This window comes from Coregonus lavaretus (genome assembly GCF_964263955.1).
Source record: "Coregonus lavaretus genome assembly, chromosome: 17".
Taxonomy (NCBI): Eukaryota; Metazoa; Chordata; class Actinopteri; order Salmoniformes; family Salmonidae; genus Coregonus; species Coregonus lavaretus.
Genome location: NC_140004.1, coordinates 41,452,453 through 41,740,810, shown reverse-complemented (window position 1 = coordinate 41,740,810; position 288,358 = coordinate 41,452,453). Strand labels below are relative to the sequence as shown.

The 288,358-nt window shown below is 44.5% G+C and overlaps 6 protein-coding genes across 11 annotated transcripts; 3 read left to right on the top strand and 3 right to left on the bottom strand.

Annotated features, from left to right (window-relative positions):
- Positions 1 to 87,187: 87,187 nt before the first annotated feature.
- LOC311144827 (sin3 histone deacetylase corepressor complex component SDS3-like) lies at positions 87,188 to 97,065 on the bottom strand. 2 transcript variants are annotated; one of them, XM_084180975.1, is made up of 11 exons: positions 96,887 to 97,065; positions 94,892 to 94,961; positions 94,682 to 94,737; positions 94,342 to 94,413; positions 93,773 to 93,792; positions 93,463 to 93,619; positions 90,927 to 91,022; positions 90,603 to 90,689; positions 90,245 to 90,350; positions 88,732 to 88,816; positions 87,188 to 87,945 (listed from the first exon to the last, which is right to left on the bottom strand). In XM_084180975.1, the coding sequence occupies exons 1-11, from the start codon at positions 96,996 to 96,998 to the stop codon at positions 87,847 to 87,849; spliced, it is 960 nt and encodes a 319-aa protein (XP_084037101.1). In that variant the 5' UTR covers positions 96,999 to 97,065; the 3' UTR covers positions 87,188 to 87,846. The 2 variants fall into 2 exon arrangements, with proteins under 2 accessions (XP_084037101.1, XP_084037102.1); XM_084180976.1 differs by lacking the exon at positions 96,887 to 97,065 and adding an exon at positions 95,164 to 96,411.
- Positions 97,066 to 120,967: 23,902 nt separating this feature from the next.
- On the top strand, positions 120,968 to 252,954 carry taok3a (TAO kinase 3a). 4 transcript variants are annotated; one of them, XM_084181336.1, is made up of 21 exons: positions 120,968 to 121,124; positions 175,275 to 175,371; positions 187,071 to 187,302; positions 195,508 to 195,579; positions 196,664 to 196,765; positions 196,965 to 197,010; positions 197,665 to 197,761; positions 202,175 to 202,288; positions 203,911 to 204,002; positions 205,018 to 205,111; positions 208,045 to 208,126; positions 217,631 to 217,789; positions 221,062 to 221,256; positions 230,120 to 230,251; positions 241,426 to 241,662; positions 242,380 to 242,508; positions 247,028 to 247,231; positions 248,023 to 248,262; positions 248,500 to 248,712; positions 249,386 to 249,568; positions 251,399 to 252,954. In XM_084181336.1, exons 3-21 carry the CDS (start codon positions 187,171 to 187,173, stop codon positions 251,558 to 251,560), a joined length of 2,685 nt encoding a protein of 894 aa, XP_084037462.1. In that variant the 5' UTR covers positions 120,968 to 121,124; positions 175,275 to 175,371; positions 187,071 to 187,170; the 3' UTR covers positions 251,561 to 252,954. The 4 variants fall into 4 exon arrangements, with proteins under 4 accessions (XP_084037462.1, XP_084037464.1, XP_084037463.1 ...); XM_084181337.1 differs by lacking the exon at positions 120,968 to 121,124 and adding an exon at positions 121,472 to 121,644; XM_084181338.1 differs by lacking the exon at positions 241,426 to 241,662 and having other exon boundaries at positions 120,988 to 121,124.
- On the bottom strand, positions 252,952 to 256,868 carry pebp1 (phosphatidylethanolamine binding protein 1). Its single transcript, XM_084181349.1, has 4 exons — positions 256,480 to 256,868; positions 255,139 to 255,248; positions 254,158 to 254,258; positions 252,952 to 253,806 (listed from the first exon to the last, which is right to left on the bottom strand). Exons 1-4 carry the CDS (start codon positions 256,612 to 256,614, stop codon positions 253,589 to 253,591), a joined length of 564 nt encoding a protein of 187 aa, XP_084037475.1. The 5' UTR covers positions 256,615 to 256,868; the 3' UTR covers positions 252,952 to 253,588.
- Positions 256,869 to 257,147: 279 nt separating this feature from the next.
- On the top strand, positions 257,148 to 263,765 carry LOC311145145 (V-set and immunoglobulin domain-containing protein 10-like). Of its 2 annotated transcripts, none has more exons than XM_084181342.1 (9): positions 257,148 to 257,448; positions 257,658 to 257,969; positions 258,430 to 258,735; positions 258,957 to 259,105; positions 259,218 to 259,368; positions 261,693 to 261,977; positions 262,301 to 262,414; positions 262,774 to 262,935; positions 263,360 to 263,765. In XM_084181342.1, exons 1-9 carry the CDS (start codon positions 257,400 to 257,402, stop codon positions 263,437 to 263,439), a joined length of 1,608 nt encoding a protein of 535 aa, XP_084037468.1. In that variant the 5' UTR covers positions 257,148 to 257,399; the 3' UTR covers positions 263,440 to 263,765. The 2 variants fall into 2 exon arrangements, with proteins under 2 accessions (XP_084037468.1, XP_084037469.1); XM_084181343.1 differs by having other exon boundaries at positions 257,664 to 257,969; positions 263,360 to 263,717.
- Positions 263,766 to 272,559: 8,794 nt separating this feature from the next.
- On the bottom strand, positions 272,560 to 282,956 carry LOC311145146 (replication factor C subunit 5-like). The gene is made up of 11 exons (XM_084181344.1): positions 282,784 to 282,956; positions 282,444 to 282,508; positions 280,630 to 280,766; positions 280,312 to 280,391; positions 280,002 to 280,075; positions 278,736 to 278,895; positions 278,159 to 278,240; positions 275,924 to 276,053; positions 275,192 to 275,269; positions 273,096 to 273,150; positions 272,560 to 272,931 (listed from the first exon to the last, which is right to left on the bottom strand). Exons 1-11 carry the CDS (start codon positions 282,828 to 282,830, stop codon positions 272,832 to 272,834), a joined length of 1,008 nt encoding a protein of 335 aa, XP_084037470.1. The 5' UTR covers positions 282,831 to 282,956; the 3' UTR covers positions 272,560 to 272,831.
- Positions 282,957 to 283,064: 108 nt separating this feature from the next.
- Positions 283,065 to 284,038, top strand: LOC311145151 (uncharacterized protein). The gene has a single exon (XM_084181350.1). The coding sequence runs from the start codon at positions 283,128 to 283,130 to the stop codon at positions 283,620 to 283,622; it is 495 nt and encodes a 164-aa protein (XP_084037476.1). The 5' UTR covers positions 283,065 to 283,127; the 3' UTR covers positions 283,623 to 284,038.
- The last annotated feature ends 4,320 nt before the right edge of the window (positions 284,039 to 288,358 follow it).

Genomic DNA, 288,358 nt, shown 5'->3' with positions numbered 1-288,358 from the left:
TGGATCTGTGAACCCACACTTTTAATTGCTCAATTTGAGGTAATACGCTTTTAGTGTTCATGTGCAGAAAACCCTGGCTTTTACAAGAGCAGAAATCAGTGAAGCAGAAATCAGAGCACAAGTCAGGATTGGGGCTAGCAACACTAGATGGGCCAGGGTGTACATGCACATTTCCAGATATCATCAGCAGTAATACAATTAGGGCAAAGTTTGCGGTGTAAGTGCATGTGCGCTTGAGGCGAGGGAAAGCTCGGGAGACAGGGGGGAGTGTGGCGGGGGTACCTGTACCAGACATGGGGAGACAGGCCAGGGCAGACGGGCAACAGATCGCCAGGTGGGATCCAAGCAGCAGGCAACGGCAGTAGGTGTCACACCCGCTTGGGAGAAGCTTTTTTCAGGAGGCAGAGTAGGAGAGGAGGCTTCAACCTTACCCGACAGGTTCGTGATAGAGCAGATAAAAACTGTCAGAAGCTAAAAGCTTGCTGAAAAACGGTGCTTGCGTTTCGATATTCGCCAGACATTCGGGCCATCAAACTTCAATAGTAACGATTTCCTGAGATGTTAGCCAGGCATCTCAATAGGGCTCAGACGAGGAGTTTCAATATTGATATTGAACAGAATCATCTGGCCATGCAGTTTTCCAGACGTGAAACAGCCCTTTGTAGATAGATGTCTTTAAGATAAGTTCTTAATTTACACCTGAGAAAGTTAAGTGAGATTTCCATCTATGATGATAATGATGTGAAATTAGTTAGCTAAGAGTTGTGTGGGAATGCAAAGCAGTATGTGTGAACTCAATCAAAATTAAATGTATCAATTCAATAAAAATGTATTATTCCTTATGGAGAAATGTACTTGACGCATCTGTGCAGGTTCAGAGTAAGACACCATATATTGGTAATCACACAGATTACAGGCAGATTTCTGTACTTTGATACTGATGCAGATACAAATGCTTATTCTTATTACCAAATGTGAAAACTTGAGGTGATGTGGCAATTAGCCTAATCAAACATAAGATGATTCCATTCCGGCCACGGGAAAACAAACATTGTCATACTATGTAATCAAAACAAACAACATCAGCATTCTATGTAATCAAAACAAACAACATCAGCATTCTATGTAATCAAAACAAACAACATCAGCATTCTATGTAATCAAAACAAACAACATCAGCATTCTATGTAATCAAAACAAACAACATCAGCATTCTATGTAATCAACAAACAAAAACATTCACATACTATGTAATCAAAACAAACAACATCCCCATTCTATGTAATCAAAACAAACAACATCCACAATCTATGTAATCAAAACAAACAACATCAGCATTCTGTCATCAAAACAAACATCAGCCACCTACTATGTAATCAAAACAAACAACATCCACATACTATTATCCCGTGTAGCTCAGTTGGTAGAGCATGGCGCTTGCAATGTCAGGGTTGTGGGTTCGATTCCCACGGGGGGGCAGTATGAAAATGTATGCACTCACTAACTGTAAGTCGCTCTGGATAAGAGCGTCTGCTAAATGACTAAAATGTAAAAAATTTAATGTAATCAAAACAAACAACATCAGCATTCTATGTAATCAAAACAAACAACATCAGCATTCTATGTAATCAACAAAAAAAACATTCACATACTATGTAATCAAAACAAACAACATCCCCATTCTATGTAATCAAAACAAACAACATCCACAATCTATGTAATCAAAACAAACAACATCAGCATTCTGTCATCAAAACAAACATCAGCCACCTACTATGTAATCAAAACAAACAACATCCACATACTATTATCCCGTGTAGCTCAGTTGGTAGAGCATGGCGCTTGCAATGTCAGGGTTGTGGGTTCGATTCCCACGGGGGGGCAGTATGAAAATGTATGCACTCACTAACTGTAAGTCGCTCTGGATAAGAGCGTCTGCTAAATGACTAAAATGTAAAAAATTTAATGTAATCAAAACAAACAACATCAGCATTCTATGTCATCAAAACAAACAACATCCACATACTATGTAATCAAAACAAACAACATCCACATTCTATGTAATCAAAACAAACAACATCAGCATTCTATGTCATCAAAACAAACATATAATATAATATAATATGCCATTTAGCAGACGCTTTTATCCAAAGCGACTTACAGTCATGCGTGCATACATTTTTTTTTGTGTATGGGTGGTCCCGGGGATCGAACCCACTACCTTGGCGTTACAAGCGCCGTGCTCTACCAGCTGAGCTACAGAGGACCACATCAGCCACCTACTATGTAATCAAAACAAACAACATCCGCATACTATGTAATCAAAACAAACAGAGACGAGTGTGTTATTAACATCCGTCCCCTCCTCTCTCCATCACCCCCTCTCTCCGTCCCCCCCTCTCTTCGTCTCTCCGTCCCCTCCTCCCTCCATCCCCTCCTCTCTCCATCCCCTCCTCCCTCCATCCCCTCCTCCCTCCATCCCCTCCTCTCTCCATCCCCTCCTCCCTCCATCCCCTCCTCTCTCCATCCCCTCCTCCCTCCATCCCCTCCTCCCTCCATCCCCTCCTCTCTCCATCACCCCCTCTCTCCGTCCCCCCCTCTCTTCGTCTCTCCGTCCCCTCCTCCCTCCATCCCCTCCTCTCTCCATCCCCTCCTCCCTCCATCCCCTCCTCCCTCCATCCCCTCCTCTCTCCATCACCCCCTCTCTCCGTCCCCCCCTCTCTTCGTCTCTCCATCCCCTCCTCCCTCCATCCCCTCCTCTCTCCATCCCCTCCTCCTTCCATCCCCTTATCAACCTACTCTTTAGATACCGATGATGATTAATCAGAGAAAGCGTGAGTGCTATGACTGACTTGCAAATCTGTTAACTTCCTCCCTGCAGTTTCTGCCATAGATGATTATCACTGTTATGATTAAAGCTGTGTGTAATCCATCCTCCAGGGGTACTGAGCGCATACTGCCCACCCATCCATTATTACACCACCGCCACTGACCTCTCACTACCAACATCATGTCCACTGGACAGGACTGGATGGGATAAGGGGATGGGCGCAGGAATACGCTGCTGCTGGGCAGTGGGGTGAGGCTACTGACCTTCCCCCAGGGAAAAACTATCGCGTTTGTTATGAGCATGTTATTATCAAACACCTGATGGCTTCTCACTCATTTTCAGTTCTGCTCAGTAATGTTGACGCCACCCTGTAGAAATGTTAAATGTCTGGAAGGTGATAACCAACCATAACAGATGATTGTAATAACTTGGGTGGGGTCCTTGTTATGAAATGTTTGTCAATTTGCTGTGAATGTTCAACTCAAATTGTGTTCTAAACCGGGAGATTTAATACCCACAAAACCTTGGACGTTAGATTGCGGTTATTTTACGACTTCCCATACAATCATGCAGGATGCCATTGAGACTTTTAAGGAATAAGGAGTGTATTATCCTTACTTAATAGCTCCACCCTAAGTCATTTCTCACCAAACATATGTTCAGTGTTTTCTGGGGTGTGAAATCGCTCAAATAAATGGAGTCTCATTTTTTATTTCTGCAATGTAATCGTCTGATAATAATAAGCTCAGAGCTAGAGGCGTGGACGCTAATTTCACATCAATTAATGCCATTGAAGGGGAACTACGATAATTGATTCAGTGTTATGCTAACACAGCAGACCATATTTATTTCATTCCATGACCATTAGGATTATCATTTATAAGGCCTGAGGGGGTGTGGTATATGGCCAATATTCCACGGCTAAGGGCTGTTCTTAACCACGATGCAACGCGGAGTGCCTGGATACAGCCCTTAGCCGTGGTATATTGGCCATATACCACAAACCCCCGAGGTGCCTTATTGCTATTATAAACGGGTTACCAACATAATTAGAACAGTAAAAATACAAGTTTTGTCATATCCGTGGTATACGGTCTGATATACCACGGCTGTCAGCCAATCAGTATTCAGGGCTCGAAACACCCAGTTTATAATTGGAGATATACTGTACATCTAGCTCCAGGAACCAGGAACTACCCGTGTATAAGAAGAAACCCACACACTGATCTACTACAGGTAAAACTTTACAATAAGGGTACATTAATAAACGTTAATCAATGCATTAGTTAACATAAATGAATTATTAGCTAATACATCTATTAGTTGATGCATTGCGCTAATGCATCTAGTAAGCATATTAACCCTGCTGGGTGAAATGCAGAGGAAAGTTGTTGGGCCAGGTCACGGTGCCATTCTAACTAAGCTTGGAATCCAAATTGATATCCTCTGTTAACAATGGTGAAACTGGATTCCAGGCTAATTGTAACAACAACAAAACAAAAAAACTTTAATTCCTGATTAAATCATCCTGTAGGCACACTCTGCACCCACTGTCAGTCAGTGGCTTGGCTGGATTCTCTCGGCGAAGTGGTATCTCAATCAATATGTTGGACTATGTCTGCATCCCAAATCACACCCTATTACCTATAAAGTGTAGTACTTTTGACCATTGGAAATAGAGTGCCGTTTGGGATGCAGATGTCTACACAAATGGTCCTCTTTATCTGTGTTCTGTCAAAAGAATCCTGTCTCCTATTGGCCTAAAACACTGGGTTATTTATGAGTTATCTGCCAGAGACATCCTGTCTCCTATTGGCCTAAAACACTGGGTTATTTATGAGTTATCTGCCAGAGACATCCTGTCTCCTATTGGCCTAAAACACTGGGTTATTTATGAGTTATCTGCCAGAGACATCCTGTCTCCTATTGGCCTAAAACACTGGGTTATTTATGAGTTATCTGCCAGAGACATCCTGTCTCCTATTGGCCTAAAACACTGGGTTATTTATGAGTTATCTGCCAGAGACATCCTGTCTCCTATTGGCCTAAAACACTGGGTTATTTATGAGTTATCTGCCAGAGACATCCTGTCTCCTATTGGCCTAAAACACTGGGTTGTTTATGAGTTATCTGCCAGAGACATCCTGTCTCCTATTGGCCTAAAACACTGGGTTATTTATGAGTTATCTGCCAGAGACATCCTGTCTCCTATTGGCCTAAAACACTGGGTTATTTATGAGTTATCTGCCAGAGACATCCTGTCTCCTATTGGCCTAAAACACTGGGTTATTTATGAGTTATCTGCCAGAGACAGCCTGCAGACTCTCTGGTTGTTTCTCTCCATGTTGTTGATTCAGTGTGTGCTGCTATCAAAACGACGTGTCTTATCTGTGTCGTTTGAAGGGCATACCACTCACCCCTTTTCCTCCTTCCCTCACTCCTTCTCAACCCTCACTCCTTTTCATCCCTCACTCCTTCTCATCTCTCACTCCTTCTCATCTCTCACTCCTTCTCATTTCCACTCCTTGATGGATGGAGGGAAGGAAGACAGGATAGAAGGATGGAGAAATTACATTTATGACAGATGGTTCTTTGGTTGGATGGTCAGCCTTCAATTCTGACCCAGCACCCACTCCCTCACTCACCCTTCAAGGCTGCATGCTACATTCCTCTACCTGGTGTGCGTCCAAAATGGTACCCTATTACCTACTTAGTGCACTTCTTTTGTCCAGGTCCAATAGGGTGCTGGGCAAAAGGAGTGCACTAGCTATATAGAGATTAGGCTGCCATTTGAGACACAGATATGGTGTTTAATTTCTTCACCCAATGACATTTCTTTCTGACTTTACCCTGTGTAATTAAATGTATACTTTCTTAGATAGTTTTTGTCCCATGACAGTGATGTAGTTAGCTAGTAGAGGGGTCATTCATGTAAACTTGAGAGCCTGTGTCACGTACGCGTCCATGTTGGATTTACGGCGGCAATAAGATTTCCTCCACAACGGTCTCCGATCAATATGTAGCATTGAGCGTGAACCCATCACTTGGTTTTTACAAGTTTATATTATATAGTCTCCTTTCAGAAGGGAGACAGGTCTATTAGACGAGCCTTTCCTGATTTGATTATGATTCGTGTCAACAATTAATACTCAGACAACTTTTAATTACTGTGACTGAGTCAGAAATGACACCCTATTCCCTATATAGTGCACTACTTTTGACCAGGGCTCCGGTCAAAAGTAGTGCACTATATAGGGAATAGGGTGCCATTTGGGATGTAACCCTTGTTTGTCTTGTGATTGTGATTGTGAGCAGGAGAGATCTAGTGTAATTACAGTGGGAAAACAGGAAGCAGGAAACTAAGGATTGCATCCCAAATGGCACCCTATCCCTATATAGTGCACTACTTTTGATAGGGCTCTGGTCAAAAGTAGTGCCCTATATAGGAAACCATTTGAGACACACTCAAGGAGATCAGAAAATGCCAGCCAGCCTGTAGATTTGTTGAGGAAATCATGTTCAGCAGACTGTTTCAAAGTCATGGCCATGGACTCTGAAGGACAGATCCAACACCTGGGAAGAGAAATGGGCATCTCTGGTGCATTCCCTAACTGTGATGAATTAATTACAGGTCCTAAATTTAGCAGGGGCAGTCTACCTTGAAATCGGGCTAGACTTCCATATCTCTCACATACAAGAACACACACACACACACGCACGCACACACACATAAACCCACACACACACACACACACAGGCTAAATAAAGTCTTCCATCAAATCCCTGACTCCAATTTCTGCATAGCATTAAAAAAAAAGATGGATGTTTGACCAAACAGTTCATGGTCATGGGAATAATGTGTTGGGAATAGTGTGTAGCCCCATTTCATAGAGGGCAGCTATTACTACACTCTCAGAAAAAAGGGTTCCAAAAGGGTTCTGTTTTTGGTTCCAGGTAGAACCCTTTTTGGTTCCAGGTAGAACCATTTTGGGTTCCTTGTAGAACCCTCTGGAAACAAAAGGGTTCTACCTGGAACCAAAAATGGTTATTCAAAGGGTTCTCCTAAGGGGACAGCTGAATAACCCTTTTAGATTCTAGATAGCACCCCAATTGCGATCTTGTCTCATCAGCGCAACTCCCCAACGGGCTCAGGAGAGGCGAAGGTCAAGTCATGAATCCTCCGAAACATTACCCGCCAAACCGCGCTTCTTAACACCCGCCCGCTGAACCCGGAAGCCAGCTGCACCAATGTGTCAGAGGAAACACTGTTCAACTGACGACCGAAGTCAGCCTGCAGGCACCCGGCCCGCCACAAGTAAAGCCCCCCCTGCCAAACCCTCACGACACTGGGCCAATTGTGCGCCACCCTATGGGACTCCCGGTCACGGCCAGTTGTGACACAGCCTGGGATCGAACCCGGGTCTGTAGTGACGCCTCAAGCACTGCGATGCACTGCCTTAGACCACCGCGCAACTCGGGAGGCCCTAATAGCACCTTTTTTTAGTGTCGATTAAAGATATTCGTCTTCAGGTTGCCAGTTTACCCGGTTTCGAGCAAAGTCACTGCACCTTGGGAGAGGAAGGCAGGCACCTTGGGCAAGTCGTACAAGAGACAGGCACCTGGTTGTGTTGGACCCCCTCTGTTCTACGGAGATTACCCATTATCCAACACTGGTGACTCTCAACACACACTACAGTTGTGTTCCTTATTTATTCCATTTAATCCAATCATAAGCGAGAGACCATAGAGATACATTACATTTAGTTTTATGGGAAAGAGTGCCTCTGGTTTTCCTGTCTCATACTGTACGTTCAGGTTGCTGAGAAGTGGCTGACACCTTTAGAGTACCAATGGATGCTCACAGGAGTGATGATGATTACATCGGACTGCCTATGTCCTGTTTCTCTGTCCCGTTGCCTATGAGAATTCCATTGTGGTGTAGTTGTCCTCGGCTGACTCTGATAACAGTGTCTTTACGCATATGTATTGCTTTCGCTTATCAAATCAAATCAAATGTATTTATAAAGCCCTTTTAACATCAGCAGATGTCACAAAGTGCTTATACAGAAACCCAGCCTAAAACCCCAAACAGCAAGCAATGCAGATGTAGAAGCACAGCATTTTTATTCTCAATAATATAATACCTTGATAAATAGATAAATAGAATATTGCGGCTCTCCTTTCTCTTTGTTCAAGTAATACACTCCACCCAGAAGCCCTTGGGGAAGGCGTTTGGAAGACTGACAATATTCAGGGCTGCTGATAAAACAGGGTCACCTCCTTTAGAAGTCAGGGGGGATTTAAAGGGGAAGTTCACCCAAAAACACTTCTGGGCCCTTTATAACACTTGTCTGGTCGTTTGTCAGTACCCCAGACAGTTTTTAGGTCCATTGCTTGAGTATTTGGATGTAGGTAATAAGCTGATTCTACCCCCGCCTTCCCCATAGAAACCCCATGCAACGTCAAAGTCCATCATAAATACCTTCCAAACACACTGCTATGGCTTCCCATGACCACAATAGTCCTTGCAATGACTTTCTCGGCACAGTTTTCCAGCTAACTTATTTTAGTAGCCTAATTTTCACCAATGTATTTTGTTATTTTCGTATTGAAATCCAGGAAGTAGATTATTGCGTGCCGCAAGTCAGGACCTAGGTCGGGACTTCCGAGGTGGGTGTGGATGAAGGATGTAAACAATAATTTTCTGTTCTCCCTACCTCACAGTATTTGCTGCCCTTGTCAAATGTAATTAGAGTAAAGAATGTCAGATCGAGAACAAAGAGGACATTGGAAACCCGCCTTATTTTCAGAATGGTACTCTTTTAATCGGTTTGAGCCGGATTATATTAAGGCTGTGTTGTTCCATTTGCGGGCTGAACAAGAGTAAATAGCTAGAGAGAGACAGGAGCGAGCAGATGTTGAGGAGACACAGGCTCTTCCCAGAATGCAAGGTGACTGGTGGTGCAGTTGCAGGAGAAGCCAACTTCTACCAACAGACAGTGAATGTCTCGGCTGTCCAGAATGGGACCAACTTATTCCAATAATGGAGGAGGTAAATCATCAGACTGACGATGCAGCAGAAGATGGCATGTGTGTAACTAAACACTCAGATGTCTTGCCTCCCGTCAAGCCTGGTGGGTTGGGGACTTTCTTCAGTATGCTCAGGATCAACTTGAAACTAGGTGCCACACCTGATGGTCCAAATGGGAAGCTCTCTGAAGAGTAAGTGTTTTGGCTAATATTACTCACAGGATATTTATATTACTCTCTAAGATGAAAATAAATAGCCTACCTAAAGACAGCCTTCCAACTGTATTTTCCAATCTCCTGCCTACACCCCATAATGTAACTGGCTACTGTAGTCCCCTTGAAGTGTGTCTGATCATGATGACGTGCTGGCAAGGTAAACAGTGTCTAGAATGAGTGGATGCGCGCCATAGAAATAGAACATACGGGACGCGCACTTCACAATCTGGGTCTACATAAACAAGAATTTATATGACCAAACAGTGTAAGAAGTATAAAGTCAATAGTGGTAGTAGAGAAGAACATGTTGCTTACAATTGCCAGTCTAGCTTTTCTACCAATAATCTCCTAACTAGCCTGTAAACCCACACACAAGAGGAAGAAAAACAGCCTCCCACTTGACCACTAACACCCAATGCACTTCAGTTTGCCCAACGTCAGTCATCTACTCGACCACTAACGTAATTCACCTTACTTTACTTCAGAGTTACTAACCGCTAGCCTACCTAGCTACCATCTTTGTTGACTTCTTTTTGTTCTGATTTTCCAATAGTAAGACGCTCCTTTGTACCGCCTCCTGTAATTATCCATCTTAGAACCACGGAGAAGAGTACAGTGCCTTGCAAAAGTATTCATCCCCCTTGGCGTTTTTCCAATTTTGTTGCATTACAACCTGAAATTTAAATTGATTTTTATTTGGATTTCATTTAATGGACATACTTGGTGAAGTGAAATGAAAGAAAATACTTGTTTCAAAAAATTCTAAAAAATAAATAACGGAAAAGTGGTGCTTGAATATGTATTCACCCCCTTTGCTATGAAGCCCCTAAATAAGATCTGGTGCAACCAATTACCTTCAGAAGTCACATAATTAGTTAAATAAAGTTCACCTGTGTGCAATCTAAGTGTCACATGACCTCAGTATATATACACCTGTTCTGAAAGGCCCCAGAGTCTGCAACGCCACTAAGCAAGGGGCACCACCAAGCAAGCGGCACCATGAAGACCAAGGAGCTCTCCAAACAGGCCAGGGACAAAGTTGTAGAGAAGTACAGATCAGGGTTGGGTTATAAAAAAATATCAGAAACTTTGAACATTAAATCCATTATTAAAAATGGAAAGAATATGGCACCACAACAAACCTACCTAGAAAGGGCCGCCCACCAAAACTCACGGACCAGGCAAGGAGGGCATTAATCAGAGAGGCAACAAAGTGACCAAAGATAACCCTGAAGGAGCTGCAAAGCTCCACAGCGGAGACTGGAGTATCTGTCCATAGGACCACTTTGGGAAGAGAAGACCAGCTGATTATTATGATCTATGCCTCTCAAATAGGAGAGGGGACATTGGACAAAATGCAATCTTCAATATCGCTTTAGTTGAAATACGGCAGGAGCGCGAACAAGCCCCAGGGCCAGGTGAAGAATAGAAAACTTAATTTCCACTGAGATTGAAGGAAACAATGAGAGGTCAGAGAGGGTGAAGTGGTGGTGGAAAGATTATGAAAGTTGTATTTACTCTCCTGGCCTTATCTAAACCTAAGAAAATACAACGTTTATGGTATGATACAGGTCCTCGCTGACAGAGAACATTTCTGGATCCTCAAATAGGGACTATTTAAATATGAAAATGACCATACTTTTACCTCAACAGTGCATTTGGTGCTTGTTTTTCTGCTTCCAAATAGATTAGCTACCTATTTACCTATTTACCTATTTACTTATCTACCTATTTACCTATTTACCTATTTACTTATCTACCTATTTACCTATTTACCTATTTACCTGTTTACCTATTTACCTATTTACTTATCTACCTATTTACTATTTACCTATTTACCTATTTACTTATATACCTATTTACTTATTTACCTATTTACCTATTTACCTATTTACTTATCTACCTATTTACCTATTTACTTATTTACCTATTTACCTATTGACCTATTTACCTATTTACCTATTTACTTATCTACCTATTTACCTATTTACCTATTTACCTATTTACCTATTTACCTATTTACTTATCTACCTATTTACTTATTTACCTATTTACCTATTTACTTATCTACCTATTTACCTATTTACCTATTTACCTATTTACTTATTTACCTATTTACCTATTTACCTATTTACTTATTTACCTATTTACCTATTTACCTATTTACTTATTTACCTATCTACCTATTTACCTATTTACCGCAAATCCATATATTTATTTTTGTAATAATTTTTTATATTTCCAGATTGGAATGGATTCCTTAAAATACTTTAGATTAAGAGTGGGGCTAAAACAAAGGGGTTCCTGTATATCATTTGAATATTCAGAGTATTGGTGCTTTTGTGTTAATTAGATACAACAATTCAGAGAGGTGAATATACCTGTCAGTGAGTGAGTGAGTGAGTGAGTGAGTGAGTGAGTGAGTGAGTGAGTGAGTGAGAGAGAGAGAGAGAGAGAGAGAGAGAGAGAGAGAGAGAGAGAGAGAGAGAGAGAGAGAGAGAGAGAGAGAGAGAGAGAGAGAGAGAGAGAGAGGTGGAAGGCGTTGTTTACATAAATGTTATATATTACCATTGTTGTCAAATCAGTAAAGTCAGACAACTACAGCAATTAGAAACAGCAAGATGAAACATATCTACGAATCACAGATCGGATTTATGTCAGTGTGACCAAGCTGCAATGCCGTGATTTTGACTTGCCTCTGAGCATGGTTGTTATGGTGATTATGCTTGTGTGTTTGTTTGAGGTTCAACATTCTTATTGATTTAGACTGAAGTTTGGAAATGTTACGAAAATTATAACTTTGTTTTTGAGTCCACTTTTCTGGGAGTTTTCATTTTTCCACTGCGAAGTGGAGGAGACTTGTACAACAGAAGCAGACAAATGGTAGTATTATGATCTGTCACTTCAATCACATATAAAAGCTGGGATTGACTGGTAGAGGATTACGAAAGACTTTTAAAACTGATAACTGCATAGATTCTTCTGCTTCTGGCTCCATTTTCCCAAAGACTAGAGAGAGAGAGCGAGAGAGAGAGAACACATGTTTCCCATGCCAATAAAGCCCCTTAAATTGAATTGAACTGAATTGAATTGAGAGAGAGATATATGGAACCAGATAGCAGTGAAAGTCCATTGTTATTATTGGTGTCCTTCTTAATGACACTGCGTGGAGCTATAACTATAGCTATATACCGACCCAACATGTCATTTCAGGGACATAAACAAAGTGATTAAGGCAATTTTAAAAATCAAATGAACATGTTATATTATAATACATGAATAAAACATGCATCCACTTCAAGAAATCAATCTTAATTTAGTGACAATGGTAAGCATAATCTCACAACTTTCCCTTACCTATTTAATTAACCAGTATTTCTCACTACCACTATGCTCTATGGGTCCAGAGAGAGAATGCATGAAAGATACTGTAAGCCGTGGTGAAAGATAAATCCTGCCTCTCACTGTGTCCATAGAATCTGACTAGATAGCCCCGGGTTTGGTAACGACCCTGGTCCAGCATCGCCATCTCATGACCTGGTCTGAACAAAACACACCGGTTTCTATTCTTCTCCCTTCTTCTTCCAGCCCTGGAGTATTAGATACTGTAGATAGGCTGCAACGGGCGGCAGGTAGCTTAGTGGGTAAGAGCGTTGTGCCAGTAACCGAAAGGTCGCTGGTTCTAATCCCGAGCCGACTAGGTGAAAAAATCTGTTGATGTGCCCTTAACCAAGGCACTTAACCCTAATTGCTCATGTAAGTCGCTCTGGATAAGAGCGTCTGCTAAATGACTAAAATGTAATTATTTCAAATAGTATTTGAACCCAGGTCTGGCAGGCTCACAGAGAACCCAGAGGAAATTTGGAGGGATATGAATCAGCAGTGTGTCACTGTGTGAGTGGACTTGATGACAAGACAACAGGCCTACTCATGCCTGGCTGGGCTTTCACTCTCACATCGTGATTCTGGCCATAGGCTGCAAATCGTATTGAAGTGGGCAGTCTGATTCTATGCTAAGGAGAACATATCATCCCCTCTCTAAACTAAGTAAATCCTCATTACATGTGAACAAAGATCGTTGCAAAAAGAAAAAATGACTCTCACAGTCTCATAGAGTTTGGCACAAAAGCTGTCTCATTTCAGGGCGGTCAAGTCATGATGTCGGAGGCCAATTTTCTTGCCAAGTCCCTGAGTAAATAATAAACACATGATGAAAAGATGAGTTGGTTCTGTAGCCCTTTGCTTGTGTAAATAAGATTGTGTTGTGGGAAGTGCCAATCTCGATTACATCCTACGTGTCTGCTGGGGTATTACGTCTGACATTAAGAAAGCTGTTCAGAGTCTCAGACTGCGACCCAAACGGCACCCTATTCCCTATGTAGTGCAATACTTTTGACCAGAGCCCTATTGGGTGGCAATTAAGGAGCAGCCTAAGAAAGCATTTCAGCGTCTCCCTCCTCCATCGCCACATTAAGGCAGCCATGATTCATCAGAACCAATTCCAGAATGCATTGTGTTATAGCCCAAAAACCCTCCCTCCAAAATCCCCTGCACTATCCCCGGGCGACACTTAGAGAGCACAGAGATTCAGAGGACTTATCCGGCGAGTATATGGTTTAAACTAAAGATCAACTCATAGTATTTAGGATAGGGTTTCAGACAGTGCCATCTGAGGGTCAGAGAGAGGGAGATTTCGGTTGAAGTTTTTTGGCACCCATGAAGATGTTGTTGACAGGGATTTTGTGAGCCACTTGATATGTTGTTAGCTCCTGTTAAGTATGCTTGTGGAAAAATCCTAAAACCAAATCCTTATTTAGCATTCATGTGAGTGATCAAGACAGATTCTCTCACCCAAGCCTTTTTTGACTTCATACATTGCAGAGAGCTAGAAGTGTCAATTTCAACACCAGATCAGCAGCAGCCCAGACATACAGTAGAGAACGAGCTACCAGAACACTTCCCTCTAATTGTGTTATGCTAGCTAGAAGCCTGTGGTACTTTTAATTAAACACGGTGATTGTTTACCAATACAAACTAACTGTCAACCGTGTGAAATTCAAATCAAGCCAGAAGTAGTTGAAAATGTCTCAGCCTCGAAACAGAAGAGAAACAGTCTGTAAAAGTACAAATGAAAGGTTTAAATCAGGGTGAGTATACAGAGAGTAGAAATGGATCACCGTTTTATTCGAGGTGACATAATCATTTCTGCCGCTAGAAAAACAGGTCCGGAAAATATTAACAAAAACAACACAAATGTTTGGAAAAATCAGCCTGCTGCTTTTCCAGATGCTCCAAGCTCTTTACATTGTGAGGGGAACATTTTAAAGGATCTTGAGATTGTGTCTGGAACATTTGATTTCATTTATTAGGATCACCATGGCGACCCCAATGGCGACAGCTAGTCTTACTGGGATCCGACATAACGAAAAAGACTTCACAATTTACATACATTTAAAAACATTTATGTAATCTATCAGTTACACATACATGTCAGAACATACACACAACAAGTAGGTCACATGGGGGAGAGGCGATGTGCCGTGCGGTATTGCTTTATTTGTTTTTTGAAACCAGGTTTGGTGTTCACTTGCGCTATATAAGATGGAAGGGAGTTCCATGCACTCATGGCTCTGTATAATATTGTACGTTTCCTTGAATTTGTTCTGGACCTGGCGACTGTGAAAAGACCCCTAGTGGCATGTCTGGTGGGGTAAGTGTGTGTTTCAGTGCTGTGTGTAAGTTGACTATGCAAACAATTTCGAATTTCGAACACATTCATGTTCCTTATAAAAACAAGAAGTGATGCAGTCAGTCTTTCCTCAACTCTTAGCCAAGAGAGACTGGCATCTATAGTATTAATATTAGCCCTCTGATTACATTGAAGAGCAAGACGTGCCGCTCTGTTCTGGGCCAGCTGCAGCTTAACTAGGTCTTTCTTTGCAGCACTTGACCATATGACTGGACAATAATCAAGATAAAATAAAACTAGAGCCTGCAGGATTTGCTTTGTGGAGTGTGATGTCAAAAAAGCAGAGCATCTCTTTATTACGGACAGATCTCTCCCCATCTTTACAACCATTTCATCTATATGTTTTGACCATGACAGTTTATAATCAAAGGTAACACCAAGTAATTTAGTCTCCTCAAGTTGTTTAACAGCCACACCATTCATTACCAGATTCAGCTGAGGTCTAGAACTTAGGGAATTATTTGTACCAAATACAATGCTCTTAGTTTTAGAGATGTTCAGGGACAGTTTATTACTGGCCACCCATTCCAAAACAGACTGCAACTCTTTGTTTCAGTGACTTCATTAGCTGTGGTTGCTGATGTGTACATGGTTGAATCATCAGCATACATGGACACACGCTTTGTTTAATGCCAGTGGCAGGTCATTGGTAAAAATAGAAAAGAGTAGAGGGCCTAGAGAGCTGCCCTGCGGTACACCACACTTTACATGTTTGACATTAGATAAGCTTCCATTAAAGAAAACCCTCTGAGTTCTATTAGATAGATATCTCTGAATCCACGACATGGCAGAGGTTGAAAAGCCATAACACATACGTTTTCTCAACAACAGGTTATGGTCAATAATATCAAAGGCTGCACTGAAATCTAACAGTACAGCTCCCACAATCTTCTTATTATCAATTTCTTTCAACCAATCATCAGTCATTTGTGTCAGTGCAGTACATGTTGAGTGCCCTTCTCTATAAGCATGCTGAAAGTATGTTGTTAATTTGTTTACAGAGAAAGAGCATTGTATTTGGTCAAACACAATTTTTTCCAACAATTTGCTGAGAGCTGACAGCAAGCTGATAGCTCTGCTGTTAGAACCAGTAAAGGCCGCTCTACCACTTTTGAGTAGCAGAATGACTTTGGCTTCCCTCCAGGCCTGAGGACAAAGACTTTCCTCTAGGCTCAGATTAAATATATGACAGATAGGAGTGGCTATAGAGTCAGCTACCATCCAAAGTAGCTTTTCATCTAAGTTGTCAATGCCAGGAGGTTTGTCATTATTGCTCAATAACAATAGTTTTTCCACCTCTCCCACACTAACTTTACAAAATTAAAACTTGCAATGCTTTTCTTTCATTATTTGTTTTTTTATGCATGAGTACGATGGCTCACTGTTCATTGTTGGCATTTCCTGATTAAGTTTGCCCACTTTGCCAATGAAGTAATCATTAAAATAATTAGCAACATCAAATGCTTTTGTGATGAATAAACCATCTGATGAGATGACAGATGGAGATGAATTTGTCTTTCTGCCCATAATTTAATTTAAAGTACTCCAAAGTTTTTTTTCTCCATCATTCTTAATATTATTGATCCTGACTTCATAATACAGTTTCTTGTTTTTGTTGAGTTTAGTCGCATAATTTCTCAATTTGCAGTAAGTCAGCCAGTCAGATGTGCAGCCAGACTTATTAGCCACTCCTTTTGCCCCATCTCTTTCATCTATACAGTGTTTCCATTCCTCATCAATTCATGGAGCCTTAACAGTTCTAACAGTCAGTTTCTTAACAGGTGCATGTTCATCAATAATTGGAAGAAGCAATTTCATAATTTCATCAAGTGCAGCGTCTGGATGCTCCTTATTAATCAGACCAACATATATTTTTAACATATTCCACATAAGAGTCAAAGCAAAGTATTTTGTATGATCTCTTATACATTGTTTTAGGCCCAGCTTTTGGAACTTTGGCTTTCCTGGATATAGCCACTACATCCTATGGGTACGGATACAGCTTTAGAACAAAGTTATACAGTATTAGTTAGAATGTGATCAATACATGTGGATGATCTTGTTCCTGTAGGGTTTGTAAACACCCTGGTAGGTTGATTAATAACCTGAACCAGATTACAGACACTGGTTACAGTGAGAAGCTTCCTCTTGAGCGGACAGCATGATGAAAACCAGTCAATATTCAGGTCCCCAACAAAGTAGACCTCTCTGTTTAAATCACAATCACTATCAAGCATTTCACACGTTATTTAGATACTGACTATTAGCACTTGGTGGCCTATAGCAACACCCCAAAAGAAAGGGCTTTAGATGTGCCAGGTGAACCTGCAACCACAACATTTCAATAACAATTGACATAAGATCTTCTCCAAGCATTACAGGGATATGAATGTATACAGCAGCACCTCCCCCATAAGCATTCCTGTCTCTTCTATAGATGTTATATCCTTGTATTGCTAATGCTGTATCATCCAATTAATTATCTGAGTCTCAGAAATTGCTAAAATACAGCATTAATGTTAACTGATGTTAGCAAGTTATTGATTTCATGAACCTTATTTCTAAGGCTACATATATTAATATGGGCTATATTCAGCCCATTCCTGGGAAGCTTATCAATCAAATCAAATGTATTTATAAAGCCTTTTTACATCAGCAGATGTCACAAAGTGCTATACAGAAACCCAGCCTAAAACCCCAAACAGCAAACAATGCAGATATAGAAGCATGGTGGTGTCACAGATCCCCCCGGTACTGCTGCTCATTCCGTTCACCAGTTACGGAGGTCTACGTCAACGGCTTTCTAGGCGTCACTGACATGGATCATTACCACCAACCCCGGACTGTCTTGTCTCATTACGCACACCTGGTTCCCATTCCCCCTGATTAGTATGTGTATAGATGTGCCCTCTGTTCCCCATTGTCCTTGTCGATTATTGTCCCATGTCCGTTGGTCTCGTGAGTACCGTGTATTGTGCTCTGGTTGTTTACGGGTCTCGTCCCGTGTATTGTGTGGAGGTTACACCTCACTCTTTGTTTGGGTTACATCCCTTTTGTATATACACTACCGTTCAAAAGTTTGGGGTCACCTTGTTTTCCATGAAAATATACATGAAATGAGTTTGAATAGGAAATATAGCAAAATGCATAGGAAATGTAGTCATTGACAAGGTTAGAAATAATGATTTTTAATAGAAATAATAATTGTGTCCTTCAAACTTTGCTTTCGTCAAAGAATCCTCCATTTGCAGCAATTACAGCCTTGCAGACCTTTGGCTTTCTAGTTGTCAATTTGTTGAGGTAATCTGAAGAGATTTCACCGCATCCTTCCTGAAGCACCTCCCACAAGTTGGATTGTCTTGATGGGCACTTCTTATGTACCATATGGTCAAGCTGCTCCCACAACAGCTCAATAGGGTTGAGATCCAGTGACTGTGCTGGCCACTCCATTATAGACAGAATTCCAGCTAACTGCTTCTTCCCTAAATAGTTATTGCATAGTTTGGAGCTGTACTTTGGGTCATTGTCCTGTTGTAGGAGGAAATTGGCTCCAATCAAGCACCGTCCACAGGGTATGGCATGGCATTGCAAAATGGAGTGATAGCCTTCCTTCTTCAAGATCCCTTTTACCCTGTACAAATCTCCCACTTTACCACCACCAAAGCACCCCCCAGACCATCACATTGCCTCCACCATGCTTGACAGATGGCATCAAGCACTCCTCCAGCATCTTTTCATTTGGTCTGCATCTCACAAATGTTCTTCTTTGTGATCTGAACACCTCAAACTTCGATTCGTCTGTCCATAACACTTTTTTCCAATCTTCCTCTGTCCAGTGTCTGTGTTCTTTTGCCCATCGTAATCTTTTATTTTTATTGGCCAGTCTGAGATATGGCTTTTTCTTTGCAACTCTGCCTAGAAGGTCAGCATCCCGGAGTCGCCTCTTCACTGTTGACGTTGAGACTGGTGTTTTGTGGGTACTATTTAATGAAGCTGCCAGTTGAGGACCTGTGAGGCGTCTGTTTCTCAAACTAGACACTCTAATGTATTTGTCAGTTGTGCACCGGGGCCTCCCACTCCTCTTTTTATTCTGGTTAGAGCCAGTTTGCGCTGTTCTGTGAAGAGAGTAGTATACAGCGTTGTACGAGATCTTTCTTGGCAATTTCTCGCATGGAATAGCATTTATTTCTCAGAACAAGAATAGACTGACGAGTTTCAGAAGAAATGTATTTGTTTCTGGCCATTTTGAATTGAACCCGCAATTGCTGATGCTCCAGATACTCAAGTAGTCTCAAGAAGGCCAGTTTTATTGCTTCTTTAATCAGCACAACAGTTTTCAGCTGTGCTAACATAATTGCAAAATGGTTTTCTAATGATCAATTAGCCTTTTAAAATGATAAACGTGGATTAGCAAACACAACGTGCCATTGGAACACAGGACTGATGGTTGCTGATAATGGGCCTCTGTACGCCTATGTAGATATTCCATAAAAAATCTGCCGTTTCCAGCTACAATAGCCATTTACAACATTAACAATGTCTACACTGTATTTCTGATCAATTTGATGTTATTTTAATGGACAAAAAAATTAATTTTCTTTTGAAAACAAGGACATTTCTAAGTGACCCCAAACTTTTGAACGGTAGTGTATATACGTGTTTGTGTTGGGTGGAGTAATGAAACCCCTAATACGTATTCCTGCGGCTGTCTTCTAATCATTATACAACGTGACAGAATAATCGACCCATAAAAATGGAGAACGCGGGAAAGATCGAGCTGGCGACCATCGTAGAGACAGTCCAGCATTACGAGGACTGTCTCTCCAGACTCGGCAGCGCCATGGAGCGCGTGCTGGCAACCATCCTGCGGTTGGAGGGGAAAGTGCAGTCCCTCCAGTCTCTAGCACTGGTTCCGGCACCAGGCCCCACACCACAACTACCTGCCTCCATTCCATCTGAGCCGGTCTGCGGAATACCCCTTTCCCTCCCGGAGCGCTTTGACGGTGCACCAGCGAGATGCAAGGGATTCCTTCTGCAATGCGACCTGTACGTCGCTCACTACGCCAAGGCTGTCTCCGGAAGAGACAGGGTTGCCACAGTCATCTCAGCACTGACCGGACGGGCCCTGGACTGGGGTGCCGCGGTTTGGGAAATGGGCGGACCCGAGGTAGAGTCTTACGAGCGCTTCACCCACCTCTTCCGCTCGGTGTTTGATCATCCTGTGGAGGGCCGAGAGGGGGGTGAGTGTCTACTCCGACTACGCCAGGGATCTAGGAGCGCCACGGAGTTCGTCCGGACCATCATGGCCTCCACCGGATGGAACGAGTCGGCTCTGGTCACCATGTTCCGCAGCAGACTGCAGGAGGAGGTGCAGATGGAGTTAGCCTGCCGTGATGACAACCTGTCACTTGCCCAGCTCATCAGCATGGCGATCCGGTTGGAGAACCTCCTGCGGTCTGGACGAAGACCTGCGCTGACTCCGGAGCCCATGGCTACACCTGCTCTGTGGCCAGAGCCGATGGAGGTGTGCACTGCACGTTTGCCCTAGGCAGAGCGTAGGTGAAGGAGGAATCTGGGCCTCTGCTCCTATGGTGGAGAAAGGGGTCAGTTCTCCTCGACCTGCCCTCTATCCACTAATAGGCGAGGAGGTGACAAGCCAGGGAATTCCCCTGCTCCATGGTCCTCAGTTCACCTCACGCGTATGGAAAGCATTCATGGAACGCCTGGGGGTCACAGTCATAATCACCTCCGGGTACCGTCCTCAAGCTAATGGGCAGGTGGAGAGGGTCAATCAGGAAGTGGGAAGGTTCCTGAGGTGTTACTGTCAGGTCTGGCCGGGGGAGTGGGCGGATTTTCCACCTTGGGCTGAGTACGCGCAGAATTCCCTCCGCCACTCCTCCACTAACCTCACTCCTTTCCAGTGCATGTTGGGGTATCAGCCGACCCTTGCACCTTGGCATTCGAGCCAGACCGAGGCCCCTGCGGTGGATGAATGGTTTCGGCATGCTGAGGAGATCTGGAACGCTGTGCACACTCGTCTCCAGCGGGCCGTGCGTTGGCACAAGGAACAGGCCGACCGCCACCGCAGTGAGGCGCCTGTTTTCTCTCCAGGCGACCGGGTCTGGATCTCCACCTGGAACCTGCCCCTCCGCTTGCACTGCCGGAAGCCGAGCCCACGGTTTGTGGGGCCGTTTAAAGTCCTGAGGAGGGTCAATGAGGTAACGTACCGTTTTCAACTCCCTGCTGATTACCGCATTAACCCAACTTTTCATGTGTATCTCCTCAGGCCAGTGGTGCCTGGTCCCCTCGCTGAGGCTGGACCCAGTGACGCCCCGCCTCCTCCTCTGGACATCGAGGGAGGTCAGGCGTACTCGGTCCGTGAAGTCCTGGATTGGAGGCGTCGGGCAGGGCGACTCCAGTATCTCATCAACTGGGAGGGGTACGGCCCAGAGGAGCGGTGCTGGGTTCCTGCGGTGGACATCCTGGACGCTTTGCTGACCAGGGATTTTCACCGTCGGCAGCCTGACCAACCCGCACCGTGTCGCTTTGGTTGTCCCCGAGGCCGGTGTCGTCCCACTGCTGGTGCAGCGCATGGGGGGGTACTGTCTCGGATCTCCCCGATACTGCTGCTCATTCCGTTCACCAGTTCCGGAGGTCTACGTCACCGGCTTCCTAGGCATCACTGACATGGATCATTACCACCAACCCCGGACTGTCTTGTCTCATTACGCACACCTTGTTCCCATTCGCCCTGATTAGTGTGAATGTGTATATATGTGCCCTCTGTTCCCCAGTGTCCTTGTCGATTATTGTCCCATGTCCGTTGGTCTCGTGAGTACCGTGTATTGTGCTCTTGTTGTTTACGGGTCTCGTGCTGTGTATTGTGTAGAGGTTTCACCTCGCTCTTTGTTTGGTTTACATCCCTTTTGTGTATATATACATGTGTTTGTGTTGGGTGGAGTAATAAAACCCCTAATACGTATTCCTGCACCTGTCTTCTAATCATTATACAACGTGACAGGTGGCTAGGAAAACTCCTTAGAAAGGCAGGAATCTAGGAAGAAACCTAGAGAGGAACCAGGCTCTGAGGGGTTGCCAGTCCTTTTCTGGCTGTGCCGGGTGGAGATTATAACATTACATGCAATTAAGGCAAGATTGTTCTTCTAAATGTTCAAACGTTCATAGATGACCAGCAGGGTCAAATAATAATCACAGTGGTTGTAGAGGGTGCAGAAGGTCAGTACATCAGGAGTAAATGTCACTTGGCTTTTCATAGCCGAGCATTCAGAGGTCGAAACAGCAGGTGCGGTAGAGAGAGAGAGAGTTGAATACAGCAGGTCTGGGAGAAGGTAGCATGTCCGGTGAACAGGTCAGGGTTCCATAGCCACAGGCAGAACAGCAGCAGCACGACAAGGTGGACTGGGGACAGCAAGGAGTCATCAGGCCAGGTAGTCCTGAGGCATGGTCCTAGGGCTAAGGTCCTCCGGGAGGGGAGGGAGAGAGGGAGAGAGAGAGAATTAGAGGGAGAATACTTAAATTCACACAAGACACCGGAGAAGACAGGAGAATTACACCAGATATAACAGACTGACCCTAGCCCCCGGCACATAGACTTTTGCAGCATAGATACTGGAGGCTGAGACAGGGGTTGGGAGACACTGTGGCCCCGTCCGACAATACCCCCGGACAGGGCCAACCAGGAAGGATATAACCCCACCCACTTTGCCAAAGCACAGCCCCCACACCACTAGAGGGATATCAACAGATCACCAACCTACGACCCTGAGAGAAGGCTGAGTATAGATCTCTTCCAGCCTTGTCAGATATAGACATAATATGTAAATGAGCAAACAAAGCAAGATAATAAAATATACATTCAGCAGTCCGTTAATCAGTTGGTGTGTGTAAGTGTGTGTGTGTGCTGCGGGGTTGAAGCTACGAACCCATAGGCTTGGCTCTCTCATCCCTTCCAGGCTTTTGGAAGGGAGGGTGGATAATGAGCTTGTCATAGTGGATGTAAGCAATGTCCCCACGCAGCTTTCATGGCTGGGATAAGTTCTTTCCTCTTCTGGCGCACAGCTTCAGGATAGTTCTCGTTGAGGAAGATATACGTTCGTCTCATGTTATTGGCTCTTTCCAGAACAGCTACTTTGTCCTTGAACCTCAGGAACTTGACCGCTATCGGCCTGTCACCTGTGCCTGTGGTGGGTTTTCCAGTCCTGTGGGCGCACTCCACCTCAAAAAATCCTGTGGTCTATCTTCAGTTTCTCCGAGATAATTTCCCTCACTTTGTCCTCAGACTCCGTCCAGGTCTCATGCGGAGATTCTGCAATTCCGTCCACAACGATGTTGTTTTCCGCCTTGATTGTCCCTCGAGATAATCAGATTTCTCTGTCATCGTTATCATCAATTCACATACAGAACTGATGCCCTCTCTCAATGACTTACAGGTTGCTGTCATCCTGCCGTTCTGTTGTTTGAACTTATCGAGCTGACCCTGGGAGAACTGCAAACTGTTCTTCAGGTCCTGTAGCTATCTGGTCAGGTCGTCCATTTTTGTATTAGTTGACTCCGCCAGTATTTGGACAAAACACTTTTTCTTTTAAAAGATCCTTCACCTGTGATAGAGAGACACCTCTGTCCTCAACGGTACTCCTGCCAGCTTTGGCCTATGTCATGGTAGCTGTTACTCCTCGCAGATCCAGACAGGGCAGGTCGCAGGGGGGGGATAGGGTGCCGTTTGAGACAAAGCCTTCGATATGTATAAAGTAAGTAAGCAAAGGGGAGCTATTGATTTCTCTATCTAATTACCTAGGAAAACACAACCAACTAGTACACCATCAACTTGGTTCCTCTGTCACCATCGATTTTGGATAGGAGCAACATGGAGTAGCAAGCCCTGTTCAATTCTGCTTTCATTGAACCACAATCTCAAAGTTCTTATGAAGCCACCCACATCAGTTGCGCGCACACTCGTATGCACGCAGTTAGCACGTGAGAGCGCACACACACACACACACACACGTACACACACACAAGGAACAAGTGTCACGTTAGTTTAAGGACGGGTCAGACCAAGGCGCAGCGTGAAATGCATACATGTTTATTATTACAATAAACACACGAACAAAACAACAAAACAACGTAACATGAAGTTCTCAGGCTAAACACAATACAAGCCTCTACACGGAACAAGATCCCACAACAACTAATTGCCAACAGGCTACTTAAGTATGATCCCCAATCAGAGACAACGAGCGACAGCTGCCTCTGATTGGGAATCACACCCGGCCAAACATAGAAACACACAACCTAGAATGAGAACATAGAAATAACAATATAGAACTCCACACCCTGACCCAACATACTAGAGTCCCATAAGTCAGGGCGTGACAGTACCCCCCCCAAAGGTGCGGACTCCGACCGCACAAACCTGACATAACAGGGTAGGGTCCGGGTGGGCATTCCGCCTCGGAGGCGGATCCGGCTCCGGGTGTGACGACCACATTCTCTCAGCCTCCCCGTTGCGCCCCTGGTCTGGTCTGGACCTCGGCGCGCTGCTTCCCCTCTCCTTCCTCCCACGATGTACCAAGCCCTGTCTGGACCCTGGTTTGGGAGACCCCGAACCTGGAGAGGGGCTGACGTCTGGGTCTGGACTGGAGCCGCTGACCGGACCTGGACTGGGCACCGGTGGAGCGGACTGCTCTGGCTCCGGAGTGGATCCGCTGACCGGAGCTGGATCAGGCACCGGTAGAGCGGACTGCTCTGGCTCCGGTGGAACGGGAACGGGCCGTGCCGGACTGGACACACGCACCACTGGTCTGGTGCGAGGAGCAGGCACGGGCCGGACCGGACTAGGAACACGCACCACTGGCTTGGTGCGAGGAGCAGGAACGCGCCGGGCCGGACTGGCGACACGCACCACTGGCTTGGTGCGGGGAGCAGGCACGGGCCGTACCGGACTGGGAACACGCACCACTGGTCTGGTGCGAGGAGCAGGAACGGGCCGGGCCGGACTGACAACATGCACCACTGGTCTGGTGCGAGGAGCAGGAACGGGCCGTACCGGACTGGGAACATGCACCACTGGCCTGGTGTGAGGAACAGGAACGGGCCGGGCCAGACTGAGAACACGCACCACTGGTCTGGTGCGAGGAGCAGGAACGGACCGGGCCGGACTGGGAACATGCACCACTAGTCTGGTGCGAGGAGCAGGAACGGGCCGGGCCGGACTGGTGACACGCACCACTGGCCTGGTGCGAGGAACAGGAATGGGCCGGACCGGACTGGGAACACGCACCACTGGTCTGGTGCGAGGAGAAGGAACGGGCCGGGCCGGACTGGCGACACGCACCACTGGCCTGGTGCGAGGAGCAGGAACGGGCCGGGCCGGACTGGGCACACGCACCACTAGCTTGGTGCGAGACGCAGGCACGAGGTGTACCGGACTGGGAACTGACGTTAGAGATCTCCGACTGTACCAGTCTTTCACTCTCCACGCCCAGTCCTCCTCCCGTGAGGACTCCTCCCTGAGCCCCCACGAGTGCTTTAGCCCCCCCCCAAAAAAAATGTTTGGGGCTGTTTCTCGGGCTTCCTCCTCGGCCGGCGCCTTCTGTGTTGCCGTTGCTCCTCTCTAAACCGGGCCTCTACTGTCTCCTCCCAAGGACAGCGATCCATCCCAGCCTGAATCTCCTCCCATGTCCAGGATCCCTTTCCGCCCAGGATCTCCTCCCATGTCCAGGATGTCTGCTCTTGGGCACGCTGCTTGGTCCTTGTTTGTCGGGATCTTCTGTCACGTTCGTTTAAGGACGGGTCAGACCAAGGCGCAGCGTGAAATGCATACATGTTTATTATTACGATAAACACACGAACAAAACAACAAAACAACGTAACGTGAAGTCCTCAGGCTAAACACAATACAAGCCTCTACACGGAACAAGATCCCACAACAACTAATTGCCAACAGGCTACTTAAGTATGATCCCCAATCAGAGACAACGAGCGACAGCTGCCTCTGATTGGGAATCACACCCGGCCAAACATAGAAACACACAAACTAGAATGAGAACATAGAAATAACTCCACACCCTGACCCAACATACTAGAGTCCCATAAGTCAGGGCGTGACAACAAGGAACAACGTATTACATACTTAAAAATAAAAAAACGACCTTGCTGTAGCTGTGATGCAGCTGTCCCTATAGAAACAGTACCCTGGATTTGTTGGCCTATTGTGTTTATTAATCTTTAATAATGTCATAAAAAAGCTCTTGAAATTAGATGTTTATAGACTGGCCCTGACTGCAGATAACACAGAACATCTGAAGTATGATGACACACATCTGAAGTATGACATGCACAAACACCCCCACCCACCCACACACACACACACACACACACCCACACAGCCACACACACACGCATTATAGCAAATCACAAAAGTGCGCTGAAAAGTTCTGGATAATTCTTTTAAGATTTTAGAGTATTGAATTTGTGTCTCTGATGACAAGAAGTAGAGAAGTAGAACGATTTCACACAACATACTTTGTGTTTTCATACATCTGACGATAAAGAAAAATATATTTCCAAAGACTGCACTTTGTTCTATTAGTCATGAAATGGTTGAACTTCAAGCCGTGGCATACTGTGTAATGGCGCCGGAGGGGATGGCTGCCGTTTTATGGACTCTTAACCAACCATGCTATTTTGTCTGTTTTCTCACATTGTTTGTAACTTATTTTATACATAATGTTGCTGCTACCATCTCTTATGACCAAAAAGAGCTTCTGGACATCATAACAGCGATTACTCACGTTGAACTGGACAAATCATTTTCCTTTAATGAGTCGGACAAGAGGGATTTGCTCCAGACACCCGACAGGGCCCTCATCCCCGTCATTCACAGCAGAAAGAAAAGGAGATATTGCAGAAGGAGATCGGGGTGCTTGGTAAGGAGTCGGCGACGAGTGGCTAATCTGCCTTTGCCATCGATGCTATTGGCCAACTTACAATCACTTGATAATAAAGTGGAGGAACTACAGGCCCGTATATCCTACCAACGGGACATTAAAAACTGTAATATCTTATGTTTCAACGAGTCGTGGCTGAACGAACACATGAATAACATACAGTTGGCGGGTTATACACTGTATCGGCAGGATAGAACAGCAGCCTCCGGTAAGACAAGGGGTGGCAGTCTATGTACAGTGGCTTGCGAAAGTATTCACCCCCCTTGGCATTTTTCCTATTTTGTTGCCTTACAACCTGGCCACAACAGGCAACAAATGTACACCTGCTTGCTGTTGGTTTAATTAAAGGTTACAAGTAAGTAATTACACAATGCTTGGCACTCAATTATACGGTGTTCATCCTGTCAAGTAAAAGGTTAGTGTGTGTGTGTACACTTGTGACTGCATGCGTGTCTGTGTGCATTCTTCTGTGTGTATGTGTGTGTGTCTGTGTGTGTGTATGTGCATGTGTGTGTGAAAGTATTCACCCCCCTTGGCATTTGTCCTAGTTTGTTGCCTTACAACCTGGAATTAAAATGGATTTTTTGGGGGGTTTGTATCATTTGATTTACACAACATGCCTATCACTTTGAAGATGCAAAATATTTTTTATTGTGAAACAAACAAGAAATAAGACAAAAAAACTTAAAACTTGAGCGTGCATAACTATTCACACCCCCCCCCCCCAAAGTCAATACATTGTAGAGCCACCTTTTGCAACAATTAAAGCTGCAAGTCTCTTGGGGTATGTCTCTATAAGCTTGGCACATCTAGCCACTGGGATTTGCTCCAGCTCCTTCAATTTGGATGGGTTCCGCTGGTGCACAGCAATCTTTAAGTCATACCACAGATTCTCAATTGGAGTCTCAAATCTCTGGAAGACTGAAACAGGTTTCCCTCAAGAATTTCCCTGTATTTAGCACCATCAATCATTCCTTCAATTCTGACCAGTTCCCCACTCCCTGCCGATGAAAAATTACGATCTAAATTACTTCTATGCTCGCTTCGAGGCAAGTAACACTGAAACACGCATGATAGCGTCAGCTGTTCTGGACGACTGTGTGATCACGCTCTCCGTAGCCAATGTGAGTAAGACCTTTAAACAGGTCAACATTCACAAGGCCAGACGGATTACCAGGACGTGTACTCCGAGCATGCACTGACCAACTGGCAAGTGTCTTCACTGACATTTTCAACCTCTCCCTGTCTGAGTCTGTAATACCAAAATGTTTCAAGCAGACCACAATAGTCCCTGTGCCCAAGAACACTAAGGTAACCTGCCTAAATGACTACCGACCCGTAGCACTCGCGTCTGTAGCCATGAAGTGCTTTGAAAGGATGGTCCTGGCTCACATCAATACCATTATCCCAGAAAACCTAGATCCGGTCCAATTTGCATACCGCCCAAACAGATCCACAGATAACGCAATCTCTATTGCGCTCCACACTGCCCTTTCACACCTTGACAAAAGGAACACCTATGTGAGAATGCTGTTCATTGACTACAGCTCAGCATTCAACACCATAGTGCCCTCAAAGCTCATCACTAAGCTAAGGACTCTGGGACTAAACACCTCCCTCTGCAACTGGATCCTGGACTTCCTGACTGGCCGCCCCCAGGTGGTAAGGGTAGATAACAACACATCTGCCACACTGATCCTCAACACGGGGGCCCCTCAGGGGTGCATGCTCAGTCCCCTCCTGTACTCCCTGTTCACTCATGACTGCATGGCCAGGCACGACTCCAACACCATCATTAAGTTTGCCGATGACACAACAGTGGAAGGCCTGATCACCGACAACGACGAGAAAGCCTATAGGGAGGAGGTCAGAGACCTGGCCGTGTGGTGCCAGGACAACAACCTCTCCCTCTACTTGATCAAGACAAAGGAGATGATTGTGGACTACAGGAAAAAGAAGAGGACCGAGCACGCTCCCATTCTCATCGACGGGGCTGTAGTGGAGCAGGTTGAGAGCTTCAAGTTCCTTGGTGTCCACATCACCAACAAACTAACATGGTCCAAGCACACCAAGACAGTCATGAAGAGGGCACGACAAAACCTATTCCCCCTAAGGAGACTGAAAAGATTTGGCATGGGTCCTCAGATCCTCAAAAGGTTCTACAGCTGCACCATCGAGAGCATCCTGACTGGTTGCATCACCGCCTGGTATGGCAACTCCTCGGCCTCCGACCGCAAGGCACTACAGAGGGTAGTGTGTACGGCCCAGTACATCACTGGGGCCAAGCTTCCTGCCATCCAGGACCTCTATACCAGGCGGTGTCAGAGGAAGGCCCTAAAAATTGTCAAAGACTCCAGCCACCCTAGTCATAGACTGTTCTCTCTTCTATCGCACGGCAAGCGATACCGGAGCGTCAAGTCTAGGTCCAAGAGGCTTCTAAACAGCTTCTACCCCCAAGCCATAAGACTCCTGAACATCTAATCAAATGGCTACCCAGACTATTTGCATTGACTCAGTTCCGGTACCCCCTGTATATAGCCTCGCTATTGTTTATTTTACTGCTGCTCTTTAATTATTTGTAACTTTTATTTAGTATTATTTTATATTGTATTTTTTTGTGTGATTTGTTTTGGTATTCTTCCTTAAAACTGCAGAGTTGGTTAAGGGCTTGTTAGTAAGCATTTTACTGTAAGGTCTACATCTGTTGTATTCGGCGCATGTGACAAATAACATTTGATTTGATTTAGGCCCAGCAACGCTGCATAACATAACCCTTTAAAGTACTTTAGTTGGTAGACAGCAATCCAAATCTCCATTATCTCCATGCAACTTCACCAAAATGTAGCAATTATTATTTCAGCTAGGACCATGGATGGACAAAGTGCACATCAGACGTATTCTCCTAAAAGATGGACTATCAAAAAAAGCTAACTTTCTGTTTCCTGGTTATTCATTCAACCACCCTGAGTGAAGGAGAGAGAAGCAGTGTAAACAGAAGGAGAGAAGGACAGAGGGAGAGAAAATAATGGCCCATCATTCTTCAGACGTTTGTTTGATGCACACAGACCCTCTCTCTATCTCTCGCCCCCCCCCCCCCCCCCCCCTCCACACCCTCTCGCTCTCCACTATGCAGAGAAATACACTTCAGTCCCTCCAGGATTTCGCTGGGAATTTATGTGATATTTTCGGGCAAGAATGCTTGATTTTGCTGCGCCAATCTGACATTTGGCAATATGCAATGATTTTCTAAAATTTGTCACGAAAATGGGCTGACGATGGAAAAACTTTGTTGACGTGTAGATTGATTGAACCATATTATGCTGTAAATGTGCTGTGATTGGTCAAAATTGCGAGCCCTCTTTTTGTACTACACGCAGATAGCACATGAGCGCGCACACACGTACACACACACAAGGAACAAGGAACAACGTATTACGTACTTACAAATAAAAAAACGACCTTGCTGTAGCTGTGATGCAGCTGTCCCTATAGAAACAGTACCCTGGATTTGTTGGCCTATTGTGTTTATTAATCTTTAATAATGTCATAAAAAAGCTCTTGAAATTAAATGTTTATAGACTGGACCTGACTGCAGATAACACAGAACATCTGAAGTATGATGACACACATCTGAAGTATGACACGCACAAACACCCCCACCCACCCACCCACACACACACACACACACACATACACACACACACACACACACACACACACACACACACCCACACAGCCACACACACACACATTATAGCAAATCACAAAAGTGAAAGAGTGCGCTGAAAAGTTCTGGATAATTCTTTTAAGATTTTAGAGTATTGAATTTGTGTCTCTGATGACAAGAAGTAGAGAAGTAGAACGATTTCACACAACATACTTTGTGTTTTCATACATCTGACGATAAACAAAAATATATTTCCAAAGACTGCACTTTGTTCTATTAGTCATAAAATGGTTGAACTTCAAGCCGTGGCATACTGTGTAATGGCGCCGGAGGGGATGGCTGCCGTTTTATGGACTCTTAACCAACCATGCTATTTTGTCTGTTTTCTCGCATTGTTTGTAACTTATTTTATACATAATGTTGCTGCTACCGTCTCTTATGACCAAAAAGAGCTTCTGGACATCAGAACAGCGATTACTCACGTTGAACTGGACAAATAATTTTTCTTTAATGAGTCGGACGAGAGGGATTTGCTCCAGACACCCGACAGGGCCATCATCCCCGTCATTCGCAGCAGAAAGAAAAGGAGATATTGCGGAAGGAGATCGGGGTACTTGGTAAGGAGTCGGCAACGAGTGGCTAATCTGCCTTTGCCATCGATGCTATTGGCCAACTTACAATCACTTGATAATAAAGTGGAGGAACTACAGGCCCGTATATCCTACCAACGGGACATTAAAAACTGTAATATCTTATGTTTCACTGAATCGTGGCTGAACGAAGACATGAATAACATACAGTTGGCGGGTTATACACTGTATCGGCAGGATAGAACAGCAGCCTCAAGTAAGACAAGGGGTGGCGGTCTATGTACAGTGGCTTGCGAAAGTATTCAGCCCCCTTGGCATTTTTCCTATTTTGTTGCCTTACAACCTGGCCACAACAGGCAACAAATGTACACCTGCTTGCTGTTGGTTTAATTAAAGGTTACAAGTAAGTAACACAATGCTTGGCACTCAATTATACGGTGTTCATCCTGTCAAGTACAGTGAGGGAAAAAAGTATTTGATCCCCAGCTGATTTTGTACATTTGCCCACTGACACAGAAATGATCAGTCTATAATTTTAATGGTAGGTTTATCCAGAAAAACGCATGTCAAAAATGTTATAAATTGATTTGCATTTTAATGAGGGAAATAAGTACTTGACCCCCTCTCAATCAGAAAGATTTCTGGCTCCCAGGTGTCTTTTATACAGGTAATGAGCTGAGATTAGGAGCACACTCTTAAAGGGAGTGCTCCTAAGCTCAGCTTGTTACCTGTATAAAAGACACCTGTCCACAGAAGCAATCAATCAATCAGATTCCAAACTCTCCACCATGGCTCTCCAAGGATATCAGGGACAAGATTGTAGACCTACAAAAGGCTGGAATGGGCTACAAGACCATCGCCAGGCAGCTTGGTGAGAAGGTGACAACAGTTGGTGCGATTATTCACAAATGGAAGAAATACAAAATAACTGTCAATCTCCCTCGGCCTGGGGCTCCATGCAAGATCTCACCTCGTGGAGTTGCAATGATCATGAGAACGGTGAGGAATCAGCCCAGAATTACATGGGAGGATCTTGTCAATGATCTCAAGGCAGCTGGGACCATAGTCACCAAGAAAACAATTGGTAACACACTAGGACTGAAATCCTGCAGCGCCCGCAAGGTCCCCCTGCTCAAGAAAGCACATATACAGGCCCGTCTGAAGTTTGCCAATGAACATCTGAATAATTCAGAGGAGAACTGGGTGAAAGTGTTGTGGTCAGATGAGACCAAAATGGAGCTCTTTGGCATCAACTCAACTCGCCGTGTTTGGAGGAGGAGGAATGCTGCCTATGACCCCAATAACACCATTCCCACCATCAAACATGGAGGTGGAAACATTATGCTTTGGGGGTGTTTTTCTGCTAAGGGGACAGGACAACTTCACTGCATCAAAGGGACGATGGACGGGGCCATGTACCGTCAAATCTTGGGTGAGAACCTCCTTCCCTCAGCCAGGGCATTGAAAATGGGTCGTGGATGGGTATTCCAGCATGACAATGACCCAAAACACACGGCCAAGGCAACAAAGGAGTTGCTCGAGAAGAAGCACATTAAGGTCCTGGAGTGGCCTAGCCAGTCTCCAGACCTTAATCCCATAGAAAATCTGTGGAGGGATCTGAAGGTTCGAGTTGCCAAACGTCAGCCTCGAAACCTTAATGACATGGAGAAGATCTGCAAAGAGGAGTGGAACAAAATCCCTCCTGAGATGTGTGCAAACCTGGTGGCCAACTCCAAGAAACGTCTGACCTCTGTGATTGCCAACAAACTTTTGCCACCAAGTACTAAGTCATGTTTTGCAGAGGGGTCACATACTTATTTCCCTCATTAAAATGCAAATCAATTCATACAATTTTTGACATGCGTTTTTGAACAGTGTCTCTCACTGTTCAAATAAACCTACCATTAAAATTATAGAATGATCATGTCTTTGTCAGTGGGCAAACGTACAAAATCAGCAGGGGATCAAATACTTTTTTCCCTCACTGTAAAAGGTTAGTGTGTGTGTGTACACTTGTGACTGCATGCGTGTCTGTGCGCATTCTTCTGTGTGTATGTGTGTGTGTCTGTGTGTGTGTATGTGCATGTGTGTGTGAAAGTATTCACCCCCCTTGGCATTTTTCCTATTTTGTTGCCTTACATCCTGGAATTAAAATGGATTTTTTGGGGGTTTGTATCATTTGATTTACACAACATGCCTACCACTTTGAAGATGCTAAATATCTTTTATTGTGAAGCAAACAAGAAATAAGACAAAAAAACAGAAAACTTGAACGTGCAGAACCCCCCCCCCCCCCCCCCCCCCCCACACCTTTTGCAACAATTACAGCTGCAAGTCTCTTAGGGTATGTCTCTATAAGCTTGGCACATCTAGCCACTGGGATTTTTGCCCATTCCTCAAGGCAAAACTGCTTCAGCTCCTTCAAGTTGGATGGGTTCCGCTGGTGCACAGCAATCTTTAAGTCATACCACAGATTCTCAATTGGATTGAGGTCTGGGCTTTGACTAAGCCATTCCAAGACATTTAAATGTTTCCCCTTAAACCACTTGAGTGTTGCTTTAGCAGTATGCTTTGGGTCATTGTCCTGCTGGAAGGTGAACCTCCGTCCCAGTCTCAAATCTCTGGAAGACTGAAACAGGTTTCCCTCAAGAATGTCCCTGTATTTAGCACCATCAATCATTCATTCAATTCTGACCAGTTCCCCAGTCCCTGCCGATGAAAAACATGCCCACAGCATGATGGATGGTGTTCTCGGAGTGATGAGAGGTGTTGGGTTTGCGCCAGACATATCATTTTCCTTGATGGCCAAAAAGCTCAATTTTAGTCTCATCTGACCAGAGTACCTTCTTCCATATGTTTGGAGAGTCTCCCACGTGGCTTTTGGCGAACACCAAATGTGTTTGCTTATTTTTTTCTTTAAGCAATTGCTTTTTTCTGGCCACTCTTCCGTAAAGCCCAGCTCTGTGGAGTGTACGGCTTAAAGTGGTCCTATGGACAGATAATCCAATCTCCGCTGTGGAGCTTTGCAGCTCCTTCAGGGTTATCTTTGGTCTCTTTGCCTGGTCCGTGAGTTTTGTTGGGCAGCCCTCTCTTGGCAGGTTTGTTGTGGTGCCATATTCTTTCCATTTTTAATAATGGATTTAATGGTGCTCCGTGGGATGTTCAAAGTTTTGGATATTTTTTTATAACCCAACCCTGATCTGTACTGCTCCACAACTTTGTCCCTGACCTGTTTGGAGAGCTCCTTGGTCTTCATGGTGCCGCTTGCTTGGTGGTGCCGCTTGCTTAGTGGTGTTGCAGACTCTGGGGCCTTTCAGAACAGGTGTATATATACTGAGATCATGTGGCACTTAGATTGCACACAGGTGGACTTTATTTAACTAATTATGTGACTTCTGAAGGTAATTGGTTGCACCAGATCTTATTTAGGGGCTTCATAGCAAAAGGGGTGAATACATATGCACCTACCACTTTTCCATTATTTATTTTTTAGAATTCTTTGAAACAGGATTTTTTTTAAATTTCACTTCACCAATTTCGTGTATGTCCATTATATGAAATCCAAATAAAAATCAATTTAAATGACATGTTGTAATGCAACAAAATAGGAAAAACGCCAAGGGGGATGAATACTTTTGCACGGCACTGTATATTTGTAAACAACAGCTGGTGCACGGAAGTCTCAAGGTTTTGCTCGCCTGATGTAGAGTATCTCATGATAAACTGTAGACCATACTATCTACCAAGAGAGTTTTCATCTATATTCTTTGTAGCTGTCTATTTACCACCACAAACCGATGCTGGCACTAAGACCGCACTCAATGAACTGTATACGGCCATAAGCAAACAGGAAAACGCTCATCCAGAGGTGGCGCTCCTAGTGGCCGGGGACTATAATGCAGGGAAACTTAAATCCGTTTTACCTCATTTCTACCATCATTTTAAATGTGCAACCAGAGGGGAAAGAAATTCTAGACCACCTTTACTCCACACACAGAGACGCGAACAAAGCTCTCCCTCGCCCTCCATTTGGCAAATCTGACCATAATTCTATCCTCCTGATTCCTGCTTACAAGCAAAAACTAAAGTGACTCGTCAATAAAAAAAAGTGGTGACATGAAGCAGATGCTAAGCTACAGGACTGTTTTGCTAGCACAGACTAGAATATGTTTTGGGATTCTTCCGATGGCATTGAGGAGTACACCACATCAGTCACTGGATTCAGCAATAAGTGCGTCGATGACGTCGTCCCCACAGTGAATGTACATACATACCCCAACCAGAAGCCATAGATTACAGGCAACATCCGCACTGAGCTAAAGGGTAGAGCTGCCGCTTTCAAGGAGCGGGACTCTAACCCGGAAGCTTATAAGAAATCCCACTGTGCCCTCCGATTGAATCTTATTATGCTGTAAATGTGCTGTGATTGGTCAAAATTGCGAGCCCTCTTTTTGTACTCAGTGATGGGTCAGTTTTATGTGCAAGCCCTCGCATAATATGAGGGGAATTGTTGATTTTGCAACAAAAAAAATGTGATCGCAGAATCGCGGAATCCTGGAGGGACTGACGCTTTGACCTCAGACGTAAGTAACAACGACATGCAGCAGCGGATCCAAAGGCTTTGTCTGTGATGCCACCTCCCTGTAAAAAGTCATTATTTTTTAAGTGGCACAGTGGTCTAAGGCACTGCATCTCAGTGCTTGAGGCGTCACTACAGACCCCCTGGTTCGATTCCAGGCTATATCACAACCGGCCGTGATTGGGAGTCCTATAGGGCGGCGCACAATTGGCCTAGCATCGTCCGGGTTTGGCCGGTGTAGGCCGTCATTGTAAATAAGAATTTGTTCTTAACTGACTTAAATAAAAAATAAAAAATAATAATTTTTCCAATGCAGATTCTCCACAAGCTCTCTCTCTCCCATTTATATTAGTGTCACTCTATCATAAAACACGGATGGCAATGTGTCACGGATACGGCCGAGGCTACCCCTCCTCCTCGTTCGGGCAGGCTTCGGCGGTCGTCGTCACCGGAGTACTAGCTGCCACCGATCGATGTTTCTGTGTCTCACTACTTCTGTCTGTATTGTTCACACCTGTTACTCATTAGGCTTATTAGTTTCCCTATATTACCTCTGTTTTCCCTCCTGAGTGTGTGCGTGATTGTTCTTTGTTATGTCGTCTGTTGAGCTGTTGTTTTTGCTCTTCCCTGCGTGGAGGGTTTGCTATATTTACTTGGAGTCGAGTAAAGCCATTTATTCTCAGTTCTGTGTCCTGTGCCTGATTCCGTTTCCCCACTGCACCCAGACGCTGACACAATGGTTGGGAATTTAATTTCACATCAAAAGGACCATAATCATAATCTTATCTCGAAAGCTAACATTATCAAAATTGGTTTCACATTTATTATCGATGATGGATATGAAATAAGAAAATAATAATTTTTCATAATTCCCCATGGTTTACAAATCAATAAATAGGTGGTAAACATGTATTAATAGATAAATAGGACCAAACTTATTGGCTAATGCCCCAGTCAGAAGGCCCTGTTAGATTCCATTATTTACTCCAGTAAGAGACCATATGAACTAAGGCTTGACCAAATCTGTACTTTCGATTGTATTTTAATTTTTAATTTATTTATAATGGGCTATAGCTCTTTGTTGACTTTATTTACTTTGTTTGTTGTGTCTGTTCTGTTTGTTGACGTTATTGACTTTGTTTGTTGTGTCTGTTCTGTTTGTTGACGTTATTGACTGTGTTTGTTGTGTCTGTTCTGTTTGTTGACGTTATTGACTGTGTTTGTTGTGTCTGTTCTGTTTGTTGACGTTATTGACTGTGTTTGTTGTGTCTGTTCTGTTTGTTGACGTTATTGACTGTGTTTGTTGTGTCTGTTCTGTTTGTTGACGTTATTGACTGTGTTTGTTGTGTCTGTTCTGTTTGTTGACGTTATTGACTGTGTTTGTTGTGTCTGTTCTGTTTGTTGACGTTATTGACTGTGTTTGTTGTGTCTGTTCTGTTTGTTGGCATTCTTTTTTTGTGTATTTTTTTTTTCCAACTTTATTTAACCAGGTAAGCCATTTGAGAACAAGGTCTCATTTACAACTGCGACCTTGTGACGAGGTGTGAAAGAAGGAGTCAGGCGCAGGAGGTAAAATACCAAAGTCCAGAGTTGAATCCGTTTGCATAAATCAAACGCCCCAAGCGTCAAACGAAACTGTACAAGGGAAAACATCCACCTTGGCAATAACACAGTGAAATGTAGCTCAACCGAGCTACACGCTCTCACAACAAAACAATCACTCACAAAGACAAGGGGAACAGAGGGAACACTTATACACATACTAATTAGGGGAATGAGCACCAGGTGTGTGTGATTGACAAGACATGACAAGTGGAGTGATGAGAATGGGATCGGCAGTTGCTAGTACTCCGGTGACGACGAACGCCGAAGCAGGCCCGAACCAGGAGGGGGGGCAGCCTCGGCGGAAGTCGTGACAGACCTGGCCAAGATAATGCAAAGCAGTGCGATAAAAACAACAACACAGAGTTACATATGGAAAAACAAAACGTACAGTCAATAACACAATAGAAAATCTATATACAGTGTGTGCAAATGTAGTAAGTTATAGAGGTAAGGCAATAAATAGGCCATAGTGCAAAATAATTACAATTTAGTATTAACAGTGGAGTGATAGATGTGCAGAAGATGATGTGCAAATAGAGATACTGGGGTGCAAATGAGCAAAATAAATGACAATGTAAATAACAATATGGGGATGAGGTAGTTGGGTGGGCTAATTTCAGATGGGCTGTGTACAGGTGCAGTGATCGGTAAGCTGCTCTGACAACTGATGCTTAAATTTAGTGAGGGAGATAAGAGTTTTGCGTGAAGTGTTGGGTGAAGATTCAATAAAAATGTAATCACAAAAAATTTAAAATGCATTAACAACATACTGTCTCTTCACCAAATCTCTCTCTCTCTCTCTCTCTCTCTCTCTCTCTCTCTCTCTCTCTCTCTCTCTCTCTCTCTCTCTCTCTCTCTCTCTCTCTCTCTCTCTCTCTCTCTCTCTCTCTCTCTCTCTCTCTCTCTCTCTCTCTCTCTCTCTCTCTCTCTCTCTCTCTCTCTCTCTCTCTCTCTCTCTCTCTCCTCTCTCTCTCTCTCTCTCTCTCTCTCTCTCTCTCTCTCTCTCTCTCTCTCTCTCTCTCTCTCTCTCTCTCTCTCTCTCTCTCTCTCTCTCTCTCTCTCTCCAGGAAGAATAATAGGTATTTAGATTTCCTGCGTTCCAAATGGGGAATGCACTCATCTCCAATGAGAGTTGACATAAAGCATCTCTGGGCACCGCTGCTTCTCTGCAGCACAGGAGATGTATAGGCTAGAACGTAATCAGATGTACCTTTGATTGCATCCCAAATGGCACCCTATTCCCTGTATTGTTCAGTACTTTTGACCAGTGCACTGTGTAGGGAACAGGGTGCCATTTGGTATACAGCCTTTATATGCCAACCAGGGCCATTGGACAACAAGATGTAGGGCTGTAAGAATGAATTATTTTTGGTATTCGGGATTAATGATATTGTACTAGAAATATCAATGTAGATTTCAGGTTATGGGTATATTTAAAATTCTGTCTTTGCCATCATCAAATTAAATACAAGAACACTGGACTGACAGGTTTGACTTGTAATATAACAGGAACTAATAGTGAGAAAGGTTGTTGTTTTCACTGCTGTAAATCATTTGGCCACAATTGGTAGCTCAATTGGTAGAGCATGGCGCTTGTAACGCCAGGGTAGTGGGTTCGATCCCCGGGACCACCCATACGAAAAAATTTATGCACACATGACTGTAAATCGCTTTGGATAAAAGCGTCTGCTAAATGGCTTATTATTAAATGTACACCTGCTTGCTGTTGGTTTAATTAAAGGTTACAAGTAAGTAATTACACAATGCTTGGCACTCAATTATACGGTGTTCATCCTGTCAAGTAAAAGGTTAGTGTGTGTGTGTACACTTGTGACTGCATGTGTGTCTGTGCGCATTCTTCTGTGTGTATGTGTGCGTGTCTGTGTGTGTGTGTGTATGTGCATGTGTGTGTGAAAGTATTCACCCCCCTTGGCATTTTTCCTTTTTTGTTGCCTTACAACCTGGAATTAAAATGGATTTTTGGGGGGTTTGTTTTTTATTGTGAAACAAACAAGAAATAAGACAAAAAAACAGAAAACTTGAGCGTGCATAACTATTCACCCCCCCCCAAAGTCAATATTTTGTAGAGCCACCTTTTGCAGCAATTACAGCTGCAAGTCTCTTGGGGTATGTCTCTATAAGCTTGGCACATCTAGCCACTGGGATTTTGGGCCATTCTTCAAGGCAAAACTGCTCCAGCTCCTTCAAGTTGGATGGGTTCCGCTGGTGTACAGCAATCTTTAAGTCATATCACAGATTCTCAATTGGATTGAGGTCTGGGCTTTGACTAGGCCATTCCAAGACATTTAAATGTTTCCCCTTAAACCACTTGAGTGTTGCTTAAACAGTATGCTTAGGGTCATTGTCCTGCTGGAAGGTGAACCGCCGTCCCAGTCTCAAATCTCTGGAAGACTGAAACAGGTTTCCCTCAAGAATTTCCCTGTATTTAGTGCCATCCATCATTCATTCAATTCTGACCAGTTCCCCAGTCCCTGCCGATGAAAAACATCCCCACAGCATGATGCTGCCACCAACATGCTTCACTGTGGGGATGGTGTTCTCGGGGCGATGAGAGGTCATGAGAGGTGTTGGGTTTGCGGCGGACATAGCGTTTTCCTTGATGGCCAAAAAGCTCAATTTTTGTCTCATCTGACCAGAGTACCTTCTTCCATATGTTTGGGGAGTCTCCCACATGGCTTTTGGCGAACACCAAACGTGTTTGCTTATTTTTTTCTTTAAGCAATTGCTTTTTTCTGGCCACTCTTTTCCGTAAAGCCCAGCTCTGTGGAGTGTACGGCTTAAAGTGGTCCTATGGACAGATACTCCAATCTCCGCTGTGGCGCTTTGCAGCTCCTTCAGGGTTATCTTTGGTCTCTTTGTTGCCTCTCTGATTAATGCCCTCCTTGCCTGGTCCGTGAGTTTTGGTGGGCAGCCCTCTCTTGGCAGGTTTGTTGTGGTGCCATATTCTTTCCGTTTTTTAATAATGGATTTAATGGTGCTCCGTGGGATGTTCAAAGTTTCTGATATTTTTTTATAACTCAACCCTGATCTGTACTTCTCCACAACTTTGTCCCTGACCTGTTTGAAGAGCTCCTTGGTCTTCATGGTGCTGCTTGCTTGGTGGTGCCGCTTGCTTAGTGGTGTTGCAGACTCTGGGGCCTTTCAGAACAGGTGTATATATACTGAGATCATGTGGCACTTAGATTGCACACAGGTGGACTTTATTTAACTAATTATGTGACTTCTGAAGGTAATTGGTTGCACCAGATCTTATTTAGGGGCTTCATAGCAAAGGGGGTGAATACATATGCACGCACCACTTTTCCGTTATATATTTTTCAGAATTTCACTTCACCAATTTGGACTATTTTGTGTATGTCCATTACATGAAATCCAAATAAAAATCAATTTAAAATTACAGGTTGTAATGCAACAAAATAGGAAAAACGCCAAGGGGGATGAATACTTTTGCAAGGCACTGTACAGAATGACAGAGCAAGGGCATTTTCCTCAACTGTTTAGTCAAATAGACTAATAGGATGAACAGCTTCCATTCAGCCTTTCTCCAGAATGGAAGAGAGAATCTGAGTACCCCCTGTGGAATGTACCTTGTACAGTATGTACTACTTGAGAAATACTTGAGTACTACATGAGAATACTGTCATCCTCATGTCATAATGCATTGTTCTTGGTTACTCCACATTGCTTCTTTGTTTGTGTATATTTCGAGAAGGTTGACATGAAATACGAAACAAAACAGTTTTTCTCAGCTATTTTCCTCATTTCTTTCCTTTACAAAAGTATAGGGCTTTTTGTCATAAAATAAAATGCGTAAAAATCTGAGTAAGCTTTTAGAGCTTTTTGGAGCTTCCTGTCTCCCAGAATCACAGCTCTGCCTGTTGCGTTCTCGTCCTGACATGACTCATACCTGACGCGTAGTGGAACACTGGTACCCAACGACGAAGCTTTGAGGCCTTTCTCAGAGCACTACGTTGCAGAATTCTCTTCACACTTTGCTTTCAGTCTTCTACAGTCTCTCACAGGAACAATGACAGAAACAAAAAAGTGAAAAAATACTCAACCTTCGAGGCCATTTACGATTTTCAGTCTGAATATGTGTGGGCACCCTTTTTGTCTGAAAAAAATTATAGAATTTTTGTTATTGTGTTTTACGCTATTGTGAAGAAATGCTTTGTCTATGCTGTCGGTGGTGGAGGAGGGTTCATTCGGTTGCTTTTCAATCATGTTTCTCAGCGTTGTCTATGGGCTGAATCCGAGTTTGAGATCTTTGTGCCTAACTTTAAGTTTTTTTTTTGTTCACGTCTGTTATCTAGCCCTACGTTGAGGAGTGGTTGCAAGCCATTTGGCAAAATGCAGAGCTCTCTCTCTCTCTCTCTCTCTCTCTCTCTCTCTCTCTCTCTCTCTCTCTCTCTCTCTCTCTCTCTCTCTCTCTCTCTCTCTCTCTCTCTCATACACATACACACATACACACACAGAGACACACACACACACAAACACACACACCCAGTTGAGAAATGACCAACACACCCCACAATCAAAAGCGATACAATTAAATTGAAATTTAAAACATAAAATCCCACCCCTCTGTTCTTTGTTCAATGTATACCAGCTGGATAGAACGCATCTCTTTCTATTCCTCAACATACTGCTTTGTCAAATTCTTATTAAAGGTAATTTGATTGGGTTGTCTCACCCATTCCCTACCATGACTTTGAAGAATTTAGAAAGCATAATGGGTCCTGATGGCATGCTGCGCACATCCTCAACCATCGTCTCTCTTCACTCATTCTCTCATTAGAATTTCATGCCATGACGGTAAGATTCTGTTTTTTTCTCAATCGATTCCTTCACTCAGAACAGAGCATGCTCCCTTCCTCCCACTCATTTTAACCTTTATTTATTTATTTTGACAGGAAGTGATGCTGAGACCAATATCTCCTTTACATATGAATACACATCAATATACACTATACACATCAATACACATCACTATACACATCAATATACACTATAAATATCAATATACACATCAATACACACTATAAACATCAATATAAACATCAATACACAGCAATATACACTATACACATAAATATAAACATCAATATACACCAATATACACTATAAACATCAATATAAACATCAATAAACATCAATATACACTATAAACATCAATATAAACATCAATATACATTATAAACATCTATATACACATTAATAAACACTATAAACATCAATATATACATTAATATAGAGCACTATACACTATACACATCATTATAAACATCAATATGCAATATAAACATCAATATACACTATAAACGGCGGCAGGTAGCTTAGTGGCTAAGAGCGTTGTGCCAGTAATCGAAAGGTCGCTGGTTCTAATCCCCGAGCCGACTAGGTGAAAAATCTGCCGATGTGCCCTTGAGCAAGGCACTTAACCCTAATTGCTCATGTAAGTCGCTCTGGATAAGAGCGTCTGCTAAATGACGTAAATGTAAATGTAATAAACCTCAATATAAACATCAATACACAGCAATATACACATCAATATAAACATCAATATACATCAATATACAATATATACCTCAATATAAACATCAATATACAATATACACATCAATATACACATCAATATACAATATAAACATCAATATACATCAATATACACATCAATACACAAAAAAAAAAAACACAATCATATAAACCAAACACATTCTTCAGTAAAAATAATTGCCCTAGAGGCACCAACTCTTCCAATTTTAGAGCGCTTTGGAGATTATTCCACAAGGTGCAAGCTCTTCTCTCCCTCCACCTCACTCCCTTCTCGCCCTCCACCTATCACTGCAATTCACCCTGGATCAACAATGAGCCTCCTCTCATATGTCTCTGAAATTGAAAGAGTTGAGCAATATGGTAGCTAGCTGACTTTAAACAAACAGATATATATTGACTCGAGACTGCAGCTGTCCGGAGTATGACAGACTGCACAATGGGGAGGAACTATAACCAGCAATATTGAGATGGACGCAAGCGCTCCAGCTATAAATATATTTTTCTCATTTTGAATGAGTACCTGAATACAGTAGTCAGAAACCATACTTGTATAGTAACACTCAACCTAATTGCTGATGCATGTAACAGTATGAGAGCCTGGCTGGCTGATGTAAGACACTACCTGTACATTTTCACATCAATATTACATTAATGCAACATCTATGTAAATGTGCCGGGGTTAGCCAAGAGCTAATTTGCACCCGTACTCCCTGGGCGGGTAAAGGCAATTACACAGCCACAATGCAAATGCAAATACTCACTAAAAACAATTTTAAAAAAATACAAATACATTGCATCCAATACAATATGATTATAACAACAACAATCTATTCATCATTTTAACAAACATCAGCTGTCGTCTTACATATGAGGAGCCAGAGATAACTCATGTGTATAGGTTTGGTTTGATTTGAGACATGATTTCAATTTCAATTTAAAAGTGCAATAATCAGTGCAGTTTCTCAAGTCCATGGGCAGAGTATTCCAGTATTGTGTAGCTCTAACAGAGAGGGCTGATGGTCTGAGTTTACTGTGTCGGAAAGGGACAACACAGTCTCCTCTGGTTACTGCCCTTGTTATCCTGGAGGTGCTTTCCTTCAGCATGATATGCTGGTATAGAGGTGGTATAGAGCCTTGTCTTTCAGAATCTGAACGACAAGGCTTGCATCAGCATACTGCTTGAAGCTGTCCAGACTTGAATACATTGTGTTTGTGAATGATTTGACAATGGTTGTAACTCTTTGGTTTGTTATCAAAAAAATCTTAAGTGTTTGTAGAGTGATTCAATTGGTTTGAGAATGGTGGCTCCTGCTTGTAAGGCAATAACTCAGACGTGAGATCATTGCATGCATATACTTATGTAAATGTGATATTTCTGTTTCATTTTCAATACATTCGCAAAAATTTCTAAAAACATGTTTTCACTTTGTCATTATGGGGTATAATGTGTAAATGGGTGAGAGAAAAAAATATATTGAATCCATTTTAAAAGTCATGCTGTAACACAACAAAATGTGGAATAAGTCAAGGGGTATGAATACTTTCTGAAGGCACTGTATGTACAGTGAGGGAAAAAAGTATTTGATCCCCTGCTGATTTTGTACGTTTGCCCACTGACAAAGAAATGATCAGTCTATAATTTTAATGGTAGGTTTATTTGAACAGTGAGAGACAGAATAACAACAAAAAAATCCAGAAAAATGCATGTCAAAAATGTTATAAATTGATTTTCATTTTAATGAGGGAAATAAGTATTTGACCCCTCTGCAAAACATGACTTAGTACTTGGTGGCAAAACCCTTGTTGGCAATCACAGAGGTCAGACGTTTCTTGTAGTTGTCCACCAGGTTTGCACACATCTCTTTGCAGATCTTCTCCAAGTCATTAAGGTTTCGAGGCTGACGTTTGGCAACTCAAACCTTCAGCTCCCTCCACAGATTGTCTATGGGATTCAGGTCTGGAGACTGGCTAGGCCACTCCAGGACCTTAATGTGCTTCTTCTTGAGCCACTCCTTTGTTGCCTTGGCCTTGTGTTTTGAGTCATTGTCATGCTGGAATACCCATCCACGACCCATGTTCAATGCCCTGGCTGAGGGAAGGAGGTTCTCACCCAAGATTTGACGGTACATGGCCCCGTCCATCGTCCCTTTGGTGCGGTGAAGTTGTCCTGTCCCCTTAGCAGAAAAACACCCCCAAAGCATTCATCCTCCTCCAAACACGGCGAGTTGAGTTGATGCCAAAGAGCTCCATTTTGGTCTCATCTGACCACAACACTTTCACCCAGTTCTCCTCTGAATCATTCAGATGTTCATTGGCAAACTTCAGATGGGCATGTATATGTGCTTTCTTGAGCAGGGGGACCTTGCGGGCACTGCAGGATTTCAGTCCTTCACGGTGTAGTGTGTTACCAATTGTTTTCTTGGTGACTATGGTCCCAGCTGCCTTGAGATCATTGACAAGATCCTCCTGTGTAGTTCTGGGCTGATTCCTCACCGTTCTCATGATCATTGCAACTCCACGAGGTGAGATCTTGCATGGAGCCCCAGGCCGAGGGAGATTGACAGTTCTTTTGTGTTTCTTCCATTTGCGAATAATCGCACCAACTGTTGTCACCTTCTCACCAAGCTGCTTGGCGATGGTCTTGTAGCCCATTCCAGCCTTGTGTAGGTCTACAATCTTGTCCCTGACATCCTTGGAGAGCTCTTTGGTCTTGGCCATGGTGGAGAGTTTGGAATCTGATTGATTGATTGCTTCTGTGGACAGGTGTCTTTTATACAGGTAACAAGCTGAGATTAGGAGCACTCCCTTTAAGAGTGTGCTCCTAATCTCAGCTCGTTACCTGTATAAAAGACACCTGGGAGCCAGAAATCTTTCTGATTGAGAGGGGGTCAAATACTTATTTCCCTCATTAAAATGCAGATCAATTCATAAAAAATTGTACATGCGTTTTTCTGGATTTTTTGTTGTTATTCTGTCTCTCACTGTTCAAATAAACCTACCATAAAAATTATAGACGAATCATTTCTTTGTCAGTGGGCAAACGTACAAAATCAGCAGGGGATCAAATACTTTTTTCCCTCACTGTATACTGAACAAAAACATAAAAGCAACATTCGTCCCATGTTTCATGAGCTAAAATAAAAGGTCCCAGAAATGTTCCATACACCAAAAAGCTTATTTCTCTCCAATTTTGTGAACAAATGTGTTTACATCGCTGTTAGTGAGCATTTCTCCTTTGCCACCATAGTCCATCCACCTGACAGGTGTGGCATATCAATAAGCTAATTAACCAGTATGCTCATTACACAGGTGCACCTTGTGCTGGGGACAATAAAAGGCCACTCTAAAATGTACAGTTTTGTCACACAACACAATGCCACAGATGTCTCAAGTTTTGAGGGAGTGCACAATTGGCATGCTGACTGCAGTAATGTCCACCAGAGCTGTTCTCCGAGAATTTAATGTTAATTTCTCTACCATATGCCGCTTCCAACGTCATTTTAGAGAATTTGGCAGTACATCCAACCGGCCTCACAACCGCAGATCACGTGTAACCACAGCAGCCCAGGACCTCCACATCTGGCTTCTTCAGCTGCGGGATCGTCTGAGACCAGCCACCTGGACAGCTGATGAAACTGAGGAGTATTTCTGTCGGTTATTAAGGCCTTTTGTGGGGAAAAACTCATTCTGATTGGCTGGGCCTGGCTCCCCATGTCCAGTCATGTGACATCTATAGATTAGGGCCTAATGAATTTATTTCAATTTACTGATTTCTTTATATGAACTGTAACTGAGTCAAATCCTCTGTAGGATCATGTGGTCCTCTGTAGCTCAGCTGGTAGAGCACGGTGCTTGTAACGCCAAGGTAGTGGGTTCGATCCACGGGACCACCCATACACAAAAATGTATGCACACATGACTGTAAGTCGCTTTGGATAAAAGCGTCTGCTAAATGGCATATTATTAAATCTTTGAAATTGTTGCATGTTGCGTTTATATCTTTGTTCAGTATATAGTTTGGCGGGCTCCAGAAGAAGGTAAGGTCTTATAAACCTACAGTTGGATCGCCCGAACTTGACAGTGTTAACCATCTTCTTCACCTGTTTCTTGTATGTCAAGTTGGAGTCCAAAATGATGCTGGGATACAACTTTTAGTTTCTCCCCATTGATAAGAACTGCTCGTTGGGAATAGTCAATGGTTTTCTTAGAGAAGTACAGTACATGCAAACAGTCTTGTCAATATTTAAATGCAGGCATGAAGAAGATAATTATACACAAAGCACTCAACATTCATGCCTCTTATGAGTGCTATCTAGCTACATAAGACATTATTAACCTATAATGCAAATATTTTAGCCTGGTGGAATGAGCCTGATCGCTGCGTATATTGTTATTAGAAACTGCTTCATAGGAGGCCATTTCATTGGAGAGATCTACTCTCCTCTGGTGCTTGTGACCTCTAGACATGCCCTTCAGTGGCACATCAACACAACCCACACGGCCATTACCTGTCCCTTTCACAATTATGCTTTTATAGATGCTTTATGTGAAAGGGATAGCTATTATTTTTGTCTGGAGAAAGAAAGAGAGAGAAAGAGAGAAAGTGAAAGTGAGTGAATGAGGTTTTAGAGAGTGGTATATTCTGTGAGACTGACTTCGAGGGTGATAGCTTGGATCAACAGAGAGAGACGCCTACGCTGCCAGCAGAGCAGTCACCAAGGGGGATATAGCTAGGTACAAACCCATAGCCCAACTCACGGTGGGGAATCAATTGCTATGTTGGCTTTGATCATGTTTGTCCTTAGGAAACTCATTAGGATGTGAAGAAAGGCTGCTTAAAAGGAGTGGAATGATCGCTCATGGCCCTGTTAGGAACTACATCCCTGGCAAATCCCAGACCCGTCTTTGATGGACTTTCACTGAGCTATTTTGGACCCCTTAATTAGTAGAGCATGGCGCTTGCAACGCCAGGGTTGTGGGTTCGATTCCCACGGGGGGCCAGTATGAAAAATGTATGCACTCACTAACTGTAAGTCGCTAAATGACTAAAATGTAAATGTAAGAAAGAAAGAAAGAGAGAAAGAAAGAAAGAAAGAAAGAAAGGGTTACAGCAGTCTCGTGTTTTTTCACATGAATTCCATTAACGATCTTCCCATCCGACATTTCCTACCGTGCTGTACGATATAAGAGGTCGATAACGTAGCAGAAGGAGAAGCACATATCCATGTCTTGAAGACAGCTGTTGGCCATTCCCATTTCTTGCACCAGTGAAAGATACTCCAGTGAAAGATGTTCCTGTCCATCAGAGCAGCTTGAATTGATCTTGAGGTACTCTGTCTGTGTCCCAAATGGCACCCTATTCCCTATTATGGTGCACTACTTTTGACCTGGGCCAATAGGGAATAGGGTGCCATTTGGGACGCAGAAGAGTACCTCAAGAGCAATTCAAGCTGCTCTGATGGACAGGAACAACTGATCTGAGATCAGGCAAATAACAAATTGGAGGCAATGTCTGTTCTCTGTACAACTTTATCTTCTGGTTTTAAAAGAGACCAAAGGACTGAGAAAAGAGAAGATATCTTAATGTCTGCCTTAACCTTTTTTGGTAGTTTCGTTGTTTTTAGCCACTACTTGATGAGAGAACAAACAATTCACTTTGGGCAACAGCTGTTATGTTTTGAGTTAAATATGGATACCTGCAGATCCACTGAATGCTGAATACCCCATGGGACCACTGGGATGTGCTTAAATTACAATAAGAGAGAGAACATGTTTAATTCTTCATTTGTTTTGCTGTCAATTTATTTCATCATTCATTCCGTATGGAATAATCAGAATGACTGATTAGAGTTGGGAACCGATGTTGCTATAGGAACTAGTTTTGATTAACTTCTGAATCCAATATTGCCATTGTTTGTGTGAAAGTGTTTAGTCACTGCAGTCTCTCACTTGGCCTTTTAGCAGGAGGAGTGTTGACATCACCCCCCCCCCCCCCCCCCCCTATGTCCTTTACTTCTCTATTCAACAGCACTCACAGATTTTCACTTCATCCCACTGATCAAGCCCTACTGCTGCTAATCCTTTCTTTCTGTCAGGCAAAGCAAAGCCATGTTCTCGCTCACTGTTCCGCATTAGAGATCCATTTGCACCTGCCGGCTTCCCTCAGCAGTCTAGAAGACTCTGGTAGCTCTTCTGTATCAAATCAAAATAAAATAAAATAAAATGATATTTGTCACGCTTCGTAAACAACAGGTGTGGAATAATAATCCAGGCTCTGTCGCAGCCGGCCGCGACCGGGAGACTCATGGGCGGCGCACAATTGGCCCAGCGTCGTCCAGGGTAGGGGAGGGAATGGCCGGCAGGGATGTAGCTCAGTTGATAGAGCATGGCGTTTGCAACGCCAGGGTTGTGGGTTCAATTCCCACGGGGGGCCAGTATAAAAAAAATATATATGTATTCACTAACTGTAAGTCGCTCTGGATAAGAGCGTCTGCTAAATGACTAAAATGTAAATGAATAACAGTGAAATGCTTACTTACGGGCAATGCAGAGAGGAAGAAAATAGAGAAATAATAGAAAAGTCATAACACAAAATAATAAAAGTAATAATAGATACACAATGAGTAATGATAACTTGGCTAAATACACCTAGTCTACAAAACATTAGGAACACCTGCTTTTTCCAGGACATAGACTGACCAGGTGAATCCAGGTGAAAGCTATGATCCCTTATTGATGTCACTTGTTAAATCCACTTCAATCAGTGTAGATGAAGGTGAGAAGACAGGTTAAAGAAGGATTTTTAAGCCTTGAGACAATTGAGACATGGACTGTGTATGTGTGTCGTTCAGAATGTGAATGGGCAAGACAAACGTTTTAAGTGCCTTTGAATGGGATATGGTAGTAGGTGCCAGGCGCACCGGTTTGAGTGTGTGAAGACCTGCAATGCTGCTGCGTTTTTCACGCTCAACAGTTTCCTGTGTGTATCATGAATGGTCCACCACCCAAAGGACATCCGGCCAACTTGACACAACTGTGGGAAGCATTGGAGTCAACATGGGCCTGCATCCCTGTGGAACTCTTTCAACACGTGGTCCTCTGTAGCTCAATTGGTAGAGCATGCCGCTTGTAACGCCAGGGTAGTGGGTTCGATCCCCGGGACCACCCATACGTAACAATGTATGCACACATGACTGTAAGTCCCTTTGGATAAAAGCGTCTGCTAAATGGCATATTATTATATTATTAACACCTTGAAGAGTCCATGCCTCGAAGAATTGAGGCTGTTCTGAGGGCAAAAAGGGGTGCAACTCAATATTAGGAAGGTGTTCCTAATGTTCTGTACACTCAGTGTATAAGGGGTACCAGTACCGAGTCGATGTGCAGAGTTATGAGGTAATTGAGGTAGATATGTACAGTACATATAACTAGGAATAAATTGACAGATAGTAAACAGTAGCAGAAGCGTATATTATGAGTCAAAAAAGTTAGTGCAAAAAGGGTCAAGGTAGCTATTTGGTTAACTATTTAACTAACTATTTAGCAGTCTTATGGCATGGGGTAGAAGCTGTTCAGGGTCCTGTTGGTTCCAGACCTGGTGCATTGGTACCGCTTGCCGTGCGGTAGCAGAGAACAGTCTATGACTTGGGTGGCTGGAGTCTTTGACAAATTTTAGGGCCTTCCTCTAACACCGCCTGGTATAAAGGTCCTGGATGGCTGGGAGCTCGGCCCCAGTGATGTACTGGGCCGTACGCACTACCCTCTGTAGTGCCTTGCGGTCGGATGCCAAGCAGTTGCCATACCAAGCGGTGATGCAGCCAGTCAAGATGCTCTCAATGGTGCAGCTGTAGAACGTTTTGAGAATCTGAGGGCCCATGCTAAATCTTTTCGACCTCCTGAGGGGGGAAGAGGCATTGTTGTGCCCTCTTCACTACTGTGTTGGTGTGTTTGGACCATGATAGATCCTTAGTGACGTGGACACCAAGGAACTTGAAACTTGACCCACTCTACTCCAGCCCCGTCGATGAGAATGGGGGCGTAATCGGCCCTCCGTTTCCTGTAGTCCACGATCAGCTCCTTTGTCTTGCTGACGTTGAGGGAAAGGTTGTTGTCCTGGCACCACATTCCCAGGTCTCTGACCTCCTCCCTGTAGGCTGTCTCATCAGGCCTACCACCGTTGTGTCATTGGCAAACTTAAGGATGGTGTTGGAGTCGTGCACGGCCACACAGTCATGGGTGAACAGGGAGTATAGGAGGGGACTAAGCACACACCCCTGAGAGGCCCCCGTGTTGAAGGTCAGCGTGGGGGATGTGTTGCTGCCCACCCTCACCACCTGGGGGTGTCCAGTCAGAAAGTCCAGGATCCAGTTTCAGAGGGAGGTGTTCAGTCCCAGGGTTCATAGCTTAGTGATGAGCTTGAAGGTCACTATGGTGTTGAACGCTGAGATGTAGTCAATGAACAGCATTCTCACGTAGGTGTTCCTTTTGTCCAAGTGGGAAAATGCTGTGTGGAGTGCAATAGAGATTGCGTCACCTGTGGATCTGTTTGGGCGGTATGCGAATTGGAGTGGGTCCAGGGTGTCTGGGATAATGGTGTTGATGTGAGCATTTCATGGCTACAGATGTGAGTGATACAGGGCGATAGTCATTTAGACAGGTTTCCTTGGCGTTCTCCCGAGTGGCGCAGTGGTCTAAGGCACTGCATCTCAGTGCTTGAGGTGTCATTACAGACCCCCTGGTTCGATTCCAGGCTGTATCACAACCGGCCGTGATTGGGAGTCCCACAGAGCGGTGCACAATTGGCCCAGCGTCATCCGGGTTTGGCTGGTGTAGTGCCATCATTGTAAATAAGAATTTGTTCTTAACTGATTTGCCTAGTTAAATAAAAGAAAAACCTCCCTACGATGTGATTGGGGGAGAGCAGCTATGATAAGGGACAGCTGTGTGATCTGGTGCGATAGCTTCCCAGTCTCTCACTGACCTAAGGCTGCTAAAAGCAGGGAGGTCATAAAAAACCGCAGAAGTGGGGATCACGGATTGGATCACCATGCCAATGAGAAGCTTAATCTGAACTGATAGTATCAAGGGCGCAGGTTACAGGACAACAAGCTTACAGACAATATGTAGGCTTCATGTGGAATGATTTTCTGTTTGTTTTCTATTGCAAAATGCTGTACAAAATATAAATTCTCTCATAAATCCTTGCGTCACAGCATAGTTCAAACAATTTACATACTGTAGCTTATGTACTTTACCCATAGTTACTTCATATCATCATGGGATCAACCCCCATTTGTTGGTTTGTTATTCTATTGTAAACTGAAAATGCCCTCTCTTTGCTGTAAACAAAATATATTTGTTTGTTTATTGAAGTGATTGGCCTGAACATCAGAGACATGAAACACACTAAACTCATCTGGAGAGACTACAGCTAATCGGCTTGATGTGTTGTGTGGCAGAGGCACAAGTCCCTAACATGTTTGGGCAGCAGCCACTATCACCAACCCAGCATGTTTTTGTTTTTTTGGGGGGGTGGGGGGGGTTGTTGGGTGCTGTTCCGTTCTCCCCATCTCTGGCCAGGAGATAAAAGCACTGTCATTTATGAGCGAAAAGAGACAAAGAGTTCCCTCTCATCTCCCAAGCAAACAAATCAAATTATAGGAGCCTGTTACTTTGTCAAGCGTTTCCCCTTTTATCTGGAGCTGATTAAAACGCCCTTTGGAATCGTGTGAAGACACACTCGGCTGTGATTGCTGATAAAGTTTTGAAGTCACTGCAGTGAGTGAGGAAGCAGGGAATCAAGGAGGGAGGAAGGAAGGGGCGATGACTTTATATGGCAATCAGAAATTTGGGATTTCTTTTGTTTTTTTTTGTTCCTGTAGGCAAAATAAAAAAGAATTAGCTCATGTCCATGAATGGTAGCAGATCAAAATACTAATGTCCATGAATGGTAGCAGAGCAAAATACTCATGTCCATGAATGGTAGCAGAGCAAAAGACTCCACTAGCTAGATACCATTATACATAGTGCATCTTAAGGATACAATTGTTGAGTAGGGAGTAGAGTGGTCTAAATAAACACTCAATCCTATTGTTTCTATTGTTCACAGCAGGGTTTACTTATCTCATAGACATTGTGTCGCTTGAGAGAGAGAGAGAGAGAGAGACAGACAGACAGAGAGAGACAGACAGAGAGAGAGAGGTAGAGAGGTAGAGAGACAGAGAGACCCAGACATAGAAAAACAGAGAGATAGAGGGTGTGAGAGAGACGGGGGAAGAATTACATATTCATTAATAATGTAATAAAAACAATCGTTCTTTGTAATTTACTCTCTGTGAATGTGGAACATGGGCTGTTATTTGAAGGATGAAACATGCAGTTACCTTATAGTTAAACCTATGTAGAAAGCACAGCCATAGGCCTACAGTATCAAATCAACACATTATAGATGTTATAGTCATGTATAAGACCATGCAGATGGGAGGAACATCTCCAACATGCCTCGAGTGTGTGCCAAGGATTCGGGAGAAGCAGCTGGCATAGGGTCATAAAGTTGATACATATGTTGTCTTATTGGTATTCGAGGAATGGAAACAAGCAAGGGCTCAAGGAAAACACGGTTGCGAGCTGATTGTAACAGCACCGTTGTCTCTACTTTGGCACTGAAATGCTGCATGAGCATTCTTTATCTCCACACCGCACTTCAAGGGTGTTTTCTATCTTATTTTAGGGAGTTATCAGGGAGCACATGCACGTTTTTATTTGCAATTGAAAGGGACATTTTCCATCTAATTTAATCTGCTCTAAAATATGCAGTTGTTGAAACTGTTGCTGCTGGTTTCTGAAGAGTATGCAAAAAAATTAAAAAAAATTAGAGACCTAAAACAAATGACTAATTCACCTCAAATAGTGGCAAGCGCATAACGTTTTGAGAACCATATGTGTCTTAGAGCTTGGTGAGAGTGTGGTTGTCTTATGGTTATTTTGGATACAACCTTCCCACAACTTTCTGGAAAGGTGCAGGATAGTTACTTGGCTTTGGAACATTTTCAGCACATTTAAGGAACATTACAACAACAAAAAAATATTTGTATTTCATTACTTTAACAGATCGTTTCCTAAAAGTTCAAACATGGTTAGATTTAATTTTAATATTTGAATGTTTTAATTTAATTTTAATGTTCTAGGAACGTTCTCCAAATGGTTTGACATTGAGAATGTTCTCAAATAGTTCAGAGAACGTTAAGAAACAATGTTCTTCTGTGGGAATTTCAGTACTTCAGCATAACGTTTCCTACAGGTTTCCTCATGGTTCTATTTGAAGTCAATGTTCTCAAATTGTTCCTAGAATGTTAAGAAAACGTTCTAAGAATGTTTTTTTTAAAACATATACATTATTTTCTCAGTATCAACAAAACTCTCTATATCCTCTATCTTGTTAAGGTGTGTTGGCCGCACCCACTAATTGTCCACACCTTATCTTAATGAGTGCTTGTTTCCTTTGAATTGGGGTCTGTTTTAAAATGAACAACTTTGTATGCGTAAAAAAACATGGCATGCTAGCTCCATTCTGGTGGCACAGTGGGCTAATTCCATGGATAAAGAACGGAAGATTATAGGTTCAAATCTCCCTGATAAAAATAAATATGTTTGCACGATTAATGCCTAAGGAAATGAATTTCCATGTGTCCTATCTGTGCTTGTGGTCTTCTGTAGCTCAACTGGTAGAGCACGGCGCTTGAAACGCCAAGGTAGTGGGTTCGAGCCCCGGGACCACCCATACACAAAAAAATGTATGCATGCATGACTGTGAGTCGCTTTGGATAAAAGCATCTGCTAAATGGCATATTATTATTATTATAAAAAAGTTAACCCAAAATAAGCTAGCAGTGTTATTGAAAGTCTTACTAAAATAACCTATCATTTCTGTTCTTTGAGCATTAATAAAACCTCCCTGGAAAACTTTAAAGGAACCAGAGTAAAACATTCTCAGAACCTCCCTAAAAATAAACATTCCCGGTCAGAAAACGTATAGCTTCGTTCCCACAACCAATGTGAAACCAAAAACATACGTTCCCACAACTTCCAAGGAACTAAATGTGCTAGCTGGGTATAGCCTATCGATCCATTTAGCCCAAACTCTCACAGAGTAGCTAAATGGACTGGCAGGAAATTGTTGCCAATTTGGCATTGCTGTTTACTCTCATTTTACAGTTTTTGCTCTATAGCCTGCAACAATAATAAAAAAAAAAAGCTCATACAAAACTAAGGCTTTCAATTGACTTTCAAAATTAATAAAGATGTGGTCATGCTTGTATTCTAGAAATGTTCAGCTTTAAATCTTAATCAAAGATCTGGTGCTGCACGTTCAATGATAAAAGACTGTAATCTGAAACAGCACACATTAATGTACTTCCCTCTGGTAATGCGTGGTGGTGGGGGTTCTTTAGGAGTGATAATTGCCCTTATCATACATGAGAGATTATTTGCCCTGATATTGTTATTCTTAATGGGATAATTTCAGTAAAACTGTCATGCTAGTTGAGTGTTGAATGTTGATTACGTTGTAGGCTACATGCTTCTACATGCTGCCACAAAGACATACTTTAGGCTACTATATAGCCAATATATTCTCTGCACACATTTTTTACAGATCAAAGTATTATAAGCTAGTAATACCAGTCAAAAGTTTGGACACACCTACTCATTCCAGGTTTTTATTTATTTTATTTTTTACTATTTTCCATATTGTAGAATAATAGTGAAGACATCAAAACTATGAAATAACACATATGGAATCATGTAGTAACCAACAAAGTGTTAAACGAATCAAAACATATTTATATAATGAGATTCTTCAAATAGCCACCCTTTGCCTTGATGGCACATTTGCGCACACTTGACATTCTCTCAACCAGCTTCACCTGGAATGCTTTTCCAACAGTTTTGAAGGAGTTCCCACATATGCTGAGCACTTGTTGGCTGCTTTTCCTTCACTCTGTGGTCCAACTCATCCCAAACCATCTCAATTGAGTTAAGGTCGGGGGATTGTGGAGGCCAGGTCATCTGATGCAGCCCTCCATCACTCTCCTTCTAGGTAAAATAGCCCTTACACAGCCTGGAGGTGTGTTGGGCCATTGTCCTTTTAAAAAACAAATGATAGTTGCACTAAGCCCAAACCAGATGGGACGGTTAAGTGTGCCTTGAATTTGAAATAAATCACTGATAGTGTCACCAGCAAAGCACCCCCACACCATAACACCTCCTCCTCCATGCTTTACGGTGGGAACTACACATGCGGAGATCATCCCTTCACCCACACGCGTCTCACAAAGCCACGGCGGTTGGAACCAAAAATCTCCAATTTGGACTCCAGACCAAAGGACAAATTTCCACCAGTCTAATGTCCATTGCTCGTGTTTTTTGGCAAAAGCAAGTCTCTTCTTATTATTGGTGTCCTTTAGTAGTGGTTTCTTTGCAGCAATTCGACCATGAAGGCCTGAGTCACACAGACTCCTCTGAACAGTTGATGTTGAGATGTGTCTGTTACTTGAACTCTGTGAAGCATTTATTTGGGCTGCAATTTCTGAGGCTGGTAACTCTAATGAACTTGTCCTCTCCAGCAGTCTTCCTTTCCTGTGGCGGTCCTCATGAGAGCCAGTTTCATCATGGCCCCGTGTAGCTCAGTTGGTAGAGCATGGTGCTTGCAACGCCAGGGTTGTGGGTTCGATTCCCACGGGGGGCCAGTATAAAAAAAATTAAAATAATGTATGCGCTCACTAACTGTAAGTCGCTCTGGATAAGAGCGTCTGCTAAATGACTGAAATGTAAAAATAGCGCTTGATGGTTTTTGCGACTGCACTTGAAGAAACTTTCAAAGATCTTGAAATGTTCCGTATTGACTGACCTTCATGTCTTAAAGTAATGATGGACTGTTGTTTCTCTTTGCTTATTTGAGATGTTCTTCCCACAATATGGACTTGGTCTTTTACCAAATAGGGCTATCTTCTGTATACCCTCCCTACCTTGTCACAACACAACTGATTGGCTCAAACGCATTAAGAAGGAAAGAAATTCCACAAATTAACTTTTAAGAAGGCTCACCTGTTAGTTGAACAGTTTAAATGCATTCCAGGTGACTACATCATGAAGCTGGTTGAGAGAATGCCAAGAGTGTGCAAAGCTGTCATCAAGGCAAAGGGTAGCTATTTGAAGAATCTCAAACTTTAACGCTCTTTTGGTTATTACATGATTCAATATGTGTTATTTTATAGTTTTGATGTCTTCACTATTAATCTACAATGTAAAAAATACTAAAAATAAAGAAAACCCCTTGAATGAGTAGGTGTGTCCAAACTTTTGACTGGTAGTGTACCTGTAGACTAAGGCTATACAGTCTAAGATACAGTGCCTTGAAAAAGTATTCATCCCCCTTGGCGTTTTTCCTATTTTGTTGCATTACAACCTGTAATTTAAATGAAAATTTATTTGGATTTCATGTAATGGACATACACAAAATAGTCCAAATTGGTGAAGTGAAATGAAAAAAATGACTTGTTTCAAATAATTAAATAAAAATAGATAACGGAAAAGTGGTGCGTGCATATTTATTCACCCCCTTTGCTATGAAGCCCCTAAATAAGATCTGGTATAACCAATTACCTTCAGAAGTCACATAATTAGTTAAATAAAGTCCACCTGTGTGCAATCTAAGTGTCACATGATCTGTCACATGGTCTCAGTATATATACACCTGTTCTGAAAGGCCCCAGAGTCTGCAACACCACTAAGCAAGGGGCACCACCAAGCAAGCGCCACCACGAAGACCAAGGAGCTCTCCAAACAGGTCAGGGACAAAGTTGTGGAGAAGTACAGATCAAGGTTGGGTTATAAGAAAATATCAGAAACTTTGAACATCCCACGGAGCACCATTAAATCCATTATTAAAAATGGAAAGAATATGGCACCACAACAAACCTGCCAAGAGAGGGCCGCCCACCAAAACTCACGGACCAGGCAAGGAGGGCATTAAGCAGAGAGGCAACAAAGAGACCAAAGATAACCCTGAAGGAGCTGCAAAGCTCCACAGCGGAAATTGGAGTATCTGTCCATAGGACCACTTTAAGCTGTACACTCCACAGAGCTGAGCTTTACAGAAGAGTGGCCAGAAAAAAGCCATTGCTTAAAGAAAAAAATAAGCAAACACGTTTGGTGTTCACCAAAAGGCATGTGGGAGACTCCCCAAACATATGGTAGAAGGTACTCTGGTCAGATGAGACTAAAATTAAGCTTTTTGGCCATCAAGGAAAACGCTATGTCTGGCACAAACCCAACACCTCTCATCACCCTGAGAACACTTTTTTTTTTTTACATTTTAGTCATTTAGCAGACGCTCTTATCCAGAGCGACTTACAGGAGCAATTAGAGTTAAGTGCCTTGCTCAAGGGCACATCGAGAGATTTTTCACCTAGTCGGCTCGGGGATTAGAACCAGCGACCTTTCGGTTACTGGCACCCAGTGAAGCATGGTGGTGGTGGCAGCATCATGCTGTGGGGATGTTTTTCATCAGCAGGGACTTGGAAAGTGGTCAGAATTGAGGGAATGGTGGATGGCGCTAAATACAGGGAAATTCTTGAGGGAAACCTGTTTCAGTCTTCCAGAGATTTGAGACTGGGACGGAGGTTCACCTTCCAGCAAGACAATGACCCTAAGCATACTGCTAAAGCAACACTTGAGTGGTTTAAGGGGAAACATTTAAATGTCTTGGAATAGCCTAGTCAAAGCCCAGACCTCAATCCAATTGAGAATATGTGTGTCACACCCTGGCTCTGGGACTCTATATGTTGAGCCAGGGTGTGTTCATTCTATGTGTTATATTTCTATGTTGGGGGTTCTAGTTGTTCTGTTTCTATGTTGGCCTGAGTGACTCCCAATCAGAGGCAACGAGTGTCAGCTGTGGCTGGTTGTCTCTGATTGGGAGCCATATTTAAACTGTCTGTTTTTCCCTTTGTGTTTGTGGGTTCTTGTTCCAGTAGGTTTTGTGTTTGTACCGTGGACTTCACGAGTCATTTGTTGTTTTGTTGATTGTCCGTATTTATCACTATAGATAAATAAACATGTTCGTTCATCACGCTGCGCCTTGGTCTACTCCTTACGACGATCGTGACAGAAGAACCCACCATCACAGGACCAAGCAGCGTGTCCAGGAGCAGGCAGCCTGGACGTGGGAGCAGATCTTAGACGGGCAGGGGTCCTGGACCTGGGAGGAAATCCTGGCCGTGATGGATCGCCGGCCATGGAGTGAGACAGTAGAGAGGCGACGGAGAGAGGAGCAACGGCGTGATCAGTGTCGTCGTCAGGCTGACGAGAGGCAACCCCAAAAAAAATTTAGGGGGGGGCACAGGGCATGGACGACGGGGCTGACGGAGGCAGAAAAGGGGCGTATTCAGAAGGCCACCAGGTTACGGGGCCACTGGTCAAAGTAGGGAAAGAAGGTTTAGAGGCACGGCGAGAGGTACTGGGGTGTGTTACCAGTCCGGTCCGGCCCGTTCCAGATCCCGGGGTAGAGCCAGTGGTGTGTGTCCCCAGTACGGTCCGGCCTGTTACGGCCCCTCGCACCAAATGTACGGTGCGCGTCGCCAGCCCGGTCCGGCCTGTTCCTGCCTCTCGCACCAAGCCTACGGTGTGCGTCGCCAGCCCGGTCCGGCCTGTTCCTGCCCCTCGCACCAAGCCTACGGTGTGCGTCGCCAGCCCGGCCCGGCCTGTTCCTGCCACTCGCACCAAGTCTACGGTGTGCGTCGCCAGCCCGGCCCGGCCTGTTCCTGCCACTCGCACCAAGTCTAGGGTGCGCGTCGCCAGCCCGGCCCGGCCTGTTCCTGCCACTCGCACCAAGTCTACGGTGCGCGTCGCCAGCCCGGCCCGGCCTGTTCCTGCCACTCGCACCAAGTCTACGGTGTGCGTCGCCAGCCCGGCCCGGCCTGTTCCTGCCACTCGCACCAAATCTACGGTGCGCGTCGCCAGCCCGGCCCGGCCTGTTCCTGCCACTCGCACCAAGCCTACGGTGCGCGTCGCCAGCCCGGCCCGGCCTGTTCCTGCTCCTCGCACCAAACCTACGATGTGCGTCGCCAGCCCGGCCCGGCCTGTTCCTGCCACTCGCACCAAGCCTACGGTGCGCGTCGCCAGCCCGGCCCGGCCTGTTCCTGCCACTCGCACCAAGCCTACGGTGCGCGTCGCCAGCCCGGCCCGGCCTGTTCCTGCCACTCGCACCAAGCCAGGGGTGCGAGTCGTCAGCCTGGTCCAGCCTGTTCCTGCCACTCGCACCAAGCCAGGGGTGCGAGTCGTCAGCCTGGTCCAGCCCGTTCCTGCTACTCGCACCAAGCCAGGGGTGCGAGTCGTCAGCCTGGTAAAGCCCGTTGCTGCTCCACGCACCAAGCCAGGGGTGCGAGTCGTCAGCCCGGTAAAGCCCGTTCCGGCTCCACGCACCAAGCCAGGGGTGTGCATCGTCAGCCCGGTCCGGCCCGTTGCTGCTCCACGCACCAAGCCAGGGGTGCGAGTCGTCAGTCCGGTGAGGCCCGTTCCAGCTCCACGCACCAAGCCAGGGGTGCGCATCGTCAGCCCGGTCCGGTCCGTTCCTGCTCCACGCACCAAGCCAGGGGTGCGAGTCGTCAGTCCGGTGAGGCCCGTTCCGGCTCTACGCACCAAGCCAGGGGTGCGTATCGTCAGCCCGGTCCGGTCCGTTCCTGCTCCACGCACCAAGCCAGGGGTGCGTATCGTCAGCCCGGTCCGGCCCGTTGCTGCTCCACGCACCAAGCCAGGGGTGCGCATCGTCAGCCCGGTCCGGTCCGTTCCTGCCTCACGCACCAAGCCAGGGGTGCGCGTCGTCAGTCCGGCACAACCAGTGCCTGGGTCACCGGTGCCTAATCAGGTACCGCTCAACTGCTCCACAACGGAGCTGAAGCTAACCGCTCCTGCTACGTCCAGTTCAGCTCCAGCCAGCGGGGCCAGACCGGACCAGGGGCGCTATGGGGGGAGTATTGGAGGGTGGTGGGCAAGCCCGGAGCCAGAACCGCCGCCGAGGAGGAATGCCCACCCAGCCCTCCCCTGTTTTGCTCTAGTTGAGGCGCGGTCGCAGTCCGCGCCTTTAGGGGGGGGTACTGTCACACCCTGGCTCTGGGACTCTATATGTTGAGCCAGGGTGTGTTCATTCTATGTGTTATATTTCTATGTTGGGGGTTCTAGTTGTTCTGTTTCTATGTTGGCCTGAGTGACTCCCAATCAGAGGCAACGAGTGTCAGCTGTGGCTGGTTGTCTCTGATTGGGAGCCATATTTAAACTGTCTGTTTTTCCCTTTGTGTTTGTGGGTTCTTGTTCCAGTTGGTTTTGTGTTAGTACCGTGGACTTCCCGAGTCGTTTGTTGTTTTGTTGATTGTCCGTATTTATCACTATAGATAAATAAACATGTTCGTTCATCACGCTGCGCCTTGGTCTACTCCTTACGACGATCGTGACAATGTGGTATGACTTAAAGATTGCTGTACACCAGTGGAACCCATCCAACTTGAAGGAGCTGGAGCAGTTTTGCCTTGAAGAATGCGCAAAAATCCCAGTGGCTAGATGTGCCAAGCTTATAGAGACATACCCCAAGAGACTTGCAGCTGTAATTGCTGCAAAAGGTGGCTCTACAAAGTATTGACTTTGGGGGGGGTGAATAGTTATGCACGCTCAACTTTTCTGTTTTTTTGTCTTATTTCTTGTTTGTTTCACAAAAATATATATTTTTCATCTTCAAAGTGGTAGGCATGTTGTGTAAATCAAATGATACAACCCCCCAAAAAATCAATTTTAATTCCAGGTTGTAAAGGCAACAAAATAGGAAAAATGCCAAGGGGGGGTGAATACTTTTGCAAGCCACTGTATACGTTACTGCATAAATAGAACTGTATAGAGAGCTTAATTAATGTAAAAGCAATAAGTCTATGGGCTGGTTTGTTTATTATCAGACAAATACAGAAAAACTACCCGTGTGTGTCTACCAAACATAGTTAGCCTGCATTTTGAGCCGGCCCAGATCAATCAATGAAAGGTATGATTAATCTTATCTAACACAGAAGACAACATTATTTATCAGAGTTGATGCATTGTCCCTTCGCGTAAACATTCAGACAAAGAAGCCTAATTCTGCTACAAAGCAAACATCCTTTAAATTAATAATAATAAGTTAGGGACAAAGGTTAATGATGCTGACGCTAGCTTTTCTTTTCACAGATAGGTGAGAAATAGTCCAATAAAGTGGAGTGTGCAATTAGGAGTCTCTTTGCCATGCCATCAGTCCTGCTAATGTCCAAGGTTACAGGCCCGGGCTGTATTCACACTGGAGAACCAGAGGCAGGTGACACGAACACTGGTTTAAGAAAGAAGAGAGGAGGGGGTTCAAAACACACACTTTCCCAGGCAGATTAAACCTATAGTCTTGGACGAAAAAGCACAGAATCTCCATTGAAGATTATTTTTGCACTACGATTAGTGTATTCAAGGTTTAAAAATGTTTCTAAAGTTTGTAATTTCCACTTTAAAATGTCAGACTTGATTTGTCCTAACAGAAAATGTATGAGTCCCTACAAAAAAATGCCATTAATTATAACCCACATAATCATTTACATTTCCTGTTGCTGCAGGATTATTTTCCTGCTGTAGCAAACTGGCTCAAATTCAGATCCTACATCTGTAGCTCATTACAATCACAACACCCTTATTGTCTTATTTTATGGTCTTTCATTTTACAGAAGGTGTCTGAATGTGAAACCATGGATGTGCACTGCACTATCAAGTTATCTTACATCTACAGTATGCATTGACATTTACAAAAACAATTATCTTCTGCCTGAATGTCAATGCATCTATTTCATCACCTTCAGCATTTTATTAGAGGAATACACACACCTATGTAGGAAATATGGCTAAGAATAAAGGCATGGCATATGCACTGTCTATATATATACTGTATGGTGATAGGTTTGTTTATAGTGCTATGTTCACAGCCAGTGCAGCGGACAGCCAGGCTGGCGAGAAGAGAACACAAACTCCAGTGCTATTTCACACGGTAAACACAGCCAAGTACTTTCACTGCATATAAACAACATCATTTTGCACCCGTGTCAACCACCATTACACAGCACTGTCATTAAAACAGACTCAATCAATGGGACCTTCTAGAAAACGCCTGTGGCCAGGGCTGGGTGTAAATATAGTGTGTTTGTGAATGTGTGTGTGTGTGTGTGTGTAACATAGGCCTACAAGTAATTCCATACAAATGAAGAATAGCATGAACAGACCACTCTAAAAGCAGAAAATAATAGGAAAGGAAAAATTTGACATTTTTATGACTGTACTAATACCTTTAGTTGCCTTTAGTTGGAACATTACAACATCAAAATACTATATAAGAAAGCGTGTTAAAGGTGTACACTACAGATGTCGGATCTTAACTTGATCACTCTTTTGTCACAGAGAATTTTCCTGCTGCATCAGGAAATTCAAATAAGCCTTGTGAGTCCCTAAAAAAAGAGCAGTTATTGGGATCAGGGCTTGCTATCAAAATTATGTTCTCTCTCGCTCGCTCAAACGCTAGGCCTAGGTCCTATTCCAAATGTACAAAAATCTATCTGAAATGCAGCCATACACATCAACAATACATTCTGTAGGTTACCCGTTAGCCTATCTATTGTGACATCATGAATGTTGTGAAAACCCATAATAGGCTAAAGTGTACCTGACTGAGTTGATCAGCTGATTTGGGCCATCAGTTGATTGACAGATGTAGGCCTGCTGTAGAACGATAAACTTTCCTCCAGTGTGGATGCTCGTCCACGTTTTAGTCAGGCTATGTATAATTTGTCAATATAGTTCTGGTCTTTGTTGTGGATTGAAAGCCTGTATTGTGTGGCTTTAATATTTCATTTCCTATAGCTGTCAAGATGTTTATTCATTTGAGCTTATCCAAGAAGGATTTTGTTGAGCTGTGACACTTTTCTTTGATGTGTAAATTATCAGACTATTCGTTTTACTTTTTGAACACATTTAAATAAATGCAATAAACGTGTGGGTATAATGTATGCCCATGGTCACTATATCGCCCAGCACTGGGAGAAAACGAATGCAGCTCAGACTACGGCAGTTCATCAAGCTTTATCAAGCACTAAGAGTACTATGAATGCTGATGACACATAGGCGATTGTTTTTAATTAATTTGTTTTAAACCTTCCCCAAACCATAACCCTAACCTTAACCACTTAGAATTCATGCCTAAACTGTTAACCTTTGAGTTGTTTCAAATCAAATCAAATGTTATTGGTCACATAAACTTATTTAGCAGATGTTATTGTGGGTGTAGCGAAATGCTTGTTTTCCTAGCTCCAACAGTGCAGTAGTATCTAACAATTCACAACAATGTTTCTGTTTTAACCCTGTAACCACGCGGAATTAATACGTCAAAAATAGACATTGTATGATTTTTAAGTAATTAATTTGCATTTTATTGCATGACATAAGTATTTGATCACCTACCAACCAGTAAGAATTCCGGCTCTCACAGACCTGTTAGTTTTTCTTTAAGAAGCCCTCCTGTTCTCCACTCATTACCTGTATTAACTGCACCTGTTTGAACTCGTTACCTGTATAAAAGACACCTGTGCACACACTCAATCAAACAGACTCCAACCTCTCCACAATGGCCAAGACCAGAGAGCTGTGTAAGGACATCAGGGATAACATTGTAGACCTGCACAAGGCTGGGATGGGCTACAGGACAATAGGCAAGCAGCTTGGTGAGAAGGCAACAACTGTTGGCGCAATTATTAGAAAATGGAAGAAGTTCAAGATGACGGTCAATCACCCTCGGTCTGGGGCTCCATGCAAGATCTCACCTCATGGGGCATCAATGATCATGAGGAAGGTGAGGGATCAGCCCAGAACTACACGGCAGGACCTGGTCAATGACCTGAAGAGAGCTGGGACCACAGTCTCAAAGAAAACCATTAGTAACACACTACGCCGTCATGGATTAAAATCCTGCAGCGCACGCAAGGTCCCCCTTCTCAAGCCAGCGCATGTCCAGGCCCGTCTGAAGTTTGCCAATCACCATCTGGATGATCCAGAGGAGGAATGGGAGAAGGTCATGTGGTCTGATGAGACAAAAATAGAGCTTTTTGGTCTAAACTCCATTCGCCATGTTTGGAGGAAGAAGAAGGATGAGTACAACCCCAAGAACACCATCCCAACCGTGAAGCATGGAGGTGGAAACATCATTCTTTGGGGATGCTTTTCTGCAAAGGGGACAGGACGACTGCACCGTATTGAGGGGAGGATGGATGGGGCCATGTATCGCGAGATCTTGGCCAACAACCTCCTTCCCTCAGTAAGAGCATTGAAGATGGGTCGTGGCTGGGTCTTCCAGCATGACAACGACCCGAAACACACAGCCAGGGCAACTAAGGAGTGGCTCCGTAAGAAGCATCTCAAGGTCCTGGAGTGGCCTAGCCAGTCTACAGACCTGAACCCAATAGAAACTCTTTGGAGGGAGCTGAAAGTCCGTATTGCCCAGCGACAGCCCCGAAACCTGAAGGATCTGAAGAAGGTCTGTATGGAGGAGTGGGCCAAAATCCCTGCTGCAGTGTGTGCAAACCTGGTCAAGACCTACAGGAAACGTATGATCTCTGTAATTGCAAACAAAGGTTTCTGTACCAAATATTAAGTTCTTCTTTTCTGATGTATCAAATACTTATGTCATGCAATAAAATGCAAATTAATTACTTAAAAATCATACAATGTGATTTTCTGGATTTTTGTTTTAGGTTTCTGTCTCTCACAGTTGAAGTGTACCTATGATAAAAATTACAGACCTCTACATGCTTTGTAAGTAGGAAAACCTGCAAAATCGGCAGTGTACCAAATACTTGTTCTCCCCACTGTAAGTACGGTGTGCATTGTATACAAACACCGCTTCCAGCTGCCCACTGGCCACGATTGTAAATATTTCTTCAGATATTCAAATCCTCCTGCTGCAGGATTGTTTTCCTCCTGCGACAAAAGGGGTCAAATTAAGATCCTACATCTGTATATTCCATTTATTTGACTAGATTCATTGGACCACCTCTTGGACAATTTTTCATGATCAAATGTTTTTTATTAATAATATTGTCAACAAGAATCACCTCTTGGACTCTTATTCAGATCCATCAGCATGCAACTCATGTTCCTTTGAATGTGTTCACTATGTGTTCTGAGGCAGAGCAGAGTGGTCCTATAATAGACTGGAACGGCAACAGATGTTGTGGTCCATAAGACATGACATTTCTAACATCTAACACACACAGGCACAGGCATGCATGCACGTGCACACACACACACACACACACACACACACACACACACACACACACAATCACACTATAGATGTTATGGTCCATAAGACATGACATTTCTACCATCTACCACAGGCTGCCTGCCCATAACAGATGGGACAGACATCATCTTGCTGCTTCCTATCAACCCTCCCTCCATCTCTCCCTCCCTCCCTCCTGATTCCACATCAAACAGAAACACATAATCAGAAGAACAATGCAGGAAATAATACCTCTAGTTGATAACAGAGAGACAGTGCACAAGAAGTGAGTTCCTCTGATGCATCACACACACTGTCAGGGGTGCTGTAGGTGGGTGTGGTGCAGGAATCAAGCGCAGGACGCAGAAACTAAGTCCAAAAGACTTTAGTGAAATATTCACGTAGTACACGAGCTCAACAAGCCCGGAGGCGAAATAAAGGCGCACACAGGCGTCAAACAAAAGGCGCACTAACATGTGCGAAAAACCCTCTCCTAGACAACGGAGGGAAACACGTAGCACAGAACACCAAACAGAAGCGCAATAACACACAACACATGACTAACAAAACGAGAACTTATAGGACACATAATCAACGCTAACTAACCACAGGTGTACAACAATTAGACAAAAGCAAACGAACATAGAAACATACAACGGTGGCAGCTAGTACTCCGGGGACGACGACCGCCGAAACCTGCCCGAGCAAGGAGGAGGAGCAGCCTCGGCAGATTCCGTGACAGTACCCCCCCCTTGACGCGCGGCTCCAGCCGTGCGCCGACCCCGGCCTCAGGGACGACCAGGAGGACGCGGTGCAGGGCGCGTAGGGTGACTACGGTGGAACTCAGTCAGGAGAGACGGATCTAGGATGTCCCTCCTCGGCACCCAGCACCGCTCCTCCGGGCCGTACCCCTCCCACTCCACGAGATATTGGAGACCCCCATCCGACGTCTCGAATCCAAAATGGACCGAACTGTGTAAGTCGGAGCCCCCTCGATGTCCAATGGGGGCGAAGGAGTCTCTGCTATCTCACCTTCCTGGAGTGGACCAGCTACCATCGGCCTGAGAAGAGACACATGGAACGAGGGGTTAATATTCTTATACTCAATAGGTAGTAGTAACCTGTAACACACCTCGTTCAATCTCCTCAGGACTTTAAAGGGCCCTACAAACCGCCGACCCAGCTTCCGGCAGGGCAGGCGGAGGGGTAGGTTTTTGGTCGAGAGCCAAACTTGATCTCCAGGTGCGTACACTGGCCCCTCACTGCGGTGGAGATCGGCGCTCGCCTTTTGTCGACGGATGGCCCGCTGCAGATGGACGTGTGCAGCGTTCCACGTCTCCTCCGAGCGCCTTACCCACTCATCCACCGCAGGGGCCTCGATCTGGCTCTGATGCCACGGTGCCAGAACCGGCTGGTAACCTAACACACATTGGAAAGGGGTTAGGTTGGTGGAGGAGTGGCGAAGAGAATTCTGGGCCATCTCTGCCCAGGGAATATACCTCGCCCACTCCTCCGGCCGGCCCTGGCAATAGGACCTCAGAAACCTACCCACATCCTGGTTCACACGTTCTACCTGCCCATTACTCTCCGGATGGTACCCCGAGGTAAGGCTCACCGAGACCCCCAGGCGCTCCATGAACGCTCTCCAGACTCGGGAGGTGAACTGGGGACCTCGATCAGACACTATATCCTCGGGTACCCCGTAATGCCGGAAGACGTGGGTGAATAGTGCCTCAGCGGTCTGCAAGGCAGTGGGAAGACCTGGCATTGGGAGAAGACGACAGGCTTTAGAGAACCGATCCACAACGACCAGTATGGTGGTATTCCCCTGAGAGGGGGGAAGGTCTGTAACAAAGTCCACCGAGAGGTGAGACCAGGGTCGTTGTGGAACGGGCAGGGGTTGTAACTTACCCCTGGGCAGATGTCTGGGCGCCTTACACTGGGCGCACACTGAACAGGAGGAGACATAAACCCTCACATCCCTGGCTAACATTGGCCACCAGTACTTAGCGCTAAGGCAGTGCACTGTCCGGCCAATACCTGGATGTCCAGAGGAGGGTGACGTGTGAGCCCAATAAATAAGTCGATCCCGAACCTCGAGCGGAACGTACGTCCGACCCACCGGACACTGTGGAGGGCTAGGGTCGGTACGCAACGCCCGCTCTATTTCAGCATCGACCTCCCACATTACCGGTGCCACTAGACAAGACTCTGGCAGTATGGAAGTGGGCTCAACGGACCTCTCCTCTGTGTCATACCGCCGGGACAGGGCGTCTGCCTTACCGTTCTGGGACCCAGGGATGTACGTGATTTTAAATACAAACCGGGTTAGAAACATGTTCCACCGAGCCTGGCGAGGGTTCAGTCTCCTAGCTGCCCGGATGTACTCCAGGTTCCGATGGTCAGTCAAAATGAGGAAAGTGTGTTGAGCCCCCTCAAGCCAATGCCTCCACACCTTAAGGGCCTGAACTACAGCTAACAGCTCCCTGTCCCCGACGTCATAATTTCGCTCCGCCGGGCTGAGCTTTTTAGAGTAAAAAGCACAGGGGCGGAGTTTAGGTGGCGTGCCGGACCGTTGAGAGAGTACGGCCCCTACACCGGCCTCAGACGCGTCCACCTCGACCTGAAAGGGTAAGGCGGGATCCGGATGCGCCAGCACCGGAGCCGACGTAAACAGGTCCTTCAGTCTCCCAAAAGCCCTGTCCGCCTCAGCTGACCACTGCAGGCGCACCGGACCCCCTTTCAGAAGGGACGTAATGGGAGCTGCCACCTGTCCAAAACCCCGGATAAACCTCCGGTAGTAATACGCAAAGCCCAAGAACTGCTGCACCTCTTTGACAGTGGTTGGGGTTTGCCAATTACGCACGGCTGACACACGGTCCACCTCCATTTTCACCCGACGCGGACAACCGATAACCCAAAAAGGAGACCGACTCCTGGAAAAACAGACATTTCTCTGCCTTGACATACAGGTCGTGCTCCAACAGCCTCCTCAATACACGACGCACCAGGGCTACATGCTCGACTCGGGTAGACGAGTACACTAGAATGTCATCAATGTACACGACCACCCCTTGCCCCTGCATATCCCGGAAAATCTCATCCACGAAGGATTGGAAGACTGACGGAGCATTCTTTAACCCGTATGGCATGACGAGATACTCGTAATGACCCGAGGTGGTACTAAACGCTGTTTTCCATTCGTCGCCCTCCCTAATGCGCACCAAGTTATACGCGCTCCTGAGATCCAGTTTTGTGAAAAACCGCGCGCCGTGCAATGACTCCGTCATGGTCGCAATCAGAGGGAGTGGATAACTGTATTTCACAGTAATCTGATTGAGACCACGGTAATCAATGCACGGGCGCAACCCTCCATCTTTTTTCTTCACAAAAAAGAAGCTCGAGGACGCAGGAGAAGTGGAGGGCCGTATGTATCCCTGTCTCAAAGATTCGGCTATGTAAGTCTCCATAGCTTTTCTCTCCTCTTGAGACAAAGGATACACGTGGCTCTGTGGGAGCGCTGCTCCTGCCTGGAGGTCTATCGCACAATCCCCCTGTCTGTGAGGAGGCAACTGCGTCGCCCTAGCTTTACTAAACACAATAGCCAAATCCCCATATTCAGGCGGAATGTGCAATGCGGGCACTTGGTTTGGACTTTCCACCGAAGTCGCCCCCACGGAAACACCCAGACATCGGCCCTCACACTGAGCAGACCACCCATTGAGAACTCTCTGTTGCCACGAAATGGCAGGGTTATGGGTACTTAACCAGGGAATTCCCAGCACCACCGGGTACGCAGGAGAGTCGATCAGATATAGCTGTATAGTCTCCTCATGACCCCCCTGCGCACACATCCTAAGTGGCGCTGTGATTTCCCTAATCAACCCCGACCCCAACGGGCGGCTATCTAAAGCATGAACGGGGAAAAGGCTTGTCAACAGGCAGGAGGGGAATCCCTAAATCTAAACAAAACTTCCGATCAACAAAATTCCCAGCTGCGCCTGAATCTACTAGCGCCTTATGCTGGGAATGAGGTGCAACCTGTGGAAAACGAACAGGTATACAAAAGTGCGCAACAGAGAGCTCTGGGTAAGTGGGGCGTCTACTCACCTGGGAATGCTCCCCAGTGCGTGGCCTGTTGTCTCCTCCTCCTGGAGACCCTCCCCAGCACCTGGCCGCAGTGTGCCCTCCACGACCGCAATTGGTGCAGGGGACAGGCCCCCTCGGGCTCCTTCTCCTCCTTTCTCTAGCGCCAGCACCCCCGAGCTCCATAGGGCTCGGCTCGGAGGTGCTGGAGGGTGGAATGGACGGACCCCACTCGGGACGTCCACGGGTGGCCAGCAGGGTGTCCAGACGGATGGACATGTCGACCAACTGGTCGAAGGTGAAATTGGTGTCCCTGCAGGCCAACTCACGTTGAACGTCCTCCCGTAGGCTACATCGAAAATGATCGATGAGGGCCCGTTCATTCCACCCTGCGTCTGCCGCTAGAGTCCGGAACTCCAGTGCGAACGGCTGTGCGCTCCTCCTCCCCTGTCTAAGGTAGAACAGACGCTCCCCCGCCGCTTTGCCCTCAGGTAGATGGTCGAACACGGCCTTGAAGCGACGGGAGAACTCCGCTTAGGAGATGGTGGTGGCGTCTATCCTCCTCCACTCGGCGTTGGCCCATTCCAACGCCTTGCCCGTGAGACAGGAGATGAGGGCAGAAACGCTCTCGTGTCCCGAGGGCACCGGGTGTACAGTGGCCAGGTAGAGCTCCACCTGCAGGAGGAACCCCTGACACCCGGCAGCTGTGCCGTCATACGCCCTCGGGAGCGAGAGCCGAATCCCACTGGGTTCCGGACCTGGGACTGGTGGACCGACCGATGGTGGTGGCAAGGTAGGTGGAGGTGTGGGTACCCCTCTGGACTCCCATCGGTGCAGGGTGTTGATGACATCCTGTAGAGCGGTCCCCAGTTGTCTGATCTGGTCATCCTGGCCGTGGACATGCTCCTCCAGCGACTCAGGTGCGGCTGTTGCTCCTGCTGATTCCATTTATAAGGTGTGTTATTCTGTCAGGGGTGCTGTAGGTGGGTGTGGTGCAGGAATCAAGCGCAGGCGCAGAAACTAAGTCCAAAAGACTTTAGTGAAATATTCACGTAGTACACGAGCTCAACAAGCCCGGAGGCGAAATAAAGGCGCACACAGGCGTCAAACAAAAGGCGCACTAACATGTGCGAAAAACCCTCTCCTAGACAACGGAGGGAAACACGTAGCACAGAACACCAAACAGAAGCGCAATAACACACAACACATGACTAACAAAACGAGAACTTATAGGACACATAATCAACGCTAACTAACCACAGGTGTACAACAATCAGACAAAAGCAAACGAACATAGAAACATACAACGGTGGCAGCTAGTACTCCGGGGACGACGGCCGCCGAAACCTGCCCGAGCAAGGAGGAGGAGCAGCCTCGGCAGATTCCGTGACACACACACACACACATCCGGTTTCCGAGCTGGTCATGGGTGCACCTCAGCCACGCTCAAGGTCCTAAACGATATTATAACCGCGATCGATAATAGACAGTATTGTGCAGCCGTCTTCATCGACCTGGCCAAGGCTTTCGACTCTGTCAACCATCGCATTCTTATTGGCAGACTAAATAGCCTTGGTTTCTGAAATGACTGCCTCGCCTGGTTCACCAACTACTTCTCAGATAGAGTTCAATGTGTCAAATCGGAGGGCATGTTGTCTGGACCTATGGCAGTCTCTATGGGGGTGCCACAGGGTTCCATTTTCGGGCCGACTCTTTTCTCTGTGTATATCAATGATGTCGCTCTTGCTGCTGGCACCCGCCCACCCGACTAGAATCACTACTCTCGGCGGGTCTGAACTAGAGTATGTGGACAACTACAAATACCTAGGTGTCTGGTTAGACTGTAAACTCTCCTTCCAGACTCACATTAAGCATCTCCAATCCAAAGTTAAATCTAGAATCGGCTTCCTATTTCGCAACAAAGCCTCCTTCACTCATGCTGCCAAACATGCCCTCGTAAAACTGACTATCCTACCGATCCTTGACTTTGGCGATGTCATTTACAAAATAGCCTCCAACACTCTACTCAGCAAACTGGATGTAGTCTATCACAGTGCCATATACTACCCACCACTGTGACCTGTACGCTCTTGTTGGCTGGTCCTCACAACATATTTGTCGCCAAACCCACTGGCTCCAGGTTATCTATAAATCACTGCTAGGCAAATCCCCGCCTTATCTTAGCTCATTGGTCACCATAGCAACACCCACCCGTAGTATGCGCTCCAGCAGGTATATCTCACTGGTCATCCCCAAAGCCAACACCTCCTTTGGCCGCCATTCCTTCCAGTTCTCTGCTGCCGATGACTGGAACAAACTGCAAAAATCTCTGAAGCTGGAGACTCATATCTCCCTCACTAACTTTAAGCATCAGTTGTCAGAGCAGCTTACCGATCACTGCACCTGTACACAGCCCATCTGAAATTAGCCCACCCAACTACCTCATCCCCATATTGTTATTTATTTTGCTCATTTGCACCCCAGTATCTCTATTTGCACATCTATCATTCCAGTGTTAATACTAAATTGTAATTATATTGCACTATGGTCTATTTATTGCCTTACCTCCATAACTTGCTACATTTGCACACACTGTATATATATTTTCTGTTGTATTTTTGACTTTATGTTTTGTTTACCCCATATGTAACTCTGTGTTGTTGTTTTTATCGCACTGCTTTGCTTTATCTTGGCCAGGTCGCAGTTGTAAATGAGAACTTGTTCTCAACTGGCTTACCTGGTTAAATAAAGGTGAAATAATTTTTTATTTTTTATTTTTTAAACACACACACACACACACACACAAGCCCTGACATAGCTGTGCACCAAATTGCCTTTGAGCGGCCGGGGGAAGAGGCAAAAACAATTTCCTGACAAGTGAAGGAAGGCAGGGGGGCAGTACTCTCTAGAATATAATTTAAAATGATGGCACGTCGTTCTTGGAAATGCTAATTAAGGGTAATTTCTCTCTCAATTTTAATAAAGCTAATCAAGGGAGCAGTGTGGTCGTATCATACAACGCTTCTCTTCTCATTATCTGGTATGCATGGCAGCATGATGGCAGCGTGATGGCAGGGTGGCAGCGGTGTGTGTGCGTGTATGTGTGTGTGTGCGTATGCGTGTGTGTGTGCAGGGAGGCAGCGACAGTACTCTACCCCGTTCATCACCATGATGATGCAGCATGTTGATGTTGATTTGATGTAGGGGAGAGAGAGAGTGAGTGTCAGAGGTAGTCATTAGGAATAGGACAGGAGTGACAGACGAGGACACACACACACACAAGCAGGTAGTCATTAGGACTGGGATAGGGTGGGAGTGACAGGCTGCATAGTCACAATACGGGGAGCCTGCACAGCCCTTTATTTCCATGGATATACGACTCTGGTGGGGACCATCATTAAGCAGGCGTACAGGGGGGGACTGGGCCCTAGAAGCCGAGCAGACAATAGGACAAACAGGGAAGGACAAGGAGGAGGAGGTGGAGGAGAGTCACAGGGAGAGATGGGCTCCAAGCAGCCAGAGAAGAGAATAGCCACAGCAAACTGACAGGACGGAAGTGACAAACTGACGACATTCAGCCTGTCTGTCACCAGTCAAAGAACCAGGGTTGGGTATTCGGCCTGTCTGTCACCAGTCATAAGAACCAGGGGAGGGTATTCAGCCTGTCTGTCACCAGTCATAAGAACCAGGGGAGGGTATTCAGCCTGTTTGTCACCAGCAGGGGCGGCCTGTTCAATAGGGCGATATGGGCGACGCACTGCCAAACGGGAAAAGGAAGGGATTTTTTTTCTAATCAATTATATCACGGCAACAGTAGTTATCAGTGTTGTAATCTATACGTCTGATCTGCCACAGTGCCACACTGCCACTAAATGTCGAATCAGGCTAAAGTCGTGCTTCAAATGGCTCCCCCCCCTTTTGGGGCGATTTCAGTCAGGTTGAAAATCGCCCAGAAGTCTGTCATAGACTCCCATGTAAAATCTATTTTTTTCAAATTTCAGAGCCTTCAATACAATCTCAATGGGTGTCTGTGGGCTTGCACTTACGCGCTTTCGTCATACGTTACGTAACCATGAACGTAACTGAGAAAAGAGTGGATTGTTTGAAAGAAGTTCCTTTTTGTCGGCGAACAAATGAAGATAAATTGGCAACGAAACAATTAGGACCTCCCAGACCAAATTTAATAATTCAACAGGTTTCTACTAAAGGCGGAAAGTCCTACACCCGAGGATTTTCCAAAAATTGGTACGAACGAAAAAAGACATTGCCACTCACTCAACTGGATGACGAGGGATACAGGCTAGCTGTCCGCCGCCACAACGATGAGGTTAGTGTTGATAATCACAAGTTTACTGGAGAACCAACTGAGACCAAGTAGAGACTTTGGACAGGGTGGATATGGTGTAATAAAGGCAGTTTATTCAGAGGTAAATATATCTGGAATCGCGTTCACGGACCCGTTCGTCAAACTCTTAGGGAGCTATAAATTAAGCCCCATTACTTACCATATCAGATAAGAGAAATTGCTGCAGCTACATATATTTTACATCCTGGCCCTACATAGTTCACTATTTGCATCACTTACCAAAATATTACATGTGGTCATATATGCTTGGAAAGTGGAGATGCCATAGAACGTCAAAAAAGTAAACATTGCTGGAGACACATTGCCGTTTTGGAGAAGACATCGCGTTTGCTAGCGAAGAGATTTGTTGTGGCAAATGAACTTGGGCTGGGAATTGCCAGGAACCTCACGATAAGATATATGCATCAGCATTGCGAGTCTCATGATTCTATACGTATTGCGATTCGATACTGTGATTTTATTGCGCACCATATGTCTGTTGCAGAGGGATCAGAAAGCCATGAGAACGAGTTTTGATCAGTCATGGAAATAAAAGTGCTGAAAACAAATTGGCTCCCAATGTGAAAAGATTGAGAACAAGCTATGAAGGAACAATAATGGTGTTTTGGTGCAGGTACAGCCAACTAGCGCTAAAATATTGCGATATTGTCAATACAGTATATCGTAAAGTATCACTATGTAACTCGATTTCTTTCACCCCAATCCCTCAAATTAACGGTAAATAACTGAATTGTTTGCCCCACATTTAGCTAAGATGATTAGCTAGCCAGCTAAAATGTTTTATTTAGTTAGCAGTCGCATCTACAATAGTTTACTGTCAATAACATGTCTCCAAAAATGACGTGGTGTCTCCAATTGTGTTGACATTTTACAATTGCAATGCGCATCCATGAGTATCCACTTTCTGTAGCTCAGCTGGTAGAGCATGGTGCTTGTAACGCCAAGGTAGTGGGTTCGATCCCCGGGACCACCCATACACAAAAATGTATGCACGCATGACTGTAAGTCGCTTTGGATAAAAGCGTCTGCTAAATGGCATATTATTATTATTATTATTATTATTATCTGAAGAGAGCCCCGAAACATTGTGTGCAGACATTTTATGCAATAAATGAAGTAGGTTCAATCTAGTAGTTCTGATCTTCTGATTGGTCCTGATGAGTTGGGCGAGGTCACCTCCAGGCTACTGTCACTGTTGCATTGGCTCTGAGTCGGGTTCTCTGTCTTCAAATGTTCAGCCTAAGAGAGGGGATTTTTGTGTGTGTGTGTGTGTGTGTGTGTGTGTTTAACAGTGATGATGTGTGTGTGTGTGTGTGTTTAACAGTGATGATGTGTGTGTGTGTGTGTTTGTGTGTGTGTGTGTCCTCAGAGCAAGAACTCGTGAGTTGGAAGAACTGAGAGGCCTATGGCGTGGGTGTTGTCCTTGGCCACCTGCTGACAAGGCTGACAAGATAGGACCCTTTTGTCCATTGTTATTGGATAGGAACAGAACTTATAACCAGCTCCTGACCTAAATAGATCTTAGCACAACATTTTACTCAACATATCATATTCCATATTCACTATAACAAATATATTTACTACGACATTAGCAAGAACCGCCACATCCTCAGCCGGCTAATCCAGTGTGTGAAGTTTTGCGGAGTGTTTGAGTTAGCTTTGCGAGGCAAAGATGAAACTGAGGGCTCCACCAACCCTGGTAAGCCAACACTTTTGAGATCAGTCAATAAATGCGTCTGGTATTGACTTATATGCTGCCCCTGTCTTCATGTTGTTGCTGGACATATCTTTTTTTAAATGTGTGTAGGTCACCTAAATCATCAGAAAAATTGCCCCTCCTGAGAATTTTTTCAGGAGCCGCCACTGGTCACCAGTCATAAAGAACCAGGGGAGGGTATTCAGCCTGTCTGTCACCAGTCATAAAGAACCAGGGGAGGGTATTCAGCCTGTCTGTCACCAGTCATAAGAACCAGGGGAGAGTTCTAGAATCCATTATCACCTATCAGGACTGATAGAATGCAGCGTCGGCAACCAGCTCTCGACACCCAACACCCTGCTCTCACATTCATACAGGCAGACATTCTCCCAACCAATGTGCTTTAATGAAAGCCAGGGAAATGGCCTCCAATCAATACCTGCTAATAGCAGTGTGTGAGAGGGAGATAAATGTTTCAGGAGGTAGTCGTGTCTGGGAAGCATTGAGGAAGGATAGGGTCGTTAGTTGGGTGTCACTCCTCTTATCAGTTATATAATAGTCACAAGGCGGTGTGGATTCTCCCTACATACGTCTTCTAGGGGTTTAGCTGTATTTAGCAGGCTTCTCTCAATTCATAGATTTACATATATAGTCAATGTGATGTTGTAATAACATAATTTGTTCAGGTTTTACATTTACTCTCACTCCTTTACAGTGAATGGTCAGTAAAGGAGGGTGCTGTTGAGTTAGTGCTGAATTACAAACCAGACAAACACCCCAGGGAACCACTAAATCACTTATCTAAACTCATTCCCTGTAGCTCCAAGCTACCTTTAGGAGGATACACACTGAGTGCACAAAACATTAGGAACACCTTTATGTAGTAGTAGGTTCCAGGCGCACCGGTTTGTGTCAAGAACTGCAACGCTGCTGGGTTTTTTCACACTCAACAGTTTCCTGTGTGCATCAAGAATGGTCCACCACCCAAAGGAACTCAAAAGTCTGATTATTTCAACTAGAAGCATCTGTTTGTAAGTGTTCTACCTGGTAGTACTGTAGTACTGTAGTAGTAGTAGTAGTAGTAGTAGTAGTAGTAGTAGTAGTAGTAGTAATAGTAGTAGTAGTAGTAGTAGTAGAGGTAGTTGTACTAATAGTAGTAGTAGTAGTAGTAGTAGTAGTAGTAGTAATTGTTGTAGTGGTAGTAGTAGTAGTAGCAGTAGTAGTAGTAGTAGTAGTAGTAGTAGTAGTAGTAGTAGTAGAGGTAGTTGTACTAATAGTAGTAGTAGTAGTAGTAGTAGTAGTAGTAGTAGTAGTAATAGTAGAGGTAGTTGTACTAATAGTAGTAGTAATAGTAGTAGTAGTAGAGGTAGTTGTACTAATAGTAGTAGTAGTAGTAGTAGTAGTAGTAGTAGTAGTAGTAGTAGTAGTAGTAGTAGTAGTAGTAGAGGTAGTTGTACTAATAGTAGTACTAGTAGTAGTAGTAGAGGTAGTTGTACTAATAGTAGTAGTAGTAGTAGTAGTAGTAGTAGTAGTAGTAGAGGTAGTTGTACTAATAGTAGTAGTAGTAGTAGTAGTAGTAGTAGTAGTAGTAGTAGTAGTAATAGTAGAGGTAGTTGTACTAATAGTAGTAGTAGTAGTAGTAGTAGTAGTAGTAGTAGTAGTAGAAGTAGAGGTAGTTGTACTAATAGTAGTAGTAGTAGTAGTAGTAGTAGTAGTAGTAGTAGTAGTAGTAGTAGTAGTAGTAGTAATAATAGTAGAGGTAGTTGTACTAATAGTAGTAGGAGTAGGAGTAGGAGTAGTAGTGGAGCAGGTTGAGAGCTTCAAGTTCCTTGGTGTCCACATCACCAACAAACTATCATGGTCCAAACACACCAAGACAGTCGTGAAGAGGGCACGACAACGCCTATTCCCCTCAGAAGACTGAAAAGGATTTGGCATTCGTCCTCAAATCCTCAAAAAGTTATACAGCTGCACCATCGAGAGCATCCTGACTGGTTGCATCAGCGACTGGTATGGCAACTGCTCGGCCTCCGACCGCAAGGCGCTACAGAGGGTAGTGCGTACGGCCCAGTACATCACTGGGGCCAAGTTTCCTGCCATCCAGGACCCTTTTCCCAGGCGGTGTCAGAAAAAATTGCCAAAGACTCCAGCCACCCTAGTCATAGACTGTTTTCTCTACTACCGCACGGCTTCTACCCCCAAGCCATAAGACGGCTGAATAGCTAATGAAATGGCTACCTGGACTATTTGCAATGCCATCATCCTCTCTTTCATGTTGACGAAACAGTCTATCACTCTGTCATACAGTACATGCTTTTATTTTTGTTGTCCTAGGCTACCTGGCTAAAATGCTTGCTCGCTAGCCTAACTTCCATTCATGGGCAACGTTAGCTAGTTAACATTAGCCTTCTACATCTAACTACATATTGAACTTCCATCCTCTCAGGTCAGGGGCACAACAATGTATGAATTAATGGTTGGATCAGAATCACCGGTATAATCATTGGCCAGTACGGAGAATTAAGTAAAACCACAAGTCCAAATCCCTATCTCCATCCATGGCTAATTTAGGAAAGGACCACTTTTAGCTAGCTGGCTAGCTAGCTAGCCAACGGAGGACAACAACACAACGAGATGTAACAATTCAAGTTGTTTCTGTCAATGACGTATTGCTCTCAATGGATTTGATAGAAGTGATGCCAAATCCAAACTGGCTTCCCTTTACACTTTGTTTTGGTGTGCCAGGACCAATCACAGATGGGCTCGGTTGCTTTCTCCTATGAGATACATTCAGCCTCTTGCGAATTGAAGGGAAATTATGAAACAGAGAGAGACTAAATATAAATGATTATTATTTATATATTGTTTTTTCTTTTCCTTTTTTTTGGGAAGCCTGGCTTTCCTTGGCATCCATGAATACACGCCACTATCTATTCATTGGTTAAGTAATTTAATGTCTAGCTAAATGTAACAAATAAAAATGTTATATTTTCAGAGCTTTACAAAGGAACAGAAAGGAACGATATCAACTGTTACTTTGTTTTGGTTCAAACCGGTTCCAAACTTTATTTTGCTGGTAGGAACAGTGTAACGGAACAAAAATAAATTGAATTCTGTTCAGAACTAAACGATTGGAGAATAATTTTGGTTCCAACCGCTGCTACAAATACAGTACAGTAGCTATGGGGGGGGGGGGGGTAGCTTGTTCTACAAAATATGCAAGAGCAATTATTCCACTACTTGAGATGTGCCACAGATGTCTCAACTTTTTAGGGAGCGTGCAATTGGCATGCTGACTGCAGGAATGTCCACCAGAGCTGTTGCCAGATAATTTAATGTTCATTTCTCTACCATAAGCTGCCTCCAACGTTGTTTGAGAGAATTTGACAGTACGTCCAACCAGCCTCACAGCCGCAGACCACGTGTAACCACACCAGCCCAGGACCTCCACATCCGGCTTCTTCACCTGCGAGATCGTCTGAGGGGGGGTGGGGGGAGTTGAGGAGTATTTATATCTGTAATAAAGCCCATTTGTGGGGAAAAACTCATTCTGATTGGCTGGGCCTATGCCCTCACAGATCCACCTATGGCTGCACCCCTGACCAGTCGTGCAATCCATAGATTGGGGCCTAATGTATTTATTTCAATTGACTGATTTCCTTGTATGAACTGTAACTCAGTAAAATATTTGAAATGGTTGCATTTATATTTTTGTTCAGTATATATAAAAACTGGCTTGTGGTTGAAATTCTCTACTCTGGAAGAGTTCAGAAAAAAGAGGGCAGATGTCCTGTCTGTCTGTCAATGAGTTAAAAGCAGACACAGGCCTTTGAGGGAGATTAATAAAGAACTCACTCCATATGCCTGCCTGTCTAACTCCCAAAAGGCCAGACCTAATCTGTCTTCTAGAAGAGAGAGACCTTTACTGAAGGGCCCCTGAAGAGACCTGTGGTTCCTGCAGTACTGCTACTGTGTGTGTGTGTATATGTGGTCCTCTGTAGCTCAGCTGGTAGAGCACGGCGCTTGTAACGCCAAGGTAGTGGGTTCGATCCCCGGGACCACCCATACACAAAAAAAATAATAATAATGTATGCACGCATGACTGTAAGTCGCTTTGGATAAAAGCGTCTGCTAAATGGCATATTATTATTATTATTATATAAGCGCATTCAAACTGATGACTCAGTCATACTGTCATCAAAGACATCTGAGCCCACCTAAAACCCATCCCTCAACCCTGTCTCTACGACAGTCTGCTTGTGTCCCAAATGGCACCCTATTCCTTAATATAGTGCACTACTTTTGGGCTCTGGTCAAAATTCATGCACTATATAGGGAATAAGGTGCCATTTGGGACATATAAACAGTCTCTCTCCTGCTCCCACCCCTGGCCTTACTGACTAATATATGCAGTAAGCTGAGACGTGGCCGCCGAGGGCTAGAGTGAGGAACGGAGTTGATATTCTGATTCCACAGGGGTGCACAGGGTCCTCTAGCTGTCCAGATATCCCTCCCTGTCTTATCAGATCACATCTTATCAGGGAAATAGTAATCTCACTTTCTCCAACAGGGCTCAAAGTTGTTGCCAAGGTTACTTCTGAAAGCTGCATGCTATTAAACTTATTGCAGTGTAGTATGTAGTATGTCTACGGCCAGGAGATTTTCTGAGTCTGAAAAACTCCTGGTCCTTATTAGATCTGAGTGGAGGAAAACTAGAATCCCTGGCCAATTCATGCACTGTTTAAGAAGAGTGAAGAAGACAAAATAATAGTTACATACTAATAGATCAGAATACGCTCGTCATACATACATTTTACAATAGCTTTCAAAAAAGAAACCTTGAAATGACAAATACCCTTTTCAAGTTGTGCACGTATTCAAATACCCTTATTTTCCTTTCCAACTGAACCTGAATGGCAAACATGTCACACACTGCACCATGATAGAATGATCTACCTTTAGATTCTGTATGTACAGTGGCTTGCGAAAGTATTCACCCCCCCTTGGCATTTTTCCTTTTTGTTGCCTTACAACCTGGAATTAAAATGGATTTTTTGGGGGGGTTGTATCATTTGATTTACACAAAACTTTGAAGATGATAATATTTTTTCAAGAAATAAGACAAAAAAACTGAAAACTTGAGCGTGCATAACTATTCACCCCACCCAAGTCAATACTTTGTAGAGCCACCTTTTGCAGCAATTACAGCTGCAAGTCTCTTGGGGTATGTCTCTATAAGCTTGGCACATCTAGCCACTGGGATTTTTGCCCATTCTTCAAGGCAAAACTGCTCCATCTCCTTCAAGTTGGATGGGTTCCGCTGTTGTACAGCAATCTTTAAGTAATTGGATTGAGGTCTGGGCTTTGACTAGGCCATTCCAAGACATTTAAATGTTTCACCCTAAACATTTACATTTGAGTCATTTAGCAGACGCTCTTATCCAACCACTCAAGTATTGCTTTAGCAGTATGCTTAGGTTCATTGTCCTGCTGGAAGGTGAACCTCCGTCCCAGCCTCAAATCTCTGGAAACTAAAACAAGTTTCCCTCAAGAATTTCCCTGTATTTAGCGCCATCCATCATTTCTTCAATTCTGACCACTTTCCCAGTCCCTGCCGATGAAAAACATCCCCCCAGCATGATGCTGCCACCACCATGCTTCACTGTGGGGATGGTGTTCTCAGGGTGATGAGAGGTGTTGGGTTTGCGCCAGACATGGCGTTTTCCTTGATGGCCAAAAAGCTCAATTTTAGTCTCATCTGACCGGAGTACCTTCTTCTATATGTTTGGGGAGTCTCCCACATGCCTTTTGGTGAACACCAAACGTGTTTGCTTATCTTTTTCTTTGAGCAATGGCTTTTTTCTGGCAACTCTTCCGTAAAGCCCAGCTCTGTGGAGTGTACAGCTTAAAGTGGTCCTATGGACAGCTACTCCAATCTCCGCTGTGGAGCTTTGCAGCTCCTTCAGGGTTATCTTTGGTCTCTTTGTTGCCTCTCTGATTAATGCCCTCCTTGCCTGGTCCATGAGTTTTGGTGGGCGGCCCCCTCTTGGCAGGTTTGTTGTGGTGCCATATTCTTTCCATTTTTTAATAATGGATTTAATGGTGCTCTGTGGGATGTTCAAAGTTTCTGATATTTTTTATAACCCAACCCTGATCTGTACTTCTCCACAACTTTGTCCCTGACCTGTTTGGAGAGCTCCTTGGTCTTCATGGTGCCGCTTGCTTGGTGGTGCCCCTTGCTTAGTGGTGTTGCAGACTCTGGGTTCTTTCAGAATAGGTGTAAATATACTGAGATCATGTGACAGATCATGTGACACTTAGATTGCACACAGGTGGACTTTATTTAACTAATTATTTGACTTCTGAAGGTAATTGGTTGCACCAGATCTTTTTTAGGGGCTTCATAGCAAAGGGGGTGAATACATATGCACGCACCACTTTTCCGTTATTTATTTTTTTGAATTTTTTGAAACAAGTTATTGTTTTCATTTCACTTCACCAATTTGGACTATTTTGTGTATGTCCATTACATTAAATCCAAATAAAAAAATCCATTTAAATTACAGGTTGTAATGCAACAAAATAGGAAAAATGCCAAGGGGGATGAATACTTTTGCAAGGCACTGTACAGTATGCAGAAAACAAACAGAGACTATGATAATACAGCACCAACATTATATTTTGCTGCCAAGCAACCAAGTGTGAACTCTCTCATTTCCTGGCTCTTCTCATACACTATTGTTAGTAGGCATAGAACGTCACCACCCCTTTCTTAAATGTTCACCTTTTATTGCCTTACATCCTGAAATGAAAACACATGAAATTATACTTTTTCCGGCTTTATTTACACACAGTAACCCACAATATCCAAGTAAAAAAAAAAAAAATTCTGAAAATTAATTACAAGTAAAACAGTAAAACACCCTATGAACACCCCCCCCCCCAAAGGGGCTTTATTACAGACAGAAATAATCCTCAGCCCCCACCCTCCCCCCCACCCCTCAGACGATACCGCAGGTGAAGAAAACGGATGTGGAGGTCCTTGGGTGACATAGTTACACCTGGTCTGCGGTGGTGAGGCCGGTTGGACATACTGCCAAATTCTCTAAGATGACGTTGGAGGCGACTTACGGTAGAGAAATGAACATTAAAATCCCCTGGCAACAGCTCTGGTGGACATTCCTGCAGACAGCATGCCAATTGCTCCCTCAAAACTTCAGACATCTGTGGCATTGTGTTGTGTGACAAAACTGCACATTTTAGAGTGGCCTTTTATTGTCCCCAGCACAAGGTGCACCTGTGTAATGATCATGCTGTTTAATCAGCTTCTTGATATGCCACACCTGTGAGGTGGATGGATTATCTTGGCAAACGAGACATGCTCACTAACAGCAATGTAAACAAATTTGTGCCAAACATTTTAGAGAAATACGCTTTTTGTGCATATGGAATATTTCAGGGATCTTTTATTTCAGCTCATGAAACATGCTGCGTTTACATGTTGCATTTATATTTTTGTTCAGTGTACATAAAGTAAGCACCAAACCCTGCCCTCCTCCACTCCAAACTAGAGTGAGTGAGTGAGTGAGTGGAGGCTGAAAGAGAAATAAAGTGGAGAAAAATGACTACTTCCTCTCAGAGTCCAGCTGTATCCCACTCAGCTCCCAACAGATAGCACTGAACAAGAAGCAGCTTTAGGCCTACCTGACATGTATTGATGTGCTGATCACACACACACACACACAGGGTGGAGCCAATGCCGTTTAAGGAGAGGAGGAAAGCACAGGAAGAGGTTGCTGGAGGGTGGAGCTGGTGGAATGTGGGGGATTTTATTGATGCCCTGGGAGGGCTTTTATGCACACAAGCATTAACCCCCCCCCGCAGAATGACTCCAGTGAGTGTTCCCCCCAACTGACACGCACACACTCTTGGCTATACATCGTTTATTCATCAAAGAACATCAAACCCCTCCTGCTTCTAGACATGTTGACTTTACACTGCAGTGTCCTCCTCTACCAAAGTGTCCATGTCGGTCTGTCTCCCTCCGAGCCAGGTGTGTGTGTGCTATCAGCAGCAATCACATGCAGGTTTTTGGGAGGACTTCATCACAGAAAGCGGCAAGACTTTTATCAGACGTTTACACACCCAGATCTGACTGGAAAGGTGTTTAAGGTGGAGGAGAGGAGAGAGCATGTGGAGTGTGATGCTTAGTAAGAGGTGGAGATGTATTACAGTGTGACATAGGGCTCTGGTTAAAAGTAGTGCACTATAAAAGGGAATAGGGTGCCATTTGGGACAGACCTATGTTGGTGACACATCATTCTGGTATGAGGAGCTCTGTGGTGGAGAGCTCTATATTAACAAAGCGTCTCAGAGTAGGAGTGCTGATCTAGGATCAGTTTTTCCTTTCAGATCATAACGAATAAGACAGGGAGAGACCTGATCCAGCACTTCTACTCTAAAACGATGTGAAACCAGGTGAGAACATCCATTTAGAGAAGAATGGACGAAGTCAGTAATACAGCAGTGGAATGGCAATATTCACACTCCTGCTCAGTCAAAACCCCCATTACATTTGGCTCTGAAATATCTGCAAATCACAGGGATGATTGATTATTAAGGATAAATTAAAATGGCTTGGTCTGGAAAGCAGACACATGATAATAAGATTTGAGACTGATGATTCAGAGACACCTATAGTAGTTAGATCTGTGACTGATGATTCAGACGCCTACAGTAGTTAGACCTGTGACTGATGATTCAGAGACACCTACAGTAGTTAGACCTGTGACTGATGATTCAGAGACACCTACAGTAGTTAGACCTGTGACTGATGATTCAGAGACCAACCTACAGTAGTTAGACCTGTGACTGATGATTCAGAGACACCTATAGTAGTTAGACCTGTGACTGATGATTCAGAGACCAACATACAGTAGTTAGACCTGTGACTGATGATTCAGAGGCACCTACAGTAGTTAGACCTGTGACTGATGATTCAGAGACACCTATAGTAGTTAGACCTGTGACTGATGATTCAGAGACCAACCTACAGTAGTTAGACCTGTGACTGATGATTCAGAGGCACCTACAGTAGTGAGATCTGTGACTGATGATTCAGACACTTACAGTAGTTATATCTGTGATTGATGATTCAGAGACAAACCTACAGTAGTTAGATCTGTGACTGATGATGCAGACACACCTACAGTAGTTAGATCTGTGACTGATGATTCAGAGACAAACCTACAGTAGTTAGATCTGTGACTGATGATTCAGACACATACAGTAGTTATATCTGTGATTGATGATTCAGAGACAAACCTACAGTAGTTAGATCTGTGACTGATGATGCAGACACACCTACAGTAGTTAGATCTGTGACTGATGATTCAGAGACAAACCTACAGTAGTTAGATCTGTGACTGATGATGCAGACACACCTACAGTAGTGAGATCTGTGACTGATGATTCAGACACCTACAGTAGTTAGATCTGTGACTGATGATTCAGACACCTACAGTAGTTAGATCTGTGACTGATGATGCAGACACACCTACAGTAGTTAGACCTGTGACTGATGATTCAGAGGCACCTACAGTAGTTAGACCTGTGACTGATGATTCAGACACCTACAGTAGTTAGACCTGTGACTGATGATGCAGAGAGAGCCAGAGAGAAAGAGATAGACCCATCTAGAAGCTCTGACTGCCAATATTACTGTGAATATGTAATCGCTCTTCCATTAGCATCGCTACCCCACCACAATCCACAACCAGAGGTCAATCCTGGGTTAAAACCAACGATCCATTTACTACAGGCTCATTTCAAAGCCAGGAGTAATCATCTGGAGCAGGCCGTGTCATTAGGAGAGGGAAACTGAAACCTCTGATCAGGTTGAGTTCAGCCGAGGGGGATGACGGAGACACAAGACAAAAAGGCAGTAAAGACGTTGATGCATATTGCGCCTGGCAAGGGAAGACTAATGCACAGGGCCAATTGATCCAGAGTGTGACATTGGTAGAGAGAGGTAGGTGAGAGGGTAGCCACGTGGAAGGAGATTGGAGGGTACTGCTGGGAGACTTGCTGGCTCCATCTCAACAATCATGTTTTTAGAACTGAGGTGTTGTGAGTTAACAGGTAAATAATGGACTTGTTGGCCATGTTACAGTATAGGGGGGACTTGTTGGCCATGTTACAGTATAGGGGGGACTTGTTGGCCATGTTACAGTATAGGGGGGACTTGTTGGCCATGTTACAGTATAGGGGGGGACTTGTTGGCCATGTTACAGTATAGGGGGGACTTGTTGGCCATGTTACAGTATAGGGGGGACTTGTTGGCCATGTTACAGTATAGGGGGGACTTGTTGGCCATGTTACAGTATAGGAGGGACTTGTTGGCCATGTTACAGTATAGGGGGGACTTGTTGGCCATGTTACAGTATAGGGGGGACTTGTTGGCCATGTTACAGTATAGGGGGGACTTGTTGGCCATGTTACAGTATAGGGGGGACTTGTTGGCCATGTTACAGTATAGGAGGGACTTGTTGGCCATGTTACAGTATAGGGGGGGACTTGTTGGCCATGTTACAGTATAGGAGGGGACTTGTTGGCCATGTTACAGTATAGGGGGGACTTGTTGGCCATGTTACAGTATAGGAGGGACTTGTTCATCTTCCTTCCATGTGCAAAATCAGTTTAGCCACGTCAGATGTATTCCACATTTGGTTAAACTGAACTCATTTAATGTCAATAATTCAGATACAAAATTAAAACCTTAAAAGTAAATCCAATATATTATGAAGAAAAAAAAGGTTAATTGACCAGAAGCAGAAAAAACAGTACCAATGTCAAGATGAAGAGAAATGTTGTGTCCATTTTCCTCCTAGAAAACATGGCATGATTTATGCTGAGTTGCACAGCTGACGGAAACTGTTACAGAACCATGTTAGGTATATAAAGGCAGACATGTACGACCAAGCCAAACGTCCACCTTTAGCCCCTAAGCACTTGTGTAGATCTGAGCGCATTGGACAGCTAAGTCTATAACAAGGCATAGTGCAGCCATGACAACATTTGCTATACCAAGGCTATCCATTCATTCCAGGTCTCCTCAACTGCCTAAAGGGCTATTTGAGACAAAACCTGCAAGGAAAAATGGCTTCCACCTGTGCTTGATGATGGCTACTGACAGAATGCATCGTTCTTCCCCTCCAGTGGTCCTGATTGATTGAAAAACCACAAAGTCATTGAGCAGACTTCCTCAGGCACACAGTAGGGAGGATGGGGGAGCAACATGATGAAGGTGGGAAGCAACATGATGATGAGGAGGAGCAACATGATGATGAGGAGGAGCAACATGATGATGGGGGGAGAAACATGATGATGAGGGGGAAGCAACATACTGCATGTACAAAATGAAAGGAACAAGAAGGATGCTGAAGGCATGGATGGATGGATGGATGGATGGATGGATGAAGAGACACTGGGAAGGGGCATGGTGTCGTTTCTACGCTGCCGACCGTCGTCGGATGACAAGCGCTCCTCTCTGTAGCTGTCCCAGGTAGATCCTCATCTTGGTGCTGTCGCTGGTCTTCCTCACCCAGATCTGAGGGGAAACCCAATCAATAGGCCCCATTATGGTCATTTACTCTAAAGAGAGAGCCTCCGTATAATAAGTGGCATGATGCTCATCATATCAGGAGTTTCAGAACAAAAGGACGTTCCACAATTTATATACTGTATTAAATGTTTTTAAGTCAATTTTAGGAAAACTGCCAATGTATCTATCCTCTCTTCTAGCTCGAAATGAAAACGCATGCAAGCTCAGATCTCAATCTTATTTTATGCTAAGAGTCCCGAAGATTAGAACCGAGCATGGAAAAATTGTCCTTTTATTACTCAGCCCCCTGGTCTTGGAATTCCCTCCAAGCCAACCTAAAACTCCAGGACCTGGTGTCCCTGGAGGAGTTCAAAGGACAAATAGATGAACAGGTTGTTGAGACATGTAGTTGTTTCTAGTTGGTCACCCCATGTCACTAGTTTGCATTGCCTTATGTAAGGAAGCATGTTGTTTAACTTCACACAGACACACAGTTTGTTGTTGTATTTATGCTGCTTCCAGTGTCGTCTGTCTGTTGTCCGTTTTCTCATTTTATTTTTAGCCCGTCCCCACAGGAGGCCATGTTGTAAATAATAATTGTTTCTTAATTGAATTGCCTGGTTAAATAAAGAAATACCATAGCACCCACACAATACTTACACTGCACTTCGGACAGACTACTACGACCACCACAACACGATACTAGCAAGTCATGCATCCCTCTAGGATAGAATGGATTTAAGTGGTACAAGCATAGCACTGTAGCTGTGGAAATGGAGAACTGAAACCCACCTCGTTTGTTCCCACTGAGCTGATGACACAGCTGATCTTGGTGTTCTCCTTGGACTCCAGGTGGATGGCCTGGCTCTTATGATACCTGATGGGAACACCACAAGATAAACACAAACTACAAATAGCACAAAACATTAGCAACATAACATTTCCTCACATCCTGGAAAATGAATGCTTGTTGGTTCATGATACTTATCTTACATTGCAGTCTGTAGCAATTTCAGGCATTTCTAAGCAGTGTCCTTCAGAAACCAAGAACATATTACATGTAGCTCATTTAATATTATATGAGCCCCTCTGGAATTGGGTGAGGGGTAAAAGGAGGAATCAGTCCACTCAGATAAGGACTTCTATACCTATAGGATAATATCCTCGAGCACACAATCCCTTAAAGATTCCATTAAATAGATAATCTGACAATGCTGTCATGGAGAGAAACAAAATGTCTGAAAACCAGGTAGTCTTTGATTGTGGCTGAGGAGAGAGTCCCCCTGAGGTAAGTGGAAAGGAGTGACAGTTGGAACAGACAGAATTAGAAAAGGTATATTTCTTGAAGAACATGCTTGCTTCAGCTGTCTTGCTTTCAAACAAGCACACTAATGAACTGTAATTACTGGGAGAAAGAAGAATACATGTGGTTTCAACCATGGCTATCGAGTCTTCCCATCCTCTCCCCTCAGCCTTTCTTAGCCTAGGTCTGGTGAGACTGGCAGCGAGACTGATAGCAGCAAGCACTTCAGTGTTCACTCAACTGAGCCCCACCTCTCTCACTTCAGAATTTATCAAAGGCTACATGAAAGTCATGGAAAGCCATTTGTAATATCACAGGAGCACATTTCACATTTTCCACTCTTCAAAGGAATTATTAATTGGTGCGTGATGTCCTATGCAGAGAGCTACTCTTTACCCAAAGGGTAGAGGACAGATTATCCCATCCAAGCAAACACTGTCATTTCTGTCAGACTGTGGAACTATCGCCAAACGGCATACTGCGCTTTATGCCAAAACCATGTTAGTAAAATGTAATGTAATTCCATGGTGACAGGTAGAATGAGCCTGCCTGGCCGACATTCCAGCCACCCATTGGTTAATATGAAATATCACCTATTGGGCAGAGGGAATGTTACTATAAACATACTACAAACATGATTACCATTTGTAGAATCTTGTTTTTAAGTCTTTTAACAGACATATCAGCAAAGCCAAGAATTCTTCAGTAAGTATAGCAGGAGGATTTATAAGGGTGTGGCGCCATCTAGTGGCAAATAAAAGTCGACCGCATCATGAATTAAAATGCTCAGTATTCTATTATAAGGAACCAATTTAGTAGGTCTTATGTTTAGACCAATGTTATTAGTTTATTAAACAGCGATAAACCACAACAGCAGACAATAAAAGTAACAATCTTTTTAAAAGTATGACTGTGATCCTCAACGAAACTCCCCTCTTCGCTGTGCTTTTTAAGCGGTGTAATAAGCCAAATGAAAAAGGAAGATAATTAGTATGCATGTACCATCTCTTGTCGTAGTACAGCTTTCCCTCTTCGATGCGTGCCTCATAGCGCTGTGAGGGGGACTCCATTGGAATGGTGGGCATTTGGTCTGGAGAAGACGGAGACACTGGGGGAGAAAACATGGCGTGAGAAACTAAATCAGTCTAGTGATTTTAAAGTAAATAGTTAATTTACTAAAACGTGGCCCGCCCGGGAGGTCTTGATGTTTAATAATATATCTAAACTTAACATATTTTATTGTAGTCTGAACAGAAATCCTGTATAATAACTTGATTTCTCCTCATTTTGGCTTGATGGCATTTAGACTAACTGAAACAAAACAATCCTAAGAGTAGTAAAAAATTGACTGCTCACATACCTGGACGCTTGGGGGACTTCAGCTGCTTGTTCAGTATTCGCAGATCTTCCATGATCTGGTCATCTGTTAGCAAATAGTTTAGCTGAGGTGTGGAGTGTTAAGGACAACTCATCTCATAATTTGTATTATATATTTCTGTAAAGGGGTAACAACTGTATCCGGTAAGTTTTAACAACCCTGTGAAAATGGGGAAAAAAATGTACATGTAACTAATCAGTCAAGACGAGATTCTTTTGAAGATTGACAGATCTCCACAGTGCCTAACTTGGATCAACCCTGCTGTAGACAAGACAGCAGAGAGATTGGACTTCTAGTAAAGGATATCAGGTGCAGGTTTCCTCCGCTTGTCTGGAATGGGGACTGGATCGTTGGGCCGCCTCCTCAACTTCCGGGTCATGATGGGTTTCACCTCCATGGAATCTACACAGGGGTAATAGGGAATGAGCTCCCTGCCATGCACCCGACACCGTATAAATAGCATTACTAGTTCATCGGTCATTGCACATCGACTTAAATGGGGATGCACATTCTAGTAATTCTATGGCTGACACCCATGTGGGTATAACACAGATAAATATATATTGAACACAGATAAATATATATTGGTATATGTACAGAGTATACAAAACATTAACAACACCTGCTCTTTCCATGACAGACTGACCAGGTGAATGCTATTTTCCCTTACTGATGTCAACAGTTAAATCCACTTCAATCAGTGTAGATGAAGGGGAGGAGACAGGTTAAAGAAGGATTTTTAAGCCTTGAGACAATTGAGATATGGATTGTGTATGTGTGCCATTCAGAAGGTGAATGGGCAAGACAAAATATTTACGTGCCTTTGAACGGGGTATGGTAGTAGGTGCCAGGTGCACCAGTTTGTGTCAAGAACTGCAACGCTGCTGGGTTTTTCACGCTCAACAGTTTCCAGTGTGTATCAGGAATGGTACACCACCCAAAGGAGATCCAGCCAACTTGACACAACTGTGTGAAGCATTGGAGTCAACATGGACCAGCATCCCTGTGAAACGCTTGACACCTTGTAGTCCATGCCCAGATGAATTAAGGCTGTTCTGGAGGGCAAATGGGGGGGGGGTTACAACTCAAATGTTATGGAGATTTTTTCTATATATCTATACTACCAGTCAAAAGTTTGGACACACCTCCTCATTCCAGGGCTTTTCTTTATCTTTACTATTTTCTACATTGTAGAATAGTGAAGACAGCAAAACTATGAAATAACACTTGATGACAGCTTTGCACACTCTTTGCATTCTCTCAACCAGCTTCATGAGGTAGTCATTTCAATTAACAGGTGTGCCTTGTTAAAGTCCATTTGTGGAATTTCTTTCCTTCTTAATGTGTTTGAGTCAATCAGTTGTGTTGTAACAAGGTAGGGGTGGTATATAGAAGATAGCCCTATTTGGTTAAAGACCAAGTTCATATTATGGCAAGAACAGCTCAAATTGGCAAGAACAGCTCAAATAAGCAAAGAGAAATGACAGTCTATCATTACTTTAAGACATGAAAGTCAGTCAATCTGGAAAATGTCAAGAACTTTGAAAGTTTCTTCAAGTGCAGTCACAAAAACCATCAAGCGCTATGATGAAACTGGCTCTCATGTGGACCGCCACAGGAAAGGAAGACCCAGAGTTACCTTTGCTGCAGAGGATAAGTTCATTAGAGTTACCAGCCTCAAATTGCAGCCCAAATAAATGCTTCACAGAGTTCAAGTAACAGACATCTCAACATCAACTGTTCAGAGGAGACGGAGTGAATCAGGCCTTCATTGTCAAATTGCTGCGAAGGTCCTCTGTAGCTCAATTGGTAGAGCGTGGCGCTTGTAATGCCAGGGTAGTGGGTTCGATCCCCGGGACCACCCATACGTAAAAATGTATGCACACATGACTAAGTCGCTTTGGATAAAAGCGTCTGCTAAATGGCATATTATTATTATTATTATTATATTATAAACCACTACTAAAGGACACCAATAAGAGGAAGATACTTTATTGGGCCAAGAAACACGAGCAATGGACATTAGACTGGTGGAAATTTGTCCTGTGGTCTGATTAGTTAAAATTTTAGACTTTTGGTTCCAACCGCTGTGTCTTTGTGAGACGCAGAATAGGTGAACAGATGATCTCTGCATGTGTGGTTCCCACCGTGAAGCATGGAGGAGGACGTGTGATGGTGCTTTGCTGGTGACGCTGATTTATTTAGAATTCAAGGCACACTTAACCAGCATGGCTACCACAGCATTCTGCAGCGATACGCCATCCCATCTGGTTTGGGCTTATCATTTGTTTTTCAGCCGCTGACTGGATTTTTTTGTTTGTCACACCATTCTCGGTAAACCCTAGACACTGTCGTGTGTGAAAAGCCCAGGAGACCATCTGTTTCTGAGATACTGGAACCAGTGCGTCTGGCAACAACGAACATACCACCCTCTCTCTTAGGTCACTCGTTTTGCCCATTCTAACGTTCAATGAAACAGTAACTGAATGCCTCAATGCCTGCTTTATATAGGAGCAAACTATTTTTGTGAACTGGGTGGCGTACCTAATAAACTATGTGTATGCATGTATATGACATTACAGGTTATAACAACATTACTGCACTGAAACGAGATCTTCAATTGAGCGATTAGCATGAAATCTGCAACTCTCCCTCATCTCCAAAACACTTCCATTGTATTGACAGAGGATAAAATAAGTTAGCTTACATAGTCTTCCTCCTCTGCAAAAAAACAACCAACACCCATCATTATTTTTTATCCCCACACCGCCTCTCGGAGAAAGTGAGATGAGAGGAGGGACAGATTTCCCTGTCATCTGATCTTTCTCAGTGATTCTCCTACCGCCTGTCAGCTCCATCGTTAATTTCTCATTCTCTATCATCTTCTTCTTCTCCTCCAGCTCGGCAATTAAGTTTTCCTTCAGCTCAACTTTCTTATCGTCAAACTCTTTCACCGCCGCCTTCTTCTCTTTGATGTAGTTCCTCTCCACCTGTTCTGTCTGAGAGCGAGAGAGAGAGAGAGAGGGGAGAAGACAGAGGGGGAAAGAGATTGACGGGAGGCCCAGAGATGTTCGTGTGGATAGGACATTAAATCGCAGGTGAAGAATTCAATAGAATTTCCATGTTAGGTAATAATATCAAACATGTCTTACCTCAAGTTGGAGAAAGAGATCTATAGGAAAGAAACAGATCAAATACAATGTTAACGCGCATGTTGACTGCATCGTCAGTTAATCCCTGACTGTCAATTTTATTTGATTTTTTACATTTTTAGTCATTTAGCAGACGCTCTTATCCAGAGCGACTTACAGTTAGTGAGTGCATACATTTTCATACTGGCCCCCCGTGGGAATGGAACCCACAACCCTGGCGTTGCAAACACCATGCTCTACCAACTGAGCTACATTGACTTGCAGCATAAAACCTAACCCCCCCCAAAAAAAGTTGTATTCGTCACGTACACTGTTCACAGCAGGTATAAATGGTGCAGTGAAACGCTTACAAGCTTGCTCCCTCAACAAGGCAGTACACTCTTTGGGTGTTCAAGATCAAATGATACAGAATGAGGTATCTCCATGTGGCAACAACTGAACAGTGAGTGAGTGCCTCCCAAATGGCACCCTATTTCCTATGGGCCCTGGTCAAAAGTAGTCCACTATAATAGGGAGCCATTTAGCGATGAGCACAGTGATCCTATGCAACAACAGTGCTATTTTCTTACCAGCATTACGGAGTCTCTCCTTGTATTGCTGGTCCAGCTTCTTCATTCTCTTCTGGTACTCCTGAAGTGTTCCTGCAGGGAAGAGTTTTATGAAACACAGCATATACACCTAACTTCTAATCCAACAAGTCTCTCAATGCAAAGAGCACCACCTCTGAGGCGCCATCATAGCAGTTGTGCAAAACGATAAAGGTCTGCTCAGCTGCTACTTCAGCACGTGTTGAGATATATGACATTGATAATCACATTGATTGTTAATGCAGGGAGGATAATTCATGGATTATAGGACAGGCTTAATTCATAAAAAAGCAGTGAGGATAATTAGAAACAGAGACACTACCTTCTTGGAGTTGCGTCAACTGCCTTTTCAATGACGCCAGCTTGTCTTGGTACATCCTGCAACCAAATAAAACATCATGATTATCACAACCAACTACTAAATCTGTAAATTGAGTCCTTCAAGACCAGGCTACATTTTGAACATCCCATTTGATCCATGTCAACATCTATTCTATCCAGTGTAACTGTGCATTTGGTGGACAACACTCACTGTTCTTTGATTTCCACATAGTCATCCTCGTCATGTTTTGCCAGGTCAGTTTCACTGGCATCTTCTGTGTCTGAAAAAGGGCCAAAAAAAAAGCTAACGTCAGTAAGTAGGCCAACAGTTCACCAATATCATATGACATAGGGCCTATGCCAAGAAAACATTTTCAGAACAATTTGTTCAATAACCAAGTCAATTAAATGAGTAATTTTAGGACAAGCTGGAAACAGTAGTAGGATACATGTCTGATATATGTAGCTACTCAGCCAAGTTACCTTTATTTGGATCACCAATGAGTGCGTTACCAGCCATTTCCCTTTAGACTTACACAAAACTAAACTAACACAAAGTAAAACGAGGTCCTCTGATAAATGTGAATGTTATGTCGTAGGCTAAAATAGCTAGGAAGCAAGCTATAGCCACACGCAAGGTGGCAAGCTAGCTAGCTAAACGTTCAGCTAAATCTTGCTCGTTTCTATCAAAAGGTTAGCAATTAAATGTTACAGACAGAATTGGACACACCGTCAAGTCATTCCAGATTAGTAAACAGTCGTTTCTTAGTTGACCAGCCAGCTAATTCGCAACAAAAGGGTTTACATTGAGTGCCGAACATTTGCCCCGTTGCTAATGCGTAGCAAGTTGATGAGAGCCAAGTTCGAGTGCGATGTGTCAAACCAGCCAATTTAGCTATTAGCAACGGCTAATTCAAGACTTGGCAACTGAACTGGTTTTAAGTTTGTTAGCTAGATGCAATCTCTGAGTTTTGCCTCTGTGAGATTACGTAGTTAGCTACCTATTTTAGATATCTGACTAACTCGCTAGCTACTGAGTTTGCCAGCTCAAAGCCAAAGGTTTTGCCGGTGACCTGTCAGCTGATGGTAGCTAACGTTAGCTAGTACTGGCTAGCGGCGTAACGTTAACGTTTGCTAGCTAGTTACAATACCAGTGTGAATGGCTGACTTAAGCTTTGACAAGACTAACACAACTCCCCATCAAATACAGTTAAAATAAGTAAGGGTCATTGCTTAATCTGTAGCTCTTCCCAAACTTCACACCACAAATGCAACGTGACATTTGGAATTAGCCTGCATCAGCGCGCGACCGACTTTGGTCGGCCTTAAAACCTAACTAACTTAGCTGTCCCAAACAACCACCTTCATCGGCATCTTAGCACGGACGCAATGACATGGCTGGCCTCAAAATTAACTCCATGCAAGGAGAGCTGAAATTACAAAATCAAATCTAGTTTCTTATACTTCACACCAACAGTTGCAAGACAGTGTCAGAAGAGGACAATCAATTAAATCATATTGGTGGTAAAGCAAATGATAAGCCTTTCTGTCAACCATAACAAATGTTTTACTGAGAATGACTGCCTGTTTGTTCCGAACTTTACTCCAGAATCGAGACTCCAAATCCAATGCACGGTTACCATCACCATTTGCTCCCTCTTCTAGCTATTACGTTAGCGCTATCTGTCCACACCTGACCTGACAACGTTTTGCTGTAGAAGAGTACAGCCAGGTTTGGACGCTAAACATGAAAGTTGAAAAATACATTAACTCCTCCCCAATCTACACTGACAGGTGGCTTGCTTGACAGGGGCGTTTCATTACGCCGAAGCAAGAAAAACGAAACGGGGAGGGACCTACCTGAATTTGTCCAATAGAAACTCTCGTTTAAACTGTTTGGACTCACGATTACACTCCAGTTAACTAACGTTAGCGAACAACTAGCTAGCGTCCGCGTCGTGGTGCACGATCCCCCACGGATTAGAAGCCTGTGTTGTTGGCTAGCTAACGTTAGTTACCCAAGCTAGCGCAAACGTAGACTTTACAGTTCAATGGGGATGGGTTCATTCTCAAAAAATATGTACAAACGTCACACTAGTTTTACTAGACTATTTGAGCAAACTAACGTTAGCGTTTATTAGCAAATATCACAACAAGTGTAGCCAGCTAAAGCTAGCTAACAAATGTGCTACATTGGCGAACCTACCTTCTTCCGAGTCTCTTCCCCTTAAGCTTCGATCATCCTCGTCGTCCACACTATCAAGTTCTTCTTCATCATTGTAATAATCTACCATCGGTGATAGTAAAGTAGAAGCCATTTGATGGCTAGTACAAATGTAAACAACCGTTAAATAAACAATCGATTTGGAATTTGCAGTTCAGAACTAAACAGCGCCTACATCTGTTAAGACCCCATGAGAAGTAAGATGGCCGTCATTGCGCCTGACCAAAATACCTAAAACAAACCTGTACAGATTTTTCAAGAGTCATTTTATCACATCTTTGTGTTATACATATACCAATTTAATAGTATAATTAAATTGCCTTTTTCCATGTAACAGGGTTAGTTACCAGTATCTTTGCTATATTTGTGCAGTCTAATTAGGCATTTCGAGGTCAGCCCGCCTTGTGCAGAGCACAATATTTTCAGCGAACAGGTTTGCGATTTGTATCAAAAAAGTGTGCAATTAAATGCTAGACAGAATTGCATATGCCGGACAGCCAGTCACTCCAAATGAGTAAACCGTCGTTTATTTGACCAGTCAGCTAATTCTCAACAGCAAAGTACCGCATGTTGACATGCTAGCCCCGATCTTGGCGATTTTGTTATGAATTTACCCAGCTTTGGGTCAATCGTAACAAAATGGCTATCGGGTTAAGGTGCGTGTATTGAAAGTAATTACGTCCCTCACGTTCACATAACTGTCTAGACACTAAAATATTAATATCCCTAAACCTGGGTATTCGAAATAGTTGCTGAGTAAGGTTGTTAACTTTTTGCGGACATTTCACCCACATTTACCTTGACAAAACCATAGGGACCCCACACACTGATTATCCATTATATTGGCCAGATACTCTAGTGGCCGCTCTAGCAATCAGGGTTGCTAGGTCGAGCTAAAATTTCTAACCGAATGACCACTAAAAACCAACCCGAAAACTAGCCCGCATTTTTCCCCACAGCAAGAGAGGAGTTGCATATTTATACTGTAAATCCTTTTCCCATAACGTTATCTAGCCAATTAAGGCGGAATATCGCAGTAACTTGTAATGACTTTAGAAGCAAAATTTGGTTTTCCTCAAAATAATATTGCGAGCTATGACATGACGTAATAAATGCATTTGAATATGTAGCAAGAGGAAAGATAATTCACCCTTACACTCGCCAGATAATTTTCCATCAATGGATGTCGATTTAACTCGTTTGACTGCTATGATTAAGCAATAAGGCGCAAGGGGGTATGGTACAGTGCATTCGGAAAGTATTCAGACCCCTTAACTTTTTCCACATTTTGTTATGTTACAGCCTTATTCTAAAATGAATGAAATTGTTTTTTTCTCCTCAACAATCTACAAGCAATACCCCATAATGACAAAGCAAATTTTTTTGCAAATATATTCTAAATAGAAAACTGATATCACATTCACATAAATATTCAGACCCTTTACTCAGTAGTTTGTTGAAGCACCTTTGGCAGCGATTACAGCCTCGAGTCTTCTTGGGTATGACACTACAAGCTTGGCACACCTGTATTTGGGGAGTTTCTCCCATTCTTCTCTGCAAAGCCTCTCAAGCTCTGTCAGGTTGGATGGAGAGCGTCACTGCACAGCTATTTTCAGGTCTCTCCAGAGATGTTCGATCGGGTTCAAGTCCAGGCTCTGGTTGGGCCACTCAAGGACATTCAGAGTCTTGTCCCGAAGCCACTCCTGCGTTGTCTTGGCTGTGTGCTTAGGGTCGTTGTTCTGTTGGAAGGTGAACCTTTGCCCCAGTCTGAGGTCCTGAGCGCAATGGAGCAGGTTTCCATCAAGTATCTCTCTGTACTTTGTCCCATTCATCTTTCACCTCAATCCTGACTAGTCTCCCATTCGCTGCCGCTGAAATACATCCCCACAGCATGATGCTGCCACCACCATGCTTCACCATAGGGATGGTGCCAGGTTTCCTCAAGACAAAACCTGTTTTCGCTTTGTCATTATGGGGTATTGTGTGTAGATTGATGAGAGAAAATGTTTATTTAATCAATTTTAGAATAATTCTGTAACATAACAAAATGTCGAAAAAGGGAAGGGGTCTGAATACTTTACGAATGCACTGTACATACCCCCACCAGACACACCACTATGGGTTTCTTCATGGTACCCAAACCAAAATCAGATTTAATCCGTCGTTCAGAGCCATGTCATTGTGGAATGCTCTGCCACAAGGTTACTCAGGCAATAAAACAGGTTTAGCTTTAAAAAACGGTTTGAAAAAAACCCATTGTATCACAGCGCCTCTCCTCTTTCTAAAGATATAATTTAACTGTACTATAAGAATATAAATATGTATATATTAATAGTATAAATAGTAATTTTGTTGTCTCTTGGTGTCTTTCCTATATATAACTCTTATTTTATTTTTGTATTTTGAATTTAATGTAATATCTTATGTTGTTCTTGTCTATTACTGTCCTGTACTTTGTCATGTATTTGTTTTATGTGGACCCCAGGAAGAGTAGCTGCTGCATGTACAGTAGCTAATGGGGATCCTATTCAACTAAACATCGACTCGGTACTGGTACCCCTTGTATATAGCCAAGTTGTCGTTACTCATTGTGTATCTATTATTACTTTTATTATGAAAATGTATGCACCCACTAACTGTAAGTCGCTTTGGATAAGAGCGTCTGCTAAATGACTAAAATGTAAAATGTAAATTATTACGTGTTTTACTTTTCTATTATTTCTCTATTTTCTTCCTCTCTGCATTGTAGGGAAGGGCCCGTAAGTAAGCATTTAACTGTTAGTCCACACATGTTGTTTATTAAGCATGTGACGAATACAATTAGATTAGATTTGATTCCACTATTTGTATGGGGTTGCACTTTACATTTTGGACTTTTATTTTGAAGGAAGTGCAAATTCCAGAAGGACGTTGGCCAACATTCGGATAGAAATGTATTATGTAGAACAAACATGCCTCTGATTCTAAGGAATCATGTCAGTCCTATTCATGGTATTTCTATCTCCAACGTTCCAAAACTGTTTTGTACTGAACATGCCCAGGTGAACATACTGAGCTATATACGTGTAGCTCAGTTGGTAGAGCATGGTGCTTGCAACGTCAGGGTTGTGGGTTCGATTCCCACGGGGGGCCAGTATGAAAATGTATGCACTCACTAACTGTAAGTCGCTCTGGATAAGAGCGTCTGCTAAATGACTAAAATGTAAATATACGAACCCTGCTCTGCCCATCGCTTATATGTCTGGAAAGCCTCAGCAATTGAAAACGTGTGGTGGGCGGGGTCGCGTACCGTGGCGAGGGGCTTCTCGGATAACATGTTTTATGTAAAGTGATATACCAATTAAGTTACACCGAATAACAGTAGAATAATTAGTCACTTGACAGTAATGGGATTGTTAGATAGGGAATATACAGCAGGTCGAGCCTGACTATAAAGGCACTCGGCTCTACAAAGTCCACTTACTCTGGGCAGTGACGCACACACACTAAAGGAGTCAAAAGGTTGTAGCAGGAAAGCATAACCGAGGAATATGTTTTGAGTAGGGGTTGCTGGGGGGAGTACATTTATTTGTAGGCACAAGGTGTGTGTGAGAGAAAAACGAGAGGGGTGTTGTAATTAAATGATTAAACACAAGATTGTGCCTATTAAAACTGAGCGCAAATGGACAGCAATGCGATCCATCGCAGAGAAAAGCGCTCAACTCTATCCAGCACCAGCGGGTGGAAAGGGCCGCCGCCACTCGCTGGGCCGCGCCCAACACTGTCTTGCTTGCGAGACTAGTCGGCTAGTACGCATGCATAAGTGTTCGACATGGGCAGGAGCAGCCCTGCGAGCCGAGGGCGAAAGAATGCCATGTTCCTTATTTGATATTGTTCCCATTCCCAAGACTATTGCGAGCACTCCTCCAGATCTCTTGATATTCACCACGAGAGAAGAGGGATATTCCAATAGGCAATTTAATTCAAACTACATTTAATTAAATTACCCAAATTATATAATGACTCCTGTGTATACAGAAATAAATAAAACCATTCAAAATAGGCTAATACACCAGGAAGTATAATTTGTCCCCAGATGATCATTCGCTTCTTTAAAAAAATAAGCTGTGGATTGTTTTAAATCACAAGCGCATAGCCTACAGTTGGAAGGCCCAACATTTGGGTAGCCGGCGCGGCAAATACCAAATAGATGATTGTTGAGTTGAGACTGTCAGTGAAAAGCAGCTGAAAAATGCCCAGGCATATCACAATATTTCAAAATACAGTCACGGGAAAACATAGTTTGGAAAGCAAATGGCTATTGCTGTAAAGAGAAGACAATGAAAATACTCTAATCTGTCTTTTAGTTATCAAAATGATTCTCAGTATGAGCAAATAGTAGCCTATCTTATTGGCACCAGCGGAGAGCATCTTCCATATCCCAGGTGAGTGCGCTGTGCGCATATTCACTCTTTATCATTGGGTCAGTCAGTGCCACTTGAAACTTTGTTATTGGACATTATTTTGCTCCTTCAGGTTAGGTGGACTTCATATTGTACAAGTTGTCTCCCCATTTCATAGGTCTGGATTAGATGGTTGAAGACAAGGTCGTTTTTATTTATCTGTTTGTCAGTGTCAGCAGTAGCCTATTGGTCAATACTACCCTGTAATTTTTGTTGTATTCTTTAAAAACGATTCTGCTAATGTCTCCAGACATAAAGTGTAGTAGAATTGCATGAAATGTGTTTATAAACACAATAAGAAAGGAGAAGAAACGTACAGTGCCTTCAGAAAAACTAATATATACTAATATATCTTGATTAGATAATTATTCAACCCCCAGAGTCAATACATGTTAGAATCACCTTTGGCAGTGATTACAGCTGTGAGTCTTTCTGGGTAGGTCTCTAAGACCTTTCCACACCTGGATTGTGCAACATTTGCCCAATATTCTTTTCAAAATTCTTCAAGCTCTGTCAAATTGGTTTTGCCGTAGATTTTTAAGCAGATTTTAGTCAAAACTGTAACTCGGCCACTCAGGAACATTCACTGTCTTCTTGGTAAGCAACTCCAGTGTAGATTTGCCCATGTGTTTTAGGCTATTGTCCTGCTGAAAGGTGAATTCATCTTCCAGGGTCTGGTGGAAAGCAGACTGAACCAGGCTTTCCTCTAGGATTTTTCCTGTGCTTAGCTCCATTCCGTAATTTTTTTTATCCTGAAAAACTCCCCAGTCCTTAATGATTACAAGCATACCCATAACATGATGCAGCCACCACTATGCTTGAAAATATGGAGAGTGGTACTCAGAAATGTGTTGTATTGGATTTGCCCCAAACATTACACTTTGTATTCAGGAAAAAAAGTTAATTGCTTTGCCACATTTTTTGCAGTATTACTTTAGTGCCTTGTTGCAAACAGGATGCATGTTTTGGAACATTTTTATTCTGTACAGGTTTCCTTCTTTTCACTCTGTCAATTAGGTTAATATTGTGGAGTAACTACAATGTTATTGATCCATCCTCAGTTTCTCTTATCACAGCCATTAAACTCTGTAACTGTTTTAAAGTCACCATTGGCCTCATGGTGAATACCCTGAGCGGTTTCCTTCCTCTCCGGCAACCAAGTTAGGAAGGATGCCTGTATCTTTGTAGTGACTGGGTGTATTGATACACCATCCAAAGTGCAATTAATAACTTCACCATGCTCAAAGGGATATTCAATGTCTGCTTTTTTTGAAGGGGTTACCCATCTACCAATAGGTGCCCTTCTTTGGGAGGTATTGGAAAATCTCCTTGGTCTTTGTGGTTCAATCTGTGTTTTAAATTCATTTCAGCTTTTCATTTTCAATTAATTAGTAAACATTTCGAAAAACATGATTTCATTACATTTACATTTACATTGACCTCCCGAGTGGCGCAGTGGTCTAAGGCACTGCATCGCAGTGCTAGCTGTGCTACTAGAGATCCTGGTTCGAATGCAGGCTCTGCTGTAGCCGGCCGCAACCGGGAGACCAATGGGGTGGCGCACAATTGTCCCAGGGTAGGTGAGGGAATGGCTGGCAGGGAGGTAGCGGGGGGCCAGTATGATAAAATAATAATAATGTATGCACTAACTGTAAGTCGCTCTGGATAAGAGCGTCTGCTAAATGAAAAACATGATTTCACTATGACATTATGGGGTATTTTATGTAGACCAGTGACAAAAACTCTCAATTTAATCCATTTTAAATGCAGGCTTTAACACAACAAAATGTGGAAAAGGTCAAGGGGTGTGAATACTTTCTGAAGTCACTGTATCTTATATAGTCTATAGCCTACTCTACGCCACTACACACTCAGCCATGCGTTGAACCCTGCCGTATTTTTTGCGAACAGTGATTGAGTTATATTATTAGCCTAAATTATGGCTATCCAATCTACTCATCACCTTAGGAATAGTAGCCTATCTTACGTAAGTCTGCAAATGATAAATACAGTGCCTTGCAAAAGTATTCGTCCCCCTTGGCATTTTTCCTATTCTGTTGCATTACAACCTGTAATTTAAACAGATTTTTTTGGGGATTTCATGTAATGGACATACACAAAATAGTCCAAATTGGTGAAGTGAAATGAAAAAAATAACTTCTTTCAAAAAATTCAAAGAAATAAATAACAGAAAAGTGGTGCGTGTATATGTATTCACCCCCTTTGCTATGAAGCCCCTAAATAAGATCTGGTGCAACCAATTACCTTCAGAAGTCACATAAATAGTTAAATAAAACCCACCTGTGTGCAATCTAAGTGTCACATGATATGTCACATGATCTCAGTATATATACACCTGTTCTGAAAGGCCCCAGAGTCTGCAACACCACTAAGCAAGGGGCACCACCAAGCAAGCGCCACCATGAAGACCAAGGAGCTCTCCAAACAGGTCAGGGACAAAGTTGTGGAGAAGTACAGATCAGGGTTGGGTTATAAAAAAATATCAAAACGTTGAACATCCCACAGAGCACCATTAAATCCATTATTAAAATTTTTTAAGAATATGGCACCACAACAAACCTGCCAAGAGAGGGCTGCCCACCAAAACTCACGGACCAGGCAAGGAGGGCATTTGTCACGGTTTTGGCCGAGGCTGCTCCTTCTCCTTGTTCGGGCAGGCTTCGGCGGTCGTCGTCTCCGGAGTACTAGCTGCCACCGTTCTATGTTTCTATGTTTGATTGGTTTTGTCTGTTTGTTACACCTGTTCATTGTTAAGTGTTCATTATGCGTCCTATTTAGTTCTCTTGTGTTTGGTCAGGTGTTGTGTGTAATTGTTCGATGTCACGTGTAGTAGTTGGTTCGCTGTTCTGTGCTCTCTGTATTTTGTTTAGTTTGAGAGAGTCCTGTACGTTGTGCGCATTTACTTTGGTTCTTACCAGTGTGCGTATGTTTCGCCTGTGGCCTGTGGCCGTGTTTGGCTTGTATTCTCGGACTTCACTAAAGACATCTGTTTCGAATCTCTGTGTGTCCTGCGTGTGATTCCACGTTACCTCTACACTCAACCCTGACAGAATTACACACCATCTCTATGGAATCAGCAGGAGCACCCGCACCCACAGAGATCATCGAGGAGCGCCTTCGTGGACAGAAGGACAGGATCAACCAAATCGGGCACGCCCTGGACCGAGTGATGAACACCCTCCATCGATGGGAGACCAGCGGGGTACCCACACCCCCACCTACCACACCATCACCATCGGTCAGCCCGCCTGTCCAACTTCCGGAACCCAGTGGGATTCGGCTCTCGCTCCCGAGGGCGTACGACGGCACCGCTGCCGGGTGTCAGGGGTTTCTGTTGCAAGTTGAACTCTACCTCGCCACCGTACACCCGGCGCCCTCGGGACACGAGAGCGTTTCCGCCCTCATCTCCTGTCTCACCGGCAAGGCGTTGGAGTGGGCCAACGCCGAATGGAGGAGAATAGACGCCGCTACTATCACCTATGCGGAGTTCTCCCGCCGCTTCCGTTGCAGTGTTTGACCATCCACCGGCGGGGGAGCGTCTATTCTACCTCCGGCAGGGGATGAGGAGCGCTCAGGAGTTTGCACTGGAGTTCTGGACTCTAGCGGCAGATGCAGGGTGGAATGAGCGGGCACTCATAGACCACTTCCGCTGCAGCCTCCGGGAGGACGTCCGCAGAGAGTTGGCGTGCAGGGATACCATGCTATCATTTGACCAATTGGTTGACATGGCCATTCGGCTGGACACCCTGCTCGCTACCCGCGGGCGTCCCAGGTGGGGGTCGCCCATTCCACCCTCCAGCACCTCCGAGCCGAGCCCTATGGAGCTCGGAGGTGCTGGCGCTAGAGGAAGGAGGAGAAGGAGCCCGAGGGGGGCCGTCCCCTGCACCAACTGTGGCCGTGGAGGGCACACCGCGGCTAGGTGCTGGGGAGGGTCTCCTGGTGGAGGAGAAGGCAGGCCACACATTGGGGAGTCCTCCCAGGTGAGTAGGCGCCCCACTTACCCAGAGCTTTCTGTCGTACACATAACCATACCTGTTTGTTTTCCACAGGTTGCACCTCGTTCCCAGCATAAGGCGCTAGTAGATTCAGGCGCAGCTGGGAATTTTGTAGATCGCAAATTCTGTGTAGAGTTAGGGATTCCCCTCCTTCCGGTAAATAATCCTTTCCCTGTACATGCCCTAGATAGTCGTCCGTTAGGATCTGGGTTGATTAGGGAGGTCACAGTGCCACTTAGGATGGAGACGCAGGGGGGTCATGAGGAGACGATTCAGCTCTATCTGATCGACTCTCCTGCGTATCCGGTGGTGCTGGGGCTTCCCTGGTTGATTACCCATGATCCTACTATTTCGTGGTGAGAGAGGGCTCTTAAGGGGTGGTCTGCTCAGTGTGAGGGGCTATGTCTGGGTGTTTCCGTAGGGGCGACCTCGGTGGAGAGTCCGAACCAAATGCCCGCATTGCACATTCCCCCTGAGTATGAGGATTTGGCACTCGTGTTTAGCAAGACGAGAGCGGCGCGGTTTCCACCTCATAGACAGGGGGATTGTGCGATAGACCTCCAGGCAGGAGCTGCGCTCCCGCGGAGCCATGTGTATCCTTTGTCACAGGAGGAGAAGAGGGCAATGGAGACATACATTGCCGAGTCTCTGAGACAGGGATACATACGGCCCTCCACTTCACCCGCGTCCTCGAGCTTCTTTTTTGTGAAGAAAAAGGATGGAGGTTTGCGCCCGTGTATTGATTACCGCGGTCTCAATCAGATTACTGTGAAATATAGTTATCCACTCCCGCTGATTGCGACTATGACGGAGTCATTACACGGGGCACGGTTCTTCACAAAATTGGACCTCAGGAGCGCATATAACTTGGTGCGCATTAGAGAGGGCGATGAATGGAAGACAGCATTTAGTACTACCTCCGGTCATTACGAGTATCTCGTCATGCCATACGGGTTAATGAATGCTCCATCAGTCTTCCAATCCTTTGTAGATGAGATTTTCCGGGACATGCAGTGGCAGGGAGTAGTCATGTACATAGACGATAGTCTGGTGTACAGTTCTACCCGGGCCGAACATGTAGCCCTGGTGTGCCGAATATTGAGGAAGCTGTTGGAGCATGACCTGTATGTCAAAGCCGAGAAATGTCTGTTCTTCCAGGAGTCTGTCTCCTTTTTGGGTTATCAGTTGTCTGCGTCAGGGGTGAGTATGGAGGTTGACCGTGTGTCAGCCGTGCGTAATTGGCAAACCCCAACCACGGTTAAAGAGGTGCAGCAGTTCTTGGGTTTTGCGAATTACTACCGGAGGTTTATCCGGGGTTTTGGACAGGTGGCAGCTCCCATAACGTCCCTTCTGGAGGGGGTCCGGTGCGCCTGCGGTGGTCAGCTGAGGCGGACAGGGCTTTTGGGAGACTGAAGGACCTGTTTACCTCGGCTCCAGTGCTGGCGCACCTGGATCCCGCTTTACCATTCCAAGTGGAAGTGGACGCGTCTGAAGCCGGTATCGGGGCTGTTCTCTCACAACGGTCCGGCACACCACCTAAACTCCGCCCCTGTGCTTTTTATTCAAAAAAGCTCAGTCCGGCGGAGCGTAATTATGACGTAGGGGACAGGGAGCTGTTAGCCGTGGTACAAGCCCTAAAGGTGTGGAGGCATTGGCTTGAGGGGGCTCAACACCCTTTTCTCATTCTGACTGACCACCGTAACCTGGAATACATTCGGGCAGCTAGGAGACTGAATCCTCGCCAGGCTCGGTGGACTATGTTTCTAGCCCGGTTCGTGTTTAAGATCACTTACATCCCTGGGTCCCAGAACGGGAAGGCAGATGCCCTGTCTCGGCGGTATGACACGGAGGAGAGGTCCGTTGAGCCCACTCCCATACTACCTAAGTCTTGTCTGGTTGCACCGGTGGTATGGGAGGTCGATACGGAGATCGAGCGGGCATTACGCACCGACCCTAGCCCTCCACAGTGTCCGGTGGGTCGGACGTACGTCCCGCTCGAGGTCCGGGATCGGCTCATTTATTGGGCTCACACGTCACCCTCCTCTGGGCATCCAGGTATTGGCCGGACAGTGCACTGCCTTAGCACAAAGTACTGGTGGCCAACGTTAGCCAGGGATGTGAGGATTTATGTCTCCTCCTGCTCGGTGTGTGCCCAGTGTAAGGCGCCCAGACACTTGCCCAGGGGTAAGTTACAACCCCTTCCCGTTCCACAACGACCCTGGTCTCACCTCTCGGTGGATTTTGTTACAGATCTTCCCCCCTCACAGGGGAATACCACCATCCTGGTCGTTGTGGATCGGTTCTCGAAGGCCTGTCGTCTCCTTCCCATGCCGGGTCTTCCTACTGCCCTACAGACCGCTGAGGCTCTATTTACCCACGTCTTCCGGCATTACGGGGTACCCGAGGATATAGTGTCTGATCGAGGCCCCCAGTTTACCTCCAGAGTCTGGAGAGCGTTTATGGAACGGTTGGGGGTTTCGGTGAGCCTTACCTCGGGTTACCACCCGGAGAGTAATGGGCAGGTCGAACGTGTCAACCAGGATGTGGGTAGGTTTCTGAGGTCATATTGCCAGGGCCGGCCGGAGGAGTGGGCGAGATATGTTCCCTGGGCCGAGATGGCACAGAACTCTCTCCGCCACTCCTCCACTAAACTAACCCCTTTTCAGTGTGTGTTAGGGTACCAGCCGGTTCTGGCACCTTGGCATGAGAGCCAGATCGAGGCCCCTGCGGTGGATGAGTGGGTGCGGCGCTCGGAGGAGACGTGGAACGCTGCACACATCCATCTGCAGCGAGCCATCCGTCGACATAAGACGAGCGCCGATCTCCACCGCAGTGAGGGGCCAGTGTACGCACCTGGAGATCGAGTCTGGCTCTCAACCAGAAACCTGCCCCTCCGCCTGCCCTGCCGGAAGCTGGGTCGGCGGTTTGTGGGGCCTTTTAAAGTCCTGAGGAGATTGAACGAGGTGTGTTACAGGTTACAACTGCCCATTGATTACAAGAATATTAACCCCTCGTTCCATATGTCTCTCCTCAGGCCGGTGGTAGCTGGTCCACTCCAGGACTATGAGATAGAAGAGACTCCTCCGCCCCCGTTGGACATCGAGGGGGCTACGGCGTACACTGTTCGGTCCATCCTAGATTCGAGACGCCGGATGGGGGGTCTCCAATATCTCATGGAGTGGGAGGGGTACGGCCCGGAGGAGCGGTGCTGGGTGCCGAGGAGGGACATCCTAGACCCGTCTCTTCTGACCGAGTTCCATCGTGGTCATCCTACGCGCCCTGCTCCGCGTCCTCCTGGTCGTCCCCGAGGCCGGGGTCGGCGCACGGCTGGAGCCACGCGTCAAGGGGGGGTACTGTCACGGTTTCGGCCAAGGCTGCTCCTTCTCCTTGTTCGGGCAGGCTTCGGCGGTCGTCGTCTCCGGAGTACTAGCTGCCACCGTTCTATGTTTCTATGTTTGATTGGTTTTGTCTGTTTGTTACACCTGTTCATTGTTAAGTGTTCATTATGCGTCCTATTTAGTTCTCTTGTGTTTGGTCAGGTGTTGTGTGTAATTGTTCGATGTCACGTGTAGTAGTTGGTTCGCTGTTCTTTGCTCTCTGTATTTCGTTTTGTTTGAGAGAGTCCTGCACGTTGTGCGCATTTACTTTGGTTCTTACCAGTGTGCGTATGTTTCGCCTGTGGCCTGTGGCCGTGTTTGGCTTGTATTCTCGGACTTCACTAAAGACATCTGTTTCGAATCTCTGTGTGTCCTGCGTGTGATTCCACGTTACCTCTACACTCAACCCTGACAGCATTAATCAGAGAGGCAACAAAGAGACCAAAGATAACCCTGAAGGAGCTGCAAAGCTCCACAGCGGAGATTGGAGTATCTGTCCATAGGACCACTTTAAACCGTACACTCCACAGAGCTGGAAGAGTGGCCAGAAAAAAGCCATTGCTTAAAGAAAAAAATAAGCAAACACGTTTGGTGTTCGCCAAAGGGCATGTGGGAAACGAACTCTGGTCAGATTAGACTAAAATTTAGCTTTTTGCAATCAAGGAAAACGCTATGTCTGGTGCAAACCCAACACCTCTCATCACCCCGAGAACATCATCCCCACAGTGAAGCATGGTGGTGGCAGTATCATGCTGTGGGGATGTTTTTAATCGGCAGGGACTGCGAAACTGGTCAGAATTGAAGGAATGATGGATGGTGCTAAATACAGGGAAATTCTTGAGGGAAACCTGTTTCAGTCTTCCAGAGATTTGAGACTGGGACAGAGGTTCACCTCCAAAAAAATGACCCTAAGCATACTGCTAAAGCAACACTCGGGTGGTTTAAGGGGAAACATTTAAATGTATTGGAATGGCCTAGTCAAAGCCCAGACCTCAATCCAATTGAGAATCTGTGGTATGACTTAAAGATTGCTGTACACCAGCGGAAACCATCCATCTTGAAGGAGCTGGAGCAGTTTTGCCTTGAAGAAAGGGGAAAAATCCCAGTGGCTTGATGTGCCAAGCTTATAGAGACATACCCCAAGAGACTTGCAGCTGTAATTGCTGCAGAAGGTGGCTCTACAAAGTATTGACTTTGGGGGCGGTGAACAGTTATGCACGCTCAAGTGTTTTTTTTTTCTTGTTTTTTTCTTGTTTGTTTCACTATAAAAAAAGTGGTAGGCATGTTGTGTAAATCAAATGATACAAACCCCCCAAAAATCCATTTTAATTCCAGGTTGTAAGGCAACAAAATAGGAAACATTCCAAGGGGGGTGAATATACATCCTTACAATCTATTTACGATCCACATTTCTAACATAAATAAATTAAAGATTCTACTTGCGACAATATAGATAATGTATTTATGTAGATGTTACTGTAATGTTGTGTCCCATGTTATAGCCAGGAATTTGTCTTGTCTGTAATATTTTTGTCAACAAAAAAATAATAACACATTTGTTGATTTGTTTATTAAGTGTGAATAAAATTGAATACATATTGTAGGCTACACATGGGTTATTCTTGGGGATTTCTACACTGGCAATGTCCAGGAAACTGTCCTTTAAAACGCCCTAGAGACGATTTCCGCATAATAAAAAAGTCCCCATAAAAATCTGTCAGTTTAAACTAGAGATATCTGGTGTCTTGCATTGGATGCATCTCAATCCACCACATCCGCCGATGTCTCACTTCCACATCTACGGTGTTTGTCAGACCATGAGGCATCCTGAAAATCGTTTTTTTGCACAAAATCGTCTGTAGCGTCCGAATGGTTTGGCCTAAAAACTAGTATGACTCCTCTATGGAAAGATGAGACTCTCACTCTTAGGATGGTGTTCTCCACAAGTGCCTTGGGACAGACGATCTGCCAACTTCTGTCTGTAGTGTCCGAACAGTTTGGGCTACACACTAATATGACCCCTCTCCAACATCACAAACACGTACATGTTGGTTATTTTGCTCTAGGACACCCACAGGCCTCACAAGACTCATCTGAAGGTCCCGGGTACCAGTTGAAAAAGTGAATGGAAGTATAGTATACAGTGCATTCGGAAAGTATTCAGACCCCTTGACTTTTTCCACATTTTGTTAAGTTACAGCCTTATTCTAAAAAAAAATTGTTTTAATGTTTTCCTCAATCTACACACAATGCCCATAATGACAAAGCAAAAACAGATTTTTAGAAATGTTTGCAAACTTATTAAAATTATATAAATTATATTTATCATAGTAAACGAAAACTGAAACGAAAACTAATCATGAAACTAATCATGAAAAAACAATTTCGTAAACTGAAATAAAATAAGTAACAAACCCATTTGAAGAACTAAAACTATACTGAAACTCTTATATTTAACTCCAGAACTAACTAAAATAAAAACCATCATGAATTATGTTCAGTTTTAGTTTTTTTTCTCACAAAATGTTGGGCAAAAATCAAATGGGGTTTTCAAGCTTCTGAATCTGAGGTACCGCCTAGCAGCACATTTTGTACTCTATCCATTTGCCCCTCCCTACCTTCAGGCTATGCTCAAACCCGAGCAGTCCACCCCTGGTCTCTTGGCTCAGCTCCCACTCAGCCCAGTCCAAGCTCTTCTCTGTGTTGGCACCCAAATGGTGGAACCAGCTTCCCCCTGAAGCTAGAACAGCAGAGTCCCTGCCCTTCTTCCGAAAGCACCTGAAACCCTACCTTTTCAAAGAGTATCTTAAATAAAATAATTCCCCTCCTCACCTCCAAAAAAAACTTTCCTGAACCAACACTTGCAATTGACTCCCCCTTCCCCTCTTTCTAGCTCTGACTTTGCTAATAGCTACTTTAATGAGGAGAAGTGTTCTTACTATGCCTGTGATACAGTGGCTTGCGAAAGTATTCACCCCCCTTGGAATTTTTCCTATTTTGTTGCCTTACAACCTGGAATCTAAATGGATTTTTGTGGGGTTTGTATCATTTGATTTACACAACATGCCTACCACTTTGAAGATGCAAAATATATTTTTTGTGTGAAACAAACAAGAAATAAGACAAAAAAACAGAAAACTTGATTTTTATGAGGGAAATAAGCATGCAGTTTACCAATAAAATGGTCTGATGGTGATGTGGATCTACTCGGAATACATATCCCAAATGAAATAAATGATCTCACTCCAATACATTTTAATAGAAAGTTAGAAAAAATAGATCTTCCTACCATGGAAAGGTAATTACCTGTCAATTTGTGGAAAAATAATATTGATTAACTCTTTAGTATTATCCCAGTTTACCTATTTGCTTATGGTCTTGCCTACAGCTAGCGAACAATATTTTAAATTATATGAGAAAAAAAGATTCCATTTTATTTGGAACGGCAAGCCAGACAAAATTAAACAGGCCTATTTATATAATGAATATGAATTCAGAGGACAGAAATTATTAAATATTAAAGCATTAGACCTATCACTAAAAGCTTCAGTCATACAAAAGTTATATTTAAATCCGAACTGGTTCTCTATCAAATTATTAAGATTGTCTCAAACAATGTTCAAGAATGGCCTTTTTCCCTTTATTCAGATTACAACCTCACACTTTCAGTTATTTGAAAAGGAAATAATCTCCCAATTTTTTATTTTTTTTAAAATTATTATTTCACCTTTATTTAACCAGGTAAACCAGTTGAGAACAAGTTCTCATTTACAACTGCGACCTGGCCAAGATAAAGCAAAGCAGTGCGATAAAAACAACAACACAGAGTTACATATGGGGTAAAACAAAACAAAGTCAAAAATACAACAGAAATAAATATATATACAGTGTGTGCAAATGTAGCAAGTTATGGAGGTAAGGCAATAAATAGGCTATAGTGCAAAATAATTACAATTAGTATTAACACTGGAATGATAGATGTGCAAGAGATGATGTGCAAATAGAGATACTGGGGTACAAATTAGCAAAATAAATAACAATATAGGGATGAGGTAGTTGGGCGGGCTAATTTCAGATGGGCTGTGTACAGGTGCAGTGATCGGTAAGGTGCTCTGACAACTGATGCTTAAAGTTAGTGAGGGAGATAAGTGTCTCCAGCTTCAGAGATTTTTGCAATTTGTTCCAGTCATTGGCAGCAGAGAACTGGAAGGAATGGCGGCCAAAGGAGGTGTTGGCTTTGGGGATGACCAGTGAGATATACCTGCTGGAGCGCATACTACGGGTGGGTGTTGCTATGGTGACCAATGAGCTAAGATAAGGCGGGGATTTGCCTAGCAGGGATTTATAGATGGCCTGGAGCCAGTGGGTTTGGCGACGAATATGTAGTGAGGACCAGCCAACAAGAGCGTACAGGTCACAGTGGTGGGTAGTATATGGGGCTTTGGTGACAAAACGGATGGCACTGTGATAGACTACATCCAACTTGCTGAGTAGAGTGTTGGAGGCTATTTTGTAAATGACATCGCCGAAGTCAAGGATCGGTAGGATAGTCAGTTTTACGAGGGCATGTTTGGCAGCAGGAGTGAAGGAGGCTTTTTTGCGAAATAGGAAGCTGATTCTAGATTTAACTTTGGATTGGAGATTCTTAATGTGAGTCTGGAAGGAGAGTTTACAGTCTAACCAGACACCTAGGTATTTGTAGTTGTCCACATAATCTAGGTCAGACCCGTCGAGAGTAGTGATTCTAGTCGGGTGGGCGGGTGCAAGCAGCGTTCGGTTGAAGAGCATGCATTTAGTTTTACTAGTGTTTAAGAGCAGTTGGAGGCTACTGAAGGAGTGTTGTATGGCATTGAAGCTCGTTTGGAGGTTTGTTAACACAGTGTCCAATGAAGGGCCAGATGTATACAAAATGGTGTCGTCTGCATAGAGGTGGATCTGAGAGTCACCAGCAGCAAGAGCGACGTCATTGATATACACAGAGAAAAGAGTCGGCCCAAGAATTGAACCCTGTGGCACCCCCTTAGAGACTGCCATAGGTCCAGACAACAGGCCCTCCGATTTGACACATTGAACTCTATCAGAGAAGTAGTTGGTGAACCAGGCGAGGCAGTCATTTGAGAAACCAAGGCTATTTAGTCTGCCAATAAGAATGCGGTGGTTGACAGAGTCGAAAGCCTTGGCAAGGTCAATGAAAACGGCTGCACAGTACTGTCTATTATCGATCGCGGTTATAATATCGTTTAGGACCTTGAGCGTGGCTGAAGTGCACCCATGACCAGCTCGGAAACCGGATTGCATAGCGGAGAAGGTACGGTGGGATTCGAAATGGTCGGTGATCTGTTTGTTAACTTGGCTTTCAAAAACGTTTGAAAGGCAGGGCAGGATGGATATGGGTCTGTAACAGTTTGGATCTAGAGTGTCACCCCCTTTGAAGAGGGGGATGACCGCTGCAGCTTTCCAATCTCTGGGGATCTCAGACGTTACAAAAGAGAGGTTGAACAGGCTAGTAATAGGGGTTGTGACAATTTCGGCGGCTAGTTTTAGAAAGAAAGGGTCCAGATTGTCTAGCCCAGATGATTTGTAGGGGTCCAGATTTTGCAGCTCTTTCAGAACATCAGCTGTCTGGATTTGTGTGAAGGAGAAGCGGGGGGGCATGGGCAAGTTGCAGCGGAGGGTGCAGAGCTGGTGGCCGGGGTAGTGGTAGCCAGGTGGAAAGCATGGCCAGCCGTAGCAAAATGCTTGTTGAAATTCTCGATTATTGTAGATTTATCGGTGGTGATAGTGTTTCCTAGCCTCAGTGCAGTGGGCAGCTGGGAGGAAGTGCTCTTATTTTCCATGGACTTTACAGTGTCCCAAAACTTTTTGGAGTTAGTGCTACAAGATACAAATTTCTGTTTGAAAAAGTTAGCCTTTGCTTTCCTAACTGCTTGTGTATATTGGTTCCTAACTTCCCTGAAAAGTTGCATATCGCGGGGGCTATTTGATGCTAATGCAGTACGCCACAGATATCACTATTTCTAAAACAAGCCATAGAAAGTTGGTTGCAATTTCAATTTAATCCTCCAGAAACGACAGAACAAATAATGCAACAAATATTGTGGTTAAACTCAAATATACTAATTGATAAAAAACACTTTTTTTTTTGACAAAATGTTTAAAAAATGTATAATCTTCGTAAATGATATCATTGGTAGGACTGGTAGAGTTATGTCGCACATGCAGCTAACAAAAACATTTGGAAATGTCTGCTCTAACCAAAATTACAACCAAATAATTGCAGCATTACCGCAAAAATGGAAGAGGAAAGTGGAAGGGTGGAAATGTAAGGAACTTGTCTGTCGGCCTTGCATTAAAGAACATAATTGGTTAATGAAAACTGTGATAAATAACAAAGTATACCAGTTTCATTTAAGGACCAAAGGATTGACAGCCATCCCATATAGATTGCAAAATAGTTGGGAAGATATTTTTTACGTACCGATCCCATGGCATAGTGTTTATGAACTGATACGCAAAACAACGCCGGATTCAAAACTTATAATTTTTCAATTTAAATTATTATATAAAATTCTTGCTACCAATAGAATGTTATTTATATGGGGGATACAATCTTCCCAGCTCTGCAGATTTTGCTACGAAGAAACAGAATCATTAGGTCATTTGTTTTGGTACTGTCCATTTGTAGCTTGTTTTTGGACACATGTCCAGGAATGGCTAAAGGATTGCAATATTTACCTGGAGCTAACCCTGCAAATAGCATTACTGGGTGATCTGAAAAGTCATAGTCAATCGATCAATAATATAATAATATTTTTAGCAAAAATGTTTATTTTCAATTTACAATCTGTAGAAACAATGAGAATAGAAAGGTTCAGAACTTTTGTAAAACACCACAGTACAGTTGAAAAATATATGGCAAATAGAAATCCAATATGGATGGTGTTAAGAGATAGATGGGTGGTGTTGAATGGAGTTGAAGGATGGGACTAATAACAACTAATAACAACTTATAACAACAAGATAACTAATAATGTAAGCATAGTGTGTCCATAATAAGTATATTTACATTTACATTTTAGTCATTTAGCAGACGCTCTTATCCAGAGCGACTTACAGTTAGTGAGTGCATACATTTTTCACGCTGGTATATAGGTTATAGGTTGAGAGCTTTTGTGAAAGAGCACAGTTAGAAAGATATGGCATATAGAAACAAACCGGATGGACATCATGAAAATGATTGGAGAGGTTGAGGGTAGAGGAAGTTCAGGAGTAAAAACAAACAAAATAGAATTATTGTAAAATTGATTGTCCGTAAAATGTATATAGTATGTATAAGCTGGAAGTAGAGGCCTAAGCATTGTTGTTCACTAGATTACTCCAATTAGGGAAGGGGTAGTGGGGTTGGAAAGTAATAAAGGGAAATATATTTTAAAAAATGAAATGTATATGTATGTATGTATGTATGTATGTATGTACAGTGGGGAAAAAAAGTATTTAGTCAGCCACCAATTGTGCAAGTTCTCCCACTTAAAAAGATGAGAGAGGCCTGTAATTTTCATCATAGGTACACGTCAACTATGACAGACAAAATGAGAAAAAAAAATCCAGAAAATCACATTGTAGGATTTTTTATGAATTTATTTGCAAATTATGGTGGAAAATAAGTATTTGGTCAATAACAAAAGTTTCTCAATACTTTGTTATATACCCTTTGTTGGCAATGACACAGGTCAAACGTTTTCTGTAAGTCTTCACAAGGTTTTCACACACTGTTGCTGGTATTTTGGCCCATTCCTCCATGCAGATCTCCTCTAGAGCAGTGATGTTTTGGGGCTGTCGCTGGGCAACACGGACTTTCAACTCCCTCCAAAGATTTTCTATGGGGTTGAGATCTGGAGACTGGCTAGGCCACTCCAGGACCTTGAAATGCTTCTTACGAAGCCACTCCTTCGTTGCCCGGGCGGTGTGTTTGGGATCATTGTCATGCTGAAAGACCCAGCCACGTTTCATCTTCAATGCCCTTGCTGATGGAAGGAGGTTTTCACTCAAAATCTCACGATACATGGCCCCATTCATTCTTTCCTTTACACTGATCAGTCGTCCTGGTCCCTTTGCAGAAAACCAGCCCCAAAGCATGATGTTTCCACCCCCATGCTTCACAGTAGGTATGGTGTTCTTTGGATGCAACTCAGCATTCTTTGTCCTCCAAACACGACGAGTTGAGTTTTTACCAAAAAGTTATATTTTGGTTTCATCTGACCATATGACATTCTCCCAATCCTCTTCTGGATCATCCAAATGCACTCAAGCCAACTTCAGACGGGCCTGGACATGTACTGGCTTAAGCAGGGGGACACGTCTGGCACTGCAGTATTTGAGTCCCTGGCGGCGTAGTGTGTTAATGATGGTAGGCTTTGTTACTTTGGTCCCAGCTCTCTGCAGGTCATTCACTAGGTCCCCCCGTGTGATTCTGGGATTTTTGCTCACCGTTCTTGTGATCATTTTGACCCCACGGGGTGAGATCTTGCGTGGAGCACCAGATCGAGGGAGATTATCAGTGGTCTTGTATGTCTTCCATTTCCTAATAATTGCTCCCACAGTTGATTTCTTCAAACCAAGCTGCTTACCTATTGCAGATTCAGTCTTCCCAGCCTGGTGCAGGTCTACAATTTTGTTTCTGGTGTCCTTTGACAGCTCTTTGGTCTTGGCCATAGTGGAGTTTGGAGTGTGACTGTTTGAGGTTGTGGACAGGTGTCTTTTATACTGATAACAAGTTCAAACAGGTGCCATTAATACAGGTAACGAGTGGAGGACAGAGGAGCCTCTTAAAGAAGAAGTTACAGGTCTGTGAGAGCCAGAAATCTTGCTTGTTTGTAGGTGACCAAATACTTATTTTCCACCATAATTTGCAAAGAAATTCATTAAAAATCCTACAATGTGATTTTCTGGAAAAAAAATTCTCAATTTGTCTGTCATAGTTGACGTGTACCTATGATGAAAATTACAGGCCTCTCTCATCTTTTTAAGTGGGAGAACTTGCACAATTGGTGGCTGACTAAATACTTTTTTTCCCCACTGTATGTACAGTTGAAGTCTGAAATTTACATACACCTTAGCCAAATTCCTGACATTTAATCCTAGTAAAAATTCCCTGTCTTAGGTCAGTTAGGATCACCACTTTATTTAAAGAATGTGAAATGTCAGAATAATAGTAGAGATAATTATTTCTTTCAGCTTTTATTTCTTTCATCACATTCCCAGTGGGTCAGAAGTTTACATACACTCAATTAGTATTTGGTAGCATTGCCTTTAAATTGTTTAACTTGGGTCAAACGTTTCAGGTAGTCTTCCACAAGCTTCCCACAATAAATTGGGTGAATTTTGGCCCATTCCTCCTGACAGAGCTGGTGTAACTGAGTCAGGTTTGTAGGCCTCCTTGCTTGCCCACGCTTTTTCAGTTCTGCCCACAAATGTTCTATAGGATTGAGGTCAGGGCTTTGTGATGGCCACTCCAATACATTTACATTTGAGTAATTTAGCAGACGCTCTTATCCAGAGTGACTTACAGTTAGTGAGTGCATACATTATTATTATTATTATTATTATTTAATTTATTTTATTTATGTTAAAATAAAATAAAATCATACTGGCCCCCCGTGGGAATCGAACCCACAACCCTGGCGTTGAAAACGCCATGCTCTACCAACTGAGCTACATCCCTGCCGGCCATTCCCTCCCCTACCCTGGACGACGCTGGGCCAATTGTGCGCCGCCCCATGGGTCTCCCGGTCACGGCCGGCTACGACAGAGACTGGATTCGAACCAGGATCTCTAGTGCCTTGACTTTGTTGTCCTTAAACAATTTTGCCACAACTTTGGAAGTATGCTTGGGGTCATTGTCCATTTGGAAGACCCATTTGCGACCAAGCTTTAACCTCCTGACTGATGTCTTGAGATGTTGCTTCAATATATCCACATAATTTTCCTTCCTCATGATGTCATCTATTTTGTGAAGTGCACCAGTCCCTCCTGCAGCAAAGCACCCCCACAGCATGATGCTGCCACACCCGTGCTTCACGGTTGGGATGGTGTTCTTCGGCTTGCAACACCCCCTTTTTCTTCCAAACATAACAATGGTCATTACGGCAAAACAGTTATATTTTTGTTTCATCAGACCAGAGGACATTTCTCCAAAAAGTACGATCTTTGTCCCCATGTGCAGTTGCAAACCGTAGTCTGGCTTTTTTATGGCGGTTTTGGAGCAGTGGCTTCTTCCTTGCTGAGCGGCCTTTCAGGTTATGTCGATATAGGACTCGTTTTACTGTGGATATAGATACTTTTGTACCTGTTTCTTCCAGCATCTTCACAAGGTCCTTTGCTGTTGTTCTGGGATTGATTTGCACTTTTCACACCAAAGTACGTTCATCTCTAGGAGACAGAATGCGTCTCCTTCCTGAGCGGTATGACGGCTGCGTGGTCCCATGGTGTTTATACTTGCGTACTATTGTTTGTACAGATGAACATGGTACCTTCAGGTGTTGATGATGATGAACCAGACTTGTGGAGGTCGTGGCTGATTTATTTTGCTTTTCCCATGATGTCAAGCAAAGAGGCACTGAGTTTGAAGGTAGGCTTTGAAATACATCCACAGGTACACCTCCAATTGACTCAAATGATGTCAATTAGCCTATCAGAAGCTTCTAAAACCATGACATCATTTTCTGGAATTTTCCAAGCTGTTTAAAGGCACAGTCAACTTAGTGTATGTAAACTTCTGACCCACTGGAATTGTGATACAGTGAATTATAAGTGAAATAATCTGTCTGTAAACAATTGTTGGAAAAATGACTTGTGTCATGCACAAAGTAGATGTCCTAACCGACTTGCCAAAACTATAGTTTGTTAACAAGAAATTTGTGGAGTGGTTGAAAAACGAGTTTTAATGACTCCAACCTAAGTGTAAGTAAACCTCCGACTTCAACTGTATGTATGTATATATATATTTGCGAGAAGAAAAAAAACATTATTGATGGAAGGTACAATCTATCTGCAATATTAAAGCTGATCTACCCCCTAAAAAAAACTAACATAAAAAAAAAAAAAAAACTAGTAAATCAGATCTGAAAACTAACTGAAACTAAACTGAATTTCAAATTCAAATCTTAAAACGAATAGAAATAAAAACTAATATAAAAACACAAAACTATAATAACCTTGCCTGATACCACAAGTCATATCTGATTTAGCTCGAACTCACTGTATGTGACCAAGGTTAAACCTAGGTCTTCTTCATGCCAAAAGACTGTGTTAGCCCGCTGAGCTAGCTCAAGCCTAGGTATTAGCTCGGTAGCCAATGCAAGTTTTCAGGTCTCACAGGTAAGGTACACATCACGTGCCCTGGCCTATAGAGACTGGGAAGGAGGCAGAGGCAAAAATGGGGGTCCAATCCGGGACCTGAAGCGTTTTGCATGGATTTCCTGCAATTCATCCGGTTTTTATTAGACATTAATTTCATGGACTTTCTGGTATTATACGTGTCATTCTCAATTATAACACCAGATGTCAGTGTCACCTTATTTTTGTTTATTTGTTTCATTTTTTTTTTTTTCAGTTGTGTCGCCTTAGTTTTTATGAACACTGTCAAGTGACGCATTTGGTCAGAATTGACATTTCTGTGACTGACTTTCATCGCTTTCAGTGGTCAATATTGTCCCAATGCACCACAAAATATACATAAAGCCCACAAAATGAATGTGGTTTATTTTTTATACAATTAACCCCATGTTCTTTTATTAATGAGGACATGACTGAAACCTAATACAGTCTACCCAAGTATTCATTATCATTTTTAACATTGATATCCCTAGTTTATCAATCACGAAAGGTTGTCTGTTGATGATCCTTTATAGCCAATGACCGAAACATTTTTGTTTCTCTCATCCTCCTCATGTCCTCGTCTGCTTTGACTCTGAATTCGATTGTTTCTCCTCGTAAATAGCACATACTAAAACGTCCAATATTGTATCGAGTTAAATGACAAATTATCTGATCAGTGCAATTTATTGATCATGATCAATAATCAACGGGCATGATCTAAACAATTGTGACACATACGGCGAATGTGTTTTTTTTTTTTGTCAAACCATAACATTTTATAGAGGTGCGTATAGGCCAGAACTAGAGCCAACTGCTGCTTGCCAGATAATCTACGAATTTATTTCCGCTGTCAAACAAGCTGTCAGCGACAAGGGGCCGTGCTCGAGCGACTCGAGCCCTCATTCAGGAAGTACTGACTAAACTTCAGAAAGTCAAGTTGTCTCTTTCGGAGTTGGACTAAATGCTATTGGAAACGTGGGATTCATCAAAAGGAGCAAGAACATCACTGGTCAGTTTTTACTTTGGTTTATTTATGATGAAGGTACAAATGTTCATTTTAGCTATTGCTTTCACAGTTCTAAATTGCTGGCCTCATGCACGACACGTCCTATAGCACGCTGTCATCATGTCTTCGTTTCCTTTAAGATAAAGTCGAAGTAACCTATGTCACTGTGAAATTAGTATGTCGTTGTCAAGATACCAGGCTAATGTAGTTTATTCTTCATTATGACTCATAGCTTGCCAGCTAGCATGATGGCTACCAAAGTTGAGACTTGAACGCATTGTTGTTTTAACGTCACAGTCTGTGACTAGATAGGCAGTCAGTGAAGTGCGTAGGGTAGTTGAACTGTGCAACCCAAATACTTGTTCTGTTGGTTGGTTACACCTGCTCGCAAAACAATTCTCACTGTCGGTTTCATTGGACATTGTTTATCATTCATACAGTGTTTTTTAATCGATGAAAGTATTGCTTGGCAAATGAGGAACAGAGGACGTGTTTTCATAAAAGTACCGACCTGAGCTCATGGGTAAGTGCATTGCGAGCAAATGACAAGCCAGTTTGGTTCACCTCTTCTAGTGTTAAATTACTAACTGAACCGCTCGATAAACAATGAGCCATGTTTTTAAAACCGGTATGCAGTTGCTCAAAAGCATTTCAACTTGGTTTAGCTGGCAATTTGGGGAATTGTCATTTTGTTTGAAGAGAGGTTTTACTTGATAATTGGTGAGTTGTCACTAGACGGCTGGAACTACAATGTAGCTAGCTACTGTCTGGCTGTGCCACAGACTGTTTTCCAGCGGATACATGTTGCGACTGAATGTTTTACAACCAGCTACTTACTGCATCATTATTTTTTGGACATTCTACGGTGGATGGATTGCCAGACATCGACAACGATTGCATAGCTCAATGCACATGTTAAAATATGTTAATGAAATAAAATGAAATTGGCTTTAACTGTACAGTAATTGACAGACAAACAAAATGACATTGTCCCCAGAGTCTAGTGTGTCTATTATTTTTGTGCTCGAAGCAAATGTTGGACTAGTGTGCTACAGACTAGTTTAACACCATTGACAGTTACATGTAAAACGTTTTGTTTGATTTGCCGTCTATTGTCATTCATACAATGCTTTCAACGATAGCTTAACCACTGATATGCAGATATTTGTTTCCTGTAATCTGCATTAAAGTAAACGTAGGTTAACATTACGAGCTTGAAATGTCTGATTAAAGGCTAAAATAGCAGCCAGTGGAACAGCCTACAAAAACCAACCTGACTTAATGATGTCATCCTTTTATGTAGACAACTTGAATAGGAAGCTAACAGACATGCTTGTAATGAACACCTTTCTGCTTGTTCTGAACATGAAATATCTTGCAATTTCCCAAGATATTGCCTAAGACATGTGATGTCATTAGCTTCCATATTTAGCATATATTTGGTATTCACATAGCTCTTGAATATTCTGTATCAGAGTTCTCAGTATAATGTGCACATTGATTTATCTCTCACTATAAACAAACAATCTTTGTCCATTTAGCAGCAAGCAGCTTGATTTTAAAGAAGCAGCTTTCATTGCATAATCCCATGCTTCCCACATAACCTACAGGAAGCTTATCAAGTACGCCAGCCAGCTCATCAGTATGTCTCAGGCTTTGAGTGGGAAGTAGCTATTAACAGAAAGTTACACCATGACATGCCTAGGCTACCAGTTCCATAAGGCTGCCTGCGTCGCCTATCTAGCTGATAATACTGGTGTTTATGCCAGTTCAGTCCATGTTTATTGTATCAAGAGGGACAATAGCCTGAAATTGTAGTGAGTGTGTGTGACCGAGGTCCAACTGAAGTTGCCCCCCTGTCACCTTCACACTGTTAGTTTAGCTTTTTTTTTTTTTGTAGGATATTCAGACGTGACATCCTGTCTGCCTCCAAAATGGAACCCCATTCCCTATGTAGTGCACTACTTTTTTACCAGGGCTCATAGGGCTCTTGTCGAAAGTAGTGCAGTATATGGAATAGGGTACCATTTGGAACACACCCCGAGTGTCACTGACATCCTGTGTGTCCGTGATCTTTTGGCGTGTTCAAGGGTTATGGTTCGTGTTTTGTGAGTGTCCTATGCATGCATCCCATAGGCCTTGCCTACATAAATATCTTAGTATGTTCTAGGCCTACATACATGTTCCTCTGCATGTGTAAAGTCCAATTAAAATTCTCTGTCTTCCTGCTTGTCTTCTCTGACTGACTATATTTACTGTGTAGTTCCTCCTCTGCGAATCAGTGATGTCTGACTATAAACATGTCATGTGCAGCTATATCTCTGCAAGTGTGAGACGTGTGTGTGTGTGTGTGTGTGTGTGTGTGTGTGTGTGTGTGTGTGTGTGTGTGTGTGTGTGTTGATGGATGCGTGGGGTGAGGACTCATCAGCTGCGTCTGACAAGTGGCTGTCGGGGAGAGGGGGACATTCTGCGTCCTGTGGGCACTGATCAAAAGTAGTGCAATATAAAGGGAATAGGGTGCCATTTGGGACACAGGCAGGCCCAGGCTCCAGGCTCCAGGCTCCAGCCCCCTCTCCTGCAGCAGAAGCCCTCCCCCAGGCAGGCAGGCCCAGGCTCCAGCCCCCTCTCCTGCAGCAGAAGCCCTCCCCCAGGCAGGCAGGCCCAGGCTCCAGGCTCCAGCCCCCTCTCCTGCAGCAGAAGCCCTCCCCCAGGCAGTCAAGCCCAACATAGGGGAGGTTTAAACCCTGGCAACAGGCTTAATCACTACACACTGACTGCTCTGTAAAGGGCTTTGGATAATCTGGGTGTGAATAAAGTTTCAGATATGAGGGAGAGAGGGAAAGAGAGAGCTTTTCCACTGCAGCTCTTCTTTTCCTCTTCTCTCTATTCTCAAGGACTAGTCTAGGCTATTATGTTTAGGACTCACTCTCCTTCAACTCTTCCGAGCGGAGGATGGAGGAAGATGAGGCCTAAAGGAAGGAGTCTGTAATGTCTGTTTAGTATTTGGTCCCATATTCATAGCACACAATGACTACATCAAGCTTAAAGCTCTACAGATTTGTTGGATTCATTTGCTTTTTTTTTTGTGTTTAGGATTATTTTGTTCCCAATATAAATTAATGTTAAATTATGTATTGTCATTTTGGAGTCACTTTTTATTGTAAATAAGAGTAGCATATGTTTCTAAACACTTCTACATTAATGTGGATGTTACCATGGTTACGGATAGTCCTGAGTGAATCGTGAATAATGATTATTTACAGACGCACATATCATATCCCCAAGACATACTAACCTCTCACCATTACAATAATTGGGGAGGTTAGCATTTTGGGGAGGGGGTATGATATTTTGACTAACTTTCTCACTCACCAGTATTTACGATTCATTCAGGATTATATGTAATCATGGTAGCATCCATTTTACATTTACATTTAAGTCATTTAGCAGACGCTCTTATCCAGAGCGACTTACAGGAGCAATTAGGGTTAAGTGCCTTGCTCAAGGGCACATTTACGTCATTTAGCAGACGCTCTAGTCCAGAGCGACTCACAAATTGATGCATTCACCCTATAGCCAGTGGGATAACCACTTTACAATTTTTTGAGGGGGGGGGGGGATGAATGTAGAAGTGTTTAAAAACATTCTGTTTTTATTTACAATGGAAGTGACTCAAATTGTATTTACAATAAAAGTGACCCCAAAGTTGTCCCAATACTTTTGGTCGGTTTACCCGATATGGATGAAAATACCCTCAAATTAAAGATGAAAGTCTGCACTTTAACCTCATAGTCATGGTATAATTTAAAATCCAAGTGCTGGAGTACAGAGCCAAAACAACAACAGTGTCACTCTCCCAATACTTTTGGTGCTCACAGTTGATATGGAGAAACGCCACTTACGTCAGGTGTACAATAAGCTTCTAGACATAAGATTTTATGTCACATTCACCGAATACAACTGGTGTAGACTTTAGCGTGAAATGCTTGCTTACGAGCCCTTCCCAAAGATGCAGAGTTTAAAAATAATAATCTAAATAAATGGTAATGCGAGGAATAAAATAGATGCATCATTGAATACGACCTACTAGGCCACAGTGCGGGACTGTACAGCAGTGTTGTAGTACTCGAGACCAGTCTCGAGACCACATATTGAGTGTCTCGGTCTCGTCTTGGTGTCGGAAACATTTGTACTTGGTCTTCACTATCTCAGACAATTTCTTCCCGAGACCAGAGGAGTAAAAAACTCATCATTATCAATTTCCATTCAGCTCTGCACATAAAACCGCTTCGCAAGGCCACATACAGTGGGAAGAACAAGTATTTGATACACTGCCGATTTTGCAGGTTTTCCTACTTACAAAGCATGTAGAGGTCTGTAATTTTTATCATAGGTACACTTCAACTGTGAGAGATGGAATCTAAAACAAAAATCCAGAAAATCATATTGTATGACTTTTAAGTAATTCATTTGCATTTTATTGCATGACATAAGTATTTGATCACCTACCAACTAGTAAGAATTCCGGCTCTCACAGACCTGTTAGTTTTTCTTTAAGAAGCCCTCCTGTTCTCCACTCATTACCTGTATTAACTGCACCTGTTTGAACTCGTTACCTGTATAAAAGACACCTGTCCACACACTCAATCAAACAGACTCCAACCTCTCCACAATGGCCAAGACCAGAGAGCTGTGTAAGGACATCAGGGATAAAATTGTAGACCTGCACAAGGCTGGGATGGGATACAGGACAATAGGCAAGCAGCTTGGTGAGAAGGCAACAACTGTTGGCGCAATTATTAGAAAATGGAAGAAGTTCAAGATGACGGTCAATCACCCTCGGTCTGGGGCTCCAAGCAAGATCTCACCTCGTGGGGCATCAATGATCATGAGGAAGGTGAGGGATCAGCCCAGAACTACACGGCAGGACCTGGTCAATGACCTGAAGAGAGCTGGGACCACAGTCTCAAAGAAAACCATTAGTAACACACTACGCCGTCATGGATTAAAATCCTGCAGCGCACGCAAGGTCCCCCTGCTCAAGCCAGCGCATGTCCAGGCCCATCTGAAGTTTGCCAATGACCATCTGGATGATCCAGAGGAGGAATGGGAGAACATCATGTGGTCTGATGAGACAAAAATCAAGCTTTTTGGTCTAAACTCCACTCGCCGTGTTTGGAGGAAGAAGGATGAGTACAACCCCAAGAACACCATCCCAACCGTGAAGCATGGAGGTGGAAACATCATTCTTTGGGGATGCTTTTCTGCAAAGGGGACGGGACGACTGCACCATATTGAGGGGAGGATGGATGGGGCTATGTATCGCGAGATCTTGGCCAACAACCTCCTTCCCTCAGTAAGAGCATTGAAGATGGGTCGTGGCTGGGTCTTCCAGCATGACAACGACCCGAAACACACAGCCAGGGCAACTAAGGAGTGGCTCCGTAAGAAGCATCTCAAGGTCCTGGAGTGGCCTAGCCAGTCTCCAGACCTGAACCCAATAGAAAATCTTTGGAGGGAGCTGAAAGTCCGTATTGCCCAGCGACAGCCCCGAAACCTGAAGGATCTGGAGAAGGTCTGTATGGAGGAGTGGGCCAAAATCCCTGCTGCAGTGTGTGCAAACCTGGTCAAGACCTACAGGAAATGTATGATCTCTGTAATTGCAAACAAAGGTTTCTGTACCAAATATTAAGTTCTGCTTTTCTGATGTATCAAATACTTATATCATGCAATAAAATGCAAATTAATTACTTAAAAATCATACAATGTGATTTTCTGGATATTTGTTTTAGATTCCGTCTCTCACAGTTGAAGTGTACCTATGATAAAAAGTACAGACCTCTACATGCTTTGTAAGTAGGAAAACCTGCAAAATCGGCAGTGTATCAAATACTTGTTCTCCCCACTGTGTGTGTGTATGTGTATGTGTATATATGTATATATATATATATATATATATATATATATATATATATATATATATATATATATATATATATATACTCCTTTCTTGAAACATCAATACAGTATCTTAACACCCTTTATATCTATTATAGACATGTTTGCACAGTGGCGAACCTATAGGCCTTCAGTGTGTGACAGGTTCGTGATTCTGAAAGGATACCAGCGTGCTCATGTAGGAATGTGCACTTTGTGTAAAACACGAAGGGCCAGCGGAGTAGTGGAGGCTATGCCCAGGTATAAGCCGTTTACCCACGTTTCTTTTCAGTGGGCATTGCGTATACTCACTCCTTAATCCTTACTGATGCGAATCAAAGTTGTGTAGTGGAGTTATACGACTTATCAATTATGTGGTATGTAGTACAGTAGAGAAATCATGCACAAAGTAGCGTACACAATCGCAAAGCACGTGGAATATATTCACATGCGCGCTGCACACAGCTTAGTTTCAGCGGAATATCATCTGCAGGCAGCAGGAGTGTGCAGCTCTCAACTGGTTTTGGCATGGAGCAGCTCACAGATGAATGACATCGGTAGCTGGTAGGGTAGGAAATACTTTTCAATTCATGATATCTACCAGTAAATGCTAACTAGGGCAACAATGGGTATGCAAACCAGGTATTAAAAAAGTGTAGTCCGAGGTGTTGGTTAGTAGGCTATTTGTGATGCGCAATTGTCAGTTTGCCAAGTTTGTAATATAGTAATATGCCATTTAGCAGACGCTTTTATCCAAAGCGACTTACAGTCATGTGTGCATACATTTTTACGTATGGGTGGTCCCGGGGATCGAACCCACTACCCTGGCGTTACAAGCGCCATGCTCTACCAATTGAGCTACAGAGAACCACAGTTTGCTTCAGGGGCGTAGACATGGATGGGCCAGGGTGGACAGAGGCCCACCCACTGAGGAAGTCAGGCCCTAACAGGCCCACCCAATTAGATGTATGTGGTTTAAGCATTGTTGTGGACTTAGACCATCACATTGTTTTATTTTTTCAACAATAAAACAATTGATTTTTCTTTATAGTGAAAATCTGAAAACATAAAAAAACATAGGAAAACAGGATTCTTCACACAGGTTGCCTTTCCTTCACTGGGAACTTGTTGGCAACATTTGAGTATACCCACTTCTCCAGGCACCACTACACCACTGCATAGGGCCGATGGAAAGACAGCAGTCCCATACAGCATGATGTTAAAGGATAAGCAGTCCATAAACTCTGACATAATAAGCCAGTAGGTCCCATTCATAAGGAAATAATAACACAACCGTTAAGCATTTCCCAATCAAATGTACAACTATTACTTCCCATTGCAAAAAACATTTAAACGTTTTGCACACAAAGTAACCAGTTTATGCTACAAAACCAACTTAATGAGGTTTTAAAAATAGGTTATATTTAACTCAACATTCCATGATGTACACTAAGGCATTGTTGGCAGAATAGATGGATGCAGTTCAATGTATGATTAATATATTTCACCAATACATTTCTTGGTAGTCCAAAAAATATTGCTATCAGGTTGTAAATCACAGCTGGCCTGATACATTGTTTGCTGCCTCCATTCGGGATGCTCTGTTTCAGTTTCAATTAGTCAATATTCTGGACAAAAACTGACAAATGTAACTAAGGCTGGGAATGTCAATACAATCAAACTAGCAAGGGCAATGATCACAAGTCAGTCATAACGTCGCTAATAGGCTAGCGTATCTATTTATGTAGCAAGCTAAAAACACGGAGACTAACGTTAGCTAGCTAGCTAGGAGGATGACGTGTCATGTCATTGGAGGAGTGGGTGAGTGACTGACTTTTTCCCCTCATTGTTTTTTGGTGGCTATACACACCTAGAGATGCAGGTGCCATTTGGTTAGCTAGCAAGAACTTGAACGACTGTTCATTTTGCGTTCGCAAATTCAGAACAACTGATGAATTTACGAACGTGCAACTCCCACTTAATATGACCGGTGTCGGTAAACGTAGACAAAAAAAAAAGAATAGTTAGTCAAGAACGCTCTAGATAACATGTAAACAGCCTAACCAGCTCTGCTACGGTGAGTAAAATGCTCGGAGTGAGGTGTTCTCTCATTTGTGTCTGGAAGTAGCTAGCTAGCAAGCTATCCAACTTTAGCCAGTTAGCTTGGTTGGGACAAGCATGCATTTACATTTACATTTACATTGCATTGGCAGGCAAGCTGCAGAAGGACGAGGTTGGCTACAATTCCCCATCGTTTATCAGTGCATTTGACGGCCAACTACCTGAACAAGTTTATCTAATGTTCCTTCGTTAGATTTTTGATCATCTTGCTCTGGCTAGCATTAGTTGTTGATGTGCATAACTGAGGGAGAGAGAGCCTACCTTTTCATGGTTGTTTGATCAATAGGACTGTAAAGTTCTCAAATGTAAGAGGACTCACGTGGTGTTTACATATTTGCAGAAATCCATTCAGGTGTATTTTGTTGCTTTTGGCGAATGCGTTCTAATGATCTGAAGTCGCGCTGTTGCAACTGCCTGTAAAAACACAATCCAGTTAAAAGTTAATGACGGCAGGCCAGTGTGGCAAATGGCTTGTTTGTATAAAGGCCTACTGTAGCTCTGATGGCTATAGCGCACTGGTCTGTGTAGACTCCAGTCCTGGACAAGACAGATATTTTTCTTCGGTTTCATTTACTGCAGTGTCAATTAATTGTCCAAATGCACGGCCGCTTTCCCACTCTATTGCTATAGAATTTTCACAAATGCCTTAGTATACGTAATTCTCAAACATTCTAAGAATTTACGAAAACTTAAAGTGGTCGCTTGTCAGAAAATGTTTTTAAAAAGTGTCCTTCTTCCTGGTGGTGTATATGAACAGATTTTAATAACACTTCATGTTGCTAAGATGCTGTCAGTTCCACTTTAAATGCAACAATGTTTCTCACACACAAGTTATTTTCAAAGAGATGGCTATCAACAGCAAGCGCACTTCAATAAAAAACACAGTTCCACTCACCAGATGATGATGATGATGATGATCATTTGAAAGTAAACTTCTTGTTCAAAGTTATTCTTGAAAAGGGAGAAGCTTACTAATTAGCAACAACATCCTCTTTAACACCTGCTGCAGCCACTGCAAACTAGCCGACAACAAAAGCTAGCTAGCTAGACCGTGGGAAAACTACTGCTCGCTATTGCACAGTGACCTGTTGGTCTTCAAGAAGGCAGAAGTTTCCAGACGTTTTTGTAAAAGCGGTCCCACCCATTAAGTCAAAATTGGTTGATTCCACTTTAACTCCAAAATGTTGCCCTAATACAGTTGAATGGCAGATGCCTTTTATCTAGCTTCTGATTACCTAGCCAATGGCTGACTTAGCTAGCTAGATTTATCTCCCCTGAGACAGCAAATAAAAATCCTGATTAGAACTTGTTAACCCTTTCCTTTCCAACAAAAACTGAAGAGATTAAATCAGAACATCATTGAAAATAATATAACATTTTTTATATTATAATCATTATTTTATAAATCCTTAGCCTTTCTCTGAAGGCGTAGAAGGCCCATTGTTCCCCACTGTTTGGATTAGTAATAATTTGTAGAGTGGCTCTATTTTCTCCCAGCATGCATTTTATTTCACTATTTTGAATGTCTAAAGAATCCATATGTTGTTCTGAAATATAAACACAGACATACTGGACATTTTGAACTCTTATTTTTCTGTTCTCGTCTTGTCTCGGGTCCATTGTCCCCCTCCCAGTCTCGGTCTTGACTCTGTCCCCCCTTTGGTCTTGGTCTTCACTCAGACTCTTTTTGCTCCGGTCTTGGTCTTGAATCGGTCTTGCTTTAGGTGGTCTAGAACACAACACTACTGTACACTATGTAATCATTGGTAAAGTGAAATGTAGATTGGATATACAGTACCAGTTTGGCCACACATAGTCATTTAAGGGTTTTTCTTTATTTGTACTATTTTCTACATTGTAGAATAATAGTGAAGACATCAAAACGATGAAATAACACATGGAATCATGTAGTAACCAAAAAAGTGTTAAACAAATCCAAATATATTTAAGATTCTTGAGGTTGGATGATTGTGGAGGCCAGGTCATCTGATGCAGCACTCCATCACTCTCCTTCTTGGTCAAATAGCCCTTACACAGCCTGGAAATGTGTTTTGGGTCATTGTCCTGTTGAAAAATAAATGATAGTCCCACTAAGCGCAAACCAGATGGGATGGTATATTGCTGCAGAATGCTGTGGTAGCCATGCTGGTTAAGTTTGCCCTGAATTCTAAATAAATCACTGACAGTGTCACCAGCAAAGCAAATCACACCTCCACCTCCATTCTTCACGGTGGGAACCACACATGCAGAGATAATCTGTTCACCTGCTCTGCGTCTTACAAAGACACAGCGGTTGAACCCAAAATCTCAAATTTGGACTCATCAGACCAAAGGACAGATTTCCACCGGTCTAATGTCCATTGCTCATGTTTTTTGGCCCAAGCAAGTCTCTTCTTATTGGTGTCCTTTAGTAGGGGTTTCTTTGCAGCAATTCAGTCATGAAGGCCTGATTGATGCAGTCTCCTCTGAACAGTTGATGTTGAGATGTGTCTGTTACTTGAACTCTGACGTATTTGTTTGGGCTGCAATTTCTGAGGCAAGTAACTCTAATGAACTTATCCTCTGCAGCAGATGTAACTCTGGGTCTTGCTTTCCTGTGGCGGTCCTAATGAGAGCCAATTGCATCATAGCGCTTGATGGTTTTTGCAACTGCACTTGAAGAAACTTTCAAAGTTCTTGTCATTTTTCCAGATTGACTGACCTTCATGTCTTAAAGTAATTATGGACTGTCGTTTCTCTTTGCTTATTTGAGCTGTTCTTGCCATAATATGGACTTGGTCTTTTACCAAATAGGGCTATCTTCTGTATACCACCCCTACCTTGTCACAACACAACTGATTGGCTCAAACGCATTAAGAACGAAATAAATTCCACAAATTAACTTTTAAGAAGGCACACCTGTTAATTGAAATGCATTCCAGGTGACTACCTCATGAAGCTGGTTGAGAGAATGCAAAGAGTGTGCAAAGCTGTCATAAAGGCAAAGGGTGGCTACTTTGAAGAATCTCAAATATTACATATATTTTGATTTGTTTATCACTTTTCTGGTTACTACATGATTCCATATGTGACCGACTGCCTTGATTCGGTCTTTATGTAGCAAAATTTGAAATGGTGTTTTTTTACATTGGATAAAAGCAGAGACGCAGAGCTACAAAATGGTATATCATACACTGCATTTGAGGAACAATGGGGAAAGTAATTCTGCTTTGAAAGTTGATAAACTTTGTAATCTATCGTTTGAGAAAATGGCCTTTGAATTTGTTGGTACCTACTGAAGAGCTCTTCTTTGTCTACACCCATTCAGCATCGTTCACACCCTCTTAAGCTTTAGCCAGCTAAGATTAGGCTATAACTAGCCAAGCAAATGGCTCTGAGATACGACTAATAAGATCATACACGTAACGTTAGCTAGTGAGCCAGCCAGCTAACATTAGCTAGTTAGCTAACAGTACACTTTAACTTGAAATGAAAACGACTTTCTGTCAAAATTAGAAACGTGTAATATCTGAAAGTGTAGCTAGCTAGACTATCTTACCTGTATACATCGTGCATGGATGGACGCGTCTCCCTGTCAAGGATGCCATGGTTGCCCTTAGTTTGAAGATGTAATCCGGAGACAGGTGTTCTCTCCATCTCTTTAGCTATCATACTCTAATTCCACTGATTTTCAAAACTCGATCCTCCAGAAAGTGGAGAGCAACACTTATGCAGCTCCACTACACGATACATTAAAAAAAAGCCACATTAGACAGGATTACCTACACATACTGACCAGCTCAAATAGACAGAAAGGTGCTATATGTCAGACCAATCCGAACTCCTCTCTAGTGGGAATGGAAGAAACACAAAAGAACTGTCAATCTCCCTCGGCCTGGGGCTCCATGCAATATCTCACCTTGTGGAGTTGCAATGATCATGAGAATGGTTAGGAATCAGCCCAGAACTACACGGGAGGATCTTGTCAATGATCTCAAGGCAGCTGGGACCATAGTCACCAAGAAAACAATTGGTAACACACTATGCCGTGAAAGACTGAAATCCTGCAGCGCCCCACAAGGTCCCCCTGCTCAAGAAAGCACATATACAGGCCTGTCTGAAGTTTGCCAATGAACACCTAAATGATTCAGAGGAGAACTGGGTGAAAGTGTTGTGGTCAGATGAGACCAAAATGGAGCTCTTTGGCATCAACTCAACTCGCCGTGTTTGGAGGAGGAGGAATGCTGCCTATGACCCCAAGAACACCATCCCCACCGTCAAACATGGAGGTGGAAACATTATGCTTTGGGGGTGTTTTCCTGATAAGGTAACAGGACTACTTCACCGCATCAAAGGGACGATGGACGGGGCCATGTACCGTCAAATCTTGGGTGAGATCCTCCTTCCCTCAGCCAGGGCATTGAAAATGGGTCGTGGATGGGTATTCCAGCGTGACAATGACCCAAAACACACGGCCAAGGCAACAAAGGAGTGGCTCAAGAAGAAGCACATGAAGGTCCTGGAGTGGCCTAGCCAGTCTCCAGACCTTAATCCCATCGAAAATCTGTGGAGGGAGCTGAAGGTTCGAGTTGCCAAACGTCAGCCTCGAAACCTTAATGACTTGGAGAAGATCTGCAAAGAGGAGTGGGACAAAATCCCTCCTGAGATGTGTGCAAACCTGGAGGCCAACTACAAGAAACGTCTGACCTCTGATTGCCAACAAGGGTTTTGCCACCAAGTACTAAGTCATGTTTTGCAGAGGGGTCAAATACTTATTTCCCTCATTAAAATGCAAATCAATTTATAACATTTTTGACATGCGTTTGTCTTGATTTTTTTGTTGTTATTCTGTCTCTCACTGTTCAAATAAACCTACCATTAAAATTATAGACTGATCATGTCTTTGTCAGTGGGCAAACGCACAAAATCAGCAGTGGATCAAATACTATTTTCCCTCACTGTATAGTCTACATCATTGAATAGGCCACAATACTGTACTGTACAGGTAATTGCCAAAATAAACACCAACAAAAAGTGTCTTAATAGGGCATTGGGCCACCACAAGCCGCCAGAACAGCTTCAATGCACCTTGGCATAGATTCTACAAGTGTCTGGAACAATTGTTGGGTGTTTTGTTGATGGTGGTGGAAAATGCTGTCTCCGGCGCTGCTCCAGAATCAATTGACCCTTCGCCAAGCCCCGTCCCAGAATTTTAGGCAGCCAATTGCACCGCTTCAATGGATAGCAACTTTTGTCGAGTCCGACACCTCGGACAAGGTCACGTTTAAATCGCATGAAAGCCAGTGTGGGCTATGGCAAAAAAACAGTTTTCTTCAAAAAATGCATCTTTAAATGGCTAAATAATTTAGCAGTGCACCAGGAGTACTTGCTACTGTGATTCCTGAAATGCAGAGCCTGTTGGAGGATTTTTCAAATCCGAAATTATGACTCGACCTTCGCCTCTCCCGAGCCCGTTGGGGAGTTGCATCGATGAGACAAGATCGCAATTGGATATCACGAAATTGAGGAGAAAAGGGAGTAAAAAATACAAAAATAAATAAATGAATGGTGTACAAGAGACCTGTCTGATTCGTGCCTGTCTGAGTGGACTGATCCATTGTGGAGGCTGTGGGCATGGCACAGTCCATCAGTCTAAGACATTTGTTACTGAAATTGTATATGGTTATATTATGTAAGAACACAAATAAAAATAATATTATTTTATAACAAATGCGCGTTCTCCTGCGTTGGATAGTGGTCGCTTTCTGCAGCTCTGAAACACATCAGTGCGCTGTTGAATTGGCGCCTTTTTTCCTAGACCATGTTGCTATGTGCATAATAGCAAAGTTAACCAGCATTGGTGTTGAGAACAATGCGGCAGAGGCAGTAGCGGAGTTAGGAAACAAGGAAACAGCCGCTTTGCCTTGTCTAAGAAAAGTGAGAGAGGAAACCCCAACTTAATTAGGTTTATAATCAATAACCTAACTGTCAAATGTGTCTGGCTTTATAAATCATCCATATACATCTACAGAAATAAGACAGATCCTTCTTCTGTTGCCTGTTTGAGTGTTTAATAGCCTGATCTCCTTATTGTTATTACTATGATCATCATTATAATAAGTAATGTCATTATCGTTAGTAGGCTTAGTATAGCAGCCTTGTCTAACCACCATCGAGCTGTAGGCCTAAGAGCGCATCCTGTTTAGTCTTAATAACGTAACTTAGTTAGGCCTATATTTCAATAGGCTACTGTATCAATAAATCATTTATTTGTTCATGTCATCACACAGCATAGGAGTCATTCATGATTTGAAATGCAATCAAGCATTTTAGTTTGAAAAGAAAATAACAAAGCAACCATTGAATAATTCACGTAAACAATAAATAGGCCTAAACCGTTCCATTTCGGAAATTGCATTCACGAATACGACTGTTTTTAGACTTTGCTGTGATAAAGGCTTTACAAAAAAAACATTACAACAGACTCTGGTATGCTTAGAATTTATTTAGTGTTTACGTTGTTCCAAACGGTCAGATTATATTGTGATTTAACAGCACCAGTTTGGTGAACACAATATGCACGCAGCGCTTGCTCCTTACCTTATTTTTCTCGATCTTCAGTATTTTCAACAACTAGTCAAATTAATTCCACACATCTGACTTCCCCTTTACCTCCTGAGCAACCAGTAAACATTCCCCCATTTCTAGTTTATTTGTCACGTCGTCTGCATCCATTTTGCTGTCACATGTGTTACGGTGTTGAGTTGGTTATAACCAAATTTATTGATGTGATTATGATATTCTATAAGTCAGATACTATTGGTCACGTGCATGTGATGCATACATGTGTCACGTAAAGAGAGCAAGGGTTGAGGGAATAGGGAATGTTTTTCCTAAACAAATGAGGGATTTCGGTAAGTACTTTTCAGTCAGAAATGGTTGTAATTATGTTGCAGCTGCAGCAACACGGACAGCGATAAACACTTTGATGTTCTGTGGTGGTCGCTGCAGCAGGGAGGAGAGAGAGACAACGGGTGCTAGTCACACAGTCACTCGCTGTTTTTTTTTACGAAGCGCAGCAAATCTGAGCCAGGCCCAGCACAATTAAATCAATTGCGGTCGGAACAGTTGGCTTAAAGCTTCTGCCAAGCTCAGTGCATATAGTTGATTTGATTAAAACACACATAGGATGGGTCTATACAGTATATGGAAAAATACACGTTGGAAAATTTCGACCAATCAATTGATTTTATTTTTGTCGGGGGACAGCCCTACTCTCGACATGTACCTCTACCTCACTCTTTCTTACCTTCTTGCTTTCTCTCTCTCTCTCTCTCTCTCTCTCTCCCTCTCTCTCTCTCTCGGTCTCTCGCTCTCTCGCTCTCTCTCTCACCTTCTCGCTTTCTTTCTCGCGCTTTCTCTCAGCTCTCTCTCTCTCTCTCTCTCTCTCTCTCTCTCTCTCTCTCTCTCTCTCTTTCGATTCTCTCACTACCTCTACACTTCCCCTCACCTTGGCTGGGTTATTTTTGTATAATGGCTTCTGCTGTGTTTAGGTGATGCGTCTGAGGGCCAATCATGTGCTTATCTGTCTTAGAGACAAAGGCACGCCATGTTGGAATGCCTCCATACACAGTGGGCCTCATTTATCAACCGTGAGCAGCACACATTTTGTGTGTAAATCGTTAGTAGAAGAAATTGTACATGTATGTTGATAAATGTAATATTTTAGACCATGAAGTTGAAGCTGTAAAATTACTGGCCTACCTTCCCCCATGCCTATAAAATGACATCCTGTGTACTTCCTGTACAGAGGGCCCTGTTGGTGGCAAGGTCAATCTGTTGCGAGCGAGTCCCTGCCAGTGCTATGCATTTATATTTCCACCTCCACCTCTTCTGCTGCTCCTGCTAAACACAACTCCCTCCAGCCTCTCAGCTGAAAGCCTTGAACTTGTTTTTCTTCTTCCCTTTTTTGTCTGTCTGTCGCTCTGTCTGTCGCTCTGTCTGTCGCTCTGTCTGTCGCTCTGTCTGTCCGCCTCTTCATCCCTCCTGCCACGTTAGAGAAGACTAACTTTTGAAAAATATACTATGGGAATGGATTGGAGAGAGAGAATTGTAAGTTGTAACCGGTGTGATGCTGCAGTTTGCTGGTTTATATACGCCACGACGGTAGCAAAGCACATCAAATATTTAAAGCGTTTGCGTTTTCAAGCTTAATGTTCTGCGCTGATCTGGTTTAACATGTCTACTATTAGAATGCTGTCACGGATGACGAGGACAATTATGTTTCTCAACTCTTCTTGCTCTGGTCGTTCCTTTACTTCTCCTCTAGCAAGATGCACTCGTGTGTCTGTTTTTAATTATGATTTCATAAGACATAAGGGGGTGGGGGTTCCAAATGGCACCCTATTCCCTATATAAGTGTACTAGTTTTCGAGCTGGTCAAAATAAGTGCACTACATAGGGAATAGGGTGCCATTTGGGATGCAGACTGGGTACAGATGTTTGGTAACAGGCTTACTCTGCCAGCACCACAATGTTTAATTACCAATATTGACCCTATCCCCACCACCGCTTCTGAATAGACACCCTGTTCAGAACGGGTGTTACTTTGGGTCACTGTACGGGAGTCATGAAGGCAACGCTTGTTTGTATAATGTGGTGATCTGCCAACCATTAGGTTAGAAATGTGGAGGGAAGGTCTATACTACAGTGAAAAAGGAGTCTCCACACACTTAGGCTAAATCCGATGTCTTTTCAGTATTAATGGCTAAGCTTTCGGTCACTAATGGTCGTCAGAGCATTTTTTGTACACTAGAGGTCTGCCGGCTGTCTGTACACCATGTCAGCCTAATCAAAGGTGTGTGTGTGTGTGTGTGTGTGTGTGTGTGAGAGATGCTCCACTATTTTCTGTCTGCTCTGGGTTTTAAGCATGTTTCACGCCTAGCTGCCTTTCCCTCTCTCCTAATGTGATGCTCCACTGTTTGTCTCAATGAGGCCTGGAGGCCTAGCCGTCGCTCCAAGACATTCCTTCCCCTAGTTCTCTCCTCATAGTCTGCTCTGGTGGAAAGTGTGCATTTACCTCTTGGATGGATGGCTGTGGCAGGAAGGAGTCAGTGGAACATGGGAATGTGTCTGCTCGTCATGGTTCACCAGCTGCCCCAGTCAGACCTGAATCACATGCTGGGGCCAGTCGAGCACACTCATGGTCACAATTCATAGGAGTGAATCTCAATTGTATTTCCTTGCATCTTCTCTCCACACTGCTTCCTCGAAATGCATTGGAGGAGAAGGTCTGAGGGCAAGGAGAGAGGACACAAAGAATCAATGGTGGTCACCGCATGGTCACTAAGGGAAACATTTTTGTTTGGAGATTGTACCCCCACACAACCCACACTCCAGGGCCCAGTTTTTCAAAAGGTATCCATCTGGATTTCGCCAATCGAGTAGGATTAAAATGCATAGAAATAGAACTGGAGTCCCCATTCAAGTCAATGATTCCTCCATTCTGTCATTGGCGTAGCGCAGTTTAGAAATGGGCAGTTTTTTATAGCTTATTTCCTGTAATAAAATAAAATAAATAATGGTTTATGTGTTCATATAATATATGGGGGGGCCCAACCTCCGGGGGCCCAACCTCCGGGGCAGGGGCAGCAGCAGTGTGTGGTATCCCAGTCTGTTCTATTCATTATATTTCTATGTATTAAATCCTATTTGATCTGTGGAATCTAGATGGATCACTTTTGAAAAACTGGATCCTGAGGATCCATCCATTCTCTGTGTGTGTCTGTCTGTCTGAACTGACCGTTTTAATCTGGAATACTTTGGGGAGCGGCATCAGGGTGCAGCTGTCATTACAGACAGAATAGAACTGCGGAGCAGCAATATTAAGCAGAGCAGCATACCCGCCTCCATTGCATCCACCGTCTCTAATGTAGGCTGGGCTAACGGCCTATTTGTGCCACATAAATCTAATAAAACAACATTTGACACCAATGTAGGCGCTAGCCAGTCTCATGGCTGGCTTGACATTTAATTCACCGCTACAGATATAGAATGGTTAGATAGGCAGACCAGGCTGGAGATCTAGGCTTCTCATACTGTTCATCTTCTGCTCTTCCTCCTGTGTGTTGTGTTCTTGGCGTGCGTAGCCGTGTACAACCCCCTCATCATAAGAGCGGCATTCTTGGCAAGTCGGCCTTGACTAACTGGGTGTGGGATGCAATACGATGGACTCGAGCAACTTTAATTTAAGCCTTTAACAGTAGAAAATGCGCCTCCGATTTTCTGACGGAAAAAAACTGCAGCTGCGACCGACTGAGTTGGTCATCGAACCCCCCTTTGCTCTGTGTTTGTGAGCCACTGAGCTTCTTTCTTCTCCAGGGTGAAGCCGTACCGTCCCGGGGCTCCAGGGTGAAGCCGTACCGTCCCGGGGCTCCAGGGTGAAGCGTACCGTCCCGGGGCTCCAGGGTGAAGCCGTACCGTCCCGGGGCTCCAGGGTGAAGCCGTACCGTCCCGGGGCTCCAGGGTGAAGCCGTACCGTCCCGGGGCTCCAGGGTGAAGCCGTACCGTCCCGGGGCTCCAGGGTGAAGCCGTACCGTCCCGGGGCTCCAGGGTGAAGCCGTACCGTCCCGGGGCTCCAGGGTGAAGCCGTACCGTCCCGGGGCTCCAGGGTGAAGCCGTACCGTCCCGGGGCTCCAGGGTGAAGCCGTACCGTCCCGGGGCTCCAGGGTGAAGCCGTACCGTCCCGGGGCTCCAGGGTGAAGCCGTACCGTCCCGGGGCTCCAGGGTGAAGCCGTACCGTCCCGGGGCTCCAGGGTGAAGCGTACCGTCCCGGGGCTCCAGGGTGAAGCCGTACCGTCCCGGGGCTCCAGGGTGAAGCCGTACCGTCCCGGGGCTCCAGGGTGAAGCCGTACCGTCCCGGGGCTCCAGGGTGAAGCGTACCGTCCCGGGGCTCCAGGGTGAAGCCGTACCGTCCCGGGGCTCCAGGGTGAAGCCGTACCGTCCCGGGGCTCCAGGGTGAAGCCGTACCGTCCCGGGGCTCCAGGGTGAAGCCGTACCGTCCCGGGGCTCCAGGGTGAAGCGTACCGTCCCGGGGCTCCAGGGTGAAGCCGTACCGTCCCGGGGCTCCAGGGTGAAGCCGTACCGTCCCGGGGCTCCAGGGTGAAGCCGTACCGTCCCGGGGCTCCAGGGTGAAGCCGTACCGTCCCGGGGCTCCAGGGTGAAGCGTACCGTCCCGGGGCTCCAGGGTGAAGCCGTACCGTCTCCGTTTTATTTTTTCCATGTTTCCCAGTTTTTCCATGTTTTCGCTCTCAAAATCACACTCTAAAAGATATATTATATAAAAATATAATTTCAACAAAATTGAATATTCTGAGTCCACAACATGGCTTAAACCACATCAGGAGACCACTTTTGACATTTAATCCTAGTAAAAATTCCCTGTCTTAGGTCAGTTAGGATCACCACTTTATTTTAAGAATGTGAAATGTCAGAATAATAGTAGAGAGAATGATTTCTTTCAGATTTTATTTATTTCATCACATTCCCAGTGGGTCAAAAGTTTACATACACTCAATTAGTATTTGGTAGCATTGCCTTTAAATTGTTTAACTTGGGTCAAACATTTTGGGTAGCTTTCCACAAGCTTACCACAATAAGTGGGGTGAATTTTGTCCCATTCCTCCTGACAGAGCTGGTGTAACTGAGTCAGGTTTGTAGGCCTCCTTGCTCGCACACACTTTTTTCTATAGGATTGAGGTCAGGGCTTTGTGATGGCCACTCCAATACCTTGACTGTGTTGTCCTTAAGCCATTTTGCCACAACTTTGGAAGTATGCTTGGGGTCATTGTCCATTTGGAAGACCCATTTGCGACCAAGCTTCAACTTCCTGACTGATGTCTTGAGATGTTGCTTCAATATATCCACATCATTTTCCTTCCTCATGATGCCATTTATTTTGTGAAGTGCACCAGTCCCTCCTGCAGCAATACATCCCCACAGCATGATGCTGCCACCCCAGTACTTCACGGGTGGGATGGTGTTCTCCGGCTTGCAAGCCACCCCCTTTTTCTTCCAAACATAACGATGGTCATTATGGCCAAACAGTTCTATTTATGTTTCATCAGACCAGAGGACATTTCTCCAAAAAGTACGATCTTTGTCCCCATGTGCAGTTGCAAACTGTAGTCTGGCTTTTTTATGGCGGTTTTGGAGCAGTGGCTTCTTCCTTGCTGAGCAGCCTTTCAGGTTATGTTGATATAGGACTCGTTTTACTGTGGATATAGATACTTTTGTACCTGTTTCCTCCAGCATCTTCACAAGGTCCTTTGCTGTTGTTGTGGGATTGATTTGCACTTTTCGCACCAAAGTACGTTAATCTCTAGAAGACAGAATGCGTCTTCTTCCTAAGCGGTATGACGGCTGCGTGGTTGCATGGTGTTTATAGTTGGGTACTATTGTTTGTACAGATGAACGTGGTACCTTCAGGCATTTGGAAATTGCTCTTGGAAATTGCTCCCAAGGATGAACCAGACTTGTGGAGGTCTACAATTTTTTTTCTGATGTCTTGGCTGATTTCTTTTTCGATTTTCCCATGATGTCAAGCAAAGAGGCACTGAATTTGAAGGTAGGCCTTGAAATACATCCACAGGTACACCTCCAATTGACTCATGATGTCAATTAGTCTATCAGAAGCTTCTAAAGTCATGACATAATTTTCTGGAATTTTCCAAGCTGTTTAAAGGCATAGTCAACTTAGTGTATGTAAACTTCTGACCCAGTGGAATTGTGATACAGTGAATTATAAGTGAAATAATCTGTCTGTAATCAATTGTTGGAAAAATTACTTGTGTCATGCACAAAGTAGATGTCCTAACCGACTTGCCAAAACTATAGTTTGTTAACTAGAAATTTGTGGAGTGGTTGAAAAACAAGTTTTAATGACTCCAACCTAAATGTATGTAAACTTATGACTTTAACTGTATATGTATGCATGTATATATATGTACAGTGGGGAGAACAAGTATTTGATACACTGCAGATTTTGCAGGTTTTCCTACTTACAAATCATGTAGAGGTCTGTAATTTTTATCATAGGTTCACTTCAACTGTGAGAGACGGAATCTAAAACAAAAATCCAGAAAATCATATTGTATGACTTTTAAGTAATTACATTTGCATTTTATTGCATGAAATACAGTGGGGGAAAAAAGTATTTAGTCAGCCACCAATTGTGCAAGTTCTCACACTTAAAAAGATGAGAGAGGCCTGTAATTTTCATCATAGGTACACGTCAACTATGACAGAAAAAGTGAGAAAAAAATTCCAGAAAATCACATTGTAGGATTTTTAATGAATTTATTTGCAAATTATGGTGGAAAATAAGTATTTGGTCAATAACAAAAGTTTCTCAATACTTTGTTATATACCCTTTGTTGGCAATGACACAGGTCAAACGTTTTCTGTAAGTCTTCACAAGGTTTTCACACACTGTTACTGGTATTTTGGCCCATTCCTCCATGCAGATCTCCTCTAGAGCAGTGATGTTTTGGGGCTGTCGCTGGGCAACACGGACTTTCAACTCCCTCCAAAGATTTTCTATGGGGTTGAGATCTGGAGACTGGCTAGGCCACTCCAGGACCTTGAAATGCTTCTTACGAAGCCACTCCTTCGTTGCCCGGGCGGTGTGTTTGGGATCATTGTCATGCTGAAAGACCCAGCCACGTTTCATCTTCAATGCCCTTGCTGATGGAAGGAGGTTTTCACTCAAAATCTCACGATACATGGCTCCATTCATTCTTTCCTTTACACGGATCAGTCGTCCTGGTCCCTTTGCAGAAAAACAGCCCCAAAGCATGATGTTTCCACCCCCATGCTTCACAGTAGGTATGGTGTTCTTTGGATGCAACTCAGCATTCTTTGTCCTCCAAACACGACGAGTTGAGTTTTTACCAAAAAGTTCTATTTTGGTTTCCTCTGACCATATGACATTCTCCCAATCCTCTTCTGGATCATCCAAATGCACTCTAAGACGGGCCTGGACATGTACTGGCTTAAGCAGGGGGACACGTCTGGCACTGCAGGATTTGAGTTTCTGGCGGCGTTGTTACTGATGGTAGGCTTTGTTACTTTGGTCCCAGCTCTCTGCAGGTCATTCACTAGGTCCCCCCGTGTGGTTCTGGGATTTTTGCTCACTGTTCTTGTGATCATTTTGACCCCACGGGGTGAGATCTTGCGTGGAGCCCCAGATCGAGGGAGATTATCAGTGGTCTTGTATGTCTGCCATCTCCTAATAATTGCTCCCACAGTTGATTTCTTCAAACCAAGCTGCTTACCTATTGCAGATTCAGTCTTCCCAGCCTGGTGCAGGTCTACAATTTTGTTTCTGGTGTCCTTTGACAGCTCTTTGGTCTTGGCCATAGTGGAGTTTGGCGTGTGACTGTTTGAGGTTGTGGACAGGTGTCTTTTATACTGATAACAAGTTCAAACAGGTGCCATTAATACAGGTAACGAGTGGAGGACAGAGGAGCCTCTTAAAGAAGAAGTTACAGGTCTGTGAGAGCCAGAAATCTTGCTTGTTTGTAGGTGACCAAATACTTTTTTTCCCCACTGTAAGTATTTGATCACCTACCAACCAGTAAGAATTCCGGCTCTCACAGACCTGTTAGTTTTTCTTTAAGAAGCCCTCCTGTTCTCCACTCATTACCTGTATTAACTGCACCTGTTTGAACTCGTTACCTGAATAAAAGACACCTGTCCACACACTCAATCAAACAGACTCCAACCTCTCCACAATGGCCAAGACCAGAGAGCTGTGTAAGGACATCAGGGATAACATTGTAGACCTGCACAAGGCTGGGATGGGCTACAGGACAATAGGCAAGCAGCTTGGTGAGAAGGCAACCACTGTTGGCGCAATTATTAGAAAATGGGTAGAAGTTGAAGATGATGGTCAATCACCCTCGGTCTGGGGCTCCATGCAAGATCTCACCTTGTGGAGCATCAATGATCATGAGGAAGGTGAGGGATCGGCCCAGAACTACACGGCAGGACCTGGTCAATGACCTGAAGAGAGCTGGGACCACAGTCTCAAAGAAAACCATTAGTAACACACTACGCCGTCATGGATTAAAATCCTGCAGCGCACGCAAGGTCCCCCTGCTCAAGCCAGCGCATGTCCAGGCCTGTCTGAAGTTTGCCAAAGACCATCTGGATGATCCAGAGGAGGAATGGGAGAAGGTCATGTGGTCTGATGAGACAAAAATAGAGCTGTTTGGTCTAAACTCCACTTGCCGTGTTTGGAGGAACAAATAGGATGAGTACAACCCCAAGAACACCATCCAAACCGTGAAGCATGGAGGTGGAAACATCATTCTTTGGGGATACTTTTCTGCAAAGGGGACAGGACGACTGCACCGTACTGAGGGGAGGATGGATGGGGCCATGTATCGCGAGATCTTGGCTAACAACCTCCTTCCCTCAGTAAGAGCATTGAAGATGGGTCGTGGCTGGGTCTTCCAGCATGACAACGACCCGAAACACACAGCCAGGGCAACTAAGGAGTGGCTCCGTAAGAAGCATCTCAAGGTCCTGGAGTGGCCTAGCCAGTCTCCAGACCTGAACCCAATAGAAAATCTTTGGAGGGAGCTGAAATCATACCATTTGATTTTCTGGATTTTTGTTTTAGATTCCGTCTCTCACAGTTGAAGTGTACCTATGATAAAAATTACAGACCTCTACATGCTTTGTAAGTAGGAAAACCTGCAAAATCGGCAGTGTATCAAATACTTGTTCTCCCCACTGTGTGTGTATGTATGTATGTATGTATGTATGTATGTATGTATGTATGTATGTATGTATGTATGTATGTATGTATGTATGTATGTATGTATGTATGTATGTATGTATGTATGTATGTATGTATGTATGTATGTATGTATGTATGTATGTATGTATGTATGTATGTATGTATGTATGTATGTGTTATTTCATAGTTTTGATGTCTTCACTATTATTCTACAATGTAGAAAATAGTAAAAAGAAAAACCCTTGAATGAGTAGGTGTGTCCCTGAACAAAGGGGGGATCAAAATCAAAAGTAACAGTCAGGATCTGGTGTGGCCACCAGCTGCATTAAGTACTGCAGTGCATCTCCTCCTCATGGACTGCACCAGATTTGCCTGTTCTTGCTGTAAGATGTTACCCCACTCTTCCACCAAGAAACCTGCAAGTTCCTGGACATTTCTGGGGGGAAGGGCCCTAGCCCTCACCCTCCGATCCAACAGGTCCCAGACGTGCTCAATGGGATTGAGATCATGGCTCTTTGTTGGCCATGGCGGAATACTGACATTCCTGTCTTGCAGAAAATCACGCACAGAACGAGCAGTATGGCTGGTGGCATTGTCATGCTGGAGGGTCATGTCAGGATGAGCCTGCAGGAAGGGTACCACGAGGGAGGAGGATGTCTTCCCTGTAACGCACAGCATTGAGATTGCCTGCAATGACAACAAGCTCAGTCCGATGATGCTGTGACACACCGCCCCGGACCATGACGGACCCTCCACCTCCAAAATGATCCCGCTCCAGAGTACAGGCCTCAGTGTAACGCTCATTCCTTCGACGATAAACACGAATCCGACCACCCCTGGTGAGACAAAACCGTGACTCGTCAGTGAAGAGCACCTTTTGCCAGTCCTTTCTGGTCCAGCGACGGTGGGTTTGTGCCCATAGGCAACGTTCTGCCGTCTGTACCTGTCCCGCAGGTGTGATGTTTGGATGTACCGATCCTGTGCAGGTGTTGCTACACGTGGTCTGCCACTGCGAGGACAATCAGCTGTCCGTCCTGTCTCACTGTAGCGCTGTCTTAGGTGTCTCACAGTACGGACATTGCAATTTATTGCCCTGGCCACATCTGCAGTCCTCATGCCTCCTTGCAGCATGCCTAAGGCATGTTCACGCAGATGAGCAGGGACCCTGGGCATCTTTCTTTTGGTGTTTTTCAGAGTCAGTAGAAAGGCCTCTTTAGTGTCTTAAGTTTTCATAACTGTGACCTTAATTGCCTACCGTCTGTAAGCTGTGAGTGTCTTAATGACCGTTCCACAGGTGCATGTTCATTAATTGTTTATGTTTCATTGAACAAGCATGGGAAACAGTGTTTAAACCCTTTACAATGAAGATCTGTGATGTTATTTGGATTTTTACAAATTATCTTTGAAAAACAGGGTCCTGAAACGTTTCTTTTTTTGCTGAGTATTTATATATATATATATATATATATATATATATATATACACAGACACACACACACACACACACACACACACACACACACACACACACACACACACACAGAGAGAGAAAAATCTAAAGTAGATTCCAGATGTCAGTCAGCTAGCGCGCCAAGGTGGAAAAAGTTACAAAACTCCCGTTGCCTACTTCACACAGGAAAAACTCATGCTTCCTACCCTTTTAACATTTAATTGAGAAGGTTTTTGGGAAAGCCTTTCCATCTCTACCAGAATAAGGTTATCATTAGCATCATCGCTAACGGCTACGCTAAGTGTAGACATATGCGCACCACTTTCTAATACGTTCAATACATTTTTTAAATATTGTTGGATTCCGTTTTGATGTCTAGATTCCGTGATTCTGTCCGCGTTGTCCACAACTCAGATTTCTATTTGTCCTATCTCTGGTCATTGTTCTGCTCTAAGGCATAATTTAGCTCATTTAGTTTAAGGCAGAAGCTCAGTATGTAAAATAAAAATATAAAAAAACACGCATGTACCGTATAGATGACCTGTTGAAAAATCTAAGTGTCATGTCATAGCTTTTATGTGCCATGCTGCAGATGGATTCTTGAACAAACTAACCGAACCCACAGTTGAGTAGCTACTAGCTACAGTATCAAATAAAATTTTATTTGCCACATGCGCCGAATACAGCAGGTCTATAACCTCCCGAGTGGCGCAGTGGTCTAAGGCTCTGTCGTAGCCGGCCGTGACCGGGAGACCCATGGGGCGGTGCACAATTGGCCCAGCGTCGTCCAGGGTAGGGGAGGGAATGGCCGGCAGGGATGTAGCTCAGTTGGTAGAGCATGGCGTTTTCAACGCCAGGGTTGTGGGTTCGATTCCCACTGGGGGCCAGTATAAAAAAATAAAAAAAATAATGTATGCACTCACTAACTGTAAGTCGCTCTGGATAAGAGCGTCTGCTAAATGACTAAAATGTCTACACATTTACATTTTACATTACAGTGAAATGCTTACCTACAAGCCCTTAACCAAGAATGCAGTTTTTTTTATAGAAAAATGTAAAAATGAAAAAGTGTTAATTAAAGAAAATAGCTAAAGAGCAGCAGTAAAATAAAATAACAGTAGGGAGGCTATATACAGGGGGTGGGGGGGGGAGTATTTGATCCCCTGTTGATTTTGTATGTTTGCCCACTGACAAAGACATGATCAGTCTATAATTTTAATGGTAGATTTATTTGAACAGTGAGAGACAGAATAACAACAACAAAAATCCAGAAAAACGCATGTCAAAAATGTTATAAATTGATTTGCATTTTAATGATGAAAATAAGTATTTGACCCCTCTGCAAAACATGACTTAGTACTTATTGGCAAAACCCTTGTTGGCAATCACAGAGGTCAGACGTTTCTTGTAGTTGTAGTTGGCCACCAGGTTTGCACACATCTCAGGAGGGATTTTTTCCCTCTTTGCAGATCTTCTCCAAGTCATTAAGGTTTCGAGCCTGACGTTTGGCAACTTGAACCTTCAGCTCCCTCCACAGATTTTCTATGGGATTAAGGTCTGGAGACTGGCTAGGCCACTCCAGGACCTTAATGTGCTTCTTCTTGAGCCTCTCCTTTGTTGCCTTGGCCGTGTATTTTGGGTCATTGTCATGCTGGAATACCCATCCACGACCCATTTTCTTGGTGACTATGGTCCCAGCTGCCTTGAGATCATTGACAAGATCCTTCCGTGTAGTTCTGGGCTGATTCCTCACCTTTCTGATGATCATTGCAACTCCACGAGGTGAGATCTTGCATGGAGCCCCAGGCCGAGGGAGATTGACAGATATTTTTTGTTTCTTCCATTTGCGAATAATCTCACCCACTGTTGTCACCTTCTCACCAAGCTGCTTGGCGATGGTCTTGTAGCCCTTCCAGCCTTGTATAGGTCTACAATCTTGTCCCTGACATCCTTGGAGAGCTCTTTGGTCTTGTCCATGGTGGAGAGTTCGGAATCTGATTGATTGATTTGCTTCTGTGGACAGGTGTCTTTTATACAGGTAACAAGCTGAGATTAGGAGCACTCCCTTTAAGAGTATGCCTAGCTAGCGTTGCAGTTGCAGAGAGGGTATGCCAGCTTGGTTTAGATTGGGTGATTGTAATGGACACATTTGCTGATGTGAGTGGGGAGTGAGGTAATGTCGTGGTGGATGGTGGTCTATTTTTGGCTTCTCCCTCGGCCTGCCTAAAGCGCTTTGTCTCACCACCACTCTACATCAGAGCGGCTGCTCACTTCCCTGGCTGGCCAACAAACATCAGCTTTAACCTGTTCTCATTTTATAAAAGGTTGTTTAAAACAATCATATTTTACATTTTATTGGTCGGTGTAGCTGTAGTCACACTGGGGCAGGATGGTGGCAATAATGTAGCCTACCATCTGTTATCTGTAGTGTGCTGCTGACTGGCATTGCAAACACCAACGGATTCAGGCTTTTAAGGGTGATGTCAGTTTTCTAATTTGGAGAGAATGCATACACTACAGCCTTGGCTGACTGGATGTAACGTAGGCCTGCATTCTCAAACCTCTTCATCTGTTGGAGTTGGACTCCCTCAGCTATTTCCCCCAGTGAGTCCCAGGAGAAACTATAAACTAGGTCCCTGGCTCTCTCGCCGTGTGCTCTGCACTCTCTCTGTGTGTGCGTAGCCCAAAGTAATGCTGTGACTGGACAGTCTCCATTGGGTCAAGTAGAGATTTGCCTGGCCTGTGATGAATCTGGGGAGATTGCGTCGTGCTCATCGCAAGCCAGCAGTGAATTTTTTGTTGTTTTTCTCTCACTACCTCTCACTCTCTGCCTCTCTCTGTTGGTCATATCACATTTTATTTGTCACGTGCCAAATACAACAGGTGAAGAAGACATTACCGTGAAATGCTTACGAGCCCTTTCCCAACAACGCAGAGGTAAAAAGTAAGAAATATTCGCTAAATAGTAGTACAATAAAATAAAAATAGACTATATACAAGGAGTACAGGTCTGTCTGTATCTCTCTCTCCCTCTCTCTGCTTCGCTCTCTGCTTCTCTCTCTCGCTCTCTCTGCTTCTCTCTCTCTCTGCTTCTCTCTCTCGCTCTCTCTGCTTCTCTCTCTCTCTGCTTCTCTCTCTCTCTCTCTGCTTCTCTCTCTCTCGCTCTCTGCTTCTCTCTCGCTCTCTGCTTCTCTCTCTCTCTCTGCTTCTCTCTGCTTCTCTCTCTGCTTCTCCTCTCAATTCAATTTCTCTCTCTCTGCTTCTCTCTCTGCTTCGCTCTCTGCCTCTCTCTCTCTCTCTCTCTCTCTCACTGCTTCTCTCTCTCTCTGCTTCTCTCTCTCTCTGCTTCTCTCTCTCGTTCTCTCTGCTTCTCGCTCTCTCTGCTTCTTGCTCTCTCTGCTTCTCTCTCTCTCACTGCTTCTCTCTCTGCTTCTCTCTCTCTCTCTGCTTCTCTCTCTCGCTCTCTCTGCTTCTCTCTCTGCTTCTCCTCTCAATTCAATTTCTCTCTCTCTCTGCTTCTCTCTCTCTGCATCTCTCTCTCTCTGCTTCTCTCTCTGCTTATCTCTCTCTCTCTCTGCTTATCTCTCTCTCTCTCTCTGCTTATCTCTCTCTCTCTGCTTATCTCTCTCTCTCTCTCTGCTTCTCTCTCTCTCTCTGCTTCTCTCGCTCTCTCTCTCTCATGGGACTGAAAATGCAACAACCCTGTGTATGACGTGTGTCTCATTTCCCTCTCTTCGTCTATAATGCATCACAACATCAAGGCCAACAAATACCCCCTCTGTTGGCCCACTGTGTTCTACTTTTTTTTAACCAACATTTTCAAATGAATGGTTTATTTGAGTTCTAGTGAATGAATGGTGTTCCATATTCTCAGAGCAAACAGACATGGCTCATAAGTAAACGGGGGAAATGGGAGCCAAACTAGTGTTTCTGTTATCCTTTTCTTGCTTAATAGTCCATAATGCCTGGGTTTTCTTGCTTAATAGTCCATAATGCCTGGGTTTTCTTGCTTAATAGTCCATAATGCCTGGGTTTTCTTGCTTAATAGTCCATAATGCCTGGGTTTTCTTGCTTAATAGTCCATAATGCCTGGGTTTTCTTGCTTAATAGTCCATAATGCCTGGGTTTTCTTGCTTAATAGTCCATAATGCCTGGGTTTTCTTGCTTAATAGTCCATAATGCCTGGGTTTTCTTGCTTAATAGTCCATAATGCCTGGGTTTTCTTGCTTAATAGTCCATAATGCCTGGGTTTTCTTGCTTAATAGTCCATAATGCCTGGGTTTTCTTGCTTAATAGTCCATAATGCCTGGGTTTTCTTGCTTAATAGTCCATAATGCCTGGGTTTTCTTGCTTAATAGTCCATAATGCCTGGGTTTTCTTGCTTAATAGTCCATAATGCCTGGGTTTTGTATGCCTTTGTGAGCCTGAAGAGCCTGGGGTTGAACTGAACAATAGTCCAATTAAACTGTGGCTCGCTGAAAACTGTGCCATTCCCCCTCGTGCGCTCTCACACACACACACAACACTCTCTCGTGCGGTCACACACACACACACACACACACACACACACACACAGGAACAGATGTGCTGCTCCACACAGCTGATAGGCTCTGAACCCTACATGAATTATTCTGTAATAAATGTGATTGTCTGTGAAGACCGAGAGGAGTAAACAGAGGCAGGGAGAGCAATGAAAATAACAAACAGAAGATCTGTCTCTTCCTCTTCCTGTACACTGGCCTTTATGACCTCCAACACCAGCTACTTCCTGGTATTATGTTACTTTAACAACCTTTTTATATTGTGGCCATAATGGACGTAAATGGCGGGTAGATTACTGATTTCCTTCCTATAGCACATCTCGTCGTCTTCCTAGATGCTTGACCTAAGCAGAGCTATCCTAAATCTCATGAGGGTGAGAGGGGAGGTCAAAGCTTCGGTGACCCTCTGAAGAGCTTGTTAGCCGGGGAGGCTAGCCATGCAAAGTATTACCTAGGAGGATGGATGTAGCCTACAATTCACAGGATGGCAGGAGAACTATAATGTATGGATATTAAACAGTATGTGGAGGATGTTATTTTTGAGTGCCTATGCTGTTCCTAATTGCCCCCGAGGGGATAAATAAAAGTTATATTCCAATTTGAATTGAACCAGGATTCGGCTTGAGTAGAGTCAATAGGAGTAGGAGGAAGAAGAGTAGAAGGTTAGCTAGGAGAATGGCAGCAGAGGAGACAGTCGTTATAGATCTGGAGCAGGTCAGCAAAGGGGCACTGATCTATGATGTCTAGGTTAGCCGACAAGGAGAAAGGTTAGTGTGTACGAGAGCTGCCACATCACGGCCGGCCGGCCACTGACCAGGGCCCTCATTTATAACCGTTGTGTACATTTGACACTAAATATCTGTGGTTGTGATTTATAAACTTGGCACACAACATGCATACGTATGTTTCCCGTTTTATAAATCAGACCCGTCCTGAAACTGTGTTTGTGAACGAGTATTATAACTCCACCTGAAAAACGCCCATCATTCACCTTTTATGGTGACAATAATGCCCTCATTTGCTGTATACTTTGGAAGTATTGGAATTAGACCAAGGCCGTTTCTAAAGGAAATGGCAATGGAGAACTGTCTTTGGAGGTGTTGGCAGAATGTTTTCTTTTACAGTGACATTTGCTATAGCCTATCTGACTGTTTCTGAAAGACAAAAACAATTGCAAGTTGTTGTGGACCTGTAAACAGATCGTTTGAATTCAATAATGTTTTGCGTTTACGTTTTCCCGAACCTAAATATGCTGCACTGCCCGTGAATTCTGAAACTTTGTCTACTCTGAAAAAAATGAAAACTACAGTAGCCCTACTTACAGTGGTAGCCTTCACACTTGAATGCAAAAGGTCAGCTGTCTGTTTACCTGTTCCAATCTACTGTATGTAATAAACTGTGCAAAAACTTTCAATTATAATAGCCTATCTAATAGGCCCAATTACTGTAAATGAGGAGATGCGCATGGTAATTTGTTGTATTTGTTGAATTTATTCTGCAATGGTTGCGATTATATGTATTATTAAATGTTGTCTGCTGGAGAAATGTGACATTTACAGTATTCAGTTGTAGCCTACAAATGTCAATGGAAAAGGTGAACCATCTGTTCTACTGTTAAACAGCGCTTCAGATGTGATTGCTTGAGCAAAATAATGTAAATATACTGAACAAAAATATATACGCAACATGTAAAGTGTTGAACCGATGTTTCATGAGCTGAAATGTAAGATCCCAGAAATAGTCCAAAAAGCTTATTTCTCTCATTTTGTGCACACATTTTTTTACATCCCTGTTAGTGAGCATTTCTCATTTGCCAAGATAATCTATCCACCTGACAGGTGTGGCATATCAAGAAGCTGATTAAACAGCATGATCATTACACATTTGCACCTTGTGCTGGGGACAATAAAAGGCAGCTCTAAAATGTGCAGTTTCGTCACATAACACAATGCCACAGATGTCAAAAAATTGGCATGCTCACTGCAGGAATGTCCACCAGAGCTGTTGCCAGAGAATTGAATGTTAATTTCTCTACCATAAGCCTCCTCCAACGTTGTTTTAGAGAATTTAGCAGTACGTCCAACCGGCCTCACAACCGCAGACCACGTGTATGGCGTCGTGTGGGCGAGCGGTTTGCTGATGTCAGTGTTGTGAACACAGTGCCCCGTGGTGGTGGGGTTACGGTATGGGCAGGCATAAGCTACGGACAATGAACACAATTGCATTTTATCGATGGCATTTTGAATGCACAGAGATACCGTGACGAGATCCTGAGGCACATTTTTGTGCCATTCATCCGCCGCCATCACCTCATGTTTCAGCATGATAATGCACAGCCCCATGTCGCTATGAGAATTGTCCCTGTTCTTAATAATATTATAATATGCCATTTAGCAGACACTTTTATCCAAAGCGACTTACAGTCATGTGTGCATACATTTTTACGTATGGGTGGTCCCGGGGATCGAACCCACTACCCTGGCGTTACAAGCACCATGCTCTACCTGCATACTCACCAGACATGTCACCCATAGAGCATGTTTGGAATCCTCTGGATCGACGTGTACGACTGCGTGTTCCAGTTCACGCCAATATCCAGCAACTTCGCACAGCCATGGAATTGGAGTTTGACAACATTCCACAGGCCACAATCAACAGCCTGATCAACTCTATGCAAAGGAGATGTGTCGCGCTGCATGAGGCAAATGGTGGTCACATTTACATTACATCATTTACATTTACGTCATTTAGCAGACGCTCTTATCCAGAGCGACTTACAGTTAGTGCATACATTATTCTTTTTTATTTTCATACTGGCACCCCGTGGGAATCGAACCCACAACCCTGGCGTTGCAAACACCATGCTCTACCAACTGAGCTACCTCCCTGCCGGCCATTCCCTCCCCTACCCTGGACGACGCTGGGCCAATTGTGCGCCGCCCCATTGGGTCTCCCGGTTGCGGCCGGCTACAGCAGAGCCTGGATTCGAACCAGGATCTCTAGTGGCACAGCTAGCACTGCGATGCAGTGCCTTAGACCACTGCGCCACTCGGGAGGTCACAACAGGTACTGACTGGTTTTCTGATCCACGCCCCTCATTTATTCTTTTTTATGTATCTGTGACAAACAGATGCATATCTGTATTCCCAGTCATGTGAAATCCATAAATTAGGGCCTAATGAATGTATTTCAATTGACTGATTTCCTTTTATATGAACTGTATCTTTGAAATTGTTGCATGTTGCGTTTTATATTTTTATTCAGTATAGCTTACAGTGCCTTGCAGAAGTATTCATCCCCCTTGGCGTTTTTCCTATTTTGTTGCATTACAACCTGTAATTTAAATTGATTTTTATTTGGATTTCATGTAATGGACATACACAAAATAGTCCAAATTGGTGAAGTGAAATGAAAAAAATAACTTGTTTCAAATCAAATCTAAAAAATAAATAATGGAAAAGTGGTGCGTGCATATGTATTCACCCCCTTTTGCTATGAAGCCCCTAAATAAGATCTGGTGCAACCAATTACCTTCAGAAGTCACATAATTAGTTAGATTGCACATGTGGTCTTTATTTAAGTGTCACATGATCTCAGTATATATACACCTGTTCTGAAAGGCACAGAGTCTGCAACACCACTAAGCAAGGGGCACCACCAAGCAAGCGGCACCATGAAGACCAAGGAGCTCTCCAAACAGGTCAGGGACAAAGTTGTGGAGAAGTACAGATTAGGGTTGGGTTATAAAAAAATATCAAACTTTGAACATCCCACGGAGCACCATTAAATCCATTATTAAAAAATGGAAAGAATATGGTACCACAACAAACCTGCCAAGAGATGGCCGCCCACCAAAACTCACGGACCAGGCAAGGAGGGCATTAATCAGAGGCAACAAAGAGACCAAAGATAACCCTGAAGGAGCTGCAAAGCTCCACGGCGGAGATTGGATTATCTGTCCATAGGATCACTTTAAGCCGTACACTCCACAGAGCTGGGATTTACGGAAGAGTGGCCAGAAAAAAGCCATTGCTTAAAGAAAAAAATAAGCAAACATGTTTGGTGTTCGTCAAAAGGCATGTGGGAGGAGATTCCCCAAACATATGGAAGAAGGTACTCTGTCAGATGAGACAAAAATTGAGCTTTTTGGCCATCAAGGAAAACGCTATGTCTGGCGCAAACCCAACACCTCTCATCACCCCGAGAACACCATCCCCACAGTGAAGCATGGTGGTGGCAGCATCATTCTGTGGGGATGTTTTTCATCGGCAGGGACTGGGAAACTAGTCAGAATTGAAGGAATGATGGATGGCGCTAAATACAGGGAAATTCTTGAGGGAAACCTGTTTCAGTCTTCCAGAGATTTGAGACTGGGACGGAGGTTTACCTTCCAGCAGGACAATGACCCTAAGCATACTTCTAAAGCAACACTCTAGTGGTTTAAGGGGAAACATTTAATTATGCACGCTCAAGTTTTCAGTTTTTTGTTTTATTTCTTGTTTTTCACCAGAAAAAGGGGGGTTTGGTGTAGTAGGGTACTTCACTGCCTATACCAAATCAAATTGTATTTGCCACATGTGCCGAATACAACAGGTGTAGACATTACAGTGCATTTATTTTTTTATAAAAAAGTAAAATGAAAACAACAACAACAAAAAAGTGTTGAGGAAAAAAAGAGAAGTAAAATAAAATAACAGTAGGGAGGTTATATACAAGGGGTACCGGTGCAGAGTCAATGTGCGGGGGCACCGGCTAGTTGAGGTAGTTGAGGTAATATGTACATGTGGGTAGAGTTAAAGTGACTATGCATAAATAATTAACAGAGTAGCAGCAGCGTAAAAAGATGGGGTGGGGGTGTGGGGGCAGTGCAAATAGTCAGGGTAGCCATGATTAGCTGTTCAGGAGTCTTATGGCTTGGGGGTAGAAGCTGTTGAGAAGTCTTTTGGACCTAGACTTGGCACTCCGGTACCGCTTGCCATGCGGTAGCAGAGAGAACAGTCTATGACTAGGGTGGCTGGAGTCTTTGACAATTTTGAGGGCCTTCCTCTGACACCGCCTGGTATAGAGGTCCTGGATGGCAGGAAGCTTGGCCCCAGTGATGTACTGGCCCGTACTCACTACCCTCTGTAGTGCCTTGCGGTCGGAGGCCAAGCAGTTGCCATACCAGGCGGTGATGCAACCAGTCAGGATGCTCTCGATGGTGCAGCTGTAGAACTTTTTGAGGATCTGAGGATCCATGCCAAATCTTTTGTCTCCTGAGGGGGAATAGGCTTTGTCGTGCCCTCTTCACGACTGTCTTGGTGTGTTTGGACCATGATAGTTCGTTGGTGATGTGGACACCAAGGAACTTGAAGCTCTCAACCTGTTCCACTACAGCCCCGTCGATGAGAATGGGGGCGTGCTCAGTCCTCTTTTTTTTCCTGTAGTCCACAATCATCTCCTTTGTCTTGGTCACGTTGAGGGAGAGGTTGTTATCCTGGCACCACACGGCCAGGTCTCTGACCTCCTCCCTATAGGCTTTCTCATCGTTGTCGGTGATCAGGCCTACCACTGTTGTGTCGTCGGCAAACTTAATGATGGTGTTGGAGTCGTGCCTGGCCATGCAGTCATGGGTGAACAGGGATTACAGGAGGGGACTGATCATGCACCCCTGAGGGGCCCCCGTGTTGAGGATCAGCGTGGCAGATGTGTTGTTACCTACCCTTACCACCTGGGGGAGACCCGTCAGGAAGTCCAGGATCCAGTTGCAGAGGGAGGTGTTTAGTCCCAGGATCCTTAGCTTAGTGATGAGCTTTGAGGGCACTATGGTGTTGAACTCTGAGCTGTAGTCAATTAATAGCATTCTCACGTAGGTGTTCCTCTTGTCCAGGTGGTAAAGGGCAGTGTGGAGTGCAATAGAGATTGAATCATCTGTGGATCTGTTGGGGCGGTATGCAAATTGGAGTGGGTCTAGGGTTTCTGGGATAATGGTGTTGATGTGAGCCATGACCAGCCTTTCAAAGCACTTCATCGCTACAGACGTCAGTGCTACGGGTCGGTAGTCATTTAGGCAGGTTATCTTAGTGTCCTTGGGCACGGGGACTATGGTGGTCTGCTTGAAACGTTGGTATTACAGACTCAGTCAGGGACATGTTGAAAATGTCGGTGAAGACACTTGCCAGTTGGTCAGTACACGTCCTGGTAATCCGTCTGGGCCTGCGGCCTTGTGAATGTTGACCTGTTTAAAAGTCTTACCCACATCGGCTACAGAGAGCGTGATCACATAGTCATCCGGAACAGCTGGTGCTCTCATGCATGCTTCAGTGTTGCTTGCCTCGAAGCGAGCATAGAAGTGGTTTAGCTCGTCTGGTAGGCTTGTGTCGCTGGGCAGCTCGCGGATGTGCTTCCCTTTTGTAGTCTAATAGTTTTCAAGCCCTGCCACATCCGACGAGCGTCAGAGCCAGTGTAGTACGTCATCGATGCACTTATTGATGAAGCCAGTGACTGATGTACTCCTCAATGCTATCTGAAGAATCCCGGAACATGTTCCAGTCTGTGCTAGCAAAACAGTCCTGTAGCTTAGCATCTGCGTCATCTGACCACTTTTTTTATTAACCGAGTCACTGGTGCTTCCTGCTTTAGTTTTTGCTTATAAGCAGGAATCAGGAGGATAGAGTTATGGTCAGATTTGCCAAATGTAGGGCGAGGGAGAGCTTTGTATGTGTCTCTGTGTGTGGAGTAAAGGTGGTCAAGAGTTTTTTTTCCTCTGGTTGCACATTTAACATGCTGGTAGAAATTAGGTAGAACGGATTTAAGTTTCCCTGCATTAAAGTCCCAGGCCACTAGGAGTGCTGCCTCTGGATGAGCGTTTTCCTGTTTAGTTATGGCCTTATACAGCTCATTCAGTGCAATCTTAATGCCAGCATTGGTTTGTGGTGGTAAATAGACAGCTATGAAAAATATAGATGAAAACTCTCTTGGTAAATAGTGTGGTCTACAGCTTATCATAAGAAACTCTACCTCAGGCGAGCAAAACCTCGAGACTTCCTTAGTATTTGATTTTGTGCGCCAGCTGTTGTTTACAAATATACACAGACTGACACCCCTTGTCTTACCAGAGTCAGCCGTTCTATCCTGCCGATGTAGCGTATAGCCCGCTAGCTGGATGTTGTCCATGTCGTCGTTCAGCCACGACTCTGTGAAACATAAGATATTACAGTTTTTAATGTCCTGTTGGTAGGATAAGCGTAATCTTAGGTCATCTAATTTATTTTCAAATGATTGAAGATTGGCTAATAGGATTGATGGAAGAGGCAGTTTACTCGCCGTCGGATCCTTACAAGGCACCCCGACCTACGTCCACGATATCTCTGTCTCTTTCTCCTGCGAATGACAGGGATTTGGGCCTTGTCGGGTGTCTGTAGGATATCCTTCGCGTCCGACTCGTTGAAGAAAAAATCTTCGTCCAATACGAGGTGAGTAATCGCTGTCCTGATATCCAGAAGCTCTTTTTGGTTATAAGAGACGATGGCAGAAACATTATGTACAGAATAAATTAAAATTAACACGAAAAAACACACATAATAGTACAATTGGTTAGAGGGCTGTAGAACGGCAGCCATCTTCTCCGGCGCCATCTCTGGAGATCTGCAGTCTCTGCCTGTAATGTGTTTGTAACAGCCATTGTTACTAACTGGTAATAATTTAAAGGGATCCATCAATATTTCCCCAGGCTTAAAGACTCAATGGTTAGATGCAGTTCTACAGCATATTGAAGCATATAGATTTTTTTAATCTAATGGACCTCAGGATAACACGTCAGTAAGTTAAAACCAGCAGGATATATCCTAACACAAATCATTTCCAGGCTGCGCTCACTATCTACAACACCACCACTACTACCACAGGGGTGTTAGCCTACATATAGTTCATTGTGGGTAAAATAATACGTAAATTCACACACAGCACCACAGGGCTGAAATCTAACCGTTTTATTGGAAGAGTTGAGGATGCTGTGATGAAACAGTGCTGTGAGAAATAGAGGGGGGGGGGGGAATCTCTCGATGTAGAGTTCTTAGCCTACATTAATTCCCAAATTAATTGCAGGCAGACTTTACAGGGCTAAAAGCTGAAATCCCAGCCCTAAACCGATGGGCTTTCTCCCTCTCTCCTTTCTCTGTAAACTCCTAGCCATGATGTACATAATTTATCCTGCCAGTGTATATTAAAGAAAGAGAAGCGTGGAGGAGCACAGGGAAATGACTGTGGCCTAAATGCAATGTTTCCTTTTTGGGGTTTCCAGTTGTGTTGATGGTTCTCTCTCTTTATGCCTGTGTTGATGGTTCTCTCTTGTTCTCGTCTGTCTTTTTTTAATAGAAGAAGACTAGTGAAAGGATATAGGCTAGGCTGGCTACATCATCATGTCTAGATCCTGGCTACATCATCATGTCTAGATCCTGGCTACATTATCATGTCTACATCCTGGCTACATCATGTCTAGATCCTGGCTACATTATCATGTCTAGGCCATGTCTAGATCCTGGCTACATTATCATGTCTAGATCCTGGCTACATTATCATGTATAGGCCATGTCTAGATCCTGGCTACATTATCATGTCTAGATCCTGGCTACATCATGTCTAGGCCATGTCTAGATCCTGGCTACATTATCATGTCTAGGCCATGTCTAGATCCTGGCTGCATTATCATGTCTAGATCCTGGCTAAATCATTACGCCTAGGCCATGTCTAGATCAACTGCCTCTTTTCAAAATGGCTGGCTGGCCACCCCCATGGTGGAAAGGGAACACTTCATCCAGGCTATTCTGAAGTTGGCAGATCTGAAAGGAGAGTACTTCATAAATGTATGCCAATGAATCCCAACCTCCCTGAGAGCTCAGTGACTAGCCACATGCAGCATGACCTAACACCCACCTCAAGAACGAGACCTTGGAGACTGTCTGGGGCTGCATCTCAATACTATGAAGCGGTCTTCTCTCCTTGTCTCCTTTTAATTGATCTACACTGATAAGAAAGGACTGGACAGGTGATGGCAAATTTCCAGTAGGCCACCAGTCAACCATATTGTTTTCATATATCATCCTGTGTGGTAGAGGAAAGGAAGACGCTGTTGCAATGCACCCCCAGTAACAATGTGAATTGTCAATGTCAAAGGGTTTCAGTTGTCCAGTGTTTTAAGTGCAGTACAGAAGGAGGGGAAGCGACTTTAGACTATTGAGATCAACCCATCTCTCTCCTACTGACCTCCTCCACCAGATCAATGAATGAAACCCAACTCCTCCTGTCCTGCTCTTCCCTGGTTTACCCTCCTCTCCTAAACCCAAAGTCACGTGAGGACGGTTCTAGTCGTGACACCTCATCTCTTGGCGGAGAAGCCACTAGCCCCGTTAACACGCTCACATCTAATGCATCGAGCCAAAGCCAAGCAATGCAGTGTCTGTTAATTTGATATTTTAAATATTTAATGGTGCAAAACTCATGAGCGGCTCTGGGTTTTCGTGTGTGTATGCCAAAGCCTGGGCCTGTACCACGGTGGGTTTTGTATTTTTGCGATGTGCTTGATTCTGTGCTTGATTCTGTGCTTGCTGTGAAACGGGTTGCGTCCCAAATAGCACCCCATTCCCTATATAGTGCAGCCCCACCGCACTTCTGATTCAGAGGGGTTGGGTTAAATGCGGAAGACACATTTCAGTTGAATGCATTCAATTGTTCAACTGACTAGGTTATCCCCCTTTTCCTTCCCTTTTGATTGGAAAATCATGTTGGGCTTTAAAGTATCAGAGCAGCCCTCTACTCCAACCCCCCCCTCCCCCTCCACCTCCTCATCCTCTCTGAAACTAGATCAGTTGGTTTCAGTGTGTGATGAGCCACAAATGGAAGCGTGTGTGTGCAGATTGTGTGTGTCTATGCTGTGTGCGTTTGCTCGTTCACTCACTCTTCTCATGCATTTTACATGACCTAGTGGGAACGAGGCAGGGGCTGTAGCAGCAACATGACTCACTGGGCTTGGGGAGACTTCACCACAAACACTTGTTACGGTTGTATCAGGCCAGGGTCATCCATGGGAATGTGGTGTGCTGTAGCTTACCTGAGAAGTGTGTGTGTGTGTGTGTGTGTGTGTGTGTGTACGTCTCCTCCCCCATGTACTGTATCAGCTTTGTCAGTTGGTAGTCAGCAGAGCTAGGCAGGCCTGTAACAGCCAGTCAGTCGAAGCTGTCTGAAACCAATCCCTAGCCGTGACAGAGCGGGTGTAAATCATAGTTAATCCATACGAACTGAGTCACGTGGGATAGATTTGATACTGGACCACTCACCAGTCTCTCCCTCCCCATCACTTTTATAGCTCTGGATAACGCATGCTAGCATGCTACAGGCAAGGTCTGCCTTTTGGAGTCTGTCTCTCTCTGTCTGTCCTAGTGTGTGTACATGCATATGTCTGTGCGTGTGTTTTAGGTGTGTATGGGGAATGCGTTTGCGGCCCTGTCAAATCAATGCGGTTGGTAATTGATAGTGTCATAAACAGACCTAGGGTTATTGCACAGGCCCAGTCGATGGCGATACAGTTGAGCTGAGTCCATGGGGATGTTTTCCACACACTGATGGGAATGAGTACTTATCGAATGGTCAGACTTCCATCTCTGTCGTCTCGCTATATTTATAACAGCAGTGGCTGGCAGCCCCATGCCAAACCATGTCCATAAGAGATATGACGACAGTGGGAAATAACAGACTTTTTTGCTCCAAATTTCCCATCTGATTTAGTAAAGCCTAGTTCCTGGTTTGACTCTAACTGGTGAGCAAATTGGAGTAGAGTGAATTATATCCATTGGCCTGTGGTTAGGGTGGTGGTTGAGAGACTTGGTCTTTAAGCTCTAACCTGTTAAGAATGTCTTTAAAACCTACTGACCTCATGCCAACATCTGGCTTAATGCCCAGTTAACCTCTGATTAACCAACCGTCCATTTGCCAAACCCCCTGAGACCTGGCTGTGTGGTGTAAGGATAACAACCTCTCCCTCAACGGGATCAAGACAAAGGAGATGATTGTGGACTACAGGAAAAGGAGGACCGAGCACGCCCCCATTCTCATCGACAGGGCTGTAGTGGAGCGGGTTAAGAGCTTCAAGTTCCTTGGTGTCCACATCTCCAACAAACTAACATGGTCCAAACACATCAAGAAAGTCGTGAAGAGGACACGACAAAGCCTATTCCCCCTCAGGAGACTGAAATGATTTGGCATGGGTCCTCAGATCCTCAAAAAGTTATACAGCTGCTCCACGATCATCTCCTTTATCTTGCTCACGTTGAGGGAGAGGTTTATCTTGGCACCACACTGCCAAGTGTCTGACCTCCTCCCTATAGGCTGTCTCATCGTTGTCTGTGATCAGGCCTACCACCGTTGTCGTCAGCAAACTTAATGATGGTGTTGGAGTCGTGCTTGGCCACACAGTCGTGGGTGAACAGGGAGTTGTCATGTGAATTTCTATCTCTAATTCAACCTAAGCTTGAATCATTACCAGAGGTTGTAAGGCTCTGGTTTTAATCATCAATGATTCAAGGTCCACAACCCACAAGTATTATCTGTATATTTATTCATGGAGAGCTCTGGCACCAAAAACACATACATACTGTTTTTATACCTCTTGACAAACAAAGGCACTATGCTCCTCCCACCTTTAGGTGGCTTTCTTAAACAGTTTCCGCCTTCCCCTTCACCCTTGAATGTTTAGTACCGCCCCCTCTGTTAGTGGGTTGACACTACATGATAATTCTAACATTTATACTGTATTTGGGGTGAAATCCTTTAGTCATTATTCTTAAAATCCAAATTAATCTAACAGGAGTACAGGAGGGAACTAAGCACGCACCCGTGAGGGGCCCTCGTGTTGAGGATCAGTGTGCCAGATGTGTTGTTACCTACCCTTACCACCTGGTGGCGGCCCGTCAGGAAGTCCAGGATCCAGTTGCAGAGGAAGGTGTTTAGTCTCAGGGTCCTTATCTTAGTGTTGAGCTTTGTGGGAACTATGGTGTTGAACGCTGAGCTGTAGTCAATGAACAGCATTCTCACATAGGTGTTTCTTTTGTCCAGGTGGGAAAGGGGAGTGCGATTGAGATAGCGTCATCTGTGGATCTGTTGGTGGTATGCGAATTGGAGTGGGTCTAGGGTTTCCGGGATGATGGTGTTGATGTGAGCCATGACCAGCCTTTCAAAGCAATTCATGGCTACCGACGTGAGTGCTACGGGGCGATAGTCATTTAGGCAGGTTACCTTTGCTTTCTTGGGCACAGGGACTATGGTGGTCTGCTTGAAACATGTAGGTATTATAGACTCGGTGTGGGAGAGGTTGAATGTTGACGCGGCCTTGTGAATGTTAACCTGTTTAAAGGTCTTGCTCACATCGGCTACGGAGAGCGTGATCACACAGTTGTCCAGAACAGCTGGTACTCTCATGCATGCTTCAGTGTTGCTTGCCTCGAAGCGAGCATAATAGGCATTAGCCCGTCTGGTAGGCTTGCGTCACTGGGCAGCTCGCGGCTGGGTTTCCCTTTTGTAGTCTGTAATAGTTTCCAAGCCCTGCCACATCCGACGAGTGTCAGAGCCAGTGTAGTAGGATTCAATCTTAGTCCTGTATTGATGCTTTGCCTGTTTGATGGTTCGTCTGAGGGCATAGCGGGATTTCTTTTAAGCATCCCGCTCCTTGAAAGCGGCAGCTCTAGCCTTTAGCTCAGTGCGGATGTTGCCTGTAATCCATGGCTTCTGGTTGGGATATGTACGTACGGTCACTGTGGGGACGACGTCGTCGATGCACTTATTGATGAAGCCGGTGACTGAGGTGGTATACTCCTCAATGCCATTGGATGAATCCCGGAACATATTCCAGTCTGTGCTAGCAAAACAGTCCTGTAGCATAGCATCCGCGTCATCTGACCACTTCCGTATTGAGCGAGTCACTGGTACTACTTCCTGCTTTAGTTTTTGCTTGTAAGGAGGAATGAGGAGGATAGAATTATGGTCAGATTTTCCAAATGGAGAGCGAGGGAGAGCTTTGTACGTGTCTCTGTGTGTGGAGTAAAGGTGGTCTAGAGTTATTTTTTCCTCTGGTTGTACATGTGACATGCTGGTAGAAATGAGGTAAAACAGATTGAAGTTTGCCTGCATTAAAGTCCCCGGCCACTAGGAGCGCCGCTTCTGGATGAGCATTTTCTTGTTTGCTTATGCCCTTATACAGCTCGTTGAGTGCGGTCTTAGTGCCAGCATCGGTTTGTGGTGGTAAATAGACAGCTACGAAAAATGTAGATGAAATCTCTCTCGGTAGAAAGTGTGGTCTACAGCTTATCATGAGGTACTCTACCTCAGGCGAGCAATACCTCGAGACTTCATTAATATTAGACATCGCGCACCAGCTGTTATTGACAAATAGACACACACCCCCATCCCTCGTCTTACCAGACGTAGCTGTTCTGTCCTGCCGATGCACGGAAAACCCAGTCAACTATATATTATCCGTGTCGTCGTTCAGCCACAACTCGGTGAAACATAAGATATTACAGTTTTGAATGTCCCGTTGGTAGGATAGTCTCAAACAGAGCTCATCCAGTTTATTCTCCAGCGCATTTGTTGATCCTCGACCACGAGACACTTGCATTCAGTCTGTATGGTCAATGCAGCACATGCAACAATATTGATGACAACAATGCTTTTTTCACTAACGCATTTTAATATAAATCCACTAGCGTTCAATAATTACACTATTAGTTTGTGTTTCTTACATCTGCAAACAGCTAGTTTGTCTTTTCTTAGCAAGTTGGGCCTAACCTTTGTTAGCCGCTAATGCTAATCGGTAGTTAGCTGGCTAGCTAGCTAATACATGTACTGGGTCAGAGCAAACGTAGCTAGATATACAGCCTGATACCAGTGATGGTGTAGACCTAAATCAGCATGTTGTTTGTGCAACAGTATCTTCTAAATCAAAGAGGAAAACACGAAGCATGAATATGTTAGCTACATGAAGTAGCTACGAGAAAACATTCAATGTAGCCAAAGATTATAGGGTCCCCTAGGAAACACTTGTCAACACTTTGGTTCCTACCCTGTCACAAAAACTCCTCCCTGGCATTTTTATTTGTTGTCATGTCAAACAACACTATTCAAAGTGCCCACTATTATATTCTAACTATAGAATTAGAATAATCATTCTATTTCCATGATTCCAACAGTTCACCCAAGTATTTTGCTCTAAATCACAAGTCAAATTGCAATTGTAACATTTGGATAAAAATGTTGCAATTGAAAACCCTACGTGACAGTGTGGAAATGATCTCAAATTAGTGCAGGAAATGCAGAATAATTTTTGTTTTGAAGTTCAATTGAACAGTATAAAACAATCAGAATGGAGAAAGACCCATTGAAATCACTTAGAATGTATGTGTTACCACCCTATGGTCACACACTACTCATGAAGAAAATTTAGAACTTCTATTATACAAAAACATGAAACACGTTATACCGTCCAATATTTTACAAATACCGTTATATAATATTTTGGCCGTATCGCCCAGCCCTAGCGTGACTGTGTGTGAGACATTAGTAGTGAGATGTTCTCCCCTCGCCCTGCGTCTGACTGTTAGAGACTATAATTACAGGAGTAGGGTGAGGAAGAGGACAGGAGCACAGAAACCATACTGCCTCAGGTTCACTCCACACACACACACACACACACACACTAACCCCTCCCCCCTTACACACACACACACACACACATTAACCCCTCCCCCCTTACACACACACACACACACACACACACACACACACTAACCCCTCCCCCCTTACACACACACACACACACACATTAACCCCGCCCCCTTTACACACACACACACTAACCCCACACAAAGGGACCTTATGTAAAATGTATTTTATATATTCAAGTTGGAAAGTTTAATATCTAGGTTAGCGCTAGCCCTGAGGTTGATGTAGTCTTCCCCCCTCGCCCTCCTGGGGAAAATGACTAAGTCATATTGTTGAAGCACGCAGCTCCAAAAAACACAGATTGATTGAGTTTCTTGCAAAAATTGTCTTAAAATCCCATGGCATGGTGTGTGATGTCAGGTCAGAGGTCGTAGGAGATGCTTGGAAGTCGGAAATCGGAACTCCTATCTACTGCCTTGCCCTTGTGATGTGTAGGCCGTTGAATAAATAATAAATCTATGTTTATTTGTCGTGCATGGGAGACAGCGGGGGTAAACGGTACAGTGAAATGCTTACTTGCCGATCTTCATCAACAGTGCAGAGTAAATGTAAAGTATCAAAGCTAATCAATCAGTAGATTAATAAAAATGTAACAGAGCACAACATGGAGGAGGCTTTAGTAGATCTTGAACCAGGTGACCCTATAGCCCACTAACAGTGTTGAACCAGGTGACCCTATAGCCCACTACCAGTGTTGAACCAGGTGACCCTATAGCCCACTACCAGTGTTGAACCAGGTGACCCTATAGCCCACTACCAGTGTTGAACCAGGTGACCCTACAACCCACTACCAGTGTTGAACCAGGTGACCCTACAACCCACTACCAGTGTTGAACCAGGTGACCCTACAGCCCACTACCAGTGTTGAACCAGGTGACCCTATAGCCCACTACCAGTGTTGAACCAGGTGACCCTATAGCCCACTACCAGTGTTGAACCAGGTGACCCTATAGCCCACTACCAGTGCCCTATGGATCCTCTCACTCTGGATGCATTCCAGTAGTTTGTTGCCTCTACTGAGAGAGAGAGAGTGGAGACGCGGCGCGGGAGAGGCGACGAGGAGAGGGAGAGGAGACGCGGGAAGGAGACGCGGCGCGGGAGAGGAGATGCGACGCGGAGCGCGAGACGAGTGTGGGGGCACTGGGCGAGTGTGGGGGCACTGGGCGAGTGTGGGGGCACTGGGCGAGTGTGGGGGCACTGGGCGAGTGTGGGGGCACTGGGCGAGTGTGGGGGGACTGGGCGAGTGTGAGTGAGTGCCATTGCGGGCCTGTGCTCCAGGAGTAAAGGTGTTTCATGGGAGGTGTTAAAGAACATGCTGCTCTGCTCACTATAACATGGATCCTTGCCTGGCCAGAGCTGCTTTTTTAAGATTGCGCTGAACTGAATATTGCATGTTGCCACTTAGGTGGATCCTATATATAGTAGATACAGTCCCCTCCGGGGGTGGAGTGCTGCCAGAGCGCGGGGGAGCGGCTCTCCATCACTTGTTTTTATTTGAGAATACACGGAGCTGGTAAAAATATTTCTGAAACATTTATTATTATAAATACATTATATTTAATTACCACAAAAATTCCATGAAGAACAGCCTATGTATAGCAACCTAGAGGTAGGTAAATGATGGTTTCTTCTCTCTGGCGGTGGTGAGAATGATGAACTGTAGGCTATGTGTGTGTGCACTGTGGAGGCCCGTCAGAGGCTTGACCACTTTGGCCATCAGAACATTGACAAATAATCACCAGCAGTTCCTAGCCAGCCCTTTCACAACCACAAGCTTTAAAGGCATGTCCGCAGCAGACCAGGCTGCAGCGCAGTCTGAGGAAACACACCTGATACGTCAGGCAAACATCCTGGAGGGAGAGAGCTGGCCAGAGCCTCTCCCTCTGGGATTCAGGGAATAAGACATTCGCATCTTGTGCCAACGCTTCTCCCTCCCGTGCGCCTCCAACATCAATGGTTTTAGGGACTTTTTTCAGCTTAACTGTACGTATCGCCAGTGCTTGACAAGTGCTTGGCTTGGGCAGGAGCTCACCGGAGCTGAGTACCGGCACCTCAAAATGTTCTACTGCTTGAGCTCCTGTCCTTCTTATAAAATATTAGCTCAAAAGTATTGTGGCGCTCCTGCACCTAAACACTAAGCTCTGGATATGGGAGAGCTAGCAGCTCACACTGCTTTGAAAGCTACAAGTGTGTGTGTGTGTGTGTGTGTGTGTGTGTGTGTGTGTGCGCGCCCCCCGTTATTAGTCACCCTATCTGAGATGAGTCACGTCTTTCAAATCCCACCAACAGCATGTGGCCCCGGTATCAAAACAGGACATTCTGTTTAGTTTCTATCTGCTAGTTATTTGTCATTGATGGAGCGTAGTGGGTGTGAGTTAACTGCCTTGTTTGTGCATGCTGTAACAGGCTGTAGGCCTACATCTGTATCAACTTTGTTAATCAAGTAGGCTACATATTAAATCAGCCCATTTATTTTTGTGTCTGTGGATCTCTGTGTCTGTGGATCTCTGTGTCTGTGGATCTCTGTGTCTGTGGATCTCTGTGTGTGTGGCCCTACTTAAACCCAATGCTAGATTTAAGACACTGACGCACATGCGCTCGCATGCACGCAAGCACATACACACAGACACACACACACAACCTATGTCTCTCTCTCTCTCTCTCTCTCTCTCTCTCTCTCTCTCTCTCTCTCTCTCTCTCTCTCTCTCTCTCTCTCTCTCTCTCTCTCTCTCTCTCTCTCTCTCTCTCTCTCTCTCTCTCTCTCTCTCTCTCTCTCTCTCTCTCTCTCTCTCTCTCTCTCTCTCTCTCTCTCCAAATGGCACTGATCTTTAGAGCTGCAGCTAGTTCTGTGACATTAATACGGTTCGATTGTAGTCCAATTAATTTCCCCCAGGCCGGCCGGCCCACCAGCTGAGCGGCATTCAAAATCGGCTTAATATTAGCCCCTAAAAAAAAGTTGTCAAATGGATCATGGCAGCCAGGCTGTCTCCTCTCTCTCTCCTCCTCCTCCTCTCTCCTCCCTATATGTCCTCACTCATTCAGCCAGCCTTCTGACCTTGGCCTCACACACAGACAAACACATGGACACACACATACAGAGGCATGGATGCACACATACTGACATGGGCAGGGTTTTTTCTGCATAGAAAACTATTGGGCGGGCCGCCTAACAGTAAAAAACGTTTTCCGTGTACAATGACTAAAACCAGATATAAAGTATGTAGAAAAGATAATAGATCTATATACCTTTCAATAAGATCATCTTTGAGAATTAACAACTACCTAAATAAAAGGTAGACAGTCCGGAAGAATCTAAAATTCCCAAAATGATGCATACAGGAGTATTTTTGTCATGGCATGAGGCCCTATTGATTTTGTCATGTTTGAGTCACTCAGACAGCATAAGCCATGGCAAAATATTTAGAATTGCAGGAAATTAGCATTAAAACAGCTAAATATTTCCACTGCGGCCAACAGGAGGGCCTAAAAAAATTTGGGCCGGCCTCCGAGTGGCGTAGCGGTCTAAGGCACTGCATCACGGTGCTAGAGGCGTCACTACAGACCTGGGTTCGATCCAAGGCTGTGTCGCAACCAGCCGCGACCGGGAGACTCATGAGGCAGCGCAGAATTGGCCCAGCGTCGTCCAGGTTAGGGGAGGGTTTGGCCGGCAGGGATGTCCTTGTACCATCGCGCTCCAGCGACTCCTTGTGGCGGGCCGGGCGCATGCACGCTGACTTCGGTCGTCAGTTGTACGGTGTTCCCTCCGACACATTGGTGCGGCTTGCTTCCGGGTTAAGCGAGCAGTGTGTCAAGAAGCAGTGCGGCTTAGCTGGGTCGTGTTTCGGAGGACGCATGGCTCTCGACCTTCGCCTCTCCCGAGTCCGTACGGGAGTTGCAGCGATGGGACAAAACCGTAACTACCATTTTGGATATCACGAAATTGGGGAGAAAAAGGGGTAAAAAGTAAATAAAAAAATTATAATACAAAATAATAAAATAATATAAAAATACAATTTAAAAAATGGGTCGGGCGACCGCACCATTGGCCATGCCCATGGCCACGCCCACAACCTAATCCCCATTTTGATCCAGAAAAAACCCTAATGGGTACACACACATGGGTACACACACACACACACAGACATGGACACAATAATAATCACACACTGATAGTCTCACGCACACACACATCAATATGTGTCTGAAGGACGTCTGCACACGTACACACACAGATCACTCACACAATCACAGTCTGACACACACACAGTCTGACACACACACAGTCACACAGCAATAACAGTGTCTGAAGGCCGTCTCCTGCCCTTGGCTATGAGGCGTTCTCTGACCTAGCACTGTTAGTCACATCACACACCAAAAATAGGACCCCCTTCCTCTCCCTCGTTCTCGCACTCACCCTCCGGCCACTCTCCTCTCCTCTCTATCTTTCTCTCTCTCACTGTCTCTCTGAGGTTACACTCCCTCTCTTCCTGAAGGAGGACAAGAAGGCAAGGAGGACTTGGAAGCTCAACTTTCCAGAGGCTCCTACGTCCTGCATCACTTTCAGTTATAAATCATGTAGCGACACTCACAAGAAGCACAATACACTTAGATCCTCTTCCCTTCCTTTATTATTCAAACTGTGGCTTTTTATACCTGATCTGAGGCCTGTGTTATCTAGAGGAGAAGAGTGGGAAATCTGAGGCCTGTGGTATCTAGAGGAGAAGAGTGGGACATCTGAGGCCTGTGGTATCTAGAGGAGAAGAGTGGGACATCTGAGGCCTGTGGTATCTAGAGGAGAAGAGTGGGACATCTGAGACCTGTGGTATCTAGAGGAGAAGAGTGGGAAATCTGAGACCTGTGGTATCTAGAGGAGAAGAGTGGGAAATCTGAGGCCTGTGGTATCTAGAGGAGAAGAGTGGGAAATCTGAGGCCTGTGTTATCTAGAGGAGAGAGATATGACAATAGTGAAGAACAAACACCACTGTAAATACAACCCATATTTGTTTATTTATCTTCCCTTTTGTACCTTAACTATTTGCACATAATATGACATTTCAAATGTCTTTATTCTTTTGGAACTTTTGTGAGTGTAATGTTTACAGTTAATTTTTATTGTTAGTAAACAAAAGTGAAATTATCTACTTCACTTGCTTTGGCAATGTTAACATATGTTTCCCGTGCCAATAAAGCCCCTTAAATTGAATTGAATTGATATGAGTCCTGTGGTATCTAGAGGAGAGGAGAGTGAGATATGAGGCCTGTGGTATCTAGAGGAGAGGGATATGAGGCCTGTGGATTCTAGAGGAGAGGGATATGAGGCCTGTGGTATCTAGAGGAGAGGGGGATATGAGGCCTGTGGTATCTAGAGTAGAGGGGGATATGAGGCCTGTGGTATCTAGAGTAGAGGGAGATATGAGGCCTGTGGTATCTAGAGGAGAGGGATATGAGGCCTGTGGTATCGTGAGGAGAGGGGCATGAGGCCTGTAGTATCTAGAGTAGAGGAGAGGGAGATATGAGGCCTGTGGTATCTAGAGTAGAGGAGAGGGAGATATGAGGCCTGTGGTATCGATAGGAGAGAGGGATATGAGGCCTATGGTATCTAGAGGAGAGAGGGATATGAGGCCTGTGGTATCGATAGGAGAGAGGGATATGAGGCCTGTGGTATCTAGAGGAGAGAGGGATATGAGGCCTGTAGTATCTAGAGTAGAGGAGAGGGAGATATGAGGCCTGTGGTATCTAGAGTAGAGGAGAGGGAGATATGAGGCCTGTGGTATCGATAGGAGAGAGGGATATGAGGCCTGTGGTATCGAGAGGAGAGGGATATGAAGCCTGTGGTATCGAGAGGAGAGGGATATGAGGCCTGTGGTATCGATAGGAGAGAGGGATATGAGGCCTGTGGTATCGAGAGGAGAGAGAGGGATATGAGGCCTGTGGTATTGAGAGGAGAGGGAGATATGAGGCCTGTGGTATCTAGAGGAGAGAGGGATATGAGGCCTGTGGTATTGAGAGGAGAGGGAGATATGAGGCCTGTGGTATCTAGAGGAGAGAGGGATATGAGGCCTGTGGTATCGAGAGGAGAGGGAGATATGAGGCCTGTGGTATCTAGAGGAGAGGAGAGGGAGATATGAGGCCTGTGGTATCGAGAGGAGAGGAGAGGGAGATATGAGGCCTGTGGTATCTAGAGGAGAGAGGGATATGAGGCCTGTGGTATCGAGAGGAGAGGGAGATATGAGGCCTGTGGTATCTAGAGGAGAGGAGAGGGATATATGAGGCCTGTGGTATCTAGAGGAGAGGAGAGGGAGATATGAGGCCTGTGGTATCTAGAGGAGAGAGGGAGAGATATGAGGCCTGTGGTATCTAGAGGAGAGAGGGATATGAGGCCTGTGGTATCGAGAGGAGAGGGAGATATGAGGCCTGTGGTATCGAGAGGAGAGGAGAGGGAGATATGAGGCCTGTGGTATCTAGAGGAGAGAGGGATATGAGGCCTGTGGTATCGAGAGGAGAGGGAGATATGAGGCCTGTGGTATCTAGAGGAGAGGAGAGGGAGATATGAGGCCTGTGGTATCGAGAGGAGAGGAGAGGGAGATATGAGGCCTGTGGTATCTAGAGGAGAGAGGGATATGAGGCCTGTGGTATCGAGAGGAGAGGGAGATATGAGGCCTGTGGTATCTAGAGGAGAGGGATATATGAGGCCTGTGGTATCTAGAGGAGAGGAGAGGGAGATATGAGGCCTGTGGTATCTAGAGGAGAGAGGGAGAGATATGAGGCCTGTGGTATCTAGAGGAGAGGGGGATATGAGGCCTGTGGTATCAAGAGGAGAGGGAGATATGAGGCCTGTGGTATCTAGAGGAGAGAGGGATATGAGGCCTGTGGTATCGAGAGGAGAGGGAGATATGAGGCCTGTGGTATCGAGAGGAGAGGGATATGAGGCCTGTGGTATCTAGAAGAGAGGAGAGGGAGATATGAGGCCTGTGGTATCTAGAGGAGAGGAGAGTGAGATATGAGGCCTGTGGTATCGAGAGGAGAGGGATATGAGGCCTGTAATATCGAGAGGAGAGGGATATGAGGCCTGTGGTATCGAGAGGAGAGTGAGATCTGAGGCCTGTGGTATCTAGAGGAGAGGAGAGGGAGATATGAGGCCTGTGGTATCGAGAGGAGAGGAGAGGGAGATATGAGGCCTGTGGTATCTAGAGGAGAGAGGGATATGAGGCCTGTGGTATCGAGAGGAGAGGGAGATATGAGGCCTGTGGTATCTAGAGGAGAGGAGAGGGATATATGAGGCCTGTGGTATCTAGAGGAGAGGAGAGGGAGATATGAGGCCTGTGGTATCTAGAGGAGAGAGGGAGAGATATGAGGCCTGTGGTATCTAGAGGAGAGAGGGATATGAGGCCTGTGGTATCTAGAGGAGAGGGAGATATGAGGCCTGTGGTATCTAGAGGAGAGAGGGATAGGAGGCCTGTGGTATCGAGAGGAGAGGGAGATATGAGGCCTGTGGTATCTAGAGGAGAGAGGGATATGAGGCCTGTGGTATCGAGAGGAGAGGGAGATATGAGGCCTGTGGTATCTAGAGGAGAGAGGGATATGAGGCCTGTGGTATCGAGAGGAGAGGGATATGAGGCCTGTGGTATCGAGAGGAGAGGGAGATATGAGGCCTGTGGTATCTAGAGGAGAGGAGAGGAGAGTGAGATATGAGGCCTGTGGTATCGAGAGGAGAGGGAGATATGAGGCCTGTGGTATCGATAGGAGAGGGATATGAGGCCTGTTGTATCTAGAGGAGAGAAGGATATGAGGCCTGTGGTATCGAGAGGAGAGGGAGATATGAGGCCTGTGGTATCTAGAGGAGAGAGGGAGAGAGATGAGGCCTGTGGTATCTAGAGTAGAGAGGGAGAGAGATGAGGCCTGTGGTATCTAGAGAGGAGGAAGTCGTTTGGAGAAAGAGGAACTAGTTCTCTTGGAAGAGCTCAGGGGTCATTGGATGAATAATGGGAGTCTCTAGCTACAGTACTCTGTTGTAGATGTGACTGTACTGTAGCTAGCTAGCTGCTGCCAGATCTGTGCACTTCTAGATGTGACTTTACTGTAGCTAGCTAGCTGCTGCCAGACCAGAGCTCTTGTAGATGTGACTGTACTGTAGCTAGCTAGCTAGCTGCTGTCAGACCAGAGCTCTTGTAGATGTGACTGTACTGTAGCTAGCTAGCTGCTGTCAGACCAGAGCTCTTCTAGATGTGACTGTACTGTAGCTAGCTAGCTGCTGTCAGACCAGAGCTCTTGTAGATGTGACTGTACTGTAGCTAGCTAGCTGCTGTCAGACCAGAGCTCTTCTAGATGTGACTGTACTGTAGCTAGCTAGCTGCTGTCAGACCAGAGCTCTTCTAGATGTGACTGTACTGTAGCTAGCTAGCTGCTGCCAGACCAGAGCTCTTCTAGATGTGACTGTACTGTAGCTAGCTAGCTGCTGTCAGACCAGAGCTCTTGTAGATGTGACTGTACTGTAGCTAGCTAGCTGCTGTCAGACCAGAGCTCTTCTAGATGTGACTGTACTGTAGCTAGCTAGCTGCTGTCAGACCAGAGCTCTTGTAGATGTGACTGTACTGTAGCTAGCTAGCTGCTGTCAGACCAGAGCTCTTGTAGATGTGACTGTACTGTAGCTAGCTAGCTGCTGTCAGACCAGAGCTCTTGTAGATGTGACTGTACTGTAGCTAGCTAGCTGCTGCCAGATCTGTGCTCTTCTAGATGTGACTGTACTGTAGCTAGCTAGCTGCTGTCAGACCAGAGCTCTTCTAGATGTGATTGTACTGTAGCTAGCTAGCTGCTGCCAAACCAGAGCTCTTCTAGATGTGACTGTACTGTAGCTAGCTAGCTGCTGTCAGACCAGAGCTCTTGTAGATGTGACTGTACTGTAGCTAGCTAGCTGCTGTCAGACCAGAGCTCTTGTAGATGTGACTGTACTGTAGCTAGCTAGCTGCTGTCAGACCAGAGCTCTTGTAGATGTGACTGTACTGTAGCTAGCTAGCTGCTGCCAGATCTCTGCTCTTCTAGATGTGACTGTACTGTAGCTAGCTAGCTGCTGTCAGACCAGAGCTCTTGTAGATGTGACTGTACTGTAGCTAGCTAGCTGCTGTCAGACCAGAGCTCTTCTAGATGTGATTGTACTGTAGCTAGCTAGCTGCTGTCAGACCAGAGCTCTTTTAGATGTGACTGTACTGTAGCTAGCTAGCTAGCTAGCTAGCTGCTGTCAGACCAGAGCTCTTCTAGATGTGACTGTACTGTAGCTAGCTAGCTGCTGTCAGACCAGAGCTCTGTTGTATCTTTGTGGATGGGGATTTTCTACCACCTGCCAACTCAAGATATGATGTGCCTATGCTGTACTCTATACTAGCCACAAACGGTGTGCTTACACAACCTGTAAGGGTTATGAATTATTATTGTACAGTTCACTACTGATACGTACATGTTTGGATAAGTACAAACTCTGTTTAAGTGAATTACGTAATTTCAACCAGTTTCGATCAGTTATGTCATGATGAAGTTATTCATCTAAGTATGCTCTTTCCTCTGCTGTGTTTCCTCAGGTTTTCCCCCCATCATCTGTCCCAGCCATGAAGCAGCAGAGTGGACTGTAGACCCACTCTGAGCCCAGAGAACAGCAGAACTCGCTCCCACACTAAGGTAATGATGCATGTGGTCGTTTACCTCAAGCCACCTACTGTACAGGGGCCATTCCACCTCAGCATGACCCAAAAAGATTTTTGCTATTCCAGATTGTTCTGGCAATTCTCACATCAAAGCTTCATTGGAAGGAATTATGTTTAACGTGGTTTTTACATTTGTATAACAAACCATTTTTTAGTGGCCATTTTTTAGGCCCTTTTTAGACCTATACATGTCTATGAAATGTGAACCGTACATGATACAGACAACATTTTGGTGTCATTGTGATTGATTCGTTGATTCATTTTTGTACTATTCAGTCCTTTCTTTCTCTCGCTCTCATTCCCTCCCACCATCCATCCATCCATTATCTAAATCCTACTGTCCATATTGCATGGAAGCAGGCGACTGTGGTAAATGAATCTGCCCTGTAAGTGTCGCACACATTGCACCGGATGTGGATCTTCGGTTCGTTCAGCACACTGTTGACATCTGACTGCCAACATTTTCGTGCATCAGTTCGTACTCGGTTCGCAAGTACTCTCTGCAGGCAAACACTACTGGTGTGTGGATCCCTAATGGTTGGTGTGTTGGAGCCCTAATGGTTGGTGAGTTGGAGCCCTAATGGTTGGTGTGTTGGAGCCCTAATGGTTGGTGAGTTGGAGCCCTAATGGTTGGTGTGTTGGAGCCCTAATGGTTGGTGTGTGGATCCCTAATGGTTGGTGTGTTGGAGCCCTAATGGTTGGTGAGTTGGAGCCCTAATGGTTGGTGTGTTGGAGCCCTAATGGTTGGTGTGTTGGAGCCCTAATGGTTGGTGTGTTGGAGCCCTAATGGTTGGTGTGTTGGAGCCCTAATGGTTGGTGTGTTGGAGCCCTAATGGTTGGTGTGTTGGAGCCCTAATGGTTGGTGTGTTGGAGCCCTAATGGTTGGTGAGTTGGAGCCCTAATGGTTCGTGTGTTGGAGCCCTAATGGTTGCTCCTCTCTTACTGCTCTACTTACTCAAGCCGGCGTGATGATGCTGCTGCTGACTTCGTAAAGCAATCGCTCATAATTAAACTCCTCTCTGGGAGAAGGGAAGCACACTCACACACACACACAGAACGCCAGAAGCAAAGCTGGCTGCTGAGTCACACAGCAGATCAGAGAGTTGGGGAGCCCATAGCCAAGGCAGCGTGCTGGGGGGTCCTGGGGAGGGAGGGAGGTGGGGGTACAATATTTTTTATAATTTTCCCCCTCATATGCATGCTCCTATGTCCTATATTTCATGTGTTCATTACAATTGAATAAACACAATGCACCCATTCACATCCACATGAGATTGAATGACCTAAGCCCTGTGTTAAAGTGTGTTATTAATACTTTAAAGTACACGTATACTCCAGGGGTGATGTGGGGTGATGCGTTATTACTGCACCCAGGCTGTCCGTCTTGATTAGTAAGGCTTTACTGAAGTGCAGTGGTTCTATGGGAATGAATACCACAGTAGAATACCAAAAGCCCTAATCCTACTCTGTAATATCATGCTAGTAATATAAAATGAAAGGATCATTATGTAATTATCCCTCTCCCTCTCCCTCCCAACGTCCATACGTTATCTCAATGCACAATTTGCCTGATTTGTCTTTTTAAATGTATTATTAGTTAGGGTTGGGTGATGTCAACTGTTGGCCTATTGTGACTATATACCCATAAAACATTGATATACTATATTGGCTCCTCTGCTAAAACTAATACGAATAGAATAGAACGGGACGAGTCATGACAAAAGATAATGTTATTGAAAGCATGGGCAGAGGCTAAATGCAGGCAATGGCAAATATTTTCTAATATTATTTTCCGGTGGAGGAGCAGCACGGGTTTGTGTCCGTCTGTCTATGTGGCGCACGTGATGGAGCAGTGACTGTCTGATGAACTGGCTGTCTTACTGTAGTGAGCTAGGTTATAGGACTACGTCACGATGGAGCAGTGACTGTCTGATGAACTGGCTGTCTTACTGTAGTGAGCTAGGATATAGGACTACGTCACGATGGAGCAGTGACTGATGAACTGGCTGTCTTACTGTAGTGAGCTAGGTTATAGGACTACATCACGATGGAGCAGTGACTGTCTGATGAACTGGCTGTCTTACTGTAGTGAGCTAGGATATAGGACTACGTCACGATGGAGCAGTGACTGATGAACTGGCTGTCTTACTGTAGTGAGCTAGGTTATAGGACTACATCACGATGGAGCAGTGACTGTCTGATGAACTGGCTGTCTTACTGTAGTGAGCTAGGATATAGGACTACATCACGATGGAGCAGTGACTGATGAACTGGCTGTCTTACTGTAGTGAGCTAGGTTATAGGACTACATCACGATGGAGCAGTGACTGTCTGATGAACTGGCTGTCTTACTGTAGTGAGCTAGGTTATAGGACTACGTCACGATGGAGCAGTGACTGATGAACTGGCTGTCTTACTGTAGTGAGCTAGGTTATAGGACTACATCACGATGGAGCAGTGACTGTCTGATGAACTGGCTGTCTTACTGTAGTGAGCTAGGTTATAGGACTACGTCACGATGGAGCAGTGACTGTCTGATGAACTGGCTGTCTTACTGTAGTGAGCTAGGTTATAGGACTACATCACGATGGAGCAGTGACTGTCTGATGAACTGGCTGTCTTACTGTAGTGAGCTAGGTTATAGGACTACGTCACGATGGAGCAGTGACTGTCTGATGAACTGGCTGTCTTACTGTAGTGAGCTAGGTTATAGGACTACGTCACGATGGAGCAGTGACTGTCTGATGAACTGGCTGTCTTACTGTAGTGAGCTAGGTTATAGGACTACGTCACGATGGAGCAGTGACTGTCTGATGAACTGGCTGTCTTACTGTAGTGAGCTAGGTTATAGGACTACGTCACGATGGAGCAGTGACTGTCTGATGAACTGGCTGTCTTACTGTAGTGAGCTAGGTTATAGGACTACATCACGATGGAGCAGTGACTGTCTGATGAACTGGCTGTCTTACTGTAGTGAGCTAGGTTATAGGACTACGTCACGATGGAGCAGTGACTGTCTGATGAACTGGCTGTCTTACTGTAGTGAGCTAGGTTATAGGACTACATCACGATGGAGCAGTGACTGTCTGATGAACTGGCTGTCTTACTGTAGTGAGCTAGGTTATAGGACTACGTCACGATGGAGCAGTGACTGTCTGATGAACTGGCTGTCTTACTGTAGTGAGCTAGGTTATAGGACTACGTCACGATGGAGCAGTGACTGTCTGATGAACTGGCTGTCTTACTGTAGTGAGCTAGGTTATAGGACTACGTCACGATGGAGCAGTGACTGTCTGATGAACTGGCTGTCTTACTGTAGTGAGCTAGGTTATAGGACTACGTCACGATGGAGCAGTGACTGTCTGATGAACTGGCTGTCTTACTGTAGTGAGCTAGGTTATAGGACTACATCACGATGGAGCAGTGACTGTCTGATGAACTGGCTGTCTTACTGTAGTGAGCTAGGTTATAGGACTACGTCACGATGGAGCAGTGACTGTCTGATGAACTGGCTGTCTTACTGTAGTGAGCTAGGATATAGGACTACATCATGGGCTGGATAGAATCGGTCTACTATCTTCACAACTGGATAATAATGTATCCGAATGGAGAGACAAGGGAATATAGGCAATGTATTTTTAAACAGCCAGACACAACATAGTTAAGGAGTGTCCGTTATTATTTGTTTTAACTGTATTTCTTTGGGAATATGACTGAAGCTCATGCATCCTAATGCCCTTGCGTCCGACAGAGCGAGAGAAACACTGTTTTCTGACTTGACATTTTGCGCTGGAATTGCTATCCTCCCCTGTTATTGTAATGGTGAGAGGTTAGCATGTCTTAGAGGTATGATATTTGTGTGTCTAACTTTTTCACTATTCATTCAGGACTATCCGTAACCATGGTAGCATCTACATTAATGTAGAAGTGTTCATTTCTTACAAAATTTGAATTTTTTTCTTCCACTTTGACATCGAATAGTTTGTGTAGATTGTTGACAAATAAATTACAATTAAATCAATTTTAATCCCACTTTTGTAACACAACAGAATGTGGAAAAAGTAAAAGGGTGTGAATACTTTCTGAAGGCACTGTCCACCCAATCTATCAACATCTATCTCACTGTACCAGGTGGCTCTCAGGGGAGTAGAGCTCTCATGCTGTTTCAGTCTGAAGTGTGTGTGCGCGTGCATACTGTCTTTATAGAGGGCGCTAGTGGATGGCTCTCATGCTGGACTGACGCAGAAGGTCAGGGGTTCATTGACCCGTGTGCTCCGTGTCCGGATCCAGATTTCTAAATAATGTCACGGGTCTGGGTCGGATCTGATATGATTGTCACAGGTCTTGGGTATGTGTAATTTTAACTGACTTGTCGGGAAAGGGCCCATACAGATCCGACAGCTGCCGTAGAGAGAGAATGAGAGGTTATCATTTATTCAGCTGCTCTTGCTTTTAACGAGAGTGGAGCGTTTTAGCTTGTTGTTGTTGGCCAATCATAAGTCATCAAAGCGCCAATAGGCTACAATTATGGAGCCTCTGTGTGGGGCAAAAGTTAGGAGATATCTAATCAATGGAAGATGGCATTAAAATGACGGCATTAAAAGTTAAAGGAGAAGGATAGGCAACAACGACCAAGTGCCAACAGGTAGGCTGCTACTTAATATTATGAATGGAGTTGTTGTTGGTTGTAACTAACTGTGTAGGATAAGAAAGCGCATGCGGACTCGATCAGCCTAGCTAGCTAGCTTAACTAACGTCTCCCAGTTTGATGCAGTCAAGACAGGTACCGGGTAATCATATTGGATGATAATTAGCCTAGCTAGCTAGCTTAACTAACGTCTCCCGGTTTGATGCAGTCAAGACAGGTACTGGGTAATCATATTGGATGATAAATAACCTAGCTATAGCAGCTAATGGTCTACTATAGCGAGAGTCGGCTTGTTGGTTGGGAGCGGTCTCTCCCTCAAAGACTCAATCATGGACGCTCTTAATGACAGTTGTGGCTGCTTCGCGTGATGAATTGTTGTCTCTACCTTCTTGCCCTTTGTGCTGTTGGCTGTGCCCAATAATGTTTGTACCATGTTTTGTGCTGCTACCATGTTGTGCTGCTGCCATGTTGTGTTGCTAGCATGCTGTTGTCATGTGGTGTTGCTACCATGCTGTGTTGTTGTCTTAGGTCTCTCTTTATGTAGTGTTGTGGTGTCTCTAATGTCGTGATGTGTGTTTTGTCCTATTTATTTATTTATTTTATCCCAGCCCCCCTCCCCGCAGGAGGCCTTTTGCCTTTTGGTAGGCTGTCATTGTAAATAAGAATTCGCACTTAACTGACTAGCCTAGTTAAATAACGTTTTTACATTTTTTTTATTCTTGCTCCCCGTGTCACTCGCTCACAGTACGGCCCCACCCCCGCCTGCTAGAGCAGCACCAATCTCTCCGTTATCTCTCTCTTTATCAGCTCCGGTTAATGAAGTAGCTTTAAAAAAGGCTTTTCTGCTGCTTCCCTCGCTCTGATCGGACTGGGTCTGGATCTGACCAGGTCTATATGGAACGGGTCTAGTTGTCCTCTGGTCCGTTCGGAACGGATCTCCATTTAAAATTTTTATTTATGCATATCGGGTCCGAGTGGGAAAGCCCCAGGTCCATTTTGGACCCATGAAGACCTCTAGTGAGCCTGTGTCAGAGCAGAGCTGTGGAATATAATATTCAGCAGCTTGATGGTCTTCTTTCATAGCAACACGTTTGAAGATGAATTAGTAATGGCAGTGCAGTGGCCTCAGGGAGCCCACAGCGTGAGAAACCACCGTATGGGTGGATGAAATGTGTGTATTTGGGCAAGAGGATATGTGAAGGCATGTCTGTTTATGAATATTCTTGATGGGAGTGTGTGTGTGTGTGTGTGTGTGTGTGTGTGTGTGTGTGTGCACTCACGCAAATGCTAGATCCTCATCACTCTACTGTACTCCCCCTCTCTCTCACTCTATATACGCACACACGTCTACACACACACACACACACGTCTACACACACACACACACACGTATGCCCACGCACACATACGCGCACCCCTACACATGCATGCCCACAGGCACGTACTCATATGCACCCACTCATTCGCACGGACACACACACACACACTCTCGCGCCCACACACACCCTCATGCACTCCTACACACACGGGAGCACACATGCTTCGATTTACACACACACACCCACGCACTAACTCCCTAATCTGTCGAAGCCGCTTCCCTAATCACCTTCCTCAGCACAATGTCATTCATAGATAGATCTGTAATTATTTCCCAATGCGCGTACACACACACACACACACACACACACACACACACACACACACACACACACACACAAATGGTGTAAGCGGGTAGTGAGGACCAACAGCACAGTTACAACTTGTTGTTGCCTCGTTGCATCATATCACACATTCCTACCGAGGGGGAGGGGAGAGAGAGAGAGAGAGGGGGAGGAGAGAGGAAGAGGAGAGCAGGAATAGAGGAAAGAGAGAGATGGAAGCAAAGGGCCCCTAGAGATGTGAGATGTGACCTCGTCATTTGCTCCATTTTTATCTCCGACCCTCTTCTCTCTATCCTTCTATCTTTGAAAGCTCTAAAATCACTGTCAGGTTAAAGCTCTAAAACCACTGTCAGGTTAAAGCTCTACCACCACGTGGGTTAAAGCTCTACCACCACGTGGGTTAAAGCTCTACCACCACGTGGGTTAAAGAATTGATGCCCTCTCTTTCCTCTCTATTCTCTTTCTCCATCTCTTTCTCTGTTCTCTCTTTCTCCATCTCTCTCTCACTCCCCTCTCTTCTCTCTCTCACTTCTCTCTCTCTCTCTCCTTTTATCTAGTGGAAGCTGTGTATCCAGATTGAGCGAGGCGGGGGGGGGGGGGGGGGGTTCATTTTAAGCTCTTACTGGAGAGTTTTGAGCTCAACAGGAGGAGAGGGGAGACAGACAGGAGGAGAGGGGAGACAGACAGGAGGAGAGGGGAGACAGACAGGAGGAGAGGGGAGACAGACAGGAGGAGAGGGGAGACAGACAGGAGGAGAGGGGAGACAGACAGGAGGAGAGGGGAGACAGACAGGAGGAGAGGGGAGACAGACAGGAGGAGAGGGGAGACAGACAGGAGGAGAGGGGAGACAGACAGGAGGAGAGGGGAGACAGACAGGATGATGCAATGAAGAGAGGGAGAGAGACACACACACTTGAAATGCTTTATTTGGATTTGGAGTAAAGCCTATAATCATGGAAACAAAAACATGGTTTACTCCTATACGCACGCACGCACACACACTGTGTTTTCCCTGTTGGCATGTCGGAAGGGCCAATGAAGGCTTGTAGGGTGTTTGAATGCATGGAGTGTATCTATAGCTAAAGGGTGTATTTATTGTTCTATGTAAGTTCCTATGTAAGGTCTATACCTTTTCCCCAGTCCAGCCAGAGACATGGCATCTATTGCATTCGGAACACATGGAAAAAATCTTGACTCTGAACTGTGATAATTTGGCAGTAGTTCACCCATTTACCAACATCAGTGGTGGAACTAATCAATGTTTTTTTTTTAATGTTTCAACCCATGTTTATCACGGGTATTACGTAGCAATAATAATGTATGTGAGAACTGAACTTTAGTTAAACACAATGACGTAATACCAAGAATACAGCACAATGTACAGTATTGTAGCTTACACATTAGAACCTTTTGTAACCAGGCTGTCATCCATTATGTATAGGTTTTTCACAGCGTTTCCTATCAAATTGTCACACTGTCGTTAGAGGTGTGGTAACAGGCTCAGAGAAGGTGCTGCTCAGGAGAAACACCTCCTTCTTTACCACACTACAGTTAGCCTGAGAACATAATGAACTGTGTATGTAATTGTAGAAGTAGAGCTAGATAAGCGGTCAGGCAGGAAGCCAAGCCTTCATTTACAACACGGAACACAGAACACGCCATTGTTCGAAAGGTTCTACATAATCCGGGTCATTCCATGCCATTCATGTGGAAAAAGGAACAAATATGGCCATGCCTTTTGGAACAAAGAGTTGTCCTATGTAGTTGATTGTTTGATATGTTGTTGTATCTGAAAACAATGAATACCTCTAAGATGAAGCGCTTGAGAATGATGATGATGTTTAGTGTCTGTTACTGTCTCTGCCTGTGTACCCTCGCTGTGTGTGTGTGTTTGTCTGCCCGTGTGTGTAGGGTTGGGCGGTATCCAGATTGTCATACCGCCATACTGTTTCTGTACCATGCCGAGGTATATGGTATTACCGGAAGTGCACACAAAGGGCGTTATTTATATTGAACAAAAATATCAACTCAACAATTACAGTTCATAGAAGGAAATTAGTCAATTAGAAATACATTCATTAGGCCCTAATCTATGGATTTCACCTGACTGGGAGTACAGATATGCATCTATTGATCACAGATACACTATATATACAATAGTATGTGGACACCCCTTTAAAAATGTGTGGATTTGGCTATTTCAGCCACACCCATTGCTGACAGGTGTATAAAATCGAGCACACAGCCATGCAATCTCCATAGACAAACATTGGCAGTAAAATGGCCTTACTGAAGAGCTCAGTGACTTTCAACATGGCACCGTCATAGGATGCCACCTTTTCAACAAGTCAGTTTGTCAAATTTCTGCCCTGCTAGAGCTGCCCCGTCAACTGTAAGTGCTGTTATTGTGAAGTGGAAACGTCTAGGAGCAACAACGACTCAGCCGCGAGGTGGTAGGCCACACAAGATCACAGAACGGGACTGCCGAGTGTTGAAGCGCGTAGCACGTAAAAGTCGTCTGTTCTCGGTTGCAACACTCACTACCGAGTTCCAAACTGCCTCTGGAAGCAACGTCAGCACAAGAACGGTTCGTCGTAAGCTTCATGAAATGGGATTGGAAATGGCCGAGCAGCCGCACACAAGCCTAAGATTACCATGCGCAATGCCAAGAGTCTGCTGGGGTGGTGTAAAGCTCGCCGCCATTAGACTCTGGAGCAGTGGAAACGCGTTCTCTGGAGTGATTAATCACGCTTCACCGTCTGGCAGTCCGACGGACTAATCTGGGTTTGGCGGATGCCAGGAGAACGCTACATGCCCCAATGCATAGTGCCAACTTTAAAGTTTGGTGGAGGATGAATAATGGTCTGGGGCTGTTTTTCATGGTTCAGGCCCCTTAGTTCCAGTGAAGGGAAATCTTAACGCTGCAGCATACAATGACATTCTAGACGATTCTGTGCTTCCAACTTTGTGGCAACAGTTTGGGGAAGGCCCTTTCCTGTTTCAGCATGACAATGTCCCTGTGCACAAAGCGAGGTCCATACAGAAATGGTTTGTTGATCGGTGTGGAAGAACTTGACTGGCGTGCACAGAGCCCTGACCTCAACCCCATCGAACACCTTTGGGATGAATTGGAACGCATGCCAGGCCTAATCGCCCAACATCAGTGCCCAACCTCACTAATGCTCTTGTGGCTGAATGGAAGCAAGTCCCAGCAGCAATGTTCCAACATCTAGTGGAAGGCCTTCCCAGAAGAGTGGATGCTGTTATTATAGCAAAAGGGGGACCAACTCCATATGAATGATTTTGGAATGAGATGTTCGACGAGCAGGTGTCCACATACTTTTGGTCATGTAGTGTACCTTTAAAAAAAAAAGGAGGGGTGTGGATCAGAAAACCAGTCGGTATCTGGTATGACCACCATTTGCCTCATGCAGCGCGACACATCTCCTTCGCCTAGAATTGATCAAGCTGTTGATTGTGGCCTTTGGAATATTGTCCCACTCCTCTTCAATGGCTGTGCGAAGTTGCTGGATATTGGCGGGAACTGGAACACGCTGTCGTACACATCCCAAACATGCTCAATGGGTGACATGTCTGGTGAGTATGCAGGCCATGGAAGAACTGGTGACATATTCAGCTTCCAGGAATTGTGTGCAAATTGCTGCGACATGGGGGCCGTGCATTATCATGCTGAAACATGAGGTGATGGCGGCGGATGAATGATACGGCAATGGGCCTCAAGATCTCATCACGGTATATCTGTGCATTCAAATTGCCATCGATAAAATGCAATTGTATTCGTTGTCCGTAGCTTATGCCTGCCCATACCATAACGGCACCGCCACCATGTGGAATTCTGTTCACAATGTTGACATCAGCAAACCGCTCGCCCACACGATGCCATGCACGTGGTCTGTTGTTGTGAGGCCGGTTGGACGTACTGCCAAATTCTCTAAAACGACGTTGGAGGTGGCTTACGGTAGAGAAATTAACATTCAATTATCTGGCAACCGCTCTGGTGGACATTCCTACAGTCAGCATGCCAATTGCATGCTCCCTCAACTTGAGAAATCTCTGTCATCGTGTTTTGACAAAACTGCAAATTTTAGTCGCCTTTTATTGTCCCCAGCATAAGGTGCACCTGTGGAATGATACATGCTGTTCAATCAGCTTCTTGATATGCCACACTTGTCAGGTGGATGTATTATCTTGGCAAGCAGAAATGCTCGCTAACAGGTCTGAAAAAAAATGTGTGCACAACATTTTTGAGAAAAAAGCTTTTTGTGCGTGTGGAAAAATTCTGGGATCTTTTATTTCAGTTCATGAAACATTGGAACAACACTTTACATGTTTTTTTGTGTTTTTTTTGCAATTTAGGCTAACAGGAATCTTGATCCAGAAGGGGATTAAATGTCTCTGCTGTAACCAAGAAGCTTGATCTTGACATCTAGACACTTAGCTAGCAAGTTAGCAAACCAAATGCATAGCTGGAGCCTTGAACTGGATATAATTTGACACATCTTAGATTTCTTATAGTTTGTAAGCAGTGGCGTTGCACGCACTCCCTCCGCCTCAGGATAAATAATACAATATCAACAATAAAAAAATATATACTGTATATCTATATTTTTTTATTTATATGGTATTGGAAATCATATCGTCGGTATTTCGAAATACCCCGGTATACGGTATAAACAGGGTATCGCCCAAGCCTACGTGTGATCACTTGGCCCTCTCTTTTCTCTCTCTGTGTGTATGTGTCTCTCTCTAACAGGAGCATAGCCTATTTGTTACACACTTGTAGCCCTACCTGCTGCTGCTGCCTTGTGTGTCTGTGTCTGTGTGTGTATGTGTGTCCGTCTGTGTGTGTGTGTGTGTGTGTGTCCATGTGTGGAAGTGATGCACCAATGACTCACAGCGAGCGGCTGCAGCTGTCCTGTGTGTGTGTGTGTGTGTGTGTGTGTGTGTGTGAGATGTTCTGCTTGGTTGAGCAACAGGACCAGACAGTGAGCATGACCATCTCCTTCCCTTCTTCTACCCTGCCAACTGTCCACGTGACACACAAACACACATGCAGTGTGTACATCCTAGAAAGAATCCTGTTAAATGGTGATGAGTAGGATATGGTAGTACACATGGTTGTACTGATTCAAAACACTTGATCTGTGTGTTTGTGTCTGCATGTTTATCCTGTAAATGGAATCTCCATACGATACGCTTTATTGTCCATTTTAAATGGCTATTCATTTTGTGAAGCGATCATATAAATACACCAAATACACCAAAACGATACAGTATAAAACATCTCTGTGTTGTGTGTAGGCCTTACTCCCTCATAAACGTGTATGTTTGTCTTCCGTCCAGGTTGGTATGGTAAAAACGGGGCGCTTGGATGAGGAGGAGCAGCTGCAGTGAGGTGGAACACCGCGGTAACCACGGGACCGTCTAGCCCCGCCCACCCACCATGCCCTCGTCCACGCGGAAGGGAGTGCCGAAGGACCCAGAGCAGGCCGACCTCTTCTTCAAAGAAGACCCCGAGGAAGTCTTCTGTGACCTCCACGAGATCGGCCATGGCAGCTTCGGGGCTGTCTACTTTGTACGTAAACTGAGAGCCTGACTTGAGATAAAAATGCATGTCTTATACAGGTTTAAGTGTGAAACATGCATGGGTGGAACTCCAGTTATGAAGCTAGTAGTGATAAAGTAATAGTAGGGTTATATGCTTGAAAGAGTAGCATTGGCTCTACTATTACACAGAACTAGCTGGCATGGCTAGAGTGTACTCTATGCATTTTGTGGTTGAGTGCAATCCGTATTCACTAGGATGATGTTAGTCTGTGGCTATGTCAGAGTCCAGGGACAAGATCACACACTTTCTCAAGGTTGTCTGATAATAACTCTCTCTGCTGCCATTTCCGTTAAATTTCTCTGCTGCGTTTCTTAATCCGGTCGTCACTAATGACACAAAGCCTTTGATTCTAAAGCAACGCAGAGAGAGCGAGAGGACGAATCCGCCAGCACCAATCCCTCCATCCTCCTCCTCCTCCTCCTCCTCCTCCTCCCTTCCCTCTACCTCTCTCCTCCATCCTTCCCCTCATCCCTCCCTCTACCTCTCTCCTCCTCCTTCCCCTCTCCTCCATCCTTCCCCTCATCCCTCCCTCTACCTCTCTCCTCCATCCTTCCCCTCTCCTCCATCCTTCCCCTCATCCCTCCCTCTACCTCTCTCCTCCATCCTTCCCCTCATCCCTCCCTCTACCTCTCTCCTCCTCCTTCCCCTCATCCCTCCCTCTACCTCTCTCCTCCATCCTTCCCCTCATCCCTCCCTCTACCTCTCTCCTCCATCCTTCCCCTCATCCCTCCCTCAGCCTCTCTCCTCCATCCTTCCCCTCATCCCTCCCTCTACCTCTCTCCTCCATCCTTCCCCTCATCCCTCCCTCTACCTCTCTCCTCCATCCTTCCCCTCATCCCTCCCTCTACCTCTCTCCTCCATCCTTCCCCTCATCCCTCCCTCAGCCTCTCTCCTCCATCCTTCCCCTCATCCCTCCCTCTACCTCTCTCCTCCATCCTTCCCCTCATCCCTCCCTCAGCCTCTCTCCTCCATCCTTCCCCTCATCCCTCCCTCTACCTCTCTCCTCCTCCTTCCCCTCATCCCTCCCTCTACCTCTCTCCTCCATCCTTCCCCTCATCCCTCCCTCTACCTCTCTCCTCCATCCTTCCCCTCATCCCTCCCTCTACCTCTCTCCTCCTCCTTCCCCTCATCCCTCCCTCTACCTCTCTCCTCCATCCTTCCCCTCATCCCTCCCTCTACCTCTCTCCTCCTCCTTCCCCTCATCCCTCCCTCTACCTCTCTCCTCCATCCTTCCCCTCATCCCTCCCTCAGCCTCTCTCCTCCATCCTTCCCCTCATCCCTCCCTCAGCCTCTCTCCTCCATCCTTCCCCTCATCCCTCCCTCTACCTCTCTCCTCCATCCTTCCCCTCATCCCTCCCTCTACCTCTCTCCTCCATCCTTCCCCTCATCCCTCCCTCAGCCTCTCTCCTCCATCCTTCCCCTCATCCCTCCCTCAGCCTCTCTCCTCCATCCTTCCCCTCATCCCTCCCTCAGCCTCTCTCCTCCATCCTTCCCCTCATCCCTCCCTCAGCCTCTCTCCTCCATCCTCCCTCAGCCTCTCTCCTCCATCACTCCCTCAGCCTCTCTCCTCCATCCTTCCCCTCATCCCTCCCTCAGCCTCTCTCCTCCATCCTTCCCCTCATCCCTCCCTCTACCTCTCTCCTCCATCCTTCCCCTCATCCCTCCCTCTACCTCTCTCCTCCATCCTTCCCCTCATCCCTCCCTCTACCTCTCTCCTCCATCCTTCCCCTCATCCCTCCCTCAGCCTCTCTCCTCCATCCTCCCTCAGCCTCTCTCCTCCATCACTCCCTCAGCCTCTCTCCTCCATCCTTCCCCTCATCCCTCCCTCAGCCTCTCTCCTCCATCCTTCCCCTCATCCCTCCCTCTACCTCTCTCCTCCATCCTTCCCCTCATCCCTCCCTCTACCTCTCTCCTCCATCCTTCCCCTCATCCCTCCCTCAGCCTCTCTCCTCCATCCTTCCCCTCATCCCTCCCTCAGCCTCTCTCCTCCATCCTTCCCCTCATCCCTCCCTCAGCCTCTCTCCTCCATCCTTCCCCTCATCCCTCCCTCTACCTCTCTCCTCCATCCTTCCCCTCATCCCTCCCTCTACCTCTCTCCTCCATCCTTCCCCTCATCCCTCCCTCTACCTCTCTCCTCCATCCTTCCCCTCATCCCTCCCTCTACCTCTCTCCTCCTCCTTCCCCTCATCCCTCCCTCAGCCTCTCCAGATGCAAGGCTGGTGGAGAAAAGGGATAAACAGAAGTCTTTCCTCCTAAGAGGATCTATAGATAGATAGATAGATAGATAGATAGTAGGGCATGAACATTACTACTCCATAGAACCCAGTCATTTTCAGATAAGGCTACAGCACTGTCAGCCTAGCAGTCTGGCTGATATGGCTGGCTATAGAGTCCTGGTGCCTTTATTGTGCTCATTGACACTATTGTTTTGATAGGAGGGCAGGATATTTTACTGGACCTGTGTTGGCTGGTATTACTGCTCCTCGGAGTCCAGTCATCTACCAGACAAGGCTACAGAAATAGAATGACTAAAATTGACAATTTATTTTAAAGCGGCAATCTGGGATTCGGAAAACAAGGTCAGGTCAATGGCTATGTATCATCAATTTAAAAGTCCAGAAAGGCATGTACCAATCCCAGATTGCCCCCTTTTTAAGTGTTCCAGTCAATTTGCCGTAGTCTGAATATTTTCTTTCCCATTCTAGTAATTCAATTTCTATGGCTAAAGTACCACTGTGTGAGGATGAGGCCGTCGTCTGTCTGGCTGATATGGCCGGCTATGATGAAATCCTTGTGCCTTTATTGTGGTCATTGACACACTTCTCTACCCAGCTGTCTGTGATCTACATGGATAGCTAATTGGGAGTTTTAGCTAGCTTTACAGGGATTTGTCTGCCATTTTAAATAATTGGGCTGGCCACCAAACGTTTTTTTGGGTTGCCTAAATCCAAACAGTGTAAACTTAAATGACTAAAACCAGATATAAAGTATATAGAAAAGATAATGGAGCTACACTACCGGTCAAAAGTTTTAGAACACCTACTCATTTAAGGGTTTTTCTTTATTTGTACTATTTTCTACATTGTAGAATAATAGTGAATACATCAAAACTTTGAAATAACACATGGAATCATGTAGTAACCAAAAAATGTTTTAACAAATCAAAATATATTTTATATTTGAGATTCTTTAAATAGCCACCCTTTGCCTTGATGACAGCTTTGAACATTCTTGGCATTCTCTCAACCAGCTTCATGAGGTAGTCGCCTGGAATGCATTTCAATTAACAGGTGTGCCTTCTTAAAAGTTAATTTGTGAAATGTCTTTCCTTCTTAATACGTTTTAGCCAATCAGTTGTGTTTTGACAAGGTATACAGAAGATAGCCCTATTTGGTAAAAGACAAAGTCCATATTATGGCAAGAACAGTTCAAATAAGTAAAGAGAAACGACAGTCCATCATTACTTTAAGACATGAAGGTCAGTCAATCCGGAAAATGTCAAGAACTTTGAAAGTTTCTTCAAGTGCAGTTGCAAAAACCATCAAGCGCTATGATGAAACTGGCTCTCATGAAGACCGCCACAGGAATTGAAGACTCATAGTTTCCTCTGCTGCAGAGGATATTAGAGTTACCAGCCTCAGAAATTGCAGCCCAAATAAATGCTTCACAGAGTTCAAGTAACAGACACATCTCAACATCAACTGTTCAGAGGAGACTGTGTGAATCAGGCCTTCGTGGTCGAATTGCTGCAAAGAAACACATTGCGAGATATTTGGCGAAATAGACAGACATACCTATATTTCCCCTATAGGAAACACTGGGACGACCTCAGAGTTCCATGAGTAATATTTTGTTGTTGTTGACATTTTAACTATCAGCAATTGGTTCAGCCTGGGCAGGTCTCATTGCCAACAATAGCAAAGCAGGCATTCTGACGTAGAACAATGGGCTGTGAATAAAACATTCGGAAGGCGACTTGGTGCCACGGTGCTCAATAGAACTAATAGGAGCTGGCAGGGTGAAAAATGCCCTAAAATAAGGCCTGTTTTTTCGTGATTACTTCAAAACTACGGCAAGCAGCTGGGACATATGGTAACATTATGAAACTGGGCTCCACGGTGGATGCAATTAACTATTTTTTATCAGAAAAAAAGCATTAAAAATGCATTTCATATGTCCAGCCTAGTTACAGTAGCTAGCAACGTCAATCTAAAAACAGCTTAAATTATTTATTCATATTTAACATTTTATGGTAAAGAAAGTGTTCTCTTTCCAGTCTTTTCGGTCCTGTGAAACAGCAGGTAGTCACCAGGTTGTCACAGTCAAAAACACGGTCCTTGGAGAGCAATTCTGAGGTAATAATTTAATAATAATTATTATTATTTAATTAATAATTAGAACTGCCCGTGTCCTCCTTCCTTCGCTACGAGTTAAAATAGAGCCAAGCAACCAGCATAGCAACGGACGCTTTGGTTCATTAATAAAACTGTCCAAGTTAAACCAATTGCTGATAGCTAGCCAGCCAGCTACTGTAGCTGGCTAGCTGACTAGGCAGGCTGAGGTATATAAGTAACGTTACAGTAGTCCTCTGTAGCTCAATTGTAGCTCAATTGGTAGAGCATGGCGCTTGTAACGCCAGGGTAGTGGGTTCGATCCCCGGGACCACCCATACGTAAAAATTTATGCGCACATGACTGTAGGTCGCTTTGGATAAAAGCGTCTACTAAATGGCATATTGTTATTATTATTATTACGTAATCCTGTCAGAATGTTGCAAGTTCTAGCAACAGCCCTAAAAACAGAAGCTAGAACTCATCGAATCCCATTGTGCCGCAGGGGGACACTATTTGGCATGACAGGGCCTCTAAACTGTTCTCTAAAATTCAGCCGCCCCGAGGGTCAACTATATACAGGGTCAACTACAGTGCATTCGGAAAGTATTCAGACCCCTTGACCTTTTCCACATTTTGTTATGTTACAGCCGTATTCTAAAATTGATTAAATCGTTTTTTCCCCTCATCAATCTACACACAATACCCCATAATGACAAAGCAAAAATAGGTTTTTAGAATTTTTTGCAAATGTATTAAAATAAAAAACGGAAATAGACATTTACATAAGTATTCAGACCCTTTACTCAGTATTTTGTTGAAGCACGTTTGGCAGCGATTACAGCCTCAAGTCTTTTTGGGAATGACGCTACAAGCTTGGCACACCTGTATTTGGGGAGTTTCTCCCATTCTTCTCTGCAGGTCCTCTCAACCTCTGTCAGGTTGGATGGGGAGCTTGGCTGCACAGCTATTTTCAGGTTCGATCGGGTTCAAGTCCGGGCTCTGACTAGGCCACTCAAGGACATTCAGAGACTTGTCCCGAAGCCACTCCTGCGTTGTTTAGGGTAGTTGTCCTGTTGGAAGGTGAACCTTCGCCCCCAGTTTGAGGTACTGAGCACTCTGGAGCAGGTTTTCATCAAGGATCTCTCTGTACTTTGCTCTGTTCATCTTTCCCTCGATCCTGAATAGTCTCCCAGTCCCTGCTGCTGAAAAACATCCCCACAGCCTGATGCTGCCACCACCATGCGTCACCGTAGGGATGGTGCCAGGTTTCCTCCAGACATGAGGCTTGGCATTCAGTCCAAATAGTTCAATCTTGGTTTCATCAGACCAGAGAATCTTGTTTCTCATGGTCTGAGAGTCCTTTAGGTGCCTTTTGGCAAACTCAGAGCGGGCTGTCATGTGCCTTTTACTGAGGAGTGGCTTCCGCCTGGCCACTACCATAAAGGCCTGATTGGTGGAGTGCTGCAGAGATGGTTGTCCTTCTGGAAGTTTCTCCCATCTCCACAGAGGAACTCTGGAGCTCAGTCAGCGTGACCATCGGGTTCTGGGTCACCTCCCTGACCAAGGCCCTTCTCCCCCGATTGCTCAGTTTGGCCCGGAGGCCAGCTCCAGGAAGAGTCTTGGTGGTTCCAAACTTCTTCCATTTAAGAATGATGGAGGCCTCTGTGTTCTTGGGGACCTTCAATGCTGCAGAAATGTTTTGGTACCCTTCCCCAGATCTGTGCCTCGACACAATCCTGTCTCAGAGCTCTACGGACAATTCCTTCGACCTCATGGCTTGGTTTTTTGCTCTGACATGCACTGTTAACTGTGGGACCTTATATAGACAAGTGTGTTCCTTTCCAAATCATGTCCAATCAATTGAATTTACCACGGGTGGACTCCAATCAAGTTGTAGAAACATCTCAATGGAAACAGGATGCACCTGAGCTCAATTTCGAGTCTCATAGCATAAGGTCTGAATACTTATGTAAATAAGGTATTTCTGTTTATTACTTTTAATACATTTGCAAAAATTTCTTAAAACTTGTTTTCACTTTGTCATTATGGGGTATTGTGTGTAGACTGATGAGGAAAATTTATGTAATCCATTTTAGAGTAAGGCTGTAATGTAATAAAATGTGGAAAAGGGGAAGTGGTCTGAATACTATCCGAATGCACTGTATATACACGGTCAGCTATATACAGGGTCAGCTATATACAGGGACAGTGCCAGTACCAACTTTACAATGCGCAGGGATACTGGAGTAGTTGAGGTAGATGTGTACATGTAGGCAGGGATTAGGAGAAAGTGACTGGTAGCAGGAGAGACTGTAATGATGTTCTTACTGTCTGTAGATAGGCTACCAGCAGGCTAAGGACCTGTACCTAGCTACTAGCTTCCTGTTTCCTCTATGCTCATATCTCAACTCAGGGGAGTTTCCTGTGATGTTAAAATATGTACTTTCATATTTGCTCAGTAACTCCTTAAGTGGAGATGTCAATGAAGAGACACAGTTGATTATTGTTTCCTGTTTGTTCTCATTTGACCCAGAGTCATCAGTCAGTTTATTAGGTACACCCATTTAGTACCCGGTCGGACCCTCCTTTTCTTCCAGAACAGCATGAATTCTTCAAGGCATGGAAACGTTGCTCAATTGGTATCAGGGGACTTAACGTGTGCCAGGAAAACACTCCCCACACCAATACACCACCGCTACCAGCCTGTACCGTTGACACCAGGCAGGACTGGGCCATGGACTCATGCTGCTTACGCCAAATCCTGACTCTGCCATTAGCATGACGCAACAGGAACCGGTATTCGTCAGACCAGGCAATGTTTTTCCACTCCTCAATTGTCCAGTGTTGGTGATCACGTGCCCACTGGAGCTGCTTCATCTTGTGTTTAGCTGATAGGAGTAAAACCCGGTGTGGTCGTCTGGTGCAATAGCCCATGCGTGACAAGGACCGACGAGTAATGCGTTCCGAGATGCTGTTCTGCACACCACTGTTTTACTGCGCTGTTATTTGCCTGTTTGTGGACCGCCTGTTAGCTTGCACCATTCTCGCCGTTCTCCTTCGACCACTCATCATCGAGCTGTTTTCGCCCACAGGACTGCCGCTGACTGTGTGTTTTTTTTGTATGTCGCACCATTCTGGGTAAATCCTAGACACTGTTGTGTGTGAAAAGCACAGGATACTGGAACTGGCATACCTGGCACCAATGATCATACCACGCTCAAAGTCGCTTAGGTCACAGATTTTGCCCATTTTAACGTTCAATCAAACAGTAACTGAATGCCCATCTTCCTGCTTTATATAGCAAGCCACGGTCACGTAACTCACTGTCTGTAGGAGCGAATCATTTTCATTAACGGGGTACCTAATAAACTGGCCACTAAGTGTATAAAGATGTATCACTATGATTTGACCCACTTGTACCAGCTTTTAGGCTCCAACTGGATGCTAGCCAGCTGTCCATGTTTCAGATACTTATTGAATTGAATATTAAGTGCTCCTCTTGGGTTTGCAAATGAATTGACTCTGGCAAGGACTATTTACTTACTACTAGTAATTTACTAAATGTGAACTGCAGCACAGTCTGGTTAACAAATGATGGTATTTTCTTCTGGGTCTTAATACTGATGACAGCTCTATAAAAGATGGGCCCATATCCTGGATTCATACTACTGCTGTGTCTTTCTATGAGAGATGCCTGTTCTCACATTCACCCTCTCTGTCTCGCTCTGTCTCGCTCTGTCTCGCTCTGTCTCTCTATGTCTCTCTCTGTCTTTGTCGGTCTCTGTCTCTCTGTCTTTCTCTCTGTCTCTCTGTCTCTCTCTCTCCTCCTCTCCTACAGGCCAGGAACTCCTACTCCAACGAGGTGGTGGCCATCAAGAAGATGTCCTACAATGGCAAACAGACCACCGAGGTGAGAGGACAGCTCCAACACACACTAAAGTCACTCACTGACCACTATACTGGCCAAACCAACCAGCTCACACTCAAGTCACTCACTGACCGCTATACTGGCCAAACCAACCAGCTCACACTAAAGTCACTCACTGACCGCTATACTGGCCAAACCAACCAGCTCACTCTGAAGTCACTCACTGACCGCTATACTGGCCAAACCAACCAGCTCACTCTGAAGTCACTCACTGACCACTATACTGGCCAAACCAACCAGCTCACTCTGAAGTCACTCACTGACCGCTATACTGGCCAAACCAACCAGCTCACACTAAAGTCACTCACTGACCGCTATACTGGCCAAACCAACCAGCTCACTCTGAAGTCACTCACTGACCACTATACTGGCCAAACCAACCAACTCACTCTGAAGTCACTCACTGACCGCTATACTGGCCAAACCAACAAACTCACTCTGAAGTCACTGTGTGTCCACTATAACGGTCACACCTGAGGTTAAAGATTTCCTGGCCAGCACTAACTCACTCTGAAGTCACTCTGACCACAGATGGTCACATCTCATGTACTCACTTTGAACTCAAACTAGAATGGTCATACCTCAGGCCTTGAAATGGCACTAACTTACTTTGAACTCATTCCCACTCTGTCTGCTTTCAGTCACACCTCAGACCTTGAAACAGAGGTCAAACAAGTTGAGAGGACAACTAATGCTAACACTTTGAACTCTAACTCTGCCCTCTACGGCCAATAGGACGGTCACACCTCAGGACGAATCAGAGGTTCAACGTTCCATGGACAGCATTCACTCAGTCTGAGGTCCCTCCCTATGGACATTATGATGGTCACAACTCACTATCTTTGAACTCACAACATGGCCACTCGAGCAGTCACATCTCAGGCCTTGTAACAGAGGTTCAACGTTCCCTGTGATCCACAAGGCCTTGTGTTGAGGTTTATGTTGGGGTCAAGGGTTAGGTTCAAACTCCTCTCTTGTGTAAATGTAACTGACCTATCCATAAACCCACTCTCTCTCTCTCCTTCTCCTTCGCTCTCTCTCTTTCTCTCCTTCCTTCTCTCCTCAGAAATGGCAGGACATCATCAAGGAGGTCAAGTTTTTGGAACAGCTGCGCCACCCAAACACCATTGAGTATAAAGGCTGCTACTTAAAGGATAACACTGCCTGGGTCAGTGGACTGTGGCAGAGCTGTATCAATGTCTTGCTCTCTGTCTCTCTCTCTCATTGTCTCTCTCTCTCTCATTGTCTCTCTCTCTCTCATTGTATCTCTCTCTCTCTCTCTCTCTGTCTCTCTCATTGTCTCTGTGCACTTTCTCACTTTTTGTTATAAACTTCTGACCTCTGACCTTTCTATCTGTCTCTTCCAGCTGGTGATGGAGTACTGCCTAGGCTCCGCATCAGATTTACTAGAGGGTGAGTAGCACACACACACAGTTAATCCAAACACAACGAAAATAGCTGGATGCTTTCGGAGCATGTGCTCTATGAATCTATCCGTAATTCAACATTCATGGTTAGCGATGAGCCTTTTCTCTAAACTCTCCATGTAATATTCCAGTATGAATGTTCCTGTTCACCATCTCCCAACATTCCTCACCTTGGCCTGACTCATGCATATATATATATATAGCACTTGTGTTTGTGGCCCATCCTGGCTGTCATGGATACCGTTTTAAACAGCCATGATGGTGTGTGTGAAGTGCTTCTGAAATTTCTCCACTGTAGTTCCGCTTTGCCCTTTGACTCCTTGGCAAGGCTTCGTTCTGCTTAGCCTGGTCCCAGATCTGTTTGCACTGTCTTACCACCTCTCTATAGTCATTGAGTTAGCAAGACGGCACAAACAGATCTGGGACCAGGCTATAGTTCTGCCAGAGCTATGAGGAATGTGTTTTATAACCCTTGTCTCCCAACCCTTTACCCAATAACCAGATGCTGTTGGTTGTTGTCGTGTGTCATATCAGGAAGGGCAGATTGCTGCTACATACGTACACACTGTACCTCATATCTCTAGATAGCAATGACGATTTTCCCCTTTGGTTTATTTTTCTATCCTCTTCTCTCTTCTAGTTCATAAGAAACCGCTCCAAGAGGTTGAAATTGCTGCCATAACCCACGGTGCCTTGCTAGGACTGGCTTACCTACATTCCCGTAATATGATTCACAGGTGAGTGGTCGGTCGGGTCTACCTGTCTGTGTCCTCGTTAAAAGGTTCCTCGACAACGGATTTAAAACCAGTTTGAACTGATGCTGAGACGATAAGTGGTGTCTCTGTTTCCACTGTTAGGTAATAATGACGTCATCAGAGATAACTGTCTCAGAGCCGTTATATCTGACAATCCTTATCTCAGTTCAACGTGCATTCCAACAAGCCCTCTTGAATGTCACTTACCGGAAAATGTTATTACGTGCAGATGCCCGTATAATTTTACTATGGTCCCATAAAGACACAAATTACTCTTTTTATTACATACAAATATGATAGGCATCCATTAATATAGCAATTCCCAAGCCCTAAATTCTCTGACAATCATAGTTTCACTACAGGTTATCATGTCGCTGCTACGCTGATTAAAATGTAGGCCTGTGTTCAAAGTTGAGAAAAAATAGAAATAATAAAAATGATCCCAGACAGAATTTCATAAATGAATTGTAAGGTTTTATGCCTCCAAAAGTAGACTTAAAAAATATCCTCTCTGTTTTCTGCGCACAAGGAAATGCCTTTATTAATACGCTTGGGTTGAGTTATTCACAATGTTTCAACCACATCAGTCTTCTTCAACCTGACAGTGAGCCAAGTTTTCGCTTTCTTCCCGGAGTTCAGCTCCTGTCATGTGCTTTTTGGATATATCATAGATGAAGAAATAACAAAGAAGGAGAAGTATACTACAAACATATGGTAGCGCTTTACTCTGGGCGTCTTTATTTGTGCATTCAGAAAGCCTTCTTAATACGTCCTATCAATATCCCACCACCCTGACCATGCTGTTTGTGTTGTCCTTTCTCTCTCTCTCTCTCTCTCTCTCTCTCTCTCTCTCTCTCTCTCTCTCTCTCTCTCTCTCTCTCTCTCTCTCTCTCTCTCTCTCTCTCTCTCTCTCTCTCTCTCTCTCTCTCTCTCTCTCTCTCTCTCTCTCTCTCTCTCTCTCTCTCTCTCTCTCTCTCTCTCTCTCTCTCTCTCTCTCTCTCTCTCTCTCTCTCCAATTCAATTCAATTCAATTCAATTTAAGGGCTTTATTGGCATGGGAAACGTGTGTTAACATTGCCAAAGCAAGTGAAGTAGATAGTAAACAAAAGTGAAATAAACAATAAATATTAACAGTAAACATTACACTCAGAAGTTTCAAAAGAATAAAGACATTTCAAATGTCATATTATGTATATATACAGTGTTGTAACAATGTGCAAATAGTTAAAGTACAAATGGGAAAATAAGTAAACATAAATATGGGTTGTATTTACAATGGTGTTTGTTCTTCACTGGTTGCCCTTTTCTTGTGGCAACAGGTCACAAATCTTGCAGCTGTGATGGCACACTGTGGTTTTTCACCCAGTAGATAAGGGAGTTTATCAAAATTGGGTTTGTTTTCGAATTCTTTGTGGATCGCTGTAATCTGAGGGAAATATGTGTCTCTAATATGGTCATACATTTGGCAGGAGGTTAGGAAGTGCAGCTCAGTTTCCACCTCATTTTGTGGGCAGTGTGCACATAGCCTGTCTTCTCTTGAGAGCCAGGTCTGCCTACGGCGGCCTTTCTCAATAGCAAGGCTATGCTCACTGAGTCTGTACATAGTCAAAGCTTTCCTTAAGTTTGGGTCAGTCACAGTGGTCAGGTATTCTGCCACTGTGTACTCTCTGTTTAGGGCCAAATAGCATTCTAGTTTGCTCTGTTTTTTTGTTTGTTCTTTCCAATGTGTCAAGTAATTATCTTTTTGTTTTCTCATGATTTGGTTGGGTCTAGTTGTGTTGTTGTTGTTGTTATCCTGGGGCTGTGTGGGGTCTGTTTGTGTTTGTGAACAGAGCCCCAGGACAAGCTTACTTAGGGGACTCTTCTCCAAGTTCATCTCTCTGTAGGTGATGGCTTTGTTATGGAAGGTTTGGGAATCGCTTCCTTTTAAGTGGTTATAGAATTTAACGGCTCTTTTCTGGATTTTGATAATTAGCGGGTATTGGCCTAATTCTGCTCTGCATGCATTATTTGGTGTTTTACGTTGTACACGGAGGATGTTTTTGCAGAATTCTGCATGCAGAGTCTCAATTTGGTGTTTGTCCCATTTTGTGAATTCTTGGTTGGTGAGCGGACCCCAGACCTCAGAACCATAAAGGGCAATGGGTTCTATAACTGATTCAAGTATTTTTAGCCAGATCCTAATTGGTATGTCAAATTTTATGTTCCTTTTGATGGCATAGAAGGCCCTTCTTGCCTTGTCTCTCAGATCGTTCACAGCTTTGTGGAAGTTACCTGTGGCGCTGATGTTTAGGCCGAGGTATGTATAGTTTTTTGTGTGCTCTAGGGCAACGGTGTCTAGATGGAATTTGTATTTGTGGTCCTGGCAACTGGACCTTTTTTGGAACACCATTATTTTTGTCTTACTGAGATTTACTGTCAGGGCCCAGGTCTGACAGAATCTGTGCAGAAGATCTAGGTGCTGCTGTAGGCCCTCCTTGGTTGGTGACAGAAGCACCAGATCATCAGCAAACAGAAGACATTTGACTTCAGATTCTAGTAGGGTGAGGCCGGGTGCTGCAGACTGTTCTAGTGCCCTCGCCAATTCGTTGATATATATGTTGAAGAGGGTGGGGCTTAAACTGCATCCCTGTCTCACCCCACGGCCCTGTGGAAAGAAATGTGTGTGTTTTTTGCCAATTTTAACCGCACACTTGTTGTTTGTGTACATGGATTTTATAATGTCGTATGTTTTTCCCCCAACCACACTTTCCATCAATTTGTATAGCAGACCCTCATGCCAAATTGAGTCAAAAGCTTTTTTGAAATCAACAAAGCATGAGAAGACTTTGCCTTTGTTTTGGTTTGTTTGTTTGTCAATTAGGGTGTGCAGGGTGAATACGTGGTCTGTCGTACGGTAATTTGGTAAAAAGCCAATTTGACATTTGCTCAGTACATTGTTTTCACTGAGGAAATGAACTAGTCTGCTGTTAATGATAATGCAGAGGATTTTCCCAAGGTTGCTGTTGACGCATATCCCACGGTAGTTATTGGGGTCAAATTTGTCTCCACTTTTGTGGATTGGGGTGATCAGTCCTTGGTTCCAAATATTGGGGAAGATGCCAGAGCTAAGGATGATGTTAAAGAGTTTAAGTATAGCTAATTGAAATTTGTGGTCTGTATATTTTATCATTTCATTGAGGATACCATCAACACCACAGGACTTTTTGGGTTGGAGGGTTTGTATTTTGTCCTGTAGTTCATTCAATGTAATTGGAGAATCCAGTGGGTTCTGGTAGTCTTTAATAGTTGATTCTAAGATTTGCATTTGATCATGTATATTTCTTTGCTGTTTGTTCTCTGTTATAGGGCCAAAAAGATTGGAGAAGTGGTTTACCCATACATCTCCGTTTTGGATAGATAGCTCTTCGTGTTGTTGTTGTGTTTTCCAATTTTCCCAGAAGTGGTTAGTCTATGGATTCTTCAATTACATTGAGCTGATTTCTGACATGCTGTTCCTTCTTTTTCCGAAGTGTATTTCTGTATTGTTTTAGTGATTCATCATAGTGAAGGCGTAGGCTCAGGTTTTCTGGGTCTCTCTATGTTTTTGGTTGGATAGGTTTCTCAATTTCTTTCTTAGGTTTTTGCATTCTTCATCAAACCATTTATCACTGTTGTTACTTTTCTTTGGTTTTCTGTTAGAGATTTTTAGATTTGATAGGGAAGCTGAGAGGTCAAATATACTGTTTAGGTTTTCTACTGCCAAGTTTACACCTTCACTATTACAGTGGAACGTTTTGTCCAGGAAGTTGTCTAGAATGGATTGAATTTGTTGTTGCCTAATTGTTTTTTGGTAGGTCAACAGTACTTTCCTTCCATCTATAGCATTTCTTAATATTATTCAGTTCCTTTGGCTTTGATGCCTCATGATTGAGTATTGCTCTGTTCAAGTAGACTGTGATTTTGCTGTGGTCTGATAGGGGTGTCAGTGGGCTGACTGTGAACGCTCTGAGAGACTCTGGGTTGAGGTCAGTGATAAAGTAGTCTACAGGACTACTGCCAAGAGATGAGCTATAGGTGTACCTACCATAGGAGTCCCCTCGAAGCCTACCATTGACTATGTACATACCCAGTGTGCGACAGAGCTGCAGGAGTCGTGACCCGTTTTTGTTGGTTATGTTGTCGTAGTTGTGCCTAGGGGGGCATATGGGGGAGGGAATGCTGTCACCTCCAGGTAGGTGTTTGTCCCCCTGTGTGCTGAGGGTGTCAGGTTCTTGTCCAGTTCTGGCATTTAGGTCGCCACAGACTAGTACATGTCCCTGGGTCTGGAAATGATTGATTTCCCCCTCCAGGATGGAGAAGCTGTCTTCATTAAAGTATGGGGATTCTCTCTCTCTCTCTCTCGCCCCCCCCCAGAGATGTAAAAGCTGGAAACATCCTGCTAACGGAGCCAGGCCAGGTCAAATTGGCAGACTTCGGCTCTGCCTCTACAGCCTCTCCTGCCAACTCCTTCGTAGGAACTCCTTACTGGTCAGTACCACCACACTATCTCCTTACTGGTCAGTACCACCACCACACTAATACCTTACTGGTCAGTACCACCACACTAACACCTTACTGGTCAGTACCACCACCACACTAAGTCCTTACTGGTCAGTACCACCACCACACTAAGTCCTTACTGGTCAGTACCACCACCACACTAACTCCTTACTGGTCAGTACCACCACCACACTAACTCCTTACTGGTCAGTACCACCACACTAACACCTTACTGGTCAGTACCACCACACTAACTCCTTACTGGTCAGTACCACCACCACACTAACTCCTTACTGGTCAGTACCACCACACTAACCCCTTACTGGTCAGTACCACCACACTAACTCCATACTGGTCAGTACCACCACACTAACTCCTTACTGGTCAGTACCACCACCACACTAACTCCGTACTGGTCAGTACCACCACACTAACTCCTTACTGGTCAGTACCACCACCACACTAACTCCTTACTGGTCAGTACCACCACACTAACTCCTTACTGGTCAGTACCACCACACTAACTCCTTACTGGTCAGTACAACCACACTAACTCCTTACTGGTCAGTACCACCACACTAACACCTTACTGGTCAGTACCACCACACTAACTCCTTACTGGTCAGTACCACCACACTAACACCTTACTGGTCAGTACCACCACACTAACTCCTTACTGGTCAGTACCACCACCACACTAACTCCTTACTGGTCAGTACCACCACCACACTAACGCCATACTGGTCAGTACCACCACCACTCTAACTCCTTACTGGTCAGTACCACCACTCTAACTCCTTACTGGTCAGTACCACCACTCTAACTCCTTACTGGTCAGTACCACCACACTAACTCCTTACTGGTCAGTACCACCACACCACTAACTCCTTACTGGTCAGTACCACCACCACACCAACACCTTACTGGTCAGTACCACCACCACCACACCAACACCATACTGGTCAGTACCACCACCACACCAACACCTTACTGGTCAGTACCTAACACTACAACAGGGCTTTTCCACTCCAGTCCTGGGGCCTCCCCAGAATGCACATTCTTGCTCCAGCCCACCGCTATCACACCTGATTCAACTACTCAAGGCCTTGACGATTAGTTGATTCATTGAATTACATATTCAGCTGGAACACAATGTGGAATGTGGAATGTTGGAAGCCCCAGGACCAGATAGCTATATGTAATAATTGACAATGATTTCTTATGTTATAAAAGCCGCTGGTCATTCACATAGAAACCCTCACAGTAACGCTGGAGACAAACAAACAAACAAAACATGAGAATTCGGAGAACTCTCATAAGAAAAGTGTTGATTCTCCTGATATTCCACTCATGATCCTCAAAGCCCGCTGTGTGCTACTTGTCTCCAGCAGAACATTACTCAGACCTGATTTGCTAGCTAGGCTATCACTGCATACCAAAGGGTCTTTAAGATCTCCGGGCTCAACAGCTTATGAATTGCCATGAATTTAACAGTGGTGGTTAATTAACTTACGTGTGTGTGTGCCTCCGTGTGTGTGTGTGTGTGTGTGTGTGTGTGTTTATCCGTGTGTGTGCATTCGTGTGTGTGTGCATCCGTGTGTGTGTACCAGGATGGCCCCGGAAGTGATCCTAGCCATGGATGAGGGTCAGTACGAAGGGAAGATAGACATCTGGTCCCTGGGAATCACCTGCATAGAACTGGGTGAGTTACGATTATTTCTGTTTTACTGGGAATCACCTGCATAGAACTGGGTGAGTTACGATTATTTCTGTTTTACTGGGAATCACCTGCATAGAACTGGGTGAGTTACGATTATTTCTGTTTTACTGGGAATCACCTGCATAGAACTGGGTGAGTTACGATTATTTCTGTTTTACTGGGAATCACCTGCATAGAACTGGGTGAGTTACGATTATTTCTGTTTTACTGGGAATCACCTGCATAGAACTGGGTGAGTTACGATTATTTCTGTTTTACTGGGAATCACCTGCATAGAACTGGGTGAGTTACGATTATTTCTGTTTTACTGGGAATCACCTGCATAGAACTGGGTGAGTTACGATTATTTCAGTTTTACTGGGAATCACCTGCATAGAACTGGGTTACTTTATTAATTACTTGTACATGTGAGTCATTTAGCGGACGCTCTGAGTCAGTGCATTGGTAGGTAGTTACTCCTCTTCACTCCCTGTAGAGCATAAAGCCTGCAACTAACCCACTCAGCTTCTAGCACAGACTCTATTATGGACATCTCAGGAGGCATCATTGTTATCAGTATACTGTTTTGGCCTGCCTCAGAATGTCAAACAGACATAGCTAGACCATCTGGCGAGAGCAGTGACACTCCTGGTTGACAGTTGATTCACATTGTTGCTCAGTCCTGTTTGTCATGTGATTACTGTGGCCCTTTTATCTATTTCAGACACTGCATGTAAACATTCACTCACACTTCTATACAAACAGACAGATAATGAGAATCACTAGGTCAATAGTATCTCTTATCTTTCCTCCTGGTCAACCAGATATGAACTCCCTCCTAACTCTCTTTTCTCTCTATCCCTCTCTCTCCCCCCTCCCCCCTCCCTCTCTCCCCTCCCCCCTCCCTCTCTCTCTCCCCCTCCCCCCTCCCTCTCTCTCTCTCCCTCCCCCCTCCCTCTCTCTCTCCCTCCCCCCTCCCTCTCTCTCTCCCCCTCCCTCTCTCTCTCCCCCTCCATAGCGGAGCGGAAGCCTCCCCTGTTCAACATGAACGCTATGAGTGCCTTATATCACATTGCCCAGAACGACTCTCCCACGCTGCAGTCCAACGAGTGGTAAGTCCTCACCGTCCCTCCACTGAGCTGTGTGACCACACACACACACACACACACACACACACACACACAACCTCTCTGTGACGAGGTGTGAATGAAGGAGTCAGGCGCAGGAGGTAAAACACCGAAGTCCAGAGTTTATTCCGTTTACATAAATAAAACGCACCAAGCTTCAAAACGAAACTATCACAAGGGAAATATTCCACCTTGGCAATAACAAATGGAAGAGTAGCTCAACCGAGCTACACGCTCTCACAATGAAACAATCACTCACAAAGACAAGGGGAACAGAGGGAACACTTATACACATACTAATTAGGGGAATGAGCACCAGGTGTGTGTGATTGACAAGACAAGACATGACAAGTGGAGTGATGAGAATGGGATCGGCAGTAGCTAGTAAGCCGGTGACGACGAACGCCGAAACCTGCCCGAACAAGGAGGGGAGGCAGCCTCGGCGGAAGTCGTGACACTCTCGCAGCCCTGGAATTCCCAGTCAAAGTACATACACTACATGACCAAAAGTATGTGGATACCTGCTTGTCGAACATCCCATTCCAAAATCATGGGCATTAATATGGAGTTGGTCCCCCCTTTGCTGCTATAACAGCCTCCACTCTTATGGGAAGGCTTTCCACTAGCTGTTGGAACATTGCTGAGGGGACTTGCTCCCTTTCAGTCACAAGTGCATTAGTGAGGTCAGGCACTGATGTTGGGCGATTAGGCCTGGTTCACAGTCGGCGTTCCAATTCATCCCAAAGGTGTTTGATGGGGTTGAGGTCAGGGCTCTGTGCAGGCCTGTCAAGTTCTTCCACACCAATCTCGACAAACCATTTCTGTATGGACCTCTCTTTGTGAACGGGGGCATTGTCATGCTGAAACATGAAAGGGCCTTCCCCAAACTGTTGCCACAAAGTTGGAAGCACAGAATCATCTAGAATGTCATTGTATGCTGCAGCGTTAAGATTTCCCTTCACTGGAACTAAGGGGCCCGAAACATGAAAAACAGCCCCAGACCATTATTCCTCCTCCACCCAACTTTACAGTTGGCACTATGCATTGGGGCATGTAGCGTTCTCCTGGCATCCGCCAAACCCAGATTAGTCCGTCGGACTGCCAGATGGTGAAGCGTGATTCATCACTCCAGAGAACACGTTTCCACTGCTCCAGAGTCCAATGGCGACGAGCTTTACACCACTCCAGCCGACACTTGGCATTGCGTGTGGTGATCTATGATCTTAGGCTTGTGTGCGGCTGCTTGGCCATGGAAACCCATTTTATGAAGCTCCCGACTAACAATTATTGTGCTGATGTTGCTTCCAGAGACAGTTTGGAACTCAGTAGTGAGTGTTGCAACCGAGGACAGCAGATTTTTTTTATGCGCTACGCACTTCAGCACTCAGTGGTCCCGTTCTGTGAGCTTGTGTGGCCTACCACTTTGCGGCTGAGCCGTTGTTGCTCCTAGACGTTTCCACTTCACAATAACAGCACTTACAGTTGACCGGGGCAGCTCTAGCAAAGCAGAAATGTGACAAACTGACTTGTTGGAAAGGTGGCATCCTATGACGGTGCCACGTTGAAAGTCACTGAGCTCTTCAGTAAGGCCATTCTACTGCCAATGTTTGTCTATGGAGATTGCATGGCTGTGTGCTTGATTTAAAAAAACAGGTGTGGCTGAAATAGCCGAATCCACTAATATGACGGGGTGTCCACATACTTTTGTTTATGTAAGTGTATGTTATGTAATTACCTGAGGGGCCGAGCTGTGGCCTATTTAAAGAATCAGGCTCACGTACACAGGCTTCTACTGTAATCTACTATTCACTATACCACTCCGCAGGACGGAGAGAGACAGACAGACAGGCAGCAATCACACTACCCCCCCCCTATGTTGCTGTTGATGGTGTGATGACTGCCATAGGAGGAAGATCCAGTCAAACATTACTCTACGTGTCAACATTTACAATAGCATGACCCACCCACTATACAGTAGTATCTCACCATAAAGGTGGAAGTTTGTACTCTACTTGACCCAAATACAGAAATAGGACTTATATGGCTCTAAGGATACATTCCTTTCAACAAATACAGTTGCTTACACTACAGCTAAAACAAGTGGCAGCGTGCGTCACTCTTTACAAGGTGATTTTCCTGAAGGTGTAAGTGTTCATTACTAAACAGTGCTACTCATTGTTCTCCAGTGTAAGAGAGTCGATTGTGGGAGTTATGAAACCCAAAGCAAGCAGATTCACAAGTAGCGCACTCTCCAAGAAATTAGTGTTTGATTTTCTATTCATAATGCAAAGATTATGCACACTTTGACAAATTAACATTGAAAGAAAGCCCTATCCTTGTACTAAAGAGTGTGTGAAGCAGAGTTATGATCCTACCATAGAGGTACATTATAATAGTGTTGCATTTAATTCTGTGGGTGCACCCCTAGCCAGTGTGTTGTTGGAGGTGTTCCAAACAGGCCTCTGGCATAAACATAGTCTCTCAAAGCTGAAACTAGCGGAGACATCACCATGCATCGTTAGTCTTAAAGAAGACAGGTGACATGTTGACAAGCAATACAGGTGCTCTTAACCCTGACTCTGTGTATACTGCTGAATGTATGACACTTTGACAGATGAAGGTTGAAAGTGACAGCTATTGTCTTTATGCCCGTTTCTCCCAGAGCTAAGACTAGTACAACGTTTAGGAAACTATGTAGACTGTATGATGTACCCATGCAAAGAGTTTGAAGATGGACTTTCAATAACACTGACAAACACAGTGAATAGCTATAGAAGCACGGCTTGGCCCTTACTCTGGTTTGAAAGGTGGGAAAGATGTTGACTACTATTGCCTTTTGTGCCTGGCGTAATCATTGTTGTGTTCTGTTTTCTTCCGTCCCTCCGCTCCACCTCTCCACTCCTCTATCTTTCTACAAGGTCGGACCCCTTCCGGAGCTTTGTTGACTGCTGCCTCCTCAAAATTCCTCAGGACAGACCCTCGTCTGGGGAGCTGCTGCGAGTGAGTGCACTTCCTGTTATCTCTGACAGAGGCTGTCACCTCACTTCCTGTGTCAGTCTCTTAAAGACCATCTGGTCGTGTGCGTCCTAAATGGTACCCTATTCCCTACATAGTGCACTACTTTTGACCAGAGCCCTATAGATAGTAGTGCACTACGTAGGGAATAGGGTGCCATTTGGGACACAACCGATGACTCACTGCCTCCCACAGCTCTAGAGAAAATATGAATAAAAGATTCCACAGCGGTTATTCCACACACACAAACACACACTGGTTCGACAGGGGTTAGGGTTTTGTTGTTCAGTGTTTTTGAACGTTTATTTATTTATTTATTTATTTATTTATTTTGCTGTGCTACACCTCGTGTTAGAGGTTGATAAGGCGTCATGTGTAAGCTTGCCTGTATGTGGACTCACTCTAAACATTCTGACCAAATCCCCTTGACACCCAATGAAAGCTGTAGTCAGACTGCCCGCCCACATAGACCCCCATAGAGTTACACTACAAGTGCACAGTCACACGGTCTTTGTCATTTGTACGTCCTGATCTGCCAATCCACTGTGTTCATCTGTGTTCATTGTGTGTTTGTGTTAATTTGCGTGCTGTCAACAGATGCTTTCCTTTCAGGTTCCACTTCCACTGAGTGAGAAAATTACAGACGCACAAATATCATATCCCCCCCCCCACCAAAAAATGCTAATCTCCCCTGTTATTGTGATGGTGAGAGGTTAGCATGTCTTAGGGGTATGGTATTTGTGCGTCTGTAACTTTCTCACTCAACATTATTCACGATTCATTCAGGATTATCCGTAATCATGGAAGCATCCACATTAACGTAGAAGTGTTTAGAAACATATTATATTCTTATTTACTATAAAAGTGACTCCAAAATGACACAATACAATATTTACCATTCATTTCTATTGGGAATAAAATAATCTGAAACATAACCAAAAAAAAACAGCAAATGAATCCAACATATATGTAGAGTTGCAAGCTTTATGTAGTCATTGCGTGCTGTGATTATGGGACAAATACTAAACTTTTTACTACTTTAATACACATATACAGTGAGGGAAAAAAGTATTTGATCCCCTGCTGATTTTGTACGTTTGCACACTGACAAAGAAATGATCAGTCTATCATTTTAATGGTAGGTTTATTTGAACAGTGAGAGACAGAATAACAACAAAGAAATCCAGAAAAAAGCATGTCAAAAATGTTATAAATTGATTTGCATTTTAATGAGGGAAATACATATTTGACCCCCTCTCAATCAGAAAGATTTCTGGCTCCCAGGTGTCTTTTATACAGGTAACGAGCTGAGATTAGGAGCACACTCTTAAAGGGAGTGCTCCTAATCTCAGTTTGTTACCTGTATAAAAGACACCTGTCCACAGAAGCAATCAATCAATCAGATTCCAAACTCTCCACCATGGCCAAGACCAAAGAGCTCTCCAAGGATGTCAGGGACAAGATTGTAGACCTACACAAGGCTGGAATGGGCTACAAGACCATCGCCAAGCAGCTTGGTGAGAAGGTGACAACAGTTGGTGCGATTATTCGCAAATGGAAGAAACACAAAATAACTGTCAATCTCCCTCGGCCTGGGGCTCCATGCAAGATCTCACCTCATGGAGTTGCAATGATCATGAGAACGGTGAGGAATCAGCCCAGAACTACACAGGAGGATGTTGTCAATGATCTCAAGGCAGCTGGGACCACAGTTACCAAGAAAACATTTGGTAACACACTACGCCGTGAAGGACTGAAATCCTGCAGCACCCGCAAGGTCCCCATGCTCAAGAAATAACATATACAGGCCCGTCTGAAGTTTGCCAATGAACATCTGAATGATTCAGAGGAGAACTGGGTGAAAGTGTTGTGGTCAGATGAGACCAATATCGAGCTCTTTGGCATCAACTCAACTCGCCGTGTTTGGAGGAGGAGGAATGCTGCCTATGACCTCAAGAACACCATCCCCACCGTCAAACATGGAGGTGGAAACATTATGCTTTGGGGGTGTTTTTCTGCTAAGGGGACAGGACAACTTCACCGCATCAAAGGGACGATGGACGGGGCCATGTACCGTCAATTCTTGGGTGAGAACCTCCTTCCCTCAGCCAGGGCATTGAAAATGGGTCATGGATGGGTATTCCAGCATGACAATGACCCAAAACACACGGCCAAGGCAACAAAGGAGTGGCTCAAGAAGAAGCACATTAAGGTGCTGGAGTGGCCTAGCCAGTCTCCAGACCTTAATCCCATAGAAAATCTGTGGAGGGAGCTGAAGGTTCGAGTTGCCAAACGTCAGGCTCGAAACCTTAATGACTTGGAGAAGATCTGCAAAGAGGAGTGGGACAAAATCCCTCCTGAGATGTGTGCAAACCTGGTGGCCAACTACAAGAACCGTCTGACCTTTGTGATTGCCAACAAGGGTTTTGCCACCAAGTACTAAGTCATGTTTTGCAGAGGGGTCAAATACTTATTTCCCTCATTAAAATGCAAATCAATTTATAACATTTTTGACATGCGTTTTTCTGGATTTTTGTTTTGTTATTCTGTCTCTCACTGTTCAAATAAACCTACCATTAAAAATTATAGACTGATCATGTCTTTGTCAGTGGGCAAACGTACAAAATCAGCAGTGGATCAAATACTTTTTTCCCTCACTGTAAGTGAATTTGTCCCAATAATTTTGGTCCCCTAAAATGGGGGGACTATGTAGAAAAAGTGCTGTAATTTCTAAACGGTTCACCCGATATGAATGAAAATACCCTCAAATTAAAGCTGACAGTCTGCACCAAAGTGCTGGAGTACAGAGCCAAAACAACAAAAAATGTGACACTCTCCCAATACTTTTGGAGCTCACTGTAGATCTAAAAAGACTCTTCCCATACTCCTTCACTCCTACACCCATCCAAAACTACACTACCACACTTTGGAGAATCACAAGGTTGGGTGCATGTGTCGAAAAATATGGGAGTTACATTTTGGGGGTTGGGGGGAAGGAGGAAAAGGAAACGGTCCGACTACATTTATGGTCCCCAATATTGGGGTTTTATTTATTTTTTAATTCGGAGGGTATACTCAGAAGATTAGTTCTATCGCTCCCCCCCCCCGCCTTGTAAAAGTATTCAATTGATTTAATTGTCATTTTATGTCAACATTCTACACAAAATACTCTGTCAATGTACATTTTACATTTTAGTCATTTAGCAGATGCTCTTGTCCAGAGAGTGCATACATTTTGTTTTTGTTCTTTTTTGTTTTTTCATACTGGCCCCCTGTGGGAATCGAACCCACAACCCTAGCGTTGCAAACGCCATGCTCTACCAACTGAGCTACACGGGATCATTTAATGTTACATTCTCTACCATAAGCCGCCTCAACGTCGTTTTAGAGAAATTGGCAGTACGTCCAGCCGGCCTCACAACAGCAGACCATGTGTAACCACGCCAGCCCAGGACCTCCACATCTGGCTTCGTCACCTGCGGAATCGTCTGAGACCAGCCACCCAGACAGCTGATGAAACGGAGGAGCGTTTATGTCTGTAATAAAGCCCTTTTGTGGGGAAAAACTAATTCTGATTGGCTGGGCCTGGCTCTCCAGTGGGTGGGCCTGGCTCCCTAGTGGGTGAGCCTATGCCCTCCCATGGCTGCGGCCCGTCCCAGTCTTGTGAAATCCATAGATTAGGGCCTAATGAATTTATTTCAATTGACTGATTTCCTTATATGAACTGTAACTAAGTAAAGTCGTTGAAATTGTTGCATGTTGCGTTTATATTTTTGTTCAGTGTTGGTGTGTGTATATAAATGCACTGAGTGTACAAAACATTAGGAACACCTGCTCTTTCTTTGACATAGACTGACCAGGTGAATCCAGGTGAAAGCTATGATAATCCCTTATTGATGTCACTTGTTAAATCCACTTCAATCAGTGTAGATGAAGGGGAGGAGACAGGTTAAAGAAGGATTTTTAATCCTTGAGACAATTGAGACATGGATTGTGCATGTGTGCCATTCAGAGGGTGAATGGGCAAGACCAAAATATTTAAGTGACTTTGAAGGGGGTATGGTAGTAGGTGCCAGGCGCACCGGTTTGTGTCAAGAACTGCAACGCTGCAGGGTTTTTCACACTCAACAGTTTCCCATGTGTATCAAGAATGGTCCACCACCCAAAGGACATCCAGCCAACTTTTATTTTTTATTTTTTATTTCACCTTTATTTAACCAGGTAAGCCAGTTGAGAACAGGTTCTCATTTACAACTGCGACCTGGCCAAGATAAAGCAAAGTAGTGCAATAAAAACAACACAGAGTTACATATGGGGTAAAAAAAAAAAACATAAAGTCAGAAATACAACAGAAAATATATATACAGTGTGTGCAAATGTAGCAAGTTATGGAGGTAAGGCAATAAATAGGCTATAGTGCAGAATAATTACAATAGTATTAACACTGGAATGCTAGATGTGCAAGAGATTATGTGCAAATAGAGATACTGGGGTGCAAAAGAGCAAAATAAATAACAATATAGGGATGAGGTAGTTGGGTGGGCTAATTTCGGATGGGCTGTGTACAGGTGCAGTGATCGGTAAGGTGCTCTGACAACTGATGCTTAAAGTTATTGAGGGAGATAAGAGTCTCCAGCTTCAGAGATTTTTGCAATTCGTTCCAGTCATTGGCAGCAGAGAACTGGAAGGAATGGCGGCCAAAGGAGGTGTTGGCTTTGGGAATGACCAGTGAGATATACCTGCTGGAGCGCAGACTACGGGTGGGTGCTGCTATGGTGACCAATGAGCTAAGATAAGGCGGGGATTTGCCTAGCAGTGATTTATAGATGGCCTGGAGCCAGTGGGTTTGACGACGAACATGTAGTGAGGACCAGCCAACAAGAGCGTACAGGTCACAGTGGTGGGTAGTGTATGGGGCTTTGGAGACAAAACGGATGGCACTGTGATAGACTACATCCAATTTGCTGAGTAGAGTGTTGGAGGCTATTTTGTAAATTACATCGCCGAAGTCAAGGATCGGTAGGATAGTCAGTTTTACGAGGGCATGTTTGGCAGCATGAGTGAAGGAGGCTTTATTGCGAAATAGGAAGCCGATTCTAGATTTAACTTTGGATTGGAGATTCTTTATGTGAGTCTGGAAGTTGAGTTTACAGTCTAACCAGACACCTAGGTATTTGTAGTTGTCCACATACTCTAGGTCAGACCCGTCGAGAGTGGTGATTCTAGTCGGGTGGGCGGGTGCCAGCAGCGTTCGATTGAAAAGCATGCATTTAGTTTTACTAGTGTTTAAGAGCAGTTGGAGGCTACTGAAGGATTGTTGTATGGCATTGAAGCTCGTTTGGAGGTTTGTTAACACAGTGTCCAATGAAGGGCCAGATGTATACAAAATGGTGTCGTCTGCGTAGAGGTGGATCTGAGAGTCACCAGCAGCAAGAGCGACATCATTGATATACACGGAGAAAAGTGTCGGCCCAAGAATTGAACCCTGTGGCACCCCCATAGAGACTGCCATAGGTCCAGACAACTTGACACAACTGTGGGAACCATTAAAGTCAACATGGGCCAGCATCCCTGTGTAACGCTTTCGACACCGTGTAGAGTCCATGCCCCGACGAATTGAGGCTGTTCTGAGGGCAAAAGGGGGAGGGGGGGGGGTGCAACTCAATATTAGGAAGGTGTTCTTAATGTTTTGTACACTCAGTGTATATCTCTCCTTTTCCCTCTCTCTCCATCTCTTTCCCTTATTTTCTCTCTCTTATCTCCCTCTCTCCCTGCCCCCTGGTCCGTGGGAGCTCTCAATCTCTGTCACTCACTCATTCAGTCTCTGTCACTCACTCGTTCAGTCCCTCTCTCTGTCCGTTTGTTTGAAAAACTGGAAAATGTGTCATCTCTGTTTCCAGAGTATGATGTCATCAGTGTGCTGCTGAAGGAGAGAGTGCATTACACTACATTACCCCAGCCAGCCAGTATCTGTCAGATAGAAGGAAGGAAGCAGGAAGATGAACACACACACACAGGCGTTTCAGACCCCAAGTGGTTGCATACATTACATTTCCACGCCATTTAGCAAATATATTTTTCATGAGTGTGTGTGGGTGGGAGCCGGCTTGAGCCTTTTGGGGCCCTAAGCGAGAATTGGTTGGTGGGCCCCCTACCTCGCAGCAAAACATTTTAGTTGTCCGCCTCTTGACGGTGGAGAGAACTATTTAACTTTTAAAGTTCATTTCCTGCAATTCTGCTCATTTTGCAATGGGGCAGAGAGAATAAATGTGCCGTTTTTAAAGGTAACTTCCTGCATTCTACCCGTTTTGTAATGAGTTATGCCATGTCAATATGATATCTGAGTGAGAATGACTAACTGGGGGCGGGGCTACCGCTTCCCACATGTCCTCTAGTCTATAGGATGGATTCCTGGTAAACCTAGATAGGAACTCGATCTAGATGGGAACTCTATCTAGGTTGAATAACCCACAGGCGCCCTCTAGTGACAAATGGACAATAGAGATTTTTCAAATAGATATTCTTTCAGATAATCACATGTATTTATATATATCATGGAGTTATTGATATCTGAAATTTCTCGCGACCCCAACCATGTGAAAAAAAAAGTATGTATTTAACAGCCAATGTTTACTTTTTTATTTGGGGCTATTTCTGATTGTCTTAACTCACCATCACATACTTTTAATGTGGGGCTATGACAGTCAATTGCAAATTAGTCTGACATCATGTATCTTATCTCACCACCGCTAATGTCGCGTGTCGCGTTGGAGATTCTCAAAGTCGGGGGGGGGGGCGTGGTCGACAGTGCGCACCTCATCTCTGCTGTCACATCCAACCTGGATCGATATTTGGTTTTAATGCAGACGAGAGCACTGAATCCAGCTTCACACAGATATGAGCTGGCGAAGGGTACCATGAGTTTTATGGTGCTTTCAAGACAACTGGGAACTTTGAAAGATATGAGGTGAAATCATGACGTCAGTGATCTTAAGGTTGGAAAGTTGGAGCTCTAGAAAGAGGCCCAAGTTCCTGAGTTGGAATTCCGAGTTGGATGACCGTTCAAAACTATTTTTCCCAGTCAGAGCTGTTTTTTTTTTCTCTAGAGTTCCCCGTTGTCTTGAACGCACTGACGTCGGAATTCTGAGACTTCAGAGTTCACAGTTCACAGTTGTTTTGAACACGGCATGGTATTCCCGATAGGGTATTCCCTTTGAGTCATGAACTAAAACTCCTCCGTAGTGTGCCGTGAATGTATTCAGTCACATAACCGCTCGATCAGCTGTTCGATTTCACTTACCGGCATGTCAACTGAGCCAGGATCACAGTCAAACGGATTGGGAAGTAGGTCCCAAAGTGCTCTTCCAAGCGTTGGAGGTGATCAGTCATCACTCGTGTGGGACACTTACTGATGCTGTTTTCTGTTAGAAACATGCACAGCAGAGGGAAGGGGGCATGGATCTCTTTTGAAAGACTCTCTCTCCAATAATAATTATTTCCTCTGAATCCACTGATTCGGTCACTCATCTGTAGAATGTTTTGTATTTCCCCTGCATGCTTGCGTTCAGTTCGTTAGTTTACCAAATATGTCTGTTACATAGGCAAGGAGACACATTTTATTTTCATTACACAGTCAATCAATCAATCAAATGTATTTATAAAGCCTTTTTTCATCAGCAGATGTCACAAAGTGCTATACAGAAATCCAGCCTAAAACCCCAAACAGCAAGCAATGCAGATGTAGAAGCACGGTGGCTAGGAAAAACTCCCTAGAAAGGCAGGAACCTAGGAAGAAACCTAGAGAGGAACCAGGCTCTGAGGGGTGGCCAGTCCTCTTCTGGCTGTGCTGGGTGAAGATTATAAGAGTGGCCATTTAAGGCCAGATGGTTCTTCAAGATGTTCAAACGTTCATAGATGTCCAGCAGGGTCAAATGATAATCAGTGGTTGTAGAGGGTGCAACAGGTCAGTACCTCAGGAGTAAATGTCAGTTGGCTTTTCATAGTCGAGCATTCAGAGGTCGAGACAGCAGGTGCGGTAGAGAGAGAGCGGATCGAAAACAGCAGGTCCGGGACAAGGTAGCACGTCCGGTGAACAGGTCAGGGTTCCCTAGCCGCAGGCAGAACAGTTTTAAACTGGAGCAGCAGCACGACCAGGTGGACTGTGGACAGCCAAGAGTCATCAGGCCAGGTAGTCCGGAGGCATGGTCCTAGGGCTCAGGTCCTCCGGGAGGGGAGGGAGAGAGGGAGAGAATTAGAGGGAGCATACTTCAATTCACACAGGACACCAGATAAGACAGGAGAATTACACCAGATATAACAGACTGACCCTAGCCCCTCGGCACATAGACTATTGCAGCATAGATACTGGAGACTGAGACAGGGGTGGGTCAACAGTTCTTCTCTCAATGTGAAAAATCTTTCCAACACTCTCCCTCTAAACCTCCAAGCATCGGTGTGAAATAGAGCGTTGCCCACTGAAGTCAGGTCAATACCCCGGTGAGGACGACGAGCATGCAGATGAGCTTCCTTGAGATGGTTTCTGATAGTTTGTGCAGAAATTATTCGGTTGTGCAAACCCACAGTGTCATCAGCTATCCGGGTGGCTGGTCTCAGATGATCCCGCAGGTGAAGAAGCCGGATGTGGAGGTCCTGGGCTGGCGTGGTTACACGTGGTCTGCAGTTGTGAGGCCGGTTGGACGCACTGCCAAATTCTCTAAAACGACGTCGGAGGCGGCTTATGGTAGAGAAATGAACATTACATTTTCTGGCAACAGCTCTGGTGGACATTCTTATAGTCAGCATGCCAATTGCACGTTCCCTCAAAATGTTGAGACATCTCTGTGGCATTGTGTTGTGTTACAAAACTGCACTTTGTGCACCTGTATAATGATCATGCTGTTTAAGCAGCTTCTTGATATGCCAAACCTGTCAGGTGGATGGATTATCTTGGCAAATGAGAAATGCTCACAAACAAGGATGTAAGCAAATTTGTGTACAAACTTGAGAGAAAGAAGCTTTTTGTGCATGTGGAAAATTTCGGGGATCTTTTATTTCAACTCATGATATAGATATGAGTTTCTGTGCCTCTGCCTCCCCACATTGTTTTCACCATATCAATTGTGGCTGCTAATATCAAAGTCTCTGCAATAGTGTGTGGTTTCATAGCGTAGCAGGCCTAGCCATTCACGTGGGAATAATTCAAGTGCAACGGTCAAGTACCGCCTTTTCCCATGATCTAAGCGCGCTCTCTGGTTGAATTTGATCTTTTAGATTTAAATCATTTTCATTTAAATTTAAGGTTAACCACATTAAAATGATTATGAGATACAAAGACAATATTATAATATATATACTTTATATGTTTTGATATTATTATAAAAAAGAATGTCTTCAGGGTTTTGGAAATTCTCCCGCGACCCCATTTTCATATCAGGTGACCCCTAGTTTGGGAACCGCTGCTCTAACCTGTAACCTCTCTTTTCTCCCCAGCATGACTTTGTACGTCGGGAGCGCCCCCCGCGGGTCCTTATGGATCTGATCCAGAGGACCAAGGACGCGGTGAGGGAGCTGGACAACCTGCAGTACCGTAAGATGAAGAAGATCCTCTATCAGGAAAAACACATGGGGGAGAGCCTGGAGGAGGAGGAGGTGAGGATGGAAGGGGGGAGCCAGGAGGAGGAGAGGATGGGAGGGGGGAGCCAGGAGGAGGTGAGGATGGAAGGGGGGAGCCAGGAGGAGGTGAGGATGGAAGGGGGGAGCCAGGAGGAGGAGAGGATGGGAGGGGGGAGCCAGGAGGAGGTGAGGATGGAAGGGGGGAGCCAGGAGGAGGTGAGGATGGGAGTGGGGAGCCAGGAGGAGGAGAGGATGGGAGGGGGAGCCAGGAGGAGGTGAGGATGGGAGTGGGGAGCCAGGAGGAGGAGAGGATGGGAGGGGGGGAGCCAGGAGGAGGAGAGGATGGGAGGGGGGAGCCAGGAGGAGGAGAGGATAGAGGAAGGACAGAGACAGGAGGAGGAGGAGGAAGTACATCCACTATAACCACTACTATTCTTACTTTACTATGAAACATGTCAGTAGGATGTGTACACAATTGATTACATGAATAGAATAAGAAACCATGCCATTGTGTGTCCGGGTGGATAACCCTCTGGAGTCAACTGAACTCCTGTTTTGGTCTGGCACAAATGGAATGGGTGTCCCAGAGGTCAACAAAGGTTGACCTGGAGAAGACACATGTCCTCCTGTTCACCTGACTTGAACTAGGGCAAAGGAACACTGATACAGAGTCGTGAGACCCTGTCATCTAGCCCTGCGTCTCAGTTCTCCACCCATTTTTTTTTGCCCATGCTTATTAAGCTCTTTATGGACATTATATAAATAAACACATTTCCAGACATTCTGTTTTTGATTTCCCTGTGCTGGGTTTGTGTTTGTGCCACAAGCTCTGTTTTGTATGGCACACTCAAGCATGCTGATTCTGTTAGGACCGACAGACACAGACCGACAGACACAGACCGACAGACACCCACAGACCGACAGACACCCACAGACCGACAGACACCCACAGACCGACAGACACCCACAGACCGACAGACACCCACAGACCGACAGACACCCACAGACCGACAGACACCCACAGACCGACAGACACCCACAGACAGACAGACACCCACCCACAGACAGACAGACAGACACCCACAGACCGACAGACAGACACCCACAGACCGACAGACAGACACCCACAGACCGACAGACAGACACCCACAGACCGACAGACAGACACCCACAGACCGACAGACAGACACCCACAGACCGACAGACAGACAGACAGACACCGACAGACACCGACAGACACCGACAGACAGACAGACACCGACAGACAGACAGACACCGACAGACAGACAGACACCGACAGACACCGACAGACAGACAGACACAGACTCCGACAGACAGACACAGACTCCGACAGACAGACAGACAGACAGACAGACAGACAGACAGACAGACAGACAGACAGACAGACAGACACAGACAGACAGACAGACAGACACCGACAGACAGACAGACACCGACAGACAGACAGACACCGACCGACAGACAGACACCGACCGACAGACAGACACCGACAGACAGACAGACAGACACCGACAGACACCGACCGACAGACAGACACCGACCGACAGACAGACACCGACAGACAGACAGACAGACACCGACAGACAGACACCGACCGACAGACAGACACCGACCGACAGACAGACACCGACCGACAGACAGACAGACACCGACCGACAGACAGACAGACACCGACCGACAGACAGACAGACACCGACCGACAGACAGACACCGACCGACAGACAGACATACACCGACCGACAGACAGACAGACAGACACCGACCGACAGACAGACAGACACCGACAGACAGACAGACACCGACAGACAGACACCGACCGACAGACAGACACCGACCGACAGACAGACACCGACCGACAGACAGACAGACACCGACCGACAGACAGACACCGACCGACAGACAGACAGACACCGACCGACAGACAGACAGACACCGACCGACAGACAGACAGACACCGACAGACAGACAGACACCGACCGACAGACAGACAGACACCGACCGACCGACAGACAGACAGACAGACAGACAGACACCGACCGACAGACAGACAGACAGACACCGACCGACAGAGAGACACCGACCGACAGAGAGACACCGACCGACAGAGAGACACCGACCGACAGAGAGACACCGACCCACAGAGAGACACCGACCCACAGAGACACAGAGACACAGAGACAGGCACAGACTGACACACACAGACTGACACACACAGACTGACAGACTGACACACACAGACTGACAGACTGACACACACAGACTGACAGACTGACACACACAGACTGACACACACAGACTGACACACACAGACTGACACACACAGACTGACAGACTGACACACACAGACTGACACACACAGACTGACACAGACTGACACTGACAGACACTGACAGACACAGAAACACACAGAGAGACAGACAGCGAGAGACACACAGACAGCGAGAGACACACAGACAGCGAGAGACACACAGACAGCGAGAGACACACAGACAGCGAGAGACACACAGACAGCGAGAGACACACAGACAGCGAGAGACACACAGACAGCGAGAGACACACAGACAGAGAGAGCCACACAGACAGAGAGAGCCACACAGACAGAGAGAGCCACACAGACAGAGAGAGCCACACAGACAGAGAGAGCCACACAGACAGAGAGAGCCACACAGACAGAGAGAGCCACACAGACAGAGAGAGCCACACAGACAGAGAGAGCCACACAGACAGAGAGAGCCACACAGACAGAGAGAGCCACACAGACAGAGAGAGCCACACAGACAGAGAGAGCCACACAGACAGAGAGAGCCACACAGACAGAGAGAGCCACACAGACAGAGAGAGCCACACAGACAGAGAGAGCCACACAGACAGAGAGAGCCACACTGACAGAGAGAGCCACACAGACAGAGAGAGACACACAGACATACGCAGACAGAGACATACACAGACAGACACAGAGACACACAGACACACAGACAGACAGACACACAGACAGACAGACATGACTGGAGGACTGACATCGATACGGTCTGTCTGTCTGTGTGAATCAAATGGTGGTTAATAGGCTATTTAGCATGACTTTGACTATGTTGCCCTCTTGATGGCAGGACATTATTTCTGCTATATCAAGGTCACTCCAAGTTTAATGAGGCTATTTGGAAACCCATATTTACAGTTGAGGGGAGGGAAGGGGTGAGGGTTGTGTGTGTGTGTGTGCGTTTCCAACAGTGTGTGTATACTGATTTCTCTCTCTCTCTCTCTCTCTCTCCCCCCCCCCCCCCCTCCAGGACTGTGAGCAGGCCAGCTGTAAGACGAACAGCCTGGGCAGTAACCACTCCATCCCCAGCACCTCAGTCAGTACAGGAAGTCAGAGCAGCAGCGTCAACAGCATGCAGGAGGTCCTAGACGAGAGCTGCTCCGACGTGACCATGATGCACCACGACTATGACAGCAGCTTAGAGTCCTCCGCACACACCAAAAAGGTATTACTGACAGAGGGAGACATACACACACACACACCAAGATGCTACACACTGTAGCGCCTAGAAGAAAACTAGCACTATCAGTGTCCCTCCAGCAAGTCACCCACTACCCACGTCTTCAAGAATGACACCAACAAACATGAACACACACACATCAAGAAGACTCATCTAGCCCCTCAGTCTCTAGCCAGCCATCCAGCAACCACCTACACCAAACTTCAACCCACGTCCTCAAGAATGACAGCTCTCAGGGCTGTATAAAGGGTCATACACAGAAGTGAAATGTGTACACTCCAACCCGCACCCAAATAATGACACACACCAAACAGAACCAACCTCGCCGAGGTAATCATATAATCATACTATATTAACCTAAACAAACCTAACACCCTTCGAAAACACTGACGCCATGGAAACCAAAGATACAGTTGAAGTTGGAAGTTTACATACACCTTAGCCAAATACATTTAAACTCAGTTTTTTACAATTCCTGACATTTAGTCCTAGTAAAAATTCCCTGTCTTAGGTCAGTTAGGATCACCACTTTATTTTAAGAATGTAAAATGTCAGAATAATTGTAGAGAGAATGATTTATTTAAGCTTCTATTTATTTCATCACATTCCCAGTGGGTCAGAAGTTTACATACACTCAATTAGTATTTGGTAGCATTGCCTTTAAATTGTTTAACATGGGTCAAACATTTTGGGTAGCCTTCCACAAGCTTCCCACAATAAGTTTGGGTGACTTTTGGCCCATTCCTCCTGACAGAGCTGGTGTAACTGAGTCAGGTTTGTAGGCCTCCTTGCTCGCCCACGCTTTTTCAGTTCTGTCCACACATTTTCTATAGGATTGAGGTCAGGGCTTTGTGATGGCCACTCCAATACCTTGACTTTGTTGTCCTTAAGCCATTTTGCCACAACTTTGGAAGTATGCTTGGGGTCATTGTCCATTTGGAAGACACATTTGCGACCAAGCTTTAACTTCCTGACTTATGTCTTGAGATGTTGCTTCAATATATCCAAATAATTTTCCTTCCTCATGATGCCATCTATTTTGTGAAGTGCACCAGTCCCTCCTGCAGCAAAGCACCCCCACAGCATGATGCTGCCACCCCCGTGCTTCACAGTTGGGATGGTGTTCTTCGGCTTGCAAGCCTTCCCCCTTTTTCCTCCAAACATAACGATGGTCATTATGGCCAAACAGTTCTATATTTGTTTTATCAGACCAGAGGACATTTCTCCAAAAAGTACGAACTTTGTCCCCATGTGCAGTTGCAAACTGTAGTCTGGCTTTTTTATGGCGGTTTTAGAGCAGTGGCTTCTTCCTTGCTGAGCGGCCTTTCAGGTTATGTCGATATAGGATTTTTTTTATGTCAAAAACTAAAAACTAAAAAGATACCTTATTTACGTAAGTATTCAGACCATTTGCTATGAGACTCAAAATTGAGCTTAGGTGCATCCTGTTTCCATTGATCATCCTTGATGTTTCTGCAACTTGATTGGAGTCCACCTGTGGTAAATTCAATTGATTGGTTATGATTTGGAAATGCACACACCTGTCTATATAAGGTCCCACAGTTGACAGTGCATGTCAGAGCAAAAACCAAGCCATGAGGTCGAAGGAATTGTCCGTAGACCTCCGAGACAGGATTGTGTCGGCACAGATCTGGGGAAGGGTACTAAAAAATGTCTGCAGCATTGAAGGTCCCCAAGAACACAGTGGCCTCCATCATTCTTCAATGGAAGAAGTTTGGAACCACCAAGACTCTTCCAAGAGCTGGCTGCCCGGCCAAACTGAGCAATCGGGGGAGAAGGGCCTTGGTCAGGGAGGTGACCAAGAACCTGATGGTCACTCTGACAGAGCTCCCGAGTTCCTCTGTGGAGATGGTAGAACCTTCCAGAAGGACAATCATCTCTGCAGCACTCCACCAATCAGGCCTTTATGGTAGAGTGGCCAGGCGGAAGCCTCTCCTCAGTAAAAGGCACATGACAGCCCGCTTGGAGTTTGCCAAAAGGCACCTAAAGGACTCAGACCATGAGAAAAAATTATCTGGTCTGATGAAACCAAGATTGAACTCTTTGGCCTGAATGCCAAGCGTGACGTCTGGAGGAAACATGGCACCATCTCTACGGTGAAGCATGGTGGTGGCAGCATCATGCTGTGGGGATGTTTTTCAGCGGCAGGGACTGGGACACTAGTCAGGATCGAGGGAAAGCTGAACGGAGAAAAGTACAGAGCGATCCTTGATGAAAACCTGCTCTAGAGCGCTCAGGATCTCAGACTGGGGCGAAGGTTCACCTTTCAACAGGCCGACGACCCTAAGCACACAGCCAAGACAATGCAGGAGCGGCTTCGGGACAAGTCTCTGAATGTCCTTGAGTGGCCCAGCCAGAGCTCAGACTTGAACCCGATCGAACATCTCTGGAGAGACCTGAAAATAGCTGTGCAGCGACGCTCCCCATCCAACCTGACAGGGCTTGAGAGGATCTGCAGAGAAGAATGGGAGAAACCCCAAATACAGGTGTGCCAAGCTTGTAGCATCATACCTTAAGACTCAAGGCTGTAATCACTGCCAAAGGTGTTTCTACAAAATACTGAGTAAAGGGTCTGAATACTTATGTAAATGTGATATTACTGTTCTTTATTTTTTATACATTTGCAAACAATTATACATTTATTTTTGGTTTGTCATTATGGGGTATTGTGTGTATATTGATGAGAGGAAAAACATGTTTTAATCCATTTTAGAATAAGGCTGTAACGTAACAAAATGTGGAAAAAGTCAAGGGGTCTGAATACTTTCTGAAGGCACTGTATACAGTGCCTTCAAAAAGTATTCACAGCCCTTTACTTTTTTTTTGTTGTGTTACAAAGTGGGATTAAAATGGATTTGGCATTTTTTGTCAACAATCTACACAAAATACTCTGTGGAAGACACATTTTCATTTGTAAAATATAACACTAATATACAGTATGTTGATTAGATAAGTCAATACATGTTAGAATTACCTTTTGAGTCTTTCTGGGTAGGTCTCTAAGAGCTTTCCACACCTGGATTATGCAACATTTGCCCATTTTTTTGTTTTCAAAATTCTTCAAGCTCTGTCAAATTGGTTGTTGATCATTGCTAGAACACCATTTTCAGGTCTTGCCATAGATTTTCAAGCAGATTTAAGTCAAAACTGTAACTCGGCCACTCAGGAACATTCACTGTCTTCTTGGTAAGCAACTCCAATGTAGATTTGGCCTTGTGTTTTAGGATATTGTCCTGCTGAAAGGTGAATTCAACTCCCAGTGTCTGGTGGAAAGCAGACTGAACCAGGTTTTCCTCTAGGATTTTGCCTGTCCATAGCTCCATTCCGTTTCTTTTTTATCCTGAAAAACTCCCCAGTCCTTAACGATTACAAGCATACCCATAATATGATGCAGCCACCACTTTGCTTGAAAATATTGAGTGTTACTCAGTAATATGTTGTGTTGGATTTTCCCCAAACATGACAATTTGTATTCAGGACAAAAAGTAAATTGCTTTGCCAATTTTTTTTGCAGTATTACTTTAGTGCCTTATTGCAAACAGGATGCATGTTTAGGAATATTTTCTTCTGTACAGGCTTCCTTTTTTTCACTCTGTCATTTAGGTTATTATTGTGGAGTAACATCCATTAAACTCTAACTGTTTTAAAGTCACAATTGGGCCTCATGGTGAATACCCTGAGCAGTTTCCTTCCTCTACAGCAACAGAGTTAGGAAAGACACCTGTATATTTGTAGTGACTAGGTGTATTGATACACCATCCGCAGTGTAATTAATAACGTCACCATGCTCAAAGGGATATTCTGTGTCTGCTTTATTTATTTTTTACAAATCTACCAATAGGTGCCCTTTGCAAGACATTGGAAAACCTCCCTGGTCTTTGGTTGAATATGTGTTTGAAATTCACTGGTCAACTGAGGGACCTTACAGATAATTGTGTGTGTGTGGGGTACAGAGATAAGGTAGTCATTCAAAAATCATGTTAAACTCTTATTATTGAAAGAAAGAATTGCGCCCGAGGGGATGGCTGCCGTTTTACGGGCTCCTAACCAACTGCTATTTTGTGTGTGTTTTCGCATTGTTTGTAACTTATTTTGTACATAATGTTGTCTGCTACTGTCTCTTATGACCGAAAAGAGCTTCTGGGTATCAGAACAGCGATTACTCACCTCGAACTAGACAACGTTTTTTCTTTAATGGGTCCGACGCAAAGGATATACTGCTTCTCCGAGACCAGGCCCAAATCCCCATCTTTCACGTGAAGAAAAGGCGGAAATACAGGGGGCGGAGATCGGGGTGCCTTGTGAGAATTTGTTGGTGAGTGGGTAACCCGCCTCTACCATCCGTTTTATTGGCCAACGTGCAATCACTGGAAAATAAACTGGATGAGCTCTGTTTGAGACTATCCTACCAACGGGACATTCAAAACTGTAATATCTTATGTTTCACCGAGTCTTGGCTGAATGACGACACAGATTATATACAGTTGGCTGGGTTAACCGTGCATCGGCAGGACAGAATAGCTACGTCTGGTAAGACGAGGGGTGGTGGTGTGTGTCTATTTGTCAATAACAGCTGGTGTGTGATGTCTAATATTAAAGAGGTCTCAAAGTATTGCTCGCCTAAGGTAGAGTATCTCATGATAAGCTGTAGACCACACTATCTACCAAGATAGTGTGGTCTACAGACCGCACTTAACGAGCTGTATAAGGCCATAAGCAAACAAGAAAATGCTCATCCAGAAGCGGCGCTCCTAGTGGCCGGGGACTTTAATGCAGGCAAACTTAAATCCGTTTTACCTCATTTCTACCAGCATGTGCAACCAGAGGGAAAAAAACTAGACCACCTTTACTTCTCACGCAGAAAAACTTTCCCTCGTCCTCTATTTGAAAAATCTGACCATGCAAAAAACAAAAGCAGGAAGTACGAGTGACTCGCTCAATACGTTCCTTGGTGTCCACATCACCAACAATCCGTTTTACCTCATTTCTACCAGCATGTGCAACCAGAGGGAAAAAAACTAGACCACCTTTACTTCTCACGCAGAAAAACTTTCCCTCGCCCTCCATTTGAAAAATCTGACCATGCAAAAAACGAAAGCAGGAAGTACGAGTGACTCGCTCAATACGTTCCTTGGTGTCCACATCACCAACAAACTATCATGGTCCAATCACACCAAGACAGTCGTGCAGAGAGCACGACAACACCTTTTGCCCCTCAGGAGACTGAAAAGATTTGTCATGGGGTCCTCAGATCCTCAAAAAGTTCTACAGCTGCACCATCGAGAGCATCCTGACCGGTTGCATCACCGCCTGGTATGGCAACTGCTCCGCATCCGACCGTAAGGTGCTACAGAGGGTAGTGCGTACGGCCCAGTACATCACTGGGGACAAGGTTCCTGCCATCCAGGACCTACATACTAGGCGGTGTCAGAGGAAGGCCCAAACAATTGTTAGACTCCAGTCACCCTAGTCATAGACTGTTCTCTCTGCTACCGCACGGCAAAACGGTACCGGAGCGCCAAGTCTAGGTCCAAAAGGCTACTTAACAGCTTCTACCCCTAAGCCATAAGACTGCTGAACAATTAATCAAATGGCCACCTGGACTATTTGCATTGACCCCCACCCCCTTTGTTTTTACTCTGAAGAAATTCGGCTTGGCACCTAAAACCCTCACAAACTTTTACAGATGCACAATTGAGAGCATCCTGTCGGGCTCTATCACCACCTGGTACGGCAACTGCACCGCCCGCAACCGCAGGGCTCTCTAGAGGGTGGTGCGGTCTGCCGAACGCATTATCGGGGGCAAACTACCCGCCCCCGATGTCACAGGAAGGCCAAAAAGATAATCAAGGACATCAACCACCCGAGCCACTGCCTGTCCACCCCGCTATCATCCAGAAGGCGAGGTCAGTACAGGTGCATCAAAGCTGAGACCGAGAGAAGGAAAAACAGCTTCTATTTCAAGGCCATCAGAATGTTAAATAGCCATCACTAGCACATTAGAGGCTGCTGCTGCCTATTGAAATCACTGACCACTTTAAGAAATGGAACACTAGTCACTTTAATAATGTTTACAGTCACTTTAATAATGTTTACATATCTTGCACTACTCATCTCATATATACAGTGGGGGAAAAAAGTATTTAGTCAGCCACCAATTGTACAAGTTCTCCCACTTAAAAAGATGAGAGAGGCCTGTAATTTTCATCATAGGTACACGTCAACTATGACAGACAAAATGAGAATTTTTTTTCAAGAAAATCACATTGTAGGATTTTTAATGAATGTATTTGCAAATTATGGTGGAAAATAAGTATTTGGTCAATAACAAAAGTTTCTCAATACTTTGTTATATACCTTTTGTTGGCAATGACACAGGTCAAACGTTTTCTGTAGGTCTTCACAAGGTTTTCACACACTGTTGCTGGTATTTTGGCCCATTCCTCCATGCAGATCTACTCTAGAGCAGTGATGTTTTGGGGCTGTCGCTGGGCAACACGGACTTTCAACTCCCTCCAAAGATTTTCTATGGGGTTGAGATCTGGAGACTGGCTAGGCCACTCCAGGACCTTGAAATGCTTCTTACGAAGACACTCCTTCGTTGCCCGGGCGGTGTGTTTGGGATCATTGTCATGCTGAAAGACCCAGCCACGTTTCATCTTCAATGCCCTTGCTGATGGAAGGAGGTTTTCACTCAAAATCTCACGATACATGGCCCCATTCATTCTTTCCTTAACACGGATCAGTCGTCCTGGTCCCTTTGCAGAAAAACAGCCCCAAAGGATGATGTTTCCACCCCCATACTTCACAGTAGGTATGGTGTTCTTTGGATGCAACTCAACATTCTTTGTCCTCCAAACACGACGAGTAGAGTTTTTACCAAAAAGTTATATTTTGGTTTCATCTGACCATATGACATTCTCCCAATCCTCTTCTGGATCATCCAAATGCACTCTAGCAAACTTCAGACGGGCCTGGACATGTACTGGCTTAAGCAGGGGGACACGTCTTGCACTGCAGGATTTGAGTCCCTGGCGGCGTAATGTGTTACTGATGGTAGGCTTTGTTACTTTGGTCCCAGCTCTCTGCAGGTCATTCACTAGGTCCCCCCGTGTGGTTCTGGGATTTTTGCTCACCGTTCTTGTGATCATTTTGACCCCACGGGGTGAGATCTTGCGTGGAGCCCCAGATCGAGGGAGATTATCAGTGGTCTTGTATGTCTTCCATTTCCTAATAATTGCTCCCACAGTTGATTTCTTCAAACCAAGCTGCTTACCTATTGCAGATTCAGTCTTCCCAGCCTGGTGTAGGTCTACCATTTTGTTTCTGGTGTCCTTTGACAGCTCTTTGGTCTTGGCCATAGTGGAGTTTGGAGTGTGACTGTTTGAGGTTGTGGACAGGTGTCTTTTATACAGATAACAAGTTCAAACAGGTGCCATTAATACAGGTAACGAGTGGAGGACAGAGGAGCCTCTTAAAGAAGAAGTTACAGGTCTGTGAGAGCCAGAAATATTGCTTGTTTGTAGGTGACCAAATACTTATTTTCCACCATAGTTTTCAAATAAATTCATAAAAAATCCTACAATGTGATTTTCTGGATTATTTTCTTCTCAATTTGTCTGTCATAGTTGACGTGTACCTATGATGAAAATTACAGGCCTCTCTCATCTTTTTAAGTGGGAGAACTTGCACAATTGGTGGCTGACTAAATACTTTTTTCCCCCACTGTATATATATATATACTGCATTCTATTCTATAATATTCTACTGTATCTTAGTCCATGCCGCTCTGTCATTGCTTGTCATTGCTTGTATATTTTCTTAAATTCTATTCCTTACTAGTTTTGTGTGTATTGGGTATATGTTGTGAAATTGTTAGATATTACTTGTTAGATATTACTGCACTGTTGGAGCTAGAAGCACAAGCATTTCGCTACACCCGCTATAACATCTGCTAAACAAGTGTATGTGACAAATAGAATTTGATTTGATTTGCTGCTACTCGCTGTTTATTATCTATGTATAGTCACTTTACCCCTACCTACATGTACAAATTACCTCGACTAACCTGTACCCCCGCACATTGACTCGGTACCGGTACCCCCTGTATATAGCCTCGGTATTGTTATTTTATTGTGTTACTTTTTATTTTTTATTTTATTTAGTAAATATTGTCTTAACTCTATTTCTTGAACTGCATTGTTGGTTAAGGGCTTGTAAGTAAGCATTTCACGGTAAGGTTGTATTCGGCGCATGTGACAAATGAAATTTGATTTGATTTATTGCACTCTGAGTGAGTCCATGCAACTTACTACGTTACTTGTATTTAGGCTTGCCATAACAAAGGGGTTGACTCAAGACATTTCAGCTTTTTTTTTTTTTATTAATAAAACAATTCCACTTTGACACTATGGGTTATAGTGTGTAGACAACAAATCTACATTTAATCAGTTTTAAATTCAGGCTGTAACACAACAACATTTGGAAAAAGTCAAAGGGTATGAATACTTTCTGAAGGCACTGTAACTGGTGAACAGGTCATGAGCTGACATAAAATATGAAGGTTTATACACACTCCAGTTTGATAGTCTAACCATCTAACTTTGGGTTGAGTTAAGTACAAAACTGTTCACTACCATTCTGTGGCACTACAAAACTATGTGTGAACAACCACCATACATATCCACCCCTGCCAGACTCGCTATATGAAGAATAATTTGGCTACTAATAATGCAACAGTCAATTATATCAACTACGGTTACATGTAGGTTTTGAAATAACAGGCCAGGAAATTCAACGTTTCTCCTGTCTCTCTGTCTCTCGTCAGGACCACATGTATAACTGGGATGATGGTCTGAAACGTGACCACAGGCCGGAGCTGATTCCAGCATCCTCTGACATGAGCAAGGCACACAACTATCGCCACAACAACTTCTCCACCATCAAATCAGCATCACTGGTAAGGGTCAACACTCCTTTATCTCTCTAGCTTCATTTATCTCTCTCTCTTCTCTCCTCTCTCTCCACTATCCACTATCAAATCAGCATCACCGGTATCATAGGGCTAACATCATAGTTCGCTCTCCTTGGGGGATACCAAGTCTCCCTCATACTCTGTCCATCTTTCCCTCTTTCCTTTGTGTCTCGCATGCTGTCTCTCTCTAGCTTCCTCTTTCCTTTGTGTCTCGCATGCTGTCTCTCTCTAGCTTCCTCTTTCCTTTGTGTCTCGCATGCTGTCTCTCTCTAGCTTCCTCTTTCCTTTGTGTCTCGCATGCTGTCTCTCTCTAGCTTCCTCTTTCCTTTGTGTCTCGCATGATGTCTCTCTCTAGCTTCCTCTTTCCTTTGTGTCTCGCATGCTGTCTCTCTCTAGCTTCCTCTTTCCTTTGTGTCTCGCATGCTGTCTCTCTAGCTTCCTCTTTCCTTTGTGTCTCGCATGCTGTCTCTCTCTAGCTTCCTCTTTCCTTTGTGTCTCGCATGGTGTCTTTCTCTAGCTTCCTCTTTCCTTTGTGTCTCGCATGCTGTCTCTCTAGCTTCCTCTTTCCTTTGTGTCTCGCATGCTGTCTCTCTAGCTTCCTATTTCATTTGTGTCTCGCATGCTGTCTCTAGCTTCCTCTTTCCTTTGTGTCTCGCATGCTGTCTCTCTAGCTTCCTCTTTCCTTTGTGTCTCGCATGCTGTCTCTCTCTAGCTTCCTCTTTCCTTTGTGTCTCGCATGGTGTCTTTCTCTAGCTTCCTCTTTCCTTTCGTTATCTCTCGCGTCTCTCTCTCTTTCTCTCTCTCTCTCTCTCTCCTTCCACTCACTCGACCCCTTTGTGTTCTCCCGGTTCTTCACTCTGCTTCTGCTCCACTTTACCTCCCTTTCTCTCTCCCTCTCTCCCTCTCTCCCTCTCTCCCTCCCTCTCTCCTTCTCTCCCTCCCTCTCTCCTTATCTCCCTCCCTCCCTCTCTTTCTCTCCCTCCCTCTCTCATTCTCTCCTGTACTTTTCCCCTCACTAATATATCACTCTCCGACCCCCTCTGGTTTAAGTCCGGAGGGATGCAGTGCAGTATGGAGTAAGATTACCCTCCTTGCCTCTCTCTCGCTCTTTCTCTCTCCATGTATGTTGTCATGGATACAAGGTTCCAGTAAGCAGTCAGTCAGTCAGTCATTCAGTTGCAATGGTGTCTACGGTCTGTCTGTCCTCCCACTGGATTTAATGGTGTCTATGGTCTGTCTGTCCTCCCTGGACTGGCTTTGGGACTGTGGGAACTGTGTGTCCTTAACATGGCATGTGTTAGCTAGTTTACCTGACTGGGGTTTACTGTGGTGGATATTTGGTTCTGACTGCCATAGGTAGTGTTTAATTCATCCTTTATCAATAGTGTGAAATCAGCGCTGTAATGACTGTTAATCAAATGAATTGGTTGTTCACTTGGTTGTTGTTTCAGGAGTCAGGGTATAGTGGTGTTGATTCCACATTGCGGTAGGTATGAGTTGCGTGGAGTCTGTTGCTGCTGCGATGAGTCGATGACATCACCACTTTCTGCCGCCGTGAGGCGAGCACACGTCCCCAGATGGACCGGCACTGCTCGCTCAGACTGGAAAGAACAGGTAGAGAGAGGGGAGGGGGAGAGAGAGGGAGAGATAATGACATAATGTAGAGGGAAGGAGTAAAGAAATGGGATGGGCAGAGAGGAGAAAAACAATAGATAGATGGAGAGGGAGGGAGGAAGACTAAAGGAGGAAGACTAAAGGAGGAAGACTAAAGGAGGAAGACTAATGGAGGAAGGCTAATGGAGAAAGACTAATGGAGGAAGACTAAAGGAGAAAGACTAAAGGAGAGAGAGCGGGAGAGAAGTGTGGTGCACTCTGTCTGATCTCACTGAATGAAGCGTTAGATATCAGTTAAGAGGAAAGGGGAAGGAGAGAAAGAGAAGTAAAGAGAGATGGTGATACCCATCTGGAGGACAGAGAGATGGTGACACCCATCTGGAGGACAGAGAGATGGTGACACCCATCTGGAGGACAGAGTGATGGTAAAACCCATCTGGAGAACAGAGGGATGGTAATACCCATCTGGAGGACAGAGGGATGGTTATACCCATCTGGAGGACAGAGGGATGGTAATACCCATCTGGAGGACAGAGAGATGGTAATACCCATCTGGAGAACAGAGGGATGGTGAGACCCATCTGGAGGACAGAGAGATGGTGACACCCATCTGGAGGACAGAGTGATGGTAATACCCATCTGGAGAACAGAGGGATGGTAACACCCATCTGGAGAACAGAGGGATGGTAATACCCATCTGGAGGACAGAGGGATGGTAATACCCATCTGGAGGACAGAGGGATGGTAATACCCATCTGGAGAACAGAGGGATGGTGAGACCCATCTGGAGAACAGAGGGATGGTGAGACCCATCTGGAGAACAGAGAGATGGTGAGACCCATCTGGAGAACAGAGAGATGGTGAGACCTGTCCACAGGTAACAAACTGAGATTAGGAGCACTCCCTTTAAGAGTGTGCTCCTAATCTCAACTCGTTACCTGTATAAAAGACACCTGGGAGCCAGAAATCTTTCTGATTGAGAGGGGGTCAAATACTTTTTTCCCTCACTGTACAGTACCAGTCAAAAGTTTGGACACACCTACTCATTCAAGGGTTTTTCTTTATTTTACAATTTTCTACATTGTAGAATAATAGTGAAGGCATAAACTATGAAATAACACATATGGACATTCTGAGGCCTCTGTTTCCTCTCTCCGTCCTCATAGCTTCACCATACAGTGAGCACCATAATTAATTGGACAGTGACCATTCTTTTGTTATTTTGGTTCTGTACTCTAGCACTTTGAGTTTGAAAGGATACAATGACAATGAGGGTGAAGTGCAGACTGTCAACTTTAATTTGAGAGTATGTTCGTACATATCGGATGAACCGTTTAGAGATTATAGAACCTTTTGTACATGGTCCCCCACATTTTCGGGCATCAAAAAACATTGGACAGTTTAACATAATGTAGAATAAAGTAATCATTGTTAATATTTGGTCGCATATCCTTTGCATGCAATGACTGCTTGAAGTCTGCGATGCATCGACATCACCAGACGCTGGGTATCTTCCCTGGTGATGCTCTGCCAGGCCTGTACTGCAGCCATCTTCAGTTCCTGCTTGTTTCGGGGACTTTTGCCTTCAGTCTCCTCTTCAGCATGTAAAATGCATGTTCAATTGGATTCAGATCCGGTGATTGACTCGGCCAGTCAAGGATTTTCCACTTATTGGCCATCAAAAACCCCTTCGTTGCTCTAGCAGTATGTTTAGGGTCATTGTCTTGTTGCATGATGAAGTGCTGAGCAGATAAAATACTTTCAGAATTCATTGTTCTACTTCTGTCTGCAGTCACATCATCGATGAAGACAAGTGAGCCTGTTCCACTGGCAGCCATACAGGCCCAAGCCATAACACCCCCTCCACCATGTTTCACGGATGAGGTGGTATGCTTTGGATCATGGGCATTTCTTTTTTTTTCTCCACACTTTCCTTTCTTTTTGGGGCTCTTTTAGGTGCTTTTTAGCAAACTGTAATCTCGCCTTTCTGTTCTTCAGGCTTATCAGTGGTTTGCATCTTGTAGTGTACCCTCTGTAGTCCTGCTGGTGTAGTCTTCTACATATGGTAGACTTTGACACATCTACACCTGCATCCAGGAGAGTGTTTTTGATCTGTTGGGCTGTTGTCAGGGGAGTTTTCTTCACCATAGAGAGTATTTTCCGGTCATCCACTACAGTGGTCTTCCTCGGTCTACCGTGTCTTTTGACATAATTGAGTTCACCGGTTGTTTTTTTCTTGTTAATGATGAACCAAACTGTTGACTTGGGCATGGCCAGGGTTTTTGCAATGTTCCTGATTTATTGATTTTCATTTCTGAGCCTTATGACGGCCAGCTTCATTTGCATCGACACTGCTGTCTTCCTCATGTTGTCACACCCCAACAACAACCTCCAAAGGCAATAGCAAAGTCTAGAATCATTACTATTCAGCAACAGCTCTCCTGCATTCACTATGACACAAATGAATACACCTGCCTAACGACACACATCTGTGAAGCCAATTTAACAAATACTTGTAGTACCTTAAAATGGGGGGACCATGTACAAAAGGTGCAGTCATTTCTAAACGGTTCATCCGATATGTATGAAAATACCCTCAAATTAAAGCTGACAGTCTGCACTTCACCGTCATTGTATCCTTTCAAACTCAAAGTGCTAGAGTACAGAACCAAAATAACAAAAAAATAGTCACTGTCCAATGAATTATGGAGCTCACTGTATGTCACTTAAGTTATGTTAACCCTCTCCTCCCCTATCCTCTCCTCTGCTCTCCTCCCCTATCCTCTCCTCTCCTCTCCTCCCCTATCCTCTCCTCTGCTCTCCTCTCCTCTCCTCTGCTCTCCTCCCCTCTCCTCTCCTCTGCTCTCCTCCCCTATCCTCTCCTCTCCTCTGCCCTCCTCTCCTCTCCTCTCCTCTCCTCTCCTCTCCTCTCCTCTCCTCTCCTCTCCTCTCCTCTCCTCTCCTCTCCTCTCCTCTCCTCTCCTCTCCTCTCCTCTCCTCTCCTCTCCTCTCCTCTCCTCTCCTCCCCTCTGCTCTCCTCCCCTATCCTCTCCTCTCCTCTGCCCTCCTCTCCTCTGCTCTCTTCCCCTCTGCCCTCCTCTCCTCTCCTCTCCTCTCCTCTCCTCTCCTCTCCTCTCCTCTCCTCTCCTCTCCTCTCCTCTCCTCTCCTCCCCTATCCTCTCCTCTCCTATCCTCTCCTCTCCTCTCCTCTGCTCTCCTCCCCTATCCTCTCCTCTCCTATCCTCTCCTCTCCTCCCCTATCCTCTCCTCTGCTCTCCTCTCCTCTCCTCTGCTCTCCTCCCCTCTCCTCTCCTCTGCTCTCCTCCCCTATCCTCTCCTCTCCTCTCCTCTCCTCTCCTCTCCTCTCCTCTCCTCTCCTCTCCTCTCCTCTCCTCTCCTCTCCTCTCCTCTCCTCTCCTCTCCTCTCCTCTCCCCTCCTCTCCTCTCCTCTCCTCCCCTCTGCTCTCCTCCCCTATCCTCTCCTCTCCTCTGCCCTCCTCTACTCTGCTCTCTTCCCCTCTCCTCTCCTCTCCTCTCCTCTGCCCTCCTCCCCTCTCCTCTCCTCTCCTCTCCTCTCCTCTCCTCTCCTCTCCTCTCCTCTCCTCTCCTCTCCTCTCCTCTCCTCTCCTCCCCTATCCTCTCCTATCCTCTCCTCTCCTCTGCTCTCCTATCCTCTCCTCTCCTCTCCTCTCCTCTGCTCTCCTCCCCTATCCTCTCCTCTCCTATCCTCTCCTCTCCTCTCCTCTGCTCTCCTCCCCTATCCTCTCCTCTCCTCTGCCCTCCTCTCTTCTGGTCTCCTCCCCTATCCTCTCCTCTGCTCTCCTTTCCTCCACATACAACATCCTGTTTTCTTTTCAGAGAGAAAAGCATTTAAATTGTGACATTTTGAAATGGCTAAACATTTCAATAAGATAGAATACTACATCTCAATATAAACTCAGCAAAAAAAGAAACGTCCCTATTTCAGGACCCTGTCTTTCAAAGATAATTCGTAAAAATCAAAATAACTTCACATATCTTCATTGTAAAGGGTTTAAACACTGTTTCCCATGCTTGTTCAATGAACCATAAACAATTAATGAACATGCACCTGTGGAACGGTCGTTAAGACACTAACAGCTTACAGACGGTAGGCAATTAAGGTCAAAGTTATGAAAACTTAGGACACTAAAGAGGCCTTTCTACTGACTCTGAAAAACACCAAAAGAAAGATGCCCAGGGTCCCTGCTCATCTGCGTGAACGTGCCTTAGGCATGCTGCAAGGAGGCATGAGGACTGCAGATGTGGCCAGGGCAATAAATTGCAATGTCCGTACTGTGAGACGCCTAAGACAGGACGGACAGCTGATCATCCTCGCAGTGGCAGACCACGTGTAACAACACCTGCACAGGATCGATACATCCGAACATCACAGGTACAGGATGGCAACAACAACTGCCCGAGTTACACCAGGAACGCACAATCCCTCCATCAGTGCTCAGACTGTCCGCAATAGGCTGAGAGAGGCTAGACTGAGGGCTTGTAGGCCTGTTTTAAGGCAGGTCCTCACCAGACATCACCGGCAACAACGTCGCCTATGGGCACAAACCCACCGTCGCTGGACCATACAGGACTGGCAAAAAGTGCTCTTCACTGACGAGTCGCGGTTGTCTCACCAGGGGTGATGGTTGGATTTGCGTTTATTGACGAAGAAGTGAGCGTTACACCGAGGCCTGTACTCTGGAGTGGGATCGATTTGGAGGTGGAGGGTCCGTCATGGTCCGGGGCGGTGTGTCAAAGCATCATCGGACTGAGCTTGTTGTCATTGCAGGCAATCTCAACGCTGTGTGTTACAGGGAAGACATCCTCCTCCCTCATGTGGTACCCTTCCTGCAGGCTCATCCTGACATGACCCTCCAGCATGACAATGCCACCAGCCATACTGCTTGTTCTGTGTGTGATTTCCTGCAAGTCAGGAATGTCAGTGTTCTACCATGGCCAGCGAAGAGCCCGGATCTCAATCCCATTGAGCACGTCTGGGACCTGTTGGATCGGAGGGTGAGGGCTAGGGCCATTCCCCCCCCCCAGAAATGTCCGGGAACTTGCAGGTGCCTTGATGGAAGAGTGGGGTAACATCTCACAGCAAGAACTGGCAAATCTGATGCAGTCCATGAGGAGGAGATGCACTGCAGTACTTAATGCAGCTGGTGGCCACACCAGATACTGACTGTTACTTTTGATTTTGACCCCCCCTTTGTTCAGACACATTATTCAATTTCTGTTAGTCACATGTCTGTGGAACTTGTTCAGTTTATGTCTCAGTTGTTGAATCTTGTTATGTTCATACAAATATTTACACATGTTAAGAATGCTGAAAAAAACGCAGTTGACAGTGAGGACGTTTCTTTTTTTGCTGAGTTTATAAGTCAAAATACACTGTACAAAACATTAAGAACACCTGCTCTTTCTATTAAATAGACTGACCAGGTGAAAGCTATGATCCCTTATTGATATCACATGTTAAATCCTCTTCAATCAGTGTAGATGAAGGGGAGGAGACAGGTTAAAGAAGGATTTTTAAGCCTTGAGACAATTGAGACATGGATTGTGTATGTGTGCCATTCAGAGGGTGACTGGGCAAGACAAAATATTTAAGTGCCTTTGAATGGGGTATGGTAGTAGGTGACAGGCACACATGTTGGAATGTGTCAAGAACTGCAACGCTGCTGGGTTTTAGACGCTTAACAGTTTCCCGTGTGTTTCAAGAATGGTCCACCACCCAAAGGACATCCAGCCAACTTGACACAAATGTGGGAAGCATTGGAGTCAACATGGACCAGCATCCCTGTGAAACGCTTGACACCTTGTAGTCCATGCCCAGATGAATTGAGGCTGTTCTGAGGGCAAAAGAGGGTGCAAATCAATATTAGGAAGGTGTTCCTAATGTTTTGTACACTCAGTAAGACTTTTTTTCAAAACACACATTAAGGCTCCCTTGATCAACCAGGTCATTGGCTGAGTGGCTTACCTGGCGAAAGGTCAACTAAACAAAAATGTCCTCACAATCCAATAAATCTTAATAACCTTTGACCTGGAAGTGTTCCCCCCTGGATCATAATTCCCTCCTAGAGCCCAGGCTGTGAATGGTGATCACATGACGTGACTTGGCCTGTGGTGGCAGCAAGGTGAAAGCAAGTGATTAGGATTGGCTCTACATTACAGTAGGAGTATTGATTCAGATAGATTAGGAGGGGATCTCTCACTCTCTCAACCTCTCTCTACTTCTCTCCCTCTCTCTCCCTCCCTCTCTCCGTCTCTCACTCTCTCAACCTCTCTCTACTTCTCTCCCTCTCTCTCTCACTCTCTCAACCTCTCTCTACTTCTCTCCCTCTCTCTCTCTCACTCTCTCAACCTCTCTGTACTTCTCTCACTCTCTCAACCTCTCTCTACTTCTCTCTACTTCTCTCTCTCTCTCTCTCCCTCCCCCTCTCCGTCTCTCAAAGAGGCTTTCATGTGACCCACCTGCTGAACGCGGCCGCTCGGCCCCCAAAGAGCCCCCTCTGTTCTGCCTGTCCGTGGAGTCTGCTCCCTCTCCCTCCCTCATTCACACTTTCTTCGCCCCTGTGTAGCCCACAGCCGCCGCGTTTGTACAAATTTGTTTGTCTAAACGTTAACCAACCAGTGGGTTTGTTGCTGGGCTGGCTGAAGCTGAGCTGAGGGGTTTTGGGCGTAGGATATACCACACATGGTTTCTGGATGCTCGCGTGGCTGTTGAACATGAACGTTGCGATGATGCTTGGCCTTAAGAAGAGGAGTTATGAGAAGATGATGGACTACTATGGGGATCTGGATAGTCCCTTTTGTCAGGTTTGGTTTGTTTGTCATCTTGACTCTTTAGATTGTTGTGACTTGGACTAACTTGACTTGACTTAGTTAGATTGTTGTGAGGTTGGTATGAATGCATTGGTACTGATTGCCTTTCAAGAGTGTTGCCGTTGGTTGATGGTGGTGCTTTGCTTTGTACTGTATAGGGAGATTGATCTGTCAGCAGACCAGTGTTATAGACTCACCTGTCAGTGTGACTTGACTTTGTTAAAGCCTATCAAACCTCTTTCAGTTAGCTTCATTATAGGCTCTCTTGACTGTGCCATTGAGGGTATAGTGTAATCTTTGGCTGCCAGATTAAGGTGTTGTGTTATCCTGTTGTCTCTCTCTTTCTCTCATTCTCTCTCTACTCTCGGTCTCTCGCTCTCTAGTCCACTCATAAAGTCAATCTAAGCTGATTAACCAGTTGGAGTTCAATCAAATCTGTATGAACAGGGTAATTGGTCAATCTTGAAGACCAATGTTGGATCTACTCCTCCCTCCTCCTCCTGTCTAATGTTGGATCTACTCCTCCCTCCTCCTCCTGTCTAATGTTGGATCTACTCCTCCCTCCTCCTCCTGTCTAATGTTGGATCTACTCCTCCCTCCTCCTCCTGTCTAATGTTGGATCTACTCCTCCCTCCTCCTCCTGTCTAATGTTGAATCTACTCCTCCCTCCTCCTCCTGTCTAATGTTGGATCTACTCCTCCCTCCTCCTCCTGTCTAATGTTGGATCTACTCCTCCCTCCTCCTCCTGTCTAATGTTGGATCTACTCCTCCCTCCTCCTCCTGTCTAATGTTGGATCTACTCCTCCCTCCTCCTCCTGTCTAATGTTGGATCTACTCCTCCCTCCTCCTCCTGTCTAATGTTGGATCTACTCCTCCCTCCTCCTCCTGTCTAATGTTGGATCTACTCCTCCCTCCTCCTCCTGTCTAATGTTGGATCTACTCCTCCCTCCTCCTGTCTAATGTTGGATCTACTCCTCCCTCCTCCTCCTGTCTAATGTTGGATCTACTCCTCCCTCCTGCTCCTGTCTAATGTTGGATCTACTCCTCCCTCCTCCTCCTGTCTAATGTTGGATCTACTCCTCCCTCCTCCTCCTGTCTAATGTTGGATCTACTCCTCCCTCCTCCTCCTGTCTAATGTTGGATCTACTCCTCCCTCCTCCTCCTGTCTAATGTTGGATCTACTCCTCCCTCCTCCTCCTGTCTAATGTTGGATCTACTCCTCCCTCCTCCTCCTGTCTAATGTTGGATCTACTCCTCCCTCCTCCTCCTGTCTAATGTTGGATCTACTCCTCCCTCCTCCCCCTGTCTAATGTTGGATCTACTCCTCCCTCCTCCTCCTGTCTAATGTTGGATCTACTCCTCCCTCCTCCTCCTGTCTAATGTTGGATCTACTCCTCCCTCCTCCTCCTGTCTAATGTTGGATCTACTCCTCCCTCCTCCTCCTGTCTAATGTTGGATCTACTCCTCCCTCCTCCTCCTGTCTAATGTTGGATCTACTCCTCCCTCCTCCTCCTGTCTAATGTTGGATCTACTCCTCCCTCCTCCTCCTGTCTAATGTTGGATCTACTCCTCCCTCCTCCTCCTGTCTAATGTTGGATCTACTCCTCCCTCCTCCCCCTGTCTAATGTTGGATCTACTCCTCCCTCCTCCTCCTGTCTAATGTTGGATCTACTCCTCCCTCCTCCTCCTGTCTAATGTTGGATCTACTCCTCCCTCCTCCTCCTGTCTAATGTTGGATCTACTCCTCCCTCCTCCTCCTGTCTAATGTTGGATCTACTCCTCCCTCCTCCTCCTGTCTAATGTTGGATCTACTCCTCCCTCCTCCTCCTGTCTAATGTTGGATCTACTCCTCCCTCCTGCTCCTGTCTAATGTTGGATCTACTCCTCCCTCCTCCTCCTGTCTAATGTTGGATCTACTCCTCCCTCCTCCTCCTGTCTAATGTTGGATCTACTCCTCCCTCCTCCTCCTGTCTAATGTTGGATCTACTCCTCCCTCCTCCTCCTGTCTAATGTTGGATCTACTCCTCCCTCCTCCTCCTGTCTAATGTTGGATCTACTCCTCCCTCCTCCTCCTGTCTAATGTTGGATCTACTCCTCCCTCCTCCCCCTGTCTAATGTTGGATCTACTCCTCCCTCCTCCTCCTGTCTAATGTTGGATCTACTCCTCCCTCCTCCTCCTGTCTAATGTTGGATCTACTCCTCCCCCTGTCTAATGTTGGATCTACTCCTCCCTCCTCCTCCTGTCTAATGTTGGATCTACTCCTCCCTCCTCCTCCTGTCTAATGTTGGATCTACTCCTCCCTCCTCCTCCTGTCTAATGTTGGATCTACTCCTCCCTCCTCCTCCTGTCTAATGTTGGATCTACTCCTCCCCCTGTCTAATGTTGGATCTACTCCTCCCTCCTCCTCCTGTCTAATGTTGGATCTACTCCTCCCTCCTCCTCCTGTCTAATGTTGGATCAACTCCTCCCTCCTCCTCCTCTCTAATGTTGGATCTACTCCTCCCCCTGTCTAATGTTGGATCTACTCCTCCCTCCTTTCCAATCCGTGCAGATGAAGGGCAGTAGAAGAGGAGACAGATTTTTAAGTAATTGAGATAGAGCGTTGGTGTACCCCATACCTTTTGGCCTCTGACCTCAGTGACCCTAACTACCTTTCCGATTGGTTGGTTGATTGATTAAATCCCCTCCACAGGTAACCAAGCAGATCCATCAGCATGAGCAGGAGAATGAGCTGCGGGAGCAGATGTCGGGGTATAAACGGATGAGACGGCAGCACCAGAAGCAGCTGATCGCTCTGGAGAACAAGCTGAAGGCAGAGATGGACGAACACCGACTGAAGCTGCAGAAGGAGGTGGAGACCCAGGCCAACAATGCCCACATAGAGCTGGAGAAACTGGCCAAGAGACACACCGTCCACTGTGAAAAAGAGGTGGGTCTGGGGATGGGGTGAGGGAGGGAGGGATGGAAGGGGGGGTTCTGTCCTGTCCTGGAGAAGTGCCATGCCGTCCACACAAAGAAGGTGTCTGGGGAGGAAGAGAGGACAACTTGCTCATGTTATGGGTTGGGCATTGCTGCCACCCAATGTCAAGACGCTGTTAAAAAGCAAACCAGGTCATCTGTAACTCTGCAGATTATAGGTTAACCTCCATGGTCCTCCTTGGCATACACTAACACAAACAACACTAACAACATTAACACTAACAACACTAACACAAACAACACTAACAACATTAACATTAACAACACTAACACTAACAGATACACTAACAACATTAACACTAACAACACTAACACAAACAACACTAACAACATTAACAGCCAGAAAGCTTGCTAGCAAAACAACATTAGCCATGTGTCGTTTTCTCCATGTGTTCCTCTCTCACATACAAGACCCCTTCACAGCTAACTAACATCTCTGCCTCTCTCCACCTCCCCTTATTTCCCCACCCCTCTCTCCCCCCTCTCTCTATCTCTCTCCCCCTCCCTCCATTCCCCTGTCTCTCTCTCACTTCCTCTCTCTCTCTCCCTCCCCTTCTCTCCCCACCCCCTCTTTCTCCCTCCCTCCCTACATCCCCCCGTCTCTCTCGCTCTCTTTCCCTCTCTCTGCCCCTCCCTCTGTCTCCCTCTCTCTCTCATCTCCCCTCAGATGAAGACAACGTCATCAGATGAGAAGAAGTTCCAGCAGCAGATAGTGTCCCAGCAGAAGAAGGATCTCACCACCTTCCTGGATAACCAGAAGAAGCAGTACAAACTCTGCAAGGAGAAGATTAAAGAGGTCCACTATTCCCCCTTTCCCAGCCTCACACTATATGCTCTGTATTGGGCTGAGTTGAATCGATCCTTAGTACAAGCTCTGCTAGGAAAAGATTTGAGGTCGCAACACTGTTTGTTTATGTCCTCGAGCTAGCTAGTACACTACTGATCCTCTTATAATGCCTCTATAGTATGAATCATCTCAGCACCCATGACACATCTAATATTCTATGTATTGCGATGGGTGGAATCAACCATCCTACGAATACACACACACACACACACACACACACACACACACACACACACACATACAAGCTAGCACAAACATACACAAGTACAGTATGTTCGTTTATCGTGCAGTTTCATTTCACTGAGGAGGAGCTGAGTCACTCCTCCTACTCACTACACACACACACACACACACACACACATTCTGTTTATGTTTCTAACAACCTTGACGCACTGTTTCTCAGAACTGGATCCATTGTTGTGAACAGAACTAGGCCATCTCAGTTAACAGACATTGTTGGCCAGGACTGATATTCCCCAACAAACTGTAGGTAGAGATGAATTATTCCCCAACAAACTGTAGGTAGAGATGAATTATTCCCCAACAAACTGTACAACAAACTGTAGGTAGAGATGAATTATTCCACAACAAACTGTAGGTAGAGATGAATTATTCCACAACAAACTGTTCCCCACACAGAGAGAGCAGCATCAGTGTGTTAAGTGCATTAGCTAGAAAGTGGATTAAGACATGGTAATTGTGTCCCAAATGGCCCCCTACTCCATTTAGTGCACTACTTTTGACCACAACCCAAAAGTAGTGCACTAAATATGTAGTAGGTTACGATTTGGGATGCAGCCTTGGATTTAGCCTAACATCCATGAAGCAGAATGGGGACCGACACCAGCTGATGGGATAGTTTACCCAGAAACTGAGGCTCTGTGATGCAACCTGAGTCAAGTTGGTGACAGAGGGACTTCTGTTTGGCCATGAGCTAGAGCAGGCAGGAGCGACAGTACCTGATAATGTGCATTTCACACAGTTTCCAAATCACTAGCTACAGTGAGGGAAAAAAGTATTTGATCCCCTGCTGATTTTGTACGTTTGCCCACTGACAAAGAAATTATCAGTCTATAATTTTAATGGTAGGTTTATTTGAACAGTGAGAGACATAATAACAACAAACAAATCCAGAAAAACACATGACAAAAATGTTATAAATTGATTTGCATTTTAATGAGGGAAATAAGTATTTGACCCCCTCTCAATCAGAAAGATTTCTGGCTCCCAGGTGTCTTATATACAGGTAATGAGCTGAGATTAGGAGCACACTCTTAAAGGGAGTGCTCCTAATCTCAGCTTGTTACCTGTATAAAAGACACCTGTCAACAGAAGCAATCAATCAATCAGATTCCAAACTCTCCTACATGGCCAAGACCAAAGAGCTCTCCAAGGATGTCAGGGACAAGATTGTAGACCTACACAAGGCTAGAATGGGCTACAAGACCATCGCCAAGCAGCTTGGTAAGAAGGTGACAACAGTTGGAGCGATTATTTGCAAATGGAAGAAACACAAAAGAACTGTCAATCTCCCTCGGCCTGGGGCTCCATGCAAGATCTCACCTCATGTGAGTTGCAATGATCATGAGAACGGTGAGGAATCAGCCCAGAACTACACGGGAGGATCTTGTCAATGATCTCAAGCCAGCTGGGACCATAGTCACCAAGAAAACAATTGGTAACAAATTACGCTGTGAAGGACTGAAATCCTGCAGCGCCCGCAAGGTCCCCCTGCTCAAGAAAGCACATATACAGGCCCGTCTGAAGTTTGCCAATGAACATCTGAATGATTCAGAGGAGAACTGGGTGAAAGTGTTGTGGTCAGATGAGACCAAAATCGAGCTCTTTGGCAACAACTCAACTCGCCGTGTTTGGAGGAGGAGGAACGCTGCCTATGACCCCAAGAACACCATCCTCACCGTCAAACATGGAGGTGGAAACATTATGCTTTGGGGGTGTTTTTCTGCTAAGGGGACAGGACAACTTCACCGCATCACAGGGACGATGGACGGGGCCATGTACTGTCAAATCTTGGGTAAGAACCTCCTTCCCTCAGCCAGGGCATTGAAAATGGGTCGTGGATGGGTATTCCAGCATGACAATTATCCAAAACACACGGCCAAGGCAACAAAGGAGTGGCTCAAGAAGAAGCACATTAAGGTCCTGGAGGGGCCTAGCCAGTCTCCAGACCTTAATCCCATAGAAAATCTGTGGAGGGAGCTGAAGGTTCGAGCTGCCAAACGTCAGCCTCGAAACCTTAATGACTTGGAGAAGATCTGCAAAGAGGAGTGGGACAAAATCCCTCCTGAGATGTGTGCAAACCTGGTGGCAAACTACAAGAAACGTCTGACCTCTGTGATTGCCAACAAGGGTTTTGCCACCAAGTACTAAGTCATGTTTTGCAGAGGGGTCAAATACTTATTTCCCTCATTAAAATGCAAATCAATTTATAACATTTTTGACATGCGTTTTTCTGGATTTTTATTTTTTTATTCTGTCTCTCACTGTTCAAATAAACCTACCATTAAAATGATAGACTGATCATGTCTTTGTCAGTGGGCAAACGTACAAAATCAGCAGGCGATCAAATACTTATTTCCCTCACTGTAAGTACTTTAAGATATATTTCACTCCAGAGTCAAATCATGTGAGATGTTTTCACGCCTCAGACGTGTTCCAAGGTGGAATTGAGTGCACCATCTCCACAGTCTGTTGTTGTATATTAGCCAGAAATAGATGTCCTTGTTATATTATAACTTAGCGTCCTATTATGACCTCTGTGTCCACCCCCTCATATACCCCCATATTCCCTTGATATAGATGACCCCAGAGCCATATATTTAGTGAGTTGGGCCAACTTGTAGAATTTGGAATATTGTTCTAATTCTAGACATTCAGTTACATAGTATTGTTTAAATCATAGAATTAAGAATTAGAATACTAGAATGGTCATGAACCTTCTTATGATGGGATAAAGGTCAGCCATTTTGGTCAGGGAGTTGGTCAACCATGGTTTTCCAGTCCTGTGATAAGATATTGTATAAAATAATGAATTTGAAGAATGTATCTGCACTGTATGTTTGATCGCTAGCCAGACAGTTTTAGAGGAATTATTCCATTATATGTTTTTTATTAACTACCAATATGCCAACATTCCATTCAAACAATGCAGGCAATCCACTGGCTGAAATCAGTTGATGATAGGACATAGACAAGGTGTAAATGCAACCAGTGCTGATATTGTATCATATAATAGCACTCACAGCTTTCCAAGAAAACTAAAATGGAGACATGTATGTTCTGTTTCCATTTATTCTAGAGGCTATTTTTACAGATTTTTTTTATATAACCTGTATAAACTGTATTTATAATTATATGACAATATTTTAGGTTGACAATCATTCTATTGCACAATTTCTGATGTATCACATGCCTTACTTTTATTGGCCTGCATAAATAAAATCAGGATTATGCCTCTATACTGCCATTCATTCCAATTAGACTGGTTTGGATTTCTCCCTGACCAATATGGCTGCCATTTTCACCCCATTCTGGAACTTTGAGGGTTTATGACATAGCCCCTCTAGTAATTGAATAGGTCAATAGAACTCGACCAAAACAATGGAAATGCCATGGAAACGCTTTGGGGAAAGATACCGTGGGGGAAAGATCCCGAATCTCCTCGTTGCCCCCCAGCAAAATTAGCCTATATTTAGGATATTGTATATATGTGTATTTCACACTATGTTGAGGTAAAAATCTGAGTATAATGCTTGTATGGATGTCAACCCCAATACATGTTAATGTCATTGTCACCAATCAACTGCATTTGATTTTACTACCAACACCAATTTCTGTATGCCAGCTACGCTACCAGTTTACATGTATACGAGTTAGCATTTAGCAGTCACTTCTAAATCTCAAATGGGACGACTTCTAAATGTAATGCAGCTAAATCGAATTTTAGTAACCACATGGTGGGCCTGTTACAATACATCAATCATGACGGATTTGAGGAATATCCACTTTGTTAGATCAGATGTGTTGAATGTGGGCCAATCCAGCGTCCTTCTACCCCCCACGGTCTGCGTTCCAATGACCTCTTTATCGCAATATGGAATGTTAACGGGGAGCTAATATGGCTGCCATAGAATGTTGTAGTGTAATGGAAATGCATCATAATGGTCATTCTAGACATTCAGTTTTATAGTGTTTTAAAAAAATATTCCCAATGTAATGTTAACGGGGAGCTAACATGGCTGCTATAGAATATTGAAGTGTCATGTAAATGCATCATAATGCAGAAACTGCATTGGCTCATCTCTAAATATATTGCTCTGGAGGACCCTTTATATCTTTTAGATAATGAGATGATCTGCTGCACACCTGACCATTAGACAGGAGACAATGTATATCATGGACTGTTATATATCCGTAACAATATCCTCTGTCTCTCCCCATCTTCCAGGAGATGAATGACGACCACCACACCCCTAAGAAGGAGAAGCAGGAGCGCCTGTCGAAGCACAAGGAGAACCTGCAACACAGCCAGGCTGAGGAGGAGGCCCAGGTCCTGAGCCAACAGAGGGCCTTCTACGACAGGAACTGCAGAGGCTTCAAACGCAAAGTCGTGATCAAGAGGCACACGTTGGAACAGGAGCAGATACGAGAGGTACTGTATATTGTATAGATGTATAGATAGCCATTTCAAATGAGAGGCAAGGAGGAGTGGATGACGCAGTGTGAAGAATGACTGGGATGTACTGTATCTTGGATAGATATACACACATTTTAGTTCAAGTTCAGTCTGTAGTGGTGTGAAGTGAACACTGCAATCCAGTAGGGATGTGAATATCACATGTCCAACTGCTTATCCATAACATTCCCGAGGTCAATGTTGTCCTCGAAATGGCTTCTGTAACATGAAAAATTATGTTCCCCCAAATCTTTGACCAATACCGGTATTTTCTGATGTTTGTGGAAAACACCAAGAAGTAGTTTCCCATCTCGTGGAATGCAGATTAGAAAGTATAAGCAAGATAACAACGGGGGGGGTAGGTAAATGTCAATAAAGCAACAATGGCCTAATCTCCTAATCTGCTCTGTATATCAGGAGGGGCGGTAATGTCAATAAAGCAACAATGGCCTAATCTGCTCTGTATATCAGGAGGGGGGGTAATGTCAATAAAGCAACAATGGCCTAATCTCCTAATCTGCTCTGTATATCAGGAGGGGGGGTAATGTCAATAAGGCAACACCACGAGATACCGTGCTCCGTACTAATGTCAGTAGGTTCTCATCATCCAGTGTCTGTATAAAAGCAACGTTTTTATCATTGGATGGGCATGATAATTCCTCTCTCTCTCTCCCCCCACCCCCTCTCTCCCTATCTCCCCCCTATATATCCCTCCTTCTCTCTCTCCCTCCCCATGTCTCTCTCCCCCTCTCTCTCTCTCTCTCCAGGAGCTGAACAAGAAGAAGACCCAGAAGGAGATGGAGCATGCCATGCTGATCAGACATGACGAGTCGACCCAGGAGCTGGAGCATCGTCAGCTGAAAACCCTTCAGAAGCTCCGCATGGACCTGATCCGTCTGCAGCACCAGACAGAACTGGAGAACCAGATAGAGTACAACAACCGCCGCGAGAGAGAGCTCCACCGCAAGCACGTCCTGGAGCTACGACAGCAGCCCAAGAACCTCAAGGTGATGGCTAGGCCAGGTGCAGCTAGCTAGTGAATGTAGCCCTGGAATGTGATGGCTGCATTGGTAGCTACATTAGGCTGCATTGGTAGCTACATTAGGTGTTCTCAAGGAAAAGGCTCTGATGTAACCAGGTAGCGGAGGATATGAACCTAAAGGTGAGGGTGCAGCTAGCTAAGGCAGTCCTGAAAAAGGGGAAATCCTCAGTGGTAGCTCCAATGTCCTCTCCATTTCCACCAGGCCATGGAGCTGCAGATTAAGAAGCAGTTCCAGGACACGTGTAAGGTCCAGACGCGTCAGTACAAGGCCCTGAGACACCACCAGATGGAGGTGACGCCCAAGAGCGAGCACAAGGCGGTCCTCAAGGCCCTGAAGGAGGAGCAGACCAGGAAGCTGGCCATTCTGGCCGAGCAGTACGAACAGAGCATCAACGAGATGATGGCATCGCAGGCGGTGAGTTGCCTCAAAATGGAGGACGGATGTTATGATGAGGATTAGTGAGCAGTGATGTTGTTATTTGATCATTTACTTTATAGCAATCTCAAAGATTCATATAAATGTCAAAGATCTTCTCTAATATCTAACATGAAAATGAAAGAATAGTTCCATAAGGGAATTCTATCATTTTCGGCCCTAAACCATAGGAGATTTAGGTCATTGTAGGAGTTTGTAACTCTACTTCTGTTATTCCCATCTCTCCTCCTATCTCCTCTTCTATTCCATCTCTCCTCCTATCTCCTCTTCTATTCCATCTCTCCTCCTATCTCCTCTTCTATTCCATCTCTCCTCCTATCTCCTCTTCTATTCCATCTCTCCTCCTATCTCCTCTTCTATTCCATCTCTCCTCCTATCTCCTCTTCTATTCCATCTCTCCTCCTATCTCCTCTTCTATTCCATCTCTCCTCCTATCTCCTCTTCTATTCCATCTCTCCTCCTATCTCCTCTTCTATTCCATCTCTCCTCCTATCTCCTTTTCTATTCCCTCTACTCTCCCTCTCTCCCACCCTCTTTTCTCTCCCCGTTTCCTTCTTGCTCTCTCGCGCTCTCGCTCTCTCTCTCTCTCTCGCTCTCTCTCTCTCTCTCTCTCTCTCTCTCCTGCTTCCTCTTTGTTTCTCTCTCCTCTCAGCTGCGTCTGGACGAGGCCCAGGAAGCCGAGTGCCAGGCTCTGAGGCACCAGCTGCAGCAGGAGATGGAGCTGCTTAATGCCTACCAGAGTAAGATCAAGATGCAGACCGAGGCCCAGCATGACAGAGAGCAGCAGAAGCTGGAGCACAAGGTGTTGCTGCGCAGAGCCCACCTCGAACAAAAGGTACAGACAGAGAGAGAGAGAGCTGCGCAGAGCCCACCTCGAACAAAAGGTACAGACAGACAGAGAGAGAGAGAGCTGTGCAGAGCCCACCTTGAACAAAAGGTACAGACAGACAGAGAGAGAGCTGCGCAGAGCCCACCTCGAACAAAAGGTACAGACAGACAGAGAGAGAGCTGCGCAGAGCCCACCTCGAACAAAAGGTACAGACAGACAGAGAGAGAGAGAGCTGTGCAGAGCCCACCTTGAACAAAAGGTAGAGGGGGAGGAGTCACAGAGAGACAACAGAGAGAATCACACTGATAGAAACATAGAGCCCACCTGGTAGAGAGGGGAGAGTTAACGCATGAGACACAGAGACACAGACTTACACACACATACGCAGAGCCCACATTCACAAAAGGTGCCAAAAAAAGGTGTGGGGGAGGGGGGAGTCAACACAGACAGACACCCACACAGATACCCAGACAGACACTGATGTACGCACACACACACGCATGCAGGCTGGAGCAGAATGTGCTGGAAGCAGAATCAACACGCACCCACACAGACAGACAGACAGACTTCCCTTTCATTTCACACACATTTCACTCACCACTGATTTATAACCCAATAATTGGTCATGCACTCAGCTTTTGTTGTGAAATCCCATGATGTGTTATTCTTACAACATGCTCTCTCTATTTTTTTAAAATCATAAGCAGTGTTAAAAAATGTATAATTGATTCTTGATCATAGATGATGTAATATGGAAATGTTCAACAATAAGACGTTACTTACTCAGCGACACTGCCTCTAGTCTCCTGTTTTATTCATCAAACCATACTCTCCATTCTGTGTCATACAATCTGGAGTCACAACACCTTCTCCCAACTCACTACCCGGCTGTTGACCATTTACAACAGTGGATGCTGATGGCATGACATGGTATACAATAAATTCACCATAGGCCAGTTTATCAGTCATAATACTCGTTTTTTTAAATACTAGAATACAAAGTTTTTCGAATGCAATGATGTCATCGCTCCTGGACAACAAAGGAACATGCAGCCCTGATCCAGTTTCAGTTGCCCAGACAGTATCCTACAGTAGTATCGTACAATATAATGCAACCAGTGGTGCTGTGGCGCCATCTGTTGACCATCTGTCTCCCTGCAGTCTGTCTGGAATAGATTACATCATCGAAACCAGTATCAGGGTTGTATTAATCAGGGAAGGTAACAAAATACGTTTTAAAACGTTCTCCAATGGAAAACTAAAATGAGCGTTTCTTATTGGACCAGTTTAGGTAGACAGACCCCTTCCTGTTTCAATAAGTGTTCTTCTGTTTGGTGCCTAATGAACACACCCCAGACTCATATGCTTCATTTCATATGAAAGAGAAGTGCAAACTGCAGATATCGATCCACTGGCTGGACTATTACGTGATTCAGGGGCCAGATGGAATATGTTGCTAAAGGCTTTATGGAATTAAATCATGAATCAATACAAACCGAACACTGAAAATGAAATATGAACAGCTATATATTTATTGATTAAAGATGCAGACAACGGCTATAATGGATTGATAAGCTTCACTGATAATGTCTGGTCCTAATCATGACTAGCGCAGGCGTATTTCTGTCTGTACTTTGTTGACTATGGAGTGGTTACAGATTCATGCTGAATTTCAAATCAATCCCCTAGACTAGCTTGAGCAAAAAAGCAAAAACCTGCACCAGCAGCCTTTGCAGATCAAACTCAGCAGGACTCATTCAAACCTTACTTCAGTATGTTGTGGTTCCAAATACTCTTGCTTCCAGTAGTTTAATGAACTAAGTTGTGGTTTTGTAGATTGAAGAGGAGCTGGCTTCCCTTCAGAAGGAGCGTACAGAGAGGATCAAGCACCTGCTGGAGCGCCAGGCAAGAGAGATTGACACGTTCGACATGGAGAGTCTCCGTCTGGGCTTCGGTAACCTGGTGGCCCTGGACCCCCCCAAGGACGTCTACAGATGATTAGACCAGCCCAGGTAATCTGGTGGCCCTGGATACCCCGAAGGACGACTACAGATGCCTAGACCAGCCCTGGTAACCTCCTCGTGACCTCCTGTCTATCTTCATCATCTGGTCTGACCCTCCTCGTCCCCCTGACCTGGTCTGGTCGGGATTGACCGGGCAGTTAGGGTCTTTAGCCACTGATGCACACACACACACACACATTAACACACACACACACACATTAACACACGCACATGTGCATGTACACACACTCCAGTCCAGTGCTAGTCTAATGCCAACGGGGCCCCCAATCTCATAGTATGGTGTACAGATGACTAAAAATGCTGGATAACTTCCTAGGCTTTCTTTCTTTTTAAAGAACAACAACACAATGTCACAGTGTTTCTGTTTCTTATGCAGTGATGGCACTTTTAGTGTGACTGAAACCGGAAAGCAGACAGAGAGAATAAGAGAAAAGAGTATGATGATACAAGTGAGTAATATTGTGTTGCTCAATGATCATGCATTAGAGGTTAATAATTGGTTCAAGCTGTGCAAAAAAACTTCCAAAGCCCAAAAACTCAAAAACAAACTGATCCTTCTGCAGCCTTGTTGTCTTATTGGCGCTGCTTCCAGTTCCTTCAACTATTTTTTAGATTTATATTCATCGGGACATTTTTATAGAAAAATCAAGCAATTTCATACGTTGAGAACATGTTTGAAGTCATAATGTACATGTTGGTACGTTAATAATTTTGACTCTTTGGAGAGAATTTGACTTGACTTGGGAGGGACACTGAGGAGGGAGACTTGCAATGCACACTGGTACTCCACTGTATTATACTGATTCTCTGCACTGGCAGGTAATGTGAATACTACATGGTTACGTCTGGAATTGCACCCTATTCCCTATGTAGTGTAGTACTTATGGGGCACTGGTTAGTGCACTATATAGTAATAAAATAGTGCACTACATAGGGAATAGGTTGTGATTTGAGACGGAGCCCATGTGAATCCCTACTCCCAGGTAGCACAAAGGGCTTTGTCGCAGGGGGAGGGATATGTATTTTGTGTATAGAAGGATTTATGGTAGAGCCTTTTACTTATTTTCGTATTGTACTATTTTAATTGTTATTCAAATCGATTTTTTTTTAAATGATGGTTTTCTCCTCTTCGTTCAGTAAGTCGACTCGATCACTCAATGGGTTTCTTTCTCTGAAATGTCTGTCTGAAATGAGTCATTATTTTTGCTTTAACCGCCACTCTACAAGCTGAGTATTTTCTTATAAACCAGATCAGTAAAATAAATGCTTTATTATTGCATGCACTTTCATTTTGTTTTCCAGGATTAAGAGAAAGCATGAATCTGTCAGCTTTTAATTATATTTGTAAATAAAGTGCTCATCACACAAGTTCTGTCTGGATTTATTTGATTTAATATTTTCCATATCTGCCATTGGATTTATAACAGCAAGTTATTAGATAACATTTGCTTAGTTTACAGCAAACCATGGATTTGAGTTTATGCTTATTTGCAAATGGTCAAAATAGACTGCACACTATGCTCTCTATTAATATGGTTTATTATGATCTTTTGATCACAGGTCTTTCCAGATATTTTCCACATCTGCTGTTAGCATTATGGATGTTCAATAGGTACATGTGACCTTGGCCACATTCAAGGTCCACTAGTGAATGCATTTTCCATTTGTTTGAATGGTGCCATGGTTATTGCAGGGCCAGGTTTTGTTAAAGGAGCACTCCACCACATTATCTCCAGCAACATGCCAGTGTCTACAAAAAGAATAACTGATGCAACAGAGAGTAACTCATTCAAACAGTATACACCACACAGTGCTGGAGAACAGTCAGCAACAAAATAATATAAACCAAACAAGATGAGCTGTTTTGTTTGACTGATCATGGGGATAGAGAGATTACTTTTTAATGAGCCAGCATGAACAAATCTAGGGAATTGCTTTGTTGGGGTTTCTGCAGTTATCTTAGCTACATAAATGTTAATTTCTGAATACTCCTTTACTTTGTTTATTTTCCAGCCAGTTGCTCATAGAGTTTAGGGACATAGTTATCCCACTCTGCCTGATAGCAGGTTCCAGCCACGGGAACTCCCAGTCCGTATTTCTGGCGGAAGGCTTGGATCTTGAACTTGCCGCGGTTGTCTCCACAGCAGTTGGTGAGGATGGGCTCCTCACAGGAGAGGCTTCCTGACTGCTCATAGACCAGCCACACATACCTGTGGAGACCTGGAGGGACACACACAGACACAATGAGATGTCACATGGTCAATGAGGGAGGAAGGGTGTTGGACAGGTAAAATAAAGGGCTGGTGCAAGGAGTGAGTTATCCCCTTAGTGTAAAGCGTTTGAGAAAAGAGCTATAATTCAAAATGCATGTGTTCTTTTCCTGCTCAAAGACAGTGCGCAAGGGCTGTGTGAAGCAATGCAGAAAATGTCCAATAATAAACTTATCCAGTTGTGTAGGAAATGCATCACTGCAGAGATTTCACACATTCAAGCTTCATAAATCGCTATAGGAATACAACAGCCGCTCCAATCATCATTGGATAAGGAGGGACAGTCACGCAGTCTTCTTACCAGTGCCTTTTGGAGGGCCAGACCCAACGTAGTCGGACATAACACATCCACTAGACACGTCATTTCCCTTCATGTTCACCACCAGAAAGTGATGCCACTCCCTTCAAGAGAATACATGCGTTAGGAAGAAATATGGTTATCCAACATCCTTGAATACACAATATTCAGAAATAAGATTATCGATCACACAAAATCTCAGTTGGCTTCAAATGATCGGGGGTAAAAAGGTCAAGCAAAGTTGTGTGTTATGTGCAATCATTAAAAGATCAGAGCCAATAAATGGGAGCTGCAGCCTAGGGCTGGGCAATATGGCTGAAAAATAATCTTGATTTATTCAAATGTATGGGCGATTCATATCTCAAATGTGTTTGTTTTCTCTAAATAAGCTTTGTTCTACAATTAAAGGGCAAGCCTCCCACAACCATAAGACCCACTAATATTTTTATTTTTTTTCAAAATAGTTTAACCTGCTTTTTTGCAATCACTGATCTGGCTTTCAAGTCTGTCTATGAAAATGCAATTTTTGTAAAATGTACCATAATGCACATTCACTAATAATGACTAACTTCTTGTAACAGGTATTATAGAAAATTAACACAGGTCTCAAACAATCTCTCAAGCACAAGCCCACGTGCTAGTGAGTAGCCGGCTAATCTTTACATTTAAAGTTTAGCCAACTTGGATCTATTTGCTAGCTAACAAGGTAGAACAGTTGAATTGTTATGAACACACCCTGCTGTCTGTCTCCAACTGTTTGAACAGCATGCTAGCCTGTCCACTTTTTTTCAGATGTTGAAATTAAGTGACCTACCTAATTTCTCAGAATGAGAATGAGTTACCAATTCCTTATATAATTGTGTTTTATGCTTACTGCACATTTATAAAACAGACTAATGTGATTCTTGCAAAACATGCATTTGGAATATTGTGCTAAAACAAATTCTAATTAATTTGATATCGCCCAGGCCGACTGCAGCCCACCCGAACTTGGGGTCTTTCCTGCTGGGTGCATCGGGGTCGGTCATGGCCAGGGTGTACAGCTTAGTGGAGTCACACCCATCCCACTCGATAGAGGTGGGTCGACTCTGCACCTGTGAAGAAACAAACCAGGGGGAATGTAGTTGGTATCACAATAAATACAAGCCAATCTCATTTTGGTAATGGTATCACAATAATAACTCATACAAGCCATGGTCAATATAGTTGGTATCACAACAAATACCATACAAGCCAAGAATGCTTTCACAACAAGTCAAGGTTGGTATCCCAATAAATAAGAATATGGTTATCACAAATACAAACCACACACAGTCAATATGGTTGGTATCACAAACAATAAGCAACAGATATCAGTTTAATATATTAAAGATACTAGATTGAACTATGGATAATTATGTTAATTTGAGTTAAAGTGCAGGACTTTTGGGCTAAGAGGAGAGTGCTGACTGACATACATTGATTGCCCAACCCTTGTCTCTGCAGTGCAGATGATCAGTGTATGGTCAGACCACCACTTATGCAGTCTAAGCAAGACTGCAACATTGTTGCACACTGACACTTTTGTGCATTGTGTCACACATTCTTGCAAATAAGCCTAGGCCTGCAAATTCAAGCTAGTTAGCAATCAATTTGGCTATTCAGCTACCAATCAATAACATTCTTTTTTAAATGAGCTTTTTCATGTAATGTATCAACTACTATCTATTGAGCATAACCGTGAGCACGTGCTGTCAGCCCTACAACTGAATTATATTCGACATTTGTAAGCATGCAAGCTAGCGCCACAGATAGAACAATGAGACAGATATTTCACCGGATGTGTAAATGTGAAGCATCCGCTTGGCGTTTCCGCTCACTACCAAATATGTAGTCAGAGGAAACACACTGGCCGGAGAAGATGGAAAAGATGATGGTTTTTGGCCGACATTCTGCACATTTTCTCATCGATGAAACATTTGATCTCAATACAGTTTTCTGTTCCCAAAACTATGTTATGGACAGAGTGGTCTAAGTTTTGTAGACATAACCCTTCGCAAAAGTTTTTTTTAATTTTTTTAATCGCGTTGTTTGGGAGTGCAAAGGTTAATTGAGTTATTGCATACGCGCACTTCACATAGGTGGCGTTCCCTAACAGAAATATGTAGATACAGGCTAGAACGCGCCAATAGGATCTCGCTAGCTCGTGCTTGGCTCTGCCCACCTCAATGCTTGTTCTGCCCACTATGACTCATTTGTTCCCATTGGAAATGACAGACCGTAGTCTATCTTGGTTTAGTTATAAAAAATCTTCGCTAGTTCGTTAGCATTCATATTTGACAGTACCTGTGTTGGCGTGAGCACTTTGCCCAACTCGTCGATTTCAAGAGAGCCATACTTGACATGGAGGGTCTGTGCAGGCTTCTCATCCACCTCTGTTAGGGCAAGAGCCCCTGTCCAGTGGCTTAAATCTACCGGCATTTTCACTGATTCCGGAGAGCTGCACACAGCAGCTGCTTTCACTTATTATGCGCAAAAACACAACACAAGGGGGCAGGCACAGGCAGGGTACGAAGTCCGGACTATCGTATGCTTTGCGTTTAGGCCAATCACAGTACGTCTAGCGCTACAGTTAGCACTTATGATTGGCCTAAAGTTCTGTCAATCTCTCACTTTACTGCCCATCGACCCAAATGTGTCTTTCTAGAAAGTTCTTTTCACAACCAAACCAAGGTCCACTCCTACTCAAATTGTCAAGTTTTGCTGATAATGCTACATTGTGTCTTTAGGATTTGTAAAGAAAAAAAGACTTTTGTTTCAGTTTTCCCCCAGTTATATCTAACACTAGAGAAATATATAATAGGCTGTCTGTCACCTTCTCAATGAACTTGAGTAACCAGCCTCGTTGATCAGTGCGGTGACAGCGGTATCAACTGTCAACAAGCGAGAAATCACCTGCTGCACCTTTAAGAAGGTAAGTGTTGGGTGTGGTTTGATGGTTCCGGATGAACGTGCCGGATGAACAGCCAGGTAGCCAAATGGGTGATACGTTATAGCATGTGGCAGTTCCAATGTAAAAGAGAAATGTTGAATCATAGTGGCTCATACGTCCTCTCTCAGCTACTCTAACCAGTCCTATATAAACTAGGTGTAGAGGTGTGTTGTGTCACCGCATGCACAACAGGTAGTCAGAAAGAGATTGGCAGGCAAAGCTTTTGTCTAACTAGAAATCAGGGTATGTATGCTATACAGTAGGAGGAATAATTATGAAGGCCTTCGCTTTTGCAATTTTTCTTCTGGTCATGCATCAGACAGGTAAGTGTCCGCTTGTGACATGTTTATGAATATGTAGCCTAACCTACATGTGGATTTGAAACATCCATTGATTTTAGCCGATACAGTGAAATTAGTTATATATTACGTCTGAAGTTTTCATCTATGTAGGCCTACTGCTCACTTTTATATGCTATTTGTTGAATCATGTTTCTTATCTTAAATTATCTTGCTCATTGTCTTTATGAAAGTTGCAGCAAATGGGCGCTCAGATGAAACCACTGTAGCTGGAACACTGGGAGAGAATATTATACTTCCATGTGGGAACACTGCGACCAATGTGACTCCCTCATTCACGCGATGGCTGAAGAATGGACAGTTTACCATTGATCGCAATCATTCCATTATAATTCCAATATCCTCAAGTGAAGGGCACCTGACTATACTGTATAATCAAAGCTTGTACATCAATCGAATAACTCTATCAGATGAGGGGACCTATCTCTGTGATTCTTTACCACATGACAACAAAACTCAAACAAGTCTCACATTGCAAATAGTCAGTAAGTATCTGTTTTCTATCATAACAATGTGTGTTGATGTCCTTCATATAATGACTTGTAGATACTGTACTGGTATCTTGGTCAATTGCCCTGGAAATTATTTTGAGCAATTGTTGCCTTGAAACTGGTTATTCCAGATGATTTGCTGCTGGGGCTGGTTTCATGGCACATGCTGTAGGAGCCCATGTGTCTTGTAGGTATTTGAACGAGAATGATCGGAGGGGTACTGTAGTGTACCTTGACAACTATGTAGTATATGATGGATGGAATGGGACTGTATCATTTTTACAAACATTGTGCATGTTGTGGCATCAGTCCACATTGCTCAATAATGAAAGATGGGTGCCTTGGGTTGTAACAATGCTTGATTGTTGTATACTGTGAGGACTGTTTTCAGGTGGAAAGTGTCTGCCTGCTTTGGCAACACTATAGTAAAGTACCTCATGTTTACTTCTTGCAGGTGGTCCTGACAATAGCATCACAGACATCCAGCCAGCCACGCCTCTTTCCAACGGAACCCTCGTTGTTGTCAGGGGTTCCACGGTGTCATTTAACTGCTCCAGCTTGTCCTACCCCTCCCAGAGCCTGTCCTTGGGGTTTCAGGGTGTGGCATCCAGTAACGACTCTCTGGCGGTGGGCAGTGGATCATGGCTGGGCTTCAGGATAGAAGATGTTCAGCCCACAGCTCAGGGGAACTACAGCTGCAGAGCCCAGAACTCAATCTCCCAGAAGGCTGTTGGCTGGAGCACAGAGCTGCTTGTATACTGTAGGTGACTATTAGGGAAATAGACTCAATGGTCTCTGATACAGTGGTTGCTTAGTGACAATTTGAGTATCGGTATAGCCTAAGCTCCTAATAAATACCTATCAGATACAGTGGCCAGTGGTGCTTGTTCAAATGACTTGTGTACCTATCTTAGTGCTGTGTAATAACCCAAATACCTCAGCAATTCTATACTGTAAAGAGCATCCATCTTTCTCCTTTAGATTCCCCAGAAAGGCACCCAGAGTGTCTGTGGAAGGCAGGGAAGGATCCGTCTCATGTCCAGTTCAACTGTAGCTGGTTTGGAGGCTACCCCTCTCCCACGTTATTCTGGGGGGAGAACCACCAGGAGCCAGGGAGCCAGGGGAACCAGGTGTTTGTTTTGTGTGGGGTTAAAACACAACTTAATTGGATACCATGCATTTAAAATAATTGAGTATAACACAAAAAAAAAAACGAACTTATTTCCTTTGTGGTCTTCTTAGGTGGCTGGACGGCTGATGGAGTCGGAGGAGACAGACAGTCTGGTGGTGAATCTGAACAGGTCGTTGTTGTTCGACGGGCAGACGCTGAAGTGTGATGGGCGTCACCCTACGATCAGTCTAGGAGAGGAGAAGTTCTGCTCCTTCACCCTGAGTAAGTGAGAGATGACTGCAGACGTATGCCCGAATGGCACACTATTCTCTATATACAGTGAGGGGAAAAAAGGATTTGATCCCCTGCTGATTTTGTAAATTTTCCCCACTGACAAAGACATGATCAGTCTATAATTGTAATGGTAGGTTTATTTGAACGGTGAGAGACAGAATAACAACAACAAAATCCAGGAAAACTCATGTCAAAAATGTTATAAATTGATTTGCATTTTAATGAGGAAAATAAGTATTTGACCCCTCTGCAAAACATGACTTAGTACTTGGTGGCAAAACCCTTGTTGGCAATCACAGAGGTCAGACGTTTCTTGTAGTTGGCCACCAGGTTTGCACACATCTCAGGAGGGATTTTGTTCCACTCCTCTTTGCAGATCTTCTCCAAGTCATTAAGGTTTCGAGGCTGTCGTTTGGCAACTCGAACCATCAGCTCCCTCCACAGATTTTCTATGGGATTAAGGTCTGGAGACTGGCTAGGCCACTCCAGGACCTTCATGTGCTTCTTCTTGAGCCACTCCTTTGTTGCCTTGGCCATGTGTTTTGGGTCATTGTCATGCTGGAATACCCATCCACGACCCATTTTCAATGCCCTGGCTGAGGGAAGGAGGTTCTCACCCAAGATTTGACGGTAAATGGCGCCGTCCATCGTCCCTTTGATGCGGTGAAGTAGTCCTGTCCCCTTAGCAGAAAAACACCCCCAAAGCATAATGTTTCCACCTCCATGTTTGACGTGGGGATGGTGTTCTTGGAGTCATAGGCAGCATTCCTCCTCCTCCAAACACGGCGAGTTGAGTTGATGCTAAAGAGCTCGATTTTGGTCTCATCGGACCACAACACTTTCACCCAGTTCTCCTCTGAATCATTCAGATGTTCATTGGCAAACTTCAGACAGGCCTGTATATGTGCTTTCTTGAGCAGGGGGACCTTGCGGGCGCTGCAGGATTTCAGTCCTTCACGGCGTAGTGTGTTACCAATTGTTTTCTTGGTGACTATGGTCCCAGCTGCCTTGAGATCATTGACAAGATCCTCCCGTGTAGTTCTGGGCTGATTCCTCACCGTTCTCATGATCATTGCAACTCCACGAGGGAGATCTTGCATGGAGCCCCAGGCAGAGGGAGATTGACAGTTATTTTGTGTTTCTTCCATTTGCGAATACTGTTACTGCACCAACTGTTGTCACCTTCTCACCAAGCTGCTTGGCGATGGTCTTGTAGCCCATTCCAGCCTTGTGTAGGTCTACAATCTTATCCCTGACATCCTTGGAGAGCTCTTTGGTCTTGGCCATGGTGGAGAGTTTGGAATCTGATTGATTGCTTCTGTGGACAGGTGTCTTTTATACAGGTAACAAGCTGAGATTAGGGGCACTCCCTTTAAGAGTGTGCTCCTAATCTCAGCTCGTTACCTGTATAAAAGACACCTGTGAGCCAGAAATATTTCTGATTGAGAGGGGGTCAATACTTATTTCCCTCATTTAAAATGCAAATCAATTTATAACATTTTTTACATGTGTTTTTCTGAATTTTGTTGTTGTTATTCTGTCTCTCACTGTTCAAATAAACCTACCATTAAAATTATAGACGGATCATTTCTTTGTCAGTGGGCAAATGTACAAAATCAGCAGGGGATCAAATACTTTTTTCCCTCACTGTAGTGCGGTACTTTTTACCAGGGCCCATAGGTAAAAAGTACACTATATAGGCAATAGGGTGCCGTTTGGGACGCATGTCTAGCCAACATCTGATATGCCTTTTGTTTGCGTTCAGCTTGATGTTTTTTGCATTGCAACTGTAGTTAGACGCCCTGAAACGTGTCAATATCAGTTCAGTTCAGGACGCTTTATTGGGACATCCTACCATTGGCCAATTTAATACAATGATATTGGGTCATTAATAAAAGACACCTCTCCTCTGTCTCTTGTTTACTTTCAGCTTTAAACCAACTGAATGGTTTCCACAACTGTACACATTTCATAGAATATTAGTCATGTGTGAAACCCCCAGTGGCTGTGGCACACCTGGTCTGATTCCAAAATAAACCTGCAAGGTAGGGCGCTGTCTGTGTGATTGCAGAAAGGCGGGATATTTTTTTAATCAATTATCAGCGTTTCTGAGCACCAGGCAAAATGACTCAAACAATGAGGAGGAACAAAAACAACGTGTAACCTTCACCTCTTACCAGGCTTCACTTTTCCCATGTCACACCCAACGCAGTTTGTGTGATTGTGTGCATACCTGTATAGAAGGATATCTCTTTAGATGTGTATCTATCACTGACCCAGTCTAAACCCCTGTTTCTCTCCTCATCTCCTAGAGTCCCCCTATCCTGAAGGGTTACCACTAGTCACAGCGTTAGAAGGAACCAACGTGACATTAACGTGTACAGAGTCCAGCTCCCTGCCTCCAGCCCTCACCACCTGGCAGAGGACAGCCCAGCAGGAGGACGTGGTCCCCAGCCCCAAGTACATCCTGTCAGAGCAGGGCCCCACCTTCACCCTCACTATAGTCAACATCACCAAGCAGGACGAGGGCTTCTACTTCTGCAGGAGCGAGAACCCACTGATGGTCCGCGAGTTGGAGATCTATTTAACAGTTAAAGGTTAGTTCAGAGAGAGGGTGTGTGTGTGTGTGTGGGGGGGGGGGGGGGGGGGTTTATTGGTGAAAAATCTATATTTACAGATTGGATATCTCTGCAGACTCTTGTGATAATCTATGTTGATGATCATATAGGGGCCAGGTGGGAAGGCAGGTGCAGGAAAGTAGCAAGGCAACACCTTCTCTGGAATGTCGCTAAACCTGTTGCCTCTCCCAGTTAGCTTCTAACAAGACTTCTTAGATTATTGTACATTCATTTCTCTTTAGCGACTATTCTCTTAACTTTTTTTTAACTTAATCATGTCTAATGTTGTTTTGTTTCCATAGCCACCTCTCAATACACTGGAGCAATCATAGGGATATTCCTAGCGATTTTGATAGTAGGATCTGGTATTGTTATTGCTAAAACAATATACTCCAACCGTGACCGAATATGCCTGGGTAAGACCTTTTTCCCATGCATTATAATGTCCCTTTTGTTAATAGGGCTTCAAGTTTGTAACAGTCCGTGCCATATCAGATTATCTGCCTTCGTTATTTTCAGGGGTGCAACTTTCACTGCGGACGGGGGGGGGACATAACAAAACAAAAGAAATGTCCCCCCACTTCTAAAACCAAAGTTACGCCCCTGGTTATTTTTGTATAATTTCATGAAATATGACCCCCGTCACCAAACCTAAGATAATATAAGATATACTTTGATGATAACTGACTTGTGAAGTTACTGACTTGCTAAAAAAAAATATATGCAAATACTAACAACCAACTTTGAAATCTAAATGTATGTTTTTTTATTACAGGAAATGGATTTGAGCGAATGGAGGAGGAGAGAGGAGATGTGTTGAGCCTGGTAGAGGCAGATGAAGAGGAGGTGTTTCATGAAGCTGTACCCAGACTGCCACCTCTGTCTCTGACCAACGGACACAACACTACACTTGTAGAGATACACACAATACCATCCAGTAAGGAATGATTTTCTGCTTCCAGGTTGTGGAGGGGAGGGATTGCCCACTTGGGTATTGGCTGTATATTAGTTGTTTTCAAAATGTGTAGTTGATATGAAATGCAACACTATTAATGATGTTGTATTTGCACATGTATCCATAATATACAGTGGATAGAACTGTTACTGGGTGGCAGGTAGCCTAGCGGTTAAGAGCGTTGGGGTAATAATCGAAAGATTGCTGATTCGAAATCCCAGAGCCGACAAGGGGGAAAATCTGTCTGTGCCCTTGAGCAAGGAACTTAACCCTAATTGCTCTTAAAAGTCGCTCTGGATAAGAGTCTGCTAAATGACTAAAATATTACTGTTCTGTTGCTGTTTTGTATTGACCTTGTACTGTAGATGCAACTCTAACCCAAATCTGTAACCCATCTCTTTTTCAGTTGACCATGAAGATGCAGAAATTGTTGAACATCCATTACAGCTAGAAAATCCTGATATTGCCGAACTTGTCACATTTTAGGTGTTGTAAGACTTTTAGAAACGTTTTTTTTTTTGGTGTATTGATTGGTGGTTGGTTTGTACAGTATGTAGATACAGTATATGGGTCTGCTTTTTACCATCATTTTTAACTGTTTTGTTTCAGCTTCAGGCTTATTAATTTATACTTAACAGGGTTATTTCAATGAATTGTTGCCATTTGCCACATTAAATGACATATTTGACAATAATGTAACATTTTGTATTACTCAATCACAAAATGAAATCTGAATAAAACATTTGAATAACAAAAGCAAAGGCAGGGATGTAGGCCTCCCTCTCTCTCTCTTTCTTTTGTTTTTATTAATGAACAATATATACAATTTACAAGTTGGAATGTGTAGGCTTATCAGAGCGCAGTTAAAAAAAATAAAAAATTCGCCTATCGATAGGATTAAAATCCATTGGAATAGAACGGACGAATCAGTAGGCAGTTTTCCATTGACCCAGGTTTATTCGTCAAAAAAAAAAAAAAAAATTTCGTGTGTGTGTGACGTCATTACGTCCTGCTGCTTTGATTTGAATGGGGACACTTGTTTTGTTCATTCTATTTCTATGCATTTAATCCTATCCGATAGTCGAAATCCAGATAATAATAATAATATGCCATTTAGCAGACGCTTTTATCCAAAGCGACTTACAGTCATGCGTGCATAAATTTTTTTGTGTATGGGTGGTCCCGGGGATCGAACCCACTACCTTGGCGTTACAAGCGCCGTGCTCTACCAGCTGAGCTACAGAGGACCAGATAGATAACTCTTCATAAACTGTGCCCTGTAGAAAAAACAAATCATGGACAAATCAATGTTACGTAATAGAAAACAAGGTAGCCAATCATATCGCATTTGAGAAATTGAATTTTACTGTACAGGAAATCAGATGAATTATTCTCTTTGGACTCAAAAATACACAAAAATCAACAACAATTAGGCTATTTTACATCATTTAGCGATCTAAAGACACAATGTGCACTCTGTTTTTCTCTCGGAATATGATATTTAAACATGTGATTATTGACTGGAAGGCATTGTTAGAAAACCAGGAAGAGACAGTAAACTGATCAAGGATGTGATAATCTGCTGTCAACGTCTGTCATTTGCAACAATGTGTTCATCGGAAGACAATAATCAACACACACGGTCCATTTGATTTATAGGCCTATAAAAAAAACAATAGTGGTTAGAGAGGCGAGCCAGCAACCAGAGGGTTGCCAGTTCGATTCCCGTCTCCGACGGGAATAATCTGCAGAAGTTAGCCGTAGTGCCCTTGAGCAAAGCATTTATACCTCCACAACAACAGCTCCCCGGGCACCCAGTGTGGTAGCCCCCCAGCACAAAAAAAAAAACTGTATATGTATGTGTCTTTAGGAGGGAGGGGCTGGGTTAAAAGCGGAAGTCAAACATGTCTGGTCATGCCTCTGATCTGGCGGACTCACTAAACACACATGCTTCGTTTGTAAATTATGTTTGAGTGTTGGAGTGTGCCCCTGGCTATCCGTGAATATAACATTTTAAAAACGAAGCAGTCTGGTTCGCTTCATATAAGGAATTTGAAATTATGTATACTTTTACTTTTGATGCTTAAGTATATTTTAGCAAACACATTTACATACAGACATTAAACATACTTTTAGACTTACTCAAGAGGTATTTCACTGGGTGACTTTCACTTTTACTTGAGTCATTTTCTATTAAGGTATCTTTTACTCATGTATGACAATTGGGTACTTTTTCCACCACTGGTGGTCGCCTGGGCGCTTCAGTATAATAATAATAATAATAATAATAATATGCCATTTAGCAGGCGTGCATACATTTTTTGTGTATGGGTGGTCCAGTATGAGATGTACAGTTGAAGTATGAAAAATGTATGCACTCACTAACTGTAAGTCGCTCTGGATAAGCGCGTCTGCTAAATGACTAAAATGTAAATGTAAAATGTAAGTCGGAGGTTTACATACACTTAAGTTGGAGTAATTAAAACTTGTTTTTCAACCACTCCACAAATTTCTTGTTAACAAACTATAGTTTTGGCAAGTTGGTTAGGACATCTACTTTGTGCATGACACAAGTAATTTTTCCAACAATTGTTTACAGACAGATTATTTCACTTATAATTCACTGTATCACATTTACATTTACATTTAAGTAATTTAGCAGATGCTCTTATCCAGAGCGACTTACAAATTGGTGCATTCAACTTAGGATAGCCAGTGGGACAACCACATCTTGATCACAGTAAGTACACTTCTTCAAACAAGCAGCTGTGAGCAAAGTCAGTGCAATTAGGGACAACTACATCTCGATCACAATAAGTACATTTCTTTAAACAAATCCATGCTAGCAGGTGAAATAAGTCAGGTGTTAGTTTAGACAAAAGAGAGTGATAGTAAAGGGGGGGGGGTAGAAGGATTACTATTATACTATTCCAGGTGTTCCTTAAAGAGGTAGGGTTTCAAGTGTCTCCGGAAGGTGGTCAGTGACTCCGCTGTCCTTGCGTCGTGGGGGAGCTTGTTCCACCATTGGGGTGCCAGAGCAGCGAATAGCTTTGACTGGCTGAGCGGGAACTGTGCTTCCGTAGAGGTAGGGGGGCTAGCAGGCCAGAGGTGGATGAACGTAGTGCCCTCGTTTGGGTGTTGGGTCTATATCAGAGCCAGAAGGTAAGGAGGTGCCGTTCCCCTCACAGCTCTGTAGGCAAGCACCATGGTTTTGTAGTAGACGCGAGCTTCAACTGGAAGCCAGTGGTGTGTGCGTAGGAGAGGGGTGACGTGAGAGAACTTGGGAAGGTTGAACACCAGACGGGCTGCAGCGTTCTGGATAAGTTGCAGGGGTTTAATGGCACAGGCAGGGAGCCCAGCCAACAGCGAGTTGCAGTAATCCAGACGGGAGATGACAAGTGCCTGGATTAGGACCTGTGCCAATTTCTGTGTAAGGTAGGGTCGTACTCTGCGAATGTTGTAGAGCATGAACCTGCAGGATCGGGTCACCACTTTGATGTTAACAGAGAATGACAGGGTGTTGTCCAGGGTCACGCCAAGGTTCTTTGTACTCTGGGAGGAGGACACAATGGAGTTGTCAACCGTGATTGCGAGATCATGGAGAGGGCAGTCCTTCCCCGGGAGGAAGAGCAGCTCCGTCTTGCCGAGGTTCAGCTTGAGGTGGTGATCCGACATCCACACTGATATGTCTGCCAGACATGCAGAGATGCGATACGCCACCTGGTTATCAGAAGGGGGAAAGGAGAGCAATGATAGGAGAGACCATGTGAGGATATGACAGAGCCAAGTGACTTGGTGTATAGAGAGAATAGGAGAGGGCCTAGAACTGAGCCCTGGGGGACCCCAGTGGTGAGAGCACGTGGTGCGGAGACAGATTCTCGCCACGCCACCTGGTAGGAGCGACCTGTCAGGTAGGACGGAATCCAAGAGTGAGCAGCGCCGGAGATGCCCAACTCGGAGAGGGTGGAGAGGAGGATCTGATGTTTCACAGTATCAAAGGCAGCAGATAGGTCTAGAAGGATAAAAGCAGAAGAGAGAGTTAGCTTTGGCAGTGCGGAGAGCCTCTGTGACACAGAGAAGAGCAGTCTCAGTTGAATGACCAGTCTTGAAACCTGACTGGTTAGGATCAAGAAGGTCATTCTGAGAGAGATAGCAGGAGAGTTGGCTAGAGACGGCACGCTCAAGAGTTTTGGAGAGAAAAGAAAGAAGGGATACTGGTCTGTAGTTGTTGATAGTGTAGGTTTTTTGAGGAGGGGTGCAACTCTCGCTCTCTTGAAGACAGAAGGGACATAGCCAGCGGTCAAGGATGAGTAGATGAGCGAGGTGAGGTAAGGGAGAAGGTCTCCGGAAATGGTCTGGAGAAGAGAGGAGGGGATAGGGTCAAGCAGGCAGGTTGTTGGGCGGCCGGCCGTCACAAGTCGCAAGATTTCATCTGGAGAGAGAGGGGAGAAAGAAGTCAAAGCATAGGGTAGGGCAGTGTGAGCCGGACCAGCGCTGTCATTTGACTTAATAAATGAGGATCGGATGTCGTCAACCTTCTTTTCAAAATGGTTGACGAAGTCATCCACAGAGAGGGAGGAGGGAGGGGGAGGAGGAGGAGGATTCAGCAGAGGTGGCAAAGAGCTTCCTAGGGTTAGAGGCAGAGGCTTGAAATTTAGGGTGGTAGAAAGTGGCCTTAGCAGCAGAAACAGAGGAAGAAAAAGTAGAGAGGAGGGAGTGAAAAGATGACAGGTCCGCAGGGAGTCTAGTTTTCCTCAATTTCCGCTCGGCTGCCCGGAGCCCTGTTCTGTGAGCTCGCAATGAGTCGTCAAGCCACGGAGCAGGAGGGGAGGACCGAGCCGGCCGGGAGGATAAAGTCACCCATAACAGTGAGGGGTGAGCCATCCTCAGGAAAGGAACTTATCAAGGCATCAAGCTCATTGATGAACTCTCCAAGGGAACCTGGAGGGCGATAAATGACAAGGATGTTAAGCTTGAATGGGCTAGTGACTGTGACAGCATGGAATTCAAATGAGGAGATAGACCGATGGGTCAGGGGGAAAAGAGAGAATGCCCACTTGGGAGAGATGAGGATTCCTGTGCCACCGCCGCGCTGACCAGATGCTCTCGGGGTATGCGAGAACACATGATCAGACGAGGGAAGAGCAGTAGGAGTGGCAGTGTTTTCTGTGGTAATCCATGTTTCCGTCAGCGCCAAGAAGTAGAGAGACTGGAGGGTAGCATAGGCTGAGATGAACTCTGCCTTGTTGGCCGCAGAATGGCAGTTCCAGAGGCTGCCGGAGACCTGGAACTCCACGTGGGTCGTGCGCGCAGGGACCACCAGATTAGAGTGGTAGCAGCCACGCGGTGTGAAGCGTTTGTATGGCCTGTGCAGAGAGGAGAGAACAGGGATAGACAGACACATAGTTGACAGGCTACAGAAAAGGCTACAATAATGCAAAAGAGATCGGAATGAAATTAACTAAACATCTGGGGAAGCGAGAGAGCGGGGCCTCCCTCGACTAACTCCCGCAGAACAACTTGGCAGAACTGTTTTTGTTTCAGGGACAGTCTTCGTTTTGGGGACAGCTGCCGCTGAACAAAGAGGTTGTGCTAATAACACCAAGCTAATTGCCTAGCACAAGTGTAGCCACTCCCCCTCCTATTGAGTTGTAATCTGCAGAGAACAAAAGAAGTGGCTGGACCTGCGTCCAGTGTGAATGAGTAGCAATCGCTTCTTAAGCAGACTGGGTAGCTTACTAACTATGACAGACAGACACAATTCCAGTGGGTCAGAAGTTTACATACACTAAGTTGACTGTGCCTTTAAACAGCTTGGAAAATTCCAGAAAACGATGTCATGGCTTTAGAAGCTTCTGATAGGCTAATTGACATCATTTGAGTCAATTGGAGGTGTACCTGTGGATGTATTTTAAGGCCTACCTTCAAACTCAGTGCCTCTTTGCTTGACATCATGGGAAAATCAAAAGAAATCAGCCAATACCTCCACAAGTCTGGTTCATCCTTGGGAGAAATTTCCAAACGCCTGAAGGTACCACGTTCATCTGTACAAACAATAGTATGCAAGTATAAACACCATGGGACCACGCAGCCGTCATTCCGCTCAGGAAGGAGACGCGTTCTGTCTCCTAGAGATTAATGTACTTTGGTGCGAAAAGTGCAAATCAATCCCAGAACAACAGCAAAGGACCTTGTGAAGATGCTGGAGGAAACGGGTACAAAAGTATCTATATCCACAGTAAAACTAGTCCTATATTGACATAACCTGAAAGGCCGCTCAGCAAGGAAGAAGCCACTGCTCCAAAACCGCCATAAAAAAGCCAGACTACGGTTTGCAACTGCACATGGGGACAAAGATCGTACTTTTTGGAGAAATGTCCTCTGGTCTGATGAAACAAAAATAGAACTGTTTGGCCATAATGACCATCGTTATGTTTGGAGGAAAAAGGGGGAAGGCTTGCAAGCCTTAGAACACCATCCCAACCGTGAAGCATGGGGGTGGCAGCATCATGCTGTGGGGGTGCTTTGCTGCAGGAGGGACTGGTGCACTTCACAAAATAGATGGCATCATGAGGAAGGAAAATGATGTGGATATATTGAAGCAACATATCAAGACATCAGTCAGGAAGTTAAAGCTTGGTCGCAAATGGGTCTTCCAAATGGACAATGACCCCAAGCATACTTCCAAAGTTGTGTCAAAATGGCTTAAGGACAACAAAGTCAAGGTATTGGAGTGGCCATCACAAAGCCCTGACCTCAATCCTATAGAAAATGTGTGGGCAGAACTGAAAAAGCGTGTGCTAGCAAGGAGGCCTACAAACCTGACTCAGTTACACCAGCTCTGTCAGGAGGAATGGGCCGAAATTCACCCAACTTATTGTGGGAAGCTTGTGGAAGGCTACCCGAAACGTTTGACCCAAGTTAAACAATTTAAAGGCAATGCTACCAAATACTAATTGAGTGTATGTACACTTCTGACCCACTGGGAATGAGATGAAAAAAATAAAAGCTGAAATAAATCATTCTCTCTACTATTATTCTGACATTTCACATTCTTAAAATAAAGTGGTGATCCTAAATGACCTAAGACAGGGAATCTTTACTAGGATTAAATGTCAGGAATTGTGAAAAACGGAGTTTAAATGTATTTGGCTAAGGTGTATGTAAACTTCCGACTTCAACTGTAGGTGTTCCTTTTGTCCAGGTGGGAAAGGGCAGTGTGGACTGCGATTGAGATTGCGTCATCTGTGGATCTGTTGGGGCGGTATGCAAATTGGAGTGGGTCTAGGGTTTCTGGGATGATGGTGTTGATGTTAGCCATGACCAGCCTTTCAAAGCACTTCATGGCTACCGACGTGAGTGCTACGGGCGGTAGTCATTTAGACAGGTTACCTTCGCTTTCTTGGGCACAGGGACTATGGTGGTCTGCTTGAAACATGTAGGTATTACAGACTCGGTCAGGGAGAGGTTGAAAATGTCAGTGAAGACACTTGCCAGTTGGTCCACGCATGCTCTGAGTACACGTCCTGGTAATCCATCTGGCCCCGCGGCCTTGTGAATGTTGACCTTTTTAAAGGTCTTGCTCACATCGGCTATGGAGAGCGTGATCACACAGTTGTCCGGAACAGCTGGTGCTCTCATGCATGCTTCAGTGTTGCTTGCCTCAAAGCGAGCAAAAAAGGTATTTAGCTCTTCTGGTAGGCTATCGTCACTGGGCAGCTCGCAGGTGGATTTACCTTTGTAGTCCGTAATAGTTTGTAAGCCCTGCCACGTCCGACGACCGTGAGAGCCGGTGTAGTAGGATTCAATTTTAGTCCTGTATTGACGCTTAGCCTGTTTGACTGCTTCTGGCCACTGGGCTGGACAACGGAGTCATCAAGATATGGGATGTTGCAACTGGTGGGACATTTTGCTGTGTTTGTTATGGAATCAAGGCTAACGTTTCATTTGACGATAGCACTTTTCATTTAACCGTTATTTTGAATAGATTATCCCTCGGTTTGACCTCAAAGGACATGAGGGTATTGCGAGGGACCTGGTCTTCACTCCCAAAGGAAAGCTCACCCTGGTATCTACCTTTCCAGATAAAACCTTAAGGATATAGCATTTAACCCAGAAAGGTCAGCCATTTTTATATCTAAAAAAATATATTCAGCCAGAGCTTTTCTCTGTTTATCTCTTTTTTAATTGTCTGTCTAAGTTCATGGATATTTTTATTGCACATGGAAATAATCTTAAACATCTCTATACTTACCTGCTTCTCTGCCTTCCATAGGTACAAAAATAGCCACGTGTCCTCACTGGCTACAAGGACTAGTGTCTCACCAGACTGCAGCATGATGGCATCCCGTCGGCAGGTTTAACATAGTTAGACCCCATGACCAATATTTCGAGAAAAATGACAATTCTGTCCAAACGCTTCTGATAAAGTTTGTAAGTACAGCGCACTCCTCTTATAGAGATAACGTCCATGCAGGACAATTTTATAACTTGAATAACTGTCTCACTCTCATTAGAATGACTTGATACAAACAAGTTTTAGATACATACATCCAAACTCTGTCAAGCCTGGATGTAATCAACTATGAATTATGAGGGTAGTTGAGTAATAACGATGGAGAGGGTCAAGGTGTACATCACATATCTCCATTCTTTTACATTGTTCATGTGCCCATCTGCCTTGAGTACACATTTCTGCTATCATCTCAATAGTCTGAAGGAGCTTCTGTTGAGATGCACCTCCAATATCCTCTGCTTGTTGTTGCAGGACCAGAGATGGCCATGTGAGGTTCTGGAGGGTACCCAGGGCCATGCCTAGCCTGTACCCCTGCACCACTCTGTCTCCACCCACCAGGTGGAGGCCCTTCCCATCCCACGCAGGATCCTGGAGTTCCTCACCTACAGAGAGAGACATGCCGGACTGCGCCAAAACACAATGCTCCATCTGAGGAAAAATTTATGAGTTTGGGGAATAATGAGAGAATACTTATTGGCTTCCATTTGAAATGATTTTCAGTTGTTTGGAAGTATTGAATAACTAATGATAGCACAGTCAAGGGAGGAGAGCTCATTATTTGCCTCTGTTTGGAAAGCATAACAAAATGGTGGGAACAGTCTGACAGAAGTCACGGGACTTTCTAGGGCCCTGTGTGGATGCATCTTTCACTCCGACCTTCTCTGAAGTTAGAGTTGATCTAACATGGTTGGATAGGTGAAGGCAAGGGTTCTACTTTGTGGTTTAGACTAAATCAGTCATGTCCGATCAACTAGTTGTCCAAGGAAATCTCTCAGGATGTCAAAATGCTAATGCAACTGGATGCAAATAGCTAGTGATCATACTCAAACATACAACTGAACTCTTAAAAGCCTTGAATCCTAACATTATTCAAGTTAATTTACATAAATGTAATGGAAATGACTTATCAAGAATGACCAATATATATTTTTGTGCTAGATGTATATTGTACAATATATAACTATTATAGCGTGTATTGTTATTTAATGTACATTTGCTGAGAGTAAATCTAAAGTTTGCATTGTGTGCAGTAAATTGGTCTATTGAAACCTTATTCCATGACTTTCGGACAGTCTACAAGACACTAGATTACATAAGAAACCATTTTATTTAAGAGACAAGCGATATCAAATGTACATACAGACAGGAATATTGAGCAGACAAGCACATGTATTTTTTTTGTGAACAACAGGGTATGCAGGCCTTTAATTCCAACCTAGCACTAACACACCCAACTCAACTAATCATGGTCTTGACCAGCCAATGTATAAATGGCATCAGGTGTGTTAGTGCTGGGCTGGAATAAAATCCTGTACACCCTGTAGCTCTCCAGGACCATGGTAGGTGCCTGAGGGCCACTGGTCTAGGCGGCCTCATTGACCACGATGTCTCTCACTGCCTGGAAAGCTGCCACCATCGAACTCAATTGGATCTTCTCACTGGTTCCCGAGGCCAGCCGGTACCTAGAAGAGGAAGAAAAGACATCATCAAATAAGTGTACCATATTAGTCATCCTAATTTACATTGAAGTCATTCAGCAGACGCTGTTATCCAGAGGGACTTACGATCAGTAAGGTATACAATTTGATGGGTATATAACCACCATACTGAAGATATGCGCACTTACTCAATGTCTGCCAACTTGATAAGCAAGCCCATCCGAATGGCAGGAGGGAAGTCCACTGTAAGAAATCAACAAACATGGTTATTATACAGCACAGAAGTGTATCAAATCTCTCAAAACATGCATCATAAAATGAACTGTTGTAACGACGTTAATGCCGTGGCATTGATCTTAGAGCTGAGTCGACCCCCCAAGACCTGGTCCACACCGTCTGACCAGGAAGGACTCCTTATCCTTCCAATCTGCATCTACAATCTTCAATCAACACAGGACTGAGGCGTCGACCAATCTCCACAAGTCACAGGAGGAGACCTCTCCATGGGGGGAGGAAGATCCTCATTCTTCTTCAATGGCTTCACCTCACACCAGGAAGTCACCCAGCTAAGAAAAAAAACCTTCTTCCTCATCTTCCTCCTTTTCAAAATGAGATTACAGACTACTGCCAAATGGCCACAGTTTGAATGTCAAAGGAATTAGCATCGGTGGAGGCTTCCCCAAATGGTTCCCAATCAATTGAAGACCCTTACGTTTGCACGACAAAGAGATGTTGCAGAGTGTAGACCCTGGTCGACACCAAGGGACCGGACTGCTACAGTGAAAGGACACTAAAACTTACAAAAACCTTAAAATTCTATTTTACCCAAGGATACAGTGGCCAAGAGTATTTCTGATATCCAGTGTAACAAAATGATTGTGTAATTATGCTACAGTATGTCTTTCACTTTGCTTTTTTTGATAATGAATTTCAGATAGTTTCAAGCAATCATTAATTTGACATTATTACCATGTCAATGTTAGTATCTATGGAACCACAAGGAAATGACATGAACATTGAAACAGCGTCTGCTAAAGTACAGACAGTTATGGACATAATTTGTTATGAACAGAACCTAACTCCGCCTTCTTTCACACTTGGACTCAAGTGGGTGTGACTGAGCTGGAGCTCGGCCAATCAGACTTCAACAGATAAATAAGTATACAAGCTGATTGCATTGGTGTTAATCTTATTACCTTTACATTTACATTTTAGTCATTTAGCAGACGCTCTTATCCAGAGCGACTTACATGAGCAATTAGGGTTAAGTGCCTTGCTTAAGGGCACATCGACAGATTTTTCACCTAGTCGGCTTGGGGATTAGAACCAGCGACCTTTCGGTTACTGGCACAACGCTCTTACCCACTAAGCTACCTGCCGCTCTTCTATGTATCGATTAATGAACTGCAGTTTTTATTCCTAATGCTAATAGATCATTAGATTTGATGAAGTACCACAGACAAGATATTCTCTCCAAACTCCTTTTGCCAAGCAGCTACAGGTAACCGAATGCGTTGCTAAAATCACTATCCCATTTCTGTATTCCATTCAGGAAACCCCATTATTTTATTCTGTATCATTTTACCATTATATAAGGAGTGACATCTCTAAAATACACCACAGAAGTGTACCAAATCCCTCAAAAAATATATAAATCACATCATAAAATTAACAGGTATCAATCCTATAATTCAAAGGCCCTCTATGGTAACCCCTGATGAATCTGCCAAGACAGCTTAGTGAAAACAGAAACACATAACCTCAGAAATAAGAAAACAGGCAATCTAAACCAAATCTAAAAACGTTGCAGTAGTGATGCGTGCCACACTAACATTGGAAAGCCATTCATTCTACAATGAGAACACTGGCAGCCATGGCAGCCATGGCAACCGCGAGGGGTCTCCCGGGAAACCAGAGGAAGAAAACATCACTATGCAGATGGTGTCAAATTCAGACCTAGTAGCATTCCTCTTATATACTGTGCTGTGCGAAGTCTGTTCAGAATATATCTACCAAATATACAATAATAAATATATACCGGTATATATATATATATATATATTAACAGTAAGCTAAGCCCTGCCAGACAATATTTTTTTTAAAGTCCATAATCTAGTATATAATTCACACAATTAACACATTTTCTAAATACAGCTTCAGACTTTGGGGATACAGTGATTCTGCCTGTGATGCAATACCATACAGTATGGAAATGCACAAGTCTGAAATACACAGTATCTCTAAAACCACTGCATTGTACAGGTTTACTGCCTCCAGTCCTTACCTCTGTGTATCAGTAGATGGACCTCAGTCAGAATGTCATGCAGGGCTAGGCCTTTCAGCGTCTTCAGCTGAAGAATCTCTATGGATCAGAAGCTAAGGAACATCTCTCAAATATCAAGGATGGGATTTGTCCTTCAGTATAATTCCTGGAATTCATGATTTCCTGACATGATCCTCTATATATCCATACATACCAGAAACTGACATACAGTGTCATCACCTAGCCAACATTCAGATGTTCTGTTGTCCTGATCCCATATAGGGGTGAGATTCTTCCTGATTAAAATCAGGAATTTGTGCTTTTCTGACATGATCCTCTATTCATAGGGTACATCACTGAAATTTACTTTCTATACCGACCTAATAACATCACTTGAAAATACACCACAGCAAGGCATTCAGAGCCACTTCCTAGAAGAGGTAGACGCTGCTGAGCACAAGGTGTCCTCATATACCACATATTGGAGATACTGTGCTAATTTGAGATGGCTATTTAGCTATTTCTAGATAATGCAGTAATGTATGTAGATATCATACATTGGCGATATTGTGTTATTTGAAAGAGCTGCTTTGGCAATACATAAACATACCATTGTGGGGGGAAAAACAAGCCATTTGGTTGTTGAAGAGAGTAGGCTAAACATAACTTGTGGTAATAGATATGGCTGTAATACATATGGTTGTAATATATATGTCTGTAATACATATGGCTGTGAGAGAGAATAAAGGATACGGTTGTAAGCGGAGGTGAAATCCTTGTTTAGGGACCAGTCCAGGATGTTGGCTATATCTGATCGTAGTGGGTGACCAGTGCAGGTGTAAACATTATCCTCTGTGACCTTCCCATATGCCATGCTGGTGCTCTGAGAAATACATGGGAAAGGAATCAGTCAGTCATTAGAAATAACAAAAAGAAATCCACCGTAATTAGTGTACTCAGAATCTGTCTAACATGGTCAATACTAGTGATGGGCACCGATATGGAAAGTTGATATCAGTTGCAGTTTTTTAAGCGATATACACTGAACCAAAATATAAACGCAACATGTAGTGTTGGTCCCATGTTTCATGAGCTGAAATAAAAGATCCCAGAAATGTTCCATATGCACAAAAAGCTTATTTCTCTCAATCTTTGTGCACAAATGTTTTTACATGGCCTCCCGAGTGGCGCAGTGGTCTAAGGCACTGCATCGCAGTGCTAGCTGTGCCACTAGAGATCCTGGTTTTAATCCAGGCTCTGTTGTAGCTGGCCGCGAACGGGAGACCCATGGGGCGGCGCATAATTGGCCCTGCATCGTCCAGGGTAGGGGAGGGAATGGCCGGCAGGGATGTAGCTCAGTTGGTAGAGCATGGCGTTTGCAACGCCAGGGTTGTGGGTTCAATTCCCACAGGGGGGCCAGTATCAAAAATAAAATAATGTATGCACTCACTAACTGTAAGTCGCTCTGGATAAGAGCGTCTGCTAAATTACTAAAATGTAAAATGTACATCCCTGTTAGTGAGCATTTCTCCTTTGCCAAGATAACCCATCTACCTGACAGGTGTGGCATATCAAGAAGCTGATTAAACAGCATGATCATTACATAGGTGCACCTTGTGCTGGGGACAATAAAAGGCCACTCTATAATGTGCAGTTTTGTCACACAACACAATGCCACAGATGTCTTAAGTTTTGAGGGAGTGTGCAATTGGCATGCTGACTACAGGAATGTCCATTAAAGCTGATGCCAGATAATTTAAAATGTTCATAAGCCGCCCCCAGCGTTGTTTTAGAGAATTGTGCAGTATGTCCATTCTGGCCTCACAACCACAGACCCGTGTATGGCGTTGTGTGGGCGAGCAGTTTGCTGATGTCAACGTTGTGAACAGAGTGCCCCATAGTGGCGGTGGGGTTACGGTATGGGCAGGCATAAGCTACGGAGAACGAACACAATTGCATTTTATCAATGGCAATTTGAATGCACAGAGACACCGTGACGAGATCCTGAGGCCCATTGTCGTGCCATTCATCCTCCGCCATCACTTCATGTTTCTGCACAATAATGCATGACCTCATGTCGCAAGGATCTGTACACAGTTCCTGGAAGCTGAAAATGTTCCAGTTCTTCCATGGCCTGCATACTCACCAGACATGTCACCCATTGAGCATGTTTGGGATGCTCTGGATCGACGCGTACGACAGCGTGTCCCAGTTCCTGCCAATATCCAGCAACTTCGCACAGCCATTGAAGAGGAGTGGGACAACATTCCACAGGCCACAATCAACAGCCTGATCAACTCTATGCAAAGGTGATGTGTCGCACTGCATGAGGCAAATGGTGGTCACACCAGATACTGACTTGTTTTCGCATGAGGCAAATGGTGGTCACACCAGATACTGACTGTTTCTGATCCACACCCCTACCTTTAAAAAAAAAGGTATCTGTGACCAACAGATGCTTATCTGTATTCCCAGTCATGTGAAATCCATAGATTAGGGCCTAATTAACTTATTTCAATTGACTGATTTCCTTATATGAACTGTAACTCAGTAAAATCTTTGAAATTGTTGCATGTTGCGTTTATATTTTTGTTCAGTATAGATATGTTTTTTATCAAGAACATTGCATCTGTGTTCATCTTCTGTTAACTTCCAAGGCTTTGTGAAATCCCATTGGGCCAGGTGTGAATGTCCTGGGGGCCTGAACCTACCTAACCACTTTGAATACAATCAACTATTATTCAGCAGGCCAATAAGTATGCTAAATTGAGAGCCTGTGAGAAGGTCAGTTTAATGCCTACAGGAACAGTCATGTAATATATAGTGTACCAAACGATATATAGTGTACCAAACGATATCATATCGAATTAGCGATTTTGATGCCCACCACTAGTCAATACACTAATACATTTAGACCAGCAATAAAAACTCAACACTGTGATGCAATGAACTACATTTAGCTACACACAGGTAATATGTTTTCCATACCTGCAGTATGTTGAGGGATCTTCTCATGTCTCCTGATGAGAGGGTCACAATAGCTTTCATTCCATCTGGAGTTACATCAATGCTGCAGGGACGAGAGCAGACATACATACATATCTGAATAAAAAGCAATAATAAAGCCCAGCAGACATTAGTCTCGAGTAAGTTTCAAGTTTTATTTCACACATGCACAAGTACAGTGAAATGCTTAACTTGCAAGCCCTTCCCAACAGTGCAGTATTCAATATCAAAACAGTATAACAAAAAAACAGAAGATATAAGAGGAAGAACAATACATACAATGCCAGTACCAAATTCCTTGAGGAACAGAGTGATCTACCCTCTGGAGCCCCCACCACCAGGCCTCTCACCTCTCCCACCACCAGGCCTCTCACCTCTCCCACCACCAGGCCTCTCACCTCTCCCACCACCAGGCCTCTCACCTCTCCCACCACCAGGCCTCTCACCTCTCCCACCACCAGGCCTCTCACCTCTCCCACCACCAGGCCTCTCACCTCTCCCACCACCAGGCCTCTCACCTCTCCCACCACCAGAACCATTAACTCCTGAGCCCCTTCACCTCTCCTGCTGGATAACAAACTCCAGCCTGGGTATCATCTGGTCCTGAGACAGGGGTCCGAAGCGGAACCTGGTGCAGCGAGACTGCAGGGCCGGGATGATCTTCGAAAGGTAGTTACAGATCAGACAGAACCTGGTGTTCTCTGTGTACTTCTCAATAACTGCAGGAGAGGAAGAGAGAGATAGGAGTAGAGAGACCGGGAGTGAGAAATGGATGTCAATAATTTGACGATCATTTACATTTTAGTCATTTAGCAGACGCTCTTATCCAGAGCGACTTACAGTTAGTGAGTGCATACATTTTCATACTGGCCCCCCGTGGGCATCAAACCCACAACCCTGGCGTTGCAAGCGCCATGCTCTACCAACTGACCTACATGGGACAGTGGGCATACACTCATTAAAATGTAGTAGGGGTGTAACGATTCGTTTTAACAACGATTCGATTTGTATCACGATTCGTGGTTGTCGATACGATTCAAGGACGATATTGGTTCATTTAGAACGATACGATCCGAAACGATTCAGTGACTTGAAATCGATTCAGTAACCTTTTAGCCAAAAATTCAACCAGTGTGACTGAAATAAATACCTGGATACTGGACAGTGCAGGTGAAGTTTCCTAGATTCCTGTTTCTTGTAAGGACCGCAATGGTGGCTTGATAATTTCTCGCTCGTCGGCTTCTTCTCTGTCGTCCGCCATGCTATGTTTTGTTGTCTTTGCGCCTTTGCGCTGCTGCTGGCGCGGGGCGATCACGTCACGGATAGGCAGACTGAATCGAGTAATGTTTAAAGCCTTTATCATTAAAAGTGCTAAGAAAAAACATCCATATAAAGTCTGACGTGCTTAAATCCAATGGGTTATTTCCTAGTATCGATACAATCGATTTATTACACTTTAAAACGATGTTAGATTGATATATGTTGTCCAAAAGGCCAACTCGCCGAGCACAGATCGATGTAGTTGGATCATAGGAATATAAATCGATACATCGATGTAGTAGATGGATCGTTACACCCCTAAAATGTAGAAAATAAAACTTGAACTGTTAAATCAATGGCATCTATTACAAGCAATTGCAACACATTAATATTCTAAATAATCAGGCGGTACCCCTCCCAAATGCATTCAACATTTGCTTGTTGTCTCATGTCCCATTTTACAGTAAGCAGATCTTTTCATCAGTGAGAATTACTGGTTAGCACGCAGGCAGCTCATTTGGCCAGTTGGTACACAGCAGGTGAGCCACTCAAAACAGATGGTTACCTCGCCGCAATGCATTCTGGGCATCCCTGGTCATGGCATCAGCCTCATCCAGGATCACCAACTTGAAACCCTTCCTGTAAGACAAAGATGAATAAATAAACACTAATTTTGTCAATTGAAGTCAGGGTTGTCTGTGACACGCAGACGTCCAATCCTCTTTTGCGTTTCCTTGTCCTCACTGAAAAGACTGGGAACCTCATTGCAATATGGTAGACAACTACTGGTAGCTAAGAGACCTGCTTCTCTACAAATACAGACCTTTCAGTGACCGCAAGGAAACATTTTGTAGTATTATTCATTATTGTCATACTTGAATATGGTCCTGGTGCTGGCAAAACTCAGGATGGGTCCTCGTACAACATCGATACCTCTGTCGTCTGACGCATTAAGCTGAAAATAAATAAATGCATGCATTACCATGTAAGAAGAACAATAATATGTTATGATAACACATACGTTGGAGCATAACCTTGATGCACCCGAGAACAGTTATGTATGCTGCACACTAACATTGAATGTTAAGAATCAATCTTGCTCACTGGAAAACATAACAACCCTCAAGTGCAGTGTTATGAGCAGAGCATTTCTCTTTGATAATTCTACATCTCAGTGCTGAGTTGGTGCATACCTCCAGGACCATAGCGTTGAACTCCTTCTCCTTGTAGAGCTGCTTGGCAGAGGCTAAAACAGTAGATGTTTTCCCTGTGCCTGGGGGTCCATAGAATAGGAGATGTGGCAGCCTGTCCTCACTGATAAATTTCTGGACTGAAAAGAGAAGAGGATTGGTTATGACAAATATGTTGTTACATATGCACTCATGCAACAAAAAAAACACAACTATAGTTCATTTGAGCATGAAAACATTATTTTTAATACATTCACTGGTCATGGCTCACATCAACAGCATCATCACGGATACCCTAGACCCACTCCAATTCGCATACCGCCCCAACAGATCCACAGATGACGCAATCTCAATCGCACTCCACACTGCCCTTTCCCACCTGGACAAAAGGAACACCTATGTGAGAATGCTGTTCATTGACTACAGCTCAGCGTTCAACACCATAGTGCCCACAAAGCTCATCACTAAGCTAAGGACCCTGGGACTAAACACCTCCCTCTGCAACTGGATCTTGGACTTCCTGACGGGCCGCCACCAGGTGGTAAGGGTAGGCAACAACACGTCTGCCACGCTGATCCTCAACACTGGGGCCCCTCAGGGGTGCGTGCTTAGTCCCCTCCTGTACTCCTTGTTCACCTAAGACTGCGTGGCCAAACACGACTCCAACACCTTCATTAAGTTTGTTGACGACACAACAGTGGTAGGCCTGATTACTGACAACGACGAGACAGCCTATAGGGAGGAGGTCAGAGACCTGGCCGTGTGGTGCCAGGACAACAACCTCTCCTTCAATGTGAGCAAGACAAAGGAGCTGATCGTGGACTACAGGAAAAGGAGGGCCAAACAGGCCCTCCATTCACATCGACGGGGCTGTAGTGGAGCGGGTCGAGAGTTTCAAGTTCCTTGGTGTCCACATCACCAACGAACTATAATGGTCCAAACACACCAAGACAGTCGTGAAGAGGGCACTACAACACCTTTTCTCCCTCAAGAGACTGAAAAGATTTGGCATGGGTCCCCAGATCCTCAAAAAGTTATACAGCTGCACCATCGAGAGCATCCTGACCGGTTGCATCACCGCCTGGTATGGCAACTGCTCGGCATCTGACCGTAAGGCGCTACAGAGGGTAGTGCGTACAGCCCAGTACATCACTGGAGACAAGGTTCCTGCCATCCAGGACCTATATACTAGGCGGTCAGAGGAAAGGCCAAAAAAATTGTCAAAGACTCCAGTCACCTAAGTCATAGACTGTTCTCTCTGCTACCGCACAGCAAGCGGTACCGGCGCGGCAAGTCTAGGACCAAAAGGCTCCTTAACAGTTTCTACCCCCAAGCCATTAGACTGCTGAACAATTAATCAAATGGCCACCAGGACTATTTACATTGACCCCCCCTCCCCTCCATTTGTTTTTACACTGCTGCTACCCGCTGTCTATTATCTATGTATAGTCACTTTACCCCTACCTACATGTACAAATTACCTCGACTAACCTGTACCTCTGCACATTGACTCGGTACCGGTACCCCCTGTATATAGCCTCGTTATTGTTATTGTGTTACTTTTTATATATTTTTTTACTTTAGTTGATTTGGTAAATATTTTCTTAACTCTTTCTTGAACTGCATTGTTGGTTAAGGGCGTGTAAGTAAGCATTTCACTGTAAGGTCTACACCGGTTGTATTCGGCGCATGTGACAAATAAAGTTTGATTTGACCATACATTTGAAATGAATTGTTGTTGGAATGGATAAGGGTCAGGTTTTCTACATGAGCAGTTCCATCCCTGTTGTTCCAAAGACTGAAAAAAACATACTTACTGGTGCTTAATATGTCCTTGTGAGAAATCAAGTCATCTAGGGTCTGTGGCCTGTATTTCTCAACCCTAAAATAAAAATATAAGATGTCAGACAGCATCGGCGCATGCGTAGCTACATTGGAAGCAGGGACGAGGTGGTGGGATGTCCATGAACATACAAGACAACTAAAATACACATCACTTTGCTACACCGTATATAGGCAAGGGAAACATATTAACACAATGATTGAAGTTCGGCGAGCTAATTAAGCCCGCTAACGTAGCTAGGTAGCTTGCTTGCTGGCAACAAATAAGCTAGTTAGCTAGCATCTGACACCGGCTAGCTAGTGGAATCAATTTACCAGGGCAAATTTCTTGACTGCAACGGTATCTTGCTAGTCGATGCCATTTGAATCGATTCAATATTTTCTCCAAATGAACGTGTTCATTGACATACAAAACAGCGCTTCTTTTCACGCTCTAATCTGCAGCATTTCCTTGGCGCGCTTTACCTCAACAAAACGTGCTTTACGTCACGATACACTGTTTACGGCAGGTTTGCAACCAATCGCATCCATTGTTTTACTGTGGGCGGAGTCAAATTACTCTTTATAATATTTCGCGGCATGCTACCATTTCCTTTTCCGTCGACGTTCCTCTCCAAGCAGCAGCTCTTTCTGGTTCTGTCCGCAAAAGACAAAGAAACATGTCCGACGAAGGAAAACTTTTCGTCGGTGGCCTGAGCTTCGACACCACAGAGCAATCTCTTGCAGAAGCGTTCTCCAAGTACGGGAACATCTCCAAATGTGATGTCATCATGGACAGAGAAACAGGAAGGCCTCGTGGATTCGGCTTCGTAAAGTACGACAATCCCGAGGATGCGAAGGACGCTATGGATGCAATGAACGGCCAGTCTCTCGACGGCAGAACCATCCGTGTGAACGAGGCAGGCCAGGGCGGTGGTGGCGGTCGTGGAGGTGGCGGTGGATACAGAGGTTCCCGAGGTGGCGGTGGATACGGCGGTGGAGGTGGCGGTGGATATGGTGGAGGCGAGAGGAGTTACGGTGGTGGCGGAGGAGGCCGCAGTTATGGCGAAGATCGGGGCTACGGAGGTGGTGGCGGATACAGGAGTGGTGGTGGTGGCGGCGGTGGAGGCCGAGGCGGATACTCCTCCGGTGGCGGATACAGGGACAATCAATAGGTTGGGCCCATGAAGGCTACGGAGACCGTTCTAGGCCGGGGATCCTACAGAGACTGCTAGCTACAACAGTTAACGTTATGCTGCACACGAGTAAACTCCGATTCAAGATCATCCCTTGGCTGGCTGTATTTAAAAGATGCGCTCCTCAAGAAATGTCCACGTGTTGTTGTTGACCGGATGACTTTTGTAGTCCTATTCTGTGTTTAATTAGCTAAGTTAGCTTGCTAGCTAGCTCGAGCGTCTTTCAATTTAGCCACGTGTGTCGGCCATTCATTTACAAACCATGTGAAAAGTTCATGTTCTCTTGCCCGATAACATTCCACCTTTGTACTTTCTGTTCTTTGTCTCCTCAACATTATTTTTTGTGTCAATTTTGGCTTTATGGAACCTATTAAACGATTTCTTTGGAAAAACAACTTCTCCTCAAGTTATTAGTGAACTAACATTTGTCATGCCGTATCATCAATCCATGAAAACGCGGTAATTTAAGATGAATGATTCGGGTTTGTGTTGAATTCTGCCTAAGGCCTTTAAACGCGGGATTCCGCAGTCGAAACTACAAAGCCACCCCACCCCCTCAGTACAAACTGCAGGATCGGTCTGGGGCGATGTAACACTTAAATTAATAGACTGCTGCAAGGACTGACCCATTAAATCTGATTTGTTTTAAACCATGAGCATATAGTTGGTTCACAAACACGAGTTAAAAAACATTTGTGGTAAACTCGTGAGGCATAACGTTAAGTTATATTCAAGAGTCGATGGGTACATATCAGTTTACAAGTCAAAATGTATGTCGCAACTCCAAATTGCCCCTTAAGACTAACGTGTTTTCGTGTGTCGAAAATCTTCATTAAAGACATTCGGCAGAAGTAAATTCATCCACAAACACGAATATAATAGTATGTATATAGCTAGCTATCTTTATTGACCGCGTTTTCACGAGTTTTATGCATTTGATGGTACGGGAATGGATACGGAAGTAAAGCGGAAGCGGGCGTTACTTTCGCACCAGTGTGAAAAATGGTTTCCACTAGAGAGCACAGCCACGATGTCAAACTATATACGCTATATCGTGAAGGCTCATGAACAACAGTAGCGTTTTGGTCATAATTTAGGTGTAAGGTTAGCAGTGTGGTTAAGGGAAGACTTGGGTTTAACACATTTTAAGAAGATACATTGTAGAAATATGCATGATTTATGACTTTGCCTGTGGTAACAAGTGACGACCGTGTAATATCAAGAGGGCATACGTAATTTTTCAGTTACACAATAACGAATGGCAAAAACATGGCGAAGGCAGATACCAAGCCAGTCGTTTAGTTGTCAATTTAAATATTTATACTCTAATGCCAAAACAAAGGCTTTTAAAATTAAGAAATGAATCCCTTATTGGTAGCATACGCAGTTTTGCAGATGTTATCGCAGGTGCAGCGAAATGATTATGTTTCGAGCTCCAACAGTGCAGCAATATCTAGCAATTCAATAACAATACACACATAATCCAAAAGTAAAAATAAATACATAAGAAATTAAGACATCAAAACGAGCAATATCTGAGTAGAATATAAATATATGAATGTGAATGGTGTGTGTGGACAGTATATGAATAGAAAGGGTGTGTGTACAGCAGTAGTTATATAGGATGAGCCATGACTAGAATACAGTATATACATATAAAGTGGGTAAAACAGTATGTCAACTTTATTAATGTGACTCTATGTACATAGGGCAGCAGTCTCTAAGGTGCAGGGTAGAGTACCAGGTGGTAGCCGGCTAGTGACCATGTCTAAGGTTCAGGACAGGGTACTGGATTGCCTGATGGGAAAAGTAACCCCCATGATTGATTTTTCTAAATTGTTATTTTAGTTGTTGTCCATCATTGTTTTTTCGGACAAATAAGTAAACTCTACTGCCATTTGGATTGCATAGAGAGGTAGGTATCAGAATAGTATTTTGGGAAAACCTGACTCTATTGCTCTCTTGGGAAATACATGCAAATGTAGCTTTTAATAGCACTTTCCAAGAAAACATGCTCTGCTTAACAAAAAGTCTGAGTTACATTTGTATACATGTCGTTTTTAATATTTAAAAACAACAACTAAATACCTAAATGAAGTGTTAGAGCATGTCAGATATCATGTCTACACTAAATGAGACAAAATTGGGTGCCACAAATCATAACAAAGAGAATGGTTGTTTTATTGTCGGTTTTGTCAGAGTATTGTAGGAGGCTCAGAGTATTGTAGGAGGTTCAGAGTATTGTAGGAGGCTCAGAGTATTGTAAGAGGCTCACAGTATATAAGCCCTTATGATTTGCCATTATTTGTGCTTGATTGGCCCTTATGATTGGCCCTTATGATCACACACTGTACAACACATAGACTGTACACTGTTTCTAGTGAACTCTAGAATAGGATCTATGTGTAGTGTCTTGACACACACACAGCACCAAGCCTGTTCAGTCCAGCAGCGAGACACAATAATGCTGTCTGATGTCTCTGCAGGTGACACAGAGGAAATGTCAGACAATCTCTGGTTCCCCACCACCGGCCTCATTCAAATTGACCCCGCAGGTGTAACACTAAATTGTTCCCCTGTTTATTTCACCCCACCCATAGAAGAGAAAATGCTGTCATAAAATAGGCTATAATTCAGTGAGAGATGTTGGCCGGCCTACTCAGTGTCACTCAGCGTTCTGTCATTTAATTTAGACAGACAACTGTTGCAGTTCATTTGGAGTATACAACCGTAACACATGTAGCTATGGTTATTTTAGTGGTGTGTGTGTGTGTGTGTGTGTGCACGTGCACGCATGTGTGTGTGTGGCAAGATACCTACAAGTAGGCTTAAAAGGGCACATGTAAACAGAATAGCCTAAATGTATCTTAAAAATGATCCCAATTTGATTCTGTGAAAAATGACATATACAGTGCATTCGGAAAGTATTCAGACCCCTTGACTTTTTCCACATTTTGTTACGTTACAGCCTTATTCTAAAATTGATTAAATAAAAAATGTTCCTCATCAATCTAGACACAGTACCCCATAATGACAAAGCGAAAACAGGTTTGTAGACATTTTTGCAAATGTATAAAAAAATAAAATAAACAGAAATACCTTATTTACGTAAGTATTCAGACCCTTTGCTATGATACTCAAAATTAAACTCAGGTGCATCCTGTTTCCATTGATCATCCTTCAGATGTTTCTACAACTTTATTGGAGTCCACCTGTGGTAAATTCAATTGATTGGACATGATTTGGAAAGGCACACACATGTCTATATAAGGTCCCACAGTTGACAGTGCATGTCAGAGCAAAAACCAAGCCCTGAGGTCGAAGGAATTGTCCGTATAGCTCTGAGGCAGGATTGTGTCGAGGCACAGGTCTGGGGAAGGGTACCAACAATGTTTTGCAGCATTGAAGGTCCCTAGGAACACAGTGGCCTCCATCATTCTTAAATTGAAGAAGTTTGGAACCACCAAGACTCTTCCTACAGCTGGCCTCCCAGCCAAACTGAGCAATCGGGGGGAAAGGGCCATGGTCAGGGAGGTGACCAAGAACCCGATGGTCACTCTGACAGAGCTCCAAATCAAATCAAATCAAATGTTATTTGTCACATACACGTGTTTAGCAGATGTTATTGCGGGTGTAGCGAAATGCTTGTGGAGATGGGAGAACCTTCCAGAAGGACAACCATCTCTGGAGCACTTCACCAATCAGGCCTTTATGGTAGAGTGGCCAGACGGAAGCCACTCCTCAGTAAAATGCACATGACAGCCCACTTGGAGTTTGCCAAAAGGCACCTAAAGACTCTGAGACCATGGGAAACAAGATTCTCTGGTCTGATGAAACCAAGATTGAACTCTTTGGCCTGAATGCCAAGCGTCACGTCTAGAGGAAACCTGGCACCATTCCTATGGTGAAGCATGGTGGTGACAGCATCATGCTGTGGGGATGTTTTTCAGTGGCAGGGACTGGGAGACTAGTCAGGATCGAGGGAAAGATGAACGTAGCGAAGTACAGAGAGATCCTTGATGACAACCTGCTCAAGAGCGCTCAGGACCTCAGACTGGGGCGAAGGTTCACCTTCCAACAGGACAACGACCCTAAGCACACAGCCAAGACAACACAGGAGTGGCTTCAGGACAAGTCTCTGAATGTCCTTGAGTGGCCCAGCCAGAGCCCGAACTTGAACCCGATTGAACATCTCTGGAGAGACCTGAAAATAGCTGTGCAGCGATGCTCCCCATCCAACCTGACAAAGCTTGAGAGGAACTGCAGAGAAGAATGGGAGAAACTCCCCAAATACACGTGTGCCTAGATTGTAGCGTCATACCCAAGAAGACTCAATGCTGTAATCGCTGCCAAAGGTGCTTCAAAAAAGTACTGAGTAAAGGGTCTGAATACTTATGTAAATGTCATATTTCAGTTGTATATTTTTAATACATTTGCAAACATTTCTAAAAACCTGTTTTTGCTTTGTCATTATGGGGTATTGTGTGTAGATTGATGAGGGGGGAAAAGTATTTTATCAATTTTAGAATAAGGCTGTAACGTAACAAAATGTGTAAAAAGTCAAGGGGTCTAAATACTTTACGAAGGCACTGTAGGTAGGCCTACCATCCTGATAACACATTAAACTGCTCATGTGGAGCTGATGGAGCGTATCGATAATGAAGTTCAAACAGTGAACTCACTCTCTCTGCACTGATGCACATAATCTCGCGATA

What these genes read in the sequence shown, in the direction of transcription:
- LOC311144827 (XM_084180975.1), bottom strand. Translation starts at nt 96,998, where the DNA reads ATGGCTTCTACTTTACTATCACCGATGGTAGATTATTACAATGATGAA. An exon ending in GGGAAGAGACTCGGAAGAAG is followed by an intron (nt 94,962 to 96,886) that starts GTAGGTTCGCCA and finishes GCCCTTTTTCAG; the next exon opens with ACACAGAAGATGCCAGTGAA. An exon ending in GTTGACGCAACTCCAAGAAG is followed by an intron (nt 94,414 to 94,681) that starts GTAGTGTCTCTG and finishes TCTTCCCTGCAG; the next exon opens with GAACACTTCAGGAGTACCAG.
- taok3a (XM_084181336.1), top strand. Translation starts at nt 187,171, where the DNA reads ATGCCCTCGTCCACGCGGAAGGGAGTGCCGAAGGACCCAGAGCAGGCC. An exon ending in ATGGCAAACAGACCACCGAG is followed by an intron (nt 195,580 to 196,663) that starts GTGAGAGGACAG and finishes TTCTCTCCTCAG; the next exon opens with AAATGGCAGGACATCATCAA. An exon ending in AGCAGCCCAAGAACCTCAAG is followed by an intron (nt 248,263 to 248,499) that starts GTGATGGCTAGG and finishes CATTTCCACCAG; the next exon opens with GCCATGGAGCTGCAGATTAA.
- LOC311145146 (XM_084181344.1), bottom strand. Translation starts at nt 282,830, where the DNA reads ATGGCATCGACTAGCAAGATACCGTTGCAGTCAAGAAATTTGCCCTG. An exon ending in TTTCACCTCCGCTTACAACC is followed by an intron (nt 275,270 to 275,923) that starts GTATCCTTTATT and finishes TCTGATCCATAG; the next exon opens with AGATTCTTCAGCTGAAGACG. An exon ending in CCATCTACTGATACACAGAG is followed by an intron (nt 273,151 to 275,191) that starts GTAAGGACTGGA and finishes GATTTCTTACAG; the next exon opens with TGGACTTCCCTCCTGCCATT.
- pebp1 (XM_084181349.1), bottom strand. Translation starts at nt 256,614, where the DNA reads ATGCCGGTAGATTTAAGCCACTGGACAGGGGCTCTTGCCCTAACAGAG. An exon ending in AAGTGCTCACGCCAACACAG is followed by an intron (nt 255,249 to 256,479) that starts GTACTGTCAAAT and finishes GTTTCTTCACAG; the next exon opens with GTGCAGAGTCGACCCACCTC. An exon ending in TGGCCCTCCAAAAGGCACTG is followed by an intron (nt 253,807 to 254,157) that starts GTAAGAAGACTG and finishes GTGTCCCTCCAG; the next exon opens with GTCTCCACAGGTATGTGTGG.
- LOC311145145 (XM_084181342.1), top strand. Translation starts at nt 257,400, where the DNA reads ATGAAGGCCTTCGCTTTTGCAATTTTTCTTCTGGTCATGCATCAGACA. An exon ending in CAGGGAGCCAGGGGAACCAG is followed by an intron (nt 259,106 to 259,217) that starts GTGTTTGTTTTG and finishes TGGTCTTCTTAG; the next exon opens with GTGGCTGGACGGCTGATGGA. An exon ending in CCGTGACCGAATATGCCTGG is followed by an intron (nt 262,415 to 262,773) that starts GTAAGACCTTTT and finishes TTTTTATTACAG; the next exon opens with GAAATGGATTTGAGCGAATG.
- LOC311145151 (XM_084181350.1), top strand. Translation starts at nt 283,128, where the DNA reads ATGTCCGACGAAGGAAAACTTTTCGTCGGTGGCCTGAGCTTCGACACC.